Here is a 288,358-nt window from a genome sequence, read left to right on the forward strand (position 1 = left end):
ACCTAGAAAAATTGGAGGATTGGGCCAAAAGAAATCTGATGAGGTTCAACAAGGACAAGTGCAGAGTCCTGCACTTATGACGGAAGAATCCAATGCACCGCTACAAACTAGGGACCGAATGGCTAGGCAGCAGTTCTGCAGAGAAGGACCTAGGGGTGACAGTGGACGAGAAGCTGGATATGAGTCAACAGTGTGCCCTTGTTGCCAAGAGGGCCAATGGCATTTTGGGATGTATAAGTAGGGGCATTGCCAGCAGATCGAGGGACGTGATCATTTCCCTCTATTCGACATTGGTGAGGCCTCATCTGGAGTACTGTGTCCAGTTTTGGGCCCCACACTACAAGAAGGATGTGGAGAAATTGGAGAGAGTCCAGCGAAGGGCAACAAAAATGATTAGGGGTCTGGAACACATGACTTATGAGAAGAGGCTGAGGGAACTGGGATTGTTTAGTCTGCGGAAGAGAAGAATGAGGGGGGATTTGATAGCTGCTTTTAACTACCTTAAAGGTGGATCCAAAGAGGATGGATCTAGACTATTCTCAGTGATAGCAGATGACAGGACAAGGAGTAATGGTCTCAAGTTGCAGTGGGGGAAATTTAGGTTGGATATTAGGAAAAACTTTTTCACTAGGAGGGTGGTGAAACACTGGAATGCATTACCTAAGGAGGTGGTGGAATCCCCTTCCTTAGAAGTTTTTAAGGTCAGGCTTGACAAAGCCCTGGCTGGGATGATTTAGTTGGGGATTGGTCCTGCTCTGGGCAGGGGGTTGGACTAGATGACCTCCAGAGGTCCCTTCCAACTCTGATATTCTATGATTCTATGAATCTAATGTCCAAGTGACACTGCAGTGTTCTGGGATATTACCCTTTTCTACAGTAGTGCATCTCTGTGAGACAGTCTGGTCCAAATCCAGTCCTGGCAGAAATGGATACAATTCCTGTTCATCTCGGTAGGAGATGCACCTACTTGCTCCCGATCTCAGCGGGATCTCATGTGTTTACCCAAGCTAGGCTAGTCTGGCTCCTTTTAGCTTCTTCAGCAGGTATGGTTGTGAAACTGTTTCCCCCTTGTCCAAAAGGACTCTCTCATCGTCTCCCTTGTTCACACTGTAGAATCTCCTTCTAACATTATAGCTGCTTTAACCTCATGACCTGTGGTGTGAGGTCAGCCAGGCATTAATCAGTTCACGGCCACTCTCAGTCTTCCAGAGCACTGTGAACAAAGGATGGTGGAAGCACCACTCACAAGTAGTCACAAGCCTGTCAAGCCACAGATGTAGCCATGTGATCAGCTAGTTGGCTTGTCCCCCAGGCTGGACTTTCAGCAGTGGCTCAGAGACCTGAGTGCTGGATCACCAGTGAAGCCACTAGGAGGTACCACACAGAAAGCAGCATAAGTGTCTTTCAGCTTCACTTGGAAGGTTTGCATTAACACACTTCCCTCTAATCTGGTAGGGCAACAGCATCACAGATAGACACACAGGTCTAGTAGGCAGCCCAACACAATGCTGTGATCTCCAAGTCAGAGATAAGTTAATATGCTTTGGAGCCTACTGAGCGTCTACAGTGAGACACCTGCACTGAGTTTTCACGAGGGATCCACAGGTCCCATTGCGGTCAGCACCTCTGAAAAACCAGGCCACTTATTTTTGTGCGCCCAGGTTTTAAAATGTTGGCTGAAGCCTTTAAAGAAAGAAAAGCGCAGAAATGGGAGAGGGAAGCACAATGCTGAGCTGGTTATAAAATCATAAAGGTTCACATTTATTTATTTATTTTGATAAAGAACTAAACCTCTTTTGGAATAGTCCAGCTGCAGATGGCAGCAGAATTGAGGCTTTCAGGGGTCTTTCACTTCTGCAGGCAAAAATCCTTCACCTGTAGGAGAAGGGGATTGCCCACTTTAGTTCCCCAATGGGGCAGTGTCCTAGGACCACCACTCCCCCACACACCTGAACGTTAGAGACATCCACCTCAATTTTGGTTTGAAATCCCTATGCTGGCAGCAGTCAGAGAGAGGGTGACCCTTCCTCTTTACTTTGGTTGCTTTACCTGATCATCTTTCAAGAAGTCATTCCAAGTTGGAGGTGTCTGAGATATTAGAGGTGCATCAGCAATGAAGTGTGTCCCAAGCCAGTGTGATCATTAGAGGTTTAAGAGCCACAATGGCCAGCTGGGTCCAATATAGCTTACAGCATATTCCCATTTGTTACTATTTAATTGCACATAATACTTGTTCATTAATTTTCAGTGGAGCTAGCTAGGAATCAGAAAGCATGATTAGCACTGAACCAGGGATTACTCACATGTGAGGATTATTCTTTAATTTTATTACCCTATTGCACCTCAGGCCAAGAGCAGTTTGCTGTATCTCCACACGTTTTGGCTAGAGGGCAGTAGAAACTGTTACTTCAGCCAGGACCTGCTGGTCCTGCTTTAATATTGTTGTTTTTAGGCTGTCAGTGAAGGCCCGGAAGAACATTACACTGTTCATTAGGTAACACCTTTCTGCTGTGAAAATCTTGCTCAGTAAGAAGTGAAGTAGCAGTGGAAATGGAGATTAGAAAAATATATGTGATTTCAGAGGGAATTAGCATGGAGTGAATTAAACAGGGGAAAGGAGAGTAAGAGAAGAGGAAAACAAGAGAAAATGATAAAGAAGCAATTGTGTCTAATTTGTAAACACCATTAGTCAAAATCCTTTGAGATGGGCCCCCAGAGGTGATGACCGTAATAATAGTGAAGGTGTAGTCAATCCCAATAGTAATAAAGTGTCCCCACCAATGTTCCCTCTAATTTTTGACAGGCCGTGTGCGCAAAAAATGTCTTCTGTGCAAATTTTTGACAGGCTGTGTGCGCAAAAAAATTCTGTGCAAATTGTGCTTCTGTGCAAATTTTTGTGTGCATGGTGTTTCGCCATGTGACCGGGGTTTAGGGTCTGTGAGCACACGTGCACAGCTTAGAGGGAACATTGGTCCCTAAATTCTTCAATCTTAATTTCAGTTCAACAGGTTTTTCACTATTGATTGCTTTTGTACATCCCCCTCCAAACCATCTGTACCCCAAACATTGCAATGGTTGGTGAGTGCATGAGAACCTGAAAGAAGAGCTGACTAGACAAGTTCCGCTGTTCAAGCTGGGAGAAGTACAAAAGGTAAGTAAATGAACTGTATAACGGTGGAAGAGAATAGGAAATTCACAATTCATTGTCAGTATTCTGTGGTATTATTGCTAACTTGGATAATAAGAGACTTTGATCATTTTTAATTATATGAGCCAAATTGGAGGTCTTTGAGTAAAAAAAGGAAGGGGTCTCTTGTGTCTTAAACAATGGATTGGGGTCAGAAGATTGTGGTTCAATTCCGAGCTCTATCACTAACTTTCTGTGTGCCCTTAGGCAAGTCACTTACTCTCTGTGTGTCTCTGGTTCCCCATCTGATTAAAAAAGGGATAATATCCTTCATTCAATCTTTTGGTGCTCCAGGTCCCCATCTATAAAGTGGAGTTAATAATATCTCCTTTCTCCTACCTTTTATCTGTTTTTTTCTATTGAGAGTTTCGGCTTCTTGAGGCCTTTTATTATGTGTATGCGTGATGGGGTGGAGTAGGCCCGGAGGCCCCTTGCTGAAGGCCTCAATGTCCTGCCACACTCATCCCAGGAAATCAGCAGTGGAGCTAAATCCTCCAAGCAGCCTATAGAGACTGCACAGGAAGCAGCCAATCAGGGAGAGGCAGCAAGGGGCTAGCCAATCAGAGTGTTGCAGGCTAGTATAAAAGGAGCTTTAGTGCAAACCCCAGTCAGTTCTTTGCTGGAGCCAGAGGAGTATTGCTGGTACTCCTGGTTGGCAAAAGGGAACTGCAGCACTATGGACAGCTCAGTACTGGCAGGGAGTGAGAAAGAGCTCCTCGCTGGTTGGCTGGGCCTGAACATAGAGAAGCCTTGAGGTAAGAGTGAAGCTTTGGTGATGGCTGGGGCTGTGGGGAAGTGGCCTAGGGGACTGAAAGCAGTTTTGTTAAAGGGATATGGGAGGGTGAGTGGCTGCTATTCTTAGGGTCCTTAGGCTGGGACCCAGAGCAGTGGGTGGGCCTGGAATCCCCCCCTCCCCCCGCGCCCAACCAATAGTCCACTGGAGAAGTGTCCTATAATTATTAGAGCATAAGCTTTCGTAGCCCACAAAAGCTTATGCTCTAATAAATTTGTTAGTCTCTAAGGTGCCACAAGTACTCCTGGTCTTTTTGCGGATATAGACTAACACGGCTGCAACTCTGAAACCTGTCCTATAATTGGACCGCATTAAGCCCCCAGCAGGGGATCTGAATTACTTAGTGGCCCAGCTGGGTCTAGGGCAAAACCATTGTCTCCAGGGAGGAAGCCCTGGGTTACAGCCTGATACCAAGGCAGGGACTGTTTAAAAACTGCAGCCACACCTGACCAGAAGGGGTGCTTGGGAGATGTGTGTGCCATGCTGTTACATTATGTACAGTGGCTAGCACTATGGGGCCACAATCTTGGTTGTGATCTGAAGGTGCTACTGTACTATTATAGTAAGTGTAACTCAGTGAGGACTTTTGAAATTGTACTTTTTGTTTTTAACTTGACACCATCCCTTTTATGTCTAAGATAGCGAATGTGTGAGATGCTGGAGGACTGAGCATGGTCCATGCTTTCAGGTAGAAGGAGGCTAAAAGGCTGCTAGGGAGTGGGAAGGAGGGTGTCTATATGCCACTGGCCATGATTTGTTTCTGTTGGGCCTCCTGGCTTCCTGGGAAGTAGTGGGGATATGATGGGGTCCTGTCCATAAGCACTATTGGCATGACATTGATTTGAAAGGTCTTTCTTCTTTAGTGTCTGATACCCAATAAGGACTTATTTAGAAGCGTTTGATCAGGTAACAAGTATGTTTTCAAGCCATAATCCCATGACATTTATTAGGCACGTGACTATGGCTTGAAAACATATTTTTATCTGCACTCCCTGAGTGAAAGATCACACTTTGTCATACAACTGTCTGATTTAGCACTGTGAATAACATGCTGTCAATTGGATCCCTTGAAACATTTGCTTGTCAAGTACTTTTCATTCGGTTGTCTGATTTCCTTCAAATGTCACTGATTACCCAGCCTGAGCCCATTTTATGGGGCCTAAAAGAAGAGGTTCCATACCCAAATTTAGAATCTGTGAGCGAGGTATATGGATGGACATAGAAGACTAGAACAAAACAGGTGCCCCCTTTAGAATCATTTGGTTAGCTAGGGTCCTAATGAACCTTGAGCAGAGCCCTTTGGAGCCTCTGTATTAGGCTGAGAATGTGTTGCATATTTTGCTGCAGCTTTTGATAAGCCAAAGTGATCAAGTGTGTGTTGTGAATTAAGATCTCTGCAACTGGAGTGCTTCCTGGAGAAGGCTGGGGATAAAGGTCATCCAGAGACACACTGAAACCACCAGTAGACCTTTAAATAATACAGATGTCAGACAAAATTGTGCTGTAGCTTGCCTTTAACCTATGCTCCCTAAACGTTTACTTCTAATTTAATTTTCTTAACTGCATTACAGTGTACTTCGTAATTACAGCAGGGAAACACTTGAGTTGTAATATATATATATATATATATATTAATCTTAAATTATTCTGGTAGGCTCTGTACCAGCTAACTCTCCTGGCCTAATTTTATACTAGCTTTATGTAAGTGAGTACAAGCTGTTTGGCAAACCCTTTAACAAATCCTTCAACTGATGGAAAACTAAAACTGCAAGGGTGAGATTAGGAGACCCTTAATCACATTGAGGATCACTTTACCCCTTGAGTAGTGCCATTGAAATCAATGGGACAACTTGCAGATGCCACTCAGTATGAGTAAGGGTGTTAAGAGCCGATGTAAAGAGGAAGCCATTTATAGTGCACAAGTTTTATTGGTCCTACAAAACTCAGCAACTATGCCACATTGTTAGTTTCATAGGCATGGGAAGTAGAGGTGCGGGGGTTGCTACAGCACCCCCAGGTTTTGCACCCAGTGCCCCAGCTGCTGGCCCCTGCCCCCACCCAGCTGCCTGCTCTGCACGTGGGGTCCTGCCTGGCTGCTGGCCGCAGGCCTGGGGTTTCCACTGCCAGCCCTGGGGTCCTGCCCAGCTGCTAGTCCTGCATGCAGGGTTCCGGCCGCTGACCCCACACCTGGGGCTCCACACCCACCCCCAGCTGTGGCCCCTGGCTGGGCACTGGCTACTGCAAATCCACTTTATATCTGTGGATAGCTGCATCTGCGGACATAAATTTTGTATCCGCGCAGGGCTCTGCTTGTTGGGCAGAGTGGATGCAGCATGTTACAGGAGAGAGACATACCATGTTCTCTCATGGAGACTTACTTGTCTTCCTCCTTCCTTTTGCTGCTTTTCCTTCATTTAAAATAAAAGCCATTCAAAGTGGAAAGGACATAAGTTTACTCTTTGTTTCTGGATGTGCATAGCAGTGGAGATTGTTAAAGGAATTCACAAAGCACAGTTCAGGGCAATTACTGCACTGGCTAAAAGATGCCTGATCAGTAGCAACCACTGCACAACAGGAAAAACATCTACAATTTACAATGTGTGGGGCCACGGACACTAAGATATATTAACAAGTGCTTCACGTAACCCCAGCCTCTTCCAATTGTGACAAAACTCAATGAGTTTCTGACTTCTTCCTCAGATATGCCCTCAAAGAGCTCGGCACACAAAGAATCCCTTTATGTAAGCTCCAGGTCCCCTGATGACTATAGTTCCCAGATCATTCTAACAATCCCTTCCCTAGAGTGCACCTGTCTTTAGATAGCGATGCGCCTACTTATAAAAGACTTTAGCTAAGAACATTAATGTGGAATGAACAAAAGCCCTTTGGAATTTTAAATACAGATCCCAATAGAGCTCAGTCCAGAATGGGAGAGTGGCTGGGCACCCAAAGGAACAAAGCCCTTTTGCTTTAACCATGTATTTATTCAAGATGGTGGTTGTTCAGGTTTTGGTCCTAGGCTTACCTTTCATTCTGCCCCTTAATGATGGTCTTGTCACCGCAAGGCCTGGCTTCAGTGTGAATGTTTATTTGCATCATCTATTTTAGTGACTCGTATTTGTTAGATGTGTTTGCTTTCAAATTGAATGTGATGTGCCCCAGGTGCTACAGCCAGGGGTACTGCACAAGCAATAAAAGCTTGGAATTGCCTTCTGTACAGGATGATGATAACGTGTGTGAAATGGTAGCAGGCTCCATCTGAGCCCCCAAAACCACTTATTATTGTTTGCCCTGTATGTCTCCTTCTATATGGTGCTGATGAGAATGCATTAGGTCCTAGTATACCATTCTAACAGCATGGATGGGAAACAGGAAGGATTGTTGTATAGTTGGGCATTGGACTTGGATTTGTAGAGCTCTGGGTTCAATTCCCAGCTGTGTCACAAACTCCTGGTGCGTGTCCTTTGGCATGTCATCTCTCTATGCCTGATAGACTTTAAGGCCAGAAGGGACCATCATGATCATCTGGTCTGACTTCCTGCACATCACAGGCCACAGAACCTCACACCCACTCCTGTGATAGGCCCATAATGTCTGGCTGTGTTACTGAAGTCTGCAAATCTTGTTTTAAAGACTTAATGTTACAGAGACTCTACCATTTACTCTAGTTCAGGGGTTCTCAAATTGGTTGAATCCCCTTGGAGTCATGAGGTTATTACATGGGGGGGGGGTCATGAGCTATCAGTCTCCACTCCAAACCCTGCTTTGCCTCCAGCATTTATAATGGTGTTAAATATGTGTTTTTGATTTACAAGGGGGGTTGTATTCAGAGGCTTGCTATGTGAAAGGGGTCACCAGTACAAAACTTTGAGAACCACTGCTCTAGTTCAAACCAGCAAATGACCCATGCCCCAGGCAGTTGAAGGCGCAACCTCCCCAGGGTCTCTTTGCCAATCTGCCCTGGGGATAAATTCCTTCCTGACCCCAAATATGGCAATCAGTTAGACCCTGCAAATGTGGGCAAGACCTACCAGCCAGACGCCTGGGAAAGAATTCTCTGTAGTAACTCAGAGCCTCCCCATCCAGTGTCCCATCTGCAGCTATTGGAAATATTTGGTAACAGCAGTCACAGATTGCCTAGTGTGGCACATGGACCATCTCATCATACCACCCGCTCCATAAACTTATCAAGGTTTAGTCTTGAAACTAGTTAGGTTTCTTGTCCCCACACTGCTCCCTCTGTAAGGCTGTTCCAGAACTTCACTCCATTCCCTATATGTGAGATGGAGATAATACTTCCTTTCTTCCCAGTGTGTCTTGTCTATTTAAACTGTAGGCAGGGATGGTCTCTTATGATGTATTTCTACAGTGTCTAGCCCAATGGGGCCCTGAGTTTGGGAGGAGCCTCTAGGTGCTACTATAATACAAATGAAAAGCAAAGAATGATTTTCACGCCCTCAGATGGAAAGAACGAGCCTCCCAAACATTGATGGAAAAAATGAAGTTCTGCTCTTAAAGTGAATCTGTAACAACAGCATGGTGGGGTCCCACATTTGTTGCTTCTCATGATATCCATATGAAATGTGCTCAGTTTGCAAGTAAAAGGATGTATTAACTTTATCGCTACCAGCGCTGCAAACACATCCTGGTATCTGAGAGCAAGGCTGGGTTTTTCTCCATCACCATTAATAAAGGATCCACCAGGTAAATTAGGCCATGAGTTACACCTGTGCAATCCCATTGTCTTCACATTATACCCTGAGATGGGGTAGTGTGCCATTGATAGCAATAGTACCTAGTGGTCAGCCCACCCTACCATCTGGCTTGGACTCTTCTGAACCCTTAAAGGGCCAGTAGAAATATATAGAAACCTAAGGGTCCGTGGAATGAATGGGAATTGGGGAAGGAATCTGGAGACTACCTTTTAAGGCCTGAAACCTTACAGAGGAGGCAGGGCAAGGCTCCCCCCTTGCCCAACCCGTTGGGCGAAGCTGTGCAGCATAAGGCTGCCTTCCTCCTCCCTCATGGCAGGCAGACGCTGCCAGAAGGCTGGCCTGCTGAACTCTCCAGATTGGAAAGCTAATTGGGAATGGGGGACAGTTGAAGGAAGCTGGTGAAGCCTTGCAGGTGACTCCTCTAAGGCAAGAGGCCAGAGATCTGAACCCCAGCTCCAGAGAGAGGGCTGAAGGGGAACTCCTGTTGGGAGGAGGAGGGTAATATTGGCTACCCTAAGGTAGAGTGACTGTCAGGTGTAACCAGTCCCAGAGAGAGGGCTCAGAGGGACCTTCTGCTCAAAGGAGAGAGAGAAGGACTGATCTAAGGGAAGGGGCAGAGAAAATGGTAGCAGTACAATCCCACTGCTGCAGGGAAGAGCCAAGGTCAGCTTTTAGGAAACCTCTGTAGCTGGCCCCAGGAAATGCTGTGGGGAACCACCAAAGTCAAGGTGGGTGAGGAATCGGACCCTGCAGATCTTATGACGATATTAGTGAGTGAGGTAAAGGTAAGAGTGTGTGATGTTGCCACCCCATAAGGCTTTATGGAAATATGCTTATGAATGTAAATATGACATAACTGGAATATGTTTTATGCTACATATGCCATGTGACATCTACGTAAAGGGTTATGATCTACTGAATCTATTCATCCTATTAGTATGCATTTATCGTTTTTGTATTTGAAATTATGAATATTGGCTGTGTACTTGCTTGGTGTGTGTGGTGTTTTTTTGTTTAAAGTAGCCTTAGTAAGGCATTTGGTCAGCTTCTTTAGAGAGGAATGTACAAGTTAAGTGTTTCTTGATTGGGCACTTAAGCTGACAGTAGACCTTGATAGATGCCAATCCACATCTGAGCTTTCCTGGCTATGTGGCTTGGCCTGTAAAGTTCTGAGTCATGCATGGACATGTGACTTGCCCATGTGACTCCAATACTCCATTTTGTTGCTGTAATTCTGCAGAGGTAGAGGGAAGGGTTTAGACCCACAAGGAGAAACTATATAAAGCCTTGGGAGACCCCTCCATTTTTGTCTTCAGCTGCCTTAAGAGACCCTCTCCACCCCGCAAAGGATACCTGAAAGAAACTGGAACAAATGACAGTAAGCTCGGGGTGATTGCTGGACCTGGACTAGAAGGAGACTAGTCTGTAAAAGAAGGTTACTGGAACATCTGAGGGTGAGGCTTCATCTGTAATCACTTTTTTTAACCTATTAATTAACCCAGAGTATATATTAATACCTGGGGGGCAAACAGCTGTGCATACCTCTCTATTCATGTTATAGAGGGCAGACAATTTGAGTTTACTCTGTGTAAGCTTTAAAATGGCTTTATTTGGGGTTTGGCCCCCATTGGGAGCTGGGCATCTGAGTGTTAGACAAGAATACTTCTTGAGCTGTTTTTTTTTTTTTCAGTTAAGCCTGCAGCTGTTGGGGGACGTGGTTCAGACTTGGGCCTGGGTTTGCAGTAGATAAGCGTGTCTGGCTCAAGCAAGGCAGGGCACTAAGTCCTAAGCTGCCAGGGAAACAGGCTCAGGGGTAGTCTCAGCACATCAGGTGGCAGTCCCCAAGGGGGTTTCTGTGATCCAGCCTGTCACAGAGCAGCCCAGGGAAAATGCTGAGGCATTGACAGAACAGGTCTTAGCCACCTAAACAGGGTCTCTGGGTTGGAAGCCAGAGGAGAAGGTGGGTCTTCCCCAGAGGTGAAAGTGGACTAGTACGGCATACCGGCAAGAGCCGGTACACAGTCGACCATACTGGCAGGGGGCAGCTTCCCCAGGCCCACGGTTTAAAGGGCCCAGGGCTCCCGTCAGTGGCTGGAGCCCCAGGCCTTTTAAATCACCGCTGGAGCCCCGGGGTAGCAGAGGTGGCCTGGGGTTCTGGCCACCACTACCACAGTGGAGCCCCAGGCCCTTTAAATCGCTGCCGGATCCCCAGGGCTCCTGGCCGCCGCTGCTACCCCCTGGCTCCAGCAGCAGGGCTCTGGTGGTGATTTAAAGGGCCCAGGGCTCTGGCCACCGCTACCGCAGTGGAGCCCCAAGCCCTTTAAATCTCAATTTAAAGGGCCTGGGAATTTAAAGGCCCTGCCTCTTTCAGTTGAGGCCCCGCCCCTTGCTCAGGACTCCAGCGTACCGGTAAGTCCTTTAAGTTACTTTCACCCCTGGTCTTCCCCTGCCTCTCCCGAGACCAGGAGGGGAAGCATGAATGTCAAGAATAAAAAGCCAAGAATGACAAATGTCAGAGACTGAGAGCCAGGCCTGGAAGTTGTTAGATTTTGAGTTTATTTTCTGGACCTCTCTGTTAATCTCCAGCAGGGGGCATGGACTGAGTGGTGACTTGGCGTGAGGGCTAGGCCATGTACAACACTTGACACCAGAATGACCACAGGCGGTGCTTGACCAGAAAAAGCCTGGCAACACCAAACCCAGGCACAGGAGGTACTCTGGAGGTGAGAGGCATGGTGACTTCCCCTCAGGGACACCTTCAATGCAAATGATTTGGAGCTTATTAAATGATTCTGCTGCTAGAAGGGATAGATGGTGACTCACTGTTGCTTAGCTGGGCTGGCCCTGCAGGGCTCACAGGAGTAAAAAGCAGCAAAAGTGGACTTTTGTCACTAGAGTCAGCTATAGGGCTTGAATACAAGCAGCTGATCTGCTAGGTTAGATGGTGCCATTTTCCCACTTCAGAATAGAAGCACACTTTTAGGCCTTCTTAGCAAGGTTGTTGTGGGGCTAGATGAGAGAGAGAAGCATTTTGCTTGGATGTAAAAGTGGATAACTAGAGCGATTACAGTACATGGATAATTCAGTGCACAGCCTGGCTCAGAATGGCGATTGGGCTAAAGGGCAATGAGCCATGATACTGATGGGGCTTCTGGGGAAATAATTGCCTCATTCAGCTGAATGAGGCAATAACCCCAGACTGCTGTTGAGAATGGCGCCTAAAATCAGGATTGTTCAGAATGGGCTTCTCCACAGAAGGCGTAATTCAGTTTGAGAGATTGTATTCGAGTCAGGCCACCATTAGAAGTCAACAGGAGTAGGGCCTGAGTAACGCCCCAGGGTGAACTGGTGACCACTCTCCTTGTCAATGAGGTGGAGGGTTGTAGAACCCCACATGAGAGGTCCCAGAGGATGTATGCCACGGGGGAAGCACTCCGCACCACACCCTGAGGAAGAAAATGGATTCAGCACACAACCCCAGCAGACTTCAGGGAGCAGGAGTCCAGCCCTTTGTCTCCTTTGCTGTGGCACCATCTCCCAGCTCCTTGGCAGTTCCCGTCCACTGTAGCTGTCCTGCCGGGAGCTTCCTAGCCAATGCCTACCCAGTGGAACTTCCTGGAAAACTGCAGGGTGGAGCAGCTCAGCAGAAAGCTAATACAGAGTACAGAGAGCCACTGTTGCAGAAACAGCTTTCCTCCCTTTCCTTTGCAGGGGGAGGGGAAGATCCATGTGAGGAAGGTGCTCATGGCATATCCAGGCCCTAAGTAAAAGCTCTGGATCTGTCCCTATACACATCTGAATGTGATGATGGCAAAATGTTTATCCTGGAAAATAAACAGAAGTATCCTAATCAGTGACTTGAGCCCTACAAGTCCAGCATTTCATACACTCACAACTTCTTAGGAAGTCGCTTACTCGCTTGCTTGCTTGTTTATTACACACTGAGTGGACTCTGACCCAGACCTCAAAAGACTGGGTTTGGTATAATTTTAATGGCATTCCGAGCAGTTGCAAATGTCTTTTACTGTGTTTCAGCAGCTGAAACTGATTAATACTGTTCACAGCTGGTAATAATTTACTGGTGATCAAAGGTCAGCTCAGTCATTTTTTCTGTAGGGGGCAGAAGCCAAGTGAGCAAATAACAAAGAAGTAGGGAGAGAGGTAGACACTATTAATATGTCACATTTGGCTTACACATACCTGCTATTTAACTACAGTCCTCTTCTGTCTCGCACCCTGAGGCAGCAGAAAACTAATAGGCCTGTCATCTGGGGAGATAACACAACATTGATCATTACAACTTCACTAAATAAGTAATTTGAAATTAATTATATTGCACCCTAGTAAGATTAGCTCTGGTTGACTCTTTACTCCTTGTAGATGATCATGTCAGGGTTGAATACAGTAGTTCTAACCTTGTGCCAGCTTGCAGACGTGCAGCATATAACTAGGGTAGGAAATGGATGAACACTGAGTCCGTGCATATCGTACCACCGTGTCACGCTGCAAAGTGCAGTATCTACTGCCCAGAGTGGAGAGAATTTAAAACCCTGGCACCTCTGCAAACTGGCTGAAATCTAGGCAATGATGCCAGTTTATCTAGAGGTCTGAAGGATGATTTAGAGGCAGCATAATCCAAATACAACTCCAGAGTTTGCTACATCCCTATTCTATGGGTAGGTGGACTCAGCCCCTGTGAGAAGTCTGGGGTCTCTTTAATCATGTCTGAGCAGCCCATGCGTGCTGGGGGGAAGAATGGCTCCAGAGGGAGGAGGCCACAGTGCTGAGGCTGGAAGTGGTCTAAAGGGGTGGAAACGAAGTAGCAAAAGCAGATCTTGGAAGGCGCCATGCCATCCCCCACCAGTGTGCTGCAAATGGCAAGTTAACTCTAAATCCACCATTTCTACTTCAGAGCTATAGAGTCACATGTGACTGTCCAAGACCCTAAATGTGGCTATCATAGCATCCATAGGTCTGATCAGAACTCTTCTCACTCTGCCCAGAAGAAGACCAGGACACCAGTCACTGCAGAGCTCCCTTAAATATGTGAGAATGCAGAGCAAATTGGACGGCCTCTGGCTAAGGCTTCCATCCAAGAAGAGGGGTGGTGGGGAGCAATGCCTTACCATATGCATCCTTGAAGGGAACAAGAGGCAGAGAAGAAATGTACTGACTGGAGTTTCAGAGGGTCCCAAACAACCTCAGCTTGGTATTCCAGTTCTGCTGGGTGATGGCTTCGTTACTGTTGCATCAGTAGATTATAACATTGAGTCAAGGTGATGCAGAGTCAGAACACCTTACTGCAACGACTCTGTGTCTCTCTGCAAGCACGTTCAGCAATGATATGGCCCAGCAGCTGTTCAAGGCTGGGCACCTCTGCTCTAAACAATAGTGAGAAACTGCTGAGCACAGGCATGTTCTAAAGGATGCTTTCAGATTTGTTCTTTTACCCTGCGGCTATATGGTGCAAGCACTGCTCTGGCTGCAAGCAATGCTTCCGCTTTTCTCGCTGGGAGCTGCTGTAGAACTTGCAATATTGCTGAGATAAACGCCTGACCTGATGTGCTTGAACGGTCTCCTCTCCACTTCAGCTGTTACAGAGGGCAACATTTCCCTTTTGGATATTCTCCTAGGGAGTCTGTCCTGCCTAACTGAGCCCTACTTTCTTGTCCTCCCTCTCTGTCCTTTTGGGAGGTGGGAAGGTGTTAAACACTGAGCCAGCAGGGGAGGGGAGGGGGAAAAAAGACCTTGTCCACAAAGATGCAGCTTGAACTCCAGCTACTTTAATAAACTTTAGCAAAGCCTTTGATACTGTCTCACATGACCTTCCCATAAACAAACTAGGGAAATGCAACCTAGATAGAGCTACTATAAGGTGGGTGCAAAACTGGTGGGAAAACTGTTCCCAGAGAGTAGTTATCAGTGTTATCACAGTCATGCTGAAAGGGCATATAGAGTGGGGTCCTGCAGGGATCAGTTCTGGGTCCAGTTCTATTCATCAATGGTTTAGATAATGGCATAGAGAGTACATGAAAGTTTGCGGACGATACCAAGCTGGGAGGGGTTGCAAGTCCTTTGGAGGATAGGATTAAAATTCAGAATGTCTGGAGAAATGGTCTGAAGTATATAGGATGAAATTCAATAAGGACAAATGGAAAGTGTTCGTTCCTAAGTAGACTAATCAGTTGCACACCCAAAAAATGGGGAAATGACTGCCTAGGAAGGAGTACTGCGGAAAGAGGTCTGGGGGTCATAATGGACCACAAGCTAAATATGAGTCAACAGTGTAATGCTGTTGCAAAAAAAAAAAGTGAACATCCTTCTGGGCTGTTCTAGTAGGAGTGTTGTAAGCAAGACATGAGAAGTAATTCTTCCTCTCTCCTCTGCGCTGATTAGGCCTCAACTGGAGTATTGTGTCCAGTTCTGGGCACCACATTTCAGGAAGGATGTGGACAGATTGGAGAGAGTCCAGAGAAGAGCGGCATCGTTAAAGGTCTAGAAAACATGACCTATGAGGGAAGATTGAAAAAATTGGTTTTGTTTAGTCTGGAAAAGAGAAGATTGAGAGGGGACATGATACGTTTTCAAGTTTGTAAAAGGTTAGAATGAGGAAGAAAAATTGTTTTTCTTAACTTCTGAGGATAGGACAGGAAGCAATGGGCTTAAATTGCAGCAAGGGAAGTCTAGGTTGGACATTAGGAAAAAAAATCCCAACTGTCAGGGTAGTTAAGCACTGGAATAAATTGCCTTGGGAGGTTGTAGAATCTCCATCATTGGACATTTTTAAGAACAGGTTAGACAAACACCTGTCAGGAATGGTCTAGATAATGCTTAGTCCTGCCACAAGAGCAGAGGACTGGACTAGATGATCTCTCGAGGTCCCTTCCAGTTCTATGATTTCTATAAAACCATTTATAGATGGGCTTTTCCAAGCAGCCCATGGGATTTATCAGAGGTGGGAGGAAATGAGGTGGGGGAAGCAGACTTGACACATTGCAACTAGATCTGGGCCCAAGACTCTGGATACAAACACCCTAGATTCAAGGGCCTGGACCCAAACTTTATGCTTGGTTCTTGTCTCTAATTAGGCAAATCAAAATGCCAAATCTGAAGAGCTGAGACTCCCAGCATAGAAAAAATTCCAGGCTGGATCCAGTCTTCGCAGCTTGGGTCCTCAAACTTGTTCTTGGTTTCTCCTCAAACATCCATATTGACAGCCCTCTGCTAAGCTGGAAGTAGAGTTGTTACTAGAATGGGGTTCTAGAATGGACACTGAAATGATGACTCCATGCTGCAGCAAGCGTTACTGAAGCAGCTGATACTGTCCCTGCTACAGCAGAGAGCCTCTGATATTTGAGTGGGGCTATAGGTTCACATATGGCTACTGAGCTGATTGGGGGAGAGGGAATGCTGCTAAAGAGCAAAACGTTTTGGGTGTTGTGCTTATTGGAGGGTTTAGTGGGAGATTATTAGTGCCATATGATAGGAACTGTGCCTAACGAGATCCCTCTCTCAAGAGCTCACAAGTCTAAAGGCCTGAGTGAGAACACTAGTGCTCAATGCACTATATAGACCAGCATATGGTCATGAAGAGAAAGATGGCCTTGGAGTTAAGGCACTAGACTAGGTGTCGAGATATAGCAGTGAGGAGGTTTAGGTTCAGTTCTCCTCTTTGCACAGGCTTCGTATGTGAGTCTGGCCAGGTCACTTAGGCCCAGATTTTTAAAGCTATTTAGGTGTCCCTGCTCTCAGAGTTTCTACACTTAACTGATTCAGGAGCCTGTCTCTCTTTCAAAAGGGATTTAGTCACTTAAGAGACAATCCCATTGACAGTCAAATCTGGGCCTTAATCTGTGGGCCCCCCTCAGTAAAATGGCAATAATAATATTCCCTTTCACCCGCTCTTCCCTTTCTTGTCTTTTTTTAGTTTGTAAGCTCTGCAGAACAGGGACTGTCTCTTCCTACATGCATGGCCCGTACTATATCCAAAGTGGCCTCTAGGCATGGCTCTAATACAGATAATAGCTGGAATTCATGCACGTGTTCAGTTTTCAAGAGTACATTATACAGAGCAAGGAAGAGGGAGGAGAGCTTAGGACACATTAATTGGGAGGCTGTTCCAGGTGTATAGGGCAACCTGAAAAAGGCCTGGAGTGGGTGAAGAAGATAATGGTACTACTGTTTAGCTGTTTTATAGCACTTAACATTTAAATATCTCCACATGCTTTACAAACTGGGCAATTCTCATTGCTCCCATTTTACATACATGGAAATTGAAATGGAGAGGTGAAGTAACTTTCTCAAGGTTGCACAGCAAGTCTGTGTCTGGGTCAGGACTAGAGCCATGGGAATCTCTGCTTTGGTCCCCTGTACACCTGGTAAAGGAGTCGGAGTGACATAAAGGGGCTCTAAAAGCCCCAGATCTGACCCAGGTTGAAGTTCTCTGGTGCTAGAACTTCCTGTGGCTGGCTTCTGAAAACCCCTCATAAGTCCCAGGAGCAGGGGCATCTTGGGGATGAGGCTGGGGATGGAAGGGGTGTGCTGGGGGGGGCGGGGGGAGGGAAATGTGATGTAGAGATTCAGGGCAGCACTGCTGCCCCAGGACAGCCAAGAACAGATTGCCATAACAGGTCGCATAACATATCAGTTATGCTTGTGGCAGGGAAGTCTGCTTAGGCCCTGGAGCAATGCAGAATTGGGAGAGCACAACAATGGTTTAAAGCCACCGTAGCCCTCCTCCCCCTGCACTACTCCCCCATCCCTTGAAGTAGTACAGCTTAGAATCTCGCCCCAGGCCTCCTGAATCTTTTATTGATGGGTTCCAGCTACTAGTCCTACAGCCTCTCTGATTCTAGTGGTGAGAGCAACTGCGCCTCCTCACTCTGCTGGCTGAAAGTTTTGAAAATATCCTGGTAGTTCTTGTTTCTCACTAAGTTGTGAGGTTAAATGACTTAATGTTTGTAAAGTGTGCTGTGATGTGTACCTGGTAGTGTACCTGGCTAGCTCAGTTGGTAGAACATCAGACTTTTAATTTGAGGGTCCGGGATTCAAGTCCCTGGTCAGGTATGGGGGGATTGTATTCCCCCCAAGAGCTTCAAAAGGCAGTTCTTCTGTACCCTCCTTGACATCTGACAGAATGAGGAGCAATGGTCTCAAGTTGCAGTGGGGGAGGTTTAGGTTGGATATTAGGAAAAACTTTTTCACTAGGAGGGTGGTGAAGCACTGGAATGTGTTACCTAGAGAGATGGTTGAATCTCCTTCCTTTGAGGTTTTTAAGGTCCAAGCCCTGGCAGGGATGATTTAGTTAGGAATTGGCCCTGCTTTGAGCAGGGGGTTGGACTAGATGACCTCCTGAGGTCCCTTCCAACCCTGATCTTCTATGATCCTTGGGAGGTGCCATGGAAGTGCAGAGAGTTATGATGTTTGGAAACACTTTATAAATGCAAATTATGAAGAGGCAGAATGTTGGCACAATAGTTGAACAGAAATAGGGGGGAAACCCAGAATGGTTACGAAGGGTCATAGCAAAGTGTTCGGCCTCTTTTACAGATTCAAGAATTCTTTGATTAAGCATGCTTCTTCCCAAAAGGACCTTTTCTTTGCAAATGAAATTGGTGCTCTGTCAGCATGTTACTTGCAAAACAAACACACTGCTGGGCTGATGAGATGCAAAAGGAATTGGGTTTCTGCAGGGTTGTAAAGAGTAGGTGTGGTTTCTCTGTATGAGAAACAAAAGCATGGCTATACAGATGGGAAGCAGGGAGAGTGGATTTGAGAGGTGTGCAGGGGGAGGAGAAACATAACTTCATTAGTTTGTAAAGTGGACTGCAAAGGGTGAGAAGCCAAGTATAGGATATGGAGGTAAAAGAATAAGATATTTAGTTACCCTGCTCTGCACTAATACTCTGCCTGAGTGGCTTACAAAGGAATCAAATGCTATCAGGGAGAATACCAATAGGCCCCATCCTCATTCCACATAAACTAATGGCCAAGACTTCAGTGGGCACAGGATCAGGATCATATGTTGTAGGACAGGAGAGCAACTATGAGAGAGGAAAAGTGACATGTGAGAGTGGACTCTAGAGAGTGATAAAAGGAAGGGAACTGAGGAAGGAGTTTGGGGTTGATGGTGAGTGGTTTCTTTTTTTTTTTGGAAATTTCACCCGATATTCCCTGGAACCGTGTTGAAGGTGGTTTTCTCCCTTCACATGGTTAACACCACTCCCTTGAGGTGGCCCAGGAAAACCTGGTGCTGACACTCGTCGTCCTTTTCCTAGTGTAGACAGGCCCTCCTAAGATAAGCAGGGGAGCAGTGGAGCTTGTGAAACACATTGGCTCTGGAGGAGACACACATGGTGGGATTCTTGAGGTGGGGGTAGGGGAACCATTTGTGTCCTTCCATAGGTAACATTTCATGCTTAGGAACATAAGCTTATTGCCCACCTAGCAATAGTTTTACCACTGTTGGCTTAGGAGGGGTCTATTTGAAATAATGCTGACCTAATGATTTTTTTATTGACTTCAATAAGATTTGCTTCTATTTAAAGCAATCTAGACTGACTACTGCATTGGGTAATCACCCAGTGCTCAGAGATTTAAACTGACTTCAAGGTAAGTGGAAGGAAGCAGGAGTGAGTTATGGACTTGGGGTGCAATCCCTCCCCAGAGGAAAACTGTTTGTGGTCAGTGTGGGCATGGAGACAGCTAAAAGAGTTGAAAGGTGCAAGGGCTAGTTACAATATGTAAAGGTAGTTGCATGTTCCACTTGAATTAAATTACTCTACCTTTATTGCCCAGACCAAGTACAGAAACTTGTGTGCCTTACACAGACACACATAATTGAGAGATGCATGATGCCGTCTATGGCAATAGGAAGTATAGATACTGGACCTTTATGGTATGACTGGCCTTCTCCAGGCAAGGCACCTCTTAGACTTCCCATTAACTGTCACATTTCACGTCTCTGTGTTATCTTAGTTGCGAGGCACAGACAGGGAGGCGTTCCAGGGCTGGCTAAACCCACGTGCTGTAATAAAGACTCTTATAGTGGTAGTGCTGTGAAATAAGGTTGGAGGAGGATTTCCAAGGTGCTGTACTTTCATCGCAGCCCTCAAGTTATGTGGCACCGTGGCTAGGCTAGGAGAACTCTACAGCAGGCCAGGGTGAATTCGCAGGTACTTAAGCCTATGTCACAAATGTCACCCAGATTCTGGGGCGGCTCAGACCAGTTCAGTCCCTGGCAGAAGATAGAGAAGTCCTCAGAGCTGCCTTAATTTGTGCCCCCACTGACAAGGTCCCATGGGCTTTATGCATCTGCATAATAGTTGAGATGTAGAGATGCCAGGGTCACAGATCTCACTACTCCCCTCCAATTCCCAACACGTTCCTGGAATGGCTCCTGCACAAAAGGTTTCCTTTGCACGAGGAATTCAGCAGAGGGCTGATGCTTTGTGGCTGGTGGAAAGGGGCTTCAGGGCAGCCATGAATGAGACCCACAGATTTTAAGCTTGATCTCGGGCAGTCATTCACTCCACAGAAGGGCGGGCGGGGGGGAAGCGGGCAGGAAACCTTGTCATTGCTCATCTCCTCCCTAAACTGAATGGTACAAATGTTCTTACTCTCTCTGCAGATGGAATTCTTCCCATGCCTTTGATAATCCGCCTAGGATGTAATGGATGCACAGTGGTGATTAGAGACGTGAGAGTCATGTAGCTTGGATCTGGATGCAGGTCTCAATGGTCTTGTGAAGAATTTGAAAAGTATAGTGCTATGCAATAGCTTCCTCTCGATTGGAGGCCTATAATGGGAAGCAAGTAATCTAATAATACTTTGCAGATGTATAGTGCTCTGAATCAGAAGAACTCAAAGCTCTTTAGAAATGTCCCATATCTTTGGGGTTTTTTCCCCTGTAAAGCTACATTGTGTACAAGTGCCAGGGGTTGGACTACTGTGTAGAAATAGCTCTAGCTAGCCACATTCATTCCTAAAGGGATTGGTATTCTGGAAAGGTCTGTGATAGGTCCCAATGCCTCATGTACCAGACAGATTATGACAACCTAGTTGCAAACAAAACAATACACAGTAGGAAGAACTGGTTATTTAAATGGCTTTGTACAAAGGGCTGTATTCACCCTCTGAGACCTCATGAGCTTGTCTAAAAAGAGTGACTGGACTTGTATCTTGTAATATGGAGAGGTAATTGTGGTGAGATTAGTGCAGACTTGTGCTCCTAAACCCCAGAGGACCATAGCATGAGAGCATTATTCCTGGGAGACGTTTTTGTAGTGCAGAGAAGGGGAGTCTAATGAATAAATGGCAGTGGAAAAAACTGAAGAGAGAGGGGAAAGTGTAAGGAATAACAGTCAGGAATTGAATTCCTTAAAGAAATAGCTACTTCAGTGTCCTAAAGTACAGCACCCTGTTTAAGGTCACAGTAATTATTCTTTTTTCAAGCAATGTCTTTGCCAATAAAAAGAGGCAGCCAAAGTATTCTTGACATAATGAGCCCATTTCAGACCTGGCATAAGCAGTTTTAATTCCACTGATGTCAGAGTCCCACCTGCATATATCAGGTCAGAATTTGTCCCATTATTTCTATGTGGCCCTCCTCTGCCTCAGAATTCTGGTGTGATCTTGAGCAAGTCACGTAATTTCTCTCTGCCTCCATTTCCCCCATCTGTAAAATGGGCACTTCATCCCTTTCAGCTAGACTCAATCCATCTTGTTTTGGTTGGGCTAGCAGTTTTATTCCTTCCCCCAGCAAAAGGAACAAAATGTTAACCCGGGGGAAAGAGAGAAGTCTACTCTCTTTCTTTTCAAGGCATGACAATTTCATGATATTGGCCCAGTTTAACTGCAAAGAAACAATGACCCAGAATTATTAGGTCTTGGACCAGAATCTTTCAGAGACCTAGTCATAGTGATCATCATTTCAGTCTTCTAAAATATTTAATGAAATTAATTCTTAGCCAATATAGGGAAGAATGTTGCCCAACTCAATAAATTAGGCTTCTGTTAGAGATGTCCTTTTCAAGAGCCATGGTGCAATGCCTAGTTTCCAGCAAACACAGAGGTGACATCCACAATGACTGCAAATGGTTCTTCTGTCCTTCCTTGGAACACTGGGAATTGCATACCGGAACCATGCATAATACTTAGTTACAATCAAGAAACCTTGTCAGGATACAAGCCTAAAAATGATCATCCAGAGCAAGAGATGGGCCAAAACCAAAACCTTAATGCTTTGAAGAAATTGGACCTGGTTCCAGTTCTAAATTTTTTTTGTCTTTGCCTATGTGTCTTTATCCCTCTGTTTCTATCTCGCATATTATATCTAGGATCTTAGACACCTGTTGTCATAGTAGCTAAGAGCAGACTTACAGTATTCATCCACATATTTACTGGTTCTTATGGGCTTAGGAAAAGATTTTTTTCAAAAGTAACTAGTGATTTTTGGGTGACCAGCTGGAGACATCTGAAAGGAATCTGATTTTCAGATATTGCATAGTATTTAAATAGGTCTGATTTCAAGAGGGTGAATACTGAGCAATGTCTGAAAATCAGGCCCCTTTAAGATGTCTCCAGCTGGTCACCCAAAATTACTAATTACTTTTCAAAATCTTGGCATTAGGACTGCACCTCTCAGCTTACTCCTTTATCTTTACTTTGCTGCAGAAGAGGAGAGAGGCAACACTGATAAGAAAAAGATTCTCGTGGAATCAAGGTCCAAGTCTTCTACTTCTTACCCTGGACGATGTTGGGACAAGGCAATAGAAATGGATTTTTCACAGCATCTCACAAGCTTTATGAAGTATAGAGATGGAGCCATATCCTAGAACTTGATGCCCCCAAACTCTGAGTGGGGCTGGGGTTCAAAATCTGAAGCCAGATTGGATCCAAATTTTGTAAATGACCCCTATTGTTTTATAATGGGCTAAACAAAAATCCCAAGCCCAAGCACCTCCAGATTTTGGGGTGTTCAAAATTTAGACTCAGATCAGATATTTCATGAGAAATCCAAATTGAAAAGTCCAGGGGGACTCATTACTGCAATACGCCTGAACTCTCTCACATGCTGTGCACTTAATTTGTGCTTGGTTGAAGGGATCCTTTAGCTGGCAACCAGCCCTACATTCTTAAGTTCATGTTAATCAGCAGCCACTCCGCATGTAGCTGCTGCTTCTCCCATATTCAGACTAATGAGGGCAGAGTTTGCATGGCTTGTTAAATGCTTGTTGTCATGTTCACATTCATGTTCTTAGAGAATTTAAAAAAAGAGGCCAAGCAGAGAAGCATTCCATTAAAAGCTTATGAGCTGGACAGGTGCTTTGGACCTGTATTTGACCTGGAAAGGTTAATCTGTGGCTAAGTAGCTGCTGGGAACACTAGTCCCAGAAAGAAAGAGGTCACATTCTCTTCTACTATAGTGGTGCAACCCCCTCCTGAGTTCAATGGGGCTGCAAGCAGGAGCAGGAGGATTTGGTTCATGGTGTGCACAGAATGCTCCAACTGTGGAAATCTCATTTAAAAAAAGAACCAAAAAAAAATCCCCCTCAGAGCAAGACTGGGTGCAGCATGTCTGTTTTAACTGTTCGCATGCTGGGGATGAGAAATGAAAATCCTTTGATTGATCTAGTGCTGTGTCACATGGTCTCTCTGCCCCCAGGATCTTACAATCAAATCTATACAAGACAGGACAACAGCTGTGAGGACGCTGAGGGGCTTGATTCTCCATTACTCCGCACCTCATGCAGTCACTTACATCATTGCACAGAAAGTGTAAAAAGCCAGCATTCTGACTGGTTAATATTTCACACCCAAATTGCATTGATGCAAATGACACCCCTAGGTTTAGTGTGGTGGAGAGCTGGGCCCCAAGAGTGAGGTGATTGAGACAGGAAGGATTTCTGGCTGGGAAGCAGCTTGACAGAAAAGGAAGATTCGGAGGTGCTTGACAGAAAAGTGGGAGATAGTCCCAGGCATAGGGGGAAGCAAACGTATGAATGAAGGCGTCATTGCTGAGAATGGATGGAAGACTAATGCAAAGAGCAAGCGGTAAGGAGGGAGAACTGGGTGCAATGTAGCAAGAGAGTTGGAGGGAATAAGAGGAGAAACGTAACAGTGGGAGGGAATAAGAGGAAAAACGTGGCAGTGACAAAGTCTATGTAGGGCCTCTGAAAGTAAGCATGAGGCTCTTGAATTTCTTCAAGTAAGAAATGAGGACGCCAATGAAGGGGCTCAAAGTGACGTGGGTGGAGCAGTGGGAGAGGCAGAGACCTTTAGCAGCAGCCCTTTGGTGAGGAGGGAGGACGCAGAGGAGAAGGGGGAGGATGGAGTAAAGAAGGTAATTTGCTCTCTCAGTCATTCTCGCCATCAAATTCAGGTACTTCTATCTTCACTTCAGAGGGTGCAATAAGGCTGCACTGTCCAAACCTGCAAGGATTTTCAGTGAAAATACCACATGCCAAACACCTTTTGTGAAGGGAGGCCAAAGAACAGTCTCCAATGTCCAGACTTGCTACAATATGTAGCAATAACCCTGACCTTGTAGGATGGTTCTTGAGGTAGCCAGGACTGCGTGTAACCTTCTCTCCTGTCCCCAGCATGAGGGAGTCTTGCTTGTGTTAGTTTGGTGTTTGCTCCCTGACGCCACCGGCTCGTTAGGCACTCTCCTCTGGGCAATGCCAGTCCTGTCTTTGCCCAGCAGGTTAACAAGAAGTGCCTCCCAGTCCTAGTGTTCCCCTGAAGCATTCCACTCTGTTGTCCAGCCCCTGACACTGCTACTCACTGAAATCCCAGATACTCTGCCCCCAAAGGAGCAGTGTGCCCCAGTTTTACCTTCATTCACTGTTCCTGTATAGTGTATAGTACTCTGAGCACTTATAATAAAAGAATCTATTTAAGAAAGACTAGAGATTCAATTAGAAACAGGAGAAAGTGATGGAAGCAAATGGTTACAATACAGAACAAAATAATAAAATGAACTACAGCCTACACTTTATCAATCGTTACCCTTTCCTCTCTAATAAAGTAGGTTTTCCCCCAAAGTTTGCTCTGTTGCAGAGCTGGCTGGCTTCACGGGAACCAGGATCCAATCTTTAGGGAAACTCCCCTGCTCAACGAGCTGGCTTCTCAGCAAATGGATGCAGAGTGTCTTTTGTGATGGACTGAATCAGTCGTTTGTCTTTATTCACAAACAGGGCAAATCTCTCATCTGTTATAATGTTCCTTTTTATTTCCAAGTGGTTTTGATTGTTTGCAGTTGTCTTTGGTGATTTTTTCCATTGGCTGTTCTGAACCTTGCATTTCATCACTAGCTAACCAGGAAGGGATGACCACTCCCTCTACTCACCAAGACATATGAGTCAGGTGACCCTTTTACTCCAAGACCATAAGGCATAATTTCCAATATAGTCACAATATTCCTTAAATATTACCTATTCACACATCTCACAATGACTGAGTATTGATAAGTTACAAGCTTTCAGTAGAGACCTCACATGCTACTCTTCATGGATAAAAACCATGAAAGTGGTAGTAGGTATAGTGAGTTTGTCCGGTCTAAGACAGGAGTTCTTTGTTAAGAACATAAGAATGGCCATACTGGGTCAGACCAAAGGTCCATCTAGCGCAGTATCCTGTCTTCCGACAGTGGCCAATGCCAGGTGCCCCAGAGGGAATGAATGGAACAGGTAATCATCAAGTGATCCATCCCCTGTTGCCCATTCCCAGCTTCTGGCAAACAGAGGCTAGGGACACCACCCCTGACCATCCTGCCTAATAGCCATTGATAGATCTATCCTCCATGAACTTACTTAGTTCTTGGTGAGCACTTTGCTGGCCAGTACCAATGACCTCTGTGTCACATTTGGGAGTAGGAGTAACCAGACAAGATACAAAGAAAGTCTGAGTCTCAGTAGCCCAGTGTCTAATTATATTGGAGGTGGGCTCAAGCTGCAACTTGCATCCATAGTTTGAACACTCCAAAGTGCTAGTTGTTTGGATCTGGGGTTCTGGGCAGGCCCATTATAAAGCAGGGGCTATTTGCAAACTCTGGCTCCATTCCTATCACCCGTAAAGTATGGGATGCTCTCTCTAAATACACTGGATTTAAACAGTTTCAATATAAAATATGAATGCAATTCACCCTTATGTTGTGCTTCAAGTGATCTGAAAAAAGTAGGATCGATCATAATCTGAGAGCAGCAGTTTTGGTAAGACCGTGCTTAAATCGTGCCCCTCAGCAACCCTGCTTTTTGTTTTTTGCTGGGTCTGTAATCCCTTTGCAAATTCTGCCCCCCCCCTCCCCCCACTTTAAGCAGTATCTTTATCCAAAAGATCAGCTCAAGGCCTATACAACTAGGGTTTAACTAGGTCCGGATGTAAGTGGTGCACATACCTCATGCTGGCATCTTCACAGGGAAGCAGTTCTTCCTCTATAAATTACTTAACAGTGTCACTTTGCATGAATGTTCTTGGCTCAGATTTAATGTGTTAAACAATGGTCTCTGTGTGATGCAGCAATCATCTCTGGCACTTTAAAGCAATATTTCAAGGCCTTCAAAGCTTCATATTTTATTTCACACTGTAACACCTGAAACTATAAACTGTGGGGCTTACTTTCTTATTTCTAAATCGAAAAGCTTTTCTCCTGTTATGTCCATCTGCTCCACTCTTGTGAACCATCAGCACTGTATGATGGAATGGGAATATCAGGATTCAAACCATAGGATTCCTGTAAATTTTTGTAGACTGTCTGATTGAAAGAAAGGAATGGACAGGCTCAGCGGGGCATTACTGCATGCAGCAGCTGCAGTCCAGTCCACACATGGTACTGTGTCTAGATCACAGGTTTGACTTGCCAGCGTTGAGAGGAGAGAGAGAGAGATAAGGTGGGTGAGATAATATCTTTTTTTGAACCAACTTCTGTTGGTGAGAGAAACAAGCTTTGAAGTTACTGAGAGCTCTTCTTTAGGGCTTGAGTAGTCCTAAACTTTATGCAAATGATATGTAAATTATTCAGTGTGTTCTGTTTGAGTTACATGAAACCCATTTCTTAATGTTTAATATATGGACTAAATTTTGCTCTTTTACACTCCATGTAAAACCACTGACTCCAATGGTGTAGCTAAGAGCAGGATTTGGCCTTATAAAACCAATGTTTGCTAATGGAAATGGTTGTATAGCTGCATATTTACTCCGAGTCCCGCTCATCTGCCATTTACACTTGCTAATCAGGACACAATGCAACAGTCCTTACTCAGGCAAGCTTCCCTCTGAACTCTAGGGAACTCTGTATGAGTAAGGGTGGATACATTTGCCCCTAAATTTTGCAACCTGCAGAAAACACTCCTACCTCACCTAGACTATAAAACAACACTCACAGAAATCCCTGAAAATAACCAAAGTGGCTGCAGTACAATGACTAATTCCCCTTCACATTGATCACATACAGTAGTAATTTTAATTTGAAGTCACTCTGAAAATCACAGGCAACTCTAGTAAAATGCAGATGCTGAAATAAGATCCACCTCTTACAGCACACTGAAGTCGGAGCTGAACAGGGAATTTGCTCTAGACATCTCTTCCTACACAAAGAACAACTATATACTTTCAGTCTGAATGGCGAGATATTTGTTTCGTTGGTGGTTTTAGATTTAGGAAACCAATAACTAGTAAAATCGTTATGAGAGCTGTGTGTGCACGCACACCTCTTCTGTACCAGGCTGCAGTGCCTCTGAGAACAAAAGGGCAGGCAGAGTTCTTAAAACTTTTAAAATTCAATATAAAACAGAGACATTAGTTTTCCAGTTATATATGCTACAGCATCTTTGCTGCCAGAGAGAAGAAGGGGAAAGGAAAAGGCCAGTGTTAGTTCTGACTTGATCTAGCTTTCATGATGGTTGGGCTGTGGAGAGGGGCAGCTGGACTCTGTAGGGAAGGCAATTCCAGGGTGAATGGGCTACTAGCCTCTTCCTTACTGAGAATCTTTGGTGCAGCATAGCCTGCTGGCACATGCCTCCTCATGAATAGCTGATTATCACTGCAAGTCCTGGTCAGAAATTGCTGCTGCTTGTTGTTACAATTCAGTGTGTTTTTGTGACAACAGCCCATGTGCTGGAGTGTTATGGGGACTGTTTTTCTTAGCTTTGTAATGCCCTATAGTTGTGCTCTAGAAACAACTGGCTATCAGCAGTCTGAGTAATTAGACCCCTGCTAGGTTTACTCTGAACTAACTAACTCTCTTCTCCTGAAATTACTCCCTGCCCATCTGATCACCTAAAGACCTACAAATTTTGTTTAGATACTATAGTTCGTTCTTGGTGAGATGATATATGGAATATTCTCATCCTGAGATCTCTTACCAGACAGAACTAGTGCTGAGATGTTGTACAAAACAGTGAAAGACCTGGATTTTTCAGCATTCAGCCTAAATTCTCCCCTCTCCTGCCAGTACACAGATACCCGTCCGGCTAGACGCACTGTGGTTCTGCTGCATGGGGTGAGGTGTCATGTCAGGAACATGGCAGAGCTGTTGCCTCTTTGTAGAGGTGAAGGGGGCTCACACTGATCCACCCCTATTCATATCTACTAGCCATTGACCTGTGTCTGTGTGAAGAGTTGGAGTGCTCCAGAGGCTATTTTAGTCCTGAGGTATGGACTAAAATAGCCTCTGGAGCACTACCACTCTACAACTAATCCACACGGCACCTCTACTCAGTCTTACAAATGAGGGATCTGAGGCTCAGAGGTTCAGAAACTGGCTTGTGGTCACAGAGGAAGTTCTAACACTGGCTCAGATTCCAGTGCAGGAGGAAGAGTGGCTCTAGCCATTTTGCTGGCCAGGGAGAAATTAGCTGGAGAAATTGAGTGATTGTCAAGAGGGCCAGGGACATCACCACATGGAGTGACTCAGCTTCTCATCTCAGACAACCCACCCCAGGGGATCCTCTGTTCTCCCTCAAAAAGAACAGGAGTACTTGTGGCACCTTAGAGACTAACCAATTTATTTGAGCATAAGCTTTCGTGAGCTACCACTCACTTCATCGGCTGCATACTGTGGAAAATACAGAAGATGTTTTTATACACACAAACCATGAAAAAATGGGTGTTCATCACTACAAAAGGTTTTCTCTCCCCCCACCCCACTCTCCTGCTGGTAATAGCTTATCTAAAGTGATCACTCTCCTTACAATGTGTATAATAATCAAGGTGGGCCATTTCCAGCACAAATCCAGGGTTTAACAAGAACATCTGAGGAACAGTGGGGGGGGGGGAAGGAATAAACAAGGGGAAATAGGTTACTTTTTATAATGAATCAACCATTCCCAGTCCCTATTCAAGCCTAAGTTAATTGTATCCAATTTGCAAATTAATTCCAATTCAGCCCCCAACTAAAACCACTCCAACACATTATCAAGGATGTACAACCTATCCTGAAGGACTCTCACAAATTTTGGGAGACAGGCCAGTCCTTGCCTACAGACAGCCCCCCAGCCTGAAGCGAATACTCACCAACAACCACATACCACACAACAGAACCACTAACCCAGGAACCTATCCTTGCAACAAAGCCCATTCCCAACTGTGCCCACATATCTATTCAGGGGACACCATCACAGGGCCTAATAACATCAGCCACACTATCAGAGGCTCGTTCACCTGCACATCTACCAATGTGATATATGCCATCATGTGCCAGCAATGTGCCTCTGCCATGTACATTGGTCAAACTGGACAGTCTCTACGTAAAAGAATAAATGGACAGAAATCAGATGTCAAGAATTATAACATTCATAAACCAGTCGGAGAACACTTCAATCTCTCTGGTCACTCGATTTCTGATCTCAAAGTGACTATCCTTCAACAAAAAAAACTTCGAAAACAGACTCCAACGAGAGACTGCTGAATTGGAATTAATTTGCAAATTGGATACAATTAACTTAGGTTTGAATAGAGACTGGGAATGGTTGATTCATTATAAAAAGTAACCTATTTCCCCTTGTTTATTCCTTTCCCCCCTCCACTGTTCCTCAGACGTTCTTATTAAACCCTGGATTTGTGCTGGAAATGGCCCACCTTGATTATCATACACATTGTAAGGAGAGTGATCACTTTAGATAAGCTATTACCAGCAGGAGAGTGGGGTGGGAGGAGAGAGAACCTTTTGTAGTGATAAACACCCATTTTTTCATGGTCTGTGTGTATAAAAACATCTTCTGTATTTTCCACAGTATGCATCCGATGAAGGGAGCTGTAGCTCACGAAAGCTTATGCTCAAATAAATTGGCTAGTCTCTCAGGTGCCACAAGTACTCCTTTTCTTTTTGTGAATACAGACTAACATGGCTGTTACTCTGAAACCTGTTCTCCCTCAGTTATCCTTGGTCATTACTCATGTGGCAATCACTTTTAGTAGCAGAGTCAGTTTCCACAGGCCCCCAACACCCAATCACAGGTCAGAGTCTGGACCTACATCTGAATTTCACTAAGGGTCCCTTTCTCTGTAATGGGCTGGGCCAAACCAAACCACCAATCCAAACACACCCCCCATCTCCAGACTTTAGAGTGTTTGGAATCCTGAATGTCGCAGCTAGGGCCTGTCTACCCTGAAAATATCTACTGCTTCTTGTTCCTCTGGGAGGCAAGGCTTGGGAGACAAGGAGTGACAGATGGATGTGCAGTGAAATTTAACAAATGGTCACTGACCTTTAGGAGCCAGGATGCTGTGAAAGGTCTAGCAACCTTGGTGAAATGATAGGCATCCTAGATCTCCTGGGTAATCCTATACAGCGGCCTGTGTGCCAGCTGTTGCCTTTGTCTGGAGCTGAGTGTTTTTTCATTAGATTTTTATCTGAATATTCCAGCCTTGATGTCTTGTTTGTCTGCTTCTTCCTCAACCATTATCTCACTTCTTTCCACACCATATTTTACACTTGGAATGCCCTCTCCATAAAATCCTTCAGATACCTTCACCAGACCCACTTCCCCCAGGATGCTCCTATGAAATTAACCAACTAATAAAAGTTGCTGACCATACGGGAGCTTGGTGTAGGAGGAAGAGGGAAATCCCTTTCATTATATGTTTCTCCACTCCTCCTCCCCCCCATCCTTGTGTTACTGTCTTCTTAGGCTCCAATCCTTCAAGTTACTCTGTGCAGGTAAACCCCTGCATCTACTGAGAGCCCCACTGAAGTGAGTGGGGTCTTGTTATGGCCACCTATCCTTTCCATTTCTAAAGCACCCATAACCATGGGATCTTGGCGGCATGGAGGAACTGGGGCCAGAACAAGAAGTTCATCTAACAAAGGGAGCCCAAGCTACTGTAACTGGGTAATGATTTTCAACTCGGATCCTACTGATCTTTGCACTGGTGACCTTCAGGCAAGTTTTTGTATCCCTTGATCTCCTCTGGCATCTGATTTGTGAATTCCCATATGCTCAGGAGCCTTCCAAAGCAGCACACTAGAGTATTTCCATGGGCGTGCATGGTATACAATTAGTAGGTTGTCCCAGGGTTCTTGTTTGGGGATGAGAGGGAACTGACACTTTAGCTGAGGTTGATATGGCTGTCGTAGATGGGCTGGAGAGGAGGAGCAGACTAGGTTGACCCCATGTTGTCCTGCCTTATCCCACATAATTATCTCTGGATACAGATGTGTTTCTGTAGCACAACTGCTGCCCTTCTTTGTACTTTCACACAGTATGTACAGTTACTTCTCAGTTTTTCAGGCCCTGCTGGATCAGAGCAGTCTGGCAGCTGCAGCATACACTGAAGTGAATGTGTTTTTTAGGGATTGTTGCAATTACTCTGACATGCCCAAGTTAGTGGGTGGTCCACAAAGAGGCAAAACAGTGTCGGAGGCCTAGATCCCTGGTTCCAGCATGGCTGCTTCTAGCAGCACAAAGCATCCTCAAAGCCAATTTAGCTGCAGGTGGAGTAGTTCCCATGCACAGGGGAAACCCCAGGTGGTACAGACTACCTGTAATAGCCCCTACACCACTCCCTTCCGGGCCATCAGTAGAGGTGGTGGGTCCCAAGGAAACAGGAGCATGTCCAGGTCATTTCTGTGCCACAGTGATCCCCAGCTGCAAACAGCCCTGTGGGGTCATGGGCAGCTGGTGTAATAAGGAGCAGTTCTGAGGCTTCTCTACTTTACACAAAGCCAGGGAGGGGCAGAGTGGCCAGACGGCCCCTAGATCAGGAAGCATAACGTTGACTTAAAGCTGCCTTTGTCCACATTTTCAAGATGCACCAACGACAGGATTTTGGGTTTGAGAATTTTAACACTTTCCTAGGTTAATGCCTCTGTTCCAAATTACCTGGCAGAGGGAGTTGGAAACAAATAGCTGGAGCCAATCCTGCCCCTGAGGTTTTAGTTCCATGTCAGCCCCCAGACTGGAAGGTGCCTCTCTCCTGAACAGGGAGCAATGTCAGGAAGGGGCAAGAGTAAATATCAGCAGTGGACTGCTGCTAGAAGGCACTCAGCTCCTCGAAGGATCAGCTCCCACTGAACAGCTGTGGTAACTCGACTTACCTTGGGCATTGGTTAGATGACCTTAGAATGCACTGTTATACAGATGTGATATTTTTAAATACATCCTTCCAGGTAGTTACAAGTTTCTGGACTAAAGTAGACAAGCTGTGTGGTGCTGCAATATATAATGGCCACTTATTAGGATCACCTCTGTTTCCTATGAAATCACCGGAGACTGTGTAAAATATGCAGCTCGGGTCCATTATTTGCTCCCCTGGGCAGCAACTAGCTAGAGGTATCGGAATAGCAAAGATTTCTGTATTCATTTAGTCATGCTCATCAACCTTTACCCAGAGAGACTTGATCTGTGGTGAGGGCCAGGGGATAATTAGATTTCTGCCTGTTCAGGTTTAGGATCTTTATGATTCAGCAGAGTCTGTTCAATTGAGTTGTGTTTGCCTGCTGTTTAGGGACTTCACTAAAGAAAACGCAAGTTTATTATATGAGTGCAAAGTAAAGTATATTACTGAGTGATAGGCTGGGTTTTTCTGCAGTGAAAAGGAATGAAATACCATTGCTCATCACTCAACTATCCCTGTGTTTAGATGTCTGCAATAATCTTGTTTTAAAAGCAACATTCACTCAACTAGAAAAGGAGGACTTGTGGCACCTTAGAGACTAACAAATTTATTTGAGCATAAGCTTTCGTGAGCTACAGCTCACTTCATCGGATGCATTCACTTAACTGGATCCCAGTGGCTCTGGCTATTCTATTTATCAAGTGATGTGTGCCCTGGGCCATGAGATTTAGTTGTACATATTTTGACAGAAAATAAATTGGGAGGCAAACCAATGCAGTGGAGGGCGGGAATATTACACTGGAAGAATTTGATGACCTTGAGGACAGGAGTAACAGAAACGGAACAAAATTCAATAATACAAAGTACAAGATTATGCCCTTAGGGGTGAATAAAAAGAATTTCAGCTACAAGGTGGGGGAGTTATCAGTTGGAAACAACACAAGATCCTAAAGATCTGGATGTATTAGTCAATTAGAAGATGACGATGAGCTGCCAACGTGATGTGGAAGTGAAAAAAGGCAAATGTGATCCTAGGATTGCATCAGATGAGGTATTTCCAGTAGAGATAGGAAAGTATTAATGCATTGTACAAGGCACTGGTAAGAACTCATTCGGAATACTGTGTACATCTTTCTTAAACATGGGTGACCAGAACTGAATTCAAACTAGACCAGGCATGGAGAACATCTACTAGGATGATCAGAGGAATGGAGACCCTATCTTATCAGAGGAGGATAAAGAGCATGGCTTGTTTAACCCAGCAAAACTAAGGCCATGGGGACTATTATGTGTCTCAATAAATAGATTGTGAAGTTTGTAAAACTATTTCACAATCAAACATACCCTTCAATATAGCTTGTCCATTTTCTCCAGGGGTCAAAACACTTCCAGATCCATCTGAAGCTTCATATGTTAGTAGAAAAGCCTGGAAAAAGAGATGTTGAAAGGTGTGATGCCACTGTTGGCATCTTTATGGAGATCTTCTGTGGCGTTTTCTTCAGAAACAAGTGGGTCACTTCAATGATACATAGGCACATAATCCTTCCCCACTGCATCTTTCCTTCTCATCACAGCCAAACTTTTTGCAAAGAGTGCCCCTTATACAAGGCTCAGCCATGCACACCTTGGTCTGGTTCCACTTTGAATAATTTCCTTACAGTTTTTAATATAAATCCAGTCTCCTTTTTCAATGCTTACTGGACAGTGGTAAAATAGTTGTTCTGAGGAACATGGAGCCTTAAATTCTTGCTGTGAGTATAGTATTTAATTTCCAAGCTTATGATTTTAGGAAATTTAAAGACATCATGCAGTAATCTTTCTTCCTTGGCTTTCATGTGCACTTCCCAGGAAATATCAGTTCACAGATTCTCTGAGCAGCTTTCTTGGTATTGTCTCTGGGGCAATGCTTGCTTTTTTTTTTTTTTTCCCCCTTTCTTTCTCTCCTCTTTGCAGATGGAACTCTTCCCTCAGGTCCTTAAATAGGCTAATCCTTCCTTACAGGAAAGTAATGAGAAATTAATTACTGTAGTCTTTGATAAACCAGGCTAGCAGCAAACTTTAGACTGGCGGTGGATACGGCTACACTAGAAAGTAGCAGAAGTCAGACTTCCTGTGTACAGTATTAGAGCAGCTTCTCCTCTTACAGTGGCGAAGATCATCCCTTTTTCCTATAACTAATGATCCATGTCACACTTAAAATTCAAACCACAAGGTTTGACCACTGCTAGGTTGGTTTTCAAAATGACTGTTTATTGCAAACAGCTTTGAGGAGGAAGGTAAATTTTGGATAGGAGGGTGGTGACCTACTCTAGTATTCTCCTCTCCCATGCCAAGGGATTTACATGTAAAGTATCAGTTTTAGCCCATGTTTAAAGCCTTGACCAGGGCAGTGAGAATCCATTTTTTTACCCAGAGTAGAATTGTTAGCTGGAAAGCAGGGAGAAATGACTACTTTTCCTGCTGATGGCATATAGTTTTCAGAGCCTCCGAAGCTTCCTCCTGGCCTGGACCTCTACAGAGGTTCTCATTGCTGCTCCTGCCTTATGTAAAGGGCTGGACTGTGAGATCTTTACTCACTGTGATTAGCATCGGATGCCACAAGTAGTTCCATTGACTTCAGTAGGACTGCTGATCTCTTGTGTAAGATGTAACACAATGTAATGGTATCAGTTTGGCTCAAAGTAAGTTAACTCAGGGTTTTGGGGGAAGTGGGAAGGGGAATGTCAAAATAGCTAATGGGCAGATCTGCACTTCCATTGGTGGCAAGTATTGCTCTAGGTGCATGACTGGAGGACAGAATTGTTGGCCTGATTCCACTCCCACTTACAGTGGTGCAAATCAGGAATAGCTCCACTGAAGCCAATGGAGTTTCATCTGTGTACCAGGAGAGCAAGATTAGCATTAAGCCTGGAATTTGTATGTATATTTTGGAACAGGAACAGTGAGGATAGAAGCATGGACAAGTTTGGGTTGGGGTTAATTGTTCAACCCTAGGGACTGTGGGGAAAGGAGCTGAGATGAAATCAATGGGACTACTCACTAATGTAAGTACTTCCCAGTCTGGCCCTAAGTGAACATTACCGAGTCCTATCTTGGGCATGATTAGAGTAACCCTGGCTATTGTAAATCCAGCCTTGGACAGTAATGGACCATCTCTTCACACACTTTCCCCACTGGTAAAGTGAAATTAAAGTCCCCATCTTACTAACACTGCAGGGATGGGAGTATTACAGACTATATCTGGCACCCAGCCAGTATCCGATACCAACAAACTGACACTCTTAACATTCCCATGAAATAGTAACACTAGTAAGACCCAGTTCTCCTCTCACTTAGACCAGTATGAATCAGGGGTAACTCTAATGGAGTCAGTGGAGTTACACCTTTGTAGTGCTTGCACAAGCAAGAGGAAAATCAATCCTTCAGAGAACAAACAAAGAAAAAAGCAAAGATGGAAAGCCTGTTAAGAGGAAAGTACTAAGTCACTGCCTCTTCACGCCTCTGGAAAACAGTTCTTGTAGCTATGATTCACTGTGGAGAGCTAGAATAGCTCAAGTTCCCCTTGAGTTAATTCACAACTGTCTACTGAAAAACCTGTTATGTCAACCATACAACAGTGCATCTTTCAGGCTTCTGTGGCATTTGGCCTGGTCTTCTGTCTGCAGCATGTTGGCTGGGAGGAATTAAAAATCAAAAACACCTCAGGCTCTGGGCATTCTCCAAAGCAGCATCACAACTGGCAGTCTCCCAGTAACACCTGCCAAATGAGGTTCTGAATGTCCGTTAAAGAAACCAGAGCAAAACTTAATGGGCCTCATTCTGATTTTAGGCTCACCAGTGTGAATCTGTAGCAACTTTCCTGAAGTAGAAGTATGACCAATGCAGACCCAGTTGAGAGCAGCATCAGTCTTTATAGCTATTTTTTCATGAAGAGGAATTTTTCCTCTGATATTCACAAGTTTTATTTCAACCATCTTCAAACTAAGTGTCCATGTTATATTTTTCTAATATCACAGGTTTATAGACATTAGAGATAGAAAAGACCTGGTAAGTTACCCATTCTTTCTTCCTCCCAGTGTACGATTATTACTAGCATTTTAATCAGCCTGTCTTTTAAAAGTCCCATGCTATGGAGCTTCCATCATTGCCCCTGAAAGATTATTCCTCAGCCTAATAGATTTTACTGTCAAGAACGTTTTCTGATATTCATCTTATATTTTTCACTTCATTCCACTGCTCCTAATTATGCCCTCTGGACCACCATAAATTGTTCTCTTTACTGTCTTATAGGCATTACCATGTCCTGCCCTGGGCCAATACCCTGCAACAGCTCAATATAGATGAACCCCCAGTGGGGACAGGGTTTTCCTGTATAGATCCAATTTACCCTTCCCTCAGGTCCTGCTGCCCTGTTGTAATTTACAGTAGAACTTTAAATTGTGGAAATCCTGCCAGGTTGGTTGGATTATTCCCTTGCAGTTCTTTTCAGCTGATGATGCCAGAGAACAGGCACTGCATGGATCTGAGAAGGGAGAGCGGATCTGAGTAATACCTCACCCTGATTCTTTCTGACTTATGCCTTGGAAATGGATCTTGCCTGAATCTGTTGTGGGTTTGTTTTTTTTTGGAAGTTTTTTCCAAACTTTCCAGCTACACAATTACTGGCTTATACTTATTTTCTGCGGTGGATGACTTCTACCTCTAATGCTTTGTATTTATGTAGCACTGTTCAGCCTATAACACCTATACATATATAATATGACAGAGCCAGAAAAGTAGCCAGAAGTCACCTACTACAGGACAGGCCCAACAAAGAAAGTAACAGAACGCCACTAGCCGTCACCTTCAGTCCTCAACTAAAACCTCTCCAGCGCATCATCAAGGATCTACAACCTATCCTGAAGGACGATCCCTCACTCTCACAGATCTTGGGAGACAGGCCAGGCCTTGCTTACAGACAGCCCCCCAGTCTGAAGCAAATACTCACCAGCAACCACACCAGAAAAACACTAACCCAGGAACCTATCCTTGCAACAAAGCCCGTTGCCAAATCTGTCCACATATCTATTCAAAGGACACCAGCATAGGACCTAATCACATCAGCCACACTATCAGAGGCTCATTCACCTGCTCATCTACCAATGTGATATGTCATCATGTGCCAGCAATGCCCCTCTGCCATGTACATTGGCCAAACCGGACAGTCTCTATGCAAAAGAATAAATGGACACAAATCAGACGTCAAGAATTATAATATTCAAAAATCAGTCAGAGAATACTTCAACCTCCCTGGACACTCAATTACAGACCTAAAAGTTGCAATTCTTTAACAAAAAAAATTCAAAAACAGACTCCAATGAGAAACTGCAGAACTGGAATTCATTTGCAAACTGGACACCATTAAATTAGGCTTGAATAAAGACTGGGAGTGGATGAGTCATTACACAAACAAAAAACTATTTCCCCTTGCTAATTTTCCCCCTACTGTTACTCTCACCACCTTGTCAACTGTCTGAAATGGGCCATCCTGATTATCACTACAAACGTTTTTTTTCTCCTGCTGATAATAGCCCACCTTAATTGATTACTCTTGTTAGAGTTGGTATAGCAACCCCCATTTTTTCATGTTCTCTGTGTGTATGTAATATATATAATCTTCCTACTGTATTTTCTACTACATGCATCTTGTGAAGTGGGGGCTTTAGCCCATGAAAGCTTATGCTCAAATAAAATTGTTAGTCTCTAAGGTGCCACAAGTACTCCTGTTCTTTTTGCTGATACAGACTAACACGGCTACTGCTCTGAAACCTATAATCTCAGAGTGTTTCACAACCAATTAAGGGTCCCTTCTGAGGTATATATTACAAGCCCAGTTTTACTGAGATTGTTACTTACCCAAGTGAGATAAATAATAACCAATATTGTCTCATTATTTCCTTGCACTCCCCTATTGGTCTATATCTATCTGTTGTCTCTTTAGGGCAGGGACCATCTTTTTGTTCTGTTTTGTACAGCACCTAGCACACTGAGATCCTGGTCCATGACTCAAGACTTTAGGCACTATGGTAATACAAATTAATATGTCCTTCAAAACTGGGACTAAAACCTAGAACTTGTGACTAACAGTCCTATGCTCTAACTAGTAGACAATTTTTTCTCTAACTCTGGAATACTAGACATTAGAATATCCTGCCTGGTTTTCCCCCTTACAATACAAACACAACAGAAACTTGACAGACCACTTCCTCTTTTTAACTCTCCAATTTTATGCAGCTTTAAATTTCCCCTTGCACCTGATTCTGCCCACTTGAATTTTTATCTTTGCACACTTCCCCCCTAGCAACTATTATTGTACATTAGTCTAACCCCCTCCAGAGCAAAGATTGATGCTTTATGTGAATCAAAGCATCTTTTTCATATGGCCAACCTCCACCCTTGTGGATTGTCCAAAGACCATGACATCCATGGCTCAACTCTGCTCTCACACTGTTTAACTCCAATAACGTTACTGCTGATTTGCTCCAGTGCCGTGGTCCCCTGGTGTCCAGCAGAAGACTGTCAATGACAATGAAAAATAGTCTTCCATTGCCTCCTAAGTTGAGATTGACCTGGGAACGAGCTAAATTCTATACTTGCAGCACACTTTTAAACAATATCTACTGTCAATGTTCAACCATGACACTGATGAGACAAGAGGCAGATGCTGGTTACAATCGGTGGGCTAAATCTGGTCCAATTTACACTGGTGTAAATTCACTTACACTGGTGGAGTTCTCCAAATTGCCATCGGTGTCATTGAGAACAGAATCTAGTCTCTTTTATTTCTTTGTTACATCTTGCAGTCTGGTGGGCACATCAAAGTATGGACTAAGTGGACATGGAAATTGGATGCTCTCAGCAGGGACTTTTCTGTTTGTAACCCCAATGCAGGCTCTTATCTATGTTCACTTGCAAAAGTCACAAGCACCAGTATCTGTCATGTGACTACAGAAATAAGTGATAGAAAATTCTAAAGAGTTTAAGACTGATTCTGTTCCTGCTGAAGTCAATGGCAAAACACCCACCAACTTCAATGGGGGCAGGATCACAGCCCCTGACTGGTAGGCAGAGCAGACAAAGGCAGAATGAAAAGACCTTTGAAAGTGGCTGAAAAGGGAAGCATCTCTCCACCAGGGTAATTAACCAAATGTTTTTCTTTGTATGTGTCCGGTTTTTTTTTACATCAGGATTAGCTGTGATGTTGATATTTTAAACTAATTAATTTCCCAGTTCTGGACAGAGCTCTGAGCAGCCAATAAACTGGTTTATATAATTTATGATTTATTATATATGAAATTGCCCCTGTCACCACAGCAATCTGTTAGAATTAAATCAGTTTATGTAATCTACAAAGTAAAATCTGTAAATTGTGTGAAAGGTTTGCTTTTCTGACTAGAAATTTAACTCTCCTGAAAAAAGCAGAGATGATAAAATTTTCTGCCAGAGAAAGAGACAGTGTAATGAAAAATGTGCCATGCATCTTTCTAGCTGAACTTTCTATTTTTAAATACTTTTGACAGAGGGTTTTTTTTTTCCTCATTTTTTACTGTTAGGCCTGGGTCCTGCAATTAGATCTGTGTGGCCAGACCCCTATTCCCTCCCAGAACCCCAACAATACCCACATCCCCCTGCTCAGCTCCAAATACAGAATTGGAGGTTTTAAATGTCTTCACTAGCAGGAAACTAAAACCTCAGATCTATTTTAGTGTAATGATTTCTGAATCTTAGCTTCAGAAGATTTAGAAATAAATCATATTTTGTAATAAACATACTTTATCATATTCATTTCTGAAGGTCCCATCACGTACTAATTGACATGCCTGGGATTCTTATTAACCTTTGAGTAACAATTTTAAAAAAATGTTCCTTGTCTATAAATGTCCTTTGGGTTCTCACCCCTTCCAAAAATCATGCCCTAAGAGTCTGATCCAAAACCCAGTGAAGTCCATCAGAATCTCTGCCTTCAAGATCAGGCCCTAAGTGAGTGGCTCAAGGCCAAGTCAATGGGACTGATTCTTCATTGCCCTGCACCTTTTGGGTCCCGACTTCCATACCATGTCTTTGGCTTGCTTTCCCTAACCTGAAATCTTTCCTCAAATACCCTAAACGCTGCCTAAGAATGTACAAGTCTCAAACTTCTGGAGTGCAGTAAATATGACTGAAGAATCAGATCTATGCAAAAAGCAATGCCAATTCCCTCCAAACTGAACTTTGGGAGAAAAAGGCCATGCACTCCAACATGTTTACATTCGAAGTACAATGAATTAGTGTAATATTCTTCCCACTTCTGAATTGATATAAGTAAAGGTTTTAATTACCGAAATTATGCAGTTGTAAAAAAAATGATTTAATGAAATTATTCCTCTCATTTACATTCATGGGCTCCCTGCATTCAGACAGTATGACACATGGTAAATTACACTGAAGTGTGGTAGAATAATTACCAATGTTGTAATTCTGCCTGAGGACCCTGCACTTAAATCATTTCAATTCCAAATGAAATCAAACTGCAGGAAAATAGATCCAACATCTTCTAAGGAGGATTAAATGTGACACCTGGCTTTTGAAATTCCTACCCCCTTACTTTTATTGAACTAGGACCTAGACTCAGATATAATAATGTCAATGGGATGTTCTTGTAGAACTGAATTCTGCTTCTATTGAATTCAATGGCAAAATGTCTATTGAGTTCCATGATGCAGGATCGGGCCCTAAGCAATCAATATTTCTGGCTAATACATTAATTAAGATGCCTAATTTGTGTTCTGAAGTGATAGCTGATTTTGCAGCAAAGCCACTTATTTCATTGCTCTTTTTAGTGTTCATCCTCTAGTCTTTTGTGCCTGGATGAGACTGTAAGCTGCTTGGAAGGACTGTGTTTTAGCACAGCACCAAGATCGCTTTCAGTGCTCACTAAGCCATGCATCTGAAGAAGTGGGATTTTACCCACAAAAGCTTATGCCCAAATAAATCTGTTAGCCTTTAAGGTGCCACCAGACTCCTTGTTGTTTCAGTGCTCACTAAATAAGCTTCAGGGCTGGTGAAATTAATGAAAATACTGTATCAGAGGACCCATGAACTTTGGATCGGGATCAAACTTCACTGTTCATCTCCTGTTACTAATCATGAGCAGAACTAAACGCACTCAACCAAGTACTCCCAACCCTGGGGAAAGTTTAGCTCTGAATAGAGCTATGATAGGTTGGACCAAAATTCAGGATTCAAATGTCCCATACTAAAACTTCAAGTGTTCTGTCATTCCTTAAACAATGTGAGAGGAACTTCAATTTGGGAGACACATGCTGGAATTCTCATTCATCCAGTAGTAACACATCATTAGATTTTCTAAAAGTTAAACTGTGACCAGATAACAGGGAAATGAATGCAAGCCAATATAAGGAAACCAACGGTTAAAGAATATTCAGCTAAGTTAGATGTATTCAATACAGGAGGGCCTGTGAAATTCATCCTAGGGTACTTAAGGAACTAGTTGAAGCAATCTCAGAATCATTAGCTATTCTCTTTGAAAATTCATGGAGAATGGGTGAGGTTCCAGAGGCCTCCCGCAGCCCTGATCCCCCTCCTGCCCTCCAAACCTCTTGGTCCCAGCCCGGAGCACCTTCCTACACCTCAAACCCCTCATCCCCATCCCAGAGCCCCCTCCCACACTCCAAACCCCTCAGCCTGGAGCCCCCTACTGCACTCCAAATCCCTCATCCTCGGCCCCACATTGGAGCCCCCACCCCCCACCCCCAAACTCCAGCCCAGAGCCCCCACCCATACCCTGAACCTTGCATTTCAGGCCCAACCCCAGAACCTGCACCCCCAGCCCAGAGCCCGTAACTCCTCCCAACCCCTTGCCTCAGCCCAGAGCCTCCTCCCATACTCTGAACCCCTCAGCTCCACCCCTCAGCCCAGAGCCCCCTCCCACACTCTGAACTCCTCATTTCTGGCCCCACCCTGGAGCCTACATCCCCTCCCACACCCAGGCACTCTGAGCCAGCTTGGTGAAAATGAGCGAGTGAGTGAGGGTGGGGAGAGCAAGCAACAGAGGGAAGGGGGATGGAGTGAGTGGAGAAGGAGTTGGGGCCGAGAAGGGGGTCGGGGCGCTTACCTCAAGCAGCTCCCAGAAGCAGCGGCATGTCCCCCCTCTGGCTCCTACGCGAAGGCGCAGCCAGGCAGCTCTGCATGCCGCCGCTGTCCCATCTGTAGGTGCCACCCCCGCAGCTCCCATTGGTCAGGAACCAATTGGGATGGGGGCATTGTGCCCCCTGGCTGCCCCTATGTGTAGGAGCTGGAGGAGGGACATGCCGCTGCTTCCCAGGAGCTGCGCAGCACAGAGGCTAGCCAGGAGCCTGCCAGCCCCGCTGCGTGGTGCTGCCAACAGGACAGTCAATGACCTGGTCAGCGGTGCTGACCGGAGCCACCAGGATCCCTTTTTCAACTGGGTATTCTGGTCAAAAATCAGACACCTAGTCACCCTAAGTAAAGACTGAAGAAAAATAGATATTAAACTCCTCAGCTTTCTTGATGCTGTCCTTTATTAGTTCTCCTTCCCTGCTAAGTAGAGGCCCTACACTTTACTTTCTTACACCTAATGTATTTAAAGAACCTCTTATTGCTTTTTATGTGACTCATTTTATGCTGTAGTCTTTCTGATTTTTGTCCCTACATGCTTGTGCTATTGTACTCATCTTTAGCAATTTGTCCATGTTTCCACTTTTTGTAGGATTTTGTTATGATTTTCAGGTCATTAAAGAGCTCCTGATGGAACCATATTGGCCTCTTCTAGTTTTACTTCGCATCAGGATTGTTTGCTGTTGTGTCTTTAATATTATCTCCAAGAAACTGCTAGCTCTCCTGAACTCATTTTTCCCTTAGATTTTCTTCCCATGGGACTTTATCTACTAATTCTGAGTTTTAGTCTGCTTTCTTAAAGTCCATTGTCCTTATTCTCCTGCTCTCACTCCTTCCTTTCTTTATCATTTCATGATCACTTCATCCAAATTGCATTCAACCTTCAAATTTGCAACCAATTCCTCCCTGTTGTCAGAATTATGTCTAAAATGGCTGCCTTCCTGGTGTTACACTGATAAAAATGATACCAACAGGATCTTGTAAGAGGGACAAGGCAAATTGCCATGTTTATTGTAAATACAACAAAATATTCCTATATACAATTTCTATATAGATCCATTCACACACACACAGACATTCACACACAGGTTCTACATAAAGGTCGTTATATTTACCAGCCTAGATGTTGCTCGTTCCAAGTCACTGGCCAGGTGGCCTGGATATGAGAGTGGAGCCGAGTTGTTGTCAGATGCGCATCCGATGCTCCTGGAGGGTGGTCGTAGAACCAGACTCAAAGAACACAGTCCCTGGACCCAATTTTTATAGGTCTCTGGTTCAATACAAGTCTATGGAAGTTGCTTCATCACGCTGAATTTACAATTGAGATGACAATCAATCAGCTCAATCAGCAGGTGGTACATCCATGACTGCTCCATGATGGCTAGGTGTTATCTTCTTGTTCTTCCTTGATGCGTTTTGGGTGGATTCCAGTTCGCCCTCCGGGGGTCATCCGGTTATCTCCACTTTGCATATTCTTCGGCCCATTGATATCAAGGTTGAAATTCTTAGGATTAGCCTGGCAAGAAATATCTCATCTATCTCCTCTTCCTGATTTGGTGGTCTATCATAGATCCCACCCTGCTATGACATCACCACTGTTTTCCACCCCATTTATATTCACCCAGAGTCTTTCAATGGGTTTCTCTCTCACATCCTTCTGGATCTCAAAACAAGTGCATACATTTTTGTGATCCCAATTAAGTCATAAGATAAATTATGTACTAATACTACCAGTTCTTCCTGTTTAATCCCCATAATCCTTGCATTTGTATATAGATATCTAAGATGTTGAGCAGATTCCCCCACTGATTTTCCTCTTGTTGCTCCTATGACCCTATTGTAATTTTTCATCTCCCTCCCAACATTTAGCACTCTAAGGTCACCTTTTTTTATACCTACTTGTGGGCTTTTGTCACCTGTCTCTTCTGATTCTAGTTTAAAACCCTCCTCCCTAGGTTGATGAGTCCATGTATGAACATGCTCTTCCCCTTCTTGATCAGGTGAACCCCATCTGTTCCCAGAAGTCTTGCTTCCGGGAACAGCATCTTCTGGTCAAGGAAGCCAAAGCCCTGTTGACGCCATCTGTGCAGCCATGCATTCATCTCCACAATGCGTGTGTTCCTGCCTGGGCCCTTATCCTTATCTGGACAGCACCTGTGCCCTCAACTCCTTCAACCTCGCTCCCAGAGTTCTGTAGTCACGCTAATCTGCTCAGCGCAATACCTGGTGTCTACATGGATGAGCAGCATGGGGTAGTGTCGGAGGGACAGATGAGTCTCGGCAACCTTTCTGTAACATTTCTGATGTGGGCTCCAGACAGGCAGTGTACTACCTGGGACATCATGTCGGACAGCAGAGAGATGCCTCCATCCCCCTCAGGAGGGAGTCCCTGACCACCACCACCCTACAAGGGAGGGTGTGTGCACATGCATACTGTGCAGTAACTCTTATCAAACCTGATTTCGTTCTTTGAGATTACGGATTTGGTTGATAAAGGCCCCTGCATAGATGTAATATTCTTAGACTTCTGTAAGCCATTTGACATACAATGTGCTGATTAAAAGAACAGAACTATGCAATATCAATTGAACACACATTAAAAGGATTAAGAACTGGCTAACCAGATCTCACATGGGGAGTCACCCTTGAAAGGGGGTATTTGTACTGGGGCTCTGCAGAGATCTGTACTAGGGCTGATACTAGTCAATATTTTCATCAATGATTTGGCAGTAACTATAAAATTACTGCTGCTAAAATTTGCAGATGACACACAGATTGGCAGAGTGCTAAATAATGATGAGCTCAGGGCAGTAGTACAGAGCAATCTGGATCCCTTGGTAACCTGGGCCTGTTCAAACAAAATATGTTTTAATAAGCCAAATGCAAAGTTATACATTTAGGAACAAGGAATACAGGCCATAATGATACAATGCGGGGAGGAGGTGGGTATCTCTTGAAAAACAGAGACTCTGAAAAGAATTTAGGGATCATAGGGGACAAACTGAACATGAACTCTCCAGGCGATGCTGTGGTAAAAGGGCTAATGCGATCCTTAGGTGTATAAACAGGAAAGCAGTGAGTGGGAGGTGACTTTACCTCTGTATACGGCATTAGTCAGACTGTTACTGGAATACTGCGTACAGTTCTAGTGTCCACGTTTTAAAAAGGATGATAAAATTGGAGAGGATGTAGAAAAGAACCACAGAAATCGTTCGCGGGCTGGAAAAAATATCTTAGACGGAGAGACTTAGGGTATGTCTACACTACGGAATAAGGTCGAATTTATAGAAGTCGTTTTTTTAGAAATCAGTTTTATATATTCGAGTGTGTGTGTCCCCACAGAAAATGCTCTAAGAGCATTAAGTGCATTAACTCGGCGGAGCGCTTCCACAGTACCGAGGCTAGAGTCGACTTCCGGAGCGTTGCACTGTGGGTAGCTATCCCACAGTTCCCGCAGTCTCCGCTGCCCTTTGGAATTCTGGGTTGAGATCCCAATGCCTGATGGGGCTAAAACATTGTCGCGGGTGGTTCTGGGTACATATCGTCAGGCCCCCGTTCCCTCCCTCCCTCCGTGAAAGCAAGGGCAGACAATCGTTTCACGCCTTTTTTCCTGAGTTACCTGTGCAGACGCCATACCACTGCAAGCATGGAGCCCGCTCAGGTAACCGTCACCCTATGTCTCCTGGGTGCTGGCAGATGCGGTACGGCATTGCTACACAGTAGCAGCAACCCCTTGCCTTGTGGCAGCAGACGGTACAGTACGACTGGTAGCCGTCATCGTCATGTCCGAGGTGCTCCTGGTCGCCTCTGTGAGGTCGATCAGGAGCGCCTGGGCAGACATGGGCGCAGGGACTAAATTTGGAGTGACCTGACCAGGTCATTCTCTTTAGTCCTGCAGTCAGTCCTATTGAACCGTCTTATGGTGAGCGGGCAGGCGATACGGACTGCTAGCAGTCGTACTGTACCATCTTCTGCCGAGCAGCCATGAGATGTGGATGGCATGCAGTCCTTCTGCACCGTCTGCTGCCAGCCAAAGATGTAAAAGATAGATGAAGTGGATCAAAACAAGAAATAGACCAGATTTGTTTTGTACTCATTTGCTTCCCCCCTCCCCTGTCTAGGGGACTCATTCTTCTAGATCACACTGCAGTCACTTACAGAGAAGGTGCAGCGAGGTAAATCTAGCCATGTATCAATCAGAGGCCAGGCTAACCTTCTTGTTCCAATAAGGACAATAACTTAGGTGCACCATTTCTTATTGGAACCCTCCGTGAAGTCCTGCCTGAAATACTCCTTGATGTAAAGCCACCCCCTTTGTTGATTTTAGCTCCCTGAAGCCAACCCTGTAAGCGCCCCTCCCGGCGTCAGAGCAATGGCAAACAATCGGGCATCTGAGAGTGCTGTCCAGAGCAGTCACAATGGAGCACTCTGATGGGGCTAAAACATTGTCGCGGGTGGTTCTGGGTACGTATCGTCAGGCCCCCGTTCCCTCCCTCCTTCCCTCCGTGAAAGCAAGGGCAGACAATCATTTCGCGCCTTTTTTCCTGAGTTACCTGTGCAGACGCCATACCACGGCAAGCATGGAGCCCGCTCAGGTAACCGTCACCCTATGTCTCCTGGGTGCTGGCAGACGCGGTACGGCTTTGCTGCACAGTAGCAGCAACCCATTGCCTTCTGGCAGCAGACGGTGCAATATGATTGGTAGTCGTCCTCGTCGTGTCCGAGGTGCTCCTGGCCACGTCGGCTGGGAGCGCCTGGGCAGACATGGGTGCAGGGACTAAATTTGGAGTGACTTGACCAGGTCATTCTCTTTAGTCCTGCAGTCAGTCCTATTGAACCGTCTTATGGTGAGCGGGCAGGCGATACGGACTGCTAGCAGTCGTACTGTACCATCTTCTGCCAGGCAGGCAAGAGATGAGGATTGCTAGTAGTCGTATTGTACCATCTTCTGCCAGGCAGGCAAGAGATGAGGATGGCTAGCAGTCGTACTGTACCATCTTCTGCCGAGCAGCCATGAGATGTGGATGGCATGCAGTCCTTCTGCACCGTCTGCTGCCAGCCAAAGATGTAAAAGATAGATGGAGTGGGTCAAAACAAGAAATAGACCAGATTTGTTTTGTACTCATTTGCCTCCTCCCCTGTCTAGGGGACTCATTCCTCTAGGTCACACTGCAGTCACTCACAGAGAAGGTGCAGCGAGGTAAATCTAGCCATGTATCAATCAGAGGCCAGGCTAACCTCCTTGTTCCAATAAGAACGATAACTTAGGTGTACCATTTCTTATTGGAACCCTCCGTGAAGTCCTGCCTGAAATACTCCTTGATGTAAAGACACCCACTTTGTTGATTTTAGCTCCCTGAAGCCAACCCTGAAAGCCGTGTCGTCAGTCGCCCCTCCCTCTGTCAGAGCAACGGCAGACAATCGTTCCGCGCCTTTTTTCTGTGCGGACGCCATACCAAGGCAAGCATGGAGGCCGCTCAGCTCACTTTGGCAGTTAGGAGCACATTAAACACCACACGCATTATCCAGCAGTATATGCAGCACCAGAACCTGGCAAAGCGATACCAGGCGAGGAGGTGACGTCAGCGCGGTCACGTGAGTGATCAGGACATGGACACAGATTTCTCTGAAAGCATGGGCCCTGCCAATGCATGCATCATGGTGCTAATGGGGCAGGTTCATGCTGTGGAACGCCGATTCTGGGCTCGGGAAACAAGCACAGACTGGTGGGACCGCATAGTGTTGCAGGTCTGGGACGATTCCCAGTGGCTGCGAAACTTTCGCATGCGTAAGGGCACTTTCATGGAACTTTGTGACTTGCTTTCCCCTGCCCTGAAGCGCATGAATACCAAGATGAGAGCAGCCCTCACAGTTGAGAAGCGAGTGGCGATAGCCCTGTGGAAGCTTGCAACGCCAGACAGCTACCGGTCAGTTGGGAATCAATTTGGAGTGGGCAAATCTACTGTGGGGGCTGCTGTGATGCAAGTAGCCCACGCAATCAAAGATCTGCTGATATCAAGGGTAGTGACCCTGGGAAATGTGCAGGTCATAGTGGATGGCTTTGCTGCAATGGGATTCCCTAACTGTGGTGGGGCTATAGACGGAACCCATATCCCTATCTTGGCACCAGAGCACCAAGCCGCTGAGTACATAAAACGCAAGGGGTACTTTTCGATAGTGCTGCAAGCTCTGGTGGATCACAAGGGACGTTTCACCAACATCAACGTGGGATGGCCGGGAAAGGTGCATGATGCTCGCATCTTCAGGAACTCTGGTCTCTTTCAAAAGCTGCAGGAAGGGACTTTATTCCCAGACCAGAAAATAACTGTTGGGGATGTTGAAATGCCTATATGTATCCTTGGGGACCCAGCCTACCCCTTAATGCCATGGCTCATGAAGCCGTACACAGGCAGCCTGGACAGTAGTCAGGAGCTGTTCAACTACAGGCTGAGCAAGTGCAGAATGGTGGTAGAATGTGCATTTGGACGTTTAAAGGCGCGCTGGCGCAGTTTACTGACTCGCTTAGACCTCAGCAAAACCAATATTCCCACTGTTATTACTGCTTGCTGTGTGCTCCACAATATCTGTGAGAGTAAGGGGGAGACGTTTATGGCGGGGTGGGAGGTTGAGGCAAATCGCCTGGCTGCTGGTTATGCGCAGCCAGACACCAGGGCGGTTAGAAGAGCACAGGAGGGCGCGGTACGCATCAGAGAAGCTTTGAAAACCAGTTTCATGACTGGCCAGGCTACGGTGTGAAAGTTCTGTTTGTTTCTCCTTGATGAAACCCCCCGCCCCTTGGTTCACTCTACTTCCCTGTAAGCTAACCACCCGCCCCTCCTCCCTTCAATCACCGCTTGCAGAGGCAATAAAGTCATTGTTGCTTCACATTCATGCATTCTTTATTCATTCATCACACAAATAGGGGGATGACTACCAAGGTAGCCCAGGAGGGGTGGTGGAGGAGGGAAGGAAAATGCCACACAGCACTTTAAGCACAGCACTTTAAAAGTTTACAACTTTAAAATTTATTGAATGACAGCCTTCTTTTTTTTGGGCAATCCTCTGTGGTGGAGTGGCTGGTTGGCCGGAGGCCCCCCCACCGCGTTCTTGGGCGTCTGGGTGTGGAGGCTATGGAACTTGGGGAGGAGGGCGGTTGGTTACAGAGGGGCAGCAGTGGCAGTCTGTGCTCCAGCTGCCTTTGCTGCAGCTCAACCATACACTGGAGCATACTGGTTTGGTCCTGCAGCAGCCTCAGCATTGAATCCTGCCTCCTCTCATCACGCTGCTGCCACATTTGAGCTTCAGCCCTGTCTTCAGCCCGCCACTTACTCTCTTCAGCCCACCACCTCTCCTCCTGGTCATTTTGTGCTTTCCTGCACTCTGACATTATTTGCCTCCACGCATTCGTCTGTGCTCTGTCAGTGTGTGAGGATAGCATGAGCTCGAAGAACATTTCATCGCGAGTGCGTTTTTTTTTCTTTCTAAGCTTCACTAGCCTCTGGGAAGGAGAGGATCCTGTGATCATTGAAACACATGCAGCTGGTGGAGAAAAAAAAAGGGACAGCGGTATTTAAAAAGAGACATTTTATAAAACAGTCGCTACACTCTTTCAGGGTAAACCTTGCTGTTAACATTACATACATAGCACATGTGCTTTCGTTACAAGGTCGCATTTTGCCTCCTCCCACCACGTGACTACCCCCTCAACCTTCCCCCCTCCCTGTGGCTAACAGCGGGGAACATTTCTGTTTAGCCACAGGCAAACAGCTCAGCAGGAATGGGCTCCTCTGAGTGTCCCCTGAAGAAAAGCACTCTATTTCAACCAGGTGACCATGAATTATATCTCACTCTCCTGAGGATAACACAGAGAGATAAAGAACGGATGTTGTTTGAATGCCAGCAAACATACACTGCAATGCTTTGTTCTACAATGATTCCCGAGTACGTGTTACTGGCCTGGAGTGGTAAAGTGTCCTACCATGAAGGACGCAATAAGGCTACCCTCCCCAGAAACCTTTTGCAAAGGCTTTAGGACTACATCTAGGAGAACCGCAAATGCCAGGGCAAAGTAATCCTTTCACATGCTTGCTTTTAAACCATGTATAGTATTTTAAAAGGTACACTCACCAGAGGTCCCTTCTCCACCTGCTGGGTCCAGGAGGCAGCCTTGGGTGGGTTCGGGGGGTACTGGCTCCAGGTCTAGGGTGAGAAACAGTTCCTGGCTGTCGGGAAAACCGGTTTCTCTGCTTGCTTGCTGTGAGCTATCTACAACCTCCTCCTCCTCATCATCTTCTTCGTCCCCAAAACCTGCTTCCGTATTGCCTCCATCTCCATTGAAGGAGTCAAACAACACGGCTGGGGTAGTGGTGACTGAACCCCCTAAAATGACATGCAACTCATCATAGAAGCGGCATGTTTGGGGCTCTGACCCAGAGCAGCTGTTCGCCTCTCTGGTTTTCTGGTAGGCTTGCCTCAGCTCCTTCAGTTTCACGCGGCACTGCTTCGGGTCCCTGTTATGGCCTCTGTCCTTCATGCCCTGGGAGATTTTGACAAAGGTTTTGGCATTTCGAAAACTGGAACGGAGTTCTGATAGCACGGATTCCTCTCCCCAAACAGCAATCAGATCCCGTACCTCCCGTTCGGTCCATGCTGGAGCTCTTTTGCGATTCTGGGACTCCATCATGGTCACCTGTGCTGATGAGCTCTGCATGGTCACCTGCAGCTTGCCACGCTGGCCAAACAGGAAATGAGATTCAAAAGTTCACGGTTCTTTTCCTGTCTACCTGGCCAGTGCATCTGAGTTGAGAGTGCTGTCCAGAGCGGTCATAATGGAGCACTCTGGGATAGCTCCCGGAGGCCAATACCATCGAATTGTGTCCACAGTACCCCAAATTCGAGCCGGCAACGTCGATTTAAGCGCTAATCCACTTGTCAGGGGTGGAGTAAGGAAATCGATTTTAAGAGCCCTTTAAGTCGAAATAAAGGGCTTCATTGTGTGGACGGGTGCAGGTTTACATCGATTTAACGCTGCTAAATTCGACCTAACATCCTAGTGTAGACCAGGGCTTAAAGAGATTGCTTCGTTTAGCTTATCAAAAAGATTGAGGATATGTCTACACTGCAATTAAAAATCCCTGGCTGGCCTATGCCAGCTGACTGGGGCTTGCAGGTCTGGGCCTAAGGGGTTGTTTAACTGTGGTATAGAGGTTCTGACTTGGGCAGCAGCCTGAGCTGTGGGACTCCCACATCTTACAGGGCCCTATATCCTGGGCATCCACACTGCAATTAAACAGCCTGTGACAGGGTGCTATCAGCTGCATCATGATCACTGACAGAGCTGTAGCCTGGAGAAGGCTGCAGGCCCAGCTAAGGGAAATTATAGGCTTTCTGGTGGGGGATTGTGAACACCTGCGTGGCAATCACTGGGTTAACAAGGTAATTGGGGAGAGTATAAGGAGAGGAAACAGGCTATAAAGGTAGCTGAGGAGGGAGGAAGCCTGGGTTGAGCAGAGAAGGCTGTAGGGGAGCCTGTCGTTTTTATGAGCCTGTGTTATGGGGATGTAAGAGGGAAATAAAAGCACACCTTGGTGAAGAATAAACAGGCAAGCCTGTGTTTGTGACTACGGCATAGGGGCCGAAGCTGTGGGTGCCCTCCGGGGCTAGAGCACCCATGGGGAAAAAATAGTGGGTGTTCAGCACCAACCAGCCACAGCTGATCAGCTGCGGGGGGCCTGGTGTGGGGTGGTGGGAGCAGTCCTGGGGAAAACTAGAAGTCCGTGCTTAGGGACTCTGGAACCATCTGAATTGGCCAGATGGTGAGGTTAACTGGGTAGTGATGGAGGCACCCTGTGACACAGCCTCTTATCATGAGACCTGCAAGCTTGAGTCAGTTGGCATAGGCCAGTCACAGGGTTTTAACTGCAGTGCAAACGTATGCAGAGTGGGGACCTGATTACAGTATATATAAATACCTTAACAGGAAGAAAATACTGGCTACTAAAGGGCTATTTAGTCTAGCAGAGAAATGCATAATAACAAATGCCTGGAAGCTGAAGCCAGACTAATTCAAACTAGTCTTATTGGGATCCAGGAAGTGCTAAAGGATCCTGCCCCCCAGCCTAAGAGGGGGGTCCACAGGAACTGGAAAACCAAATAATTATGGGGGACAACTAATGAACAACAGGGACAGGACTGCGGTCAAAGAGTCAAATGAAGGGAACCGGACGGGGACACCGAGCAGAGAACCCCGGATAGCACCCACTGCTCCTCAAAGTAGTAACAGGCACAAATTCTTAACAGTGAGGATTAGCCACTGTCACAAACTCCCCAGGTAAGGGTAGGGATTGCCATCTCTTGGTGTCTTCAAATCAAGCCTGGGTGCCCTTCTGGAAGATATGCTTTAGCCACAAATGTTATGTTTCAGTCATATGTAAGTTATTGAGCTCAATTCAGGTTTAACTGTGAAATTTAATGGCCTTTGATATACAGGAAGTCAGACTAGATTTAATGGTCCTTTCTGGCACTAAACTCTCAATTTATTATCTTAAACATTTTTCTTGGTCCTATCTCTATAAATCAGCATCATTCCTATATATGCCAAAAATGTGTTTTGTTTGAATATTCTGGGTATATTTGTTTCAGTTTCACTTTGTTCTATAGCTGCATCTGAAAAATGTAAAAAAGTAAAACTCCCGTGTAATATAAACAATATTATAATCCTGGCACCTAATTACAAAAAAATGAAGCACTAAAAATAGCATTCAGTATAATAAAAGGGGAATAAATCAATACTGCAGCAGGAACCTGACAGCTAACTTGTTAGTGAAACTTTAACAGGAAGGATTGGTTTTTCATTAGCAAGCATAGGCAATGAGGAGGGCGGCTTCTGTGGGAACCTGAATATCTGAAAATTGGGTTATTCAGGAAAAGCCACAACTGGCTCCTTTGGGCAGCTCATGCAACAGTCATATGGATTCCACTGAAGTCTCACAGGATCCACATTCATTAGAGGGTATAATGGGTCCCCTGTAGAGTGAACAGGGAAGCAACAAGCAGGCAAAGGCAGCAGAGCTCCAGCTGCTTTACAACCTCCATGCAGTAGTGAGTGCTGCTGGCCTTGACTCTTCAAGCTACCCTGAAGTGCTGCTGTCAGATGGCTGCCTTTCTCTCCTTCCCTCTAGCCTAGGGAATGCTGGTTCCTTTCTTACCCTGACTCTCTTTCCTCTGTTAGTGAATGGACTTTCATATTGTAACTGGCTAGGTTATATGCTGCCCTCTACTGCATGGAATCTGAAATACACAACTGTGTGCTGTTGCCATTGTCCCTGTATGATTATCTGCTAATGGCGATTCCCTTTTCGTTCAAGCTGTGTTTCTGGAGCAGCAGGCTCAACATGCAAGCCCTGCTATTGCTCAGAAGTTCAAAGTGGCCATGGTGTAGTATAGCGATGACAGGTAGGTTCCTAGGTGGCTATGGATTTGTTACAATATCACCTTTATGATAGCTTAATTCTTTCAGGGAAGGCATAAAGGTCACAGGTGGGAAAACCTAAACTTATACATACCTCCAGTGAAATGAACAGCTGATGTAATTGGCATAACTCCATTGTAACTAGGCTGTGGATTAACTTAATTCCTTTTATGGCTAGAAGAAAGAAAATGGCTACAGCTGGAGGATAAATAATTTACTGGAAACTAGAAATGGACAAAGATCTGATACTTAATTTCTCCAAAGGTTTGGGGATGTGTGGATCTGGCCGTAATGTTTGCTGTATGCTATTTTTCTTGATGTTTGTTAGAACAACTACTGAAGGAAGTTGCAATGACGCTAGTGTAACACTGATGAAATCACACTTTCATAGTGCTTTGACTGCTCTGCTATAAAATGAAGTCAAATATAAACCAATGTATATGACTCTAGAAATGTACAAATAGATAATTCTGGCATAAGTGAGAGATACTCCATTGCCTGTAATGCAATTACATCAATTTGCAACAGGTTTGAATTTGACCCATGTATTTAGAAGTCTGGAGTCTTGGTGCTCAATAGGGTAAATTTGACACAGTCCATGCTTTGTTTCATTTCAAAAATGTATCTCTGCTTCTATTTTTATTGTGTAGAAATGAAGTTTTCCCACCAATTCAAATTGTGGAAATAGACTATAACCAAAATGCTGATTTAAAATTATGTTGATAGAATCAAATCCAAAATCTTAATTATTTGGAATATAATTAGGTGGTGCTATAAAATTATGATACCTTGTGTTATCTAGGTATTACATCTTTAAATTTCTAAGAACCCTTGCTATATGCAGACTTAAACAGCCATTTTGTTCTCATAATTGTTGCGACCTGTTGCAGAGAAGGCACATGCTCACTTTGTTCCTTCATGGAGACTTTATCTTAGATCTTTCTTACTGTTTTCCCTTGATCTACAAATAATTTAGGATGGAATGTACGTGGTTGCTGTTTATGAATGTAAGCTCCTTTGGGCAGGGATTTTTTTTTTTTTAGTCTGTGTTTTTACGGAGTCTAGGAGCTCCTAGGCACTACTGTAATACAAATAATAATGAATGTAAAAATGTAGCATATTGAGCAGGGATTTTGTGTTCTCTCTCTCTCTCTCTCTAGATATAGATAGATAATTAAAAGCTTTGGAACACACACAGAAACTCCCTAACCACTGATGATTTGGTGAAGTGTACCAGATTAGACAGCTCTGGAAATGGAGCTCTTCTAGTTATCCATATCGTGGGTATAGAATGGGCACTGACAGGGCAAGCTTTCACATTCTGCTCTACCAATACATAGTCTTGTTTATTATTAATGAGAACTTGGAGCATTTCTCACCCAGGGAACTCAAAGTACTTTCCAACAGAGGATAAGCATTATTACCTCCGTAATCGATGAGGGAAAGTAAGGCACAGACTCAGTCACATGCTGAGTCAGTAGCAGAGCCAGAAATTAAATTCAGAGGTGACATCCTGGCCCTATTAAAGTTAATAGCAAAACTCTCATTAACTTCTCTGGCAGTCAAGATTTCCCCTGCAGTCTACTGGCTCCCAGTCTAGTTTCCTATCCAATGGCTTGTGCTGCCTGATTTCAAGGGACCATCTCTAGGGATAAATGTCTGATTTGGATTATATCCCATTCCATGCTTAGCCATCTGTCCTGAGATGGCAAACAAGGTTGCTGGTTGTGACGCAGCCACTTGTCTCCATCTATTTCCTAGTAGACACTCTCATTTTTCCACAAGCCAGCCCTCAGTTAGTAATGAGATTCAATAAGTAATGAACTGGAAACCATGACTTGGAAGTGAAAGGTACTCTATCCTACTAAATATATCCTGAGGTATCCTACACCCCGTGACTTTCACTTAAAAGTTTACTGTGAATCCTAGAAACCTTCATTGTGGGTTCCTACATAATGTTGATAGTTTTCTTATTTAGAGTGGTGTTGCAAATCCAATACTGTATATTAAAAAGCATACATACTGAACTGTCTTGTGGGAGTATGAGAGAGGCAGGTATTAATAACCTCTTAAAATGCTTTAATACTGGAATTGGTTTTAAAATGGTGTTTGTTTGTGTGACTGATGAATACTTCAACTGGAAATAACCAAGTAAGGGCTTGCTGTCTCTTCTCACAAAAGTAACTACATCAGTGGGATAACTCCTGCGAGTAGGATTTAATTCTCATCAATAAAGTACAAAATGTAATGTTTTGCTTCTCCAGCTAAAGGAACAGACCTCCTGTTTTAAGCGGTTCAGTTTGCAGTCTGTGCAGGATTCATTTTTGTTTAATTTCTTCTGGGTTTTGTTGAATGAAATAAGAGAATAAAGAATGCTTTCGTGTTTACTGAACCTCTCTGTGGCATCAAGATGCTCTCTGTTAGGCTTTTATTTAATTATTTAAAAAAACACCAAAGCAAAAGCAGGTACGTAAGTCATTAGTTTAAAAAAAAAAAGTAGCTCAATCTCAGGTCTTCCCTGTGCCCCAAGTCTTTATAATAAAGCTTATTTAGCACTAACTGATAAACACTATCCTGATGCCTAGTTACTCATGCTTGTGGATTGGTCCTAGACTGGGCTGCTTATCTGTAATCTTATTCCTACCCCCCCCCCCCCCCAGATGTTCTGGTTTAACTTGGATTTTAACTTGAAGAGTGGTCAGTTTGGATGAGCTATTACCAGCAGGAGAGTGAGTTTCTGTGTGTATGGGGGTGGGGGGATGTGAGAACCTGGATTTATGCAGGAAATAGCCCAGCTTGATTGTCATGCACATTGTGTAAAGAGTTGTCACTTTGGATGGGCTATCACCAGCAGGAGAGTGAATTTGTGTGGGGGGGTGGAGGGTGAGAAAACCTGGATTTGTGCTGGAAATCACTTTAGATAAGCTATTACCAGCAGGACAGTGGGGTGGGAATAGGTATTGTTTCATATTCTCTGTGTATATATAAAGCCTGCTGCAGTTTCCACGATATGCATCTGAGGAAGTGAGCTGTAGCTCACGAAAGCTTATGCTCTAATAAATTGGTTAGTCTCTAAGGTGCCACAAGTCCTCCTTTTCTTTTTATCTGTAAGTGCTGATGATTCACTGATGAAAAGAGAACCATCCTTTCGAGACTCCTGTGATTACCTTCAAGGACTGAGTATACTCATGGTCCAACCACTATGAATTATATTAAGAAAGGGGAGGCCTCTACTAAAGCCCTTTCCTTGTAGGAAAACTGAACACAGTGAACTCCCATTTAAAATTGGTGGGAGCTGAGGTTACTTAGCACCTCTGCAGGATCAGACTCAGCAACTGCAAAACTGCTATTCTTTAACCTTGGTGTTAGTGATTCAAAATTTGTTATAAGTAATAATTGTTGCACTAATTACATACTTATGCTTGAAACCAGGCTTATTAGGCAAGCATCTGTTCCAAGTGACCACCTTAAATGCGCCTGCTTGGAAAGATTGCTTTCCATGCAATCACGGTGATTACGGCGACAGCAATCCTCTAAGGAAGAATAAAACAAGAGAACAGGCCTTGCAGGACAGTGGTGAAATCAAGATGGGCAATGAGGAGGAAAAGCCTTTTAGATGACTGCTGTTTTTTAAATTGTACATATGGCACCAAGATATATTATAATTGCATTATAAATTAAATTGATAAGATAAATAGGATGGAAAGGAGATCTCAGAGGGTATGATAAACTTTGAAACCCCTGAATTTCTCAGAGTTTACCCTAATCTTCTTAGGGTTACCTATTACTAATTAGGCTAGCTGGGTTGTTTGAAGGATAGGATAGATGCTGTTTTTTTAATATTTATATAATACCTAAAACTGCTCTAGGCACTTCCGACATTTAAGAATAGAAGGCCTTTTCCTGAAAAGCTTCCATGTATTATTATATGGATTTATAAGGTGCTCATCAGCATGGTATTTGGACACAATTTGCATCATTGAGATTTGGGACCATTAACATTTCCAAGTAAGAGCCGAAATACATCACACTGCAGATATGAGGATTTCTCTGGAAAATTCTCTGTATATTGAGCTTATAAACAGGTTGAAATAAACCGCCAAACCCAGCAACTGACCACAAATTTGTGTGGAAATGCTCAGTCTATTATGAATATAAGAAAATATCTACCATAAGGACGTGACAAGGTTTGTTTTATAGGTCATTAAGCTGACTTGGGGCTTAATGGTCTAGTCTTAGAAATCATTCAGGACTCATATCACCACCCCATTAAACATCAGCTGGATTAATTTAATTTTGTTTTAAATTGTTTCCTTATTTTTACGTCTAGGTTTATTTTTTATAGTATTGTCTTTTTTTTTTTCCTTGTGGCTCATTTTTTTTAAAAAAAGGAAGTTGGTTTGTGGCTACAAAGGTCTGAATGGTTTTTGAAGTGACGTGTATTTACAGCTTGAAATGATTTTCTGTTGGCCATGGACTAGGAAAGAGATTAGGCTCTTTTATATTTTAAAATAATTCATCACAGAGGTGACTTCTGAATGAAACTCTTCGCTTCTCTATTAGATTTACCATCCCTTTACACCAGGAGCGGGCAAACTTTTTGGCCTGAGGGCCACATTGGGGTATGGAACTTGTATGGCGGATTATGAATGCCCATGAAATTGGGGGTAGGAGTGCAGAAGGGCTCTGGCTGGGGATGAGGGGTTCAGGGTGCAGGAGTGGGCTCTGGGTTGGGGTGCGGGGGGGCAATGAGGACTCTGGGGTGGGGCTGGGGATGGAGGGTTTGAGGTGCAGGAGGGTGCTCTGGGCTGGGATCAAGGGCTTTGGAGGCGGGAGGGGGATTAGGCCTGTGGCAGGGGATTGGGGCATGGAGGGGGCTCAGGGGTGCAGGCTCCGGGTGGCACTTACTGCAAGCGGCTCCCGGAAGCATGCCCGCCCTCTGGCTCCGAGGCACGGCCAGGCGGCTCTGCGCACTCTGATTGGCTGGGAATTACAGCCAATGGGAGCTGCAGGGGCAGTGCCTGTGGATGGGGCAGCATGCAGAGCTGGAGAGGGATCATGCTGGCTGCTTCCTAGGAACCATGCGGAGTGGGGCAAGCCCCCAACCCTAGTACCCAGCTGGAGCGCCGGAGCAGGGCAAACCCCCGAGCCCGCTCTCCGGGGGGAGCTGAGGGATGAATTAATTGGTCTGACAGGCCAGATGCGGCCTGCGGACTGTAGTTTGCCCACCATTGCTTTACACCCATGCCCAGCTGGAACTAGCCTGCAATATTCCCTTCCCTACAATGCTCACATTAGCTCTAACCAAACCATGTATATATCCAGGAAGGAGTTCAGAAGCATTTGATCAAATAAAAGGTCTATTTTCAAGCAGTAATCATGCACAGGTATGATATTGTACCACAGATAAAACTGTGTGAGCACACACACATGTGCTGGAAAGGAGGAGGGAAGAGCCCATAACAGGGAGCTTCACACAGCATTTTTCGATGAGTTGGCCTATATTTTCTTGAAATGTAGGTGGTCACCATTAATGTATTCCCCTACTTGCAAATGAGCTGGGAGTAAGCAGGAAACAGCTCCTCAAATTGAAGCTAAACTGTAATTAAACCAAGACACCTCTGCGTGTTAGAAAAAAAGCCAAAAACTACCTGCTCACACCAGCTAGGACAGAGCTGAAAAGCTCCCCCTCCTATCTGGAACAGAGCCAGAACTGCCTCTCACCAGATGGAATCAAACCCAAGCTGCTGCAATTAAGCAAGAATCTCCCTTGGCCTTATTTTATGCATGTTCCTAAATAACAGGAATGTGTTTCTGGGGCAATCAGGCATGGTACTGTCATTGTTTATCTTGGGTCTGGATGGAGGTGGGTGGCTTTGGTTTGTGGGATGTGGTCCAGCTAAGTCACAAAAGTTCATCCCTTCCAGCATTAAAGTCCAAAAGGAAACAAAACCATTCTTCCATTCCATTCTTGTTAGGAACAGCCCTTCCTCTCAGGGTCCTCTTCCTCCAGCTGTTAGCTCAGATTCGAGTTCTCCTGGGTTCCAGTCAATTCTTTCTTTCCCTTGTTGGCAGGAGCCCACCTCACAACATGGTAGCATGCAGGAAACCCAACCCACCCTCTATTACAGGTCTGCAGCCTTGAGACACTAAACAATTGGGTTGTCTGCCATGTGAAATGCCCCCTCTTCTTCCCAGAACTGCTTCCTATATACCCAGCCTAGGCCTCCTCACTGGCCTTTTTATGTCTATTCTGTCATTTTTCAACAGAGTGCTCATTCCTATGTTTGATCTCCCTAGAACCTCACTGAACTTAGGCTTGCACTTGTATCTCCTCCAGCAGCCTCTTTAGTTACATGCTCCCCCTGTGATGTGACCCTTGTACACCTGCTAAGGGGGTTAAATCTGCCACAAGTGAGACTGGTCCCCAACCTCCTTAAAGGACCCTTTCAGCCAGTGACAGGGAGATTCTGGGCTGATTAAAAGTGAATCCAGAAGGATACGTGAGCATTTTGTTTGGACAGCGTTGGTGGATTTATTGACCTGGAATGCCTTCCCTTCCCTAACTTGGTGAACCATATAGCCATCCTCGCCTCTTTCCAGTCCTGACTCTAAACATGCATGTGCCATGAAGGCAGTTAGTGTTGTTATGCCACTCACCAAAGGATTTGCTATTTTTAATTTATTAATAAGATACAAAATAAATAGCTGTATCATTGAGTGATAAATCCACTTCCTGATTACCTAGTGCTTTGTGTATGCGATGGGGGTTGTTTGTCTACTTAGGGCTTGATCCCTTAGCCCTGAGCACATGGTACTCTGACACTGAGGGTAGTTGGCTTTTCACAGGATTAGACTTTAAGACTGTGTGTTCCTTGGGGAAAGGACTGTGTATTCTCTGCATTCTGTACAGACATAAGAATACTGGGAGATTCAATAGCAGCTGCCAATGATTAAGCAATAACTGTTTATCAAAAGGGACACTCTTTTCCATTTGTCCCCTCTCCATCCAGAAGGGAGCTGTGTTTCTGGGCACCCGCCCCAACATGTTGAACTCAGGGATGGAAAAAAAGGATCTCCTGAATAGAGATAACATAGGAATTGCCATACTGCATCAGAACATTGCTCAAACTACTTAGATATTCTGCCAACTGTATTGGCCAGCACTTGATTGCTTCAGAGGAAGAAGCAACTCCATTACACTTTCACGATTGCACTTCAGTACTTGTATGAGGTGAATTGAAAAATATTCCTTTTGTTTATCATTTTTACAGTACATATATTTGTAATCAAAATTAATCATATAAAGTGAGCACTGTGCACTTTGTATTCGGTGTTGTAATTGAAATCAATATTGAAAATGTAGGAAAACGTCCAAATATATTTAATACATTTCAATTGGTATTCTATTATAAGTGTGATTAATTTTTTTTAATCGCGATTAATTTTTTTGAGTTAATCATGTGATATACTGTGATTAATTGACAGCCCTAATCACTATAGATTTTCTGTTTCAGTAGAAATTGGGGTGAGGAGCACCGGGGATGTACTGCTACCCAATCCCTGCACTATACCCCAATGCATATAGTTGGGTTTGGCTGGCTAGGGCCCCGCTTGGAGAGAGAAACTCCTTCCAGATATGTTTCTTCTTTTGCCACATTTTCTTCCACTTGCTGTGTCCTGTTACCACCACATAATTTCCAGACTTGTGAGAAAACCCATCAAAATGGGTGAGCTCTGCTACTCTGGTCTACTCTAACTATAGCTTCCTATCTTACCTTAACATGCATGCATTTGTTCAAGAACTTTAGTTGCCCATATGTGCACCATAATCTGCTTCAAAAGCATAGGCTTCCTACCACCTGAGTTGAAGGAGAATCTCTCTCAGTTTGTTAGCAATATGGGGCCTGACACTCAGTTGAGCAGTTCTGACTCTACCCAGTAGAAGGCAGTGTGCACATCAACACTAGCTAACTCAATAAATGTCATCAGAAGACATACAGTTTTCCAATCCTTATTTAAACCCAGACACTATATTTGATTCAGTGATATCCCGTAGTGGTGAATTCTCCAGACTGACTAAATCCTGCTGGGTACGGCTTCCTAATAGGCAAACTGCTTCAACCAACAGTCCTGATTGCTCTTCCCTCACCCCGCGAGGCAAATACCAGAATAAAGAGCTTTGTAATACACTTTCCCCTTGCCCACACAATCTGTGAGGAATGTCAGGAATGTTATATGAATTAATCATGTCTCACATAGGATGTTACATATAATTGGTCAAACATCCCATAGGCTAAACGATATTAAACCCTCAAGGCTGCCTATGTATTTGCCCTGTTTTGAAGCACAAACCAGGTGGAAGAAGATGCTTTGGTTGATATTTAGCAGTCTTTGGAAGTGGCTCACAATAACGGGTTTCATAAAACTCTGGTCATGCACACAGAAAGTGCTACATGACTGTACTAGGCTCCTGTCATGAATGCACATGTGCCACAGAAACTCAGGCCTGGTCTATACTACAGTTAGTGTAAGTGTTGGGGTAAGGCATCTTACACCTATCTAATTACATCAGCATACACACTACAGCCTTGCTCCCACCGATGTAAATGCCCTACTATGCCGACATAACTGCACCTCTACGAGAGGCATAGGGATTATGTTGGTGAAGTTAAGGAAATGTAGTGTCCTTGTAGACACTGTGTTACTTACATCTATTGACTGTCATTCTGCCCTGGTCTACACTAGGACTTTAGGTCGAATTTAGCAGCGTTAAATCGATTTAAACCTGCACCCGTCCACACAGTGAAGCCCTTTATTTCGACTTAAAGGGCTCTTAAAATCGATTTCCTTACTCCACCCCTGACAAGTGGATTAGCGCTTAAATCGACGTTGCCGGCTCGAATTTGGGGTACTGTGGACACAATTCGATGGTATTGGCCTCCGGGAGCTATCCCAGAGTGCTCCATTATGACCGCTCTGGACAGCACTCTCAACTCAGATGCACTGGCCAGGTAGACAGGAAAAGAACCGCAAACTTTTGAATCTCATTTCCTGTTTGGCCAGTGTGGCAAGCTGCAGGTGACCATGCAGAGCTCATCAGCACAGGTGACCATGATGGAGTCCCAGAATCGCAAAAGAGCTCCAGCATGGACCGAACGGGAGGTACGGGATCTGATCGCTGTTTGGGGAGAGGAATCCGTGCTATCAGAACTCCGTTCCAGTTTTCGAAATGCCAAAACCTTTGTGAAAATCTCCCAGGGCATGAAGGACAGAGGCCATAACAAGGACCCGAAGCAGTGCCGCGTGAAACTGAAGGAGCTGAGGCAAGCCTACCAGAAAACCAGAGAGGCGAACAGCTGCTCTGGGTCAGAGCCCCAAACATGCCGCTTCTATGATGAGCTGCATGCCATTTTAGGGGGTTCAGCCACCACTACCCCAGCCGTGTTGTTTGACTCCTTCAATGGAGATGGAGGCAATATGGAAGTAGGTTTTGGGGACGAAGAAGATGATAATGGGGAGGAGGTTGTAGATAGCTCACAGCAAGCAAGCGGAGAAACCGGTTTTCCCGACAGCCAGGAACTGTTTCTCACCCTAGACCTGGAGCCAGTACCCCCCAAACCCACCCAAGGCTGCCTCCTGGACCCAGCAGGCGGAGAAGGGACCTCTGGTGAGTGTACCTTTTAAAATGCTATACATGGTTTAAAAGCAAGCATGTGAAAGGATTACTTTGCCCTGGCATTTGCGGTTCTCCTAGATGTAGTCCTAAAGCCTTTGCAAAAGGTTTCTGGGGAGGGCAGCCTTATTTCGTCCTTCATGGTAGGACACTTTACCACTCCAGGCCAGTAACACGTACTCGGGAATCACTGTAGAACAAAGCATTGCAGTGTATGTTTGCTGGCATTCAACCAAAATCCGTTCTTTATCTCTCTGTGTTATCCTCAGGAGAGTGAGATATAATTCATGGTCACCTGGTTGAAATAGAGTGCTTTTCTTCAGGGGACACTCAGAGGAGCCCATTCCTGCTGGGCTGTTTGCCTGTGGCTAAACAGAAATGTTCCCCGCTGTTAGCCACAGGGAGGGGGGAAGGTTGAGGGAGTAGTCACGCGGTGGGAGGAGGCAAAATGCGACCTTGTAACGAAAGCACATGTGCTATGTATGTAATGTTAACAGCAAGGTTTACCCTGAAATAGTGTAGCGACTGTTTTATAAAATGCGTCTTTTTAAATACCGCTGTCCCTTTTTTTTTCTCCACCAGCTGCATGTGTTTCAATGATCACAGGATCTTCTCCTTCCCAGAGGCTAGTGAAGCTTAGAAAGAAAAAAAAACGCACTCGCGATGAAATGTTCTCCGAGCTCATGCTGTCCTCCCACACTGAGAGAGCACAGACGAATGCGTGGAGGCAAATAATGTCAGAGTGCAGGAAAGCACAAAATGACCGGGAGGAGAGGTGGAGGGCTGAAGAGAGTAAGTGGCGGGCTGAAGACAGGGCTGAAGCTCAAATGTGGCGGCAGCGTGATGAGAGGAGGCAGGATTCAATGCTGAGGCTGCTGCAGGACCAAACCAGTATGCTCCAGTGTATGGTTGAGCTGCAGCAAAGGCAGCTGGAGCACAGACTGCCACTGCTGCCCCTCTGTAACCAACCGCCCTCCTCCCCAAGTTCCATAGCCTCCACACCCAGACGCCCAAGAACGCGGTGGGGGGCCTCCGGCCAACCAGCCACTCCACCACAGAGGATTGCCCAAAAAAAAGAAGGCTGTCATTCAATAAATTTTAAAGTTGTAAACTTTTAAAGTGCTGTGCTTAAAGTGCTGTGTGGCATTTTCCTTCCCTCCTCCACCACCCCTCCTGGGATACCTTGGTAGTCATCTCCCTATTTGTGTGATGAATGAATAATGAATGCATGACTGTGAAGCAGCAATGACTTTATTGCCTCTGCAAGCGGTGATTAAAGGGAGGAGGGGAGGGTGGTTAGCTTACAGGGAAGTAGAGTGAACCAAGGGGCGGGGGGTTGCATCAAGGAGAAACAAACAGAACTTTCACACTGTAGCCTGGCCAGTCATGAAACTGGTTTTCAAAGCTTCTCTGATGCGTACCGCGCCCTCCTGTGCTCTTCTAACCGCCCTGGTGTCTGGCTGCGCGTAACCAGCAGCTAGGCGATTTGCCTCAGCCTCCCACCCCGCCATAAACGTCTCCCCCTTACTCTCACAGATATTGTGGAGCACACAGCAAGCAGTAATAACAGTGGGAATATTGGTTTCGCTGAGGTCTAAGCGAGTCAGTAAACTGCGCCAGCGCGCCTTTAAACATCCAAATGCACATTCTACCACCATTCTGCACTTGCTCAGCCTGTAGTTGAACAGCTCCTGACTACTGTCCAGGCTGCCTGTGTACGGCTTCATGAGCCATGGCATTAAGGGGTAGGCTGGGTCCCCAAGGATACATATAGGCATTTCAACATCCCCAACAGTTATTTTCTGGTCTGGGAATAAAGTCCCTTCCTGCAGCTTTTGAAAGAGACCAGAGTTCCTGAAGATGCGAGCATCATGCACCTTTCCCAGCCATCCCACGTTGATGTTGGTGAAACGTCCCTTGTGATCCACCAGAGCTTGCAGCACTATCGAAAAGTACCCCTTGCGGTTTATGTACTCGGCAGCTTGGTGCTCCGGTGCCAAGATAGGGATATGGGTTCCGTCTATAGCCCCACCACAGTTAGGGAATCCCATTGCAGCAAAGCCATCCACTATGACCTGCACATTTCCCAGGGTCACTACCCTTGATATCAGCAGATCTTTGATTGCGTGAGCTACTTGCATAACAGCAGCCCCCACAGTAGATTTGCCCACTCCAAATTGATTCCCAACTGACCGGTAGCTGTCTGGCGTTGCAAGCTTCCACAGGGCTATCGCCACTCGCTTCTCAACTGTGAGGGCTGCTCTCATCTTGGTATTCATGCGCTTCAGGGCAGGGGAAAGCAAGTCACAAAGTTCCATGAAAGTGCCCTTACGCATGCGAAAGTTTCGCAGCCACTGGGAATCGTCCCAGACCTGCAACACTATGCGGTCCCACCAGTCTGTGCTTGTTTCCTGAGCCCAGAATCGGCGTTCCACAGCATGAACCTGCCCCATTAGCACCATGATGCATGCATTGTCAGGGCCCATGCTTTCAGAGAAATCTGTGTCCATGTCCTGATCACTCACGGGACCGCGCTGACGTCGCCTCCTCGCCCGGTATCGCGTTGCCATGTTCTGGTGCTGCATATACTGCTGGATAATGCGTGTGGTGGTTAATGTGCTCCTAATTGCCAAAATGAGCTCAGCGGCCTCCATGCTTGCCTTGGTATGGCGTCCGCACAGAAAAAAGGCGCGGAACGATTGTCTGCCGTTGCTCTGACGGACGAGGGGCGACTGACGACACGGCTTACAGGGTTGGCTTCAGGGAGCTAAAATCAACAAAGGGTGTGCCTGTACATCATGGAGTATTTCAGGCAGGACTGTACGGAGGGTTCCAATAAGAAATGGTGCACCTAAGTTATCGTTGTTATTGGAACAAGGAGGTTAGCCTGGCCTCTGATTGATACATGGCTAGATTTACCTCGCTGCACCTTCTCTGTGAGTGACTGCAGTGTGATATAGACAGGGGAGGAGGCAAATGAGTACAAAACAAATCTGGTCTATTTCTTGTTCTGACCCACTCCATCTATCTTTTACATCTTTGGCTGGCAGCAGACGGTGCAGAAGGACTGTATGCCATCCACATCTCATGGCTGCTTGGCATAAGATGGTACAATACGACTGCTAGCAATCCTCATCTCTTGCCTGCCTGGCAGAAGATGGTACAGTACTGACTGCTAGCAGTCCGTATCGCCTGCCTGCTCACCATAAGACGGTTCAATAGGACTGCAGGACTAAAGAGAATGACCTGGTCAAGTCACTCCAAATTTAGTCCCTGCGCCCATGTCTGCCCAGGCGCTCCCAGCCGACGTGGCCAGGAGCACCTCGGACACGACGAGGACGACTACCAATCGTATTGCACCGTCTGCTGCCAGAAGGCAATGGGTTGCTGCTACTGTGCAGCAAAGCCGTACCGCGTCTGCCAGCACCCAGGAGACATAGGGTGATGGTTACCTGAGCTGGCTCCATGCTTGCCGTGGTATGGTGTCTGCACAGGTAACTCATGAAAAAAGGCGCGAAACGATTGTCTGCCCTTGCTTTCACGGAGGGAGGGAACGGGGGCCTGACGACACGTACCCAGAACCACCCATGACAATGTTTTAGCCCCATCAGAGTGCTCCATTGTGAGTGCTCTGGACAGCACTCTCAGATGCCCGATTGTTTGCCATTGCTCTGACGCTGGGAGGGGCGCTTACAGGGTTGGCTTCAGGGAGCTAAAATCAACAAAGGGGGTGGCTTTACATCAAGGAGTATTTCAGGCAGGACTTCACGGAGGGTTCCAATAAGAAATGGTGCACCTAAGTTATTGTCCTTATTGGAACAAGAAGGTTAGCCTGGCCTCTGATTGATACATGGCTAGATTTACCTCGCTGCACCTTCTCTGTAAGTGACTGCAGTGTGATCTGGAAGAATGAGTCCCCTAGACAGGGGAGGGGGGGAAGCAAATGAGTACAAAACAAATCTGGTCTATTTCTTGTTTTGATCCACTCCATCTATCTTTTACATCTTTGGCTGGCAGCAGACGGTGCAGAAGGACTGCATGCCATCCACATCTCATGGCTGCTCGGCAGAAGATGGTACAGTACGACTGCTAGCAGTCCGTATCGCCTGCCCGCTCACCATAAGACGGTTCAATAGGACTGACTGCAGGACTAAAGAGAATGACCTGCTCAAGTCACTCCAAATTTAGTCCCTGCGCCCATGTCTGCCCAGGCGCTCCTGATCGACCTCACAGAGGCGACCAGGAGCACCTCAGACATGACGATGACGGCTACCAGTCGTACTGTACCGTCTGCTGCCACAAGGCAAGGGGTTGCTGCTACTGTGTAGCAATGCCGTACCGCGTCTGCCAGCACCCAGGAGACATAGGGTGACGGTTACCTGAGCGGGCTCCATGCTTGCCGTGGTATGGCGTCTGCACAGGTAACTCAGGAAAAAAGGCGCGAAATGATTGTCTGCCCTTGCTTTCACGGGGGGAGGGAGGGAACGGGGGCCTGACGATATGTACCCAGAACCACCTGCGACAATGTTTTAGCCCCATCAGGCATTGGGATCTCAACCCAGAATTCCAAAGGGCAGCGGAGACTGCGGGAACTGTGGGATAGCTACCCACAGTGCAACGCTCCGGAAGTCGACGCTTGCCTCGGTACTGTGGAAGCGCTCTGCCGAGTTAATGCACTTAATGCACTTAGAGCATTTTCTGTGGGGACACACACACTCGAATATATAAAACCGATTTCTAAAAAACCGACTTCTATAAATTCGACCTAATTTCGTAGTGTAGACATACCCTCTGTAATTACTGCAGTTGCTTGTAAATCGACTTAACATACATAGGTCGACTGAAGTTTATGTGTAGATATGCCCTCGGGCTTCTGTGCCTCATGCTGGATGGGGAACACTGGAAGATTTGCAGCAGATTCTGGCTAGCTCTTGATATGCCTGTAGCAAGTGGCACAAGTAAGTGTATTTACTGCATGCTCTGGCCTAATCCTGACATACATTAAGCATGAGGCAAAGGAACATTTACAGCAGACTCTTGCCTGTCCCTCCTGTACATGCAGCCCAGGGGACACTTGAGCATAATGGCAACAAATTCGTGTCAGCACCTACCCTGCATGCAGCACAGTGTATTACCAAAAACAAAAAAAAAACAAAAAACAAAAACCGCAGAAGACTTTGTCTACTGCTGTCATGTATGCATAATAGGGCGCCCAGGAGGGCTGGCACCCCAGGCTCTTGCTTTCTCCCGCAGTCCCTGCAAAAGCGGGAGACCCAGCAGATTTTGCAGCAGCAACCCCTGCTTGCTCCACGCAGCACTGGGGAATGCGGAATGGGTGGGGGCTGCGCGCGCTCTGGGTGGGCGAGGGGATAGAAGGCGGCTCGTGCAGCGGGCAGGTGCAGGCTCGGGCACGGGCTTCCCCTTGGCAGCTGCCGCAGCCGCTGTAGCCTTGGCTCTGGGGCCGCCCGCCTTCTCCCCCCCCCCTCCCGCCAGACACAGGTGGGATGAGCGCGAGCGGCGGCGCGCGCTGCGTGTGTGGCTCAGCCCGTCCCCTCCAGCGGGCGGGGGAGCTGCCGCGGCTTACGGCGGCTGTGGTGGCGGCAGCAGCGGGTCGTGCCCAGCTGGGGGCTCGCCCGGGGGAGGCAGGCAAGGAGGCTCCATGCAGGCGGGCAGCGCTCAGGTAAGGGCGCAGTGCGCACCTGGCTGCGTGCGCCGGGGAAGCAGCCTCAAGGGGGAAGGCAGTAAATGGGGGAGCGTAAAGGGGAGCAGCGCTAGAAGCGGGCGTCTGGGGGAAGCCGGGGTGGGGAGTTAAAGGGGGAAGCGTGTATTTGCCCCTGGCAGAATTAACAGAACCTGGGGCCTGCATTCAGTAACCCCCTCCCCCCCCGACAGTTCGCTCCTGGGTGGAAATGGGAGCGTTGCAATATTTATAAGATGAGAGATCTAAGTCCGGGGCGGTCTTGGCAAACCGGAGACCCTCGGTGGTTATAATACTTTATCACGGCAGCAAGCTGTGAATTGCATGGAGCAGCACAGTGAAGGTGGCTTCAGTGCTGCGTCTTTGTGTTGAGGCTGATGTGCTGTTTGGAAACTGCATCCCATTCCCAGGGAGTCTTGGCTATTGCAGGAGGTAGAAGGAGAGTTCAGAATGGCACAGGGGTTTCGTGTGTATGCAGCATGCAGGCAGGGGATTGCATATTAGGAGAGGGCATTTGGGGGAGTGTGGTTTGCATGTCAGGGAACAGACAGTGGGGGACGGGATGGACAAAGATGATTATAATAATTATTATTTTATATCCTGTCTTTGGTGTCCATAGCCCTGTCCAGATGTGTAGGTGGCAAGGTCCTTGCCCCAAAGAGGTTTCTGTTGCATGTCGGAGCTAGGAGTGGGAGATGGCAAGATAATATTCTCTTTCTTGTTGCAGATTATTGCCCTTTGTGGATAAAAGATGTATCATGGAATGAACCCGAGCAGCGGGGATCCGTTCCTAGAGAAGCAGCAGCAGTACCCGTCCCCCCGGAGACTCTTCGTGGTGGTCTTGTGGCTTCAGCTGGTGCTGTGCTTCGGCCCTGCACAGATCACGGGCGGTGAGTGACTAACGCATGTGACTGACAAGCAGCAGCAGCGCCCCTGCAAGCTAGCCAGCGAGAGACGAAGAGAGAGAGGCTCTGACAGCCTGCAGGCAAGCGGGTTCCCCAGTGACGGGTGCTGGGCCCCCTTACTGTGTTTAAAGGTTAACTCACTTCTGTCTTATAGCCCCCCCCCCCTTACTTCTCACTTCTGTTTACATTAAAGCAAGCCACTTGACATTCAGGGTCCCTGTGCGTTTTTCCCATAATTTGAGCACTGGAGACCTTCCTAATTTGACCCCATATGCACAAATGCCAGTGTGAGAGACTGTTCTGAACCTCACTGCATACAGACACCTCCTTGCATGAAAGCCTCCCTCTGCATGTACCTATGCACACACAGATGCTGAGATGCAAGAACCCCTTCTCTCCCTTCCTGCTCCCCAACACTCAGGCATGCTGACAGGACCCACCCCTATATGCACATATAGACACCCTTTGCCCACCACCCTTCTAGACACATGCACACAGAAGTGCTGGCAGGAGAGACTCCCTCCTTATCCCCCTCTTATCTCATCCCCAAAACCAAACTATGGATACTAATAGGAGAAAATCCTCACACTTCTCTCTCCACCTCTACCCCCTCCCGTCTTCCCTTTCATAGACACAGACTAGAGAACTGAATCCCCTTTCTCCTGTAAAAATCCCACACATAGATGCTGGTAGGCAAAACACCCCTCCCCATATGCTGAAGGGAGAGGAGAAACTTCCCTCACATGTACACACATGGATGCTGATAGGGTAACACTCCCACACTCATCTACACCCTGCTTCCCCATCTATATATGTATACAAATACGGAGAGGAGAGAGTATTCCCTGCTGCCTGCAGGAAAGAATAACCATGTAGGTTGATGTGGAGAAAACTACCCCAGGCACTAAACTGGTGACAGGAGACAGCCTTGCCCAAATGCTGTCTGGAGAGAAGAAAGTAGTAATAAATATTTCCAGTATAATCACACATTCATTTTTATTTAAAAATAATGTAATGCTTTAATAATGAATAGCAAGAATCCTCTTCTGTTAGCTCTCTTGCTATTCTTAACCTAGGCATCTGGGGAAGCATAGGTTCAGTGTTTTGGGGGAAAAAGCATCTAATGTGGGGCTAAAGAAAGAGACATTAAAATTCAGTTCCATTGCATCCACTTTGAAAAAGGACCAGTTCATGTTTGTCCTTTTTATGATTTTAATTACAATTTTTACACCTGTTTTATTTTATTGATGCTTTTGAGATATTTTAAGCAGATGTGTTTAATTACCAAATTGCTTGAAACCGATTCCCTAATTAGGTCTAGATTGCAGGAAAAGTCTTCAGTTAAACTGCTGTGCTGCAAAGTGAACTTAGTTAGAATAACATTAGCAGCTTCAAAGGATTTCCACCCTAAAATGGTGTTATATTCTTGAGGGGGGAAAATATACTGATTTGCAATTGGATCACACAATTAATGGCAGACTGAGAGGCAGTGTAAGAGTAGCGTGGGGTTCTTTTCATGCCTCTGAATTACATCAAACTGTTCAAACTTCGGTGCTTGCAGTTAAGCTCATAAATCCACTGTTACTCACCCCACTTCTACTTTTGGTGTTTATGTGCTGCTCCCATTGCCTTCAGAAAAGCTGCCTTATTTTCAGAAACGTATTTTAGGTGCCTAACGATGGATTTAAGAGCCAAATTTAGATACCAAAGTTTGAACATTTTGGCCTGAGTTAACAGGCATGAGAAGAAACTGAAGAATCTCCTACACTGACACACTTTCTCTCATTAATTATGTGGTCCATTTGTAAGCTGGCTTATCTTTTTCTCCTCTCAAGAATATAATGTCATTTTAGAGTAGAAATCCCTGGAAGTTGCTAATATTCCAGCTAAATTCACTTTGCAGTCATACCTCGTGCTATAAGAGACCCTGTGTTTTTTGGAAGTGCTGCCTTTCTGATGAGACTTAAAAAAAAAATTAATTAGTGTGGTCATTAAACACTGTGTGTCAGTTGGTGGCATATTTCACGAGAATAAAGTATTCACTTTAAGAGTTGGTCAGGACATCAAAGTTTAATTATGTTCTGCCCACCTATGTTTCCCTTGCAGTTCAAGTTGGACAGGCCAACATTCATTTTGTGGGCCACCTCATAAGAGAGAGAATGCCTCATGGATCCACCTCCTATCCCAAACCCCATATCCTACTGCTTAATTAACTGCTGATTAACGGAAGGTGTATGGTGGTGGATGTTAATAAACAGCTGCTGCATTTCACTTCAGTAGTGAAACCTGATATTGTTTCTATGTCAAACTACATTTGTAAAGCACTTTGGGATCCTTCAGGATGAAAGGTTCAGAGGAATGATATAAATCCAATATATTGTTTGTTAATATGAAGAGCTTTTGTTATAGGCCAGCTTGAGGCAAAAGAGAAATTCTTGTCCAGATTCCAGTGAAAGTTAATGCATTAAGAAAAGGAGTACTTGTGGCACCTTAGAGACTAACCAATTTATTTGAGCATAAGCTTTTGTGCATCCTATGAAGTGAGTTGTAGCTCACGAAAGCTTATGCTCAAATAAATTGGTTAGTCTCTAAGGTGCCACAAGTACTCCTTTTCTTTTTGCGAATGCAGACTAACACGGCTGTTTACTCTGAAACCTGTCTTAATGCATTAAATAACTTTTTGATTAAAAGAACCAGTGAAAAATATAGATTGCATTTCTAAGCAGTATTATTTTCCAATGCATTGTATTGAGAAGTACTGTATATACACAGTCTGCTAAATCAACAAATCTTTCATGTAGAAGAATACATATACCTGTTTTTCTGAAGCGTGGAAGTGGCGAGACAATGGGATTTTAAAATTAAAGAAGTGGACTGTGAGCCAGGACTCATCATCATTATTTCCCACTCTGTTATGGTCTTGGGCGAGCCACTTCGGCCACTTGTTTTGCATGCTTCAGTTTTTGACTGCTCAACTTGAGACACAGTGTGTGATTCTGAGAAGTGCTGAGCACCAACTGGACTTTAGTTGGAGTTGTGCTTGCTCAGCACTTTTGAAAATCTGGCTTCAATAGTACTCTAAAGTTGGATATCCAGATATTAAGGCATGCAAAATCAGTGAATACTGTTGAAAATTTGGCCATTAATCTCTTTGTATCTTAGTTTTCCCAATCTGTAAAATAGGGTCGTCACCAAGGAGGGTGTTGAAACATATCTAATAGTTTGTAAAGAGCTTTGATGATTTTAAATTAAAGATGCTATGCAAGTGGAAAGTATTTATTATTTTGTTTCAGTAGCGGTTCATCTTTAACAACATCAATGTGCTATAAGACAAAAATAAAAACTAACTAACGTGTTGAAAATGGGGAAAATGATGATAGGTTAGACCAGGGGTCCCAAACATGCGGCTGGCATGTGGCCCTCGTGGTGATTTGAGTTTGAGATCCCTGGGTTAGATTTTGCCGTAGAAAACTGTTTTCATTTATAGGATGAAAATACATTCTTCCCTTTCTTACCTGAGGGCAGAATTTGGCCCTAAGTAATAATCTTGTCATGACTTGTGTAGCTCCTTCTATTTTATATCTGACTGTTCTATAAACTATATTGATTTTAAGGTTCTGCCAGTTCACCCCAAATCAATATTATTTATAACCCTTCTTTTTTTTTCTTGTCAGTGATTTTTACAGAGAATAAATCTGCCTGTAGTATTTTTACCCTCTCAAAAGTGGTTCCTGGAATGATCCATGAGAAAAATCACTCCACAAATGAAATCAAAAGAACAAACTCTTCAAAGCTCAGTAGGCCTAATTCCTCCCTGGTGTATGTAACTACATTCACATCAGAGATGAATTAAACCCCCTTGATGTAAGCTTGGGACTTTCTTCTAGTCACCTGGTATCTTTGCTCATCTTGCGCTTTTTACTGTTAGTCTATAATGAAGAAGAAGTGTTTTTAATAATAGAAATAACCAGTGTTAAGACCTTCAGACACACTAAATGCATAGCTGGTGCTAAAGGCAAGATATTCATTGCACATAAACAATTTGCAGAGTTCATGGCTGTACATGTATCATTTTGAGGGGATATTACATATATATTTTTTCCAAATGTTGCAGATCTCGAAGTATTTTTAATTTTTCCAGGAATTCTCAATTTTCTAATAACTGTGGGCAAAGAATTCACCATGTGAAGATTTATTTTAGTCAGTTTCTGAGTTTGGACATGGGCTTTGGATTTTGCTGTTGTAACAGGAGAGGCACTTGAGCGAATTTCTCTTTTTTGTTTTCTTGGTTGGCTCTGAAGTATTTCTAGTCCTTTGGAAAGTCGTTTTTCCCCACCCCCCCTTTGGATAGCCCTTTGAGGAAGCTCACTACTGCAATATGATGGAGTATTTCTGGTATGTTTGAATCAATGTCAGCTTGTTTGTTTTTTAGTGGTTGATACTTTCTTTAAGCCAGATTATGATACCTTTGCTCACACTGAGTAATCCCATACTGTACAAATAGTTCCCATTGAGAGTACTTACGATATGTATGTAAGGTACTATTAGTTGTGAATAAGGGTGTTGCATTCTGGCTTTTTGTGAGGTACCCAAACATGCTTTGGAGTCTCTTGAAACCATGAAGAATAGTGTTTTTGCTTGTAAATATAGGCTGAATTTTTATTGCTCTCTTGTTTTATTGTATTGCAGCCTGGACTGTGCCTGATTCTGGATTTGATGATTCCATAAGAAATCTTTCTCAGGTTGCCAAGCAAAGTAGAACTGTTCCATCTGGCTAAGTCAGATCTTTCGCATTCAGATGACTTGTGTTCGCATTAGGGATGTGCATCGCCTTTGTTTTGACAACCTACTGTCTGTCTTTGGTGGTTTTTGGAGACACAAAACTGTTTGAGATTGTCTTTTTAATTGGTGCATGCAAACTCTTAGATCTTATAAAGAGTCTTTTCTGAACAGACTCTTATTTGACTGACACTCCAAAAAATATATCTGTAGCCAGCGTATTTTGCTTCTCCCTTTCAGTATGGCTGCTTCAGTTGACAAGCAAAACAGACAGCACCCTTCTTTTCAACCTGGAATATGTAACTGAGGTTGGTGAAATCATTAATTAGCTTTACAGTATCAGCCTTGGCTTACTACTTTGTAAGAGCTGGTTTAGGCATTGTCATATCTTTTAATGTATCTGCAGTATAGCTTCCTTTCATATATCTGCTGAGATATGTTCTAAATTCGTTCCACTGAGTAATTCTGATTTAAAATGACAAATTCTTCTACATGCCTTGGTAAGACAACAGATAGTTTGCTTAGTGGTGTGTCCACTCACATCCTTGTGAGATGTGGACTTATTTGATAGGCTAATACTGTAGCAGTTCCTTCTCGCAAAGTCCCTTAGCGCTTCATGAGAAGGAGCTTGATCTTGTTGCTAAGGCATGGGAATAAGAATTAAGATCTGCCTTCTGTTCCCAGCTCTGCCCCTGACTTGCACTATAACCTTTGGCAAATCACTTAGCACATCCTTACAAAATGATCCAAATTTGCTTTCTTTGCCATGATGATTGGTAGTAATGAAAAAATGAACAATGCTTGGCTGGACTGTAAAATATGATGGTTATCCTTCATCCCATGTGAGTGGGTGAGTAGAATTTTGCAAAGATAATTTGATTTTTCTCTGCAGTTTCCTCATTTGTAAAATGGGCATAATAATCTCATATGGAAGATGCTGTGACATGAAAAGTATTTATTACATAAAGTAAAAGATTAATCTTTAACATTGTTTGTTTGCCTCAAAGGTTAGAACAGGGATGGCCAACCTGGGGCTCCTGAGCTGCATGCGGCTCTTCAGAGGTTAATATGCGGCTCCTTACTTAGGCACTGATTCCGGGGCTGGAACAATAGATGCTAACTTTCCTGTGTGTGCATGCGTGCGTGCGCACTCACTGCTCAACCCCCTGCTTTGCCCCAAGCCCTGCCCGCACTCCAACCCTTCCACCAAGGCCCCTGCCACTTCCCCTGAGCCTGCCATGCCCTCTCTCCTCCCGCTCCCCCCCTTAGCCTCCTGATTGCGGTGAGTGGGGGAGGGGAAGTAGGCGCTGATTGGTGGGGGCTGCTGGCAGGTGGGAGGCACTGGGGAGCAGATGGGGGGCTGCTGACGTATTGCCGTGGCTCTTTGGCAATGTACGTTGGTAAATTCTGGCTCAGGTTGGCCACCCCTGGGTTAGTAAGTAAAGATCCCTAATGAAGGTAGAAAGATTTCATCCCTTTTGATTTCTATGGCTTTTCTTATGGATATTTCTCTGTATAGAGCTTTGATCACACACTTTGAATTTTTTTCAAGTATCTATCACCTCTGCCTCTCTGATATTCATATGTTCCTTGTAACAAAATAAACCTTACTAGAAACCATGACTGTTGCACCCTTACAACTCCACTGATGTAAAAAATGTATGGGGTGTTTTTTGGTAGGGCCGAAGAGGGCAGAATGTGACCCCAATTCAGATCTGATGTAAGCAAATGCAACACCCATGAAAGACTCTGAGCCAAATTCAGTGGTGAACATAGGCTACACATCATATGTAAATTGGTCAGAAAATGAGTGTAAAGGGTAAAATGGTGTGACTTGTTTGGTACACTAATTTTATGTGAAACTTCCACGCTGAGGAGGCTGAAGGTTTATGTGTTGCAGGAAATCCAGCTAATTACAGTGCCCTGCTAATTACGGTGCGAGATAAAGTAGCCTGCCTACTTCATTTCACATCTTCCTATTTCTTTCTTTCCTTGCCATGTTATATATCCATCAACATGTTAATTACATTTGGTTTACACACCCACTGGATGTATGTGGTATTGTTGTAGTCGTGTTGGTCCCAGGGAATTAGAAACATTACCGTACCCACCTTGTAGCATTTATTGGACCAACTTCTGTTGGGAGAGTCAAGCTTACACAGAACAACTAGATGTCAGATTGGAGCAAATTGCGGTACTGACACTTAACATTTATTTATACTAGTTTTCTAACCACCTTACACCACTGTTTATGTTGGTGCTAATTTGGCCCCCTGTGTTTGCAGAAGGGGCTCTTGATGCCTTTTCCCCAAACAGCTAGTTGGCTCATATGATTAGTCTAAATTGGGGCATTTCTTTTTCATGTATTGAAAACATTAGAACAGTTTGTTAATACCATCTGTGCACACCAAGCACATGCTGACAAAACGTGTCAGACATATTTTCACACTCACGAAGAGTGACCCTGGAATCACTTTTTTCCCTTTATTTAGTCATATCTTCTTAATGATGTAGTGTCCATATTGAGTTGGATTTCTGCTTGTTATTAAGGAATGATACAAAGCGTCCACTCCGTGAGGAAGTTCAAGACTTTATAAGAGAATTTTTTGGTTGAACAGTTCTCTCGATTGTCAACATTACTGGCCTTAGAAAGATAATATGTGGAGTTAGTCTGCCAACATCACTACTGACACATTGCTAGGAGCATCAAATTAAAAGAAAAGATTAAACATATTCTAGCAAAAATTGTTGCCTGTTAATAATAATAATTTAATAATTCATAGCTCTTTCATATAGCCCTTTTTGTCCCTAGATCTCGAAACATTTTACAAAGGAAGTTAAGTATCCTTATCTTCTCTTTGTAGTTGGGAAAATGGGCACAGAAAAGTGAAATGACTTTGCTTAAGGTCACATTACACTGTCAGTGGCAGAACTGGTAATAGACCTGTGGGAATAGATCTCCTGGCCCAGTGCCCTGTTCATTGGACTGTATTTTTTCCATGACAATTCAAAGGAAAAAATGACTTGCAATTGCAATTTAAAATGGAGGAGCTGGGGGGTGGTCAACATCTATAATTTTCTTTTGATGCCACATTTGTATGTTAAAAATCTCTGATGTATCTTTTTGAACTCAATTTTCTCTTCACTGAAGTCAGTGACACAAATCCCATTCACTTTACCGGGAGCAAGTTCAGGCCCTATGTGTTGCCTAAAGAAACTACACAAGCAGACTGTTAATCTAATCTTTCCAGGTGAGATTTATCTGTCATAATACTTCTGAACAGGAGTAGGTATGTGGGGGTGTGTATATCTCAGGTGGCACATGGCATTTTTCCAATATCAGAAGTATCTTTATTTGAATAATATACAATACAAAACTATTACCCTTGAAAAACCAGCTCGCGCACATGCTCGCGCACTCTCTCTCTGTCTGTCTCTCTCTCTCTCTCTCCTTAGAACTAGCTGATGGTCTGCGGGATAGGGTTCTTAAACTTTTTCATAGTAAGGAACACATTAATAGTGAGAGAGGATCTCATGGATATCCCATAGATGTCACTCCCAGTTACGATCACAGGACTTTTCACTGTCATATAACAGTCCTGGAGCAACTACAACAATTGCTTACATGGAAAGATAACATAAGGAAAGTATTGAATGTGTTTGCAGGTAATTTTAATGTACTTTAGCAGCTGGAAATAAGGAGAGCCAGTTCCATGTGAACAGCCAGCTCTCTGCAAGCCATTGTCAGAAAACAGTACCACCCTTCTCATTTGTTTTGGGATCAGTGGAAATTCAATGGCCGCACTCAAAAACTTCTCTTTCTACAACTGTTTTCTTCCTGCAAATAATGCTGATGTGTGTTCCTTGCATGAAGAGAAAGAAACTGATGAAACAGTTCAGTTTAGTTCCTCCCTCTTTCACTTGTTTACACCAGATGGCCATGCTGCTGTCACATTCTGCATATTCTCCTACTGTAGGAAACTCCCATCCCAGCCAGGAAGGGGTTAATGAGCTCCTCTGGGCACAGTTAGCTGTGGAGAAGGGTGGCTACTTAAAAAGCATGATCCAAACACAGTGAGGGGAGGCACTCCGAGGAAAGCAGAGCTCCCTGAAACCACAGAGCGGAACTGCTAACCTGAAGGGCCTCTACCGCCTGGAGCATCTGGACAAATGAAGGGACCTTCTTTATTTTGTTTTCTCTTTCCTTAAAGCCTAGGACACTCAGCCTGCGCCTCACAGACTGAAAAGGGGTTAGAGACCCAGCCCTTGCTAAGAGATTAATAGCCCGTTTGCCTTGCAATCATAGTAGGGCAAACTCAGACAGTTTGTGGACTACCAGACTGTTATATTTTGCCTCGATCACTGGGACTGCCGAAGGACTTTGAGAAGAGGGGGAACTGCCTCCCTGAGATGTGTAGCTGGAAGGACATAGCTTTGTGGCAGACAGACTTTACAGTAATTACTCGCAGCCAAGTAAAGGCCTCTGGGACAGAGGAGGTGCCCCATCATGCACTGTGGAGGTGCTCTAGGTTCAGAAGCACAGCCTGCGACATCTCCATTGAGCTGTGTGTTATGGAGAGGTGGTAGGTTTAACATAGTTGAGGTTGCATGTGAGATTCTGTTTATAGCCAAATTTTCCATTTTTGGAAAAGCCTACAAAAAAGAGTCAGATCAGCTTGGAAGCTTTGCAGAGAGGACAGGAGTTACAGTAGACTGGGGGAAGTGAAGTTTAGATGATACAAAATTACTAAAGATAGTTAAGATACAGGCAGACTGCGAAGAGCTACAAAAGGATCTCTCAAAACTGGGTGACTGGGCAACAAAATGGCAGATGAAATTTAATGTTGATAAATGCAAAGTAATGCACATTGGAAAGCATAATCCCAACATATAAAATGATGGAGTCTAAATTAGCTGGTTCCGCTCAAGAAAGAGATCTTGGAGTCATTGTGGATAGTTCTCTGAAAACATCTACTCAATGTGCAGCGGCAATCAAAAAAGCGAACAGAATGCTCGGAATAATTAAGAAGGGGATAGATAATAGGACAGAAAGTATCATGTTGCCTCTATATAAATCCATGGTATGCCCACATCTTGACTACTGTGTGCAGATGCGGTCGTCCTATCTCAAAAAAGATATATTGGAATTGGAAAAGGTCAGAAAAGGGCAACAAAAATGGTTAGGGATGTGGAACGGCTTCTGTATGAGGAGAGATTAATAAACAAGACTGGGACTTTTCAGCTTGGAAAAGAGACCGCTAAGGGGAGATATGATTGAGGTCTATAAAATCATGACTGGTATAGAGAAAGTAGATAAGGAAGTGATATTTACTACTTCTCATAACACAAGAACTAGGGGTCACCAAATGAAATTAATAGACAGCAGGTTTAAAACAAACAAAAGGAAGTATTTCTTCACACAACGCAGAGTCAACCTGTGGAACTCCTTGCCAGAGGATGTTGTGAAGCCAAGACCATAACAGGATTCAAAAAAGAACTAGATAAATTCATGGAGGACAGGTCCATCAATGGCTATTAGCCAGGATGGGCAGGAATGATGTCCCTAGCCTCTGTTTGCCAGAAACTGGGAATGAGCGATAGGGGATGGATCACTTGATGATTACCAGTTCTGTTCATTCCCTCTGGCACTGGCCATGTTGGAAGACAGGATACTGAGCTAGGTGGACCTTTGGTCTGACCCAGTAGGGCCATTCTTACATTATTATGATCAAGGGGATCCTGAAGTACTGCAACCCAACAATGAGTTGTTTACAAAGATGCTAAATTCTTCTAATGTTGTTTTGCACACATATGCAGGGGAAAAAGCCAGATGCAGGAGACACATGAAGCTGGATTCCCTTTGCTGAGGTCTCAGACAAAGAACTGAAAAGAAGATCTATGAAATCTAAAAAGGTTTTTCAGACCTTGTTTTTGGAATTAGAGTGATTAAAATGCAGTGTTGAGGAGACTGTGCAAACTCAACACCTAGGCTCTCCAGTATACTGTGTGTGGGGGGGAGAGTGTGTCGACCATGGGTTCTAGTCTCATCTCTTTCACTGATTGACACTAGCGTTTGTATATACTTGACAACTTGTTGTATAAAGACACATACCTTCCTGCCTTCTAAATAGGGGTATCTTTTCCTGAATTTTACAGATACTGTAATGAAAGAGAGAACTGGGAATAATGTGGCAAACAAGTTTCATTTGTTTAGCTATATCGCCTTTCAGAATGAATGTGCTAAGTATGTGTTCTTGACTATACTGCCTGCTCTAACCACTAGATTACACTTCATTCACAAGATCAGGAACAGAAAGAAACCTGATTCCCAATATTCTACTGCTGTCTAACAAATAGTTTTGTAACTCGCTGGCAAAGTGTTCGTTCAAGTGGCAGAGGTCTGTGTTATGGATCTAAAAGTTCTGTATTCAAACCTTGCTGCCAACCCATGAAGGAGTCATTAAGGTGATGAAATTTTTGTTTGTTTTTTTTGAGGTCACCGCTAAGTTTGTTTTAAAGCTAGATTATGTATCCTCCCCAACAGCGATCAAAAGAGACAGATTGGCCTGGCTAGGTCAGGGGGCTGGCAGAGATTCTGCAAGGCAGAGCCAGGAATAGAACCAGGTCCCTTGTATGCCACAGCCAACCCTTATCCCCGTAGGCGGGTGCCTCTCACTAAGTATACGTATTTGGCCTAATTTTCCTATGCTGTCTGTACAAAGAGGCTACTCCTGCATACTGACCTCTGAAAGGCACTGTGAAACACACTGATGAATTTGCATAGTAAATAGTTTCACATGATGGCATTTCTGTGTAATGAATGAGGCTGCAGGGGAAAAAACGGATGGTCCTGTGGCTAAGATAATAGACTGGACCACAGGTGAACTGGCTTTTATGTATAGACATCCTTGGCAAGCATTGTACACCAGAATTTCTGGAGGTAGTTACTAATTAATGTCCTTGTGCCTTAGCTCCTTCTCTGTCTAAAATGGAGGTGGTTATTATCTAGGAATGTTTGTCATGCAATAGTCTGGAGCTATGCTAGAAGTGTATTAGAAAGGTGTCTGGAGCATTTCTAGGTGGGGACAAAATGTGAAGGACGTAGAGGTGTATTGGGAGCTTGCAGTCTAATCAAGAATAGTGGGTTTGTAATGGTGGTGAAGTCAATGGAACTAATCACTTGAGAAAATGGTACTCAACATAAGTTCAGCGTCAGACCCCCTGATTGTAAGCACTTCATGGCAAGGAATGTGCCTTTTTATGTATGGTTTTTAAAGATCTGTGTAAACTTACAGTGCTACACCAATGTTTTTGTAATACTAATTAGAATTCAGGAAGCATGGTACTTATGGGTGGAACAGGCATATTTCTCTGCATCACATCTCTCACACAATTGCTACAATATTTTTAAAGATATTGTATGAATACCACACAGTTCAGAGAATATACAAATGACCCACTCCAAAAGGAAAATAAATTGTAGTTAATTTGGTTGCACATAAATTGGAATTATGAGTGCATTTTAAAATAGCTTAATTGGAACTAATTGCTGCTTTAACCTTAAAGATGGTAACATGAGAACACAAGGGGAAATACAACAAAATAATGACTCTCATTATGGGGAAACAGTAAATGTAGGAATGCACAGGCTATTGCCCTTATCTTGCAAAATTTTCAGCATCTATCCCTCCTGTTGAGGGCTCTCAGTACCTCTCAGAAGGTGCTCAGTGTCAGAAACTTGCCCACTCCCCCTCTGGAAGGACACCAAATGTCTACACTGCAATTTTATCACACCCCTTGCCCCAGGCTGAGCCCTTGCGAGCCAGTCAGCGGACATGGGCTAGCCACAGGTGTTTTATTGCAGTGTAGACATACGCTATGGCATGCTCCCAGGTGTAGACCTCACATCTGTACCCCTTTCTTGAGATATGGTGCTCTGCTGTGCTGGCTACCTTAAACCTTGGAACCAGTCCTCCTGAGCCCATGGTAGCTTATGCACGCTCCCTCGGAGTCCACCTGACTCTGGGTCTGGGCACTCTGAGCTTCTCGATTAACCCTTTCAGGGACAACAATGGCAGGCACATGGAACGCAGACTTAGCAAGGGAATTGCTTAAAATCACAGGTACTTTTTTTCTTGAAACACTTGATAGTTACAAATCTTTGGAAAACCACACAATCCTGAGTATGCAGCCCCTTTAGTGTGATCTTGCCACTCTTGTGAGTCCTGGTTGGTATGGGTTCATAGGCTAGATGGCCCTTCCACCAGCCTTCTCTCTCCTTAGCCTGGCCTTCTTGCATGTATCTGTGATCTGGCTCCCTGCTCAGAGAAACACTCACCTTTTAAAACAGTCTGTCACGCTTTTTCCCATGTGCTTCAGCTGGGGAAATTCCAGAGTACAGCACTTCATGGCAAGGAGTCATTCAAAAATCAGTGGCCCTACCAGTAGAAAACCCATGGTTCCAGAAGAGAAGAGTCAGTCACCATTAATGATCCTTGATGGCTTTCTCACTGTTAGTTCTCTCCAAAGTGTCCCACACCCCTTCATGAGCAGGACACTGTTCAGAAGAGACTGGCTGTGTCAGGGCCACGCTGATTTTTGAATATAAACTGGATATCTTATTCCAGCATGGTGAGTACAATTTAGGGTGACCAGATGTCCTGATTTTTGGGTCTTTTTCTTATATAGGCGCCTATTACCCCCCACCCCGTCCCGATTTTTTACATTTGCTGTCTGGTCACCCTAGTACAATCAAAAGTGAGAGTCACAATGAAGGTTACAGTTGACAATGGCATTCACAAAACAAAATGGAAAGTTTATGGTTTGACACACAGACGTACCCCCCACCCCCAGTCTGTCACATTCAGCACCTCAGAGGAGCAGGGCTCTTTATCACCGGACATGCTGCTTTGTACTAACTGTGAAGGATTTAGGAGGAAGAAACTAAATAAGTGGGCACACAGATGAGGAGACGGATGTGGAGAAAGAGAGACTAATAATTACGTACACATATTACTTTTACGTACACGTGCGTGCACGTTAGTCTTAATCTTATGTGCACATGCATGCATGCGCACTTGCCATGAAAGTAAAATAATAAACAATGTGGGAGTTGGAAAAAATTTGCTGCTCTCATTAGCAGTCATTTCAAGGTTATCTTCAAGTAAATTAAGCTGCTTTAGTAAGGCTAGGGAGGAAGAAAAAGAGGAGAGCAGCAGAGCGGTGAGGGATGGGCATTGTGTTCAACGTTTCTATTGGAGTGCCGTCTGTGTGGGTGATGGAGAGGAGCACTGGGCTTGGCATATCCATTTAATTTTTATGTAATACACAGCACTTTATTTCCTCAAATAGATTCCAAATGAAAGAGAAATAGATCAGATAAATTGGGCTCATTGGGGGGCGGGGGGAAGAGGGATGTCACAAATAGGCTGAAAAATACCTATTTACAGAGACTTGATTTGATGTGAAATCTGTTTTGGATGCTATTGATCCATGCAGTTTCCAAATCCAGGTTCTCTGTGTGTGAAAGTTTTACTCAATTCCCCTAATGGATTCTCTGGAAAATCCTCTGGATAGAACAAGTAAATCCATGGTGTTCAAAAATATCATCAGTCAGCCTTGGTCGGTAAGGGTATCAACCAATAAATGAAGGTAAAAAGTTATTTAAAATATATGGTTTATAAAAGATAGTAAAATCACTGTTCAGTATTAATACAGTGTAAAAAATTAAGTCAAGAGCACGCTGTTTACTATATAATATTATAAATTAGCTCTGGATTATATTAACTATTTTTTTTCCCATGGTACATTAGCATCTCAGATCTGAGAATCATATTCTCTTAGAAATGTGCTTTAAAAAGTCTTCATTTTTTTACGACATTGTTCTAAATATGGTCTAAAGCATGATCTTATTATGCCAAAGAAACTTTAAAGCAGTAGGTACTAGATGTCACCAAGCAGTCTACCATCTGATGTTTGTAGTAATTGTATAGGTTCGTTATTCTCAACTTAATTTCTGAAGTTGATTGGATGGGGAGAAAAAATAACCTTGCCACTGTAGCAAACAAGGCACATTATAAAAAGCTTTTGTTCAATATGTAGTGGTATTTTTTGTAGCTTTTTATTCTGGTGATCATGTGGTCACAATATTTCTTTTGAAATGCAAAACTAAAGCATTTCAGGCAGCTGAACCACAACTTCGTAGATTTAGTAACCCTTCAGTAAATGGCCCCATGTTGTATATGTTAAACTGAAAACTATACGTTGGTTTTTGTCACTTTTTTTTAAATTAATTTTTGGAATAGGGTTTGGGGATTTTCCTACTGATCATCTTTCCATTCCCCTGCAAGTGTTCTTTCCTTACTCTCAATGGCTTGCATCACAGTGACCTCCCCTCTGGTTGAGAAGCCTAGGATTACGAGAACTACTATCATAGCTGAGGGCTGCAAGGGCAAATTTGGATCTTATGTGCTGTCTGCGAAGACTACCAGATAGCACTCAAAAGACTTCATTCTAAGTGTCAGACCTTATCCAAATTGCACAAGAGTTGGCGCTATGTGAAGTATTTATATAATAAGCCAAACAATGAGATTGTGATTCAGGGATACCATTCCTCAGCAGTCTGATCAGAGTAGACAGAGATTTACTTGCTTCCCCACTTCATAAGGTGATGTTAAAGCTGTCTTTCTGAGCATATTATTTTGACTCCACTTCCCTATCTCAATCTGGTAAATCCCTGACTTTTGTAGCATTGTTTTTGCAACTTGAAGAACTGCTCCTGTGTAGCAGAATGAAATCTTCCAGTCTGTTCTGTCTTCCTTGAATAAACCTGCCTGGCACTGTGGAAGGACTAAAAGATGAGAGAGGAACTTCACTGGGAAGGTTGGCCCCAAGCCTAGCCAGTTATTTTTAAATGAAAGTGAAATCATCCTTGGGTTCTTACACTTCTCCCCTTGGGCACCCTATCCTACTCCTTTGCAGCACACCTTATTGGGGGATTAGGTTCCAGAAACTCCTTTTTGCCTTCTTTACTTCCCTTAGAGACTGAAGACCTTTTCTGCCTTTTAGAGGCAGCTTGTGTGAAACACTCACATAGTAGAAGTTTTATTGGAAACAAGATTTATTAAAAATAGAAAATCGGATTAAAATGTCATTTAAAATAGATGAAAATAAAAGAAACTGCATAACATACCTCATTTCATTCAGTAGTTTGCAAAATCCCATAGAAGCCGGCTCCTCTTCATTTAGCTGTAAGCTCTCTAATGTAGCTGTTCTAAGCTGATGGGAGAGAGCTCTCCCGTCAGCTTAATTAATCCAGTCCCCCTGAGCGACAGTAGGTATGTTGGCAGGAAAAGCTCTCCCACCGACATAGCGCTGTCACACCAGTGCTTAAATTGGCATAAATTATGTTGCTGGGGGGAGGCTAATTCACACTTCAGCTGTAGTGTAGCCATAGCCTTAGGTATAGGTAGGGCCCTACCAAATTCATGGTCATGGAAAAACGCATCATGGACTGTGAAGTTATCTAATTAAAATATGACCATGCAAATTATTGTTGCTACCACTGTTGTATAATTGCAATGATTCTTATACAAAGTGTGACGCATCGCCAGAAAGGGTTAAGCAGGATAAATGACCCAGTTTCAACCTTTAGAGACCTGATAGAAAAGTATAGAAATGGTAATTAGGACCATTCTATGGTAGATAGGCTAGAACTTTGAAATGCAAACCTATATTGTTCCAATTAGTATCACCTCTAATTTCTGTGTGTACTCATATTTTGTTAAATGTTAGCCATGTAAACAGACAGTTCCTGTCTGTCATTATAGCTGTTGATTCAAAGATCAAAACGTATTTGGTAATACTAACATTTAGATGAATCTTTTGTGAAATAATGTCATTGTCTATATGTCTCTTTAAAGTTTGTGATAGACTGCCTAATGGATAAATTGCCTTATGTTAATTTGTGTCGCTAATTACTGGTGATGCTTAGGAAATAGGTCTGGTTCAAAGTATCCATAATTGCCTATTGCTCGCCTAAGGACTCTGAGCTGTTAAGGAGGAATGTCTGGGATCCTGATCCTTTTTATCTCAGATCTGCTTCATGCAGGGGAAGCTTAAGCCTAAGATTGAGATCTCCAGTCCAAAGCTGGAACATCCTGAATATGATCATTGGACAATAACCCATGGACTAATTATGAAAGAACTCTTTGCAACTACAAAGCTTACCATCTATACTATGAATCTAAATCTCAAGAACTGTACTCGTGTCTGTATGTATACTGATCTTTTAACCAATACACTCTTTCCTTTTTTTTTTTTAATAATTTTTAGTTTAGTTAATAAGAATTGGCTGTAAGTGTGTATTTGGGTAAAATTTGAAATATTCATTAATTCTGGGAGGTAATGTGTCTGATCCTCTGGGATTGATAGAACTCTTGTATATGATTAATAGGATTTTCAATAATCCTCATCATATTTGACTTGGGTATCTGGGTGGAGGCCTAAGGCTGGGTTGTTGGCTTCTGGGTAACTAGTGAGGTATTATAGAAGCTGTTTTGTGCTGGCGTGGTAAATCTAAGTATTGGAATATCCACCAGCTTTGGGGATTGTCTGCCCCATTCTTTGCAGTTTACCCTAATTGAGTGACCTCAGTTGGCTCCCCGGGACCCCGGTCATACGAACTGTGAAATCTGGCCTTTTGTGTGCTTTTACCCTATACTGTATCGATTTCATGGGGGAGACCAGCATTTCTCAAATTGGAGGTTCTGACCCAAAAGGGAGTTGCAGGGGGGTCACAAGGTTATTTTCCAAAACTGTTATTTGAATATAAAACACACAGTTAGGGTTGGTACCTTCCCCAGAAGATTATATGAGGATGGGGTAAGGTCCTTATAACAATGCTTAGTATTAATGCAGCCTGCTCAGCTACCAAACTCAGGTATAGCATTTCTCAGATCATTTAGTCTGGCTATCTCCAGATTATCCAGGCCTCTTTTTAAAACCTTTTTCAAATGTTTCCTTTGCCATGAAATATAAATGACTGACAGACATTCTGTCACAGGAGGTGAAATGGGACATTTATCTTAGTGATAAAAACGTCCAAAGGTTCGGGTGTAGCTTTGCTTCCCAGGTGGTGAGTAGGTCTGGGCGTGTTTGTCTTACCTGACTCAAGTTGGCATTTAGACCAGGTTTATCTGGTGGGCAAGATGCTATACCTGGACGCTGATATTTGAATCTAAGGGTCAATAGATGCCTCTTTTAAAAATGTTCATGTTCTCACTATCATACTGTATATTTGTAAGGGAATGATTCTGCATATCTAGGCTTGATTGCCCAGGATTTGTAAAGCTAAACAGCAGCAGTTTGGTGCTGACATGAGTCACTATTATTTTTAGCTCTAAAGAGAAGACAGTTGGTCCGAGGGCTTTACTTGTCTTGCCACACCAGCTGTTGTTTCCTAAGGATGATCAGCCACCACTGATGTTTTTAACTCCACAGCTCCCTCTTTAATCAAACTTTTTCAGGATGTACTAATAGCTGTTCAATTTTTTCTTATTACAGTGTCAGTCCTTGAAAGAATGGCTCAGTGAAGTTGGTAGGTGATCTGTTGGTATTTTTTTGCAAAAGGTACTTTTTATGGTTCTCAAGGATCAAGACTTAGAAACTTGAGCTGCTGTAGTACCTGAAAACAAAGTAGGAGTAGCAGAGGCAGGAATGTACCTACAGTAGCAATATAGCAAACATTGCAATAGGTTGAATCCTTTCTTTTCTCAGTTCCCATTTTGAAAGTTTATTCCAAATAATAATTTCAGGGGTCAAAATTTGTGTAATGATGCTAAAATAAATAGATCGGGGTCAATTTTTTCTCTTTGTGGTCACTGATCCAAGACCAGAGTTTGGAAAATTATACTGGTTCTGAAAGCACTTTAGTGGTCTGCTAAAGCACTCATAGCCCTGGCAAGTTGCATTATATTTAACATACATTTAAGTTAATATTCATACTAGCATTCTCATTACTTCTCCCAGTGAAGTTTGAACAGCCATTATTATTCTAGTCTATTCTGTTCAAGTTTTTGTACTGTGCGTGGGGTGGGAAGAAGAGCAGTTCAGAATGGATTGGAAGTTCTGAGTCAAGTCAGTGAAGAGAGAAGGAAATGGGCAATAGAGTAACAGAAATGTCTTAACTGAGTGTGTCTGTACTCTTATGTTCACCCTTTTTACAAAACGATAAAGTACAAAGTACACCTTGTGAACTATCATTTGAAAACTCATAATCTACTAAACATTATTGTCCTGGTAAAATGTGTGTAGCAACATTGTATATAAAGTTATAAGATTATACTGTATGACATTGTTGAGACATGCTCCAAGTTTAGAAAAGCAGCCCAAACAAGTTCCTTGGGGACAAAAGGTTAGCCAGCACCTCAGCCAGATGTCAGCATAATCAAGTAGACTATCACCTAGGTAAATAGTCATTCTTTGGCAGGAAGAAGAGTGTGAACAAGACATTTACATTTTGGGCAATGTAACGGTTGGGGTTTCCCATGTGACAGACTGGCTGTGTCACCTGTACCCCAGCTGGGGTCAATCCTTAAAGAGAAGAGAAAGGTATAAGAATAAAGGACACTCAACACAGATTACTGTTCTCCTCCACTCTTCTCCTCTCTCGGCAGCAACAATACCTAAAAAAACCCTGAACTGGGGGAGAGGTCCTGCTGGGAGGCTTTCAGCCAGTAAAGACAGCAAAAACCATGTGGTGAGAAAAACCTTTGCTTTTAATTCATTTAGTTTGCCAAGTTAGATATTAGTGGTGTTTTATCTTTTATTTTCTTTGAAACCAATTCTGACTTTAATGCCTCTTTACTTGTAATCACGTAAAAACTTTCTTTCTGTGGTTAATAAACTTGTTTTATGTAAACTAGTGTGCTTGGATTGTAGTGTTTTGGAACATCCATTTGGAAGTTTTGTGCATATCATTTTCTATTAATGAAATGACAGACTTTCTAGGAGCGTGTACTGCACAGAATAAAAGAGCTGGGCAGTGCAAGACGCACATTTCTGGGGACAAGTCTGAGACTGGGAATTTGCTAGTGTTGCCCTGTAATGTAATTTGAGTGGTTAGGTATAACACTCTTTCAGTTCAGGAGGGAATGACTTTGCATGTTAGTGGCTGTGTGAGAACAGGACCAGGAGTAGTTGCTTTCACAGCGAAGCAGTGTAAAAGACATCCCAGGTTGGTGATTTGAGGTGACACAGTTGTCCATCTGTCCAGATAGTACCCTGGGGAATTTCACACTCAAGGCGGCCTGTTGGAACAATCATAATCAATGGTGGAATAGTATGGCATAGTGCATTGAGGAAGCCTCTGAAAGACATGATCAGAAATGTGTGTTTGAGATGTCCATTTCTGTGGCTTCCTCCAGTTAAGGATAAAAATGGAGAATACCACCAGGTTATCGATGCACAACTTGAGCTTTGGCCTGAGCATTTTTTTTTTAATTAATGAACTGATCCCTCACCAAGATTGAAAATTACAACTTAATCCAAAAGTGAACCCAGCAGAAAACATTCCAGTGACATTAGAAGAAATGATGATAAAGTATCTTGTCATGACCATATTTCATCAGAATGCTAAAGAGTGGGTGCCCAGATTTAGTTAACTGGTTTCATACAGTTGTCTTAAAAGTTTGAGGAAACTGGTCACATTCTAGAAGGTTGGAAAAGGGGCTGCATCATCCCTTGTTTCAAAAAGGAGAGTAATCAGCTTGTGCAAGTTACAAGGGAATAAACCCTGCTATCAGCCTCAGATATTACTGTAAATACCATACTACTGAATCGACTGAAATATTGTCAGGTTTCAGAGTAGCAGCCGTGTTAGTCTGTATCCGCAAAAAGAACAGGAGTACTTGTGGCACCTTAGAGACTAACCAATTTATATGAGCATGAGCTTTCGTGAGCTACAGCTCGCTTCATCGGATGCATGCAGTGGAAAATACAGTAGAGGGATTTTATATACACAGAGAACATGAAACAATGGGTGTTACCATACACGCTGTAATGAGAGTGATCAGGTAAGGTGAGCTATTACCAGCAGGAGAGGAAAAAAAAACCTTTTTGCGGAATGTTATTGAACAACATTTAGAGCAACAAAAGGAAGTTAACGTTGCATTTATAGACTTTACTGCCGATTTTTGGCTCTGTGCATTTATCAGCACTGTGGATACTGCTAGGCCAATGTGTGGTGTCTGAGGACTTAGTATGCGGAGGGGAGGAACTGTACCATGGTACTTTCAGCTGCATAAGGGTCAACGGTTGTATTATCGACTGGTTTTCAGTAGGATCAGGAGTACACCAGGGATGTGTTGTCACCTATGTTTTTTAAATATTTTAATAGACTGTCTGATGACAAAACTGATTGAGGCCAAAGTATGGGGTGTGAAATTTTAAAGATCTCAAGTATGTGGATAATACTGTCTGTCTTGGAGAGACTACTGACCAACTGATTTTGTCACAAATCGGGAGATACTGAAACGATCCCAGTGAGTTGCAATCTTGCATCAGTTGAGATCAAGATGACTGCATTGGGGGGGTCATGTCCAATGTGCAGAAGAAGGTATGCTTTTACAGAAGATTTATGGAGCTGAGATTGAGGGAAGTAGAGCATGGGGCCAACCATGAGTGAAGTTGGAAGATGCAGTTCTGAGGGATTTAAGAAGTCTAAACCGTCCCATACTGACTATTGCCAAAGGAAGAAAAGATGGAAGGAACCGTTCAAGATGGAAATCCATTCTGTGTGTCACCATCACTACATCATATCCATGTAAATCTGCTGCAGCTGCTGCTCTTCTACCACACTCATCACCATAGTATCTGAACTCCTTCCAGTAGTGCATTAAGCAGTGTGACTACACATCTGTCACATGTTTGTTCTCTTCTCTTCTCCCTAGAGAGTGTGGAGTGTCTTGTTTTGGTAGTGTTTAATAAATATATCTGTTGCTACATGTGTTCATTAGAGAAGGCAAGGTCTAAGAAATGTGCCTCACATTTGGAACGAAAGTTGGCAGGTTTGTGTTCCTTTGGGAATTCATTCCACAGTCTCGGTCCACCCTGGAAGTTCTGTGTCCCGCACAAATGAGCTTTACTCTTATTGTAGAGAGTTCCATTGTGCCAGAGGAGCGAAGTTGTCAACCATAGTCTTTGTCCTGAAGCTTCAGTCGGTGTTCTAGATATCACGGCCACAGGCTATGGAGCTCTTTAAAGATAAGGACTGAGATCTTGAAGTCTATAAGAAGCCAATGTAGAGGCCAGAGGAAAGGTTCCAGTAGTCCCGTGCTGCTGCAGCTGTCTTAAGCAGTTCTCGTTTCCATTTTAAAGAGGAGCTATTGTAACCCATGCCAGCTTGGCATGGTGCTCTGTCCCCCTCTAGTGGCATCTAGCCCAATTAGAGATTAATGAGTCTGCTGCAGCCTTGGCTAAGAGACATGTGGCTTTTAGCTCATGCAATAGGGACTCATACACTGAGTTTCAGAGGCCCCAGGTTCGATCCCGCCAACAACCGGGGTCTGTTGCTGTTACACTATGATGGCAGAAATCAACAAAAGTCAGTGGAGAAAATATTGGACTTGGAAAAAAGATCAAAGGTTTAACATTTTAAAAGTACATGTGGGTATGTCCACACTGCCAAAACAAAAACCTCATCGCAGCAAGCCTTGGCGCCTGGGCCTAAAGACTCAGGCTTGCACTAAAAATAGCCATGTAGACCTTTCAGGCTTCAGAGCCTGCCCAGAAAGTCTACATAGCTATTTTTGGTGCTGTAATATGAGCCTGAGTCTGTAGGCCCAGTCTCTGAGACTTGCTGCCATGGTTTCTTTCTTTTTTGTTTTGTTCTGTTTTGTTTTTTTGCAGTGTAGACATACCCTAAGTGACTTTATTCAGCATTGACCTGTGCACTTGGGACCAGATCCACAAAGGGAGTTAGCTGCCTAAGTAAATGCCACTGTGACCACAAAACCCCTGCTGAGCTGCTGCCTGATCTCAGCCAGTGTCTCAATTTTTGCTGTAAAAGTTCCCTAGACACCTCCTAAATTTCTGTCTCTGGGCATGCAAAATGCTGCCTTGCTCTAGGTTCTGGATGTCTGACACCCAGTGGGATCCTCAAAGCAGGTGAAGAACAGCATTTCCCCACTTATCTTTTCGGTGAGGCCCAATCCACATACTGCAATAGTTGTTGGCATTGCAACACCTAAGTTCCTGTGTGGATCTGGGCCTTAGTACCTAAGTCATGTTGACTTTCAGTAAGACTTAGGAGCCTAAATGCCTATGTGACTTTTGAAAATAGATCTTCGGCTCCTGAGTCACTTAGGCATTTTTACAAATTTAACCCAAAGTTCAGTTTTTCCCTCGGTGTTCACCAGGACCTAGGCTGAAGCTTTCCTGCTTTCATTCTGAAGGACCTTGCATTTGGCTAGGGCAGTTCAGAAGGCTGTAGAGCTGCCAAATTTACTACTGAAGATATATATGGCAAATAGTTTTGACAGTTCACATCTCATTAGAAAAATGAAACGTCTTAGGTGCTCAAAGCAGCATGTAGAGATTTATCTCTCTAACCTCAGTGTGACTTTACAACTAATTTTACAACAAGCTTTACCTGCATCCGATGAAGTGAGCTGTAGCTCACAAAAGCTTATGCTCAAATAAAATTGGTTAGTCTCTAAGGTGCCACAAGTACTCCTCTTCTTTTTGCAAATACAGACTAACACGGCCTTTACCTGTTGAGTAGACCTAAAACCATAATCAACTCTGAAAGTGTAGGGGAAAGCAGCTAAAGCAAGGGTCTACACCAAACAGGTAGACCAACCCCACTACATCACTCAGGGTGGGTTTTTTGTTTTAAATTCCACACCCCTGCACAATGTAGTTAAGCCAGCCTAACCCCTGTGTAGATAGTGTTAGGTCGACGGAAGAAGACTTCTGTTGACCTAGCTACCGCCTCTCAGGGAGGTGGGTTAACTACAGTGATAGGAGAACCCTCTCCTGTTGCTGTAGTGAATGTAGTGTGCCGCTGTAGTGGTTTAAGTGTAGATATAGCCTAAGTTGCTGCTAAATGCTCTTCAGATACTTGATAACAGTATAACCAAAGCAAAATAGCTTCATTCAGAATACAAGTGTGTTGTGTCTTTGTGCTTCAGAGATAGTAGCTCATGCAGCATATTTGATGAGAAGATTACATCATGTGCATGAAGGTGAAGGAACGGATTTTTTTTTTTTTTTTTTAGTTTTTCTGAGAGCGTGTATGCACAGCCCCTTTACTGGAAAGACTTAGCCTTGTGTAAGTCTAATTTGAATTTAATTTATAAGGAAAACCTATGGATCAAGAATCTCATTGAGCAATACTTAGTTCTCTATAATGGGGTTTCATCCTGCTGCAAGTGAAAGGTTAATGTGAGTCAAAAAGGGAGGAAGGGGCAGAGAAGGAGGAATAAGGGGAGAATGTGCCCTGTGTAGACAGGGAATCGCAAGTTTACAGAAAGTAAGACAGACATTTTTCAAAGAAGCTTGAAGCTTGCTCCAGGCAGTTTTAACTTTCTCAGCTAGCACTTACAGTGGCTGATAACTCATACTGACAGTCGCACAAGGGTAAGCTCCCCAGAAGGATGAACTATTCTTGAACCGTTTCTCCAGTATACCAGGCACAATCCTGCATTCCTTCAGCATTGATTATGGATGTCTGTTTTATTCCAGGGTCAACATATTGGTTGCAGATAATGTTTGAGCACTCTTGCATCCATTAGTACCGCAGGGCAGTGTGGTGCAGTAGAGCCTCTTGCACCACACTTATTCTCTTAAATTTTTTCCCTCCGCCATTCCCCTTCAAAGTGCTGTAAAGAGTATTGTTTTGTTTAGTAACCATCTGCCCTATGGTGTTCTGTCTTTGGGGTAATTTAATAATTTCTTCCAGTCTTGTATTAATATCTAGTGAGTGCCAAGTAATCTTTTACATGTACAGTTTCACTTGCACAGGCAGTTTTCAAACATCATAAGTGGCAGCTTTGAGCTGATCAGCATTAGGAGACACAGTCAAGGCAGTTATATTATTTTTAAGCCATCTTCTGTGCATTGGAGGGGGCTGCCTCTTTGCTGCTGAATCACTGTACCTCTTGCTAAATATGCCAGGGTCCGTGGGTGGTTGAATGCCGCCTGAATGTAAATCCTTTCTCTTGTAGAGAGCCCTCCAGACTCAAGAATAAAGTGCCACAGTAGGAATGAGGCTTATTTGCATCCTCTCCTTGCAGATCACTGCAGCTTCTGTATACTGAAAGGTCAGCTGGGGACTCGAGACCTATCACGAGTCCTATCCTGTAACATGGAAGGTTATGAATTATGGTCTATTGCAGAGAGACTTTAGTTGTTAGATAGGTTTTAGGAATTAGAGGGACCCTGTCAGGGTTTACAGGCCCTAAATGGCTCCCTACTGTAAAAAAGAGTTGTTGTTTTTTAATATTACTGTGTCCATGATACAGAAAAAAACTTCTTAGGCTATTCAGGACTGTGACTGCAGCAATGTTAAAATTCTAGGTCCTTTGCTAAGTGATCTACCAACAGCACATAGGGTCAGGGATGTTTTTGTGCATGTTACATTGTTGGTCTGTCTACCTGCTTTCTCTGATCCCCTGAGCTGGCAGAGGAGTAAAATTGACAAGACTTCTGCTCTCCCAGCTCTTCAGGGAGGAGGAATCTTGTCAATTTCAGGACCGTGCCTGCTTACAAGAATTCAGCTGGCAAGGAAAAACAGATAATATCATGGGTCTGTGTGTGACTGCAGCTGCAGAAAAACTCTATTACCCAGTTTTTACCAACAGTCCTCAGGCTAGAGAATGGGATTTTAACATTCTCGGACAGCAGCTAATTTTTTTTTGTATCAAGGAGGCATCTAAACAAAAAAAGAATACTCTGGTGGGAGGATTTCATTTTTTTTGCATCCACCTGACTACTGTGACATATTAAGGATATGATGTGCTAAGAGGCTCTTTCTGAGTGTCTCTCTGTTAACAGCACATGTCGCAGTTTCAGGGTAACCACAGTTATATTTTCCTCTCCCTGGTCCACTCCAGGAGTTCCTAGTCAGGTCTCCAGCTGGCATCTGTCTGGAACCTTTGTCCCATTCCCTTCTGACTGGGGTGTTAAGGCTTCACAGCTCCCTGCCTTACATTATGGCATCCTCAGCAAACTAGTGTTCCTAAAGGCCAGTGCTTGTGCATTGTTTTCTCTCTCTCAGGGCTATGAACGGTATATTGCCAGCAGTTCCAAGTGACCACAGAGCTCCTTCTAAGCAAGCACCTTTATTTTAAGGTAAAAGCATTACAGAAAAAACATAATAAAAATAGACTGATTTGAACACACACAAAACATACCAGGAGTCACCCATCAGTCTAGTGGAGCCCTGGTAAGCCAAAATATTTCCAAACTTTGGGCACGTGTTGGGGCTTCCACTGGACAGAAGGTTCAGTCCGTTTGCAGGATCAGAAAGAGGACCCTGAGTTGGTTCAGATGCAGCCTTTTGATGTCAAAAGCTCTCTCTTTGTCTATTGGTCTCTGAAAACCTAATTGAACGGGTATATGCGAACCACCCCAAGGGTGATATCTTCCTGGAGGTATGCGCAACCTAAGTGATTTACTTTAGTCATCACCCCTTTGTTTTTGATTTCTGGAGGAGTTGTGGTGACCCTCCCCATGGAGTTGTGTATAATCCCTGGCCCACAGCGATATATAAACTTAATACAATATAGTCCTCAAAGATATTGCATGAGATTGCAATATCTGTCACAACTGATTTTATTTCACAGATGGGACCAATTTCCTTATTGGAACTCAGCCTGAGTTCTGGTTGCTTGCATGTAGTGGGGACTACCACTTAATCAACCACAATGATAAATTACTTAGCACCCAAGGGGAAGGGTGTGGGTGTTTGCATACAAATGGACCTGCACACATAAAGGCTGTAATCTGTACACATGTGGTCATGTGCAAAAATAATACATGCAGAGTTCTGCAACCACAAATAGAAGCAGTGCTTTGAAAATTTGGTCCATAATAAATAAGGGATCAACGCAGATTTGACATGCATATAAGAGTCTCTCAGTCTTTAAATTGATTATAAGAGGGCCAAGTGGAACGGGGATTTGTAATGGGATATGGAGCCTTCCTCCTGCTAAAGGTCATTCCCTGCCAGAGCCATTCCCTGTCAGACCATCCCACTGATGGTGTTTATTGACCTGTGGTCCTAGTGGGTAGGTGTTTATCTTGTGCCCCCTTTGCAATTGACACTAATTTAGCTTGCTTGTTGTCAGTCTTGAGAGAGTGGCTGTGTACTGAATGGGCATGGAGAATGAGTTCCCTTCTTGACCTTAGAAGTTGTCAACCTAGAACAGGGTTGTCATAAATTGATAGGGCAGTATAAGGAAGCTAGAAGCGGCTGGTAGGCCATGCTATGTCACTTCTGGATCCTGTCCTGCTCCATTGAAGTCCATGGGAGTTTTGCCATAGGTTTCAGTGGGAGCAAGATCAGGTCCTGAGTGAATAGGTAGAAGAATTCAGGCGCCAGGGCTGCTTGTACGGTACCTTCTAACTTGAAGGTTATTTAGAAATACATAGTTAACTTCATTTGAATTTATTTTAAATCCTAATTCGTACCATTTTTTAATAAAGCTGATCTGTGTAAGCAGATGGCATCTTGCACCGTTCTTAAGACTGCATCATAGTTTCTGTCATAAACTCCTATTAGTCAGGAACTTATAAGTCAATTGTACAATTTTTGCTTGGAGCTAAAACTTGACCTTCAAGGTCACAGCCTAAGTGCAATGTCGCTGACCCTCTGAGGTAGAAAAGAAACTCTGGAAGCCACAGCTTTATTGTCAGAGGGACCTGATTTTCCAAGGTGCTGAGCCCTGTAACTCCTGCTGAAATCAATAGGAGTTGCAATATCACAGCTCATTTGAAAACTGGACCCCAAATCAAGAGACTTACCCATTCGGACTACAGGTCATTTGAATACCATCAGATGGGAACAAGCCCTTACCACTATATTAGGGTCCCTGAATAGTATCCATCTGGCCAGTACTCTCCTACGGTGAAATATATTGGCCTTGTTATAAATTAACTTTAATGGCCCAATATATTGGCCCAGTATGTTGGCAGTATTCTTGCTAAAGTTGGTCAGCAGAAGTACTGTAAAATAGGCAAATTGATTTGGTACTTCATTTTTTGAAACATTTCACTTTTCAATAAAGAGACAGAACCACATGTTTAAAAATACATGTTTATATGAAAAAAACATTTTATTCCTAAAGGGGCATTTATAAGTAGGGTCCTACCAATTTCACAGCCATGAAAAATGCATCACGGACCATGAAATCTGGTCTCTCTGCTGTGAAATCTGCTCTTGTGTGCTTTTACCCTATACTATACAGATTTAATGGGGGAGATCAGCGTTTCTCAAATTGGGGGTCCTGACTCAAAAGGGAGTTGCGGGGGGGGTCACAAGGTTATTTTAGGGGGGGGGTCGTGGAATTGCTACCCTTACTTATGCACTGCCTTCAGCGCTGGGTGGCCAGAGAGCGGTGGCTGCTGACTGATGGCCCAGCTCTGCAGGCAGCAGCGCAGAAGGAAGGGTGGCAGTACCACACCATGCCAGTCTTACTTCTGTGCTGCTGCTGGCGGCGGCGCTGCCTTCAGAGCTGGGCTCCCGGCCAGCAGCTGCCACTCTGCAGCTGCTCAGCTCTGAAGGCAGCGCCGCCGCCAGCAGCTGCGCAGAAGTAAGAGTAGTAGTACCTCAACCCCCCCCACAATAACCTTGCGACCCCAACCCTCTCCCCCACAACTCCTTTTTGGGTCAGGACCCTACAATTACAACACCATGAAATTTCAGATTTTAATAGCTGAAATCATTCCATTTACGGTTTTTAAAATCTTATGACTGTGAAATTGACCAAAATGGACTGTGAATTTGGCAGGGCCCTATTTATAATCTGTTGTGTAAATCTGCCTTTTAAATAGCCCCTAAACACATTTACACAATGAATAGTTCATAAAAGCTGTAAATATGTATTTCATCAGAGAAAATAGTCTATTGTATATTCTCATGCATTTATATGGCAGAATGCTTCTTGGTAACATATGTTAAAAAACAAAGCAGACCCACACATCATGCACACAAATAATGTTTAAATGAAGTTCAAGTTGCAAAATAAATCTGTTAAAACCAGGAAATTAGTTAAGGCTGACACATTATTAGTAAGTGTTCTGCTGTGCCTAGCTATTACGGAGGTCTCAGATTAGTAGATAATTCTATATACTCTGAGATACAATAAATAGGTAAGACCAAGAGGTTTCTAGATGGAGGGAAATGCATCACTTCAGTGAATTTACTTCTGCTTATGCCACTATTCAAGTTGGCCCTGAGTATCAGGTTTCATTGTGAAATTCCGGGTTTTAATGAATTGTGACACAATCTTTATGTTGCTTTAAGCTTTGTGTTGTTTGTGGGCTTTTTTAATACATCTTAAATCTGAGGATATAGGAAGTGTTTTTGCATTGTATTCTAGCTACTAATTCTTTTCCAAAGCAAGTGTTAGCTAAATAAATATATATATATTTATTTAGCTATTAAAAAAAATGGAAGTGATGGGTTGTGGCGGTGGTTTCTTGAATAAAACAAATAACATCAATTTTATATGTTTGCATAAAATATTTTATTAACTTTTCCACCTCTACCGATGAAATGGCTATTCCTGTGACTAAATATTAAGGGTGAAAATCTCCTCCAATGTGCAAGGCCTGAGTAAATGTGAGTATATGGTAGAATTCTCCCCACTCAATCCATAGTTGATATTATAGCTTGCTAAGCTCCACCACTGTGGGTTTTCAGGCAGTGAACCTGTGTAGTTTATGGACTCACTAGCCATGCTGTTGGCTTTTGCCTGGCCTGCAGTTGGTCGTGTTGCTGCAGAGAACTTCTCTATGACACAAGGAGGATGCCTGTTTGCAGGCTACACACAGGCTTAGTTGAGCCACTGTGTTCTGCTGCATTTTGGGCTTTGCATTCCCACACAAGAAAGGTAAGTTGTCTCCTTCAAGCAAAATGAGTTGGGACCTAATGATGGGCATACTCTCTACTCCATCGTTATAAACGATGGGTGAGTCTGAATTAGGAGTGCAGTAGCATTTAAATAGCTTATTTAAAATTGAAGTCCTATAGTTGAAACACTTCTCTACCAAGATTTATTTCTATTCAGTTTTTTGAAATGGGAGTGTATTATTTCAATGGTGTTTCCATTGCCGACTCAGAAGACACGCAAGAGAAGGAACTTTCTGATTAACAGCAGAGATTTTGTGTGTGTGAGATGCTAATCTCAGTCTCTGGCAATTGTGTGTGTGTGTGGCGAACGGGTGAGGGGAGTTGGTCTCCTGCCTTCTGTTCTTTGTACCCCATTATAGCTGCAACACCCCCAGTGTCTTTTTCTCTTACTTATTAACCCCCTAAAATTCTGTGCTGTGTAAATCCATCTTGACTTGCTATGGGTTTGAAAGTGGTGGTAGGGGCTTTAATTTATTAAAATCTGAGAGAACATTTGTTGCTCATGGGGGCACTCTTAAAATGCAAAGGAGACAAAAGCAGTCTCAGCCTTTGAGGTGACCTTTCATGAGAATCCCTTCCCATACTTTTCTCCTCAGTTGCTTCTGCAGGAAGAGAGGCAGAGAAAGCTCTGCCAGCTTCCAGCATTTTCTTTTACTATACTAGATACTGCCTTAACAGTGTGTATACCAAGCCTGTATGTCATTTGGGATCAAATTTTGCAACTTTTTGTTAGCCAGAAAAGCCTTACCGATGTCCATGGAACTCAGTGAGTAAAGGCTGGTGGATTTGATTTGACCCATGTGTTTTAACTGTTGATTTTTCAGCCCCTGCCAACCCATGCAGTTCTGTCAAACCTAATCTACAAATAACGTGCTGATATTTTGAGATCTCAGGGTAACCAAAGTCACAAAAAGCAATCAGCCAAAAGTTGCTATTCTCCCCCTTGTTTTAATGATGCACTGAGGGAGGGTCATGTTGGGTAAATTTCCTCCTGCTCCTCCTTGTATTTGTTTACCCTAGAAGAATGTTCAAAGCCGGCACAGTGCAATTCACCCACCCTGCTCTGTCTCTCAGCAATCTGAATGTGCAGGAAGTTATTGTAGGAAAACTAACTTTATGAAACAGGTCTTACATTTTGTTCTGATGGGGATAACACTAATGATCATCCTGATAGCTTGTGTATGGGAGCTCTACAGAAGTCGGCCATGTGCTGAGACAGCTGCATCCCCAGCATCTTGCAAGTATCACCCTAGACAAGGTGGATTATAGAATCATTGCGGGGAATGCAGCTCTCATGATTACAAACAGGGAGCAGCTGGGGGTGGTTTGGGAGATAGTTGTGGGGCATCCTACTGAAAGTTTTTGAAGATGAAAATCCAGACCTTGAATTGGAGTTTTGGGCCAGGTGCCAGTGCAGTATTTAGAGCAGTAGGGGTAATGTGTCCTCAGCACGCTTTGCTGGTTAGAAGGGAAGCCATTACACGCTGGACCCTCTGGAGCTTCTTTGTTCCTCCCCAGGTGCAGTGAGTTCTGGTAGTGGAGCCTTGAGGTGATGCGGATTGTGGCCACCTCTGTTACAAATGGATGTGAATTTCTAGCCCGCTGAAGGGCCACTTAGATGTCCAGGAGCAGTAAAGAATCCAGAAGGACCTCAAGACTGCACATTCAGGATGGGAAGGCATTTACCCTTGATTGAGGGTGATGTTATGGCTTAGCTAGTTCTCCAGAACACTTTTGTCTTCCTGTTAACATCACCTCTGTCTTGGCTTGCATTTAGTTTCCGACAGCAGCCCTTCATGCAGGTGCATTATTCACTGAAGCACCAAGACTGCTGTGTGTGCATACTGCCTGTATTTGATGTGAAGGACATAGATAACGCCCATCTTTGCATCTACAGCCGGCATTGGAGTCAATAGCACCTCTCAGCCTCCTGTAGGGGTTTACATAGCATGGGATGGGAGGAAATGATTGAGCCTGGTGGAACTTCACAGTTGAGTGATCTCAAAGCAAAAGAACAGCTGCCTGCAGTAATCTGCTTTGATCTATCCTAGAGGAGTGTTCAAAGCCAGCATAGTGCAAGTCCAACCACCCTGTTACGAGGTGTTTCAGCAATCTGAATATAAATATCTATCCATAGCTAAAAGTGCCATCCAGCTGCCGTATCCTGGCTTTGAGGAGTCTAGAATTTACTGCTGGAGGTGGTTCTTTACCTGCTCCTCAGTTACGTTGCTCAGGAATAGTAGAGTTGATACAGGCTGACACATGAAAAATTTTAACACCCGAGCATTTGAATTTGCAGCTACAAAAGCTAGCATTTTTGAACACTTGTGTGTGTAGACATTTAAATTCTGAATGTGCATATGCAGAGGTTTGCACCTGCAAGGTGCAGGTACATATGTGTGTGTGCTATTTTGTATATTGTACATGCAAAATTGTATATTGTGCTGAGTGGACACCTATTTGAAAATTTGGCCTTAAAAATGTTACATCTATGTATAGTGGCACCTATCCTCTTGCCCTCCTTGGCTCCCCTCAAGAGTTGCTGTTGGATTGGATCAAGATGAAGCAATTTAGCAACCCTTCCAAGTACAAATTACAAGTGCAACAGTAGGAATTTTGCACCAAGTATAATGAGATAAAAGTAGAGGGACTGAACTTAAGAAATCAAAAGGCCACTTCAAGCTTTATGTAGGGCAATGTTTCTGCATCTGGTCTATTATTTGTTGTTATAATTATTATGGCTGACACATTTGCCTTTGTCTGGCAACTGTACATCAGCTGAAATTTGGAACAGTTTACTGCATTGTGTCTTTATGAACATGCAACATGACTGTGTGCTGTCTTGGCACAACTAGGACCAAACCATTCAGGGGATAGCTCACATTCTTCAGTTTCCTTGTGTTACTGCTTTTTTACAGAGCAGAGGTAACCTTGGTTGGTTAAATCAAAGATGTGAAAGGTCATATGAACTGGCTTTTATTGGAATGTGCTAGTTATCTCGGCTAGTGGTTGTTTAACGATCAATCTTTGAGAATACCTTTCATCCATTGCACAGATAGGATCAAAGGTCTGGTAGTGCAGGAAGGGAATACAACAGAAAATAAATTGCTTTTAAGTAAGCAGTTCAAAATGACTGTAAATTCAGCACCATTATTTGTCTATGCATTTTGAGACATTTCTTGCTTGCTCTGATTCTGATCACGTAGCGACAACATTTTGGTTGAATAATAAAATGACTCTGATGTAGTGGCACCATTTCAGAGCTAGTTTACTTAAAAATTCTGGGGGGTTGGATAATGGGCTGTAGAAACGTACTGTTTAAGCTGGTTCAGATTCTGCTCTGGTGAATAGTGACCAAGAATTATTGTTAACTGACATCGGATGATTTAGCATGTAAAATAAGTTGGTGCTTCTCAGTTTGGTTCCAGTTGCTCAAGTGTCCACACCACAGAAGCCATCCTAATTGGCCCTTTGCAGTCTCTGTACGGAGGCCAAGTATGGAATGGACCCTAGAAGCTGAACTACTCTCACCTTTAAAAGTGCTCTGTCCAGTCCAGGGTTGAAGTGCACTGGGATGGGGGGACATAAGAGGAAGCTCACGTTGCCAATGTCTATGCAGTTACTGAAGGGCGTGTCTAGGCAAACACAGCAAGCTGGGTTTTAAATCTATAGCACTCCAGTGTGCCAACGCACTGTCTGTGTGGACCCTGCTGCCATGCATTAAAATTTCCCTAGTATGCTTTGACTGACTACTCTTTGTTAGTCTCCAGGAGTGTTGATCCAGCACCAGCACAAAATTCACTTTCTTGTACCTAAAGTTTATTTTCTTGATTTTTCACTGCATTTGTACTTGGTACCCTTGTCTATACCATGTGGGATGCAGGGTGCTCTGTAACAAGAACTGTGGTGCTTGTGCCAGGAGGTGTCAAGAAAAAGCAAATGATAAGAGCAGATTGTGACAGAAACCCCCTTGGGACTGCCAACTGATGTGCCAAGACTGCTTCTGCCCCTGCTTTCCCTGCCAGCCTGGGACTCCAGCACCCTGTCTTGCTGAGCCAGAAACGCCAGTCTGCGCCAACACAGACCCAGGGTCTGAACCACATGCCCCAAAGCTGCAGACTTAACTGAAAGCAACTTAAGAAGTGTTCCTGTCTTTAACACTCAGATGCCCAACTCCCAATGGGATCCAAACCCCAAATAAATTGGTTTTACCTTGTGTAAAGCTTATACAGGGTAAACTCATAAATTGTTTGCCCTCTATAACACTGATAGAGATGCACATCTGTTTGCCCCCCAGGTATTAATACATAGTCTGGGTTAATTAATAAGTAAAAAGTGATTTTTATTAAATACAGAAAGTAGGATTTAAGTAGTTCCAAGTAGTAACAGACAGAACAAAGTGAATTACCAAGCAAAATAAAATAGAACACGCAAGTCTATGCCTAAGAAAACTGAACAGAGATAAAACCTCACCCTTAGAGGAATTCTAGTCAGCTTCCTTTTACAGACTAGTCTCCTTCTAGTCTGGGTCCAGCAATCACTCACACCCCTCTGTAGTTTCTGTCCTTTGTTCCAGTTTCTTTCAGGTATCCTTGGGGGTGGAGAGGCTATCTCCTTAGCCAGCTGAAGACAAAATGGAGGAGTCTCCCAGGGGTTTAAATAGACTTTCTCTTGTGGGTGGATACCCCTCCTTCCTCCTGTGTAGAAGTCCAGCTACAAGATGGAGTTTTGGAGTCACATGGGCAAGTCACATGTCCATGCATGACTCAGAATTTACAGGTAGCAGCCATGGTTTACACGCTACCTTGAACGTCCTCAGGTAGACTTGTTATGTGGATTGGAGCCTCCCAAGATCCATTGTGTGTTAAGTGCTTCTTGATTGGGCAGTTAACTTGCAAATTCCTTTCTAGAGAAGCTGACCAAATGCTTTACTAAGGCTACTAAAAAATCAGGCAAGCACACAGCAAATATTCATAACTTTTTAAATACAAAAATGATACATGGGTACAAATAGGATTAATAGATTCAGTAGATCATAACCTTTACAGAGATATGTCACATGGAATATGTAGCATAAAACATATTCCAGTTGTGTCATATATACATTCATAAGCATATTTCTATAATGCCTTATGGGGGGCACCATCACACAGATTTTTAAAGGGAGCCACTTTCTCTGCTTTCTCTTTTATTGACCTAGCACCAGATTTGTCTATATTCTTATCTCATTCTGGCATTTATTTCTTGATCACTTGAATGTCTTTTCGTTTTCTGCATAAAACTTGAATAACCGCTTTCATACCTGTGGGTTTTAAGAAAGGTGGGAAATATATCCATAGGGCTCCAAACATATGGGGAAAATCTCATGTGGGGCTGGGAGCCTTTATACCTAAGATAACATTTTTGAAAACATGTTTCTATTTTGATGATTTTGGTCTTGTTTCTGAATCTAAAATTGGTGTCAGTTTTCCACTGATGCCATGTTAAATTGCATTTTCTGCATACAGACTATTTTGCCCATTGTGCTACAGGTGCTGGTTTTTTTCATTTCACAATGGTAGTAAAAGCAATGCAAAAGAGTCCCTGTTTTAAAAAATCACAGTTGAAGACATAGGCATTATTTAAAGTGAAAGGCGCAGCAGAAGTGTAAAGTTTGATTTTATTTATTTATTTAGTTTATTCTGATATAAATTCTCTGCAGAATCTTGTGAACTGAGAAGTGGATCACAGTCACCTGCAGGGAAAGTTTGAGACAAAACCTTGATAGAAATGCTATTTCTCAGTTTCCCTCTGACATCAAGGTTGATTCTATAAAAAATGACTGTTAGGTCTGATGAGCTGTGTTGTAGAAGGGGGAGCTGGTAGCGGTACCTATAGTTAAAATTACTAACACCTTCCCATTTAAGAGCCTCTGTTTTCAGTTGCTTATACTTTTGCCAGATTATAAACATTTAGGGGAAAATGTCTGTGCATACTCTTTGTCTGTGGCTGAACAGTTTTGAAAAGTTTCAGCAAAAAGGACAGCGGTGAGGGGAAAATAGGTAGTTTTGCCAATGTTAAATTATTTTCACAACTGTTACTTTGAAGAGCTCCAGATCTCTTAAAGGTTTGGAGCAGGAACTTGAAATTTGCCAGGAGTAAGAGGTACTTTTTGCTATCCCTATGAAAATCTATCATGATTTGGTCAAGCTATGGGACTTAGAAAAGCACTATCTGTACACGCTCAATAGAGTTTGTCAGAGGCTTGATAAAATCTCTGAACATTCTTTCTGCATGCTTCCACTGACCTTGATCTGCACTGAGCATGCTCCATGGCTTCCATGGGCTTTCCTCTTCTTAGAGCATGCGCCATGTTCCCACATATTTTGAGCTTCAGGTGTTGCAAAATAGCAACTGCCCCTTTAGCCTACAGGAAGAGGATATTGGGCTGTAATCCTGGAGGAGATCATGAGTTCTAATCTCAGCTCTTCTGTTGACTGGGAGGGAGGATGGTCAATATGGTTCCACCTGATGGAATTTGTTTCACTTTTTTCCTTTTCAGAAACCTAGAAAATTACATGTAATAACTCTAGGTTAAAAGAGCAGTAAGGTTGCAAAGTCAAACACACCAAAATTAGGAAATGCTGGCATTAAGATAGTCTCTGCAAGCTTAATTCTAGCTCCCTTATCCCTTATTCTAACCTAGGTTTTTTGCATGTAGTGTTATATAAAATATGTGGGGAGGGGAAGCACTTTTCAAAAATTATTTTTATGCATGTGATTTCCAGATAGGGGCTATGAGCCCAATTACACAAGAGATGAGAAACCCACATGGGAAATCTCCCATCACAAAGCGGAGGGTTGATGTGTAAAAATGATGCTTTCAACATCTGAAGAGGATCTGGTGAATGCCAGTCGTCTGCATCATCTAGTGAACAATCCAGTGATGCCAGCTGACCCTCGCTCCCCATTTATAGGATGAGAAACAGAAAATTCCCTCATTCTACTCCAAGCAGACCAAAACATGGGTTGTTGTTACTATGGCATGGAAGTCATATTGGCAGTATCCTCCAGGTTAGGGGGATGATAGTTGAGAACGACTGTTCATATACTTTCAATGCCTAACATCCTCTCATAAAAACAGTGTGAACAAGACGCAGAGTAAGCAATTCAGATGTAGGCCGGAGAGTAAGAACAAATTATCATTATTTCAATAAATGTGCTATGAGATAGAACAATTACTACCTGCTGTCTCGATCGCAAACCATTTTACACTTTAAGGCAAATTCACTTTGAAGGACTGTGCAAGGAATGGGATGCAAAGCATGACAGAGCTACCTTAGTGTTGTTTGTTAGTGACATTTTGAAGATCAGTAGTCTGGAGAATTAAGGGGAAGATGGTGCAAGATGGTAACAAAAACTGGGAAAGTTTCCTATGAAGAGTCTTCTTTCTTTTCTTCCTTTCCATCCATCTACAGAGCCTTGTATGTAGTTTATCCATGGTGTGTGTCTGCATGTGTAAAAAATTTTTTTTGTTTAATTACAAGTTTGTGTCAGGAGAACTGAAAATTTGGATTCTGTTCTAATATTTATAGTTGCACATTAAATATCTGTGTTTTAGAGGCTGACATTGCTTGTTTGATCTAAATTGGTTCTATTTAGTCCCCTTAAGCTAATTCTTTTTGTTCTGTAGTTAGAACATAAGAATGGCCATACTGGGTCAGACCAAAGGTCCATCCAGCCCGGTATCCTGTCTACCAACAGTGGTCAATGCCAGGTGGCCCAGAGGGAGTGAACCTAACAAGTAATGATCAAGTGATCTCTCTCCTGCCATCCATCTCCACTCTTTGACAAACAGAGGCTAGGGACACCATCCTTGCCCATCCTGGCTAATAGCCATTAATGGACTTAACCTCCATGAATTTATCCAGTTCTCTTTTAAACCCTGTTATAGTCCTAGCCTTCACAACCTCCTCAGGCAAGGAGTTCCACGGGTTGACTGTGCACTCCGTGAAGAAGAACTTCCTTTTGTTTTAAACCTGCTGCCCATTAATTTCATTTGGTGGCCCCTAGTTCTTATATTATGGGAACAAGTAAATAACTTTTTCCTTATTCACTTTCTCCACACTACTCATGATTTTATATACCTCTATCATATCCCCCCTTAGTCTTCTCTTTTCCAAGCTGAAAAGTCCTAACCTCTTTCATCTCTCCTCATATGGGACCCATTCCAACCTGCTAATCATTTTAGTTGCCCTTTTCTGAACCTTTTCTAATGCCAATATATCTTTTTTGAGATGAGGGGACCACATCTGTATGCAGTATTCAAGATGTGAGTGTACCATGGATTTATATAAGGGCAATAAGATATTCTCAGTCTTATTCTCTATCCCTTTTTTAATGATTCGTAACATCCCGTTTGCTTTTTTGACTGCTACTGCACACTGCGTGGACGTCTTCAGAGAACTATCCACGATGACTCCGAGATCTTTCTCCTAATTAGTTGTAGCTAAATTAGCCCCCATCATATTGTATGTATAGTTGGGGTTATTTTTCCAATATGCATTACTTTGCGTTTATCCATATTAAATTTCATTTGCCATTTTGTTGCCCAATCACTTAGTTTTGTGAGATCTTTTTGAAGTTCTTCAGTCTGCTTTGGTCTTACCTATCTTGAGCAGTTTAGTATCATCTGCAAACTTTGCACCTCACTGTTTACCCCTTTCTCCAGATCATTTATGAATAGGTTGAATAGGATTGGTCCTAGGACTGACCCTTGGGGAACAACACCAGTTACCCCTCTCCATTCTGAAAATTTACCATGTATTCCTACCCTTTGTTCCCTGTCTTTTAACCAGTTCTCAATCCATGAAAGAATCTTCTCTCTTATCCCATGATAACTTAATTTACTTAAGAGCCTTTGGTGAAGGACCTTGTCAAAGGCTTTCTGGAAATCTAAGTACACTATGTCCACTGGATCCCCTTTGTCCACATGTTGACCCCTTCAAATAACTCTGATAGATTAGTAAGACATGATCTCCCTTTTACAGAAACCATGTTGACTTTTACACAAGAATTTGTTTGTCTACGTGTCTGACAATTTTATTCTTTACTATTGTTTCAACTACTTTGCCCGATACTGACGTTAGACTTACTGGTCTGTAATTGCCAGGATCACCTCTAGAGCCCTTCTTAAATATTGGCGTTACATTAGCTATCTTCCAGTCATTGGGTACAGAAGCTGATTTAAAGGACAGGTTACAAACCGTAGTTAATAGTTCCGCAATTTCACATTTGAGTTCTTTCAGAACTCTTGGGTGAATGCCATCTGGTCCTGGTGACTTGTTACTGTTAAGTGTCTCAGTTAATTCCAAAACCTCCCCTAGTGACACTTCAGTCTGTGACAATTCCTCAGATTTGTTACCTAGAAAAGACGGCTCAGGTTTGGGAATCTCCCTAACATCCTCAGCTGTGAAGACTGAAGCAAAGAATTCATTTAGTTTCTCTGCGATGACTTTATCGTCTTTTGTATCTCGATTGTCCAGGAGCCCCACTGGTTGTTTAGCAGGCTTCCTGCTTCTGATGTACTTAAACATTTTATTACCTTTTGAGTTTTTGGCTAGCTGTTCTTCAAACTCCTTTTTGGCTTTTCTTATTACATTTTTACGTTTAATTTGGTAGTGTTTAAGCTCCTTTCTATTTACCTGACTAGGATTTGATTTCCACTTTTTAAAAGATGCCTTTTTATCTCTCACTGCTTCTTTTACATGCTTGTTAAGCCACGGTGGCTCTCTTTTAGTTCTTTTACTTTGTTTTTTAATTTGGGGTATACATTTAAGTTGAGCCTCTATTATGGAGTCTTCGAAAAGCATCCATGCAGCTTGCAGGGATTTCACTCTAGTCACTGTACCTTTTAATTTCTGTTTAACTAACCTCCTCATTTTTGCGTAGTTTTCCCTTTCTGAAATTAAATGCCCCGGTGTTGGGCTGTTGAGGTGTTCTTCCCACCAGAGGAATGTTAAATGTTGTTATACTATCTACGGTCACTATTTCCAAGCGGTCCTGTTATAGTTACCTCTTGGACCAGATCCTGCGCTCCATTCAGGACTTGATTGAGAGTTGCCTCTCCTCTTGTGGGTTCCTGTACCAGCTGCTCCAAGAAGCAATCATTTAAAGTATCGAGAAATTTTGTCTCTGCATTTCAAACAGTTGAACCCGTTTGCTCTAGTGTCCTGTGCAAAACTCGACTGGATATGCAGCTATCTGACTGCTTAAAGAAGAAAAATCCTTGTTCTTTTTCTCCTCAACTTTGTTGAAAGGAGCAAATCATACAATAAATTTACATCTGCTTTTCACAAACCCGTGCATGTTAGTAGAACTTGGTCTGAAGTAATAACTGCCCTGTCATAGAATCATAGAATATCAGGGTTGGAAGGGACCTCAGGAGGTCATCTAGTCCAACCCCCTGCTCAAAGCAGGACCAATCCCCAACTAAATCATTTCTTGGAACTTAATTAAAACAATTATAGTTGAGAAGTTATTTTCCCTTTGTCATAATATCTTTATATTATATTGAGATTTCAGGGACTCTCTTGTGGCTATTTTAACTTAATATGGCTCAAAAAAACCCCACGCACATGCATGCGGGGGCATACGCACTCACAGGACCAGCCTGATTCAGGGGGCACAAACAAAAAAAAACAGTGTTCTCATAATTCCAGTCTTTTTGAGGGGAGGAAAGAGATGACCAGTGATGCAGGTTCATTCAGAATGGGGGTGAGGAAATGCTTTCTGGCAAGAACAGCTGAAGGAATTGCAGCCCGGCCTGACAGTTGGTAATGCACAATCAGATACTGTAATTTATTGATCAGGCACTCACAGATAGGATTAGAACTTGGGACCTCCCATTTCAAAGCATAGCTTCTCTATTTGATAAGCTAAAGGAACAGCCTCATCCTCTCAACTAACAGGAACTATTGTACGTTGTGTCCATTGTGCGGAGTCCAGCTCCCACGTTGGTATGCACTTTAACAACAGATGAGTCGGGCATAGAGCCTTGTTCATATTTATAATGAGAGTGTGTTGGGCACAAAAATATGCCCCTCAGTTTATCAGATTTGTAAATTATTTTTGGAGGTAATTCTTCCAAGGACTCAAATCCTACATAAAATCATTCAATACTTCATTTTAGTCATTAGTATTATCTAAGGAATATCTCTTTGTGCCTCATTATCCCATGCCCACTGCAGCTGGATGGAAGCAGTGTATTAGAGCTATCACAACTGTATTGCGACTCCCACACTACTTTTCTCTGAGTGACAGGATTGATCTGACCTCACACAGCTGCTGGAACTTGAATTCATTCTTTTCCAACTGAAGAAATGACAAATGTTAGTCCAGTTATCCTCATCTACAACTGTAACACTCTTTTGTGTGGTGCTAGAGATCAGGAAACTTGTTCACAGTGCATAAAGAGTCTGGATAATTCTCTTGCGAGTCATGTGCTGACCCATATCTTTTTGTTACCAAAAAGATGATGGGTTTTAACTGCTCTTTTCTTTGTCACCATTTCCTTTAAATAACACCTCGATAGCACAAGAACAAGGCTTCTCCAACTTTTTCATAGAATGGAGTATGTCTTCATGGTGAGCCATGTTCTCTCTACATCCTCTCCCAATCATAGCCCCATTTGCAATCATACAGCAACACTATGTGTCCACAAACACAGGAACTGGGACACTGAGTCCAGGGAGCAGAAACCAGCAAATGAATAGGAACAGGAACAGGGAGCAGGAAGCAATAAGCCAGAGAGCAGCACCCATACCAGTCATCACATTAATGGAATCACAGTATAAAAAGCCCTGGGTGAAAAAGGTATGCTCCCATGCTCTTATAAGACCCACTTATGTGCCTAATAAACACTGAGGATTTCATAGTTCTGTTGAAATAGCATATGAAACAGACTAAAAAGCTACAACCTTTCAATATGAAAGGAAAGCATGTACTTCACAATGTACTTACCAGGGAGAATATAGTTCTTCACTGTTCTAAATCAAACTAAAACAATTTTCTCCTCCATTTGGGTAAAGTACATTTTGAAATGGATGTACCCATGTGTGTTTTTTTTAGCTGTCAGAGTAAATATGAACCAGAAGCTTTACTGGCACTGATTGGATGACATTCAGTAAATGCTGAGTTCATTCCAGTTTGGAGTGGTTGTGTTTGCTAGGGATGTTAGAACATCACTACCATTCATCGTAAAACAGTTTATAGAGTCAAGACCGAATTTCTTGTGACCCAAGGGATAGCTGATGCAGATCAGATCGAAAATACTTCTAGAAGTAAATGTATTTCTTTGCTGTACTGGAACAATTAGTTCTTACCTTGGAAGTCAGATAAAGGATGGTGTCCCTGTGGTGAATTATAGTACTGTATACAGAGAATATTAGGTGCAGGCAAGGGAAATTCTGCAAAGTACCTGCAGGATTTTTCAAGAAGACAAAACATAATTAAAAGATAAAAATTTATCAGAGCCATCTTTAAGTATAATCTATGTAGGAGGCCATATAGGGTGCTACGTTTAAGTAAAAGGCAAGATCCTTGGTGCCCCCCCCCTTTCCTCTCTCCCCAGGCCTTACCATCTAACTCACAGGCAACATTTATCTTCGCATGAAAAAGTCAGTCCAGTACTTAGTAAAAACAATATGGAAACTGAAAAGGAAAGACTTGGGACAGGCAACCCATTATGCATAAGGCTGCAGTATAAGGATGTAGGTTCTTGCACTTTTTTAATCCCCCTTGCTACATAATTCAGGACAGTGAGGTTTGCTGAGGATGAAGCATGAGTCTCTGTTCGGAATTTTTGGTCTGATCACTGCAGCATGAAGTTACTGAAAGAACAATCCCAGGTGACCTGCACACAAACAGATCTCGGTATGTGGCCTTTCTCTAGCACAGCATATGTATAGATCTGACTGCACACACTCTTTTAAAAATGTATGTATGTAAAATAAATCTGATGTAGCTGTTGCGTCAGAAAGAAATACAGCACTGAGGGAGAAGAGGCAGGGGAAATACTTACCTTAAACCCGACAAAGGAAAATAACATTTAAATAAGTTGCTTGTTTAGGTGTCTAAAATTCTTATCAGTACAACTTGAATAAGAACAGTGGACTATATCATTGCTACTTTCAGACCCTTCCTAACTCCTAGCTAATCAGACAAATGATGTGAGCCATAAAAAATTATATAACAGATGTTTCTTTTTCCACCTCCAGTACTTTGAAATGATGAGAATCTATTTGCATGGCAGCTTGGGATATGAATATCTCTAGAAGAACAGGACAGACGTCTAAAATATTTTGAGCATCGGATATCACGATTAACTGTTTTTTGTGCACATGATGAATCCCATAGTTCCTGATCACTCAGTAGACTAATCATGGTGTGTGTATTTTTGTTACTATATACATTTTGATTATCTAGGTCTTCACCACTGTCATTGTGCTGCATATGATGGCCACCTCAGTGCTCATTCATGGCAGAAGTGTGCAGTGCAGTGATGCTGGTTGCAGATGCTCTGCCTCTCTTCAGTTCTCTTCTGGCACCAATGCCACCTCTGCCCCCTAGCTCTACTTCACATCTGTGTCTCTGTCAACATGTCTCTTCCCCACTGGTTCCGTGCTTCTACCCCAGCCTGCTGCTGTTCCCCATCCTAGAATCCCTCCCCACACTTCCTACTGCCCTGACTCCTCCTCACTCCTTCCTGGCTTCTAATGATGGCTGCACCCAAACTGCTCTCATCCAGCCTGAGGTTTTACTTCACCTGCCCTTTCCAGTGCAACAAAGCTTCTCTACTGCTGCTCCAGCTCCTCCCATTGTCACTGCTTCCCCTTCTGCAGCTATCACTTCAACCCCCACCTCAGCCTCCTGCTCTATGCTGTTCTAGATAGGTTTTTATACCACTCTCATCATGGGCGGTGGATTTAATAGGCCAGGGGAGGCTCTGCCTCCCCCGGTGCTGCCACGACCGCCGGACCCCCAGTTGCGGGGTTCGGCAGTGAAGTTTTTGCTTTATCGTGCCCCATGCAGGTTTCGGGGTGGCTGAGGAAGCACATACCGCCTCCTCAGCTAGGGACCTGTATGGGGCATATCAAAAGCATCTTCTACCAGACTCTTTTCTCCTGGGCAGGTTGGGTTTGGGGAGGGGAGGCATGGGGCTTCAGCCAGCCCGGGGCTCCTCCAGGCTGGCGGGACCGGGGAGGCTTGGGTCTTCGGCCAGACCGGGGCTCTTCTGGGTGGGGGGAGGGCCTTGGGGCTTTGGCCAGCCCGGGGCTCCTCCAGCCAAGGGGGGGCACTCTGGGTTGCAGCTGCCCTGGGGCTCCTCGGGGCAGGTGGAGGGGGGCACTCAGGGCTTCGGCCAGCCCGGGACTTCTGTGGCTGGGAGGAGGGGCTCCAGTCATGGGTAGGGTGCGGGCGGAAGGGGTGGAGCCGGGGGCTAGTCTCTCCAAAGTGGGGCTTCAACCACCGCCCATGACTCTCATCACTGTCATATCTGAGTGCCTTGCATTAGTGTACTAAACAGTGTGACTAACATCTGTCATGTGAGGTCTGTTGCTCATTTTCTCCCAGGGGGAGAAATGTGAACACTAGACTGTTTTGTTTTGGTAAGTGTGTTTTTTTAAAATATATCTGAATATGAATCCTCCCTGCGCTGTCAGACATCCCTTTTAGGGTATGACCAAGGCACCACCATACCTGACTATGCTGGGCCGCTCTTTGCATGTCCTCTCTGTTAAGTCCAGTAAGTTTTTCCTGTCTAAGTACTGTTCAATGAAGGAATTATTTCAGTCAGCCCCTTCTGAGCACTACTCCAGCTACGTCTACAATGGCAGATGTTCCGGCTTCATTGTTACCTCATGTCCCAGGTATTTCCATCTTCTTTTCTGGATCATTTGGAGAAAAGGAATTGTTAAACTCTCTGAATCTCGGCATTTGTTAAAAATGTGTTCCATTTCACACCAAGTACTTTCTGAGCAGGGCCGTCCCTACCCATACGCAAAGTATGCAGCTGCACCAAATTTCCTGGTGCCCTACGCAGCTGCGTGCTGTTCTTAGGGGAAGGGCTGGAGCAGAGTAGGTGCTAGGACTGCCGCAGGGGTTGGGTGCCCTGCACTCGCCAGGTGCTGGTAAGTGGAGGAGCGAACCGGCCCCAGCCCCCTCTGCACTGCCTCCTAATACTGGGGGGTGGTTCCTCCCTTCCCCCCCAAGCCTGCTCTATCCCCACCCTGCGGAGGCCTGTTGCCACCCCTCTCCCCCCATGGGGTGGCTGCATAGGGCACCAAAATGGTTAGGGATGGCCCTGTTTCGGAGCGCTTCCTTTTGAAGGCATTTAGACATCTGTCTATACTTTTTGATGGATTTCCAGTTTTCACATCCACATGTTAAGGTGGAAATAACATTAGAGTAGAAAATGTGTAGTGTGGTCTGTGAGTTGTAGTTTTTTGTTTTTGTTTTGTTCTTGTAGCTGCTGCCTTGCCAATTCATGACATTTTCCCCTTCTGGATATCCCATTTACCTTGCAAGTTACTGCAGTGATATATAAATTGACTCACCTTTGCCGTCTAACATAATGCTTGAATTGGAAGTTGCTGAGCTTCTCGTTAAATTTGTCTTTTTCCGTAACTCATTATTAACCCTGTCTTTCACCCTTTGTCTGCGTGTTGGTTCAGCTGTCACTTAGAAGAGCTGTTGTCGTCCACAAAATCTAACCCTTCTAGTGTACTGTTGTGAAGCAATGCGTTGCCTGTATGTACCCATGTTGCTATGTGTTCTATGTTTAGAGCAGGCAAGTCCAAGAAAAGTGCCTTGTACTTGGAGTGGAAGGTGGCGAGGTTATAATGATTCTTAGTTCCTGTGGGTTTTGAGTCGACATAGTACAACTAGCTCCCGAGAAGTCTCTGTCTCCTGCACAGAGAAGCTTTTTCCTTATTGTAGAAAATTCCATTTTGTGCTGGAGGAGTGGAGTTGTCCACCACAGTCTGCATACAGGAGCATTAGTTGATCTTTAAAATACCATTGTCCCAGTTCTGTGGAGCACTTGAAGACCGTGAGCTAGAACTAGAATTTGACTCAATATTTATAGGAAACCAGTATAGAGAGCAGAAGACAGATCTGATGTGCTCACAGTGGCCAGTGTAATAGAGGAGATGTGCTGCAGCATTCTGTACCAGTTGGAGTTTCCTAAGTGCTGGAAGGTGTATGCGCAGATGTATCTCGTTGCTCTAGTCCATCTGAAAAGTGATGAAAGCATGAACAACAGAGGCAAATCAACCTCATGGATGGGATGGAGTCTCCTAACCAATCAGAGATGGTAGAAAGCATTACACTCAGATTCTGCTGTGTGAGAGCTTAGCATTGATGAGGAATCCAAGAGCACTTCTAAACTATGGCCTGAATTAACCAATTGTGGGTGCATGCCATTAACCAAAGGAGACGCTTCATGGCTGCAAACCCTTTAATGTGTTTCTTTGTGCGCAAGCGTCACTTCTATTTTGCTTGGTTCACCTTCAGCTGGGTATTTTTCATCCATGAGCAGATGTTGTCCAGACACTGGGCCATCTTGATTGCGGTGGTATGTGGTGTTAAGTAGAGCTGTATGTCATCTGCATATTTCTGGAACTTGAGTCCATGTTGTCTGATCACTTCATCTGGTGGCTGCATGTTAAGTATTGGATGGCACCAGAGAGAGAATTGAACCTTGTAAGACTCCACAAGTGACGGGTGTAGAGGTGGAGGTGCAGTTTCTCATCACTAGTCATAGGATGTGTCCCTCCAGGAAAAAACACCATCCATTTTATTGCATTATCCAGGGCCCCATCACCTCTCTCAGGTAAGGCAGCAATATGATGGTTGATATTGTTAAATGCTTCAGAGAAGTCTAGGAGGATGAGAATGGATGTCTGCTCTCCATCTGTTGATAGCGTGAGATCATCCATCTATGCCACTAAAAGTAGTTTCAATTCCATGTCCTTTCTTGAATACAGATTGTTCTGGGTCTGCAATATTAACCTCAATTAGATGTGCTTCAAATTGGCCTTTGGCTAGCTTCTCTATGAACTTGCTCAGGAATGGGTGCTCCAGTCACCCTTTCTGCCAACAGCTGCTGCTGCTCCCCACTGCCATCTGCTTTTTCCATACACTTCCTGCATCAACCATCTTCCTTCAGCACCCAGATGGAATCACAGGTGTTTCCATCTTGTGCAAATTATTTCTGGAACGGGGTTAAATATGAATATCTTTTGTGACTGGCATGATACAGCTATTCAAAACAATTTCCATGATGCTCACAAGCTCTTTCTTTCCTGATTTATTTTCTTAACTTGCTTGTTTCCTGATTATATGAAGCATTGTTGTAGCAGTGTTGGTGTCAGGATATTCGAGAGACAAGGTAGGTGAGATAATATTTTTTTATTGGACCAACTTCTGTTAGTGAGAGAGACACGCTTTCGAGCTTACTCAGAGCTCTTTTTTGGTCTGGGAAATGTACTCAAGAGTGTCACTGCTAAATACAATGTGAAGCAGATTATTTAGCCTAAGTAGTTAACACACATTTCAAGGGACCATTCAAGGTGAAGTGGTCCATTAACACTCTCCAGTCATGGGGAGGGGGGAGGCAGCTTGGGAGGGAGGGGAGTTAATGGGTATAGGTTCTATCAATAAGTCATAAACCCAGTGTATCTATTCAGTCCATGATTTATATTGTCTAGCAAATTTATGAGTTTAAGCTCCTAAGCTTGTCTTTTGAAGTTGTTGTGCAGGGTTCTTTTGAGGATGAGCACTGAGAGGTTGGATATGGAGTGATCACTTTGTGAAATGTGTTCCGCCATAGGTGATGTGCTGTTTTTGTTTTACCATTTTTCTGTGTGATTGTCTGGTTTCACCCACATTGTTGTTGTTGGGGCATTACGTGCACTGGATGAGGTATACCACATATTATGATAGGCATGTGTAAGACCCTTGGATCTTGAAAGGTGTGTTGTGGGGGGTGTTGATCATTGTAGCAGTGAAGCGATGTCTGCAGCTTTTGCATCTGTTGTTCTGGCAGGGTCTGGTACTGCTTTGAGTGTTTGTGTCCTGGTCTGTGGAGAGCTGGTACTGTGGGTACCCGCATCTGTCATAAATATAAAGGGAAGGGTAAACCCCTTTGAAATCCCTCCTGGCCAGGGGAAAGCTCCTCTCACCTGTAAAGGGTTAAGAAGCTAAAGGTAACCTCGCTGGCACCTGACCAAAATGACCAATGAGGAGACAAGATACTTTCAAAAGCTGGGAGGAGGGAGAGAAACAAAGGGTCTGTGTCTGTCTATATGCTGGTCTTTACCGGGGATAGACCAGGAATGGAGTCTTAGAACTTTTAGTAAGTAATCTAGCTAGGTATGTGTTAGATTATGATTTCTTTAAATGGCTGAGAAAAGAATTGTGCTGAATAGAATAACTATTTCTTTCTGTGTATCTTTTTTGTAACTTAAGGTTTTGCCTAGAGGGGTTCTCTATGTTTTTGAATCTAATTACCCTGTAAGATATCTACCATCCTGATTTTACAGGGGGGATTTCTTTATTTCTATTTACTTCTATTTTTTATTAAAAGTCTTCTTGTAAAAAACTGAATGCTTTTTCATTGTTCTCAGATCCAAGGGTTTGGGTCTGTGGTCACCTATGCAAATTGGTGAGGCTTTTTATCCAACATTTCCCAGGAAAGGGGGGGTGCAAGTGTTGGGAGGATTGTTCATTGTTCTTAAGATCCAAGGGTCTGGGTCTGTAGTCACCAAGGCAAATTGGTGAGGCTTTTTACCAAACCTTGTTCAGGAAGTGGGGTGCAAGGTTTTGGGAAGTATTTTGGGGGGAAGGACGCGTCCAAACAGCTCTTCCCCAGTAACCAGTATTAGTTTGGTGGTGGTAGCGGCCAGTCCAAGGACAACGGGTGGAATATTTTGTACCTTGGGGAAGTTTTGACCTAAGCTGGTAAAGATAAGCTTAGGAGGTTTTTCATGCAGGTCCCCACATCTGTACCCTAGAGTTCAGAGTGGGGGAGGAACCTTGACATGGTGGCATAGTGGTGGGATTAACCTGAAATCATTTTGAGATCCAGTTGAGATTTTTTGAACTAGAAATACAGATTTTAAAAAGGAATTTTTTTTTCCTGTGGAAAGGAAGTCCAGAAAGCAGCTTTGAAACTGAAAGCAGTTTGTTTTTCTCTGCTTTGTGGCCAAGCAGAGACAAAAGGGGATTATCTTGTGAATTGCAGGTTTTCTTTGCCTATCCTTGCAACAAAGCCCGTTGCCAACTGTGCCCACATATCTATTCAGGGGACACCATCACAGGGCCTAATAATATCAGCCACACTATCAGAGGCTCGTTCACCTGCACATCAACCGATGTGATATATGCCATCATGTGCCAGCAATGCCCCTCTGCCATGTACATTGGTCAGACTGGACAGTCTCTACGTAAAAGAATAAATGGACAGAAATCAGATGTCAAGAATTATAACATTCATAAACCAGTCGGAGAACACTTCAGTCTCTCTGGTCACGCAATTACAGACATGAAGGTCGCTATCTTAAAACAAAAAAACTTCAAATCCAGACTCCAGCGAGAAACTGCTGAATTGGAATTCATTTGCAAATTGGATACTATTAATTTAGGCTTAAATAGAGACTGGGAGTGGCTAAGTCATTATGCAAGGTAGCCTATTTCCCCTTGTTTTTTCCTATCCTCCACCCCCGACGTTCTGGTTAAACTTGGATTTATGCTGGAAATGGCCCACCTTGATTATCATACACATTGTAAGGAGAGTGGTCAGTTTGGATAAGCTATTACCAGCAGGAGAGTGAGTTTGTGTGTGTGGTTTTTGGAAAAAAAGGAGGGGGGTGAGAGAACCTGGATTTGTGCTGGAAATGGCCCACCTTGATTATCATACACATTGAAAAAAGAGTGGTCACTTTGGATGGGCTATTACCAGCAGGAGAGTGGGGTGGGAGGAGGTATTGTTTCATGGTCTCTGTGTATATAATGTCTTCTGCAGTTTCCACAGTATGCATCCGATGAAGTGAGCTGTAGCTCACGAAAGCTTATGCTCAAATAAATTGGTTAGTCTCTAAGGTGCCACAACTACTCCTTTTCTTTTTGCGAATACAGACTAAAACGGCTGTTACTCTGAAACCTGTGGAGAGCGTGTTTCTCATGATAAGCTTGGAGAGGTAGGGGGGCTGTTTGAAGGCCAGAAGTGGAGATTCAGGAAAGATCTTTCAGGAGGGGTCCCCCCATCATGCATGGGTTGCAGTTGTCTGATTGTACTCCATAAGGGTTCCAGTGTGGAACCCTTAAGTGACAACCAGGGGTATGTGGTCAGAGGGGGTTTTTATTTCTGTGTTGACGCAGGTTCTCTCAGGGTAGTTAAGTGGCCCCATTCCATGAAGCAAACTACTTCTCTGGTGGAGTACCCTTGTTTGATTAAGGCAGTTTTAAGTGTATTAAGGTCTATATCCTGGACTTTCTCCTTGGAGCATATTCTGTGGTAGATAACAGATTTCTTGGTGTGTTTGGAGTGGTTACTGGATCTGTGAAGGTAGGTGTGGTGATCCCTGGGTTTCTTGTTTATGGTTGTCTGTAGGGTTCCATTGCTGAAGTGACCTGGAAGCTGATGCTAGTGTGGGAGTGTTCTGGAAGGAGTTTAATGGACAGGTGATGATGGTTGAATTTGTGGTGGAAATATGAGGAAGTTTAGGTTATTTGTCCAGAATCAAAGCGGCACCAGACCCTGCCAGAACAACAGATGGAAAACCTGTAGACCATATCTCCACTGTCTGCTACGATGATCAACACCCCCACAACACACTTTTTGAGATCCATGGGACCTACACTTGCTTATCACATGTGGTACACCTCATCTAGGGCACTAAATGCCCCAACAACAACAATGTGAATTAAACCAGACAATCGCTCCGCACTCAAACGAACTCTCACAGAAAAGTGATAAAACACAAAATCAGCATATCACCTGTGGGTGAACGTTTTTCACAAAGTGATCGCTCTGTCTGATCTCTCAGTCCTCGTCCTCAAAGGAAATCTGCACAATGCCTTGAAAAGACTAACCTTCTAACTTTTAGACTCTAAATGTCATGGACTGAATAAAGACACTGGATTAATCGCTACTTACACAATCTGAAACCCGCTACTCCCCCCCAGCTGCCTTCCCTCCCCCTTAATTTCCTCCTATGACTGAAGAGTGTTAGTGGGCCACTTCACCTTGAATGGTCCCTTGAAATATGTGTTAACTACTTATGCTAAACAATCTGTTCCACCTTGTATTTAGCTGTGACACTCTGTGTACATTTCCCTGACCTGAAGAAAAACTCTGGGTAAGCTCAAAAAGTTGTCTCTCACCAACAGAAATTGGTCGGATAAAAGGTACTATCTCACCCACCTAGTTTCCTGATAGTCTCACTCCTGGGTCATTGATGAGTTACTATTTGTCACTTTAAGAAAAGGAGGACTTGTGGCACCTTAGAGACTAACATTTATTTGAGCATAAGCTTTCATGAGCAGTGAGCTGTAGCTTACGAAAGCTTATGCTCAAATAAATTTGTTAGTCTCTAAGGTGCCACAAGTCCTCCTTTTCTTATTGCGGATACAGACTAACACGGCTGCTACTCTGAAACCTGTCATTATTTGTCACTTTGACAGCCTCCTTGTTCAAAAACAGAGGTTCACAGATTTTAGAGAGGTGCTTATAAGAATATTTTAATAGTGACTTCCCTAGAATGGAGTGCTTTCCTAAGAGGTTTGAGGTCTTTACTAAGCTGTCTAGACTGTATCTGGAAGGAGTATAGAAGCTTTAGGGGCATTTCCCTTACGTATTGTGGAAACTGTATTGGAAGCAATTTTGATTCTAAAGGACAGGAAGAAACAAGGGTTAGAAACCCACTTCTGCATTTTGTTTTCGTAACCTACTTCTGATTTTTATAGCCTTTTCTTCATGAATAAGATGACTCATTACATGACAGAGTATTTGTAATGTATAATTTCACTAATACAGCCATTTCATTTTGATGATGGTTGTACGTTATCTACTCCCAAATAGATCTCTGCTTCTTTTGTATCATTCTCTGAAAATAGCAAGCAAACTTGTCATTTGTCTCCAAGGAATGTACACTTGCTAAGGGAAACCACAAACTGAAACCTGTGCTGGATGTTAATATTAGTGAAGCGTAGGAATATATGGTCAGTTCTCAGCATGGAAGGAGGTTAGTAGAAGAGTGCCCCAAAGATCCATATTAGGACTAAAATATTGTTTAATGTATTCCTTCAGTGACATGGAAAAGGGGATGAACAGTCAGGTGTCAAACTTACATATAATACACAATTATTACCAGTAAGTTAGTCAAGTTCAGAAAAGACATTAAGGAACTCTATTAACAAAGCTAGATGGCTGGGCTAGATGATGGTTGCATTATGAACTACATCCACTCCGGAAAAGAAAAGAAAACTCTGGGTGTTTTAAGCAGCTCAATAAAAGCTTTTGCTCATTGTGCATCAATAATAAAAGAAGCAAAAAAAGTTAGCTTGTGTTAAAGTTATAGAGAATAATCTGAAAATAGGATAGTGCTTATTATATACATTGATGATATGCCATCATTTCAAATACTGTGTTTAGTTCTGGTACCCCATCTCATAAAGCATATAGCAGAAATGGAAAATACCAAGCAACAACAAAGAAAATGATTTAGAGCCCTGGAAAGACTTCGATATAAGGAGTGATTACAAAGATGAGGAGCTATTTAGCTTAGAGAAGAGACTAAGAGGGGACTTGTTTTAAAGAAGGTCAAGTTTGTGATCGTAGTTCTCCTCTGGGCAATGACACCCAATGAAATTAAAAGGCAACAAATATAAAACGAATAAAAAGGAAACTCTTTTTCAAATGCAGTGCATAGTTAACCTATGGAGCTCATTGCCACAAGATATTACCAAAGCAGGTAGCTTAATAGGATTCAAATATTTTATATTTATATGGATACTAAGAATATATGTGGTTACATTGGATAGGATAAAAATGTGTTGAGGTATTAACCTTCCAGCTTCAAGATGTAAGCCAGACATTAAGTGCCTGGTCTTAAGAAGAAAGTCCTCCTATTGTCAGGTTAGACCATAAATGTCTGTTACAGAGATGATGCTTGCACCTTCCTTGGAAGAATCTGGCTACTGTCAGACAGGATGCTGGACTTGGTGGGGTCTTGGTCCAATTTGGTACTTTTTCTTTATCTAATCCTTTTTAGAGGAATACTTATACCAAGGGGTAGATACTCAGGTTCTGGAAGTTACTTCATTGATGTCAATGGAGCTATGATAATTTACACCAGCTGAGGATCTGGCCCACATCTTTGAAAGCACTCTTTGATGGGAGGGAATATTTCACTTTTAAAGTTGTGCGAATGGTGTGTTAAATCAATCCCACAGATTTCAGCTTTGGCAATTTTTAAATCTAAACTCCTGAATGGTAATAGTAATTATTTTTTTTCCATACAGCTGAAAAATGTATGCTAAACACAACAGCAACACTGAAATGAATATTAACTATTTTTTAAAAAATACCGTAGAAGAAGTAACATTCTGATTTTCTTTATTTTACTTCATGTTGCATACCTAAGGGTATATTCTCACAGCAAGAATGTAGAAAACTCCCTGTTAAGCCCATGAGAGTTTGTGTATAAATTCCAGCTCTGACATAAAAGATGGAAAATATACTCCTTTGACAGCTATGCTGAGTTTTTATAACTGAAACATAAGCTGTGTTGGTGTGAGCTAAATGCTGTCAGAACTACTACTGGCAGATTTACTTTCTAAATTTTGTCTTTTATTTAATTGATGCAAAGTTCAGAGAATCACACAGTAGCATGTAACATTTGTCGTTTCATAGGGATTAATAAATTATGCAGTCAAACTTGTTAGCTTTAAAAACAAAAAGAGGCTGGAAACAAATGCCTCTGGCATTATAAATGAAATGGCTTATTTGTAAAGAGGCATATATATACTTTAATTGTAGGAGGAATTTGTGATTAGGGAGACAGACTGATGCTCTTTAAGATATTTATTAGAATAAACATACTGCTCCAGGAAGAAACAAATGCATCTTTTAAAATTTTGTTTTGGCCATATACGTAAATTAAAGATTTGATGATGATTGTCTGAACTGGACCTGATACGTATGTGAATCTACTCGAAATCTGCATATTTGGATTTGACAGTTCCTGTTCCAGCTGTCACTTTGTCCCTCAGATTTCACAAAATGCAGACAAAAATATAAATAGCAGATAAATTAACAAGATTTAGGAACTGATCCTGCAACAAATTTTGCTTGGGTAGACCCCTGCACCTGTGCAGAGTTGATTGAAGATACAGGCCTTAATTTTTCATATTATTCGTATGGATTCAAATACACAAATGTCCTTCAGTATGGAGGGTAGTTTTTTGAGAAAAGACCCTTCTTTCTGCCCCATTCAGCCTTTGTGGAATCTTTTTGAAGGGTTAAAATGTTTCTTGAAAACTGTTTGAACCCAAAATCCTCGCAAACCTTACTCCCCCTTTCCTGGGGAAGGTTTGATAAAAATCCTCACCAATTTGCCTAGGTGAACACAGACCCAGACCCTTGGATCTTAAGAACAATGAAAAAGCATTCAGATTCTTAAAAGAAGAATTTTAAGAGAAGAAAAAGTAAAAAGAATCACCTCTGTAAAATCAGGATGGTAAATACCTTTCAGGGTAATCAGATTCAAAACATAGAGAATCCCTCTAGGCAAAAACTTAAGTTACAAAAAGACACAAAAACAGGAATCTACATTCCATTCAGCACAGCTTATTTTCTCAGCCATTTAAAGGAATCCGAATTTAACGCATATCTAGCTAAATTACTTACTAAATTCTGAGACTCCATTCCTGTTCTGTCCCTGGCAAAAGCATCACACAGACAGAGAGAGACTTTGTTTCCCCCCCCCCCCTCCAGCTTTTGAAAGTATCTTGTCTCCTTATTGGTCATTTTGGTCAGGTGCCAGCGAGATTATCCTAGCTTCTTAACCCTTTACAGGTGAAAGGGTTTTTCCTCTGGCCAGGAGGGATTTTAAAGGTGTTTACCTTTCACTTTATATTTATGACATACCCTAAGAGAGTTATCTTGTTGTCACATAGGTGCGGGTCTTCGATTGTGTAAGTATACTTGAGGGTTCTCTCTGCCTACGAACCTTTAGGAACTGCCACATTGGATTAAGCCAGTGGTCTCTAGTCCTGTATCCTGTCTCTGATATGGGCAGCACTAGATGCATCTGAGGAAAGTGCAAGAAATCTGCATTAGGCAGTTATGGGATAACCTGCCCACAGGATTTACTGGAGCCCCTAAACCCCCCAGATCCCTACTCTAGTCTTTTACTAGAACAAAGGGGGATGGGAGGCTGCACTGAAGGAGGTCCCTTTAAACAGCCACATAGTCACCCAACATTCAACTCTGTGCACATTCGCATACACACATGCTTGATTTCTGTCTAAAACTCACCCCTACGTGGGATTTTCTTTTATACTTAATTTAAGAATAGCAGATCTAAATACTACCATACTACCTCATCCCTTGCCTTCAGACTCTCCCTCAGCCTTTTTTCCTTCTGAGTTGGTGGTGATGAGACCCAACTGGTCTGCCTGACAGATGTCAGCAGAATAATCCTATATCTCTATTTATTTTACTTTATATTTTATTTAAATTTAAAATAATTAAATAGATGCCTATCCAAGGCTCTCAGCACCCTAGCATATTAATAATATAGGAACATCCCAGCAACATTAATGTAATCGTTACAACTGGAATTCGACCAGCCAAGCATCTACAGAGACTTATTTCTACCCCTTTGTCATTGTAGGAACTATGCCCTTAATGCTTTACAAATGTCCTATCAAACAGGTGCCTGTTGCAGAGTGCCTGGAAGGTCATCAGATTCGGGCTATTTTGAACCAAGTGGGGAAGAGAGTTGCAGAGTCATAAAAACATAAGATTAAGTGTGCTATGTCAGACCCAGGGTCCATCTAGCCCAGTATCCCGTCTTCTGATGGTGGCCAATGCCAGATGTGGCAGAGGGAATGAACAGAACAGGGAAATTATCAAGTAATCCATCTACTGATGTCCAGTCCCAGCTTCTAGCAGTTAGAGGTTTAAGGACACCCAGACAATGGGGTTGTGTCCCTGATCATCTGGGCTAATACCCATTGGTGGAGCTATCCTCTGAACTTATCTAATTCTTTTTGAACTCAGTTATACTTTTGACCTTCACAACATCCCTGGCAGTGTGTTCCACAGTGTTCCGTGCGTTGTGTGAAGAAGTACCTCCTTATGTTTGTTCTTAAACCTGCTACCTATTCATTTCATTGGGTGACCTCTGGGTCTTCTGTTATGTGAAGGGGTAAATAACACATCCTTATTCGCTTTCTCCACAGCATTCATGATTTTATAGACCTCTATCCTATCCCTCTTACCTCTTTTTTTCTAAGCTGAGCAGTCCCCTTCTTTTTAATCTCTCACATCTTTTTAATATGAAAACTGTTCCATACTCAAAATCATTTTTGTTGCCCTTCTCTGTACCTTTTCCAGTTCTAATATCCTTTTCTGAAATGGAGCAACCAGAGCTGCATGCAGTATTCAAAGTGTAGGCATACCGTGGATATATATAGTGGCATTATGATATTTTCTCTTATTATCTATCCCTTTCCTAATAGGAGTCTCTGGGATGGCCATTGGGATAGTTGATTCCCTTTTAATGGGCCATAAACACATGTCTGGCTGGTCCTGATGTAAATCTGTCTTACTGGGTGCTCCTTTGCTGCCACTGAAAGACTGGCTATGGACATCTTCCACTCTCCCAACATATTTCAGTCACACACACGGAGTAATACTTCATAACTTCAGATGCAATGGTAACACACACAATTCAACAGGATAGTAATGTTCAGCAATCATGACTTCTCAAATGATACTTCACAAGGCATACCTTGTACAAAACATACCATATCTCAGTGGTGAATATGGGGGTTTTAGGATGCTATTTTGAGGTAGTGTCTCAGTGGTAACAGCTAACTTAGACCCCATCGTTGTATAGTTAGAATTATTTTTTCCAATATGCGTTACTTTGCACTTATTAACATTGAATTTAATCTGCCATTTTGTTTCCTAGTTACCCAGTTTGGTGAGATCCCTTTGTATCTCTTTACAGTCAGATTTGGACTTAACTAGCTTGAGTAAATTTGTATCATCTGCAAAGTTTGCCACCTCACGGTTCACTCCCTTTTCTGAATCATTTATGAGTATGTTGAACAGCACAGGCCCAGTAAGGGTCCTTGGAGGACCCCACTATTTACCTCTTTCCAGTGTGAAAACTGACCATTTATTCCTATCTTTTGTTTCTTATCTTTTTGCCAGTTACTGAACTATAAGAGGACCTTCCCTCTTATCCCGTGACAGCTTACTTTGCTTAAGAGCCTTTCTCAAAGGCTTTCTGAAAGTTCAGTACCATATATTAACTGGATGACCCTGATCCAATGCTTGTTGACACCCTAAAATAATTCTAATAGATTAGCGACACATGATTTCCCTTTACAAAAGCTGTGTTGACTGTTCCCTGACATATTGTGTTCATCTGTGTGTCTGATAATTCTATTCTTTATTGTACTTTCAGCTAATTTGCCTGGTACTGAAGTTAGGCGTACCAGCCTGTAATTGCCAGGATCACGTCTGGAATCTTTTTTAAAAATCAGCATTACATTAGCTATTTTCCAGTCACTTGGTACAGAGCCTGATTTAAGCTGTAGGTTACATACCGCAGTTAATTGTTCTGCGATTTCATAGTTGAGTTTCTTCAGAACTGTTGGGTGAGTACCATCTGGTCCTGGTGACTTATTACTGTTTAATTTTTCAGTTTGTTCACAAACCTCCTCTACTGACACCTCAGTCTGGATCAGTTCCTCAGATTTGCCCCCTAAAAAGAATGCCTCAGGTGTGGGAATTGCTCTCAGATCCTCTGCAGTGAAGACTAATGCAAAGAATTCATTTAGTTTCTCTGCAATTACCTTGTCTTCCTTGAGTGTTTCTTTAGCACCTCAATTGTCCAGTGACCCCACTGATTGTTTGGCAGGCTTCCTTCTTCTGGCGTACTTACAAAAATTGATTTTTTTTAATCTTTTGTTTGTTGCTCTGCATAATTATATTTTTACACTGGACTTGCCAGAGTTTATGCTCCTTTCTATTCTCCTCAGTAAGTTTAGACTTCCAATTTTTAAAGGATGCCTTTTTGCCTCTAACTGCTTCTTTTGACTCTGCTCTTTAGCCATGTTGCCATTTTTGATCTTTTTTCCTGTTTTTTTTTCTTTTTATTTGGGGTATAAATTTAGTTTGTTTCTATTATGGTGGGTTTTAAAAAGTTTCTATGCAGTTTGCACTTTTTTTCACTCTTGTAACTCTTCCTTTTAATTTCCATTTAACTAGCTTCCTCATTTTTGTGTAGTTCTGATTTTTGAAGTTAAATGCCATTTAAATGCCAGGTTTCTTTGGTATTTTCCCCCTACAAGGATGTTAAATGTAATTACATTATGAGCGCTGTTACTGAGCGGTTCAGTTATATTCATCGATGTGACCAGATCCTGTTCTTCACTTGGGATTAAATCACAAATGGCCTTTCCCCTTATGGGTTCCAGGACAAGCTGCTCCAAGAAGCAGTCATTAACAGTGCAGTAGAAATTTTATCTCTGTGTCCCATCCTGAGGTGACCTGTATCCTACCAATATGGGTATAATTGAAATCCCTATTATTACTGGGTTTTCTGATTTTATTTGTAGCCTCTCTAATCTCCCTGAGTATTTCACAGTCACTGTCATGATTTATATCACAAGTCAGGAAAACTCAATTTAATCATGGATTTCTATATAAAAGTGCATTCTTGTTGGTTGTTATAACCTTAATACATATTCTTCACAACTCAGAGATAGATGAGACCCAAACTAGGTCTCTTTTACGGCCTGCTGCCATTATAGGTTTTCCCTTCTGGTGAGAGAATGGTATGGTAGATCTCAAATCAGTGAAGGCTACACTCAGAAAGACTTCAAGACTTCTGGAATATGCTGCTCAAACAGCTTCACTTTTTTGTTTCTACTGCCCGTCCCTCCCTTCTCACATTTATCTCCAGACTTCTCCTTTTCCAGATCTGTTCCGCCCCCAACAATCTTCTATTCATTGAACTTCTTGAAACTTTTTTTAGAGAGCGGTAAGGGATTGACTCTGTGTACACAAATTTGCAGAGGGACAATAGAGTTGAGAGCTGTTATTTCTCACCTCTATATATTATTTATTTAAAAACATTTTTGCTGTTAACAAGCATGTTACCTCTGGAGACACAAATCCACAATTTGAGAACTGCAAAACTAAGCGCATCTGATGGTATCTTCTAGACTGAGCACCCATTGGATAGATAGAAAGATTAACTGAAATAATCTATACAGAAGCCTCTGGAACCCCATAAGATTGGGTCCCTAATCCATGAACTATTGGAACTCATTTACAAAACTTTTCTTAAACATTACATGAATATATTGTTTCCTACTATAGAATTAGAATTTATAATTCCTATTCTATGATGAGATATCTTTAAGCTATAATGTATCTTAATTAAGGCTATCTTTAGAAAGGCTTTTTTCCTCAAAAAGCATTTTATAAAAAAATCTGATTTAAATAAAAACATTTTTTTAAATAATTGATTTTTACCCACCTGGGAAGGAGGGTCCCAACTATGGGATCATTTCCCTCTGTTCCAGCTTGATGATCTTCTTCCCCGAGACTTCATCCTTCTGAACAGCACAGAGGCTGTCAGATTGTGGGTAAGACTGCTCTGTGTCCGAGAAAGCTCTCTCAGAGAACATCCTGCCAGCTGCCCCATCTCTTTTGTAATGAGGGGAGAATCCAGTTTGGGTGTCCCTGTTGATTGCAGCTGTGGCAGTGTGGCCTGGGAAGAGAGGCAATCTCTCAGGTAAACTGATCACAGACCATTTAAGGTGTTGTGGGAACATGTAAATATCTTGCAAGGCCAGCTACAACAGTGCCATGCGAATGCCTGTTTTCACTTTCAGGTGACGTAATTAAGAAGTGGGCAGCAGTATCTCCCATAAATGTAAACAAACTTGTTTCTCTTAGCGATTGGCTGAACAAGAAGTAGGACTGAGTGGACTTGTAGGTGCTCAAGTTTTACATGGTTTTGTTTTTGAGTATAGTAATGTAACAAAAACCCCTACATTTGTAAGTTTCACTTTCATGACAAAGAAATCACACTACAGTACTTCAATGAGGTGAATTGAAAAATACTATTTCTTTTATCATTTTTACAGTGCAAATATATGTAATAAAAAAATACTAAAGTGAGCACTGTACACTTTGAATTCTGTGTTGTAATTGAAATCGATATATTTGAAAATGTAGAAAAACATCCAAAATATTTAATAAATTTCAGTTGGTATTCTATTGTTTAACAGTGTGATTAATTTTTTTAATCACTATTTTTTTAAGTTCATCATGTGAGTTAACTGCAATTAATTGACGGCCCTAATAATGATTAATATATCCCCAGTCCATTTAAGGATCAGACATTCTCTTGTGGCTTATTGCCTCACATCTGCAGTTCTTGTGTCTTCATTTTGTGTTGTGCTTGGGAGGTTTTGGTGCCTGTGGATTGCAGTGCACAGTGGTTCCTTATTTTTCTGCCACCCCACTGTAGGGTTAGGTGAAGGAAATTGTTGCTTAATAACCTTGGTTTCACGGATCAGTTTGTGGTTTAAGCCAACTCTTTTCACACACACACACCCCGCTGAGTGTGTTTGCTATTCTGCTTCTTCTGCATAGTAATTGGAACACCTGCCTTTTTTTCAGTGGCTTGTTACGCTGTTCTCGATAAGGTTGTACAGTGTGAGAAGCAGGAGCCCTTAACAACGTCGTGAGCTGGGATGCACTCTGGAAAAATAGCAGATGAGATTGGGAATCATGTCTCAAGCAGGGCTGGGTTTCACAGAGCTGCTGATGCCTTGAGGAAGCCCAAATAATAGTGATTTAAAGGGATTAGAGAGAGGCTACAATTTTAGCAGGGATTTCACTTATGAAATTACAGGTCTATAATTCATTTCACTTCTTCCAAGGGAAGATGCTATAAGCAGATCCTTCTTTTTCTGTAGTGTTAAGCAGATGATTCAATTAACGTCACTGATTATGAAGAAGCATAAATAGCCTGAGGCACAGAACTCTGTGTGGTAAAACAGAGGCATTTAGGGTACTGATTGTTAAAGGGACAGAAATGACTTTTTTTTCTTTGCAAGAGACAAACGAGCCCTCAGCATGTTTGCACTTGTGGCCTCTTGTCGTTTGACTTAAGGTAATGCTGCAGCACACACAGATTGCTTTTCAGAAGTGTGAGCTGGGGATCCAGTCCCACTGTAAGCCACAAAGTCTCTACTTCCTGACACTGTAGAAAGACAGAAAAGACCAGCCAATTTGGTAAGCCCAAAGATTAACATACTGGGTTGAGGGAAACCCACATTTCAACCTAATGTTACAGCCAAAGAGAAACACTGCAAATACATTATAATGTTAACAATACCGTACATTTACATAGCACCCCTCCATCCTTCTAAAATCATAACAAATTTGAAATACAAGCTTTGACAAGGGATTGCTTCATCCAGCACTGAAATGCAGCCACCTTTGGGATGACATGCATCAGATGTTTAACGATGTAATATTACACAGCAGTTTGGAAGGGAAGGAATCTGCCATCTGCAGATTAGAAATCGGATCACCAGTAGCATGATCTAGAAAACTTGAGTTCCTGGGATCGGGGATGGATGGACTCTAATTTAGAGCTGTGGAATATGGGAGGGGAGAAGATGGAAGAAACCAGATGAGGAAGGGTGACTGCAGAAAGGAACATTCAGAAAAGAAGGATGAAATGAAGTGTGAGGAAACATTCTTTAGACATCTGACATTTTAGGTCTTATCTAAAATTCAGCCATGTTGAAAATAATTTTCTTTGATCATTGATTTATTCTTCATTTTGCTCCCTAACTTACGCGAGTACTTGGGTGCTACCTGGAATGTTCCCAGCAGTTGAGATAAGATTAGGGTTGCCAACATTATATTTCAAAAATAAGGGACTATTTTCTTAGCATCCCCACCTCAGCCCGCCTCCCCATATTGTCACAAATGTTATTAATGCATTCTTTTTTTAATGAGCGTCATCAGTATGTATAGAAGCATGTCCTCTGGAATTGTAGCCAAAGCATCCAAGGGCATACAAATGTTTAGCATATCTGGCATGTAAATACCTTGCAGTGCCGGCTACACAAGTGCCGTGCCAATGCCTGTTCTCACTTTCTGGTGGCATTGTAAATAAGAAGAGGGCAGCATTATCTCCTGTAAATGTAAACAACCTTGTTTGTCTTAGCAATCGGCTGAACAAGAAATAGGACTGAGAGGACTTGTAGGCTCTGAAGTTTCACATTGTTTTGTTTTTGAGCTCAGTTATGTAACAAAAAAAATTTGACATTTGTAAATTGCATTTTCACAACCAAGAGATTGCACTACAGTACTTGTATGAGGTGAATTGAAAAAATACTATTTCTTTTGTTTATCATTTTACAGTGCAAATATATGTAATCTAAAATAATATACACTTTGATTTCAATTACAACACCAAACACAATATATATGAAAATACAGAAAATATTTAATAAATTTCAATTGGTATTCTATTGTTTAACAGTGCGATTAAAACTGCGATTAATCATGATTACTTTTTTTGAGTTAATCACATGAGTTAACCATGATTAATCGACAGCCCTAACAATATTATTGTGATAAGGGACGTCCCTTGTGATAAGGGGCTGTTGACAATCCTAGATTAAATGTCCCAGGATATACTAATAGTTTACTCCAGTGGGGACGTGTGCTACATTTATTTTTATCAAGGAGTAATCTGCCATTTTTACAGGCCTCATAAAGTCTGCATTAGGAAGCAATTGCCTGTGAATGGAGATGTCTATGTTAAGGAGTGTTTTATTAGGGTTGTCCCTATAAAAAGCTTTAAAACATGGAGCAAATCCTATCCTGAGGTGTCCTGACAATATCTGGCAGAGAGATTTCCAGAAGGTGAGTAATTTTGAGGGTAGCTAAAATTCTGGTTCAAAATTGACCTTAGTTTGGAAACCTCCAGACCTCTGTGAGATAATTGACTTCTGCTTTTTCAGGCTTTTCATCATGAACAAGATGAATCATTGTATAACAGACAATTTAAAATGTAGAATTTCAGTAGCACAGTCATTTCAAATGGATTATAATGGCTCATTATCTACCCAAAACAGAGCTGCCTTTTTTAGTCTTCTGATTTATTTTTTTCATCATATTTTTACCCTGACAATACAAAAGTAATTTAGATAGAATGAACCTGAATAAAATGCTCTCTCAATCATGCTGTCTTATCCATGTTGGGAGAACTGCTATATCTCTATGATCACAGTTTGGTCCAGTAGTAAAATGCAGCCTATAGCAAAAACCCCTTCTGCATCAGGGACACATCTTATTGCTGCCAAGTAACTTCCTTACCCCTGAGCTACAGCAGAATGTGTTGTTACAGGGCTGTCAATTAATTGCAGTTAACTCACCTGATTAACTCAAAAAATTAATCACAATTAAAAAATTAATCATGATTAATTTCAATTATAATCAAATATTTTTGTTTTCTACATTTTCAAACATATTGATTTCTATTACAACACAGAATATGAAGTGTACAGTGCTCACTTTATATTTTTTATTAAATATTTGCACTGTAAAAATGATAAACAAAAGAAATAGTACTTTTCAATTCACCTCATACAAGTACTGTAGTGCAATCTATTTTTCATGAAAGAGTAAGTTACAAATGTAGATTTTTTGTTTGTTACATAACTGCACTCGAAAACAAAACGAGGTAAAACTTTAGAGCCTACAAGTCCACACAGTCCTACTTCATTTTCAGCAATCGCTAAGACAAGCAAGTTTGTTTACATTTATGGAAGATAATGCTGCCTGTTTCTTATTTACAGTGTCACTTGAAAGTGAGAACAGGCATTTGCATGGCACTTTTGTAGCTGGCATTGCAAGGTGTTTACGTGCCAAATATGCTAGACATTCATATGTCCCTTCGTGCTTCGGCCACCATTGCAGAGGACATGCTTTCATGCTGATGATGCTCGTTAAAAAAAAACATGTGTTAATTAAATTTGTGACTGAACTCCTTGGGGGAGAATTGTATGTCTCCTGCTCTGTTTTACCCGCATTCTGCCATATATTTCATATTTTAGCCATCTCGGATGATGACCCAGCACATGTTCGTTTTAACAACACTTTCACAGCAGATTTGACAAAACACAAAGAAGGTACCAATGTGAGATTTCTGAAAATAGCTACAGCACTGGTTCCAAGGTTTAAGAATCTGAAGTGCTGTCCAAAACCTGAGAGGGACGAGGCCTGGAGCATGCTTTCAGAAGTCTTTAAAAGAGCAACACGCAGATGCGGAAACTACAGAACCTGAACCACCAAAAAAGAAAATCAACCTTCTACTGGTGGTATCTGACTCAGATGATGAAAACAAACATGCATCGATCGGCTCTGCTTTTGATCATTATCAAGCAGAACCCGTCAGCAGCATGGACACGTGTCCCATGGAATGGTGGTTGAAGCATCAAGGGACATATATGAATCTTTAGCACATCTGGCACATAAATATCTTGCAATGTCTGTTGTAATAGTGCCATACAAATGCCTGTTCTCACTTTCAGATGATGTAAACAAGAAGCGGGGAGCATTATATCCTGCAAATTGTAACCAAACTTGTTTGTCTGAGTGATTGGCTGAAGTTGGACTGAGTGGACTTGTAGGCTCTGAAGTTTTACATTGATTTATTTTTTAATGTAGTTATTTTTTGGTTCACAGATCTACATTTGTAAATTCAACTTTTATGATAGAGATTACACTACAGTACTTGTATTAGGTGAATTGAAAAATACTATTTCTTGTTTTTTACAGTGCAGATATTTGTAATAAAAATAAGTATAAAGTGAGCACTGTACAGTTTGTGTTCTGTGTTGTAATTGAAATCAATATATTTGAAAATGTAGAAAACATCCAAAAATTTAAATAAATGGCATTCTGTTATTGTTTAACAGCATGATTAATCGTGATTAATTTTTTTAATTGCTTGACAGTCCTATTATTACAGATAACTCTACAAAATAGGTCCTAGAGGTGCAACAATACATAGACCTAACAAGATGGATTAAGGATGGAGTTTTGATCCTGAGGGTGAAGGGTGGCTAGCATTTCATCCTTAATTCTGCAGTCTTTACTTCTGTGGGTTTAAATCAGAATAGTAACAACATTTAACATCGTTACAGATGGTGCAACTTTACTGTTTACACTTTGGATTTCCCAAAAAACTGGTGGAGATACCCTGGTGTAATTGAGATCAGAATCTGGCTCTGCATCTTACAATCATAACATAAGAATTGGACATCGCAATTTTTTCCCCTATAATGGTGGTATGATGTTGCTCCCCATAATGCTTTATAGAAATATGCTTATGAGTGTAAATATGACATAACTAGAATATGTTTTATGCTAGATATGCCGTGTAACATATCTTTGCAAAAGTTATGATCTACTGAATATATTCATCCTGTTTGTATGCAGGTATCATTTTTATATCTGAGGTTATGAGCGTTGGCTCTACGCTTGTATTTCAAGTGTTTGCTGTAGGAAGCATATAAGACAGATTTGGTCAACATAGTGTGAAGAGGTTATTCAAGTAATTGGGAGTACTTAACTGACAATGGACTTTGGGAGATGCAATTTCACATCTGAGCTTTCCTGGGAACGTTCAAACTAACATAAAGAATGGTGTTGGCCTGCAAAAAGGTGAATCGTTCATAGACATGTGACTTGCCCAGGTGGCTAGAGACCCCATTTTGTGGCTGGGATGTTGCACAAGAGAGAGAATATAAAAGGCCCTGGTAAACCCCTCCATTTTGTCTTCAGCTGGCTCAAAAGATGGCCTCTCCACCCCAAAGAGATGCCTGAAAGAAACTGGAACAAAGGACAGTAACTACGGGGGGTGGGGGTGGGGCGGGGAAGTGAGCGATTGCTGGACCCAGAATAGGAAGGAGTCTAGTGTGTCAAAGAAGCTTATTGGAACATCTCTGAGGGTGAGATTTACCTGCATTTAGTTTCCTACTGTATTAGGCTTAGACTTGTGTGTTTTATTTTATTTTGCATGGTAACTTACTTCGTTCTGTCTGTTATTACTTGGAACCACTTAAATCAGAGGTGGCAAACTACGGCGCAGGCCACATCCGGCCCACGGGACCGTTCTGCCCGGCTCCTGAGCTCCTGGCCCGGGGGTCTGTACCCTGGCCCATCCACCACAGCCGGAACTCACTGCGCTGCCAGCACAATGCTCTGGGTGGGGAGGCTGCCTATATTACTGTGTAGCTTGTGGGAAACACTTCGAAGCAGGGGTTTGGGAAAGTTTCAGGGAATATAATTCCACTTTCTCCTTGCTCTTCCAGTTCCTTCCTGGAAATTGCAGTGTGCGCACATTGTCTCCACACACAAATTGTGTCTGAGGTGTGGACATAGATTAAGAGATCAACATTTTGCCAAAAGTTCCTTGAGAGGAGTGAGAACCTTGAGTTGCAAGAGGTCATTGGAAAGGCGGCAGCAGACAGAGTACATAATTAGACTGCAGAAGAAGAAAACATTCCTGCCCCATGTACTCCAGAGTTTCATGATAAGAGGCCAGGGCAGCTGTAACTTTGTATACTTGGCTTTAACCAGTTCAGGAATATGCTTAAATTGCTTTTTCCTCTATAAGTTGCATATGATCTGGGCACCATTGTATCCTTGGTCGCATGATTTCTGAACCAGGCAGTGTGCACCTCTCTCCCTTGTGCAGTTAGGAAGCTCCTTCAGGAGATGGCAGACCTTCTGCAACACTACCATTCACATTTAAATGATGCTAAAATTCAAGATATCCTTGGGTTTGGATGGAGTGTAAGGGCAGATTCTTTGAGTATCCAATTGTATTTGGCCAGTTCTGCCTTCACAGAGGCAATGTGTCACCAACCAGTCTAGGGTTAAATGAGCTCCTTCTCCCTGAGCAGATCTGCTGTTCCTGCGTGCGGACTGGGATATTTGTTTAGAGGTTGTTTTTACCCTCCCCTGCCCTTCAGTAGGTTGGTTCTATGCGCAGGAGGCTGACACGCCTGTGAAAATGGCATGACTTTTCTGGTCAGGGTCCAAAGAGAGACAAGACCACCTTCTTCCCCTCTGTATTGTCCAAGATAGCTTCCAAGCCCCTCATCCTTTGCTGAGAGAGACCACGACTGGGCTCAGTTGGAGGGTTTTGCTTCTGTGGCTGGCAACATAAGGAGCTCTCTTTTTGAATCTCACGTAATGAGTTTAACCCCCTCTCCATAACTAAGACTTGTATGAGGTATATAACCCCGCCAGTGTAATGAATCCATGACTGCACAATGGTCGCATTTGTTAAAGTGGTGGAGGCATGTGTACTGTATTTTGTGCACTAGGTTCTGAGTTATATGATGTTTGTACTGTGTGTAGTTGGGGGAAGGGAGCCAGCCATGGATTTGTTTCACAGTATCATCACAGATGAGACTTAAGCTCCTGTGACTCTTTGATGCTCAGGATGAGCTTCATGTAATGGGGGGTTGGAATATGTAGGGTGAGAGTCTGTGGCCTGTTCTGCTCCCCTTGTGCTTCTCCAGCAATGCAAAAGAAGTGGGGACTGGCTGCATCCCTCCAGCTGGGGTTCTTTATGGCATAGGAGAACCCCGCAGGGTGTAGATCTAGTAGAGCCAGTTCCTACATAATTCCTGTTGCAGCCCCTGGCAGATGGGGTCTGTTGGGAGTAGGGAAGTGGCTCCTGGGGGTGTTATCAGCTGGTGGAGTCCAGAGCAGCCATGGAGCCTGGACTGACTGTACAGTGGAGGCACTTGAGGCTTACCGTGCAGGAAATTACTGAGGCCCTATGATACTTTTCTTTTAAAATCAAAACATTAAATGTATAGTTTGATGGTTTTCAAATTTTTCCAGGCATCCCTCCCATTGGCTGATTGCTCCCCTGCTGATCTTGTTGCAGAGCTGTTTGCTTTTTCATATGCATATTCATATTCGGTACAACATTAAACCTTAGTTGTTTTTCAGCACAAAAAAAAGCAACATTTTGTGTAAGACACTGTATACATTGTAGTGAGCTTGAAAAAGTGCTGGACACTCATTTTGTGATTCCTGGCTGTCTGTTTGTTGATTAGTTAGTTCTCTAAAAGCAAGTGTCTTAACATAGTTCCTCCTGGTGGTAACTCCTGCTAGTGGTCCTCCACCAGGGTTTTACCAATATGTGAATTGACCCACAAGTCAGCTTCATTGTGACATCTCATTTACCCAACATAGAAAGTCACTTTTCCCTATGTACTGACACTCCCCAAAATGCCCATCCTGCCCCCAGCCAGCTCAGCTCCTAGATTGGCACCTGATTCCTTGGATCGCAGCTAGACTTCATGCCCTCTACACTTTCCTTTTCACTCTCCCTTCCCATTCTCCCCCCTTTCTCTTTTTCTGTTTCTTCCTCCCTGCTTTCTTTTGGCTCTTCCAAATCACTCTGGTCCCCCAGCTCCTGTAATGAGTTACAGATATGTTACCCTGCTTTGTTCCCTGCAGACATGTGAGTCAGGTCTTTATTGACTTTGATTAGATATTGAGTGGCTAGGCTAACATCGTTTCTACTTTTAGTTCAATAAGTGTGTGGCTGGAGGTATGAGAAGGGGCAGAGTACCTCAGCACCTGGAATTTCCTCCTGGAGATTGGGGGTGGGTCATTTCCAGTGGAGATGGGTGCCCTAGAATGCCCCTAGTGATGAGCTTACTGACCGGCATTAATAGGAGGCTTATGGGTTCCCATACGCTACAGGGATTGCAGTGGGTGATTGTTGTGTCACTATCCTCCACTGGCTGTCGCTGTTTTCCAGAGCCTGTCAACATGGTGAATCTTAGAAAAAGGAAGACTGCAATTATTTGAGTAATAAATGAACATAATTGACTTACATGTTTGTTGACATAGGATTTGATGACCTCCATGCTTGTGCTGATCCTGGAGTCCCTGAACACGGATACAAGACACCCAGTGTAGGTGTTTTCTTTGAAAGCGCTGTAGTCCGGCTTCACTGTCAAGAAGGATACAGGCTTAAGGGTCCTTCAAAAAAGATTTGTGTGAGACATTTTAATGGCTCCTTGAGCTGGAAACCAAGCGATAAACCTGTGTGCCTACAAGAAGGTAAGTTAATTTTGTTTAAACATTTCACGAACCTAAATTGTGATCACTTACTTACATACATACCATTATGTCTCCCTGCAGAGTGCAAAAGTCTGGAACCCGTTTCATAGGATTACACTCAATATGTGTTTTAATTTCTGAAAAGTTTTTATCCAGATAAATTAGCTAGAACATGCCTGTGTGTGTTGTCAGGGCAGGAACAGGGGAAGTAAATGAATCCTAGCCATGAAAGGAATAATATCCCATTACAAATAGATTTATCACTGCTTTTGTCAAAACAGAGAGAGAATACTGCCACTGATAATAGTAACATTATTTATTACCATTACTGTTCACTTTGTGATCCTTTCTGTCATATCTTACTAGAAAAATATAATTCATTTCAAATGATACTAAAGATGTATTTTAATCAGAGGCTTAAATCGATTATTATTTATTACATGTACATAGTACATAATTAGAGAATGAAATAGGCAGAGCAATCAGTAGTTTATTGGTACTGTATATGTTTACTTATACGTAATTCAGACATTCATGGGGTAAAACCAACATGATTTTTGTTGTATGTAAATATGGTCTGTTTAAATATGTATTTGGTTTTAAGTATTTGAGAAACTGCTACTTTTTCTTCTAAGGTGTTTGATGGAAGCAGGATTAGACTATCAAACCGCAAACATTAATTCTGGCCAAAAATGTGTCCAAGTAGTGCATACTATTCATTTCACCAAGTATATTAAAACTATCACTTCTTTCTACAATTGATTTATTTTTCTTCAGCAGAGATACTATAATCAAGAGACATAAAAAGTATCAGCCAGACTTAGTGTGAATGCTTTTCCTCTATGAAGCTTTATAAATAATATTTAGCTGGGAGTGTTATCTCTCTATTATATTAAAAACCGTGCGGCAGATCCTCAGCTGGTAGAGTCATGCTGATTGACTCCCACTGAACAACTAGTCCTGTGTATCTGAGAAGAATTTTTCTTGTGCTGTTTGTTATTTTTAATCTAACTGTATACCTCTTGTGTTTTAGGGCCTGCTTTTGCCCCCCCTTAAAGTCAGTAGCAAATTAGCCATTGGCTTCAGTGAGATCAGGGTCAAATTTTATTTGTTAAGGCTCCCTTCATGTAAAAGAAGATAAAATACCATTAGCTAGATCTACACAAGGGTGTAGAGTTGACTCAAAAGAAACAACTGAAGGCTATGTGACTAAGACTTAGTCCAATGTGTATAATAACTGCAAATATATTGTGAGGGAAAACCCCTTTTATATTTTGTCAGTTGTTATGAATCACATCTTCTAAGCATGAAATGTACAGAGGCCTTTGGTTTTGGATGGTAAAATTGTATCCTGGTGGCATGTTCTTTCTGAATCATGATAACTGAACCTTTTGCAGTCATAGTCTGTTTCTGGTACTTTTTCTTTCAGTAAATCTCATTAATAGTATTGCTTGTTTGTTTTGTTTTAATTTTTAACAGGGTGACATGAGAGTTTTGCTTTGTTTCATTCCATTGGCAAAGCAGGAAATTACCACCTTCCCAGGACAATTCAATCCCATTTTGCTGTTTCTGACAGCGATGCTTCTATTATACAATGCTTTGCACATTTCATGCTGTGGCACTAATAATCTGTAGATCGGGGCGGGCAAATTTTTGGCCTGAGGGCCGCATCGGGTTTCAGAAATTTTATGGAGGGCCGGTTAGGGGAGGCTGTGCCTCCCCAAACAGCCAGGCGTGCTCCGGCCCCCGCCCTCTATCTGACCCCCCCCCCTGCTTCTCACCCTCGACGGCTCCCCCGGGATCCCTTCCCCACCCACCACCACCCCGCTCTGTCCCCTGACTGCTCCCGGAACCCCCACCCCTGACTGCCCCCTGCTGCCCCATCTAACCCCTCCTCTCGTTCCTGACTGCCCCCTGCCGCCCCATTTAACCCCTCCTCTCATTCCTGACTGCCCCCTGCTGCCCCATCTAACCCCTCCTCTCGTTCCTGACTGCCCCCTGCCACCCCATCTAACCCCTCCTCTCATTCCTGACTGCCCCCTGCCACCCCATCCAACCCTCCTCTCCCCGCCCTTCCTGACTGCCCCCAGGGACCCTTGCCTCCATTCAACCCTCCTGTTCCCTGCCTTCTGACCACCCCAATTCCTGTCTACACCCCTAGCCGCTGACCATGCCCCCAACTCCCCTGCCCTCTTACTGCGCTGCCTGGAGCACTGGTGGCTGGCAGCACTACAGCCAGGCTGCCCAGCTGGAGCCAGCCACACACTGCACAGCACAGAGCGCCGGGTCAGGCCAGGCTCTGCAACTGCGCTGCCCCAGGAGCTCGCAGCCCCGCCGCCCAGAGCATTGCGCCCACAGTGCAGTGAGCTGAGGCTGCAGGGGAGGGAGGATAGCGGGGGAGGGGCCGGAGCTAGCCTCCGGGGCCAGGAGCTCAGGGGCCGAGCAGAATGGTCCCGCGGGCCATAGTTTACCCACCTCTGCTGTAGATATAGCACAGTAAAATAGCAGTAACTTTTTTGTTTTAACTTTACTGTCTTATCACCAGCAAAATAGTTACAAAGAAAAAAATCTGTCACATTTTAACAGCACGTGTGTGTAATGTTCACATGCTTACGTATTCCATTCACCTGGCATTGACATCCATACTCTCTAACCAAATGAGTGTTGGTGAAAAAATGAAAATGGAACGACAATGGAAACTATTATGTTTAAAATAAGTAGTAAAACTAGGGGAAAAAGACAAGTTCTTGTAAAAACTTATTTTCTTTTAGACATTGCTAAGTGTTTGCTTGGGGGCTTTTGCATATCTCTGAGCCAATATATGTGTCACTTGTTGCAACTGTTACACTGAGCATTAATGCGTTTTTATTGTGTTCACACAAAAACAGTTTATTAGAATCCATGGATGAAATTCTGCCCCCAGTGAAGTCAATGGCAAAACTCCCATTAAGTTTATTGGAGGCTCAAGATTTCACCCCATGTGTAAGGGATGGTAATGTGATGGGCTGAGTGCCCAACAATCTCACCAGAGGCAATCATTAACTTGCAGCATTGGGCATTGCATAGCATTGCCTGTCAAGGCCTTAATCTAGCAAAACACTTAAGCATAAGATTCACTGTGAACACGAGACTACTCATGTGTTTAAAGCATGTGCTTAAGTGCTTTTTTGGATTGGGACCCAAGAGAGTAAAGCCCTGATTCAGGAAAGCAGCTAAACGTATGCTTAATTACTTCACTGGTTAGGGATGCTTTCCTGAATTGGGGTCTAAATACCGTACTACCAAAAAAAATAAAAAATAAAAAAATTTAGCAATAGAAAAGTGATTTAGATCATATAGTTCATCCCCCTGCTAATGCATAATATAGCCCCTGGTTCAGAAAAGCACTTAAGCGCATGCCTAACTTTAATCGGTGGGATTTAAGCAGTTGTATACATGCTTTCCTGAATAGGAGCCTTTGTCATGAAGCAGGAGAATTATAGATTGATAGGCGATATAGTAGCATGGCACATTTGAAGTGTAGTTGGGAAGGAGTTGGAACACCTTTTTGGGTTCTCCTGGCACCTGTCAGAGGTTTAGTGACTTACATAAGTCTGCATCTCAGACAATTTCTTCTTTAATGATATGTGTAGAAATTTGGAGCAATTAGTGGCGAAGCAGGCTTTTAATATTTTAACATACATCATAACCCATCAGAAGGTGAAATAATCTTTGTGTTACAAGCACTACTTGACTGTTAAAGACAGATGTTTGTTATATTTGCCACTATGCCTTATGTAAATTTCAGGTATGGCCATCTGGATCATTAAAGTAGCTGTTTTTAATATGACCAACATTAGAAAACTTGAGCATTAAAAACCATTAACATACCACAGTTATTTGCTAGAACAATCTAAAATTTATATTTGCTCTATAATTTCAGGTATTAATGCTATTTAAAAGACTATGAAATGTCCATCTATATAAAAAGTTCTTAATTTAAAAATGAATAAGATTATCAGGAGATTTTCAGTCAGTTGATTTGATTTGATTCCATTTCTTGTTAAGGTGCAGATGACTTAAGTGTCAATGCAAGGACAAAGTCGCACAGCACAATTATATACATGATAAATGTACTTGTCAAAAATCTGTTTACTTACAGTTATAGTCTCATATTGCTCTACAGTGTGTGATGCATGTAACTTCTGATGGGGTTATGCACGTAAATCCTGAGGCATCAAGGTGAGAATTCCGTATTTACTGTTTAAGAATAAGTGCCATGTTTTCTACACCATAATCTTCTCCCACTGCAATACGTGGCTGCTGAAACTACCAGACTACTTGGAACAAGAGCTACCTCCTTTCAGGCTGAGTCTACAGTTACACAGTCCACTTCAGGATGCTCTATTGTCCTATGGGCTGAACTCTCTCACTCCCACTCTCCAAGGCTGTTTGTTACTGTTGAGTTCTTTCACTGCCCAGCTGTCCCAAGAGGAGAAAGGATGGCCTTGTGGTTAACTCAGGAAATCTAGGTTCAGTTTCCACCTTTGCCACAGACTTCCTGTGTGACCTTGGACAAATGATTTAGTCTCTCTGTGCCTCTGTTCCCCATCTGTGAAATAAAGATAATATGTTCTTCCTCCCATCTTTTTTCTGTCTTGTCTATTTAAATTGCAGGCTCTTCAGATCTGGGACTGTCTCACTGTTAGTCATATTAAAAACAGCTATTTTAATGATCAGATGGCAGTATCTGAAATTTACATAAGGCAGAGTGGCAAATAGAACAATCAACATCTGTCTTAAACAGTCAAGTAGTACTTGTAACACAAAGATTATTTCATCTTTTGATGGGTTATAATGATGTATGTCAAAATATTAAAAGCCTGCTTCACCACTAATTGCTCCAAATGTCTATACATATTATTAAAGAAGAAAATGTCTGTCTGTACAGTGCTTACCTCTATGGGGCACCAGTCTCAGTTAGTGGCTCTAGGCACTGTTGTTGTATAACTAGTAACAATAATTAACAAAGAGCAGGAATCCTGTGATGTCTCCAGAAATATAATCTTTTTGCCGTCCGCAGAATTATCATACCAGCCTAATTCTGCCAACTTTATTTTATAGCACTCACAGACCAAGTTTTTCCATAGATTACAAAAGTACAACTTAACAAATGGGAAAATATAGATCCTTATATTTGTTTTTAAGAGGACACTGTCAAGATCAATTAACCCAAAACTAAGCACCATTTTAATAATGCCATTCCTGTTATATTTCCCTCCTAATCCTGGAAGACCTATATGTGCCCCTTAACAAGCACTGCAGCATAGATAAAATCCAAGCCACTCTGGTGGGCAACTCTACAGTAACACACCTGGAGCACTGTATTTCTTCACTGTTGTGTGCATGTCCTGTCAACCCTCTGAGCTGCCTTTGTGCACTGTTCTTGTAAACAGGAAGCAGTTAAGAAATAATCCCTGAAATCTTAATTCAGAAGAGGTCGTGTATGTTTCAGTGTCACAACAGAATGGAACAGACAAACATGGGCCTCAGTATGAAAGATGAGCTCCATTTACTGCCATTGGGCCTCTGTAAGTTCACAAAGGTGTTTCAGAGGGAATGGTTTGGGCTCCCCTTCTTTCACATTGACATATTCAATCTAAGTGGAGCAGGCAAGTAGAATCCTTTGCTCTGTAATGCTGGTAAAAGATCACTTATTACATGCTATATGATTTACATGTTCCAGAAGATTTGCTGAAGAGTGCCTAGAAAATCATTGACAGGAACACATTTTATTTTGTCTAATGAAGAAGTCTTTCAATTCGGTCACTTACTCTCAGCTATTCCAGGTGGAATCTGTGCCAGCTCATCCAGTTTATGGAGGGGAAGACTACCGCAGTTTATTCTTTTATTTAAGCCAGCCAGGGTGTAGTCGGCTAATAATGGTACAGTGAGCAACGGCCACTGTATTCTGATAACATCCATCTGAGTAAAATGATTCAGTCTGCAGCCATCATTTGGGATAATAGGAACAAAGTCACTGTAATAGATCATAGTTACAGGATCAATTTTCTCTACTTTGAAAATTTCATATTTCATCTCAGTGTATAGTTTGCGCCTTTGTTTATGTAGCAGCAGGACACCATTATCCCAAGAGTAAGCTTTTCATCAACATGATCTCTTGCCATGTGTCCTGAGCTTCCATCTGCATCAGGCTAGGACTCAAGATCCCTGTCAGTCATTCCATCCCTGAAGACTTCCACTGAAGCCCCTTCATGGCAATATTCAAGACTTGGTGTAAGGCTTTTCTGTTGGGTCAGGACACCATTTTTCCACTCCCAGATTCAGTAGCTCTCCCTTTTATTTTTTTGCAGGGGGTGTGGGGGAAGGTTTGGCCAGTTTTTTAAGGGAATGTCTAGGTTTTGAATATGGCGTGGGTTTAACTTTTTGTTAGTGTACACATCATCCGAGATCTGGGTGCTCTGTACATTAATAATCCCTCTTGCTGCTGTTCCCCTGCAACACCTGCCATCATCCATTAACACTCCAGTGGACAGCTGGTGCGTTCTGCCAAATTCAGCAGTAATGAAATAGTTAAAGGTATTGGGAAATTGTCAAATCTTTGACTACTAATTGTTTCCAGATGACATAATAAAGTCTACTAAGTAAAATGTAATCCAGAAAGGACAGGTATAAATTGAAAACACAGAGGGATGCGTTTTTAAATTGGGGCAAGGCACAAAACTCCAATTTAAAGTCAGTGAGATCTGGTGGCTGAAAGGATCATCGAACACAAGATCGTCTGGTTCATCTGCGTGCCACTGCTAGAGCTTTATCTAGTTTAGTTCTAAATGTTTAGGCCTTGCTTAGAAATTGTGCCCCTAGTAAACAAACAGCTTGAAAGCAAGATGTTGCCATTTTTCTTCTTTGTGGATGATAGATTGATTCCTAAATTGTAAATTTTAAAATATACGATCAGTGAAAGTGGCAGAAGATTTCTCTTGGTTCCCTAAAATTTGCAGCTTCCAAGTGTTTTTCAAAACATGGTAGTCAGCCCCTTTGTGTAATAGGGTTGGTGATTGTCACTTGGGAGAGAGATGTTTCTAAAGCAGCACAAAGATTTTTTTTTTGAGCCCTTTATTCTCCTTATGTTTTCTGGTGTCTAGAGATTAACTGGTGTCTCTGACACGAACTGTTTACTGGCATTCAGACAGATGATTACATGGACATATTTCTCCAAGATTTCCTTTATTCCTCTTTCTAATCTTATTTTATATTTATGAGGAGGATGAACTTTCTGAGTCATATATACAGTTCTCTCATTAATTTACCTGGCTGTTAACTGTTTAGTATTAGTAGAATTTTTCTGTATCTCTTTGTCCTCCCTCACTTTCCAGCCTATGTTTCATCTATTTGTGTATTTTTTCACTTTTGCTGCTTTGGCACCATTGTGTGTCTGTGCCTGCATATCAGTTCTCCACCATTCTTCCTCATATTTCATACAGTGAACACAGGATTTTCAAAAGTGGCTATTTGATTTTGGGTCAGCTCAGTTTTTGGGTACCTATATGGAGGGCCTGATTTTTCAGAGGGAAGTTTCAGACAGTACTGAGCAAATCCCTTTTAAGGCATATCAGTTGGGGCACCAAAAAACTGAAGCATCCAAAATCGCTAGTAACTTTTGAAAATCTTGGCCAGTGATCACACACTGGGCCTGAGTCTCTACTCCTGTCAGGGTTCCCTCCCCACTCTGAACTTTGGGGTACAGATGTAGGGACCCGCATGAAAGACCCCCTAAGTTTATTTCTACCAGCTTAAGTTAAAAACTTCCCCAAGGCACAAATTCTTTCTTGTCCTTGGATGGTATTGCTCCCACCACCAAGTGAGTTAGACAAAGATTTAGGAAAAAGACCACTTGGAGTTCCTGTTTCTCCAAAATATCCCCCCAAGCCTCTTCACCCCCTTTCCTGGGGAGGCTTAAAAATAATATACCAACCAAATAGGTAAAAAAGGTGAGCACAGACCAGACCCTGGGGTTTTTATGACACGAAAAACCAATTAGGTTCTTAAAAACAGAACTTTATTATAAAGAAAAAAGTAAACGAAGCACCTCTGTAAAATCAGGATGGAAGGTAATTTTACAGGGTAATAAGATTTAAAGACACAGAGGATTCCCCTCTAGGCAAAACTTCAAAGTTACAAAAACAGGAATAAACCTCCCTCTTAGCATAGGGAAAATACACAAGCTAAAACAAAAGATAAGCTAATGCATTTCGTGCTATTACTTACAATTTTTGTAATCTTGGATGCTTATTTCAGGTAAGGTTTTAGGAGATGGTTTTCTCCTGCCCTGGTCCCTCTCTGTCCCGGAGAGAACAGCAAAAGGCCACACAAATAAAACCTCCCTCCACAGATTTGAAAGGATCTTCTTCCCTTATTGGTCCTTTTGGTCAGGTGCCAACCAGGTTATTTGAGCTTCTTAACCCCTTACAGGTAAAGGAGGGATTTTATGCTACCCTTAGTTGTATGGTTATGACAGCTCCTTTACACCGTTTTACATTGCTGTGACTCCATTGACTTCAGCAGAGGCACACTGATGTAAAATGGGTGCATGCAGCAGAGAATTAGCTCCATCCTCTCTGGAAAGAGGGAATTTTTCTTATCCTTTGAACTAATGCCTCACATGCAGTTTACACGTTTTTACAAATACACATTATCAGGGCTTAAATTCTCATAGAGTATTTCTGGGAGGCCTCCCCGCCCTTGCTATAAAAACTCCAGAGGGTTGAAAATATTTATTGGAACTCTGATCCAGACAGCTCCGACCGAATTTAAGCCCCAGACATCATCCTCAGTTGACAGGTTTCAGAGTAACAGCCGTGTTAGTCTGTATTTGCAATTGATTTACCTTATTCAGCATCTCTGCATTATATACACAGTATGCAGCCTGGGAAGGTTAAGTATGCATGTGAATTACAACTTCGTGGCCTCTTTATGGCCAGCCTGTGGACAGATGTCTGCAAATGGATAACACGATATGATCTCTTCAGCTATGTGTTTTTTCTGTTTTACTGTCTGTGAGTGATCGTAATGTAAATCACTAAAATGAGCAAACTGAATGCTAGTAATGTGGGACTTGCTATTGGCTAAACACTGACCATGTGTAAGGACAAGTATATCCATATACAAACCCCATCCTACAGCTAGATTCATAGCAAGTAGACATGAAAGGCAAGCAGAGTGGGATGATAGTGTGGGGTTAAATTAAGTCTCCTGCCCTGCTGCTATACAGATTCATAGGCAATGGGCAGATGTGCCACTGACCACAGAAATGTAGTCATTAATACTGTAGCGGAGGACTTAGGGTATATCTACACTACGAAATTAGGTCGAATTTATAGAAGTCAGTTTTTTAGAAATTGTTTTTATATAGTCGATTGTGTGTGTCCCCACAGAAAATGCTCTAAGTGCATTAACTCGGCGGAGTGCTTCCACAGTACTGAGGCTAGCATCGACTTCCAGAGCGTTGCACTGTGGGTAGCTATCCCACAGTTCCTGCAGTCTCTGCCGCCCATTGGAATTCTGGGTTGAGATCCCAGTGCCTGGTGGGACAAAAAACATTGTCGTGGGTGGTTCTGGGTACATGTCGTCAGGCCCTCCCTCCCTCTGTGAAAGCAATGGCAGACAATTGTTTCGCGCCTTTTTGCCTGAGTTACCTGTGCAGATGCCATACCATGGCAAGCATGGAGCCCGCTCAGCTCACTGTCACCCTATGTGTCCTGGGTGCTGGCAGACGCGGTACTGCATTGCCTTGTGGCAGCAGATGGTGCAATAGGCCTGATGACCATCGTCATCGTGTCTGAAGTGCTCCTGGCCGCCTCGGTAAGGTCGGTCAGGAGCACCTGGGCAGACATGGGCGCAGGAACTAAATTAAGAGTGACTCGACCAGGTCATTCTCTTTAGTCCTGCCGGCAGTTCTATTGTACCATCTTCTGCAGGGCAGGCAGGAGATGAGGATGGCTAGTAGTCCTACTGCACCGTCTGCTGCCAGCCAAAGATGTAAAAGATAGATGGAGTGGATCAAAACAAGAAATATACCAGATTTGTTTTGTATTCATTTGCTCCCCCCTCCCTCCCTCCATGAAATCATCGGCCAATAATCGTTTCGGTGTGGTCTGTCGGGGCACCTTGAAAAGTTTAATGGAGATTCAGTCCTGCCTGAAATACCAGGGGAAGGGATAGCTCCAAGGGTTGAGCATTGGCCTGCTAAACCCAGGGTTTTGAGTTCAATCCTTGAGGAGGCTATTCTGTGTGATAGTTGTTTTTCTTTCTCCTTGATGTAAAGCCACCCCCTTTGTTGCTGCTTGGCAGCAGTTCTGCAGAAAAGGACCTAGGGGTTACAGTGGACGAGAAGAGTCAACAGTGTGCCCTTGTTGCCAAGAAGGCCAATGGCATTTTGGGATGTATAGGTAGGGGCATTGCCAGCAGATCGAGGGACATAATCGTTCCCCTCTATTTGACATTGGTGAAGCCTCATCTGGAGTACTGTGTCCAGTTTTGGGCCCCACACTCCCATTTTTCCACTTCCTTCTTGTAAAGAGTCCAGCGGAGGGCAACAAAAATGAGTAGGGGACTAGAACACATGACATATGAGGAGAGCTGAGGGAACTGGGATTGTTTAGTCTGCGGAAGAGAAGAATGAGGGGGGATTTGATAGCTGCTTTCAACTACCTGAAAGGGGTTTCCAAAGAGGATGGATTTAGACTGTTCTCAGTGGTAGCTGATGACAGAACAAGGAGTAATGGTCTCAAGTTGCAGTGGGGGAGGTTTAGGTTGGATATTAGGAAAAACTTTTTCCCTAGGAGGGTGATGAAACACTGGAATGCGTTACCTAGGGAGGTGGTGGAATCTCCTTCCTTAGAAGTTTTTAAGGCCAGGCTTGACAAAGCCCTGGCTGGGATGATTAGTTGGGCATTGGTCCTGCTTTGAGCAGGGGGTTGGACTAGATGACCTCCTGAGGTCCCTTCCAACCCTGATATTCTATGGTTCTATGATTAGTTTGATCCTCCAGCAGCCTCAGCATTGAATCCTGCTTCCTCTCATCACACTGCCACCATCTTTCAGCTTCAGCCCGCCACTTACTCTCTTTAGCCTGCCACCTCTCCTCCCAGTCATTTTGTGCTTTCCTGCACTCTGACATTGTCTGAGCATTCGTCTGTGCTCTGTCAGTGTGGGAGGACTGCATGAGCTCAGAGAACATTTCATCGCGAGTGTGTTTTTTTCGCCTTCTAATCTTCACTAGCCTCTGGGAAGGAGAAGATCCTTGAAACACATCCAGCTGGTGGAGGGGAAAAAAAGGGACAGTGGTATTTAAAAAGACTCATTTTATAGAACAATGGGTACACTCTTTCATGGTAAACCTTGCTGTTAACATTACATACATAGCAGATGTGCTTTCGTTACAAGGCCACATTTTACCTCCCCCCACCGCGTGGCTAACCCCTCCCCTTCCCCCCTCCCCGTGGCTAACAGCGGGGAACATTTCTGTTCAGCCACAGGCAAACAGCCCAGCAGGAATGGCCACCTCTGAATGTCCCCGTAAGAAAAGCACCCTATTTCAACCAGGTGACCATGAATGATATCACTCTCCTGAGGATAACTCGGAGATAAAGAACGGATGTTGTTTGAATGCCAGCAAACATGTTCTGCAATGATTCCCGAGTACGTGCTACTGGCCTGGAGTGGTAAAGTGTCCTACCATGGTGGACAGAATAAGGCTGCCCTCCCCAGAAACCTTGTGCAAAGGCTTTGGGAGTACATCCAGGAGAGCCGCAAATGCCAAGACAAATTAATCATTAAACACGCTTGCTTTTAAACCATGTATACTATTTTAAAAGGTACACTCACCAGAGGTCCCTTCTCCACCTGCCGGGTCCAGGAGGCAGCCTTGGGTGGGTTCGTGGGGGTACTGGCTCCAGGTCCAAGGTGAGAAACAGTTCCTGGCTGTCAGGAAAACTGGTTTCTCCGCTTGCTTGCTGTGAGCTATCTACAACCTCATCATCGTCATCATCTTCCTTGTCCCCAAAACCTGCTTCCAGGTTGCCTCCATCTCCATTGAAGGAGTCAAACAACACGGTTGGGGTAATGGTGGCTGAACCCCCTAAAATGGCATTCAGCTCATCATAGAAGCGGCATGTTTTACGCTCTGACCTGAAGCGGCCGTTTGCCTCTCTGGTTTTCTGGTTGGCTTGCCTCAGCTCCTTAAGTTTCACGCGGCACTGCTTCGGGTCCCTGTTATAGCCTCTGTTCTTTATGCCCTGGGAGATTTTGACAAATGTTTTGGCATTTCGAAAACTGGAACGGAGTTCTGATAGTACGGATTCCTCTCCCCATACAGCGATCAGATCCCATACCTCCCGTTCAGTCCATGCTGGAGCTCTTTTGCAATTCTGGGACTCCATCATGGTCACCTCTGCTGATGAGCTCTGCACTCACCTGCAGCTTGCCATGCTGGCCAAAGAGGAAATGAAATTCAAAAGTTCGCTGGCCTTTTCCTGTCTACCTGGCCAGTGCATCTGAGTTGAGAGTGCTGTCCAGAGTGGTCACAATGGAGCACTCTGGGATAGCTCCCGGAGGCCAATACCGTCTAATTGTCCCCACAGTACCCCAAATTCGACCTGGCAAGGCCGATTTCAGCGCTAATCCCCTTGTCGGGGGTGGAGTAAGGAAATCCGTTTTAAAAGCCCTTTAAGTCGAAAAAAAGGGCTTTGTCATGTGGACGGGTGCAGGGTTAAATCGATTTAACGCTGCTAAATTCGACCTCAACTCCTAGTATAGACCAGGGCTTACTGTACCTGCAGTTTAACTTGTGCTGAGATGTAAGGGGAATATTAAAAGCAATCTAGTTATGCTCTCCATCTGCTTGTATACAACAATTGGAAATACATACTCTCATTATAACACACCGGACTCTACTGTCATACAATGGATTATGGTACTGATGAGTGACTAGGAAAATGTATATTAACTGAATTGCATTTTGTGCTGTGCAGACTGCAAACTGTTTAACCAGAACAGATATATTATGGGTTAACTTTGCTTAAGAGCTTGACTACTGAGCAGCTGGCCACAGTTTTTTTGTAACTAAATTAATAATACACAATTTTTTATTATGTCACAGATTGCCTCGTTCCACATGTTGAAGATGCAGAGGTTCATAACAAGACATACAGGACTGGAGATAAGTTAATAATCAGTTGTCATGAAGGATTCCAGATCCGTTACCCTGACTTAGACAACATGGTTTCAATATGTCAAGATGATGGAATGTGGGATAATCTGCCCATTTGTCAAGGTATAGTGCACCAGAATATCTTACTGTATAGCTCTTACACCTTGTAATCATTTACCAACACTTTTTTCTGCAGCTAAAGAGAATAGCAATAAGATGATAGATCTAGTTGTACAGTATTTCTGCAAAGGCTTTTGGATTTGCTCGGCTCCATTATTCACTTTTGGAAGTAAAATTCCACATTTCAGCATAGCTTTATTTTAAAATATTATGTTTTAAATGTTAAATAAAATGTTTTTTTTTTTTTTGCTCGTTTAAAATCTGAGGTGAGCATGTCTTCTCTTTTAATGAAACAGGTTGAAATTCACCCGTTAGGTCAGCACAAGGCCCTTTGGACCACCTAAATCTGTGCACTACTTCATTTAGTGAAAGAATTAGGTTTTTTACTGCTTTTCACTTTGTTAGCCCTGCAGAGCTCATGCAACTAGGAGAGAGCAAGTTAGTCTATTCCATCTTGTTCATTATCAGCTGAATGGTGTATCAAGTTTTAAATCAGTTACACGCATGGATACTGACTGAACACTGTGCAGTTGCACGGGCCTAATTTGGCCAGCAGAGCCATTAGGGCTAGTGACAGCGTATGAGAAGGAAACAGCTTGAGTTTCTCTGGACTTGAGAAGAGTGATTGAGGCTAGGCTGCCATTAGTGGACATGTGTTAAATACCCTGATCTAACCACAACCCTTTTCTCTTGCATGGGCACAGATTAGCACCTTTAACCTCAATTTAGCTAGTTGAGATTGATCCTAGGCTCCCCTGGGGTTAGTCTTGACCATTTTAGTCAAGACAAAAGGTGTTAACCTGCATCGGCACAAAGGGAAAGATTAGGATTGGCAACCTTGACCTCTTTTCCTTATCTAGGCAGGTCTTCTGTGTATAGTACAATTTAGGAAGTATGCTGTCATTTGGGGCTTGGATGTGAGAGTGCTGAGCCCCCTTTGAGTTGAAATCCAGTGTGAATCACAGATGCCCAGCCCCTTTCAGGTTATTTGCATAAATTTGGAACACATCTGGGAATGCAGTGATAAACTATTGTATTTTTAATGGCGTTGGGGATTGCAGAAAGCATTGAACATTATGACTTGTCAGCATGGTGCAAATGTATTTTATGTCAGTTTGATAGTTCCTATTATTCTGTAAATCTTTTAAAATTCAGGGAGAGCAGAAAAATAATCAAATTTCACTTAAAACAGACAGTTCCTAAATATGCTGTGGCCAAATAGAAGAAAAAACAACCCTTGAGTGATTAATTTTGGCTTTATTTTTTTTTTAATTTAACATGCTGCAGAGTCTCTACATATTTCACAAAGAAAGGTCTTATAGCTGCCATGTGGCACCGGCATGTTGAAGTTAGGCAACTGTCATAGCCCAGTATTGCTTTGCACATATCTTGGAGATTAAATAAATTGTATCTGTAGATGGTAGCAGAAAAAGCAGAGCCCTTCAGAAAATCATCTTTTCCAGTCAAAATGGTGAATGCACTTTGCACCATTGCATGCCGGTGCAAAGGGCATTTGTGTGTAGTGGTTTTAAGTGCCCCTGCCATTTTTAAACAAACAATGACGGACTCAAACACTTTTGCACTTAGGGGACGTCCTCACACAGTTTACAGGTGGAATTTTTCTGGGCTATTATTCAGATGAGCAGTAGTATCCATTGCTTTCCTCCAGTGTGATATCAAAGCCATGGAACAGCAGACAACTGCTGCTACACACACCTCAGCTGCAGTGGATTGATATTGCCTCCTAAACACAAACCTCAGTTCTCCTCCTGCTTAATTCAACATTAACCACATTTTAAAAGTAAATTTAGTGCAAGTAAGTGGTACGAGATCAACAGCATTAGTGTGAAATCTGGTATCTACGAAACAGGTACAGTTCAGGCAATTACAGTGCAGGTTTCCTTACATTGCCCTCCAGTGGTTCTCAAGTCTTGTTGTGGAGTTAGCAGCTGTTCCGGGTCCGGCTGGTCTGTTAGGATTGCAATCACAAGTGCTAAATATGAGGTGGGCACTTGTCCACTAGGACATAGACCACCAACTCATTTTACATAGCCCACCAATTACTGTGGACCTGATTCTCATTATGCTAAGGCCCCTTTCAAGTTTTCAGAGCCGTGTAAAGAGGTCTTGGTGTAAATGAGAAACGAGTCCAATGATTTGAGGCTTTAGACAGTACTGACAGTAACGGACCTGGGATGGATCTAAGTTAACTAGACGTGAATGGCATTGTTTTCTAATACCAACCCCCTCTACACCTTTATTTGTTTGCCAAGTTAGCTATTTTAGCAAAGGAAAAAACAGTGAAAAATTGTTAGAGTAGATAAACTTAATTTGTTTAAAAATAGGGGGAAATGTATATGATCTTCTAATTGTATTTTTGGGTGAGAGAAGGCGAGCCTGGTAACTAAGGCCCAGATCCTCAAAGGTATTTCGGTGCCTAACTCCCATAGATTTCAGTTAGGTGCCTAAATACCTTTGAAAATCAGGGCCTAGATGACAACAATCCTTAAGTGCAACGCATAAGTGTGGCCCATAAATCTGATCACATCTGACTTTGAGGATACCTACCCTGGAGCTGGAGGTGTAACTGTCAGTTCAAGTAGACATACCTGCACTAGCTCTGATGGAGTGAGCACGCTAAAAATAGACGCATCGCTGTGATGGTAGAAGTGGTAAGATAGGCTAGCCGCCTGAGTACAGTCACATCCAAGATGTGTCCTCAGGGCAGCCAGCACCTCCCACCACATGCGCTGCTGTGGCTACACTTCTCTTTTTAGGGTGCTAGTGTTGGTATGTCTACTCAAACTGCAATGACACCTTCAGCTCCAATGTAAACATACCCTTCAAGAGTGCATTTGTCTGATGATTAATAACACAGACTATATTTTGGGGTTGATTTTGGAATTACATACTCCTAGTTGCTGAACGACAGGATTTTAGTTATGTATTAAAGGGGAAAAAAGTTTTCTGGATCACTAAGAATTGTGAAGCACTGGAAGATGCCACCCTCTTTCTTGTTTTTTAAACTGAATTCTTGTGGAATTAAAGGTTTCAGAGTAGCAGCCTTGTTAGTTTGTATTCGCAAAAAGAAAAAGAGTACTTGTGGCACCTTAGAGACTAACGGATTTATTTGAGCATGAGCTTTCATGAGCTACAGCTCACTTCATCGGATGCATGAAGTGGAAAGTACTTTATGCATCCGATGAAGCGAGCTGTAGCTCACGAAAGCTTATGCTCAAATAAATTGGTTAGTCTCTAAGGTGCCACAAGTACTCCTTTTCTTTTTGTGGAATTAAAGTTTCCGAGCTCCTGGTGAAAATGGGAAGGCCCTTGTTTCTGGATAGACCTTCATGTAACTGTATCAGAAGATTGATTTTTTTTTTCATACTTTTTTATATACTGTGCTCTGTGAAACTTACATATTGGAGGGCTCCTCCCTCCAAACTCTCTTACCCCCAGAAATGGGAGACCATCTTTCTGTGAACCCAGTTTAAATGTCTGAGGAAAGGGCAGGTTAGATTTACTGTAGCGCTGTGAACTGGGTGCTCGTATGTAATATGATTTTCTGCACGTCATGTACAATCACACAAGGAATTATAACCAGGCTTTAATACTACATTTCATAATGTACTTTTTAAATTTGCATATATGCAGTCGTCCGTTGGGGCCTGTGCATCAGAGCTCTGTCATCTTTATCTGGAAATCCAAACAAAACCTTATCTGAACTTAGTCACGTAGGACCAGATTGTCAAAGGTATTTATTTAGGTGTCTGATGCATATAGGCACTTAGCGGGATTTTTAAAGCACCTATTGAAAATCTCACTAGATGCCTACCTTCTTTAGGGACATAAATACCTTTAGAAATCTGTCCAAGAGGCCAAATTCACTCTGGTATAATTCCATTGAAGGTAAACTTGCCCCATTTATATAGTCTGTACTCTTTGTCTGCAGAAGTGCATGTGTTTTATATTTGGTACAGAAGAGGAGGCAATAGCCAATAAATAGGGCCATTGTGGCTTTATTTGAGCGAAGGGGATTCATGAACTAGTAAAACTACTATTAAAAGCCGTTGTGCTGAACGTGATGCAACAAGTTTCCGTCCCCTCTCCCCCTCCCCCAATGGCCGGAGCCCTGAATTATTCTCCTGTCTTTGGACTAGTTAGAAGCTGTTTCTTTAAAGTGGCGGCTGGACATCTCAAGAAAAGGGAGTTGAAAGTACACAGCACTTTGCAGGATGTACTCAAATTGGAAGATCTGGCCTGTAGCTTTTATTTTGATAAAGTAAGACTCTCTAATTTTTAACAGTTTGTATAACAAGGCTTGAAATTATGGGAATCCATGTGACCTTCCTTCTGGAATTCCTGATAGTGACAAGAGGCCTATTAATAATGGTTGTTGCCACAACAAACAGCTTATGTTAGTCTCATAAATTTTCATAAAGCTTTTTTCATTCCCAGATTGCTAATCATCATTCCTCAAAATCATTGCAAGCTAAAAATCAGCACCATTAGTCATTACCAAGAGGGTCATTTTTAAGGCAGTGAGCAAAATAATTCTAGTTTATTTCAGTACACAACTTGAAATCTCAAGTCTCAATATCCACTCAGAACATTGTTTGCATACATGTGAATCAAATATTAGAAAGTCGTGAGTGATTATGTAGTGAATTTCCTTTTATTCCAAATGTCATCTCATTTGTGAAGCCAACTGCTGTCAATTCCCCCTCTAGGGTGCCAAAATTACAAAGTCTGTCTGGAGTTAATCACTCTGGGCCAAACTCATCTCTGGTGTAATTCTACTGAAGGTAAGTTTGTCCCTTTCTCGATCAGCTGTGGCCACTGTTCTCAAAAATGACTGATGAGTTTAGGTGCCTCCATTTTTGGGTGCCCAATCTGAAACCCCTTGAAGGGCCTGATTTCCGGAAGGTGAGCGCACTGAGCACTTTCTGAAAATCAGGCTCCTCTAAACGATCTCAAATTGGGCTCCCAAAATCACTACTCATTTTTGAAATCTTGGCCTCTTTTGCTGCTGTGTATATCTTGTAACAGCATCAATTTCAGTATTAAACATAACCTCTGTGACTGCCTGTTTGAGGAGAGGAATAAAACCCAGGGTTTTGTATAGGTGACCGTCTTTATTTATTAAGAATTCCACCTTGTAATAAGTGACAACTGCTAAACTGGTGAATGTGTGGGTGTGCAAAACGAAACATTGCAATTGTCATTAATGCTATTTTGGGTTTGCAGATGATATATATTATCTTGGCAGAATGTGTGGGCTAAGCAATAAAAGAACTTGAAATGAGGTAATGACACTTGAGCATCTAAGAGAAAGATTAAGCAGGAATGCCATTCACTGTGGGGAGGATGGGAAATATTGTGCTTCTCAACTTGGGAACCATAATCAAGATGTGTTACAATGACTAAGACAAGCACCTCATAATAAAAGATACCTTCCTCTTCTTAATTTGCAGGTTGCCTGAGGCCATTGGTTCTTCCTCATAGTTACATTAACATATCTGAGTTCGAGTCCTCCTTCCCAGTAGGAACAGTGGTATATTATCAGTGCTTTCCTGGATATAAACTAAAGGGGACAAAGTTCCTTGAGTGCATGTATAACCTTATCTGGTCACATAGCTCACCTAGGTGCCTTGATGTGGAAGGTAAAACAGCTTATTTGTTTTTAATTTTGGACAATTAACATGATATATTTTAATTGAACTTAGGGCTACAATTTTTAGCTCCATTTTGTCCACTGCCTCCTGAGGACGTACAAAGTGCATCCATTCAAGCTCCTGTTTTGTTGTACGTATACTGTGTAATCTGGAACATCGCATAGCTTAACTGTTAAAGTTACTTACATAATGTTTGCTCTGTCAGTATCGTAATCATACTAGCTGAAGTTTGTAACAACAAAGACTGTTTATACTTAAAATCTAAAAAACTATGTAATCTGCTGTCTTTCTAATGAAATGCTGAGAAAGTTAATGAATCTATATTCACAAAAGGACAACCTGAGTAGCTGAAGATTTCAGCACCATACCATTCTGAACTAAAAGCATTTGTAAATACTATTAAGTATCAAGTTTCATTTCAGCCTGCATGCCAGGTGTATGCAAAATCTAATACTGCATGATTCTGCATTAAAAATTACTGGATGTTGTACCCAAAAGTACTGGAGTGTTTCTTATTTTTAATTAACAGTCCAGTTTTCAAAATTCTAAAAGGTCTTTGCAATGTAAGGGTTCCACCTTCAGGAACTGACTTTCTGATCTAACATCCTAGAAATTTAACCACAAAACAGCCCTGCATAAATCATCTTTCTTTTTATTTTTTGTAGTACATGAAATACATGTTACAGATAAAATTATTAGAAAGAGACTGCCTGTCGGATATCATAAAAGAAATTACAAAATGAAGCAGGATTAGCCAGAAGTAAGTCTTTAATGTGTTAGGAGCATTAAAACCCACAAACACAAATGTATGAAACTTGAAAATTTTGTATGTGTCATTTCCCTGTGCTCACTTAACACAGATTACAGTCTGAACTACCTGTTCCAGCTCTCGTCGACGTACATGGCAAAACTCCCATTAACTTTAATGGGGGCATGTATCATTTGTATTATATTAGCACCTAGAGCTCCATTGTGGTAGGCTTCTTAAAAATATACAGAGAGTAAGAGAGAATCCCTGCCCTGAAGATTTTGTAGTCTAAATAGACACGTCAAAGAAAGGGTAGGAGAGGCAAAGAAGTATTCTCCCCAATTCACAGATGGGGAACTGAGACAGCGATTAAGTTCCTTGCCCAAGGTCACACCGGACGTTTGTGGCAGAGTGGGGAATTGAACCTAAACCTCCTGAGTCCTGATCCAGTCCCTTAATCACAAGCTCATCCTTCCTTATGATCGCTTTTGGCACAGGGCTTGTTGTTCTGTTGTAACATTAAGACCAATTTTTTCCCCGGCGATTACTTGTAGAAACCCTATATATACAGGTGATGGACAAACCACAAATGTTTCAGATAGTACGAGAATGGGTTATCTTGAGATTTTAGGTCCTTTCTTTTTCCATATGGGTAGGACAGAGTCTTATAGATGAAAACTTCATTTCTCAGGTGTCATGTGGGACCGGTGTAACTGGAACACACAGAACTTGTAAAGTTCCATCCAGCACCTGTAAATCAACTTAGGTATTCACGTTTGAAAATGACAGGTTTCAGAGTAGCAGCTGTGTTAGTCTGTATCTGCAAAAAGAAAAGGAGTACTTGTGGCACCTTAGAGACTAAACACATTTATTAGAGCATAAGCTTTCGTGAGCTACAGCTCACTTCAGCTGTAGCTCACGAAAGCTTATGCTCTAATAAATGTGTTTAGTCTCTAAGGTGCCACAAGTACTCCTTTTCTTTTTACTTTTGAAAATGTTGGCCTAAGTGACTTATTCAAGAAGAGTCAGACTCCAGGGGTCCTGCTTCCATCTAATTCTCCAACCAGTGAACAGCACTCCCACCCTTTTTATCCAGTATTATAGAATAATAGAAGTATAGGGCTGGAGGGAACCTCAGTCATCAAGTCCAGTCCCTTGCTCTGAGGCAGGACTGAGTAAACCTAGACCATCCCTGACAGGTGTTTGTCCAACCTGTTCTTAAAAACCTCCCATAATGGGGATTCCACATCCTCTGTTGAAAGCCCATTCCAGAGTTTAACTATCCTTATGGTTACAAATCTTTTCCTAATAGCTAATCTAAATCTCCCTTACTGCAGATTAAGACCATTACTTCTTATCCTATTTTTAGTGGATATAGAGAACAATTGCTCATAGTCCTCTTTAGTACAGCCCATAATAATATGTTGAAATGTTGAAGACTCTTAGCCAGTCCCCTTTCAGTAGTCTTTTCTCAATACTAAACATGCCCAGTTATTTTAACTTTTCCTCACAGGTCAAGTTTTCTATGATTTGTATCTCTCTTTTGTTGCTCTCTTCTGGACTCTCTCCAATTGGTCCACATCTTTCCTTAAGCGTGGTGCCCAGAATTGAACACAATACTCCAGCAGAGAGGCCTCACCAGTGCCAAGTGGAGTGGGACAGTTACCTCCCATGTATTACATACAATATTCCTGTTAATACACCACAGAATGATAATGAGCTTTTTTTGCAACTGCATCACATTGTTGACTCTCATTCAGTTTGTGATCCATTATAAACGCCAGATCCTTTCCAGCAGTACTGCCACTTAGCCAGTTATCCCCATTTTGTAGCTATGCATTTGATCTTTCCTTCCAGAGTGAAATACTTTGCACTTGTCTTTACTGACTTTCATGTTATTGATTTCAGACCAATTCTCCAATTTTGTCAAGGTCCTTTTGAATTCTAATCCTGTTGTCCAAAGTGCTTGCAACCCCACCCCACCCCCAGCTTGGTTTCATTTGCACATTTTATAAGCATATTCTCCACTCCATTATCCAAGTCATTTAATGAAAATATTGAATAGTACCAGACCCAGGACAGACACATGCAGGACTCCACTAGAGATCCCTCCCAGTTTGACAGCAAACTATTGATAACTACTTCGAGTACAGTCTTTCAACAATTTGAGCACCCACTTTATAGTAATTTAATCTAGACCACACTTCCCTAATTCACTTACAAGAATGTCATGTGGGACTGTGTCAAAAGCCTTACTAAAATAAGATACCTCACATCTATTGTTCTCCCCCTCCTCTACTAGGCCAGTAACCCTGATGAAGGAAATTAGGTTGATTTTTGTCATGATTTATTTTTGACAAATCCATGCTGGCTCTTCCTTATAATCCTGTTATCCTCCAGGTGCTTACAAATTGATTGTTTAATAATTGTTCCAGTATCTTTCCAGATATTGAAGTTAAGCTGATTGGTCTATACTTACTGGGGTCCTCTTTGTACCCCTTTTCAAAGATAGATATTATATTTACCCTTTTTCAATCCTCTGGAACCTCTTCTGTCCTCCATGAGTTCTCAAAGATAATTGCTAGTGGTTCCAAGATTGCTTCAGTACCTTAAATACCCTATGATGGTTCCTAAAGTACCATATGATGAATTTCATCAGGCCTTGCTGACTTGAATGATACAACTCATTTAAATATCCTTTAACCTGTGCTTTCCTTATATTGGCTTGTGTTCCTTCCCCCATGTTGTTAATATTAGTTGAGTTGAGTATCTGGTCACTATTACCGTTCTTAGTGAAGACTCAAGCAAAATAGGCATTAAACACATCAGCCTTCTTGATGTCATCAGTTATTAGCTCTCCTTCCCCGTTAAGTAGAGGGCTTGTGCTTTCCTTTGTCTTTCTCTTGGTCCTAATGTATTTTTAAAATCTCTTATTCCCTTTGATGTCCCTTGCTGGGCATTTTATGTCATTTTATGCCTTTCTGATTTTCTCCTTACATGCTTGTGCTATTCTTTTGTTGCTCCTCCTTCTGCACCTTGCAGTTGAACTTAGCAATGTCAGCTCCGCTTTACAGATGCCTACCATATATCACAACTGTATTCATATTGCAGTATTACCCACCAGCATTTTTCATAGAGGGGATATTCAAATAGCAAATTAGTCTCTTTATTTATTTCCATGATCAATACTAAATGTATTCTCATAACATTACCTGTTCTGGTCTTTTAATGAGAGATTGATTAAAAGCAAATAGTTGTTAGGAACTTTTACCAAATCTTTATAGTGCTCATATTTTGCTGGAAGCAGTTTTGCCTGTAGCTTCCTGTTTTTGACATACATTCTTCTCTAGGCTCCAACAATATGCAGATTGAATTTAAAAAAAGAAAAGCAATGGGCTCTTTAGTAAACCTTTCTCCAGAGTGGTACCAGACTTCATAACAATGATTGTTTCTAATTTTGGAAAATATTGATGTAGAAGTGTTCCAGGAGGGCACCAAAAATTGCTCTTTCTGCTGCATACGCACAAACAGTTTTTCTTGCCTGGGCAGTTTCTGTGGTTGCATTATATTTGATTCTCCATCTGAACATCAAATTTCAGATCATATGGAGCCTGGCATCAGAGTAATCACACAAATGATATCTGTGAATCTTATGAATTTTGCCTCTTTCTAAACTATTTAGGCCGAATACATTGCTGGTGTAACTCCAGTGAAGTCAGTGGAGTTACACAGGGAAATATTTGACTTTTTCTTTCCTTTCTGCTGCTATAACTGTAGCATGAACATTTTTAATTAATACTACACTATAAAATTTACTTAGTGCTATAGCTGTGGGAATCTCAAAGCATTTTAGATACTTTACATATAGAATCAAAGTAACTGGAAATGGAAAGAAACTATTAGTTCATCTAATCTATCTTCATACTGCTAGTGCAGGATTATTCCCTATAATACACTTTTCCAATGCTTAATCCAGTCTAGTTTTAAATGTTTCCAATGGACTTCCACCACATCCTTTGGGACACAGTTTCACAGCTCTAGCTGTTGGAGGGAGATTTTTCTTATAATTAACCTAATTGTTCCTTTTCATATGTATTGTATGGTAATTCCTTTATCCAGTGTTGACATGGAGCCACCTCCATGGAGGGATGCAGCAGCTGTTTAGGAACTGTTTTATATTTTACACACACACACACACACACACACACACTCTCTCTCTCTCTGTTTAGGAACTGTTTTGTATTTTACACACACACTGTTCATCTGATCTGGAAACTTGTTATAGGCAGAGCAGGGTGGTAATGCCATAGTTAAGGTTGCTCAACACGTGCCATTATAAGATTCTATTTTCAGTTGCTTATAATTCTTCTTCAAGTAGTGGCCCTTTGTGGTCCCACTTCAGGTGCACATGTGTCTCTGAAGCCCTTGATTGAAGATTACGCAGGCCAAACGGACATTGCTAGCTAGAAATCATCTTATGCCTCTTTATGGCAGACACTGAGGCTATATAGGGGTGCGCAGGGGAACTGCCCTCACTTCCTTCTCTGCTGCCTCACCAGTGTGCAAAAGGACAGATAAGTACTACGTACCCCTTAAGGATTATCACTTTTTATTTTCCCATCCCCCACCTAACTCCCTAGTGGTGGATGCAATGAGTGAACGGGGTAGGCAGTACTTTTTGAGATATGACAAGGAACAAAAGTGGCTGAATCTCTTTGGAGGAAAGTCTTACTCATCTGCAACCCTGCAGCTCTGGATCGCAAACTATCAAGCGGTCACCAAATACAACCTTGCTAATTACAACAAGCTCACAGCCTTTATTGAATAGCTGCCATATGACTGCAGGGAGCAATTCCAGTCTGTAGTTGAGGAGGGTCAGCTACTAGCCTGAATGGCTCTCCAGACATCCCTAGATGCTGCTGCCAGATCCATCTCTACGGTGGTAGTTATGTGCAGGGTGTCATGGCTTTAACTTTTGTGGTTTCTGAGGGAGGTTCAGAACGCTGTAGAGGGCCTCCCCTTTGATGGTCATAGGCTTTTCTCAGAGAACAAGAATGATGCCCTGCACACATTGAAGGACTTCAGGGTTACCCTATGTACCTTGGGCATTTACACAGCTACGAGCAAGAAGTGTTTTAATAGCTCATGCCCTGTTCAGTTCTTGGGGTACCGTAGATCTGCAGAACCCTCCAGAAAGAGAGACAGGTTTCCCCCAACCACCCACATGACCACCCAGGTGTCATCTAAACTGCAGTTTTGATAGGTTGGTCAAGAGTTTGAATTCTCTCACTTTTCTGGATTTACAGTTGTGCCCTTCAGCCTGCCTCCCTCGCTTTGGAGACTGTCGTATCCATTTCGTCCAGGCTTGGGAGCAAATCACCATGGACCAATAGGTCTTGGAGGTCATGACATCAGGCTATACCATCCAGTTTATGTCACTCCCTACCTTCCACTCCCCTTCCCCAGCCTTCTTTAGGGACCCCTCTCACAAGCTTCCACTAAGGCAAGAGATGGAGTCTCTCCTCCAACTAGGAGCAATAGAACTGGTCCCTTTCCCTTACAAGGGCAGGAGTTTCTACTCAAAATACTTCCTAGCACCCAAGAAGGATGGAAGTTGGAGGCCAATCTTAGATCTAAGACAACTGAATAAGTTTGTGATGCCTCAGAGGTTCAGGGTGGTAACTCTGGCAACTATAATTCCTTTACTAGAGAAAGGGGATTAGTTTTCAGCCCATGACCTACAAGAAGTCTACTTCTGATACATCTATCACACAGGAAGTACCGATGATTCACTACAGGCAAAGATCATTTCCAGTACCATGTGCTCCCCTTTGGCCTATCCTCAGCCCCAGGTGTGTTTTCAAAGGCTCTAGCAGTAATGGCAGTTTACTTTTGGCAGGAAGAGATCCTGGTCTTCCCGTACCTTGATGAACGGCTACTCAAGGACTGTTCCTTCGAAGCAATGTTATTGTCTACCCAGAAGGCCCTCGCTCTGTTCCAAGAGTTGGGCCTCCAGCTGAACATAAAGAAATCCACAATAGTACCAGTACAAAGGGATGCAGTTTATAGGGGTATTCTTGGACTCAGTGACAGCCAGAGCATATCTCCCTTTAGACAGATTTGTGACCTTGTCAGGACTGGTAGCGACAATTCAGGGAAGCTCTCGGACCACAATAAAAAGTTGTCTTGAGCCATGTGGCAGCTTTTACCTTTTGTGACCAATTACACAAGGCTATGGTTCTGCTGCTTCCAGGGTTGGCTCAGAACTGCCTATGCTCCAAACAGGGACACCTTGGACAGGGCAGTGATGGTCCCTTTGCATGCACAGAACTCCATATCTGTGCAGGTGTTCCTTTCTGTCACCCAAGCCCATCAATGACTCCAGCAATTTCATTGTTAAGATCGGGTGCCCATCGCAATACCCTCAGGAATCAGGGCAGATGGACAGTCCATGAAACCAGTCTCCACATCAACCTGTTGGAAGTCAGGGTAGTCAGGAACTCTTGCCTCCATTTCCTAATGACAAAGCATTCAGGGTCATGATGGACAAAGTGTCCTGCATGTTTTACATCAACAAGCAAAGAGGAACAAAATCCCCTTCCTTGTGCACCAAAGCTATAAAGCTCTGGAACTGGTGCATAGCCCACCATATCCAGATTTCAGTGATCTACCTCGACTATGACTTGGAGCTGGACACTCAGGTTCTCCACAGCATATGCCAGAGATCGATATTTTCACCACCTCCGAGAACAGGAAGTGTCCCCTCTTCTGGTCAAGGTCGGGGGCCTGGTTCACCACTCCTTGCGGGACGGCCTTTTTCTACCTTGGAGGAAGGGTCTGTTCTATGCCTTTCCCCCAGTGCCCCTAATTCTAGGGGTATTGAACAAGATCAGGCAGGACAAAGCCAGAGTTATTCTCAGAGTACCTACCTGGCCGAGACAAGCTTATTACCCTTACCTGCTTCAACAAAATATCCAACCGTTAATCAAGCTCCCAACCATTCCTCTTCTCCTGTCTCAGGATGTGGGTTGCATGCTTCGCCCCAGCTTGGTGGTTCTACACCTCAGGGTGTGACTCCTGGATGGCTCTCAGGAACAGAGGTTTCCTACTCTATGGATGTGCAGCAGGAGTTATTAAACAGCAGAAAAACATCAACCTGCACTTCTTCCCTGCAGAAATATTTTTTAAAAATTGTCCAATGGTGCAATCCATTTGTCCATTGCATCTCTAGCTGGAATTGGTTCCCCTTTCCCTCATCCTAGATTACCCATTGGATCTGAAGACATCTAGGTTGTCCATCAGTTCAGCCAAGGTACACCTGGCTGCCGTATCAACCTTTCATCCCCCAGTAAAGGGATTCTCCATTTTTGCTTACCTGGTATTGTCCAGAATTATTAAAGGTCTGGGTAATCTCTTCTCCCACATTAGACACACCACCCTGTCTTGTGACCTCAACCTGATTCCCAACCACCCAGCAAGGCTTCCATTCACACCAATGGCGACCTGATCCCTACTTCATTTATCTAGGAAGATGGCCTGGTTAGTTGAAAAATGTAAAGGAAATGGTGCTTCTTATTTTTAAATTAACTGAATCTACAGTCCTAATTTGGGGAAAATGATTAATCTGTGAAACAATGTTATTACATTTCAAATGACTGCACGTTCTTTGCATTGAAGAAATGTTTTTTCATCTTCATTGTCTTGAAGTTGATGCACCCTGCATTGTTCGTAGCATTGCAAGAAAGGCAAAAGAACAACTTATTCATAGATCCATAGATATTTAGGTCAGAAGGGACCATTATGATCATCTAGTCTGATCTCCAGCACAATGCAGGCTACAGAATTTCACCCACCACTCCTACAAAAAACCTCACACCTATATCTGTGCTATTGAAGTCCTCAAATCATAGTTTAAAGACTTCAAGGAGCAGAGAATCCTCCAGCAAGTGACCCGTGCCCCATGCTACAGAGGAAGGCGAAAAACCTCCAGGGCCTCTTCCAATCTGCCCTGGAGGAAAATTCCTTCCCGACCCCAAATATGGCGATCAGCTAAACCCTGAGCATGTTGGCAAGATACATCAGCCAGATACTACAGAAAATTCTTTCCTGGGTAAATCAGATCCCACCCCATCTAATATTCCATCACAGGCCATTGGGCCTATTTACCATGAATATTACCAAAACCATGTTATCTCATCATACCATCTCCTCCATAAATTTATCGAGTTTAATCTTAAAGCCAGATAGATCTTTTGCCCCCACTGCTTCCCTTGGAAGGCTATTCCAAAACTTCACTCCTCTGATGGTTAGAAACCTTTGTCTAATTTCTAGTCTAAATTTCCTGGTGGCCAGTTTATATCCATTTGTTCCTTTTTTGGTCTTTTACTATGACATTCCTATGGATCAAGTTGAAACAAATCACCATTTTATACCTGCTGTGTCACCTGCATTCTTTGCAGAAACTCCTTAGCCTTTCCCAAATCAGCTAGACATCAGAATTTTCATGAAACCATAATTTCCTGCCCTCATAATTCACATTTGTCCACAGATGGATGATACATTTTATCCATGGTGTTGCAAATGTGTGAAGGATTAGACAGGGGAAAGCAGATCAAGTTTCTCCCTCAGGGCGGTCTTATATTGAATTTTTAAATGTTATCTGACAGTGCACCTCTAACAGAACAAGAGCACTACGCTATGTCATCGGAGAGAGAAATATTACTTTGTGCATCAAGGACATATTTATTGATTTACAGTCCACTTACTGCGATCACTGGGCCTGCTCCTCAGCTAGTGGAAATCGGTGCAAGCCCTTTGACTGCAAGTCATTGAAGTTATGCTGATTAGCACTAGCTGAAGATCTGGCCCTCTCACTATGCCTATAGAATCTAAAATATATATTACATGCTAAATTGGTTTGTTCGCTTTTCAGGCAGGAGTCAAAGGTTCAAACTCAACTAGTTAATAGAGGAGACTGTAAACAAACAAAGGGCTGGAATTAGAATTATGTCCCTAGAACTCTGATATTACCCTGGCCTTGTATGGTGATGTCTCATAGAGATTACTGCATTAGTCTGCTCTGGTCTAATTCTAAAGCCCAAGCCAAGCACAGCAGACCCAAGAGTACCCAGGTCTTTTTCAGAACTGACCCAAACCTGACATCTTCCCCAATTTTGTGTCAGAGCCACCACCTCATCCTAGAGGCTCAGCCTGGTAGGGACTTCCCATGCACGCAGTCTGTCTCTGACCCCCTCCTGCCTGTGGAATTGGCACAGCAGTGACTGTGTGCCCCACTCCTGCCTTGCTGCATTGCATATGTTGTGGAGTGACTGGCACTGCGTCAACACTGTGCTCCACAGTGTAGGAAGGCAGTGGCAGCCAGCAGAAGCAAGGCACTTAACCTCTGCTACCCAAACCCCACAGGCAGGCAGAGGTGATCGGAGCCTACCTGACCCAAGTCCAAGAGGTTCAGGTTGTTTTCAGACCCAACACTTGTAGTCAGATTCCGTCAGGTTGCAAGGCTCTGAGCTGCACCTCTCTTTCCTTCCTGGTGTCTCTGAGTGCATTCCTCAGGCCTTGTGCATTTACCTCTCCTGAGGCAGAATCATGCAGTCCTCTACTCTTTGACCAGATCCTGGACTACAGTACCCTGTGCCTGAGTCATGCTTACTCAGCTGATCTGGCTGGTTTCAGCACCTGTGGTCCTTCCCTTAGGAACTCTCTGACCACTAATGTATATAGTGACCTGTAGCTTTCTTAAAACTAAAGCACTGTTTATTTCACTAGGTAGGAACAACGCATTTAGAGGAAAAAGGATTTAAAACCACAAACAGTCTGCACAGGTCAATATTCAGCATTCATAAATTATTTCAGCTCCGCATCCATCACGCATGGCAGAAAGCACTGGCCCAGAAAGATGGGCTTCCTGGAATATCCTTTTTGACATCAGTAGCAAATTAAAGGCCTGATTTGGAACAGGGATCCAGTCTAGACTCCTGCCCATGATTGTGGATGCAGTTGATGTTGTTTGGACACCTAAGTACGGTAGCTGATTGTAGCTGCAATTCAGGTAGTCAGATGCCTAAATGACATCAATTACACATGCAAATAATTATGAATATCCAATTAAACTCAAACCCACAAATTATTTGCGCCAACACATTTTGAGCCTGAATAGCAAGACCAGGTATTGAATGTCTGGCCCTGGAGGTTTTAAAGAGACAATGCATCATCGTTCGGAGAGGTACTGAGTTCATTGGGGTACATGTTTACAGAAGGGGAAAAAAACCCACAGAAGGTAAGTAATGTTGTGACCAACTAACACAGTACTTACTGTAATTGCAATCCCAGTGCTCCAAACAGCCATGCGCTCCTAGCACAGCATAAATGTATTCAAACATGATTCAGCTCATTTCTCTTAAATAAATAAATAAATGGGCCCCATCTTGCAAAGTGTTGTGTCATCAACTCCCTAGCACCTCAGCAAGATCATGACAAAAATTTGTTTAAATGAAAGCTGCACTTGTTTAGGTTATCACCTCTGTGCAAAATATCAGAAGGAGTGTGCCTTGCCATGTATAAACTGTGAAATGTATTTGAAACTACAGAGTTTAATTAAGATCAGCATTTCTCTGGTTGCTCTTCTGTAAATGGTTGTATTACTAATGATTGTGTCATAACCATACAGCTAAGGGTAGCCTAGAATTCCTCCTTACTTGTAAAGGAGTTAAGAAGCTCAAATAACCTGGTTGGCAACTGACCAAAAGGACCAATGGGGAAAGAAGATACTTTCAAATCTGGGGAGGGGGAGACTTTGTTTGTGCTTTTTGTTGGGTGTTCTCTCTCCTAGGACTGAGAGAGGCCAGGCCGAAATTCATCTCCTCCAACTAATCCTGAACCAGTCTCTAATATTACAAAAATAGTAAGTAAAGCCAGACAAGGCGTATTAGATTATCTTTTGTTTTAGCATGTGAATTTTCTTGCAGGAGGTTAACTACCCTGCCCTCAGGCAGAGAAAAAGAACAACTCCAAGTGCTCTCAGCTTAAAACCTCCCTGCTTCCAAGCAGCCAAAAGGAAAAAAAATTTTTTTTGTCCTTTTAAAATCCTAAGCTCTGTGCTTTTGGTTCAAAATGATCCCACCGCACTGCCACCAGGTCAGGGTTCCCTCCCCACTCTGAACTCTGTGGTACAGATATGGGGACCTGCATGAATGACCCCCTGAGTTTATTTCTACCAGTTTAGGTTAAAAATTCCCCAAGGCACAAATCCTTTTTGTCCTTGGGCGGTATACTGCCACCACCAAGTGATTTAAACAAACATTCAGGAAGGGCCACTTGGAGCCCTATCTCCCCCAAAATATCCCCCCCAAGCCCTTACACTCCCTTTCCTGGGGAGGCTTGAGAATAATATCCTAACTAATTGGTTACAAAGTGAGCACAGATTTATCTCCACTCCCTCCCCCCCCCCCCCCCCGGTCTTAGGACACTGAAAATCAATCAGGTTCTTAAAAGAAGAATTTTATTTAAAGTAAAGGTAAAAGAATCACCTCTGTAAAATCAAGATGGAAGATAACTTTACAGGGTGACAAAAGATTCACAAACACAGAGGAACTCCCTCTAGGCTTAGTTCAAAGTTACAAAAAACAGGAACAAACCTCGTTCTAGCAAAGGGAAAACTCCCAAGCTAAAACAAAATATAATCTAACACGCCTTGTCTGGCTTTACTTACTATTTTTGTAATATTAGAGACTGGTTCAGGATTGGTTGGAGGAGATGGATTTCGGCCTGGCCTCTCTCAGTCCCAGGAGAGAGAACACCCAACAAAAAGCACAAACAAAGTCTCCCCCTCCCCAGATTTGAAAGTATCTTCTTTCCCCCTTGGTCCTTTTGGTCAGGCGCCAACCAGGTTATTTGAGCTTCTTAACTCCTTACAAGTAAAGAAGAATTCTAGGCTACCCTTAGCTGTATGGTTATGACAGACAACCATAGAGGCCAGTCTGAAAGTTCAGTGGGAGTTTTGCCTGAGTGGGGACTTGCAGAACTGAACCCATTATTTGTACCTCCAGTCACAGGGAAGGGGAGTGATTGTTAAAGGAGGACTGAAAGTTATTTCAGTGTGAAACTATTATAAAAACACAATGGGAACCGGTTTTGTAATCTTTCACTTAGTCTCATGCCATTGGTGTCACATTGATACCAATTTTCAACAAGAAATTTGTTGGAGGCAAACCAGAAAAGCAGGTTTTCATTAAAAACTTAATTATTCAACTCATTTCGCAATTCCTGCAAGGTGAAAAATGCTGCTCACCATGTGAACTCTCAACTTGCTGTGCTGTATTAATGTAGCTAGTTTTTCTCTGAATCTTACAATTTGTACTCAAACAGATGTTCGTGGAGATTACACAGAATTAAGACATTTTGGTCTAGTGCCTAGAGCAAATAGCTGGGTGTCAAGAGACCAGGATTCTACCACTGATTTGCTGTGTAACCCTCAACCAGTTGCTTAACTCTTCTGTGTTTCTTTTATTCAACTGTAAAATATACACACAATGTTGTAAGGCTTAATTGGCTGGTGTTTGTAGACGCTAGAGAGATCTTAGGATGAAAGGTGCTATCCAATTGCATATTATTCTTGCATGTTCAGCCTTCTGTGATGGAATTTACTACTCACTGCTGCGGTGCCCTCTTGTGGCTCATCGGGGGATTAGCTCTTGACCAGTCTGACGCCCCCTCCTTCAGTTGCCCATCTGTAGAGTGAGTGAGTGTGTGTGTGTGTGTCTCTCTCTCTCTCTCTCTGGATTTGGGGTGCTCTCTCTTTGTGGCTTTGTCCTGGGGGTAGGTCACTATAAAGTGCCCCTTCCTGTGTATCCCTCTGGACAAACGGTCTCAGGCAGACTTCTGATCTGCTGGTCAGACTGTGTCACTTCCTCAGTGGCTCATAGGGGAACCCAGACCCCCCGACACTATTCCGCATTCCAGCCCAAGGACTCTATGCCCAGCAACCACTGTCTGCTCCTGCTCCGACTTGTTGCTGTTTCCCTGGGCTCTTTCCTACTTTTCTTTTCCAACTCTGGCTCCCAGGGGTTACCAGTGAAGCTTCCTCTACTCCTTGTGGCTATTTCACCCCCTTTCGGGTTCTTGCCAGAGTCTATAGTCCAAGGGAGGATTCCAGGGTTTATTCTCTTCCTAGACCTTCTCCTTTGTCTTCTGCCAACTCCCCTCCCCTGCAGGTAGTGACTGCAGAGCCTCCCCCTGCCATCCTCTTTCTTTATGAGCCTTGCCCAGCTCCTCCCCTAAGTGGGCTTCATCAGTCCCTGGCTCTCCTCTAGGTGCAGCCTTTCAGGTTAATTGGCCCTTTTTAACCTGCTCAGGCCTTGTATGGGATGGAGACGCCATCATACCCTCTGCAAGATTCTTCTTTGTGCCTGTTAACTGCTTCCCATGATCAGTGTGATCGCCTCATACCTCTGTCACTTTAAGTTGTATCTGAAGTCTTTATGCTATAGCCTTTACTGTTTGTGGTGATTTATTTGTTGTTAGGGATTAGTTTGATTCAGTGTTGTTTTTGCTCTGTCGGGGAGGGACAATCTGAAAAATTCCTTGAAAGCACCTCTTCAGTGTCAAAGCACGAATTCCAGAGGCACAAGAACTTTTCAGTTTGTCCCGTTATAGCTAATACACAGCTACACAGCTGTGTGTACACTGGAAATGCATTCTGGGTACTGGAATGCAAATGAGCCCCACTTTGCATCTGGAATGCCTACTCTTAGTAGAGACTCTTTTTGTGACCCTGGCAGTGTTTTCCATTTGCAAATAGGAAATTGTTAATTTATTGTCATGATTAATAGGAACTTTAATAAAGCTTCCTGCTCTAATCCTGTTTCATGAGAGACTGATTAGAAGTAAATTATGGTTTATGAAGCTGTTCTAGATCATTGTGGTTTTATAGTACTTGTTTTTTAAGCAACTGGGCCTGCGGTTTCCTCTGTTCTCCAGCTCTCAACAAGTTGCAGACCAGCTGAGTCTGAGAATAAATCTGCTCTCCTACCAGTGTCAGACTATGTAGTGAGTTGGGGAGGGACTTGTATATAATTTGAGATATTTTTATTTTGCAGGTGAGAATGAAAGATGTTTTAAATTTAATTAATTAAATCAAGTGGAGTGCCCCAAGTGTTGGTCCTGGGGCCGGTTTTGTTCAATATCTTCATAAATGATCTGGAGGATGGTGTGGATTGCACCCTCAGCAAGTTTGCAGATGACACTAAACTGGGAGGAGTGGTAGATACGCTGGAGGGTAGGGATAGGATACAAAGGGACCTAGACAAATTAGAGGATTGGGCCAACAGAAATCTGATGAGGTTCAACAAGTGAGAGTCCTGCACTTAGGACGGAAGAATCCCATTCACCGCTACAGACTAGGGACCGAATGGCTAGGCAGCAGTTCTACAGAAAAGGACCTATGGGTTACAGTGGACAAGAAGCTGGATATGAGTCAACAGTGTGCCCCTGTTGCCAAGAAGTTAACGGTATTTTGGGCTGTATAAGTAGGAGCACTGCCAGCAGATCGAGAGACGTGATCATTCCCCTCCATTCAGCATTGGTGAGGCCTCATCTGGAGTACTGTGTCCAGTTTTGGGCCCCACACTATAAGAAGGATGTGGAAAAATTGGAAGGAGTCCAGCGGAGGGCAACAGAAATGATTAGGGGGCTGGTGCACATGACTTATGAAGAGAGGCTGAGGGAACTGGGATTGTTTAGTCTGCGGAAGAGAAGAAATGAGGGGGGATTTGATAGCTGCTTTCAACAACCTGAAAGGGGTTTCCAAAGCGGATGGATATAGACAGTTCTCAGTGGTACCAGATGACCGAACAAGGAGTAATGGTCTCAAGTTGCAGTGGGGGAGGTTTAGGTTGGATATTAGGAAAAACTTTTTCACTAGGAGGGTGGTGAAGCACTGGAATGGGTTACCAAGGGAGGTGGTGGAATCTCCTTCCTTAGGTTTTTAAGGAGAGGCTTGACAAAGCCCTGGCTGGGATGATTTAGTTCGGGATTAGCCCTGCTTTGAGCAGGGTGTTGGACTAGATGACCTCCTGAGGTCCCTTCAAACCCTGATATTCTATGATTCTATGATTTTCATGATCCTATAACTTAAGTGATGCAAAATAATAGAAATAGTGCACTTTTTTGCTTATTTATACTGCATAAAGAATTTCCATTCCTCCCCTTTCCAGCTCTGAAAAAAGATATTTTTTCGTGCTTGTTTTTGCATTAGACATATTAGTTCTTGGCTACTGATTTTTTCTCCAGAAGTCTTTGTGGAGAACTGGTTGAATGATATCATGAGACTAAAGACTAAAATTGAAGTAACTGGCTGTTTTATTTTTTTTTCTTGTTACCACATACTCCTGACAAATTCTTAGAAGAAAAAAGGCTCTTTATGAAAGATTCTGACACCTATGCCCCTTCCATTAAATATGAAGATATAGGCACTGCAGTAATTTCTGTAGTGATATGTTATAATAGGGGAATATTAGGTTGGAGTTAGGGCTTCGTTTTGTAGTGCAAGTGTGAGTAATACTCTGTGTGTGTGTGTGTGTGTGTGTGGGGCACATGTTGGAGTGCATGGTAGTTATTTGTGGAGTAGCCGAGTCTGTCAGATAGACTAGATACTGGATTGTGCACATTTGTTAAAGAACGATCCCTTCACTGGGCGTTTGACTGAGTGGAGGTGGCACTGTTGTTAGTGAAATGTTTTTTAGTGGCAATATTCATAAAGAAGCAGAAATGGGCACAAACATCATATTTTGTTTCCTTTATAGGTTACCTTTAAAACCTTATTTTTCAAATTGTGCAGATGTTTACACTGTGATGTGGGGTAATCGCCTTTGAGTCAATATTTAAGAGACACTTTGCTCTACCAGCATCCTGGAGCCAACCAAAAGTGGGTGGCGCCATTCTGGAGTAATTGGGTCAGGCCACCCGGGAGAGAGAGGCTCCTTCAGCATCACTCCTGGGCAGATTGTATCGGCACTGCTCCCCCCCCTTTCACCTGCCCTCTCTTGAGTGAATGCCTCTTTGGAGCAGCTGCACTCTACGCTCACTAGAGCCAATCCACCCCTACATTGAAGTCTGATATGCAGGGTGGCTGGGATGGGGCAAAACTTCACACTGGCAATAATGGTTCTGAGTATCCTGGTGAAAAATGACTAGATCTCCTGGCTCAAGTCTCCTCTCTAGTGGCCAGCCGGGGTATTGCTAACACTAACCTTTAAAGGGGCCACCTGCTTCTTGTCTGCTGGGGAGTATCATTAGAGAGAGAATTAGTGGGCTAGGATGAAGAAGATAGGAAAGATTAGCACATTGCCTCTCAAATGCTCCTCTCAGGGAGGTTAGAGTCCCTCTTTCAGGATGGTAGATTAGAGGAAGTCTGTATTGAATAGCCCGCTCTCATTTCCTGTGAATGGGGAACTAATAACTTCCATTACACTCTGGTAATGTGGACCAATCTGGAAGGTAAGTAATGCTCTTCCTCCTTGGTTTCCAAAGCCTATGACAGGATGATAAGCCTTGGGGAAGGTAATGGAACATACGTTTAGGAGACTTGGGTTTTCTGTGTGCCTCCTTCACGATAAAATAAATAGTGATTATCTGGTCACTGTGGAACAAATGTGAAAATCACCTTGTTTTTCTGTTGCCATCTGCTTCACATTAATTATAGAGAGGGAAGGAGTTTTGCTGACAATACAGTAGTAGAGTAGCATCTTAACATCAATTTAGTTAACGTGAAGTCTGGTTGCCTTTCCCGTACACTGGGGAAGACTAAGACTGCTCGTGGAAGGGAAGAAATGCAGATGGCTGGATTTCAAGTATCCAGCTTGTTGGTGTGGCACAGTGTGTATGAGCATGACAAACAGGAAGGGCAGGAAAGGTTCTTCTCTCTCCTGATTTGTGCACAGATGGTATGCACTTTGCAGGCATGCCAGGATGTTTCAGATCTCCATTATTATCTAAGCGAAATGCGAAAAAGTGCTTTCCCTGCTCTTTGCCCACTGCAGCTTTTACTTGCACTGGCCTCATTATAAAGACTGATCTTAATTCTTTTTCAACCTTTAAAAAAAAAAAAGCAGGGATGCACAGCACATTTAGAACAAATGCTATTTTTGTTAAAAGCACCTACGTTTTGATGATGTGCCCCATATGAAACATTAAAAATCAGGCCATGCACAGGGATGTTCAGAAGGTAACCTAGCACAGACAGAAAAGCAGCTGGTAGTCTGACACAGGAGCCAGGCTGCTAACGAGAGGAAAAACATATTATTTGATTCAGATTCTGATTCGAAGGCAGAAGATAGGCTTCTGAAATGCCCTGGATCAACAGATAATAGTGCTCTTTTTGTCAGTCTCGAGTGTGAAAGTCAAGGCAAAGCTTGAATAATTTTCCTACCATTTAGCAGTAGCCCAAAGACTAAGCATACCATCCAGGATGAAAAATAACTGTGTGATCATGCCCACAAAACTCTGACCCCTGCAGTTTAAGGAACTAAATTGTTGTGTTCTGTTAATTGTAACACGTCCGCTTCCAGTCTGTAACTTTAAAAAGCGTAACACTACATCTCTCTTGCTTCCCCATTTAAGGTTACTTGGAGTTATGTGAATGCCCAGAATCCCTCCTGAAGTTAGCAATGCCAAAAACATAGGAATAGGTTAACATCCTGTGGGCAAATCCACTTGTCCACAATGAGTAGGAAGCTGTTCTGAGTGAATACCATCAACTTCTGTAGCGTCTAAGCCAGGGGTGGGCAAACTTTTTGGCCTGAGGGCCACATCGGGTTTCCGAAATTGTATGGAGGGCCGGTTCTGGGAGGCTGTGCCTCCCCAAACAGCCAGGCATGGCCTGGACCCTCCTCCTTGTCCCCCGACCACACCCGGACATCCCGCCCCTGACTGCCCCCCATTGCCCCATCCAACCCCTCCTCTCATTCCTGACTGCCCCCCCGGAACCCCTGCCCCATCCAACCCCTCCTCTCATTCCTGACTGCCCCCCCGGAACCCCTGCCCCTGACTGCACCCCGCCACACCATCCAACACCCCCCCTCCTTCCTGACTGCCCCCCAGGGACTCCTGCTCCCATTCAACCCCCCTGTTCCCTGCCCTTTGACCGCCCAGACCCCTATCCACACCCCCACGCCCTGACCGCCACCCCAAACTCCCCTGCCCTCTATCCAACCCCCCCACCCCCGCTCCCTGCCCCCTTACCGTGCTGCTTGGAGCACCAATGGCTGGCGGCGCTACAGCCGGGCTGCCCAGAGCGCCAGGACAGGCAGCCGTGGCGCCCGGCTGGAGCCAGCCCCGCTACCGCGCAGCTCAGAGCACCAGGTCAGGCCACGGCTCTGCAGCTGCGCTGCCCGGCAAGAGCTCACAGCCCTGCCGCCCAGAGCATTGCGCCGGCAGCGCAGTGAGCTGAGGCTGCGGGGGAGGAGGAACAGCAGGGGAGGGGCCGGGGGCTAGCCTCCGGGGCCAGGAGCTCAGGGGCTGGGCAGGAGGGTCATGCCCCCCTCTGGTCTAAGCTGTAAGTGGCCCCATGCTGCAGCTGCTCCTTGGAAGGCCCTGAGGTGGGGGGGAGGGGTGCAGAATGCTATGAGGATTCTGAATGGCAGAGCAGCCCAGGGGCATCTGTAGAGGCTGCCATAAGGTGGAGCAACCACCCTTGTCTCCTTTCCCTGGGCCTTCTGCACTGTCTCTCCCAGGAGACGCAGCACAGAATCTAGCCCTGGGTATTTTACAGTGAGCTTCAGAAAATGAATTTGGTTCTAGTTGTTCGGCTTGGATGTACATCCATCTTTGATACGTTATAAACTAAAATAACTGAGTCAGACGAACAAGGAGAGGGACACAATTCTGGCCTGTCTTGACTGATTTCTGATGCTTGTATCACTCATATAGGAACCTTGCTGAGAATTGAGGACCTTTGCTCAGTTGAAGCGATTGTTCAACAGCCTCCCGCGACACCACACACAGAGTGGCATTCAAACACAAGGGCAAACTAATTAGCGTGTATGGACCAATTAAATTGTGACTCATTATTTTGGTGTACCTTCATCTGTATTCAAGGGACGAGGTTCCTGAAAAAAACAAAACGATAGAAGATTTTTGGCATTGCTTGGTTGCAGAACTGAGCTACGAAAGATTGTCATTGATAAGCAAAGCTTGGGAACCTGGCACCTGAGGAAAACTCCGCGGTTGAGAGCAGGCATGGTTTTGGTGTACACTTTAAAGTGGGATATATTCTGCCCTCTTTCTTAAAGGGGTGCTCTGCTCAGAGCCAGTGTATGAGTCTCAAGCATAGATGCCAACTCCCGTGGGTGTTCTGGGGCTGGAGCACCAAGGGGAAAAAAATAGTGGTTGCTTAGCCAATCAGCTCCTCCTTCTCCCCCCAGCACCTTCTGCCCACCAATGGGCCGCACGGATCAGCTCCTCCCCCACCCCCACCCCAGTGCCTCCCATCCACCAATGATGCTCAGCGGCGTGCAGGAGGCACTGGAGGGGAAGGAGCGGGGGCAGGAAGAGGCTTGAGTGAGGGTGGGGCGCACTCAGGGGAGGTGTAGGGTGGGGATGGAGTAGGGGTGGGAAGAGGCAGGGCAGGGGTGGGGTCTTGGGGGAAGGAGTGGAGTGGGGACAGAGCCTGGAGCGGGGGTTGAGCACCCCCCAGGGAAACCAGAAAGTCCGTGCCTCTGGTCTTTAAGTACTTCCTACGAGTTGCTGAACACCCTCATTGAAATCAATGGGAGTTGGGGGCACTCAGCATATCTCAGACTAGAGCCCTTAGCTCCTGCTGTCATTAAGAAAACTTGCAGAAGCCCATCACACCATACTGAGCTTCCTTAATTTCATTGACCAACTGTAGTCTTGAGTATCCCAGGAGGGATTTGTTTTGCTAGACAGACGTAGTTTTTGTTTCTATTGTCAGGAGGAAAGGGTGGTTTATTTCTGGTTAACCATTTTGCTTTTCATCTGGAATGCACAGCTGCAAAACACCCAGCCTAATAATGAGCCTGCTACAATCTGTGGCCATTGCCCATAACACCTGCATTCTCAAGAAACAGAAAAATATAGGGGAACACGACTCATTTGATCTTGGCTACCCAGTGTCACACATTTCAAAATCAGCAGAAGATAAGACATGAATCACACACATGCCACTGAAAAGCTTTAAAGTTAAGAGTTAAGAACTCAAACTGTCTCTTTTTAACTCTCATTTTGAGAAAAGAAGGTGATTTTAGATTCTCCAGGTTATAGGGGGTAATTACTGAAATAAAGTCTGAAAAAGCATTATGAAGTGCTGAAAATAATGAATCTACAGATATTAAAAGGGTTCTGTCACATTTTAAAAGTCATAATGTAAATAGATTCTTCACATATGTAACAAATAATGTCATAGATTAGTAAAGCTGAAAGAAGTTTTGAAGTGGAATTGCTTGTCTCTCTATGTTCTTTATTTACTTTTCACATTTCTCTGAGCTTGGACCATGAAAAAGGCTTGTCAGCTTCACTTTTGTTTGTTGTAATCAGTTTATGGCCAATTTCATTTTGTTGGATCTCTCCTACACTAGTCCCAAGGCTTCAGTCTGTGGATTACAAACATAGTGGTAACGGGTTTTTGTTTGTTTTCGTGTTTTTTTTTTAATGTGCAATGGAATTTTTCGTTTTAGTTTCATGGAAACATTGCTATTTGTCTTCCGTTTGGTAACCTAAATTTGGGACCATATTTGATCTGTTAGTGTCTGTTTAATCCGTAGAACACCAGTGTGATATACTGTACTAGTTTCTAACACCCATGAGAGCCTACAAGAAACAGAATTTGAATAGCTGCAGAGTTTCATAGTGTTTTAATTATAATTAAGGTGTCAGAAATTTAGGGCCCAATCCTGTGAGGTGTCTGGTGCCTCCTGCTGCATTCAGATCTCTCTTCATTGGGAGGCAAGTGTGTTCAGCAGCTTCCATGGTCAGATCCTTAAAAATCGTGCTGTTTTAGGGCCTGCTCTAAGGCACATTTGTAGTTCCTGGGAATCTTTCCATTGACTTGGATGAAGCTTTTAGTTATTTTTTATACAAGGTGGCTTGTGGAGAGAACTGGGAGTATGACAGGCTGCTCCGTACTCCATAACTAATTGATTGAAAGGGGTTGCTTGTAAAGTAGTTTGCTTGCTTTGATTTGATAAAGACTTTATAAATCTGAAGGGTTTCAGAGTAGCAGCCGTGTTAGTCTGTATTCGCAAAAAGAAAAGGAGTACTTGTGGCACCTTAGAGACTAACCAATTTATTTGAGCATGAGGTTTCGTGAGCTACAGCTCACTTCATCGGATGCATTCAGTGGAAAATACAATGGGGAGATTTAAATTTAAATTTTCCACTGAATGCATCCGATGAAGTGAGCTGTAGCTCACGAAAGCTTATGCCCAAATAAATTGGTTAGTCTCTAAAGTGCCACAAGTACTCCTTTTCTTCTTATAAATCTGAAGGTTATTGATTACACCAGGGGTAGTCAATAGGTGGACCGTGGGCAAATCCAGACCACCGGATGCTTTTGAACGGACCACAAAATCTTTCTATTTACTTATTATCATTGTTGTTGTTTTTATATTCTTTTCTCTGGAGTCTGGACCTTGACTATACCTTGACCAAGAAATTTGGACCTTGACAAAAGTAATTAATTACCCCTGGATTACAAGTATCAATATCTTTTTTACAGACTTAAATATAACCATAGGCCTGTGTTCTATGCAAATTTTGAAGAGCATTGAAGATTCTTTTGACTGGATTAGCATAAAATTCATTAGTGAGACATGCCTGAAGTGAGGAAAAAGCCCTTATTCTCTTGGGTAACTGAAATAAGAATAGAGTACCGCCTAAATTAAGTTTAACTTGCTCATTTTCTGCTCCACTCTTTCCCCATCTGTTGCCCATAATAAGTATTTTAATAAAAAGAGCCATTGGCAGGCAAGAGTGTTTAAAACAGGTTCATTTCGTTTCATTTATTACCCAAGACACATTTTCCACAAAGATAAAAAGAGGATTGTTTACAAAAGCTCTCGGGCAGCAGCAATATGAGTTTCCCTTGAAACGTGGAGGATGTTTACAATGGATGTGATACCAGCTTCAATTTTATCATTAGGAAAATAGAACACACTAAGATTAATGCTCCTGTTTTCAGGATTTAATAAAATAGGTCTCCAGTATAAGCAGGCAGTGACAGTATCATAGCTGAGTTGAGCCAGCAATGTACTCTTTTTAATCTTGCTGTTGAAAAATGCTTGGTTACTGGGCCAACACAGAACGCTAGAAGGCCAGTGTTGTGCCTCCTGCATTCAGAAGATTGATGCAGCCCCTAATGTCATGGACTGGGGATTCTGAGCACCAGGAGAGGCAGCAGGTGTCATTACTTTAGATTAGAAATTTTCTTCTCAAAGCAGTTGATCCCTGTGATGAGAAGCTTTTTATTTTGCACATTGCTGGAGCAGTGCTTTATATTGACATATCTCTGGCAGCCTGTTACAGCTTGCAAAGCTTGCTTTGAAACCAGCTGTAAAGAAGTTTAGATAGCAGGGGACTATCGGAAGATGGCAATAAATGTATGTAATAAAACATACCATGTCTCATGGTAGTGGACTGGGATTGTTGCTTTCATAGATTGGTGTAGTGAGATTGTCCATGACATAGATAATAGGCATCTTCCCTTGCCATCTTGGTGTCCCTCCTTTGAGCCACACTTAGAAGAATTGTTTTAGGCAGAAGAAGAGAGAGCTCTTCAGACCTTTTCTGAAGTTCCTAGTAAACATTCCTGCTTCCCCTAGGTTTAGTCCACTTTGGAAAGTATGCAAAGTATTGCCTTTGGTGTGAATCACTTGTTCTGGGTTTCACATTATTATTAAGCCTTGCTAGCGAAAATGCAAACAAAGCTTGTCTTCAGGGTATGGGGAGTAGACAGTGCTGCGCATTGTAATCAGCCGCTCTTGAAGTTTCGTTTAATGTCTCTTTGTGGGCTTTCTTTCTTTTTTTGTTTAAGCGTTTAAATCCATTATTCATGTAACAAGATTCACAGAGAGAAGCAACTGAATTGTGATTTCAGTGGAGATTCTGTTTTAGAGAAATGGCATTTTCATTATTTAAATCTATGCAGTGAGTCTTTACTGCATCGCAAATGCATGAAATTAACACAACAGCCTGTTCATGGGGCACTGATCCTGTTGGTTATTTCCTCTGAAGGGAAATAAACTGACCCTTTTAGCTAATTCAGACGCTTTGGGCTCTCAGAATGCTCAGTTCAATATTGTAGTCATTTTATTAATCACGACAGCAACTTTGAGAAACAGTAACCAAACCAGTGGTCAACTAATCTTATTTCTCATTTTTTGGTAAAGAGGCTTCCTCTGCTATACAAAAAAGCAATGCATTCAAACACTTTAGCTACTGCTATTTTCTAAAAATGTTCCTTCATTTAATTCGTCCACCCAACAAAGTGATTTTTTTCTTTCAGTATCTGTTTTAAAGCATGTTTATATTGCAATTCTTTCTTATTTGCATAGCCCTTTGTAGTCTGCTTTATTAATACAGGGCCAGATTCTATCACTGTTGCATTTAATTCCTTACTTCCTGAGCAGGCCGATTGAAATCAAAGGGGCTGCTCACAAAGTGAGGTGCTACTTGACTCGAGTAAAGTCATCAGACTCTGACACCGGCTTTAAAATAATATATTTTAGGGGCTTTAACTGCTTTAGCAATATTACCTGTATTGTATCTATTACAGTATACTTTACAACAACTGGTTTCGTAGCATAAACTGTTTAAGAATGGAATTATTGTTTTTAACTATTTCATAGTGTTAATGCTATATGTATTAACAGGACCTTAGGACTGAATTCCAGCTGCCTAGTAAAGGTGTTTGGCACAAAACCTCAGGGTAGAGGGGGATTACAGAGTGGTAGGTTTCTGCTGTAATTAAGATTTGCCTCCTTTCACTTTTATCACCCCCTCCCACCCCCGCCCCCCCCCAAAAAAAGGGTCCCACAGAAAGACCACATCTTAGGCCACATCATCATGATAAATGCCACTGAGTTCTGGGGAGGAGTTCTTGAGGTATGGCCTGCACATTTATACACATTTTCTGACCTAGCTATGGACATCACATTCCTTCCCCCACACTGCACCAGAGACTTGTGACAATGGTCATTCATGGTCAGAATTCAGGCTTCTAGTAGCTTTAATATGGTTTGGGGTTCAGTTATATAGGGGGACAGTATTTGGTCCTGTGTACAGTGTTGTATCAAATCCATAAGCTGAAGATACTCTGTATGAAATGGTTGCTGCTGTTGTTGACTCTCTTTTTTTCTTTTTGCCCAAGTTTGTCCACTACCTCCAATGGTGATTCATGGAGATTATATTTGCCATCCGCGGCCTTGTGAGCGTTATAACCATGGAACTGTCGTTGAATTCTATTGTGATCCTGGTTATACTCTTACCAATGACTACAAATACATCACCTGCCAAAAAGGAGAATGGTTTCCCTCAGCTCAAGTATACTGTGCCAAAACAGGTAAAAATAGCACTAAGATCGCAACTTCTGAGGGAGTTTACCCTTTATTTTAACAGTATAATCACAGGCTGACATTGCCTGTCAAACTACATTTGTGTCATGTTTTAAATTTTACAGGTTCATTTTGAAACATTAGTAAGATGTAGTTATTTTCAGCTTTTATGATCTTGAATTTTCAGCGGCTAGCTCCACAAATGCTAAAAGGTGCATATTAAATGTCTGCTAGATCTTCTTTATTTTGTTTGTAAATAAATCCAGATTATAAACACATTAATAAAAATAGCATGGAAGACCCTGAAAGTAGGGATTTTGTCTCTGTATTTATACAAAACCTACGGCCCTGATCCTGATTGGGGGTCTCTGAGCATTACTGCAATATAAATATGAAACAACAATAATAATCTAATGCAACTATTTTATTGCCCTTTTGCTACAGAGCAAACCTGGCCAAATACACAGGAAACCCTCCTGACTACATGGAAAATAGTGGCATTTACTGCTACCAGCGTTCTACTGGTACTTCTGTTGGTTATTCTAGCCAGGATGTTCCAGACCAAATTTAAGACTCATTTCCTTCCAAGGTTGGTACTGTAGATGGAGGGCTTTAATTTAGTTATTTCACTGAATGGAGAGGAAATAAAATGACATTGCAAATATCTTCTTTTCTTGCGTTGAACAATAAATAACAGAGGGAATGTGGGGGGAGGGGGGATAGCTAGACAACCCATGGAGTTGGGACCCCTGGAATTCGATAGTACTGTTCTGGCCTTTTCTAGGGCAAAGAGGAGAGGCAAAGTTTGTCAGATTCACTTTGGGTGCGATTATAATAATCGCTAAACTGATACTGAGAGTATTGTCTTTGATCGGATATACTTACAGGTAGAAGCCACATATTTTAATATGTCCATTTTGGGAGTTGGGGAGTAGGTCCTTTTAAATATATTGGGCTTAGTAGCGTAAACTTCAAAAACACTGTTTTTTCTCAATGGAAATATTTTTTTAAAACTTCATAGAGGTCTCCATTGAAACCTCTCCAGGATGTTCATTAACTAACTCTCTCTCTCTCACTCACCACTGTGCAGACGTCACTTACCTGTTATTAATGCTCATGCTATTCCTTGAAAGACAGGGAGGTAAATATTACCCTTCCTTTACAAATGGGAAAACAAAGGTTAGTGGGTTAAGTGACTAGACAGGTCTACATAAGTGAGTTAGTGTTATACCTTAGTTCAGGGTTTCTGGGCCCAGGCCTGTGCTTAGACTGCTAGACAACATGTTTATCTGTCTGTCTTTCTCTGTGTGTTTCTTTTTTACATCATCTATAGGAATGAGAGATGGGAAATATATATTAGGTCAACTAGTCTGTCCCTGTTCCAGTGTAGGTGATGGACTAGTTCACCTGAATTATACATACGCAAGTGAGAGAGCCTCTAGATTTAAGAGGCTGCTTCAGTGGCAGGTGTCCTGGCCTGTATTCCTCTGACTTGCTGAAATAGGCTTCTGTCTTCCTCTTTCAGATGTTCCCATATCCTAAAAACACATGGGATCCTGGTGGGACTCCATTGTAATCTAATTCACATTTTTGAGATTAACAGATCCAAAATTGTATAGCCTGAAAAAAGTGGTTTGCTTGAAAATATCCTCTTAGTAGTGCCGGGGGGTTTTGGGGAATGTGCATCATTCCAAACTGAGGGCAAAGCGAGCTCAAAATCTCAACCCCAAAGCTTGCGTCATCCAGCAATTATCAGCTCAGTATAGTTTTGCATGTGCTGCAAGTACCCTACCCCTTTAGGTCCAGTGCTGATCTCTTTAGGGATTTACACACTTATTGATTCACCCCGATTCTATAGGATTCTATATCCCTGGTATTTACTCTGCATGGGACAACAGAGAATGCTCCTTATCGCTGCCTCAGACCTGTTTTCCTTTCCTTCTCTAAACAATGTCTCGGTTCTGGCTTTGTTTATCTCATCATAACAAATTGCACACACCTATCAGTCTGAGCGGATTTCTGCAGATCTGTGAAGCGGATATTCCCGTGAATGTTAACGACCTTGTATAGCTCCATTTCATGCGATTAGAAAATATTACATCTTGAAACGGTTGCTTCAAGATGCTATTGAAAGGTTCAAAGACTCCATGATGATCTGTCTTTGTTTGATGTAGAGGTGCCCAGGAGAGTTCCACCAGCGACCCCGACTTTGTGGTAGTGGATGGTGTTCCTGTCATGCTCCCTTCCTATGATGAAGCTGTGAGCAGTGGTTTGAATGCCTTGGCACCGGGATACTCATCTTCTGCAGCCCAGGGGCATGCTTTCCAGGCAGAAGATCAGAACCCTCCAGCTTATCCTGGCCCAGGAGAGACAGACACATTACCTGCTGAATTTGAGAGCTGTGATAGCATATCAGGCTCCTCCGAACTTCTCCAAAGTTTATATTCATCTTCTGTGTGCCAAATGTGCGTGCATCCTATTTCAGATAGAACTGAGGTGATCAATAGCACCACTGGGGAGGCTGCATCCACAAGCCCAAGTATCGATATTGCAGATGGTAAGTTTTGCTTGGATATGTTACATGGGATGTGTGTCAAAGGTAATGGTCAATAAATACAATCCATGTGCTTGTGCTTCAGAGCAGGAATTAAGCAGGAATTTTTTTCAGTATACGTGTTGTTCGTTATGCTTTCTTCAAAACAAATTCTTCAGTACTTTTAGGATCTCATCTCCCCTACCCCACCAGGCTAAGCCCTAGCCAGGGTTGTGGCAAGGGGGGTTGGCTCTCCAGGAATGGAAGAGGGAGGAATCTTCACCCCCAAATCACACAGTGGCAACAAAGCCACTCCTTGGAGAGTTTTTCCTTGTTTGTTTTGGAGTGAATGGAGGTTTAGTTGGCTAATTCCAGGCATCACAATAGAAGTGGGTCTTGAGGAGGGATTAGACTGGGGATAATATTGTATATTTTGCTCAAGTACAGCCTTTCATCATGCATTATTTGTATGACAGATATCATCAACTGGTAGGTGTGAGATGGCACTCTGCAGGCAAATAAATTGACCTATGCAGTCTACAAGCTAAAGCCAATAATTCTTTTTTTTTTCCCCTAGAAATTCCATTGATGGAAGAAGACCCTTAACCAGCACAAATTTTGTTCATTATATGATCAGACTGGGCAAAATGAATCATGCACATATATATACATACAGATAGAGAAAAAGACTATTTAAAGATTGGAGGGAGGGTATTTTTCCTATTTTTTGATCTTCCGTGTGATGATGTCACCAGATTGTGTGCACATCTCAATCAACTGTGTGGTTAACAGCATCAGCAATTGAACAGCAGGTTTGTGAAATGAATCCTGGGGATTTGATGAGACCATTTGCAGAAAAAGAACTATGAATTCTTGGAACTGAAATTAACGTATCTCTGCATTGCACGAAGTTGGATGATTCTGTAGAAACACTGTTGAATTTTGATACAAGTACTTACTGCCTCATAAAAGCATGTCAGATTGTGTAGATTTGCTTACAAAGGCTGCTCTATACTATCTGTGGACCCTGGTTTGTGAAGGATTATTATAATTTTTTAAAAAATCAGTGTTGAAATCTGAAAAAAGAAAACAATCTCCTTTTGAATACCCTGTATTAACCAGGCTTTTAAGAGGAAGCCATTGTTTTTTCTTCCTAACATCATTTCAGACCTTGTCTGCAGAAAACATAACAGAAGAGATGGGACTCATATAAATTTTGACATTATGATAACAAATATAAATATATATACACACACACTCTTTTAAAGAAAATTAAAAAGAAAGGGAAAGACATGATCTGGAGATTTTTTTAAAGTAAAGTAGGATTTATATAATATATAATGTACAAGGTAAAGTATCAATATTTGTATTTATGCAGCACTTATACATTAGATTTGATAAACCCTGTGATTTTATGAATGGATTTAGAAAGTGTTAAAATAACAAGGTCATGATGAAGGAGGTGTTGAACTACTGTCTTGTTTCCCCATTTCTTACACCATCCCATACATATATACATAGGTTATTCTACAGCCAAATCCCAAAGCACTACAGTGTCCCTACTATATGGGGTAGTACTCTGGGTCATTACTGTAGAATACCATAGTACTTTTTTTTTCTTTTAAAGGGGCATTACCTGTATTTCAGTCCTTTTTTTTTTATTTACCAGCTTGTATCCAGTTGACCTTCATAGAGCTTGTTATTACTAACCAAGTGCTCTGCTACCATGTTAGCTTCCACGCAGGAACATTTGAAAGGAAGGAAGGACAACGCAGTCAGCTTGAAGTGCACTCATCACAGATACAAATAGACAAAGTGATATTGTTTTAAAGAAAATGCACAGTGCTCAGAGTGCTGTTGAAATTTGATTTCCTCCTTTGCAAGAACGGAATACCATGCCTCATGATCCACTTGTGGCTCCATTTCTCTCCTCCTCCTCCTCATGTGGAGCTGGGGCACAATCTAACCACTGCAAACAAATCCTGTATCTACGGTATGTTCCTGGGAGGGTTATGTGATACATTATTTGTAAGGAATATTCCTCCCTGCTTCAATTTGGCTATTCATTTGCCAAACAAATTTTCCATCTCATTTCTAGCATTGCACGCTTGAAATAAGAACATTATGTTAAGTTTACAGTGGTTTAAAGCAGGGGTCTCCAAACTACGGCCCATGGGCCGGATCCAGCCTGGGGCTTCCATTTGTCCGGCCCCCCAACCAACAGGGAGAGGCGGCGAACAGCTGAGTAGGCACGCCGAGCAGGCAGGGGGAGGGCCGCCGCCAGCAGCAGCTCACGTCTGAGCTGTGGGGAGGGGTGAGTGCCGCTGGGAGCCAGTGTCCCCCCAGAAGGGGAGACCACTTAGGGGGGAGTCGTTCCTGCAGCTGAGCAGGCACAGACCCCTGCCTTAGAGTAAAAATACAAGCCAGATGCTTCATTATATCTCCAATAAATGGAGTAAAAAAGATGGATAATTTCATAATGGTTAAATTTTAACTACAGCACTAATAGAACCAAACAGTCCCAACCAACAATGGGAACCTGGAGCTTCTCTTACCAAAGTACAGCCAAACTTTCAATCCTTTGTCATTTTCTTCAGCAGAGCAGGCATGCCTAGCAGGCAGGGGGCACAGCAGACCCAGAAAGGGGAGCCAACTTACAGTACCTGCATCGATTAACTTTTATACCTGATTTAGAATTTAATACAACACTGACACAGTAGAGTAGTGTTGTTTTTTAAACAATTTTGCATATATTTAATTTCTTTCACAGTTGCTTCGGCCCACGAAGCCCCTTCAAAAATCTAATATGGCCCTCGTCTCATAAAGTTTGGAGACCCCTGGTTTAAACAGTAACTCACTGTTGTCTTGACTGAGACAGATTGTTATCTGTGTGGGCTAGTTGAAAGAAAGAAAGCAATATAGCAATAGAGTCTAGTTTCAACTGCAGTAGAACAAATCAGGAGTATTTCTGTTATCATTAGTCACTCCATATTATACTGTTGTTTTTGTTCATTTATTTATTTATTTATTTGTGTTGTGAGAGCAGCTAGAGGCCCCAGACATCAATCAGAGCCCTATTGTGCCAGGCACTGTACAAACATAGGAGGAGGAGATGGTCCCTGCCCTGAAGAGCTTACAGTCTAAGTATATGATGAGACAATAGGTGAATACAACAAACAGGGAGAGGCAGCAGAGTGTAAGTTTGAGACAATGATTGTTATGATCTCGGTTGCCCCAGTCTGAGATCAGAATCTCTAAAGTATGATGTTGAAAGGTAAGATGCATACAGTATCATCTTTCATTGTTGCTTAAATGAGAGCTGCAAATTGCTTTGACGGAGTTCTCTCAGTTGTATCAATATCTATGAGATTTCCCCCATGCGCAGGCCATGAGGACATTCCCACCATATCCAGCTGTGCTTTTATTGCCAATTCCTGGTTCAGTTTGCCATCCCAACATATATACTGTGTGGGTGATGTGATATCAAGCAAGGAAGACCCTCAGGAACACAGGTTAATTAAACGATTTCGTTTTATAGTATTGTTGCACAGATTTGCAAAATATTAACCATATTACAATTATCCTATAAAATATAGTGAAATCTGTTCTTGCTGCTATCCACAGTGCCCTGTGTTAACAGTTTGCAAAATCTCAATCCTTGTGAAATTACTTACTTCCTGTATATTAACTCCTACTGTGGTAGCTGCCTGGTTAATGTATGTCTGCCTGTCCGCAGACTGCCATTGCTCTGTCTGTTGTATTGCAGTCAGCCTGCTGAGGTGGTCAGAAAGGGCAGCTGGTTCCAAACTTGAAAATTTATTTTTCAAGTAAAGAATTTAGCTCAAAACACTTTCAAAGTATCAATAGAGAGTTATGGTTTATTGGACCATTTTTCTTTGTAAACCTGAAAATGCAATAGAAAACATGTATAAGTGAAAGCTGCTAGTTAGTCTTTTGGTAGTGGTGCTGTGCTGTATTAAATGTGGCCCAAAAGAGAAAAAAAATTGAGTTTGTCCCCCGTTTAATTCTTTATGATATACAAGATAGCCTGAAAGATTTTTCCAGATGTTTTGTTGCTTGCTTGCTTAACATTTTGTTCTGATTGTTTACATTGGAGTGGAATTGTAAAGAAAGTTATATGCAGCAGTGTTGAGCATGTTTGAAAATTCCCCCCTAGAAATCCAGGTCTTACGTTTTTTCTTGAAGACACGTTAGGTCACTGGAGAACTGGTAAGATGATACTATGCTTACCTGGCAAGTGAAAGCAGATTGGGAGGGTAAGGTATTCTTATTGTGGTTAAAGATTCCGCACGCAAGCTCCTTCATTTAAGGGTTAAGAGCTCACAACCTACGTTTCTGAGATCTCCAGGAAAACCAAGAAAGAGCAGACTTGGCATTCCTGAAATTTCTAAGATGAAAAATAAGCAGGAAAAAATGTATGTTGTAGAGAGGGTGAGAGACAATCATTTCTTCTTTGAGGAGTGTCCCTATGGGTGCTCGGCTGTAGGTGTCTGCGCCCCTGCGACTTTAGTCGGAGATTTTTGGTAGCACTGTCCGTTGAGCCCACACATGTGTTCTCTCCTCCCCCCCCCACCCCCCCAGGCTATCTAGCACTGCACCAAGAACCCCCCTCTTACTTCCTTCTCAGCGCCGGCACTGGAAAAACATGGGCTCCCAGTCGTTGGCCAGGCCAGCCAGAGGGGTTCCCCGGTGCAGCCACCTCGGTACCAAGGGCACCAGCAGCTCTGAAGTATGGTACTCAGAAGGGGGCCTCTGCTGTGAGCTCTGCTCTCTGCCACATGGGCTGCACCACCTGGAGACAGACAATTACCGTACCATCTCTAAAAGAGCAGCACAGAAAAAATCTTTGGTACCAGGTGCGACAAAACTCCATCATCGTGGACATGGTTAATGCACGAAGCAAGCAACATCATGCCAAGTCAACCCCATATGATCGGGCTTGGCAGGATGGCATATCTGTCGGCAACATTACCATTTAGAGTCACGAATTACCAAACTCTCATGGCCAAATACAATTTTATTAATTATGGGAAACTAAATGCGTTTCTGGAACATTTACTGGAGACACAAAATGAGCAGTTCCAGACCATTCTTAGAGAGGGTCATTTATTAGCCAGACTGGTGCTTGAGACAGCACTGGATGTAGCCAATACAGTGGCCTGCCCACTCTCCATGACAGTGGTACTGAGGCAGGCTTCTTGGCTACACCTTTCTGGGTTGCCCAAAGAGATGCAGAAGACTTCCAGTTTGAAGGGCCCAAACTCTTCATGGAGAAGACAGATTCTTCTCTCCACATCCTGAAGGATTCCCAGGCCACATCACACTCCCTAGGAATCTGTACTGTGAGACAGAAGAGAAGATACACCTCTCAGCCACAGCACAGGTCACAACCTCCTCAATACCCACCATCTCAGCACTGTTAGGACCTGCAGCATAAGAGGACGAGGGCTCAAAAACAGAAACATTTCGCACCCCAATCCGTGACTGCCTCTCAATCCGCCTTCTTAAGCACTTTTGACAGGCTGGTTGGGGGCCTGAACAATTATATCTTGCAACATCAGCTGCCATCTACACACCTGTCACGCCCCTTCAGAAATTGCCTGGCCCTTTTTCACAGCAGTTGGGAGAATATCACCTCTGACAGATGGGTCCTGGAGATAATCCTCCAGATTATTTCAAAGAGTTACACCATTCAATTCATGTCCTGCCCCCATTCCAACCCTCCTTCCCCATCCCCCTTCAGTTCTGAGAAACCCTTTCTCTCGAGAACCTACGTCATCAGGAAATATATAATTTGTTATGCCTAGGGGCCACAGAACCAGTCTCAGTGCAATTCAGGAGCAAGGGGTTTTACTCTCATTATTTCCTGATCCTCAAGGCGAAGGGAGGTTGGAGGCCCATTCTAGTTATAAGGGCATTAAACAAATACTGGAAGGCACAGACATTCAAGATAGTGATGCTAACCACCATTATTCCAGCTCTAGAGCAAGGAGATTGATTTCCAGCTCTCAACCTACAAGATGTCTACTTCCATATCTCAATACAGCCATCGTACAGGAGATTTCCTACAGTACACCTGCTCTGCCTGGAACTGCTCCCTTGATGCTGGAGACACTAGTTCCTTGCTGGGTTGTGGACTTGGGCTTAGTCCCACTGGAAGCGATGCAGGTGATGGGGGTGTCTCTGTCGACTGTGAACCATTCTCTGCTGGTGCACTAGGTGGTATTTGAGGCTCCAGTTGAGCCTCTTGCACCAGTTTAGCTGCTGCTGCAGGTGCAAGCTCTGTAGTGCCCTCTGGTGCTGGTTCCCCTGACTCTGGTGGGGTTGCAAGCACGGACTCTGGTGCTGACTGCTCCGCCAGTTCTGATCCTTGGACTGGCTCTGGCTGGGTCCCACAAACTGGATCTACAACCTCTGCTATAGACTCTGGTCTGGGGTCTGGTTCTACCAACTCTGGCTGGGTCCCCAGGCCTATAGTATCAGGTGACACAGACTAGGTCCTTTTAGGAGGCTTTTAGGTGTGGAGGCCTGTTTAGCCTGGCTGCGGGTGACCATCCGTACCCTTTTTGTTAGCCTCACATGGTTGGTTAAGTTTTTTCTCCCAGCAGCATGGGAATGGGATAATCATCATAGACTGCAAAGGTCCGCTTTCCTGACCAGCCCTTGTCTGTAGGCAAGGTAAGAGTTGGCCTTAAAGGGTTGCACTGTCACTTGGGCCTCTGGGTTGATGAATTTGGGGTCCACCAGGGATTGGTGGCTAACTGACGTGTGCTCCAGTTTCTCTCCACGCTGTAATCTTCCTCCCGCCCACACTCAGTTTCCCTTCGGTCTGGGGGTATTTGCGAGACATCTAGGCCTGAAGGCTCTTGGTGGGACCCCGGGGTGATGAGTTGCAGTCGGCTAGTGCTCTTGGGGCAATAGGCCTTCATATGCCCCAGCTCGTTACATTTAAACCATTGCCCAGCTGAGTGTGGCTGGGGCGAGGTGGGTGGGGTGGTAGGACCATAGGACATCTGGGGTCTCCCTGGCTGTGTGGAGGACTTCTGCTTGTGAGATGGGGCCTTGGGCTCATTCCGATGGTGGGTGTCGTCTTGGGTTGCCCCTTCTGGTACCCCCACCAACTGCTACTAGCTATCTTCTTCTCTGCCACCTCCACCCATTTGGTTCCGATCTCCCCCACCTCGATTACAGTTTTGTGCTTCCCATCTAGGATGTACCTTTCTATTTCCTCAGGAACACCCTCTAAGAACTGCTCCATTTGCATTAGGAGATCTTCCTGAGACTTAACACTTGCTCCTGATATCCAGGCATCCCAATTTTTTACAATGTGATAGGCGTATCGGGAAAATGCCCTATCTGGTTTCCACCTTAGGGCTCTGAACCGCCGATGGGCATGCTCGGGGGTTAGCCCCATCCTAATTCTGGCCTTGTGTTTAAAAAGTTTGTACTCGTTCATGTGTTTTTTAGGCATTTCAGCTGCCACCTCTGCTAAGGGTCCACTGACTTGTGGCCTTAGCTCCACCATATACTGGTCTGTAGGGATGTTGTACCCAAGGCAGGCCCTTTCAAAATTTTCTAAGGCCTCTGTATCATCGCCTACCTTGCATCTGGGGAATTTCTTGGAATGGGGAGCGGTACCTGGAGGAGGACTATTAAGGCTACTTGGCTGACCCAGCTTAGCCCTTTCCAGCTCTAAGTGCTTCAGCTCTGTCTCCGCTTCTAAGCACTTCACCTCCATTTCCACCTCCAAGCGCTTCATCTGTAGGAAGAAATTCCCGTCTTCCATAGTTAGAACTCAGTCTGGGTTAAGGGCATCCCTCCATCTTGGCACCTGGATCTTGAGTTGGGGAGGGCTGACCATTCCCTCTGGGGAAAACTCCAGTCCCCCATCCCCTCCCTGCATTTCTTTCATGGAGCTGGATGTCTGGGCTTGATCTGGGTCTGTCTTCTCTGTGGCGTGCCACTTTGGGAAGACTGGTTGCTGTAGGGATTCAGTGCCTTACTGCAACCTCATGCACAGGGCTGTCTACTCTAGCCTAGCTATTTCATTGCCACAAAGCTAGAAAAAAAATAAACTGCTTGTTGGACTCCCTGGCTTTGCAGGCTGAACCTTTTGCATGCCTGTTCCCCCTCAGGCAGCAAAGAAAAGAGGAAAAAAACTCCCTGGCTTTGCAGGCTGCCAAAAGGAAAAATGTGTCCTTTTAAAATCCTGAGGTCTGTGCCTCTGGTTCAAAATGATCCCACGACTGCAACCATGTCAAGGCTAATTCCCCACTCTGGGACTATGAGTGCAGAAGGTGGGGGTCCACAAGGATTCTAAAAATTAATAAAAATAACGAGAAGTCCTTGTGGGACCTTAGAGACTAACAAATTTATTTGGGCATAAGCTTTTCATGGGTTAGAACCCACTTCATCAGATGCAGGGAACGAAAATACAGGAGCAGGTATAAATACATGAAAGGATGGGGGTTGCTTTATCAAGTGTGAGGTCAGTCTAACGAGATAAATCAATTAACAGCAGGATATCAAGGGAGGAGAAATAAATTTTGAAGTGGTAAGAGAGTGGCCCATTACAGACAGTTGACAAGAAGGTGTGAGTAACAGTAGGGAAAAATTAGTATTGGGGAAATTAAGTTTAGGTTTTGTAATGACCCAACCACTCCCACTAGAGGTTCCCAGAGGCTTTGGGGCAGAGATGCACTATAAGTAATTATTGTTTTGGTACAGGTGTGGGAATTTTGCAAACTCAATTTTATAGTCACTTTAAAGAAATTACATCAATATTGAAATCTAGCCAGTTTCAAAAACTAGTTAAAAGTAGTTCCAGAAGCTACAGCTCCTCTGCAGTCCCTCTGCCAGCTTCCATGGTTTGATAATGTCCTGTTTTGAAAAAAATATGTTTCTCTCCTGTGTCGATATGTGAAAGACCCACCTAGTGAGAGGAGGAATGCTGGAGCAGATGGCACACACAGTGCTGCCAAATGTAGACTGAAAAAACAGAAACGTGTTACTGTCATCTCCAGTATCGTCCTCTTGAGTGGTAGTTGCTAACCATTTGGAGACAGAAGTGTAGTTGCTTATAGCAGACAAACCTCTCTGTAAGGATGGTGGGTTACTCCTCTCATATTGCAGCGTACATTGGTACTGATGTGTTAACTAAGACGCCAACCTTTAACATAGAAGTATGAACAGGAGATCCAACAGGTTTGGTCAGAAAAATGTAAACAGAGGTGTTCTGAGGCCTCATTCTGAACCAGTGGGCATCTGTATCTTTGCTGATGTCATATCTGCCCCTGAAAAAAAATTCTCAAAAATAACAGTGTCAGGCAAATTTGACTGGCCAACTCTCAGACATTTCCAGAAGTGTGTCAGATGCACTGGCTCAAAGGATTTAGGAGAAATAACTGGGCTTAACCCAGGTCCCATCATTTCAGCCTGTTTTCTGTGTTGTCTGTATAGGAATGTATCCTGTGCATTGTCTTCTGGCATGTTCACCATCCCTTTGGTGTTTATACAGATTCCAGCCACAGCTGTACTCCAGTTCAGCAATGGAAGTATTCCATAGACCTGGACTCCACTAAGAGCCTCTGAGTGTAACCCGAGCCCCACTGCTGCCAACAGGAGCTTTGCCATTGACTTCAGTGGGACCAGACTTTCACCCTAAATCAAATCTGAGATTGTGTTAATCTGCTCTTCACTTTCAGTTTTGGCTGTTCCATAGGTGCAGGGCTCTTTACTGGAAACTCCCTGTGCACTTTGTGAGGTTATTCACCCTCCGCATTTAGCTGAAGACAGCAGTTTCAGAATGCAGAGCCACAGTGAAGACAGCAGTTAGATTACTGAAGTGGTCAGATTGTCAGGTTTGTGCAGAATATTCCTCCCCTCAGCATTATTCTGGTTCCAGAAAATGAGTTTCATAAGGCTGCCCAATCCTCTCTGCTTCCTTATGCAGAGGTTAGCCAGTATGCCACATTAAAGCCAAACCTGGACTGAGGGGAGAGCAGCACACCTGTGGCTTTCTAAACATGGAGCTCCTGTCTTTTGGTCTCTTTTGGATTCTGGGGGAGCGGACAGGGAGGAACCAGACAGCAGCTTCTCTGGATCTCCAAGGGCACATCTGCTCCAGAACTAATACTGGTTGAACCAGTAGCAAATCCCACTGTGCATCTATAATACCCACCCCTTGCAGGCTGCTTTTGGGGGAGTTATGCTTCCATGGCAGAAAGACGGGCCTTGCTTTGCCCTGTCCTGTTTCAGGTCATTTTATATATGCTCCTTCCCTCTGCAGGTAACATGAGGGAGCTAACCTAGAGTAACAGCCTAGTCCTTCCGCTTTCCCGTCTGTGCCCCAAAATAATTGGTAGAAAACTCCTCAGTAGGAACTCCTGTAGTATCCTTCATGCTCGTTAGGGTTTTCCCTATACGGAAGAAATGTGGCCCAGACTTTCCAGATACACCTTTTCCATGAGTGGAAGAGCCAATATTTAACAATAACAGAAAATGCCCCCACCTGCTGGCTAGACTGTGTGTGTGTGTGTGCTGCACATTAACACAGCTGAGACTCAAACTAGGACCCTTGTGATCTGATGGTGGCAGCTTTCCTTTGCGAGTCAGAAAGAAATCCCCTAATGGACAAGGCAGAATGGGCTGGGCTAAGATCCATGTAGTGATTATTTGATAACTACAGGAACAAGAGATCCATACAATAACTTATTTGAAGCAGAAGCCTGCAGAATAGATGGGTTAAAAGCAAAGAAGACCAGTGGAAACACCCTAGCAGGGTGCTATGGGAAGGCCTTGGGACTGATTCAAAATGAAATAAAGGCACAAAGAGAAAGAGATTCCATGAGAATATGCTTCAGGTACCTTGGGCGGATTCAGTTCTTCCCTCTTGCCTCTGCACTTCATGGTGCATGAATTAGCTCTGCTTGCAGCAGTGATTCTTGTCTGCCATGGATGAGCCTTTCTTTGTGCTCAGATGAATTTCCTCCATCTTTCTAGATTTGCTTTTTCCTTCCCCTCTGCTTTTTTCTTCTTCTTAGTCTTTCCTCTTTGCTTTCTCTATCCCCTCTTCACACTGTTACTTCTCTTTCTCAGACAAGATGCTGGGATGTGAAATTAGTTTGTTGATATCAGGTCGTTTCTAGAGGCAGAGTTTCCCCATCACAGCACCTCATTGACATTCTCAGAAGAGAAGACTGATAGGTCATGGGGACTGAATGACCCACTACCCAAAGAAATGCGCCATGGAGATCATGGTTGAAGCACAGTGAGGGTTGCTTGTGTTACGGCAGCCCATGCTTTATCAGGTCTGACGCTGTCAGTCCCCAGGCCCATCAATGCATGTGAACATATACACACAAAGAAGTATTGGCCAAGATTTTCAGAGTGACCAGTGCTTTTGGGTGCCCAACGTGAGACCCTTTTAAAGGGGTTGATCTTCAGAAATCTGCAAATCAGCCTTGAAAAGCTTGGCCACTGGACACAGCAGAACAGTCCATCCAGCTATATCCTATTGCTGCTTGGTTTGTTTCTTAATAGAAGAATAATTGTGCTTTTATTACAACAAGCAGCTGAGAATTTGCTAGTTACTATGTTGTTACGTTTACATCCAACTTTTGCCAAAACAAGACTAGGTTAGTTTTCTACTGCTCCTTGCCCTCAGCCTCTGGCTTCTGAGAGTCCAGTGCTGGATGAATGCCACTCGTAACTCTGTGTCTCAGAACCGCACCTGTTCTCTCTAGAGTATTTACACTTCTCACCTTTGTCCTTGTGTTATCTCTCTGGCAGCACATTTTCCCATCTTGATCTTGCTGCTATCTGATATTTTAGTGGGAATGCCATGTCAACTGATGTATTTTTTATAACCATATAGTTACTGCCTCTCAACAAGGTGCTTGGGGCAAAAGGTCTTTCTTAGAACATTGGGATGGTGCAACAGTAAAGAATTTCAGAGTTAGCATTCCAAAGGGCTGGGCAGTTTCTATTACAAATACATTTCACTGGTGGTTTGTGGTATGGGCGGGTCTCTCTTTTATGGGGTGGGGAAAGAATTGCTGAGCAAAGCTGTGCTGTTCTGCATCCACACCACTAGGACACACCTTGATACCACAAGAAATACCATTAACGGAATAGATTTGTTTAGTCTGTAGATCTGATAATACCTGCAATTTTAAATCCAGTTTTTATAGGAAACAGAACTGCTACAGTCTATGGCTCCACTAGGAGGAAACCAAACAGGGGCTGAGTGCCATTCTCCACTGACCATGTGCTGCTCTATACTGTGTCACTGACACTACTTGTTTAATAAATGGAGTGTTACAATTCCCAGTGAAATTGTTCATTTACATTATAGTCTATGGCTGAATTGCCCTCCCCATTCTATGATTCCTTCTAGATCCTTTTTCCTGTGCTGCCTGTTTAAATCTTGCATCAGAAGTTCACTGCACCTTCATCAACAAATATGCTATGAAGGATTCTTCAGGCCAGTCCTACAAGGTGCTGAACGCCTTCAACTCCCATTGGTTTCTCAGCATCTCTAAGGAGGGCCCTGAAATTGTTACTTCATTTAAAAAAAACTAAACTGCACATTAGACATTGAGATTGAGCCTGATCTTCTTCCTATTCTTTTTCATTTGTTGTTTAATTTTAAATTTAAAAATTAATATCAACACATTCAAGAAGTAGCTAAGGAAGCCAACTTTAAAGCAGATCAGACTCATGGTCAAAATTAGAGCCCAGAAAGAAAGTCACTTGTTAAGAAGAGTCAATACTAGCCCATAACTACTGAAATCTGAAAGCTTAATGCAAGCTGTATCCCTACATTAATTGCTAGTGTTTATAAGTGCTTTTGCTGGAAAGATACAACTTCTGCAATATAGTTACATATTTATACTCTGTACAATAGATCTGTACGCTTACAAAGGTGGGCCTGTGTCTTTGGCCACCAGTCAGAAGGGAGCTGTGTGTAATATTCACAAGTGCAATACTAATAAAACACATTTGTGAACTTTGACATTTGGTGAATTTTTTTTCTTTTACAGAATAACAAGAATGACATAGAGCTTAGAGGAAAATGAGTCAAGGCATTAGTAGTGTCAGAGAGAGAGGGTGGAAATAAGAGCAACTGTGTGGAGGGTGGTAGGTATGTTTTGAAGGATGTTAAAGAGGTTCTGTCAATTTGGATTTTTTTTAACTACATAATTTTAAAAGCTGGGTTTATGATAGAGCACACTTTAAACGGCTTGTTTAGTTTCTTTAAAAGAAATTACTTGATTCATCTGCATCCCTGCAGATCCGTATCACTTACAACAATCTTTGTTACATTGGTGTTAAAGTTGCTGCCATACAACCGTGCCTTCTGTTCCCTATATCATTCTGGAACATGGGACTTCTAAATCCCAAACCAAACAAGCTAAGGTCCCACATATTCTGAAAATAATATTTAGTTACATAAGAACAAAAGAACGGCCATACTGAGTCAGACCAATGGTCCATCTAGCCCAGTATCCTGTCTTCCGACAGTGGCCAATGCAAGGTGCTTCAGAGGGAATGAACAGAACAGATAATCCTCAAGTGATCCATCCCCTGTCGCCCATTCCCAGCTTCTGGCAAACAGAGGCTAGGGACACCATCCCTGTCCATCCTGGCTAATAGCCATTGATGGACCTATCCTCCATGAACTTCTCCAGTTCTTTTTGGAACCCTGTTGTAGTCTTGGTCTTCACAACATCCTCTAGCAAAGAGTTCGACAGGCTGACTGTGAGTTGTATGAAGAAATACTTCCTTTTGTTTGTTTTAAACATGCTGCTTATTAATTTCATTTGGTGACCCCTAGTTCTTATGAGAAGGAGTTAATAATGTTTCCTTATTTACTTTCTCCACACAGGTCATGATTTTATAGACCTCTATCTTATTCCTCCATAGTCTCTTTTCCAAGCTGAAAAGTCCCAGTCTTATTAATCTTTTGCACTGGTTTTACACTATTGCAGCTCACATGCACTAGGGTTTGCACTGTGTAGCAACATCAGTGGAAAAATTTCAGTGTAGACAGACCTTAAGGGTCTTTTGCCAGGAGAGAAAAATGGGCTGAGAGTGACACCACCAATGTGTTTGCCCCACTCCCACCTTCCCCTCTGTGCACTCCTCTGACTGCGGCCTCTTCTCTTTCAGCTTTGCTGCTGCAATTAGTTGTAATCCACCCTTGTACAGAGTAGTTGCATGAGGCAGGAAGGGCAACTAAGCATCAACATCACAATGAAAGCGACTATACTCAAGCTCTCAAATGCACACAGTAAAGAAACAAGTAGCCACCCAGATCGTTAATTTAGTAATAGCAGGCACATAATTTTCAGGCAAATATGATTTCCAAGTTGATGCTGACTTTTAAAATGATAGTAGTTATCTGTCCAGCGGAACTTGGGCTCCATGGTATCTCTCATGACCCCAGTCAAGCCTCTACAAGGCAACAGGAGGAAATGGAACAGATGTGAGCAGTGTTTGTGGGGCTTAGACTCATTGCACAAAGGGTATGTCTACACTGCAATAAATCACCCATGGCTGACCCATGTCAGGCTCGGGCTGTGGGGCTATAAAATTGTAGTGTAGACAGTCTGGGTTTGGGCTGGAGCCTGGGCTTTGGGACCCTCCTCCCCCCCCAAGGACATCTACGCTACAGTTTTATAGCCTTGCAGCACAAGTCAGCTGACATGGACCCGCCGTGGGTGTTTTATTGCGGTGTAAATATACCCAAAATCTGCCGAGACTGGCAGCAAGCCCCAGACAGTCGACCTCACTCTACAGTGTAGGGCAGTTGCTGGAGCATGCTCCAGTCTGGCTCCTTGGAAGCCATCACTTGGGGGCAAAGTTTACAACAGCTTCCAGGCTACTCTAAACTCAGATGTAAGACTGGCTCCAGGATCAGAGAAACGACCTCCTTGGTGCCCCAGCCCACCCCCACATCCTGTTCCCAGCAGAGATCTGGACCACCATCTTCATTTTACAGTCTCATGAGCTCTTGCTCTAAGTATACCTGATCACTGATCGCTCACTAAAATATCAGAACCTCCGGAAGGGAGAGGGTTGGTGTTTGCAAAGGTGGTGCTTAGGGGAGGGATCAAATGGACACTGGATGGCATGGAAGGAAGTGAAGCCCCAGAAGGGAGAGGGCTGAATACAGAAGCCACAAAAGTGGACATGAGGCAGTGCTGTCCTTCCCGCTGAACTTTTGCGTGCAAATCCCGCTTGCTTATGGATGGAAATGTGGTTTGGCAGCTACACAAGGGAACTGGCAGCCAGGACTCCAAGCTTCTATTCTGAACTTTGCCAATGTGATCCTTGGCAAGTCCCTGTGCCTCAGTTTCCTCAGCTTTAAAACTGGGATAATGATACTTAAGTCACTGCAGTGTTATGAGGCTTCATTAATTAGAATTTGTAAAGCACTAGATAAAAAAGAGGAACTGATGTGCCAAATGTGACCAGCTTTGCAATTTTTATACTTTGCCATTTCGTACATGTACAAAATGTTACTACTTCTGCTAAAGTACAGCATCTCCTCCACTATTTCCACACTTGAGGAAGTTGTCAGAGTGAAGCAATACAGCCTTACCAGTGGGCTGTTTTTCATTATTACAGCTCTCCTCAGTGACCCGTGAGGCACAAGGCTGTCTTGAAGGTGCTGAGTTTAAGCCACAATTGCACTGGAGTTCAGCATGTGCCAGTGTGTACAATTTATAATTTGTTTCACAGGGCATTTCTTTTGGTGTTACGGGCAGGTTGGCTTTGATCTTCATCCTTCCTTTTATTTGCACGCTGCTAATGTCACTAGCTTGCTTATTGATACTACATAAAATGGGAGATTCAGGGAGATGCAATGTTCAGGGACCAACAGGTCAGTCTCGCAAACTGCTAGACACACCAATATGATGAAAGCTGTTACAGGCAGATTTAATAAAGGTTAATCAAGCTTGTATGTTGTTTAGAGTAGTTTAAAAATAGATATAAGCCTGAGCCTCCAACTTTTAATCACAGGAGTAATTCCACGGAGACCATTTTAAATTGGGAGTATTGGGCCCTCCAACATTAATCCTTATCATTTCCCTCCCTCTTTCTTAGTCATAATGATAGTCTTTAAAGCATGATGACTAAATTCTGAGCCAGGATCTGATGGTAACTCAAGTAGCTGAAACTTTGGTCAACCAGTTGCTGCTTCAGTTTTCCATAATCATAATGTAGGTATTTGCAAGTCAAAATAAAACATGTTGAATTATTCCAGTATCCAGTGCTGGGAGCTCCAAGTCTGATGGAATGTTGTACTTTTTGATCAGTGAGGTCATTTGGTTTAATCAGACTGCACTGTCCGACTGTCGTAACTTTTCTGTTCCCTTTGTTCATATTGCCATTGAGCCAGATAAATCCCCAGTGTAACTTCATTGTGCTGTGGTTGCAAGATTTTTGACGAAATAAGAATGAGAAAATACATTCCTTGCAGTTTTGGATTTGATTCAGAACAAAGCTCACAGAAACCCATTTGGAGCTGAATCTAAGCCATCTGAAATTGGAGGATCATCTTTGGGCTCACCTCTACTTTCTAAGGGAAGAAAAGATGTCCAAGCGCATACTGTAATTTCTTTTTTGTCACTCCATCATTTTGGTCAACAAACTGTTCAGTGTGTAGCTTTAATAAAAGCTTTCCAAAAAGCAGTGAAGGATATCCAGGAGTAAGTATTTTAAAATACTTCACAAAGAGGCAAGGAGAGGTCAAGTAACTTGTTCAAAGCCATAGATCAAGTCTGTGGCAAAGCGCAGCATAGAAACCAGGTGTGCCAATGCACAGTCCCCAATTATTGCAACTAGCTCACAGTGCGTCTCCTACGCAGTGTAGCAGTTAGTAGTTTCTCCTTTGTGGCATGTTTATACAATCACATTATTAGGATGGGGTGCTTCTATTATACCTTGATATGCTGGTACCCGTGTACTGAAAGCACTGTTATGTATGTATTTTAAAGATGGAGCTGCTTAATAATTAATTATAAAGTTTTTATTCAGCAGAGGCTTTTCAGCTGTAATAATAGTTTGTGTGGCTGCTGAATATCTTCTGTTTATTGTTCAGCGACAACCTGATATCTTTGATTTATATATGGCAGGTTTACACACACACAACCCACAAAGGCTTCAGATTGAATGTGCTGTCATAATCTGGGAAAGGCTTTTATAAAAATCACTTCTGTCAATTAGAGTTCCTTTGCTAGACATTGGAAACTGATCATGCAACTGGAGACTCACGCTCTTCTTTCCTTTCTGAGTCAGAACTCTGTGTCCTGTACAGGATGTTGCTTAATGCTGTCTTGTAGGGGGAAAAAAAGTCCAGCTATAACTGATATTTGCAACAGCACCTGATGCAGAAGGCTGTACTCAAAGGCAAACGGTGACATTTTAAAAATCTCTCCTTTTGCAATGACAAATTAGCTCTCGCCTTTGCTCAGGTCCTCATCACCAGGTGATTTATGATCAGAATCACATCAGCCTGAACAAGTCAGCCTTGTTTGTTAGCCTTCACCAAGTAAGTAAATAAAAGTAATAATTTACATGTATTATAGCACTTTTTATCTCTGGGTCTGAAAGAAATATACAAAGGTTGATTATTTGGAAGCGATTGTTGGCCAGAACCTTAAGCTAATGTAAATCAATGTAGCTTCGTTGACATGGCAGTCTTGTACTTAGAGGTGATATTCATAGCGCAGCAAGCCCCATAGTAGGTGAGCCGCCCTGGATTTAAAATCACCACTTGCTGACAACCCTGGTGAGAGCCTGAGGGCAGGGAAGTTGGGGATAGTTGACGGTGTGAGGGAGTGTGCTGGGAAGTGTAATGTGCATATAGCTACAGCAAAACTAAGTGCTGGGAAGTGTGTGTGGGGTGTGTGTGTGTGTGCTATCGCTCCTATTTTGCCTTACTGCCTGCTCCCCCTGGCTTGTATACATCTCCAAGGCCTCCTAAGGGCTGTCACTGCCTGCCCCTGCCTCCTGCCTGGCCTGTGGATCAGTGGGACCTCCCTTAGTCTCTGCTGCTGTCTACTCTCTCCTGGCTGAGGCTGCATGTCCTGAATCTGTGTGCATATGTGTAAGACCAGGTCTACACTACAAACCTTTGACGGCATAGGTATGTAAGGAATGTGATTCCCTGACTGACATACCTGTGCCAGCCAAAGCCTCTAACATCGACACACCAGTTTATACTGTCAAAATTGTGCTTTTAGCAGTATAACTGCAGTTTTGCCAGTATAAACTGCATCAACAGGAGCATCACTTGGCTGGTTTAAGCTTGTCTGAGTGTGTAAATGTAAGTAATTTAGTGATTATGGGAGGGTCAACAGTGGGCCACGGATAAACCTGAACTGGCCCTGCTCCCATCCGCTCTTACCTACGATTTTCTTAGACCAGGAATAAATTCCACAGGAGCAGAAACCATATTCCATCTGCTAATCCTAATGATCTATTAATTAATCAGTAACTAATCTAAATCATGCCAGTGCTCTGAAATAGCACAGGCTGCCAACTGAACCAAACCCACATTTCACGGCTACACATGTACTGCTAGTTTTCGCTATTTCTGATCTGAAATATTTTGTGTTCACATAAACTCACCCAATTCTCTTGGACCTCATATTCCCCCAGTGTGAAACTACCCTGGGGGTGGGGGGAGAGGGAGAATTAGCAGCAGGATCAAAAACTAAGGTAGCAGAAATGATCAAAGGCAAGCCTCTGATAAAAAGAAGACACTGCAGGAGTCATTGAAGATACTTTTCTGCTGAACATTTACGCTGAACAATCTGGAGTATTTTCAACAAACCAGCTGGTATCCTAGTGTGACAAGACAGGTGAGGTAATATTGTTTATTGGCCCAACTTCTGTAGGGGGAAGAGACTAGCTCTTGCTCCACAGAGCTCTTGCTCTGTGTTGGTCCAGTAAAAGATATTACCGTATGGTCCGCACTCGCCTTGTCTCGCTTTAATATCCTGGCACCAACAGAGCTACACCACTGCAAACAACAGGCGCTATTGTACCCAGATGTATACATTGACACGGCTGAGTCACCAAATATTTGCAGTGATATCTGGCTTGTAACCAAGATTGAGAGAGCTACACAATGGCCACACTTTTCAAAAGTGTCTACTAATTTTGCGTGCCCTAGTTAAACTGACACCGCTCCCCCGCCCCCAAAAGGAGACCCCTAAAATTAAGGGACACTTGAAAAGGCAGGGGTTAAACGGCTCTAACCCTGGCAGGCTCTAGGGCACCGATCGGCCTAGGAGCCACTCCCCCTAGCTCAGCCGCCTGTTCTAAGGGGGGGCGCCATGTCCTTGTAGCCCTGTCAGCCCCGGGATCTTAGCCAGCCAAAGCGAGGGAGACAGCTTTGGCGCCACACAGAGGCGACTCTTCGCTAGCAAGCGTGTCCCGCACCACCCGACCCTGGGCCAGCAAAGGCTAGTCCCGCGCCCGCCTTGTCTCGCTCCTAGGACTGGGGCTCTTTCCCGGGGGCTCGGTTGGCTGAGCTGCCCGCGGAGCAGGACCCGGGCGGAGGTAAGCGGGAGGGAGGCGCTGGACGCCCCGGGCCCCACGGGCAGGAGGGGATGGGCGCGGGGACGCCTGAGCTCTGTGCCCGCCCTGCGGCGGACTCCCCGCCGGCGAGCGGCTGCGCCCCGCGCGAATGCTCCCGCTGGGCGCGGCGCAGGGGCTGGGGCGGGGCGGCTCTGAGTCCACCGGGGAGCGAGGGGGCTCCCCGCGCTCTTGCAGCATCGTTACTCCCGTGCCAGGTGTTGGCCCCGCTGGGCACTACCGGGCCTGGCAGGCGGACAGCTGGAGCCTGATGCAGCTGGTCTGAGTGCCAGCTCCGGTCTCTGGGCAGGTGCAGGTTCAGCTGGGCTCTGGCTGAAGCTGACAGCGTCCTGGGAAGTCAAAGGAACATATTTGGGCCACATATTTGGGCCATATTTCCAGCCACAGCACCTTTAAAAGAGGCAGGCGGAGATTTTTCAAACGCAGGTTCTGTCTGGACAGATTTGTTCACCTGACCTCAAGGGTCAACCCCTGTTGCCAGGGGAGCAGAGGGAGCCTAACACTACTTGCTTTTGGAAATTCCAGCAGAATTATTTAGTCCGATTTAAATTTAAAAAATCAGATTTTTAATTTTTTTTTTAAAAAATGATTGATTTTTATCCACCCTGGCATCTGGGCATGGAAGAATTTTGGGCACTCTGCTAGCTCTTTACTAAATAATGCTTGTACATTGCTTTGAAAAATGTAATCACTCCTTCCACCACCAATGTAAATATTATTAGCCACCTTTTACAGAGGAGCAAACCCAAACCCAGAGTGCCAGTCCTAGAAATTAAACCCAGGCGTTCCTATGTCTTAGTCCTGCTCTTATTCTACCATACTGCCTTTTTAAATCTTTGTTTGTTTATCCCATTTTTAATCTAGTAAATAAAGCCAATTAGAATATATGGTTTAGCTAAGAAAGGCATGGCAAACCCTTATTCACATTATAAACACTGAGGGAAGCATTCTTAAAAGCTCTCAGCATTGGTCAAACCCTGCTTCCACTGACACCAATGATAAATCTCCCATTAATTTTAATGGGAATAGTTAACCCATCACTTCATGCTTTCAAAAATTCCACTCTTAATTTACTTTTTCTTTATTTACAGACTGGGAACGGTTAGGTGAACCTTCCTCCTCTCTGCCCCTACTCCTGGGAATGCTGGGGCTTCATATAAGATGGAATCTGGTTTGAAACCAGCTCAGGTATGAGCATTACTGAGAGGAGTCCAAACTAAAATTTTTCAGCCATTGATTAACCTTTAATTGGATTAAAGATGATATCTAATTGACCTTCACTATTGGCTCCCTTTCATATGCAAAGCTGCCTTTCATCCTGGTTATTCAACTATCATCTACAGCACCTGCCTGTTATAGTAAAAGCAAGTAAGTTACATGTACATAAACAACTGATACTATAAATTCTGTAGATAATGGGGATTGGGAAGATTTCAAATCTAGACAAAAGCCTCATTGTTTTAGTAAATTGATTATGATGTTTAGTGGAAGCTAGAAAGTATAATGAATAGGGAATGAAACATGCAGATAATCCTGAGAAGCTTGTCTATCAACTCACTGGGGAGATAATTCAGGGGAATGCATACCTTTAATTCTAGGAGTTTAATTTTCAGTTATATATTAATTACAGCCTCCAACTGCACATTTTTATTTGATGAAGAAACTATAATAAACTTATTTTTATAGACAGCCATTTTCCAAGAAATCATTGCTGAGGTGTAAGTGGAGGATTTGATGTCAAAAAGATTTATTGATGCAAAGTCATCTTCAGGGTACCTTGGCTATCTCTGAGGCAGAAACTGTTGAAACTGAGTTTTCTGTATGCAGTCTTATTCAAGGGCTGAGAAAAGAGCTAGGGAGGTTATCTAGTGCCGGCTCTTTGCTTTAGAGAAGGGGTTTTCAAACTGGGGGTCGGGACCCCTCAGGGGGTCACGAGATAATTATGTGGGAGGTCGCAGGCTGTCAGCCTCCACCTCAAACCCCACTTTGCCTTCAGCATTTATAATGGTGTTAAATATGTAAAGAATTGTTTTTAATTTTAAAGGGGGGTCGTACACAGAGGCTTGCTATGTGAATGGGGTCACCAATATAAAAGTTTGAGAACCACTGCTTTAGAGAACAACTACATGAGGGACAGGCTCAAGTGGTCATAAGTGGATGATAAACAATAACAGTCTGTCTCCAGTGGATGCAGGCATAGCCTGTAAAAAGGAATTTATGTCAACATCAGTAAGTGTTCAGGCAATATTGCTCTGAAAGAGAATTAGTTGGTTTTGAGGATAGGCTCAGTTAGAATGGCTTTGCGGGGTAGTACTGGTTCTCAATTAACTCAGGTTAAAGCAGAAACATACATGTGAGTCCTCTGGGCATGCCCTGTGTTGTGGCAGGAGAAGAGTGCAATGTGCTTCACCTAGCCCAGCCAGATAGCTTCCAGCTGCTGGAGTGAGTACTGGGGAGCCTCCTGCAGCCACCACCACCTCCCCAAAGTCAGAACGTTTCCCTAAAATGTCTCATCTTGGTTGAGGGCAGCAGTTTTGACAAAGGCTTAAGGTTTGGCCAGGGTTTTCTGTGAACTGCCTAGAATCTAGTGGCCCTGTTTGTAATTTGGTGCAAGACTTGGGAACCTGTAGAAAATTGGCTACTCCCCAAGCCTATTGCGCTCCTTCATTTCTTTTGTTTGGCATCTTCCTTATATCGGCTAGTTGAATTTCTTGCAGTGAGTCTATACTGCCACAGATATCTTTTTATACCATGTGAGTTGACTTCCTTTTGCAGAGGGTGAGTAGAGATACATGTTTATCTGTCTCTGTAGTTAAGATTTATAAACTGATTGGCTTAAAAATAATCAATTTTTTAAAAATAAGACCTTTCGGGTCTTTTTATTTGAATTGTAAAGTTGGAACCTTTGGGTGGGGGGATGTCCCAGTTCTTCAAGTGCTGGTCCCTGTGTGTATCCCATACGTGGCTATGCATGTGCATCGTGCGCCCGAGTCTAGAAATTCTTCAGAGCAGTATCCATTGACCCGCACATGTGCAGTAGTTTCACTCGTGCTCTTGACCGAAGGTATACAAAGCAGTGCAGGTCGATGCCTCTCCAGTTCCTTCTTTCCGCTGCATGGCCTGAGTCGGAATTGTGTCCTTCTGTGCATAACCTGTAAACTCAACTCTTTGTAAATAGCTTTATATCTAGTTTAGTAGGTTTAGTTAGCATAAATTTATAGTTAGCATAGGATAAGTCCCCCTTACCCCTTATTTGGGGGACAATCCTCCCCAGTCCCAGGACTATGCCCAGAGTCCCAGGATTCAAGAATTGTCTCCTGCTCTTGCTCCTTCTCCATCAGTGACGGGCATCAACGGTGCCGGTATTGCCTGGGTGAAGCACGTATATCTGCAAAGTGCTGTATCTGCTGATCTTTTCCACCCAGCGAGGCATGAGAGCTCTGTCTTAGGAAGTTTCCGATGGAGGAGGCTATAAGGCCTCACTCCAACCCTGGGAATCACCCCTGTATAGCGGTATCAGCTGACTAACAGCGGCCCTCCAAGCATGGGCCTCGGAGCAGGGCCGTTACCACCAAAGCCCAAAGACTCCTCCTACAGGGCTTCCCATGAGAGTAAGGGGAACTCTCATGGGCACAAGGATAGATCCCCACAGAGGACTGTTCATAAGAAATGCATTTCCTCCCTGAGCCGGTCCAGGTCAGGTGAGATGTCACAGATGGAACCCACAGAACATGCTACACCAAAGACCACCCAAGGTTGGAGGCATGAAAAAAACGGGATTGAGATAGTTCAGATAGTTACAGTTGGACCAAAGTGAAAAGACAGATACTTGCCAGTCCATCAATGAATGCAAGTCCAGACCCATCAACAGTGCAGAGCCATTTATCCAAAGACTGAACAATAGCAACAGATGAGCCAGGTTCTTCAGGCATCCCAGCTGGAATTCACTGGACTCTTGGCCCTACAGAGACCTTGATAACCCCGAAGGATATATTTGTCCATTATCCACTGTCTCTGCTCTTCTTGGGCTTTGCCCTCCTGAGTGACATCCTTAAGCCTGGAGGAGGAATTGTGCCACCGCTACCAGTGGAACTGGAATCGGAAGAGCTAGAGGAGATGGAGGCATGAGTATCTCAGAGAAAGCACAGGAGTCCTGACAGGCACTCAAGAGGCTACCTACCAGCACTCTGGATATGAACCCCCAGAGAGACCTGTTACAGATTGGGACCACCAAGGCTGATGGACCTAGGGTGATCAGACAGCAAGTGTGAAAAATCGGGATGGGGGTGGGGGGTAATAGGAGCCTATATAAGAAAAAGCCCCAAATGTCAGCCCCCTATAAAATTGGGACATCTGGTCACCCTAGATGGACCCCTCCTTCTGGCCTTATTGGGGCCCTTGGGACCTTATGGCAGACACCCAGACCCCTCTCAGGTGTCATACCACTCCTCTCCCTCTCGGCAGCTGGCTCCGTTGGTGTGTGAGGAGGAAGAGCCGGAACTGGTTCCAACAGTACCAACAGTTCTGACGGCGACTTCCTTATCATCCCTGGACGATGCTGTCACTCCTTTGTTGTCCTCTCTGCCGGATAACCATCAGAAATACCAGGAGCTATTGCAAAGGGTTGCTAGTGATCTACAGATCCCATTGGAATTGGTCCAGGACCCTCAACACTGGCTCTTGGACATTTTACAACCACAAGACCCAACAAGAATAGCTCTTCCAATTAATGAGGCTATATTAGATCTGGACAGAGTAGTTTGGCGCATACCTGCATCTTGTGCTCCTATGCCAAAAAGATGCTACTTTGTTCCTGCCAATGGAGCTGACTTTATATTTTCCCATACTACCCCTAACTTGCTGTTGATACAGGTAGACATGGAAAGAACTAGGTCAGAGAAATCCATTCTGGCAGAGTAGGGCCCAAAGAGACTAGACCTTCTAGGTAGGAAGGTCTTCTCTGTAGGTCTGGAGTTTCGTATAGCTAATTACCAAGCCTTATTAGCAAAATACGATTTCAGCACTGAGGAGACTATAGGAGCATCTCCCAACCGTCTCCCACGAGTTCCTAGTTTAAAACTCTTTTAATCAGTTGTGCCAGCCTCCATCCCAGAAGTCTATTTCCCTCCCTCCTCAGGTAGAGTCCATCTCATGAGAACAGTCCTCTGTCTGTGAATACTTCCCAGTGGTCAAACATCCCAAAGCTTTCCTTATAGCACCACTGCCTGAGCCATCTATTGATCATCATAATCTTGTTGCCTTCATTCTTCTCCTAAGGACAGGCAGAATCCCACTGAAGATCACCTGAGCCTCCATTTCCTTAAGCATCTTCCCTAGTCTGGCATAGTTTCCCATGATGCATTTCAGCGAGAATCTCGCTGTGTCATTTGTTCCAACATAAAGGGCAATCAATGGATTCTTTCCTGCTCCCATTAGGATCCTCTTCAGCCTCAGGTCCACATCTGCTATTTTAGCTCCTGTCAGACAGCACACCCTTCTGTTCTCCAGATCAGCTCTGGTGACAGGCCTGTCTGTTCTTCTTAGTAGGAATTCACCAGTCATGTAGACCTGCCTCTTCCTGGTGTAATTCTCCAGGTTTCCTCCTGTTCTTTCTGACTACAAGTCCTCTTGTCTTTTTTCTTATTTGCAATCTCTGCAAGTTCACCTGCATACTCCTGGGACTCTGAACTTTTCCCATCTTTGACGCTTCCACTCTTCTTGTAAGCTTAGGCATTCTTCTCTTCTTCCCTGTCCTTCCAGCTTCTGTTATGGCCTGCTGTGCCCCTTCTTCATTTTCCAACTCCGCAAATCTGTTCCTGAGCTCTATTTCTCCTTCAGTAGCTAGTCTTTTTCTCTACCTGGTTCTTATAGTCATGTGCTTCCATTGGCCACTTTTCTCACCCAGCAATCTGTTTCCCCATAGAATTCTTCAGTCCAGCTTGCATCTGCAAGTCTTGATTTTTCCCTTCAGTCTCCTCTTGCCTTCCCTCCATCATCTGTTCAAATCTCCTTTGAAACTCAACCAGAATTTCCACCTGCATCTCTAAACCTCGGATCTTCTCTTCCATCAGCTCTCAGGCAGCACTTCATACAAACGAAGCTACCACAAGGTAAAAACACACCTAGTTTTGTCAGGGAAGACCAGACACTCACTGCTTTGAAGAATTTCCGCACTTGAGTGCGTGGTGCTCATGTGTACCCACGTGTGGAATACAGATGGGGACCACACATCTCGAAGAACCTTGAGTTACAGTAAGTAACCTCTCGTTTCAAGTTTTTCTCTGCAAGCATAAGAAAACGAAATTTAGGGTGGTGGGGTTTTTTACCCTTTTCTGTACTCTCTCAGTATTTCTTAGCCTCACAACTGTGCACCATGCTGTCAGCTCCTTGTGCTCTTTTTCTGTGAGTGATACAAACCTCTGTTCTCTTTGCACTCTTAACTTCTCCCAGACATTGAGAAGATGGGGTTTAAGCACCTCTTCTCTATCAGTCCCCAGCCTTTTTTCTCATCAGGATCTTGCAATCTTTTATTACCTTGAATATCTCTCTTTTGCTGTTTTGCTGTCCTCTCCTAACTGCTTTGCATCGAGTTGCATGAGCCTCCTCAACCCCATTTTTCCTCTTTACCTGTAGAAGTAGATACCTTCCCCCTTGGGTATTAGATGTCACTCTTAGTTCTAGGCGCCGGCCTGCCTATTCCTTTTGCCAGTTCCTTGATGTATAGCATGAACAAGATAAGCACCAAGGAGTGAGTGTTGGTCCTAACATGTCACTTACCTCCTATCTGATCTGTAGCCATTCAATGCTGGTCTTCCCTGACAAAACCAGGTGTGTTTTTTACCTTGTGGTAGCTAATGCACATTAGCTATCCCACTGTAAAAACATAGAGGAGACGGGGCACTTTCATTTTATTGAGGTAAACTAGGCAAAGTCAACCATGGGTGAGGCAGGTGCCTTGTCTCCATTTAGACTTTTACAGCAAATTAGCTGCTGCATGTTGGTTATCTTGCTGTAAAACATCACTTTGTTAAGCAGTGAAGACAAAGCTTTAGCCAATGTTCTCTGGCTTCTGTTACCAAGCCAAGTTGGTTAGGGTTTTTTTTAAGTCAACTCATTTCACCATTATACTTGTGCTTCTTAACTTTTTACGAACTGTAACCTTGACGACAATACTCTATTGAAACTCTACTTGAAGCTCTTGCGTACATTCTTTACATTACTCACCATCTACTCTTCACTGCCTTTTCCTCAAAGATTTTAATCAGTTTTGTCAACCCTGACCTCCCTTTTGTAAATAAGGGCTGTCTCTAGCCAGCCTGTAACTGCCCAACTTCTTTCCTGTTACCTTTCTGATCCTTTCAGGTCAGAGTTTAGGTCTTGGCTGCATTTCTAATTAACTTGTGAGAGTACCTAGCGACCCCTCATCTCTGTTCTAAATGCTGCTTTGTTGGAGACATGGTTCAGAATAACTACTAACGTTCTTGATTGTTCAATGACTAGATAAGAAAACATATTTAAAAATACAGACTTTTTCTTGTGGCAATTCCTATTCTAATCAGAGCAATTAAAATTCTTCTCATGTGAGAGCTTTCAAGAAATATTGAGAGTCAACACAGAATTAGTTTGGGCTTGTGAGCCTGGAACAACTGAGCGCTAATCCTGGTTCTGTGGCTTTGGGCAGAGGTAAAATGAGGGTAATACTTGTCTGCACAGGAGTGTTATGGGATCAATTAGTTGCCCTAAAGTGCTTCAAATGAATCACACTGATAGCCCTTTTCAAAAAGGCCAGATTCTCTCTGACTTCACTGCTCCTTTGAGAGACACTAGCAACACAAAGGGGCCGTAAACTAACCCATCTGGTCTGCTGAGAAATTTCCCCACTGTGGCAGAATCCTCAGCTGGACTAACCAGAAGAACCAGCTCCTTCATCCAGTAGAGGGGACATGCCAGTGATGAGAAGGGGCTGGTTTGTGGTTGGAACACTCAGACTATGTTCAAATGGTGGATAACTCATCGGCAGCTGTAAACAGCCGGTATGGCTTAGAGCAGTGGTTCTCCATGTTTTTTGGGCTCAGGACCCAAATGTTTATGGCATGTCGCAACCCAGTAAATAGTCAGGGAGTTGAGGCCCTGGGGTGGTTTCAGGCAGGTCCTGCCCCCCATGGAAGGGTTGGGTCCTGCCCTGCACTCACCCCACAGTGGCAGCTCCTGTGCTGTGGGGCTGGCTGGGGTTGGCTCTCCACTCTGGGCGTTGCACCTCCGGGGTTGCAGCGCTGCTCAGATTTGGCCTCGCCCCCCTGACTGGACTAAAATTGTGTGAGTGGAGTTGTGACCTGGCTCATGGGGTTTCAGTGCCACTCACTCAAATTTGGTCTACCTGGACTTCCATCACAATGGCCGGGCCAAACCTGAGTGGCTCTGGGACCCCCAAGTGGTTGCAGTGTCTGTAGCAGGGCGGCGAGCCCAGCCGGACCTGTGGGACAGGAGCCACAGGAGCTGCCATGGAACTGTTTGAAACATTCTGGTGACCCAATTTTGGGTCCCGACCCAACAGTTGAGAAACCCTGGTTTAGAGCATCCACCAGTCTGGGACCAGCCTGAGAATCAGGGAGCCAGGACCAACCATCTTATGCCTATTCCCAGCTTTTCTGCTGTCCCCAGTTGTAGCAATCAGGCAAGGTACTAACAAACTTCAACAGGACTTTATTTTTAAAGTGAAAACCTCTTTACCAAGCTGCTTCTGCACCCTCAGTAGCTCTCACTCCGCCTCCTCAACTCCCCCCCTCCCCTTCCTGTTTCCTGTCCTTTCAGACTCCCAACAGCCAGTGCTCCGGTTCTAATAATTACAAGCAGCATCTAAACACTACATTCCCTCCTCTCTTAAGAAACTCTCCCAATTAAAATAAACATTGTTGTTCTAACCACAGGAACAAATATGAAACAAGACACTATACTGTTGGCAGAAATATTACACAGAAAACACTGTAGATACTACATAACATAGTCTCTAGTCCAGACAGGTGGTCCTCTGCATCTGACAGGCCATCTCTCAAGCCCCGGTTCCAGTGCAATGTCTTGTTGTGTTGATACTATGGTGAAGTCATCCAATGAAGACTGGGTGTTGGCATAATCTCCTCTTGGTGCATAGGCAGGTGCAAGATAAGAAGCGTTCCATACCCACCCATCAGAAAGTTGATAGGTGTAAGGTCCCTTCTTCTCTATGATTTTAAGAGGAGCTGTGAATTTATGGTCCACTTTGCATAAAATTCCAGGTTTTTGTATTGTAATGAAGGAACAACACTCAAACTTTGGTTCCTTAGCACCCTGCCGCTTGTCTGTGAAAGCCTTATACTTTGCTTGGTTCTGTTCAACTATATTTCTCACATCATCCTCGGCTGGGGCATCAGGTCGTGCATTTAACAATCCAGCAATGTTCAGTTTAGTAGTCATCTGTTTCCCATGCAGTAACTCTGCAGGTGATCTTTGCGTTGTGGCATGTCATGTAGCCCGGTATGCTTGCAAGAAATCAGTAGTGAAGGTTATCCACAATCGCCCTTCCAGTTTAGCCGTTTGCAAACTCTCTTTCAAACTTCTGTTAAACCGTTCGATTTCCCCATTGGCTTGAGGGTAATATAGGGATGACCTTCTGTGTAAAATGTTCCTCTCTGCTAGAAAAGTTTCAAACTCCAGGGAAGAAAATTGATCTCCATTATCTGAAACCAGTTCTTTGGGGTTACCTTCCCTGCTAAAAACTAAAGAGAGGAACTTAATTACTGTAGCAGAAGAGATTTGCGATGTAAACGCTACCTCGGGCCTGTCAAGGTTCCTTCCCCACTCTGAACTCTAGGGTACAGATGTGGGGACCTGCATGAAAACCCCCTAAGCTTATTTTTACCAGCTTAGGTTAAAACTTCCCCAAGGTACAAACTATTTTACCTTTTGCCCTTGGACTTTATTGCTGCCACCACCAAGCGTCTAACAAATATATAACAGGCAAAGAGCCCGCTTGGAAACGTCTTTCCCCCCAAAATCCTCCCAAGCCCTACAACCCCTTTCCTGGGGAAGGCTTGATAAAAATCCTCACCAATTTGCATCGGTGAACACAGACCCAAACCCTTGGAGCTTAAGAACAATGAAAAAGCAATCAGGTTCTTAAAAGAAGAATTTTAATTGAAGAAATAGTAAAAGAATCACCTCTGTAAAATCAGGATGGTAAATACCTTACAGGGTAATCAGATTCAAAACATAGAGAATCCCTCTAGGCAAAAACTTAAGTTACAAAAAGACACAAAAAAAGGAATCTACATTCCATTCAGCACAGCTTATTTTATCAGCCATTTAAACCAAACCAAATCTAAAGCATATCTAGCTAGATTACTTACTAAGTTCTAAGACTCCATTCCTTTTCTGTTCCCGGCAAAAGCATCACACAGAGAGAGAGAACCTTTGTTTCTCCCCGCTCCAGTTTTGAAAGTATCTTGTCTCCTCATTGGTCATTTTGGTCAGGTGCCAGCGAGGTTATCCTCGTTTCTTAACCCTTTACAGGTGAAAGGGTTTTTCCTCTGGCCAGGAGGGATTTTAAAGGTGTTTACCCTTCCCTTTATATTTATGACAGGGCCATTTACTGAAATAGTCTATTAAAGTAATGGCATAACGGCAGTCACTTGGAGCATTATCAAAGTGTCCTACAATGTCAATCGCCACTTTTTCCCGTGCAGATTCAGGAAGAGGAACAGGCTGTAATGGAGGGGTACATGTCATTGCTGTCTTATCATGCATTTGGCAAGTGACACAGGATTTTATGAGTACTTCAGTTTGAGAGTCCGTCCCTGGCCACCAATACAGATCCCATAGTCATTGTTTGATTCTGACAATTCCTTGATGAGTATCATGTGCCAGGTGTATGAGTTTTGACTGTAATTCTTCTGGCACAAGTGGCCGGTGTGTACCTCATAGCACACAGCCATCAAGCAAAGAAAGTTCATCCTGAACTCTAAAATAAGGCAGCAAAACTGGGTCAAGGTTTTTAGGGTTACTGGGCCATCTCTTTGTCAGAAATTCCCATAGTTTCTGTTGAATTGGACACGCTGAACAAGCAGCTTGAAATTGTTCTTTTGTAACTGCAGTAAGAGTGCTTGTAATAAGCTCAACTACTACATCCTATCCTCCGGTGACCATCTGGTGAAGGCAAAGGCAGGCAAGAAAGGCAATCAGCTACCACATTTTGGTTTCCAGGCTTATATTCCAGTTCATAATTGAAAGAGAGTAATCTTGCAGACCATCTAGCAATACGATATTCTGCTCTTCCCAGTCCTTTCGAGGCGAGCAACGTTGTCAAAGGGCTGTGGTCTGTGCACAACTTGAATATGCGGCCCCACAGGTAAGTTCTCCATTTTTCAGTAGCCCAGACACAAGCAAGTGCTTCTTTTTCAACTGTAGAATATTTCCTCTTAGCATTACTTAGTGTCCTTGAAGCAAATGCAACAGTCCTCTCTGTGTTGTCCTCATGAAGTTGTGTGAGGACAGCCCCAAGTCCATAATCAGAAGCATCAGTAGTTACAATTGTGGACAACGCAGGAGTGAATAGTGCAAGTACTGGACTATGTACAATCAAGTCTTTCACTGTTTCGAAACTAGCTTGTGCATCCGTTGTCCACACTAAGGTTGAACTTCTCTGTAGTGATTCTTGTAATGGTTCAATGACAGAAGCATAATCGGGAATGAATTTTGCATACCAGGAGGTAAGACCCAAGAAGGAACATAAGGTTTGCAAATCTGTTGGAGTAGGAGCATTTGAAATTGCCAGGATATGATCTGGATCCGGTTTTAGACCAGCCTGTGAAATTGTATGCCCCAGAAAGGAGAGTTCAGTTTGTCTAAATTTGCTATTGGGCTAGAGGTCTGCTTTGCTCATGCAGTTTAGTATAGACTTCAGGTTATTGTCATGCTCCTCAAAAGTATTTCCAAACATGATAATATCATTGAGATAGCACTGAACTCCATGTTGATTCTTCAGAATCAATGACATCATTTTTTGGAAGGCACTTGGGGCAGATGCGAGAACGTATGGAACATGTTTAAAACAAAATAGTCCCTCATGTGTAATAAATGCTGTGAGGTCTCTGCTATCTTCATGCAACATAACCTGGTAGTATGCAGTCTGCAAATCAAGAGTAGAAAACATCTTTGCTCCATGGAGTTCTGCAAATACTTCTTCTATGTGAGGAGGAGGATGGCTGTCAATCACAATAGCTTTATTTGGCTCCCGTAAGTCCACACAAAGGCGAATGCCTCCACCCTTCTTCTGCATCACTACTATAGTTGAAACCCATTCCAAGGAGTCAATCTCTTCAATAATGTCCTTTTGAACAAGTTTTCTAAGTTCCTCTGAAACAGCTTCCCTGACTGAAAATGGTAAGCACCCTAACTTCTGTCATACAGGCATCACATTATTCCGCATTTTAACTTTATGCAGAAACCCATAAGCACAACTGAGTTTCTCCTCAACCTGTTGGGTCGCAGCTGAAACTGGTGTGTGTACCGCAAGAGTGATTTGCTGAGGAAGATCAATTTGTTCATTAACTACCCTGACATTTAAAGCAGCCAATAAATTTCTGCCAAAGATAGGAGTGCCTTTGTGGACAATGTAGAACTCTGCAGTTACACAGCAATCACCAAAAGTAACTATTGTTGGCAGGCAGCCATGTAGTGGAATATGGTTTTTCAAATAGCACACCAAGAGACGTTTGGGTTCAGTAAGAGGCACATCTTTAAAGTAATGCAAATAGATGGAATCAGGTAGTATAGATACTGTTGAGCCAGTGTTCAACATAAGCTGAATAGATTGTGATTTGCCTGAGGGTTTGGTGGAAATGTTTACAGTGCACTTTATTTGTTCTGGAATATGTGCAATAGTGGTTTTGTCCACGCTTAGCACAGTAACATCTGGTATTGTAACTGCATGCACCTGTTGATTGAACTGGCTGCTGCGACATACTTTAGCAAAATGCCCAATCTTTTTGCAATGATTGCACTGAGCTACTTTTGCTGGGCATCCTGTGTAGCTTGCAAGTTGTTGTGGGGATCCACAGCAAAAGCATGCTTTTACTGTATTTTGAATTTGCTGATTCGGTGGTTTTCCATTAGTTTTCCTCTTGTAATCATTTGTCTGCAGCGATAGTGAACTTTTCTGCAAAGGAGTCGCAGCCTGGACAGTGCCTTCTGTATCCATGCTTATTATTTTGGCTTCAGCTGTAGCTGACTCAATCTGAGTATCAATGGTTATTGCGTTTTCTAGTGTAAGCTGTGGTTCTAGAGGTAAGCGTTCTCTTACACGAAGCATGGTTTTTTTCTCAATGAGCTGGTCTCTAATCATCTCATCTGCCATATTCCCAAAGTCACAAGTTACAATCAGACTCCTCAGGGAAGCAATATACTGCATTATCGTCTCCCCTGTTTTCTGCTCACCCTGGCGAAATCTGCAGCGATTAGCTACTACATTCACTTTGGGCACAAAAAAGTTCTTTAATGCAGTGAGTGCTGTCTCCATATTTATCATCTGCAAGGGGAAAAGTGTAAAATATATGCTACCCTTCTGCTCCAAGGCAGTGGATTAGTAGAGCATGCTTTCTTACTTCAGAAATCTCTATAGCACTGATTGCAAGCAGATAAGTCTCAAACATATGGATCCAGACAGTAAAAGCAATTGGAGGCTCACCTGGGCTTTGCAGAAAGGGTGCAGGTGGGTTCAGAGGCAGAAGATCCATCCTCGTCGCCAAAATGTTGTAGCAACCAGGCAAGGTACTAACAAATTTCAACAGGACTTTGTTTTTAAAGTGGAAACCTCTTTACCAAGCTGCTGCTGCACCCTCAGTAACTCTCACTCCGCCTCCTCAACTTCCACCCCCCCTTCCTGTTTCCTGTCCTTTCAGACTCCCAACAGCCAGTGCTCCCAATTCTAATAATTCCAAACAGCATCTAAACACCACACCAGTGCCCCCTGAATTTCCTGGTGCCCTGCACAGCTGCATGCTGCTCCAGCCCCTGCTCCGCCCCCCCCGCCTCTTCCCCTAGCCCCTTTCGCGCCCTAGCCCCACTCCCAGCATTCACCAGCAGTGTGGCTGAGGCTGGGTCACTGCACTCCTGCTGCCAGTGAGTGCAGGCCCAGCCCCGCCCATGCTGCACCCCAGCCCCACCCCCACTCCCCCGCGCTCTGCAGCCGGACTGGGCCTGCACTCACCGGCCGCAGGAGTGCAGCGACCCGACCTCAGCCATGCCAGTAGTGAATGCTAGGGGGTGGTTCCCCACGTGGAGGCCTGGGGTCCACCCCCCCTGCTCCTCCCCTGCAGAGACCTGTCCCCCCTCCCCCCGCAAGGGGGCTGCATAGAGCCACAGAATTGCTAGGGATGGCCCTGCTAATGGGGCATTAGCCCTGTCTGACTTTTCCACTGCTATATCTGAAGGACTAGTTGTGGGTGACATCCAGAGTAGCACATTTGAAATAGATACATCTAACTTCAGATACAGAAATGATACAGGCATACAAATTGGATAATTACATTCAGTAAATCATAACCTTTCCAATGATATCTTACATGAGTTATCTTGCATGAAGTAGATCTGTTATGTCATATCCATATCATAAGCATATTTTCATAAAGAATATGGAGTGAAACATCACACCTTCTCCCTGAGTTTACTGCCAGAGGGTTGGTCACTGACCAATGCGGAGGTAGTGTATCTAAAATCCCTTTTCGGCTTTGGCTATTGTTGACCTGAATTTAATGGGTTAGTTTAATGGCTCGCATCTGACCAGAAGATTTATAGGTTATCCAATTCAGGCTACAGAGTTCGAGAACTCAATGAGTTCTATAACGGGAGAGGATTCTCGGGGTGCTTAACAAGAACAAGTACACTGAGAACAATACCAAATTGATAAAACCTTTATTGAAATTAACATAAAAATAAGAAATGCAATGAAACTTATAACTGCAAAACAGTAAAGAATTCCAAAACTCCTGGTGGTACCATTTCTATTATTAACCTTAACCTAACATACTCACACCCTTCCTTGAGGACACGGTAATAGGAGGTGAAGGACCAGCCTCGTTCCTGGCATGCCCGATTACGTGATGGTGCTGGCTTCCCCAATGATTAGGAATGTTGAGTAGTTATACTACACTGCGCAAGCTAAGCTAATAGCATGATAGACAATAGAATAGATAGTCTATAGAGTATAGGAGAACTGAATGGAATGAATGAATGAATGAATCAAAGGAAGAATTTTAGAATAGAGTCGACTCCCGAACAGCTCTCTTACAAGGTATTTTATAGGATCCTGACCTATGTAATCCTGACCTTATTTCCATACCCTAAGAATTTTATGGGTACCCTTCTCTTATAGGTTAGTGGATTATGACACCTACTTTCTAAATATATTAATAAGTATTATCTCATTCCCAAAACTGCCAGCCTAGGCTCTCTTGATGACCTCCAAGTTGTGGTGTACCCTGTGATTACCAACCAGTTGTAGAAGTCGGATAAACCTGTGATGTGATGTGGATAGTTCCTCCCTTTGGTTCCCCAAAGTTCAGAGACCATTCTTATCTGTGCCAAAGGTTGCCAGCTTTTATGCTGACATATTTATAACTGATTATACTTTTTGCTATATAGCAGATCGGGATCCTACAGACCAGTAGGCTTCTTGCATTTCAGCAAAACTTATTAGGAAATACATGCCTCAACATATCCTAAATTCCAAGGAATTAATACTGATAAAATAAAATGGATTAATTTCAGAAAAAGAAACATATTAATTGATACTGCCGGCTGGATTAGTAAAATATAATAGCTAGCAAAATAATCCTATGGGCTACAATATACAACCTCCAAGTGTTCCCAAACACTGTAATGTTATCCATCAGTGTTTTTGCAAAGTTCTGGGTTTCTGTTCCCAGGTTGCCTGAAAACATTGTGGTGTATAGCATTGTATAAATAATGCAGATATCAATATCTTTTAAAATGTCTTGGCATTTAGCCGTTAATGCCATGAGGCGATGTGCCTCAGTTGCCCCTTCCATACAGCAGTCAAGACTGGTTATGCTTTCTTTACTGTTCCAGGCTCTAAACCTGTCTACAGGTACTAGCTGAGAACTAGACTCCAACGAGAAACTGCTGAGCTTGAATTAATTTGCAAACTAGATACCATTAACTTGGGTTTGAATAGAGATGGGGAGTGGCTGGGTCATTACACATATTGAATCTATTTCCCCACGTTAAGTATCCTCACACCTTCTTGTCAACTGTCTAAATGGGCCATCTTGATTATCACTACAAAAGTTTTTTTCTCCTGCTGATAATAGCTCATCTTAATTAATTAGCCTCTTACTCCACCTTTTCATGTTCTCTGCATGTATATATCTATCGATCTATCTTCTGACTATTTGTTCCATTCTATACATCTGATGAAGTGGGCTTCAGGAGTACAGGGGTACTTGTGGCACCTTAGAGACTAACAACTTTATTTGAGCATAAGCTTTCATGAGCTACAGCTCACTTGCTCAAATAAATGCCTTAGTCTCTAAGGTGCCGTAAGTACTCCTTTTCTTTTTACAATACAGTACTGTATTTGCTTTTCCGCCCAGCTCTGCTGTTTGTTGCCTGATTGCGTACGTCCAATTCCAAATGAGGTGTGTGATTACCTGATCAGTTCGTAACTCTGGTTTTCATAATGCTGAGGTTCTACTGTATATTAGAGCTAAACTCAGTATTATGATGCCCATTTAAGAAGAGAGTAGGGGATCGCATTCAGTACATAGCCCAAAACACTGTTAAGGCCAATATTTTTTTTCAGATTGTAATTATTGGGATGAAATTCAGCTCCAGAATATTCAGAGCAATTTAACAATGTTAATGCATAGGTGATAGCTCAGAGGGGGGAAAAGAATCTTGGCACTTTATTTTTGTTAATAAATAATTGAATCTGGCCTAATCCAGATGAAAGCAGCAATGCAATTAGTCATGAGAACAAAGGTGTCGACAATCAGGCTTTTCTTATCTGGCCAATATAACAACCATGCTTTTACTGTAAATTGTACCTTATTTTCAAGAGCTTTACTAGAATCATAGAATAATAGAATACCAGGGTGGGAAAGGACCTCAGGAGGTCCTCTAGTCCAACCCCCTGCTCAAAGCAGGACCAATCCCCAACTAAATCATCCCAGCCAGGGCTTTGTCAAGCCTGACCTTAAAAACTTCTAAGGAAGGAGATTCAACCACCTCCCTAGGTAACACATTCCAGTGTTTCACCACCCTCCTAGTGAAAAAGTTTTTCCTAATATCCAACCTAAACCTCCCCCACTGCAACTTGAGACCATTACTCCTTGTTCTGTCATCTGCTACCACTGAGAACAGTCTAGATCCATCCTCTTTGGAACCCCCTTTCAAGTAGTTGAAAGCAGCTATCAAATCCCCCCTCATTCTTCTCTTCCGCAGACTAAACGATCCCAGTTCCCTCAGCCTCTCCTCATAAGTCATGTGTTCCAGTCCCCTAATCATTTTTGTTGCCCTCCACTGGACATTTTCCAATTTTTCCACATCCTTCTTGTAGTGTGGGGCCCAAAACTGGACACAGTACTCCAGATGAGGCCTCACCAATGTCAAATAGAGGGGAACGATCACGTCCCTCGATCTGCTGGCAATGCCCCTACGTATGCATCCCAAAATGCCATTGGCCTTCTTGGCAACAAGGGCACACTGTTGACTCATATCCAGCTTCTCATCCATTGTAACCCTAGGTCCTTTTCTGCAGAACTGCTGCCGAGCCATTCAGTCCCTAGTCTGTAGCGGTGCATGGGATTTTTCCATCCTAAGTACAGGACTCTGCACTAGTCCTTATTGAACCTCATCAGATTTCTTTTGGCCCAATCCTCCCATTTGTCTAGGGCCCTCTGTATCCTATCCCTACCCTCCAGCATATCTACCTCTCCTCCCAGTTTAGTGTCATCTGCAAACTTGCTGAGGGTGCAATCCACACCATCCTCCAAATCATTTATGAAGATACTTAACAAAACTGGCCCCAGGACCGACCCATGGGGCACTCCACTTGATACCAGCTGCCAACTAGACATGGAGCCATTGATCACCACCCGTTGAGCCCGACAATCTAGCCAACTTTCTATCCACCTTATAGTCCATTCATACTTCTTTAACTTGCTGGCAAGAATACTGTGGGAGACCATGTCAAAAGCTTTGCTAAAGTCAAGGAACAACACGTCCACTGCTTTCCCCTCATCCACAGAGCCAGTTATCTCGTCACAGAAGGCAATTAGATTAGTCAGGCATGACTTGCCCTTGGTGAATCCATGCTGACTGTTCCTGATCACTTTCCTCTCCTCTAAGTGCTTCAGAATTGATTCCTTGAGGATTTTTCCAGGGACTGAGGTGAGGCTGACTGGCCTGTAGTTCCTAGGATCCTCCTCCTTCCCTTTTTTAAAGATGGGCACTACATTAGCCTTTTTCCAGTCATCCGGGACTTCCCCCAATCACCATGAGTTTTCAAAGATAATGGCCAATGGCTCTGCAATCACATCCGCCAACTCCTTTAGCATTCTTGGATGCAGCGCATCCGGCCCCATGGACTTGTGCTTGTCCAGCTTTTCTAAATAGTCCCGAACCACTTCTTTCTCCACAGAGGGCTGGTCACCTCCTCTCCATGCTGTGCTGCCCAGTGCAGTAGTCTGGGAGCTGACCTTGTTCGTGAAGACATATGCAAAGAAAGCATTGAGCACATTAGTTTTTTCCACATCCTCTGTCACTAGGTTGCCTCCCTCATTCAGTAAGGGGCCCACACTTTCCTTGACTTTCTTCTTGTTGCTAACACACCTGAAGAAACCCTTCTGGTTAGCCTTAACATCTCTTGCTAGCTGCAACTCTGGGTGTGATTTGGCCTTCCTGATTTCACTCCTGCATGCCTGAGCAATATTTTTATACTCTTCCCTGGTCATTTGTCCAATCTTCCACTTCTTGTAAGCTTCTTTTTTGTGTTTAAGATCAGCAAGGATTTCACTGTTAAGCCAAGCTGGTCACCTGCCATATTTATTATTCTTTCTACACATCGGGATGGTTTGTCTCTGTAACCTCAATAAGGATTCTTTAAAATACAGCCAACTCTCCTGGACTCCTTTCCTCCTCGTGTTATTCTCCCAGGGGATCTGCCCATCAGTTCCCTATGGCCTAGATCAACATAATAAAGAATCTCCTTGTCAATAGCCTTACTAGCCATGTAAAAAAAGAGAGATTAGGTTAGTCTCACATGGTCTGTTCTTTGAGAAGCTTTGCAGACTTCCTTATTACATATAATGCCGTTGTCAGCTTTTGTCATCAATGTCTTATCAAGTTCTCCAGAATTTTATTTGGGAGTGGAGTTAGATTAATTATATTATAATTTCCTGGTTCTCCATTTTCTCTCTCTTTTTTTTTTTTATTTAAGCGATGGGAGTGGTCTTCCACTCCCACACTGAACAGCAAGACGACGTTGACTATATAGTGGTAGCAGAATAGGAAGATCCTTTAATATTCTGAGAAATAAAGCAGCCAGGATTAGGAACTGAGTCAGATTCAAGTTCTGTGAGCACAGTGCTGGTGAGGATGCTATCATTACCCTCTCCTGGTACATTCGTGACATTGATTTGGAGACATTCACCATCTGGTCACAGCATCATAGAATTTGATATTATCATCAAATTTTTTCATCGTAGAGTTTATTTAATTCCCCTCAGTTCTCCCTCCCTCCTGCTTTGGCTCATAGCTTCTTTGATTCACTAGCCTCGGAGGTCATGTGACTTGGTCTCACCAGGTCTGTTCCACTCTCAAAATAACTCACCAGCACAGCAATGAATCTGTTCCTCTGTTTTAGGTACTTTTAGGGTGATCATCATGGAAGTATTAAGTAACTCAGTTTTGCATAGGGTTGTCCACCTTGAACTCAGCTCTTTGCCTCTTCTAGCTTTTGCAGCTCTGCTTCAATGTTTTTGGGCTTGTCCACTCAGACTCAATAGAGAGAGAAGAGGGAGCACGAGTGGTTTGAGAAATAAGGCCTGGGGTCAGGCTGCGGGGAAGAACATTGGGGACTCAGTTTATTTATCTTCCATCTCAGTCTCAGTTTAGGAGCTCAAAGGTGAGAATACATAGCCTAAGCTGTGTATGAACTCATGCCACATACTCCTGGACCACTTCTGAGTTTGTCTGTCAGCCTTCATTGCCCATCACGGTTTAGCCGTGTGGGGATTTTTAACCATTTCTAGTTTAAGCACAATGCCAGTCATCTTTACTGCGCAAGCACAGTGCATGGATTGTTTCTTTCTTCATTTGTTATTGCCCAACTCCTGCATGTTACCAGAGCCCCTGCCAGGCTGCTGCAACTGACCTTTCTTCCTTCAGCTCAAACATCCTCCTAGCAATTTTAAGTTCCTTATACCCAAGTTAGCCCAATATGTTAAAGATGAAAAAAACACCTGAAACATCTTCCCCTATCTCCCCTTTATCTGTAACAACCTGGGACGTTTTCCATACAAATGCCCCAGTTACAGCAGCATTCATGCAGCTTCAGGATAAACTCATAATGCGTCTAGCATTGGAACTAAAGAAAAATCTTCCAAGCCGACGGTAGGGCTAGGGAGACAAGGTTGGTGAGGGAATATCTTTTATTGGACCCACTGGTGTTGGTGAGAGAGACACATTTTTTGAGTTACACAGAGCTCTTCTTCGGGTCTGGGAAAGGTACTGAGAGTTTGAGAGCTAAATACAAGATTGAACAGATAGTTTAGCATAAGCAGTTAGGGACCATTCAAGGCAAAGTGACTTGTTAACACCCCTGTCATAGGACAAAAAAGGGGGTTAGTGGGTTACAGATTGTTGTAGTAAGCCATAAAACCAGTGGCTTTATTAAGACCATGATTTTTAGTGTCTAGCAAAGTTACGAATTTCAGCTCCCAGGCTTGTCTTTTGAAAGTGTTGTGATTTCTGATCTATCAGTTCTCATCCTCAAAGGAAACTTGCCCAATATGCAGAGAGTAAACATGCTGATGAATGCTGAATCCACACAAAAGTCTTGCCAGTATTTGCAGGCTCTGGGAGATATGCAAAATTTACCCTGCACTTCAGACAACAAATGTGTTTCCTTTCCTGTCTAAAAAAGTGAGCAAACATTCTCAAGTATTGGCAGGGACAATGTGAATCCAAACAGGATGGTAACATCCTTCCCTGATCTAATTAGCTTTATTGGCAACACTTGGCAAAAGCCATCAGGTCTGCATTGCTTAAAAAACAAAACAAACTTTTGAACAAATGCTTTGGTTATAAATAAGATGCTTTTTTAAAAGAAGGGAATGATGAGTGCTTTGCTTCAGCAAATCTAAACCTTTTTTTAGATTAGCTAGTGCTCCTCTCAGTGTCCCTGCCCTTCTACCCCCCTTCATTCCTCAGATGCCCTTAGGAGAACACTGAGGTTCTACAAAGGGCCCAGCATACTGCAAAATTTACCCTAAAACGACAGTCAGCAAGAGTGTTTCCTTCTGTCTACACTGGGAAATCTTCTAACCAGTTTTAAAACCAGTTCACCTAAAATGGGGGTTTATCTACACCACTGTGGGGGGGATCTACACCCCTCACTCAGGGGTGTGAAAAACACCCCCCCGAGCACAGCAAGTTACAGCGCTGTAAAGCGCCAGTGTAAACAGTGCCCTCCCAGCAGTCTAAGCTAATCCCCTCATGGAGGTGACCACACTCACACTTCAAAGCGCTGCCATGGGAACGCTCCCGCCGCAGCGCTTTGAAGTTTTGAGTGTAGCCATGCCCTAAGATATGCAACTTCAGCTACATGAATAGCGTAGCTGAAGTCGATGTACTTACATCTACTTACGTCACTGCGGTAAGTCGACAGCTGATGCGCTCCCGTCGACTCCACTTGCGCTGCTTGTTCTGGTGGAGTACCGGAGTCGACTGGAGAGCGCTCAGCAGTCGATTTATCGTGTCTATACTAGGCACGATAAATCGACCCCCACTGGATTGATCGCTACCCACCAATCCGGCGGTAATGTAGACAAGCCCTGAGTTTCAAAAACTGCTTACAGCTGTAGAGTAGGCCAGTTTTAGGCTAAGGCAACCTGATCTGTTTTTACTGAGCCCGTTTAACCCCTGCTGAGAGGGAACTCAGAGCCTGGAGCTGGAATATTGAGATGAAGCCTCAACCTACACACTCATTGGTTGGTCATACGGGCAGGGGTAGGTGAAGCTCCACTTCTCATTATAGAAGCTCCCTTCCTGCTACACGGAGAGCAGTATGGTGGGAGGACCCATCTGTTATAGCTAAGGGTACATTGCTCACTACAGCATGGCCTGGGAGTCACATGAGCCTCCCCATTCCCAACTCCCCTGGTCTTAGTTTTTTCTTTATTTCCTTCTGATGCCTAGGCAGGAAAACAAAATGAAGTTTGGATTCAAGTGTCTAAATCCTGCAGCCATGGATCTGGAATGTTCAATGCCATGGGTCTAAATAATATATTAATCCCTCTTCTCAATAAGGCTGGTGTGGATATATAGCCCAAGTAACTGTCCCAAGTACTGAGGATTTCTGCAAGGTTATTTTGGCGCAGGAACATGTTTGCCCAAAACATCCTGGGTGCTCAGATACTATCCTGATGGGGCCATATAAGTGCCCAAACGGATTTTTTTAGGTTAAAATTCCATCTGTTTTCAAATCTGACTCTAGAGACATGATGGGTCCCTGGCTTCCTTCTAGCCCTACGCATCTGTGTAACCTCATTATATGGATTGGTGTGGTGAGCATTGGTCTGTCAGTAAGTTCTACATACACTAAATCTTTGGTCAGTTCGCATTGCGCCAGTAAAGGGCAAAGAATGGATTCTTGTTTCTGCTTCAACAACAGAAAGAGTAGCCTGGTCTACATTTGGAAGTTGCACCAGTTTAACTAGCTCAGTTAAGGGTGAGATTTTTTTTTTTTACAGACATAGTTATACTGGTATATCCCATATTCTGGACACAGTCATACTGTTATAAAGGTTCTTTACACTGGTAGAACTTATTCCCCTTCCACTATGGGAATTTATTCCCCTTCCAGTATGCTATATCAGGGTATGACTAAACTGCAAGTGCTGCAGCATAGACACTAGCTACAGCAATGGAAGGGTTTCCCATCGCTGTAGTAAACCCACTCCTTTGAAAGGCTGGAGATAGGATGATGGAAGAATTCTTCCATCAACCTTGTGATGTCTATACCAGGGCTTAAGTTGGCTTACCTGCGTCTCTCGGATTGTGAATTTTTCTCACCCCTGAGCAGAATAACTAAGTTGATCTACGTTTTAGGTGTAGATCAGGCCTCAGTATATGCACATACACGCTAGGGTGTCGTACCAATTTAACTATCACAGTATAGCAGTAAAGCAATACAAGTTTTATCTGTAGACAAGCCCAGAGAGACAGAACTTCCCATGCTGTGCTGTATTATTTCCACTCCCCCTCCACCCCACTCATGCATACTTTTCAACTCCCTATGGAGATAAAGCTGATGCTGCCATTCATTTAAAAATAGTTGGACTCCTAGTGGAATTTGCAAAACGCTGTGGATTTTCAATTAAACTTGCTCCAGCAACACACGACCCCAGTCAGTTTTATGGCTAAACAAATATATTTTTACTGATCCTCTGTGCAGTTTTCCATGTTATATTGTGTTAAAGGAATGCTATCAGCTACTTCTAGATTTAGATTATGTAGATTGTTTTGCTAATAGAAAGAACCTCTGGTGCAAGGAGTGGTTCTGAACTGCTCCCTGTGACAAGAGTGAATGGAAAGGTCGCTTATTGTCATCACTCTTGCAATTCCACACAAAGGTCCAAGTTTCCAGGAGGACACTGGTCCCATGAAAATATTGAAGGAGCAAACAGTTTATCGATTAGCCCCTCCCTGCAAGCAGACTCGAGATAAAGGCAGGATTGTATGAGGACACATGGCCTGATGGATACCTCCTTAATGTCTGATAGTTTGGATAAGCAGCCAAACTATAAAGGGTTGGAAAATTTTTCTGATGTAAAAATGAGATTTCTTTTTCCATCAAAAATTGCCCCAGTTCCCCTCCATTTTCTGAGATCCTCAATCTGAACCTGTTGCAATTCACCTATTGCTAGGTTCAGCATAGAATCTTGAAATAATTTACTCTCCCTGTGATGCTTCTGGGCAATCTGTGCCATTAGTGAAATAGTACAGTCAATCGATAATAACAATTAATGGGATTGACCTACTTGTTAATTACTGGCTCAGGGCCTCTCTTTTTCTCTATAAAGTAAATGTATTTAGCAACCACTAGATGGCCAGGAGGGATTTGGTTTGACAAAAACTTATGCTTATTAAGTTTGAACACATTAGGCTGTAGGGTACAAAAATTCTTACGCTGGTTGTCAGCCAAGCAAACATTTCAGTGAATGCTTTTTAGAAAGGAGAGGCAGGTAGTTGCAATCTTAGTAAATACATATTTTAAAAAAGCATGCAAGTAATCCTTTTAGTGCAGACAACTTGCTCTGTCTTATGCAGCAGGCAACAATAAGGACAGTGATTGCTCTGAAGAGATTACAGTTTAAAAGAGAGATGTTTAGATGACAGGATGCATGAAGAAATCCAGAGTGGGGAAAACCTCGAAGTATACATCAGTTAGATGCATTCGTTACATTCACGCATTGCTATGCAAAATCTGACTGTCCACAGTATATCAAATGTAACCTTTTAATAAGCAGTAGGCTATAAACAGTAGATTTGTCTCACACAATAAATAAGTGACATTAATACCATATGCTAGATCTCTTGTGAGCTTCATCTGTACTGGAGAATATTTTAAGATGACTAATAGCAATAAGAATGATTTGATTACTAAGGGCTATTTAATTACGATATCCTCCTCATCAACCTCTTTCCTGTGTACGCTTTTAAAGCATTGCTCCCACCATAAAAAACAACTTCACATTACTGGAATAGTCCCAGAGATTCTGAAACTCCAAATGGGCCTTTTCCTTTTAAACCTCCATGGCTGAGTCAAACTCTCCTGTGTTAAATTCAGAGTAACTCAGCTGATGACCAGAAATCTCATGGGTGCTCCAAAAAGAAAGCATACCATTTTTTAAAATACTATTTCTGGAAGGGCCTTGTCTGTGACACTATTGTGACATGTTATTGTTAGCCATTGGAATTGTCTGACCTAGCCCTGATAGCAATGAGGAGTGGGGAGGAACATGGCAGTGATTACACTGTTCAGAAGAGTAGGTGGATATCTCAATACTTGTGTTAACCTAAAGCCTCTGACCATACTATCCAAACTTTTAAAAAACAGTCTGGCTAACTTCGAATAAGGAGTGAGTTTCAGGCTAATGTACCATTGTTGTCACATCAGTGGTGCAACTGTTAAATATTTGGACCAAGATTTTCAAAAGTGACCAATGATTTTTGGGTGCCCAACTTAAAATACTTTTCATGGAACTTGATTTTCAGACTGGGTTGCTCACCATTTTCTGGAGCCCATCCACTGAGCATCAGATCCCTTTAAGGTGTTTCAGATTGTATACTCAAAAACACATGCACCCCAAATCCCTCATCATTTGAAAATCTTGGCCTTGGTCTTTTATTCTGTTGCATTAAAACTTTGCTACAAAACTTTATTGGTCAGACAGCCAATTTTATATTTTGTTCTTACAACTTTCTCTCTCTCTTTTCATGCAGCATCACAATGTTACATCATCTAGTATTTCTCTTAGGAATGTCGCTGGTAGCCAAAGAAATATTTGCTACAAGCTGCTGTTCCCAAGGCCAAAATGCTTTGTGTTATTTTTGTAACCTCACCGAGGTTCCACCTGTGCTCAGTGACACAGTTGCACTCCTGCTAAGTTTCAACAAAATCAGGCAAGTGAATGCATCCTCTTTCCCTCTGCTGGAACAGTTGCAGATTTTGGAAATTGGAACCCAGTTTGTCTTTCCTGTTACCATAGGGAAAGCAGCTTTTAGGAACCTGCCAAACCTTCGACTCTTAGATTTAGGAGACAATAAGATACTTCATCTGGATCCTGATGCTTTTGTGGAGTTGTCATATGTACATACACTCCGGTTATATCACAACAGTCTTGAGGAGTCCATTCTGGAAGAAGACTATCTTCGAGATATGATCTCCTTAGAATATTTGGATCTTTCTGGAAACAAGATCAAAAGCCTTCGCCCTCATCGCTTATTTTACCATCTAAAATCCTTGCAAATTGTGGACCTGAAAAACAACAGGATATCCAGCTTATGTGAAGGAAACCTTGATAGCTTCCAGGGAAAATTCTTCATACTGTTTATTCTTAATTCTAATAAGTTATATTACTCAATTTCTATGGACTGGGCCAAGTGTGGAAATCCTTTCAAAAACATAGCCCTGGACACCCTGGATCTTGGCGGTAATGGCTGGGGTGTAGATATAATGCAACACTTCTGCACAGCTGTGAATGGGACTTCAATTGTTTTTCTGAAGCTTAGCTATCACATAATGGGTCCAGGATTTGGCTTTAAGAACTTCCAGGATCCAGACCAAGATACATTTGCAGGGCTAGCAAGAAGTGGCGTTCGCTTACTGGATATTTCACATGGTTCTATTTTCTCTCTCAATCCTTATGTATTTCAGAGCCTTGGTGATCTGGAATTGCTGAATCTTCACAATAACAAGATAAATCAGATCCAAAAGCAAGCATTTTTTGGCCTGGGAAAGCTAGGAACTCTCAACCTGTCATATAACATTCTGGGGGAGCTGTACGATTACACTTTTGAGGGGCTTCAGAATGTGATGCATATTGATTTGCAACAAAATCATATTGGAGTAATTGCTGGGAATTCGTTCAGGGATTTAAGAAGGTTAAAGATGGTGGATCTCCGGGACAATGCCATTAAAACTCTCCCTTCTTTCCCAGCCATGTTCACTCTTCATTTAAGTGACAATAAGATAGTATCTGTAGGTAACCAGAGAATAAGTGCAACATTCCTTAACTTGGAAAGAAACAGATTGGACAATCTGGGTGATCTTTATATTCTTTTACAAGTTCCAGATGTGCAGTATCTCTTGTTAAGAAAAAATCGTTTATCTTATTGTGTTAAAAGTGTTGATGTTATAGAAAATAACCAGTTAGTTTACTTGGATCTAGGAGAAAACATGTTAAAGCTTGTGTGGGACAGAAGTTTATGTTTGGATGTGTTCAGGGCACTTTCCAAACTAGAGGTGCTCCACCTGAATAACAACTACCTTACTTCCCTTCCACAGGATATTTTTAGTGGTCTAACATCATTAAACAGACTTAACCTAGCCTCCAACCAGTTGTCTTATCTTTCTCCTGGTGTTTTCCCTGAGAGCCTAAAGACACTGAATATGTCTGAAAACCAACTTCTTTCACCTGCCCTTGAGCTCTTCATGACTTTGAGTGTCCTGGATATAACAAATAACAGGTTTTTCTGTGATTGTACTTTAAACACCTGGACAGCATGGTTAAATCAAACCAATGTGACCTTAGCTGGCTCTGAAAATGACACATACTGTGTACTCCCACCTGTTTTCACAAGGGTTCCACTTTCTTCAGTGGCACTTGATAGCTGTAATGAAGACGAACTCCAGAAGCCTCTACAGTTCTCACTGTTCATTTTCACTTCAGTCACTCTGATAATGTTCCTAACAGTAGTCATTATTTTTAGTCACTTTCGGGGGACTTGTTTTGTCTGGTATAAGACCATCAAAGGTGCTCTGCTAAAAGAACGTAAGCAAGCAATAGATAAAAGTACATATAAATATGATGCCTATTTATGCTACAGCAGCAGAGACTTTGAGTGGGTCCAAAATTCATTGCTAAAGCACCTGGACTCTCAGTATTCTGAGAAAAACAGATTTACTTTGTGCTTTGAAGAGAGAGATTTCCTGCCTGGGGAGGAACAGATCACCAACATCCGTGATGCCATTTGGAACAGCAGGAAGACTATTTGCATTGTGACAAGGCAGTTCCTCAAGGATGGGTGGTGCGTAGAAGCCTTTAATTTTGCCCAGAGCAGATACTTTTGTGACCTGAAAGAAGTCCTCATTATGGTTGTGGTTGGGTCACTTTCTCAGTATCAGTTGATGAAATACAAACCGATTAGAGTCTTTGTGCAAAGGAGTCAGTACATGCAGTGGCCTGAAGACCATCAAGATATAGACTGGTTTTTAAATAACCTTTCTCACCAAATTCTGAAAGAAAAAAAGGTGAAAAAGAAATCCAGTGTTATAGAAATGCAAACTGTAAGGACAATCTCGTAGTTGGGAGGGTTGTTCATGGTTTGTATTATTAGTGCTATAAAACAGACTTTTGTAATTACATTTTTACTTGTGGCTTGACAGTTACTTAAATAGTCTAAATCCATTTCCACCTGTGGCATGGCAGGAAAGAAGTATGGGCCATGCTTCAGCTTTCCCTGACAAATGGGTAGAATATAATTTCCTTGGTTTAAGTTTTAATAAACATGGTGTCAGCTTTAAAGTCACCAGCAAATGCAATTAACAAATTCAGTCACTCTAGGAACTATGGCCCATATTTTCAAAAGAAGCCACCAATTATGGGTGTCTCAAATTTTCGGTGTTCAGATTGGGACACCATGGATCTGATATTCAGAGATGCTGAGCGCTCACAGGTCCCCATGACAATGGGAGGAGTGGGTACTCAGCACTTACAAAAACCAGGTGCATGTTATTGCAAGTTAGGCACCAAATTTATAGGATACTTGAAAATTTGGGTCCATGTGCTGAAAGCCCCCACTAACTAAACTGAATGGGCACATTAACTGATGGCAGTGCCACATTAAGGTCTTGCAATGTCTAATCCTACCATTCATCCCCTACTCACAGAATGTTTTAGTGATCATCATCCTTGCTTGTGATGTTGCATGATCAAGATGGTGTAGGTGTGGGTGTGGGGGAAGTCATGTAAATGTCGCTCACATACACACACACACACACACACACACACTATTGGGTACCATTTTTCACAGAACAACAACATTTTGTAAAGCCACACCACATAGTGTTCGTTTTTTTTTAAAAAAGGGGGATTTACCTCTTCCTTAAAGCCAGGCTTGGAAGGATCACATTTTTATCAGTAAATGTCACTAAACATCAATTTCACCATACATGTACAAACCAACCCAACATTTCCATTAATAATGAATGACATTTAGAAATAGACCAAGAAAGAAAAATGCTGCTTGAGAACTTAATAGAATTTGATTTAAGGATATTTACTTTGTATATTTTGGCATGTGATGTTGATATGTTTGAACAGTTATAAAGCTTTAATTTTTTGAGATCAGTGTCTACTGTCATTAAATAATTATTGCATGTCCCACCCAGTTATCTGATACCCTCCCAATTTCCCACTACTGTGAAAATTTAAATGGATAAAAATAGAAAAAAATGCTTAAAAATAAACATTGATATTGTTCATCGAAATTATAAAAACAAATTCTGCCAACCCTACTTATAGCAGATACTGAACAAATAATATATAGTGGTAACTAAAACCTTAGACACTACATGAAGGTCATATTCTAACCTTGATCTTTGGGCACATATCCCGCTGCCATCACCGGGAGAGTCTCTGTGGCTTGAGGGTAGTGTGTATAACCCTACATTTATAGCCCCACTTGGCCATGAACTCATTGGTTGAACTGTCCTGGACCTTGTGCTTTCTCAGCTCTATGACCTTTTAGCACCAATTTCAAAGATGCTTTGAAATGTATCACCTTTTGCCACTGTAATTGCTGTAGTATGGTTCATGTTTACTTTTTCCCATGTGATAAAACAACAAGCACAGTTTGCCTAGGACTTTGAGATTTAGCTGGCACACACACAGCCCTGGATTCTTACATACCTTAGACTTCGCCTCCCCCAATATGCTATTTCTGCTCAGTTGTAAAACTACTGTAACTGCCCTAAGTTACAGCTGCTGCTGTTTTCATGTGAAGATTCTTCAGCTTAGCTGCATCAAGGACTGAGGTGGATAAAGACCTTAGAGAGATTTGAACACGCAAAATCACTGAACAAACTTGAAGCCAGTCTTCTGTGCAGTCTACCTTACTCTTCAGGCAACTGTAAGGGAATGCCTTGTGTTGGATGGCATGTGGAGCTCCTCACTTTATCACAACACCTACTTTACTATATTTCAAACTACCTCAGTGACATGAGCGTTGTAGTCAATAGGCATTCTACAGGCCTCCCTGAAGCAGGCGTTCCCAGCCTGCACCCACCTTCTGAGAAGGTGAAATAAGGATCATTTCAGTATCAGTTAGTAACTGTTTGCACATCTGTTTCCTGATCAGCTCTGAGGCTGCTTCTGCTCCTGTTGAAATAGTCGGCTCGACTCACTAGGACCTGGAACTGACAGTATGCATTTAGAAAACCAAATTTTAGAAGTGATCAGTTTGCATGATTTCAGCATTGTAAGAATTAAGGCGGGGCTTCTCAAATGTGTCAGAGAGCGTTAAGAGGCCCAAATCCTGTTCAAATTCAGGAGGGCTAGGGCTGCATTTCCCTAAAGAGCCTTTGAAAAATCCCGGACTAAAATAATTCTTGTCTTTCAAAAATTATAAATATTTCCAAATGCTTGATTTGATCGGCCAGTCTGCAGGGTACATTACAATGGCAGGGTGACCCTGGGTGCATTGATATGAAAACTAAGCCTGTCTTTTGAGTGTGAAGCATTTCAAAGAGAGAGAGCGTGCGTGTGTTTGTTTGCACATTAATTCAATTACAATGAACAAAATGAAAAATATCATTAGGGGCCGGGGAGAAACAAACCTTCCATTATTGGGTTAGGAAGAGGCCGGGAATGGACTTTGCTTCGTAAACTGATTGGTCAGTTAGGCCTCATCTGTACACAGAAGTTGTGCCACTTTAATTACATGGGTAAAGTTAATGCAGTACAATCCCCTCGTGCGGATGTGGTATAGAGGTGCTTGTGCTGTACAGCTTATGCCTATATGAGAAGGCCTTTTATACCAGTATAACTGTGTCCACACTAGGGGTTATACTGATATAAAAACTTTGATTTAAAAAAAAAATCACACCCCTCGCTGACTGTCATACTGGACCAAAACCCGTGTGTAGACTAGAATGGTAGAGGATTTTCGTCAGTGAGAAAAAAGCTGGTGAAAGTAGATCGTGAATTAGGCTCATCATCCTCTAGGGGGCGTGATTGGACTGGATAACATCTAGGACTTAGGCAAATTGTACCTAGTCAAAAGCATTGCACGGTAGCTGTTTGCATGTAGGATTGAAGAATTTTCATAATGAATGTGCCACATAAAAAGACTTGAAAAGGAGCTTGCTGCTCTGGCCCATCACAAAACCCTTTGTACTTTCTACAGCTCCTGTGCCTACACTTAATTTTGTTAGTTGTACTGTTCTTGTAGTGCCCTAAACACATCTGACAATTTTTTTAGTGAAATATTTACAGGTCTCCCTGTGAGGTAGACGTTATGCCAAGAAATGTCTCACATTAAACTTTGACTACAGCAATCTCACGGGCCAGGACATTCTTCTTTCTTTTCCTTATCCCACAGCTTTTCACTTCCAGCTCAAGTATTAGGAGCAAGTTTGAGTCTGTACCACCAAATTCATATCCAGGTCTGGTCTGTGAACTTCCACAGATGGTGGGTAAGTAGAAGGGTTGGATCTGGAAATTTGGATCAGCCCATTGTAGAGATATCTGAGAAATTCATATTCAGGTTTCTGTTCCGACACCCTATGAAATTTGGGGGTTGGATTTTGGTTCAGAGCTATCTCCAGTTAGGCCACTGTTAAGTACTTGTAAAAAGTGTTTTTCATAAGAATATCCCAGCACTTGAGACACCTGCCCATTGCAGCCATCCCACCGTTCACTAGGCTTGTGGGTTCTACCCCTTCGCCCACCCTCTGCCTGTCTTGTCTGTTCTGATTAGAATCTCTTTGGAACAGGGATTGTCTTTGTGGTCTGTGTTTATACAGCACCTAGCGCCATGGGGTTCTGGGCCTGGATCAAGTTTTCTAGGTGCCATAGTAATACAGATAACAATTGGCAGGCATGGACATGACATGGGGTGGGACCTACCAGAGCCTTTCCGCTTCTTTTTCTCAGCTTCTCTGAAGTGCAAGATTCTTGATTGTCTCATCTCTGTGCATGTCCTGCAGGTCAGAGGTGGATACACAGCACATGGATTTACTTATCACTCTGGCTTTAGAAAGAGAAGACTTTTAACATTTCTCAGAAGTGCTTGAGAAGATAAAAGCCCTTGGGATAGATTCTGTCTCTCACCCCAGCCCTTATACACCATTCCAGCAGCACACAAGAATTTGAACTGCATTACTAAGAGCTGGAAGAGAAGTTCTTCCATCATAGGCATAGCATAGAGCTAGCATAAGCAGCCCTACTTTGGCCACTCATAAGCTCTAGTGCAAGGGGTGTGCTTGGGGTCGGAAGAGGGTAGCTGTAGCACATGCTGCTTTTGAGATTCTAAGCTGCTCCAAACTGTGGTGCAAGCCATACGCAGCCTCGGGAGGGTGCTGTAAATCAGAGCACAACCACCTTTGCCCTGCCCTTCCCCTGGGCTGTAATTCTGTGCTGCACCTCCCCAACATCAGTCCAGGGCAGTTCTCTTTGGCTTCCGCCACCCCCTTTGAATTATATTCTACACCCCAAGCAGAAACGTTTTCCTGACAAAGTTTCTGTGGCCTTGAGTGCTTCGGGTTCCCTTTGCACCTTGGGGTGTTCCAAAACTGGAAGGGGCTGATGCCAGGATATTTTAAGTCATTGCTTTAAAGTTTCTCTTTTTTCACAAATAGTCAGTCATGCTAATACTTATTTCCTCGCTAGTTTGTTAGGAGAAAGTTGCACGTGAGTTCTGGGCTATCCACTTCCCTCTGTCTTCAGTGGAAGCCAAACACTCCCCTTTTCTAACCACCCAAACTACTGCAGGCTTTAGCCCCTCACGTCTCCCTGTGAACAAATACAGCTTCCCAGGCTAATGGACCTGCAGCCTTTACAATGAGAAGATTCTAAGGGAAGACCACATCAGCCTGCTCACAGGAGCCCCTGATCAACTTCTGTATGCAGCCTTGTCCTCCTCCTCCCAAAGGCCTGGGGGATTGTCAAGAAAGAGCTGTCCATGTACCCTTTATATTACCCTTCTAGCAGGAACCACCAAAACCATCCTGCGCAAAATAAGGGGAATGACTACGTTCGATGAATTAAGCCCATAAATTGAGCCGCAGCCCCATAACTATTGACTGGATTCCCTTCAGGCTTGCTAGGAACATTACTGCTCTATTAGTACTTTATGGCTCTTTCGTTAAAGATACACTCATCAGTTTTATTCACGTCGCTTGATGAACGACATTAAGTCATTGGAGAGCATCCAGGGCAGGGTAGTAAAGTGTGACACAGGCTCTAAAACTGACTATTATGGCGGAAGCGGCTGAATTTATTTGCGGCAGCAGCACAGAGAAGATTTAGTGGACAATGGCTCACCTCCATAAACTACGAGTGGAGGCAGATAGAGACGTGCTACACTGAAACTCAGAGCGTCCCCCATGCAAGGTGCTTTGCAAACGTTAATCCTTGCCAGGAGAAGTAGTATTTTCCTGGTATGACAGCTGGATACATTGACATTGAGTGGTTAACTGATGTGCCCAAGGTTGTTCAAGGAGTCTTTAGCAAGGCTGGGATTGGCATCCAGGTATGCTGGCTCCAGGGCCTGTCCCAGGACCTGGCAGAGTCTCTGGGGCCATTGAAGGAAATCAGCAAAATATATGTATAATGTACAGATATAATATGGTGAAGGGATCCTCTTCCACCAATATGCATAATGTACAGGGCAAGGTATCACAAGGCCACACACTGCTCTCAGATGCACTGGTGCTACCCTACTGAAGTCACTGGGATTGCTGAAGTGCAACAGAAAGAATTTGGCCCCCAGGTACTAGAGATGGCAAAGACCTCTCACTGTAAATCATACAGTCCATCATTTGGCTGGAGCAGAACTGTCCTCTACAGTATTTGCTCCCATCTCAATTTAAATGTCCCAAGTGATGGAGGTTTCTGCCACTTTCCCATGGGTGACTATTCCACATTTTAATAGATCCACCATTAGGAAGTATTCTCCCTGTTCAGCCTAAACCAGAGGTGGGCAAACTACGGCCCATGGGCACATCCAGCCCACAGGACCGTCCTGCCTGGCCCCTGAGCTCCCTGCCGGGGAGGCTAGCCCCCAGCCCCTCCCCCACAGTCATGGCGCTCCACGGGCAGTGCTCTGGCCCGCTGCTCCTGTCAGGCAGTGTGGTGGCATGGCTGGCTCCGGCATGGCAAGGGGGTGGGGAGCGGGGGGCGTTGGATAAGGGGCAGGGGGTGCCAAGGGGCAGTTGGATGGGGCGGAGGTTCTGAGGGGGGAACCAGGGAACAGAAAGCAGGCGGTGTTGGATGGAGGGAGGTTCCGGGGGGGGCGGTTGGGGCGGGGATGTGAATAGGGGTCATGGCAGTCAGGGGCCGGGGTCCCGGGAGGGGATGGTCAGGGGACAAGGAGCTTTGGATGGGTTGGGGGTTCTGAGGGGGGGCAGGAAGTGGGGGTGGTAGGGGCCAGGCTGTTTGGGGGGCTCAGCCTTCCCTACCCAGCCCTCTGTACAGTTCTGCAACCCAAATGAGGCTCTTGGGCCAAAAAGTTTGCCCACCCCTGGCCTAAACCATGGTTTCTGTCATTGCTACCACCAGGGGAGCTGCACTGGTGCGAGGCCACTGATAGGAAAACATTCAAGCCCAGACAAGAGGATCAAGGGGGACAATGCCCAGCCTGCACTCTAAGATCTCTATGTATGCTGCTCAGCTGCACAGTCCCTTTTTTGGCATTGTGTCACATTGCAAACTCATCTCATTTGTTTCTTTCAGCGTTACTGCTCTGCTGAGTCTCCCTGCCAGTGCCTGTGAATGCCTGTGTTTCAGATTACGTTTCCCACCACCTTTTCATGCCACTTGGATTATTTTACAGTAGCTTTAACATGCTCTCTCCTGCTGGAACTGTGAGTTCATGCAGCCCAGTTTAATCATCAAAACAGGAACTGTATCTGGCAAAATACTTACCATTTTGCACAAAGAGCAAAGCACAGAAGAGTGGTAAGAGATTTGCAGGGAGTGGAGGGAATACCCTGCAAATGGGAGAGAAACAACTCCAAGGAGGTTTCAGAGTAGCAGCCGTGTTAGTCTGTATCCGCAAAAAGAAAAGGAGTACTCGTGGCACCTTAGAGACTAACCAATTTATTTGAGCATAAGCTTTCGTGAGCTACAGCTCACTTCATCGGATGCAAGGATGCAACTCCAAGGAGCAAACTCAGAAGCCAGGGGGCTCACTATAAGGCAGGGAGGGGACACATAGCTCTCCAAACACCATGTCACATTAAAGGGGATGCTCTCTTAACCAGGTGTGGGTTCTGTGCCAAGCAAAAAGGAATGGAGACAGGATACCTTCTTAGGGCCTGATCCTGCACACACTACCAAACATAGTGCGTTAATATGATGAGTAACTGGATTGAGTTCAATGGGATAATGATAATTCATGGTAGTAAACACTATGCTTGGTAGCAACTGTTTGCAATTGTTGCCAACCGCAAGCATTAAAAAATCACGAGTCAGGCCTCTGAAAACCACGAGATTGGCTTAAAAAATATTAGTTTTGTTTTTTTAATTGGGTCTCATTGTATGTACCTTCTGGTTTCTGAGCCTTTAGATCGCATTCGGGTTACATTTTCAAGGTTTTCTATGCAACCTGAGGGCTTGAAACCAACTGTTTTTTAAAATGACAATGGAGATTCTTACATAATTACAGAAATCGAGGAGCTGGGGCTTTCAGAAGCCCACCAACTATCACACGACTTACAATACAATTATGAGAGTTGGCAACACTCCCTGTACCCTGAATAAAGAGGGGGTTTGTGGGGGTGGAGGAGAGCTTTCAGAATGTGCTTAGACTCCTCACCTTTGTTTTGTACTGTTTATTTGATGTTAAGTAAAACAGCAAAGTGTGGTTCCTGTATTAGAAAGAGGAAACCCGAAAGAGAAGCAACAATATTAAGTCTCCTTCAGCAGAGCCATTTTCAATTGATGTCCTCTACCAGGTCTACTATGCTGTTCCAGAGGGCTAGACTTTCAAATCTCAATGCCTCAGTCACCCCCTATATTCAAACACACCTCAGAGTGTGCAAAAGAGCCTGTCCATGTGTGCACAAGAGCTGTTTGCACATGCAGTTAGTAACCCTTTGCTTACCTGCACAAAAATATGTTTTGCCCCTCTTGAGGATGCCCTGAATACCTGGGCTCTCAAAGTTGTGTCTCTGCTGCCCCCCGCAGTGTGATCCTACAGGCCTTCACAGCTACAGCAAGGATAGAACGCTGCTCATTCTAATCCACAAGTATGGGCCCACCAAGCTAAAACAGAATGACTTGTAGCAGTTGAGTATTAAGGAATATCAGCTGAGATATTCTGATTCCTCTCAGCAGAGTGCAGCAATGCTCAAAAACACCAGTCCATAAAGTGCATTGCATTAAATTTTGTGGGTGCACCTTAGGCTCCACAGGTTTAACATATAGCATAAAGTCGTACTTTTACCAAAGTTAAGAGCAGTCACCAGAACGTGGTCAAGCCTTTCCCTTTGTACAGATATTGACAAAAGGGGCATTTCCCCATCTTACTCTCCCTTTACTTTTTGTATTGCACATGCCTAGTGTGTTGCATGCTAAAAATAAGTCTTTCCTGTCCCAATATGCACAAGTCACTGCAGGTATGACATGAGTTATTTTATAGTGCAAAGTTTGACTATCTAGTCATAGCGGAGCCCATTTGTTTTAGAGGCAGGCTTTTCCTTCCTTTCGGCGAGCCTATTGTTTGCCTTTTCCATTTGTATTAAAAATAAAATCTTTGAAAACTGCAAGTAAGGAGAAAAAAAACTGTATTCCTTCTGAAACTAGCAATTCTCCAAACAGGAAGGTTAGCTCTTTCCTGTTTAGACATTATGTCCAAAGAAAGGAAATTGGGATTTTAAATTGTAATAATAATTACATAAAGCAGTGGTATGTAAACATTAATAAGTATCAAAGATGATTGCACTGTTTATTTAGTGTGTGCTGAATGGTATCGCTTTGTTTCGAGTTTTTGTTTGTTGGCCACTTCATGGGCATTATGCACAGATGTAGATTCAGGAGCAATGATTCCTCCAGTTTGATCACCTGTATGCCTCACCCAGGCTCTCACAGTATGAGGGGGGCAATATGAGGCTGCCTCAGATCTGTGTGAATTACAGCATAGAGGGCAAATGTATGTCTTCTGCAATGGAGCCAATAGAGAACAAGGTTAGAAAATGACACTGATATGGCAGTGGCTTTCAGAACACAGAAGAATGTATCTGGGCTTCACGTAATTTTAATGCTGACAAAAGGGTGAGTATTTCAGTCCACATTTGTCATCACTGTTCATAACATTGAGCTGGCAACTGAATTTTACTACTGAGATATGGTACTAATCAAATATTGGTATTATTCAAATATTAATAATGTATTAATCAAATATTTAGCACGGATGTGGCACTTCTCATCAGTAGAGCTCATGGTACATTTTAAAGGTGAGTGCATTTTATTATCCTCCATTTTACAGATGGGGGAACTCAGGTACAGGGAAGGGAGGTGACCTGTCTGAGGTTACACCAAGCAATTCGCTGGCAGAGATGGGAATAGAACTCAAGTTTCTTTTTCCAGTCCACTGCCCTATTCACAGGATCATGCTGCCTCCCTTAGTCAGTGAGAGAGAGAAAGAGAGAGAGAGTGTCAACCACCAAGGGGAAGAAACGGAAACTCTCCTGAGATGCTAGTACTATTTATTCTACCTTGTAAGATTTTTTTCAAAGTGTATTTTGATCATCAGGGGGACTGGAGTCCTCTGCTTAGCCTCAGAATTAAAGCACTTCAGCACCAGAGTGAATTCTCCACACACTACCCACCAATTTGCCTTAGTCTGGCCTGCAGGGACAATTTTCTAGGAATGAGAAGGTAGTTAAGGCTTGGTGCTTACTAAAGCTGGCACCTAGGCTGCCAATAGCTTTGGCATGATGTGGACACCTGTCCACTAGGCACTTGATTGGGACGACCAATACCAACTCACTTCATGCAGCCATTAAACACTCATTAGAGAGCAGCCCTTTTGGGTCACTACCCATCTTGGTGAGATTTGAACCAGTGATAAATATTCACTGGATATGGCTTCCAGCTGACTCTGCCAGCTTTCCTGAGGCAATCCGGTGTGAGAAAGGGCTCTACAGACAGAAACTGAAAGGGGTGAAGGCCTTGCTGATGGAAGCACCTCAGAGCACCCAGCTTATAAGCTGTGACAAGAATCTCCATCACTGCCTACCTCCCAGCTGATTGCCGGGTTGTTTCCCTGTGGGTGCTTGGGAGTTAAGCTGCGAGGGAGTAAAAAGAGGAGTAGTGAAAATGAGAAAAAGGACCTAGGACCTAACTCAAAGCAGCAGATCCTAGGCCTGTTCTAGGCTCAATCCTGCTTGGGAGCTCCTTTTGAAATACCAGAGTTGCGGGTGGAGGAGTGTCTGTCTTATTCCCCTCCAAACTTCCCACTGGAGAGCTGAAGGATGTCAAAAATGCATCAGCAATTAAGGGGCTACTTTGAAAAGAGGCCATTTTTTTCAAAACAATAAAAACACCAATTAGGGAATTAAATGGAGAGCGAGTGGGAGTGACAGCATAATGGGGAAGTTATATCAAACTAAAGAAAAGAGAAAATAAGAGGACAGGCAAATATCTGGAACAAAGAAAAAAGCTGAGCCTTCTTATAGTCTCTTTTTGTCTAGAGGTCTCAAGGTTCATTAATTAGCTCTAACAGTGACCCTTCTGAAAGCTAGACTTCGGGGCCCACACTGCCACAGCTGCTGTGACATACCAAGGCACAAACCAGACTAGTGAGGGGCTGTATTACCCCTGCCTTGTGACCTTGGGGGTCTTACAGTGCCTTGCTGTAGTAGCTCCCACCTGGACCACTCACAAGCAGCCTTCCAGCATGCAAACCACACCCTGAATGTCTGTGTAACTGCAGTCTGCCAGCTATACTGTGATATCGCCAACCTGGGTTATACTGCAGGGTGACATGCACTCTTCTGGACAGTACAAATCTATTAAGTCATTTATTCCTTTAAGGGAATAATATGCCAGTTTATTGCTTTAAATGGAGTTGCCCAGACACTTCAACTTAAACACACTGGATTAGATAAAACAGTAGCACAAGTTTATTAACTGCAAAGAGAGAGATTTTAAGTGAGTATAATTAATGAGGCATAAAAGTCAGAAATGGTCACAGGAAAAATAAAGATAAAACACTTACTAGTATCAACTTAAGAAACGATCTTGGTTGCAAAGCAAACTTTCTCACCACATGCTCCAGCAGATTACTGACCAAATTTTGCAGCCAGGAGCCCTCCCCCAGGGTCCAATGGCTCTTTCATTTTGTCTTCTCAGGTATGGAGAATGAGGTAGGCAGGGAGGGGCGGGTGCCTTAGAGTGTTTGGCCCTCATTTTTATAGTTTCAGTCCTCTTCTTGAAAAACATTTTTAGCTGAGACCCAGGAGACAAAGAGTCTATGTGGAAGGATGTTCTCTGCTGGGTTCCCCTCTTCACCCCCCATTTGAACTTCCTTTGTTTTCCCTCCTTCCTTGATGACTCTCTTTACTGCTTAAATGCAAATTAAGGCAAGCATATATTCCTTTCTTTGTTTAGGACAGACCTGTCTTCTGCCTGGGTAAGGCTGTGGGGTTTGGAATGTGTTAATATCATACAGAAGAATCTGATAACTTCACATACAATGTTGACACTCATTTTACCAGGACAATACTGACCAGCAAATTATGAGTGTTCAAATGATACCTTACTAGGTATACTATGTACAAAGATTATTAAAATAGTGTGTAGAGTGTAACTATTGAGGGGTGGATTCTGTCACAGCTGCAAACTGATCTGGGGTCCTCCCCAAAATCAAGGCATCTTTGGGAATTGTTTTCAAAGACCAGTCTTGAGAAGTTTATAGCAGGGAGCAGAGATGGGGCTGTGAGAAATCCATTACCTAGCTGAGATCCTTTGGTGAGGAGTATGATATAAGTACCTAGACAGATAGTTTTGTAGGAAAAATTTCCAACTCTCGCAATTAGTTTTCCAGTTTGAAGGCTATAGTTGCAAGGAAAGGAGCAAGAAACTTAGAGCCTGATTTTCAGAAGTGCTGAGCACTCACAATGTCATCTGAAGTTATTGTGGGCTGCAGGTGCTAGCAACTCTAAAAATCAAGCCATTGCTTTTTTAAAATGAAAGAGTAGCCCTGACATTTCTAGTGGATCTGATGGCACTAGGCTACATGCAAGTTTCCTCCCAGCCAGATACCTATAGCTGAACCAGCTCCTCTGTTGAGTAGAAGCCAATGGGAGAAGCAGGCACCCAATACTTCCAGGAAGGTGCTTGGCACTTGGTAGGGACACACCTAGAGAGACGAGATGATTAAGATATAGATCAATAAAAGCTAACTAGAGTGACAATATTCACTAGCCTGTATCTTTAAAATTCAATTCAGGAATCATTTGGAACCTGACTTGCTGGAGAACAGACTCTAGTGAGGCACGGTCGTGCCAGTTTAGTTTAAATAAAATTGGAATTCCTTCCTCTCAGTCCCTGGACCTTCACCCAGGTGTCACAGTCATGAACCCAAGCTGAACTTTTTCCAACATTTGAAAATAATCAATTAGCTTTCCTCCCTCTTCCCCCCATTGTTTCTATGTTTGTGCAGTTCTCCTCTCCCAGATTCTGGGGATGAAAGTAACAAATCACATGAGAAGAACTTGTCTCCATAAAATCTCCAGTCCCGTGTTAGACTCAAAAGATTCCAATAAGCAATTGGACCAGCACTCTGAACATTTGAGATCCACCCCTCAGTTGCCAGAAGAATATCCTCAGTGTTAAAGCCTAGAGTAAAAAAAACAGAACAAAATGGTAACATTGGTGATAACTGAAGCTTCATCGTCCAATGGTGGTCCCTATGTATATTCTACACATGGGTACCATGCGCACCATATGCCTGAAGCTGGGAGTTTTTCCTAGCAGTGTTCATTGACTCACACATGGGCACTATCTCCCCCATGCTCTCAACCGAGTGTAGAAGGAGCGGTGTGAGTTCACGCCTCTCCAGTTCCCTCTCACCACCACATAGTCTGAGTCGGAACCCTGTCCTCCTTTGCTCTTCTAATCGCTAAAAGAGTTTTTGTATATATTTGCTGTTTAGAAATCTTAGTGGTATATATAGTCTAGTAAAGTGTAAGAATACCCCGCACCCCCAGTCGGGCAGAAATCCTCTTTACCCCAAGGACTATGCCCAGGGTCCCAGACTTCAAGAACTGTGACTCCTGCCCTCACCCCTTTTCCATGAGTGATGAACATCAGTGGGGGCCTTTAGTGTCTGAGTGAGGTGTACATCTCTGTGAAGTGCATCATCTGCAAGTCCTTCCCATGCAGAACCAGAGAGGCCTGAGAGCTCAGGCTGAGGAAGCACCTGATGAGGCCCTGATCTGATCCTGGCCAGGAAGACCCCCGTACATAGGCCTCAGCTGGCCAGCTGTGCCCCTCTGAGCACGTGCCATGGAGCAGAGCCGCTGTCCAAAAGCCCAAGGACTAAGGACAAAGGGCTCCCCATGACAGTAAGAAACATTTTCATAAGGATGAGGGCAGATCCCCACAAAAAGCACATTCCCCTCCCAAGTTGTGCCAGGTTGGGTGAGATGTCTTGTATGGATCCCATGGAACTGGTGCCAAAGCCCCCTGGCAACTGGAAGGGAAGGTGAAGAAGAAGAGGAATCAGACAGTGACTACGATACCAGGACACAAAGACAGGCAAATCCCATCCACGGTCCAGATGTACCACAGGAACCACTTCGGCAATATGGAGACCAGCCAGCTCTTTCAGTTGAACTGGGTTCCTTCCGTGTCTCAATGGGAACCTTGCAGACTCCAGGCCATATGGAGACTTTTCTGACACTGAAGGAAGTCTTCCGCCCCTATCCACAGTTTCCACTTCTGTCGGACCCAATGGTTCTCAGGGAGGTTCCTATCCCGGAGGATGAACCACTTCTACAGTTTCAGGAGAGACTCCCCTTAACTATCTATCAGACAGGGCCTCCGGGAACCAACAGTACCACTGTTTCTGACAGCACCATCATCAGACTCAGAGAAGATAGTCCCACCGATGTCTCCAACCTGTCTCAGGAGCTTGGACAGAGCCGCGGCAACCCTTCCACCTGGCTATGACCCTAGCCCCAGGCTGGGACTCCTGGTATCAAATCCCAAGGGGACAAATAGATCTGTCCTCTGGCCATACCGGGTCCCCAGGGACCTTTATAGCAGATGCCCAGCACTATCACAGGAGTCCTACTGCTCTTCTTCCTCTTGTCTGTCGATTCTGTCGGTGTCTGAGGAGGAAGATGCTGAGCTGGTACCACCAGTTCTGACTGGAGTCTCCTCATCACTGGATGACACGGTCATACCATTGCCACCCTCTCCACCAGATGACCACCAACAATATCAAGATCTGCTCCAATGGGTGGCGACTGACTTGCAAATCCCACTGGAGTTGGTCCAGGACCCCCAGCACTGTCTCCTGGACATCTTACAGCCACAGGGACCATCCAGCGTGGCCCTTCCTATAAACCAGGCCATACTGGAATCAGCCAGAATGGTCTGGAACACACCGGCAACATGTGTTCCCACCCCAAAGCGAGCCAAGAGATGCTATTTTGTGCTGGCCAAAAGGGCTTATTTCCTCTTTACACACCCTGCCCCTAATTCACTGGTAGTGCAAGCAGCTGTGGAAAAGGCTCAGCACTACCTGCAGAAATCCGGTACCAAATAAAGGGTCAAAGAGGCTGGATCTCCTGAGCAAGATGGTCTTCTCCTCCTCAGGCCTTCAGTTTCATTTAGCCAACTACCAGGTTGGCTAAATATGACTTTAATACGTACACCAGACTGGCAGAGTTCAAAGACAAACTCCCTGTGGAAGATCAGGCCCAGTTCCATTCTGTGGTGGATGAGGAAAGGCTAGTGGCAAAGGCAGCTCTCCAGGCCCCAGTGGCTGTGGCTGACACTGCATCCCAGGCCTTGGCCACAGGGCTGGTCAAGTGTACAGACTCTTGGCTCCAATTAACGGGCTTCCCAAGGGAGGTCCAAAATACTATTCAGGACCTCCCTTTCAACTAGGTCAATCTTTTCAGTGAAAAGATGGATGAGTCTCTGCATTCCCTGAAGGACTCAGGATCCACCCTGAGGTCCCTGGGGACTTACACTCCGGCCTCCAGGAGAAAACATCAAAACCGGCCCTTCAGACCACAGCCTCCTTCCTCCTGGCTCTCCGACTACCAACATTCACATGAATCTTCTTGCAAGCGACCGAGATCCCAGCCCCAACCACTACCACATCCTCCCAACCATGGGCTAAAGGCCACTTTTCACATATAGGTCAAGGCTCACACACCACCATCAATGCCGCCGACTTTGCCACCCATCTTTGGAGGCCAACTCACCTTCTTCGCCCACATTTGGAACAAGAGCACCATGACAGTTTAGTTCTGGAGATTATCCATCATGGATATTCCACAGAGTTCCTTTCTTTCCCTCCTCACAAGCCTCCCACCAATCGATCCTTCAACAAAAGGCAGACTCCTTATTCCACTGGGGAGCAATAGAGAGCAACCCGCTTCAATACCAGGGAAGAGGGTTCTTCTCCCCATATTTCCTTGACGCCAAGGAAGGTAGAGGGCAGAGACCCATCCTGGACCTTCGACAGCTCAATATTTTCATCAGGAAGCTGAAATTCAGGATGATTACACTGGCATCAATAATCCCCGCCCTCCAGAAGGGACTGTGGTTCACAGCTCTCAACATGAAGGACTCATATTTCCATGTGAACGTTCACCCATCACACAAGAAATTCCTATGATTCAGGATTGGACAGCAATGCTACTAGTTTTGCATCCTTCCCTTTGGTCTTGTGACAGCACCAAGGGTCTTCAGGAAAGTATTCTCAGTAGTAGCGGCCCAGATGTGACACCTGAGACATATGACGTTCCCATACTTAGACGACTGGCTTCTGGTGGGACATTTCCGACAAGAAGTTGTCTTTGCAATAGAGATTCTTTGACGCCTCCTTGCCTCGTTAGGGATCTGCATAAACTAAGACAAATCTGTGTTGTCACCCACAGAAATGTTACATTTCATAGGAGCAATGCTGGACTCGGTCTTGGCACAAACTTTCCTTCCAACAGACAAATTTTATGCGATGAACAGCCTGATAATTTGCATTACCCACAAGCCCTGCACAACGGTGCATCAGTGCCTCTCCCTATTGAGCCATATGGCTACCTGCACGTATCTGACACCTTTTGCCAGGCTTCACTTGTAGTACCTACAAGACTGGCTCCACTCAACCTTCCAGCTGACTAGGGACCTCATTGACTCCATCATTCCCTCAGGAGCTCTTGCCTCTCTTGCTTGGTGGTCCAACCTGACCAAGATCATGGTGGGGACCCACTTCAGTCCTCCAATACCTAGGGCCACCATCATGATGGATGCTTCCCCGACAGGATGGGGTGCTCATCTGGACTGCCACGCAGCCCAGGGTATGGAGATACCACAGGAAGCCAGGCTGCATATAAATTTTCTGGAACTTGGAACAGTCCACCTAGCCTGAAAGGCCTTACTTCCCCTCATCCATTCCCTCTGTGTGCAAATCCTATCGAACAATATCACTGCAGTGGTCTATATAAACAAACAGGGAGGAGCAAGATCTCATCTCCTCTGCCTGGAGGTAGTCAGGCTGTGGCGTTGGTGTGTCACAAATCAGGTTACCATATAGGCTGCATACCTCCCGGGCGTTCAGAACTCCCTAGCAGACAGAATAAGCAGAAGTCTCTACACAGGCCACAAATGGGAAATACACTACACAGTACTGACCAACATCTTTGCACAGTGGGGTACTCCCCTCTTTGCATCCCAGACTAACAGAAAGTTTCCCATGTACTGCTCCAGGGGGGCTGTAGGCAGCGACTCACAGGGCGATGCTTTCCTGCTTCCCTGGATGGGTGACCTCCAATACGCCTTTCCCCCTATTCTCCTCATACCACAAGTTCTCTGGAAGATTCACTGAGACGCAGCTACCATCATCCTCCTAGCACCCTATTGGCCCAGTTCTGGTTCACTGATCTCCTAAAATTGTCCACACGCCCACCCATCAGAATCTGTCTGTTGCCAGATCTCCTGACATAAGACCACACCAGGCTCAAGTACCCCAAACCAAGCTCATTCCACCGCACAGCCTGGTGTTTGGATGGGTGTTGGACCTAGAAAACTCATGCTCTGCCTCGGACCAGGAAATCCTTAACCAAAGCAGGAGAGAGTCAACCAGAACATGCTACTGGTCTAAATGGTGCCACTTCTCTGTTTGGGTGCACCGCCACCACCATTCCCTCGCCACGGTGAGCATGCCAGTTATCCTCGACTATCTCCCTGCCCTGAAAACTCTTAGCTCACTGTGTGTACACCTAGCAGTGATTAAACATGCATAATCTTGATTTTCTTTTTTTTAAATAAAAACAATGTACAAAACATTTAGCAATTAAGATAACCTGAACATTCCTGTCTTGTATTTTAGCTCGCTGTTTGTACACCTAGCAGTGATTAGCACTTTCCTTCCCCTGGTGGAGAGATGCTCTATCTTCACGCACCCGACAACAGTACGCTTTATGAAAGGCTTGATCTGAATCTTCCCACCAGTCATCAAACCTTGCCCCAGTGGGACCTTAACCTCATCCTGTCAACTCTCCCAGGGCCACCCTTTGAGGGCCAACCTGTGCCATGACCCACCTCTCCATGAATGTGGCATTCTTGGTAGCCATCACTTCGGCCAAAGGGGTCGGTCAGCTAGTGGCCATGATGGCAGACCTCTTCGTCCCCAAGATTGTGTCCAAATTCCATAACAACCAATTAATGCTCTTACCTGTAATTTTTCCAAAACCTCATGCCTCTCCTGAGGACAAGAAACTACACTCCCTTGACATCAGACACACCCTGGCATTCTACCTGCAGAGAAGCAGCTCATTAGAAAGTCTCTGAGACTCTGTCGCCGTAGCAGAAAGATCAAGGGGCCAAGCCATATCCTCACAGAGAATTTCTACGCGAGTCTAAGGAAGCATACTAGAATGCTACAGGATAGCAAACATTCCCCCTGCTGGGAGTGTTCCAGCTCACTCCACGTGAGCGCAAGCAGCCTCCATGGCATCCTTATCTGATGTCCAGTTGCAGGACATTTGCAAAGCTGCAACTTGGCGATCTGTCCACACATTTACTGAACACTATGCCCTAACTCAAGCAACAGCTGCAGATGCAGTAATAAGAAGGGCTTATAAGCAGAAATTACAAGCAGGTCTGCTGCCAGCCTCCTCACACCCACGTCCAGGCCAATCACTGCTCACAAGTCGCCTACATGTGGAATTCACATAGGCACCAGCACTCAAAGAAGAAGAAGAGATTATTTACTGTAAATGGAGGTTCTTTGAAATGTATGGGCCCTATCTGTATTCCACCACACGCCCTCCTTCCCCTCTGCCTTGGACTAGAGAGGGAACTAGAGAGGTGTCAACCTGTATTGCCCCTTATGCCCTCAGTTGGGAGTACAAGGGGAGATACTGCACATGTACGAGTCAATGGACAGTGCTTGGAGAAATTTGCAGACTCAGGCGCATGGCGTGCGTGCATATCCATGTGTAGAATAAAGATAGGGACCTCACAATCTCAGAAATCCTCCAGTTACAGTAAGTAATCTCCTCTTCCAGTGGGGAGAAGGAGTAAATATACACTGTAGCATTGGCCTGTCTCCAAGGATCAAGTGCTCCCCTTCAAAAACCCATTGTTGGCATTTGTTGGCACCACAGCTGGTTCCAGTCTCAGCAGATAGATCAAGGAATGAATGAGAAAGGAAGAATGGTCCAGGGATTAGTGTGTGCGCATGGAACCAGAGAGACCCAAGATCTATTTCCCTCTCTGCCACAGGCTTCCTGTGTGATCTTGGATAAATCAGTTTGTCTCTCCATGCCTCAGTTCCCCATCTGTAAAATGGGAATAATATTTCCCTGTTTCAAAGAGGTGTTGTGAGGAAAAATACAGAATGTGAGGTGCTCAGCTAATATAGTAGTGGTGGGGGGCATGTAAGTACCCTCTCAGTGGGGTCAAAATCCATTTCCTCAACATCAGAGTTGAGGCACACGCGATGGGTATCATGCTCTACCATGGTCCTTAGCCATACCTATTGTGTGCATGAGATACAAGTGCTTCACTGACAGCAGGTTTCATCATCACGCAAGTTCACATTAAGAAGAACATTCACCCAGGACAAACACTTCCTATTTCAGTGGTTCTGCTAAAACTGGAAAATCTTTCCTATTTACCAGCAATGTAAAAAGAAAATAATACTGGTCAATAGGAAATGGGAACCAGCTCCCTCTGTGTGTTTTCCTTTTAGAGTATTTTCTCATATTTCTGTGGTCATTTGTACTAACAGTGTCCTTTTCATCAGTGTTCTTCTCTGAAGAGGCTCATTCATAATATTCTCATTTGAGTATATACACATGCGCCTTCTTGATACTTAAAAAAAATCTACAACTTCATTCATACACCAACACACATATCAAAGAGCTGTTAAAAAAACAGGAAATTTGCTCACAGCCACGTTCTATTTTCAGACTTGGACTGGCTTTGGGAATTTTACAATATTGAGAGGACTTGGCAGTATGACTGTATTTCCTCACCAGGCCATGTCTGCAGACAGAACAACATGTACAGTACACCTTGTGGGGAAGGAACAGGCTACCCTTCAGACTAGGGCTTAGAGATCAATGTTTATGCCATGCTCAATTGGTAGCTGGAAAACACCTCCAATAAGCCACTAGAATCTCTGTGAAGAGGTAGGCAATTAGGGGTGGAGTCAGCCATTTCAATGTACAAACAATAGGCCCATCTGCTGCCCCTTGCTTGCATTGTACCTCATAATGAGTAAGGGTCTGGCTATACAGACATTTTTATTGTGTTAGAGTAGTGGTTCCCAAACTGTGGTTCGCGAAATGTTACAGGGGGTTCTCGGGAAAAAAATTCCGTAATGGCAGACAGAGCTGTCCCTAGGGACCCTGGGCAGCACGGGGCCAGCAGCCCTTAGCCCCTGGACTTCCAAGAGCTAAGCAGATCAAAGCAAGCATATCTATCACTCTGAGGAGATTTAAACTTCAAGACTCATAAGAAATGGAAAGGGAAGTAGATATTTTTTGCTGTTTTTAAAATTAAATAGGCAGCTAGTATTGTTTTTAAAATTATTATGAAGAACAAGTTTAAGCTTTGTTGTAACATGCATTGTTTGTCTGGACTGCTCAAGACCTGAATCCTTGTGTAGGAGGAACTCTTTGAGTTGGCTTCTTAAATACCTTCATGCTGTTTCACATCTAATACTCCTTGATGAAACATAGGAGCCTTAGAATCATAGAATATCAAGGTTGGAAGGGACCTCAGGAGGTCATCTAGTCCAACCCCCTGCTCAAAGCAGGACCAATCCCCAATTTTTGCCCCAGATCCCTAAATGGCCCCCTCAAGGATTGAACTTGCAACCCTGGATTTAGCAGGCCAATGCTCAAACCACTGAGCTATCCCTCCCCCGACAACAGGCTTATTCAAAGTGATACAAGCTATGAAAATGAGATCTTGGAAGAGTATCGCCGTTTTCATAATGTAATAAATACTTTAATGGTAAATAATAATAATAAATAGTGTGTAATAAGCATGTCATTACAAATTTTATGTTTCCAAGATCACAGTTTTTATAATTTATACTCCATTTAAAGGAGAAACTCCCTGGAAATATTCATTTTAGGAGAGGGTTCGCGAGACTTGACATTTTAGTGAAAGGGGTTCACAGGTTGTTGAAGTTTAGGAACCACTGTGTGAGAAGATGGGTTTGTTACTAGCTGTATAGGTGGCGTTGGACCAAACTGCGTTTTATTCATGGTGAAGCACTGTAAAGTTCATGGTTAAAACCGTTTGATTCCTTCTCTGTTTGACCAAAACATGGTAGAATAAATTCAGGAGATTATCCTGATAGACTATGGTTCTAAAAACTGCCATGTAGATGCAGGGGGTGCAGTTAGATTGTGTAGTAATAAGAGGTTTAAGGAAGAACAAGGAACCAGCCAGCAGCCAGGGCATTACAATTTTTCTACCATGCTTTAGTGTTGATCCTATGGCATCTGAGGAATGCACCACAATCCTTTTAATTGACACACCCCAGGGATCACCTGTTATGCTGATAGAGTGGCTGTACTGGGTTAGGTGAAGCCACTTAAAAGTTTAGAGATTTTAAACAACAAAATACTGGATTATATAAAACTCAAGTCTAAAAGGGACACTGGCCACATTTCCATTTTCTTTAGTCTTTTTTCTTCTCTAATCAACCAGTAGGCCACAGTTTAGGGTTTCACCCATAACACTGGGTCAAATACCACTAACTACTTCGGGAAGCATTCAAGCAATGCAATGGATGCTGGCCTGATTAAGCAGTAGTCATTGCCATTCATGGATAAGCTATATTAGTCCCCTGTAGTCTAGGTCTACAGTTTAGGTAGGGCCCTGTAACTTATCTTAGCTCTCCATGTGCTCAGTCCCTCAGGGCCATTAGGGAAGTACCCCTCAGTGCTGCGGCACAGGGGCTACAAGGGACCTGCTGGAGCATTTGGGGTCTTTCCCTCCACCTGGATCCTTCACAGAAGAGGTATTCAGTTAGAACAGACAGCTGTGAATAGCACCTAAGGCTGCGTTGAAGGTGGATTTATTTTAATCTGATTTTATTTTTAATTTTTCTGCATGAGGCAGCATCTCCAGTGCCCCAAGGTACGCCCTCCACAGACCCATACTCAATATGCATTAGAGACAGTGGTGGAGGAGGAGCCTTGCTGAAGATCCTGGGTTTTATTCAGAGCCCAGCTATGGTTCCTCTGTACAAAGATTGCACTTTCTGGCCTCATACATGGATGTTCTTGCGCTCTGAGATGGTTGTGGTTTGTGACTTGTAAATGAGCCTCATTGTGGTTCTCAGCCAAGCTCAGAATTCACCAAGTTCTTCATTCAAGAAAATGTGACTCTCCAAACTTTGGCTTCTTCATTTTCCTCCATGATTCTGCAACAAGGAGATGGGGAGGAGCGTGCCTGGAGAGTTGTGAGCTGCTCTTTCTCTGTGACCCTGCTGAGGCCCTTAGACTCCTGTTGGAGTTCTCCCCGCCTCCTGCTGACTGTCTTTCACTGGCATGACAAAGCAGCACATCTTGTTTGAACCCAGGAACCTTTGGCTGGGTCCCTCACCTTCCGAGCTCCAGGATATATAAAGTAATGGGGCCTGATGACCATGTTTGATTGGTCTACACACTAAAATTGGGCTGCCCTTTGGAAAAAAGATGCTAGGGCCTAGAGTCTTGCAACTAACTCCGAGCTCTCTTCTAAGCTTTGCTCTGCCACAGGAATACCAGTCACAGTGAAAATAGCAGAGTGCATGCACCAGAATGTGTGAATGGCAGCACTTGGTTTTATTCTGGCTTAAAATAAAGGCTGGAGATGTGCCCCAAGTCTCAGTATTTAGATGACCACAGACCTTGGGAGTTTTTGCACCTGTGTGCTTGATTCAGACTTCTCGGTAATAGAGACTCGATAGCTGTCTAGATCAATTTCTTCAATCTTTTCAGGTTAGTGACCCTTTATTCTAAGTCAAAAACATTTTGTGACCCACCCCCTTACATTTACTGTAAAAGCATTAAAAAAACCATCAATGATAACAATAACCCTCGATAATCTATTTGGGCGGGTTTTTTGAAATGCTGACAGAGACTAATTGACCTTGAAGGACAAGGGTGTGCAGAGTGGGGGAGCAAGATCCTCTTTGCTTTAGGTTCTAATAACATTTTCAATGCCTCAGACTCCCCCACCCCCGATTTCCTTTTGTGACCAATTGAGAAACACTGGTCTAGATAGTTGCCAAACAGCCTGCAGTGCAGCCAATGCCTTAGTGGAGAATGGGAAGAATGATCTCCCATTTACAGTAATTTCTTTTCCCTGTAATAATACACATGCTGGAAGACAAGGTGGTGTCTGGTGATTTAAAAACTTTGATTCACAAGAATTTTGGCTTTGCCTCTGCTTAGATGCCAGAGGACAGAAAATGCAATACTCCTTTCCTTATCAGAACATTTCTGATTCGACTGTGTAGTATCTTTATTTCCCTTCTCATGAAGTCTCCAGAAAGTAAGTCGTCAGCAATTCATGACTGCTTCCCATCTCACCGCCTAGCCCCTGATCACCAGAAAGAAATTAGTGCAATTTATGATTCATGGCTTGCCTTGCCAGAACAATATGCAATCTGATTACATCTGGAGACTCTGAAGAAGTGGTGGGCGTTAATGCATTGACTTGTAATTCATGTTCAGTCCAGAGATCCCACCCCAACAAAACCCTGTGGTGAAGTGCTACCACAAGTCCCCAAATGGATTTCCAGAATGAGCTCTCCACTGAAACCATAGCCACCGAGTTACCTTCTTCTAGTCACGGCAGAGAAGAAATGGATGTTTCCTATGCATTAGCAAGCTCTATTAGGCTATGATTTGTCAGCTCACCAAGAAAGTTAGAGCCTACATCTAAAAAGCGGCATATGAAGGCTGTGATGTGCAAGTGATGAAGGGGACACCTCAAGAGAGGGACCTTGAAGAATAACATTTCATGGTTGAGTAATATTTCACCCTGTTACACCTCTATTTAAAGAAATCCAGGCTGGTATTACAGGAGGGGACGCTGTTCTTCAGAACAGAAAGGAAAAAATGAAAAGGGTGATAACTGAAGTTAGGAGAAACAGCCCAGATTCCTCCATTTATCGTGGTACCCATCTGTCAGATAGGAAAAACTGTGTATTTTGCCTGCCATTCTAGTAAATGTCAGTGAAACAGAAGCTTTTCGCCCAAAGGTCTCCATGTTTCACAACAGTAAGCAAATATCCCTATCGTTAGGAAAATTGAGGCACTGGCAAATTAAGTAGCTCTCCTAAGGTCACAAAAGCGGTAGCCCTGGGAATACTACCTGGATCTCCCCTGCTCGCATCCCCATGGGCTGCTCTGCCAAAGGGAAGAAAGAAGATGCTGCATCCCCCCTCTCCCCATGCTGCAGTTTCATTCTTGGAAGTACATTCACTCCCAGAAGGCCATGCTCCCAGACAAGATCTAGCCCAGCACAGTGTTTGGTAGGGTTGCCAACTCTCTACTTGCACAAAACTGAACACCTCTGCCCAGACCCTCCTCTGAGACCGCACCCAGGCCCCACCCTACTAACTCCATCCCCCCCTTGCTCTGTCGCTCGCTTGCCCCACCCTCACTCACTTGCTCATTTTCACTGGGCTGGCTAAGGGGGCTGGGGTGTGGGAGGAGGGAGGGCTCCGGCTGAGGGTGCAGGCTCCTGGGTGGGGCCAGAAATGAAACGTTCAGAGTGCAGGAGGGGGCTCCAGGCTGAGACAGTGGGTTGGGATGCAAGAGGGCTCCAGCTGGGGGGGCGTGGGCTCTAGTGTGGGGCCAGGGATGAGGGATTTGGGGTGCAGAAGGGGGCTCCAGGTGGTGGCTGAGGTGGGAGGGGCCTCTGGGCTGGGGCAGGGGTGCATGGGGTGCAAAGGCTCTGGCTGCGGGTGCAGGCTCTGATGTGCGGCCAGGGATGAGTGATTTGGGGTGCAGGAGGGGACTCTGGATTGGGGCTGGGGTTTGGGGTGCGGGAGAGTGAGAGGGCTCTGGCTGGGGGTGCAGGCTCTGGAGTGGGGCTGGGGATAAGGGGTTTGGGGTGCCGGAGGGAGCTCCAGGCTGGGACTGAGCAGTTCGGAGGGTGGGAGGGGGTCAGGGGTGCAGGCTCTGGGCGGCACTTACCTCAAGCAGCTCCCAAAAGCAGCAGCATGTCCCTCCTCCGGCTCCTATATGGAGGCGCGGCCAGGCTGCTCTGTGCACTGCCCCATCCGCAGGCGCCACCCCCGCAGCTTCCATTGGCCATGGTTCCCAGCCAATGGGAGCTGTGTGGGTGGTGCTTGGGGTGGGGGCAGTGTGCGGAGCCCCCTGGCTACACCTACATGCAGGAGCCGGAGGGGGCACATGCTGGTTGCTTTCTGGGAGCCACATGGCATGGAGGCTAGCAGGGAGCCTGCCAGCACCACTATATGGCATCAATGGTGCTGACCGGAGCTGCCAGGATCCCCTTTCGACTGGGTGTTCCAGTCGAAAACTGGGCATCTGGTCACCCTGTTGCACACACTTTCCCCAAGCAACAGAGTACGCCTATCCAGGACTTGCTTGTCACCATCACTAAAACAAATTGTGAGGAGACCAGGCCTCAGACGCATTTTGTGTGAGTGAGGCAAGGCGGCAGAAAGGAATGCTGGGTGAAAGGGAAGAGGAATGGAGGGTGGAAGGGAAGAGGCCTTCATTGGGAAACCGTCTCATGTCTGCAAATTACCACCTCAGTCCAGGGGGAACAGGTCTGAGGGGAAACAGACCTTCTGGCTCTAGAGTTCAGACTGAAGGTTGGGAAGTTTCCTAAGAGGCCTGTGAAAATGGTTCCTTTGTGGCTGTGGGTCGTGCAGATGCTTCAGTTAGTACAGTGCTGGGAAAATAAAAAATAATATAGAGGGTCTATTTAGGTTGTTTTTGGCACTCCTGCAAGAGATCAGAGTGACCACAGAACTAACCTCTTGTAGTGCTAAATTCAAAACTCATTTCTCTGACTTAGGCCTGGTCTACATTACGGGGTTATGTCGAATTTAGCCGTGTTAGGTCAATTTAAAAATGACTGTGTCGACACAACCAACCCCATTCCGTCGACCTAAAGGGCTCTTAAAATCGACTTCTGTACTCCTCCCCGAAGAGGGGAGTAGCACTAAAATCGACCTTGCTCGGTCGAATTTGGGGTAGTGAGGACACAAATCAATGGTATTGGCCTCCAGGAGTTATCCCAGAGTGCTCCATTGTGACCGCTCTGGACAGCACTTTTGCACTAGCCAGGTACACAGGAAAAGCCCCGGGAACTTCTGAATTTCATTTCCTGTTTGGTCAGTGTGGCGAACTCAGCAGCACTTAGAAGCACAGGTGACCATGCAGTGTCCCCAGAATCGTAGAGCATAGAATGTTTCTACGCTCCCCCTATCATCTCCATCCCTGAGGTTATCGCAGATTAGATGGTGAAAAAAAAGCACTCGCGATGACATGTTTTCCGAGCTCATGCAGTCCCCCGGCACTGATAGGGCACAGCTTAATGCATGGAGGCATTCAGTGGCAGAGGCCAGGAAAGAATTAAGTGAGTGTGAAGAGTGGAGGTAGGATGTGATGCTGAGGCTAATGGGGGAGCAAACGGACATGATGAAGTGTCTGTTGGGGGAGCAAATGGACATGATGAAGCATCTGGTGGAGCTACAGGAAAGCCAACAAGAGCACAGACCCACACTGCATCCATTGTATAACTGCCTACCCTCCTCCCCATGTTCCATATCCTCCTTACCCAGATGCCCAAGAACACGTAGCGAGAGGCTCCAGGCACCCAGCCACTCCACTCCAGAGGATGGCCCAAGCAACAGAAGGCTGTCATTCAAACAGTTTGATTTTTAGTGTTGCTACAATAAGCAATGTGGCCTTGTCCTTCCCTCCTCCCCCAGCCCACCCGGGCTACCTTGTCCATTATCTCATTTTTTAAAAATTAATAAAGAAAGAAAGAATGGTTTCAAAACAATAGTTACTTTATTTCGAAGGGGGGAGGGTGGTTGGCTTACAGGGAATTAAAATCAACAAAGGGGGCAGATTTGCATTAAGGAGAAACACACACAACTGTCACACCGAAGCCTGGCCAGTCATGAAACTGGTTTTCAAAGCCTCTCTGATGCGCAGTGCGCCTTGCTGTGCTCTCCTAATTGCCCTGGTGTCTGGCTGCTCAAAATCGGATGCCAGGTGATTTGCCTTAACCTCCCACCCCACTATAAACGTCTCCCCCTTGCTCTCACAGATATTATGGAGCACACATCAAGCAGCAATAACAATGGGAATGTTGGTTGCACTGAGGTCTGACCTAGTCAGCAAACAGTGCCAGCGAGCTTTTAAACATCCAAAGGCACATTCTACCACCATTCTGCACTTGCTCAGCCTATAGCTGAACTGCTCCTTACTACTGTCCAGGCTTCATGAGCCATGGGAGCAAGGGGTAGGCTGGGGTAGGGGCGACCGCGTGGTGCTGCCGGCTGGGAGAGCTCGCATGATATTCCAGGCATGACTGAATCTCCATGAGACAAAACTTAAAGAAGAGAATGACCTGGAGTCTCTAGCTCAAAATTCAGTGCTCTAAGAGGAGACTAGCCACGTCTGTCCAGGCGCCCCTGATCGACCTCACCGAGGTCTGCCAGGAGCATCCAGGAGATGTACAGTGACGGTGAGCTAAGCGGGCTCCATGCTTGCCGTGGTATGGCATCTGCACGGGTAACCCAGAAAAAAAGGCGCAAAATGATTGTCTGCCGTTGCTTTCACGGAGGGAAGGGGGGGCCTGACGACATGTACCCAAAACCACCCGCAACAATGTTTTTGCCCCCTCAGGCATTGAGAGCTTAACCCAGAATTCCCGTGGCAGTGGAGTCTGCGGGAACTGTGGGATAGCTACCCACAGTGCACCACTCTGTAACTCGATGCTAGCCACGGTAGTGAGGACGCACTCCACCGACTTAATGCGCTTAGTGTGGACATATGCAATCAACTGTATAAAATTGGTTTCTAAAAATCGACTTCTATAAAATCGACCTAATTTCATAGTGTAGACATACCCTTAGATTCATCTGCGTTTCTTCACGCAGCCACACATACACAAACCCTACAAACTAACCGTGCGTATTTCGCTTACAGGCTGGGAAAGGAGAAAGATGCTTATTTTGATATCTGTTTTCCAGTCGTTGGGAGGTGCACAGATATTGTAGTGATGGGGGCTATAGAAATACCTAAATGGGTAGGAAGCAGGGAGAGCTGGCAGGAGATTGTTTGGGAGACAGATAGACACATGTTGTGTTGAGAGAGAAGAGAATCAGGCACAGGGGACTAACAGCTTTTTTTCAACAATAATCTGACTGGAATCTGACCCAACTCCTGCTGAAGTCAATGGAAAGATTAATCAGGAGTTCAGCCAGGCCCTCAGTCAAACAAATCCATTCTCCTTTCATTCTGAGCAGTTCCACTTTACAGCAGAAGTACAAACTTTGTTTTCCAAACTCTTAACGCTTCTTGAAAAGTTCTGTGTTATGCAAGATCCTAGTGGAGTGGACCAGGTGGGCCTCAGTCCTTGACAGTTCAGGCTGGCAGACCCTTTGCCCCACAGCATAAAGGATGACCACAGTGGCTTCTTCTGCAGGTGTGGTTTTAGGTGCAAAGTAAGTTAGACAGCTGCCTAGGACACCACTTCCAAGGGAGGGTGCTGTTGGAAAAGCACTGGGACCACTTGGGTGACTCACCAGTCTTAAATCTCTCATCTGGCTGCAGCATTTCTGCCTGTCTGGTGTCCCCACCCCTTCCCCAGGGTGCGTCTGTTTCTGCTGAGTCATGGTTTTCAGATGTGTTCCAGAATCCTGCCCTCGCAGGACCATGGTCATAGCAGGAGAGTGTCCAACAGCACAGGTGATTGGGGGGGCATGTGGGAAATAGAATGCCTGGTGCACATGGCTGCAGGGGCAGCAGAGCCTTCCCAAAAGTGGGGGGGGGGGCAGGGCCCAGGGCAGGTGGACGGACCCAGGCTCCCCTCAGCTGCCTGCGTGGTGGCTCTTACCCCGACCCGGCCATGGCAAGAACCACGTGGGCAACTGTGGGGAGCTGCGGCGCGGACCTTCCACTTGCCTGGACGGAGGTCCCGGGGAGCAGGGACACAGGCTGGAAGCTGCCCTCAGGGGACACACAGACACACAGACACACACACAAACACACGCAGGTGGAGGGTCCACGCAGCTCCCACAACTGCCCAGGCTCCCCGTCCAGGCTCCACCAGCTGCTGGCCTGGCTGGGGGTGGGGGGCAGGGTCCACCTGGCGAAAAGTGGAAAGGCCAGGCCCCCCCACTTTCAAAAAATGGGAGGGCCCTGGTCCCCCCTCCCCACCCCCGTTCCGGCATCACTGCATGGCTGACCAGCACGTGGCATGTACTTCTGGAGAGGGGCCATCCGTATGGGTTTGGTTCCATAGCTGGGTGGGAGGGATGGAGGAGGGGAGAGAAATCATCACTTTGCCTAGTGTACTAAAGCAACCGGGACTGGCACTGGAAGGCTGAACTCTCTGGGTTTTCCTCATAACAGTCATGCATGCACTTCCACGGTAGCAGCAGGGAATGAGTTTCCAAAAAGCAGCTCACCTGTGTTTACTTTAAATCACTTCCATCATTCTAATGCCTTCAGAAATCTCACCCTAAGGGACCCAGCGCCCCCTCGCCCAGAGACCTCCCCCGCAGATCCCTATGGCTAATCTCCCTGCACCCCCTATGCCCAGCACCCACTGCCCAGAGATCCCTCCCGCTGACCTCCCAACACAACTGCACAGCACCCTGCACACCATACCCCCTGCCAGCTCCCCCACCCATAGATCCCTTACTGTCCTGCACCCCCATCACAGTCCCACCATCACAGCTGTACACCGCCCCATATTCCTGAGGGAATTCTGCATCAAATTCTGTGCACAATATTTGTAAATTCTGCACTTTTTTTTTTAAACAATAAATAAATGTGGACACTCCACCATGGCAGTGGGGAGCACAGGCCATTGGCTGCATGGAGGTGGGAGAATACCCTGCAGCCTCCCCCACATCCTGGGACAGGGACTTGGCAGTGAGGCTGAACCTGACCCTGACACAACACAAGGGCCATGCCTGCCACAGAAACACCCTGGGGCCCTGCTCCTTTTGCGCCAGGCACACCAGATGTGGGCAGGGAGGCTCAGCCTGGCAGGAGGATCCAAGTGTAGAGGGCCTTAGTGTGGGGGATCCAGATGGGGGTAAGAGGGTTCTGTGTGGGGAAGTCTGGGTGCAGGCAGCTCAGTGGGGGATCTGGATGCACAGGGAGGTTAGAGGTGCAGGGACAATGGGAGTCTGCAGGGGGGACCAAGTGAAAGTGGTTGGAACTCAGCGGGGTGGGGAGGTCTGGGTGCAGGGGAGGTGGGGTTCATTTGGGTGGGGGTCCAGGTGTAGGTGGTTGGGGCTCAGTGGGGAGGGTGTCTGGGGGGGGCTCATTGGTGTAGTATAGATGCAGGGGAGCTGGGGCTTGTCAGGGTGCGGGTTTGATGGGCCTACTTAACAGGGGAGCCCCAGCTGCTGCCAAGGGGATCCACATGCTGGCCCCCAGCTTCCCCTATCCCCTTCTCCTCCCCATCCCACCTCCTTCCTTCCCCCCTGCCCCCACATCCCCCATCGCCTTCTCTTCCCCATTCCATGCTCCTTCCCCACTGCTCCATCTCTTCCCCATCCCACTCCCTTCTTTCCCCTGCCTCTTCCCCCCCATCCCCTTCTCTTCCCCATTCCATGCCCCTTCCCCACCACTCCATCTCCTCCCCAGGCTTGGAGGGTAGGGGGGAAACCGCCCCCCAGCATAAGCCAACAGAATGGGCTGGGACCAGGTCGCTCTATTTTCTGCCGCCGGTGATTGCAGGGCAGGCTCAACAGTGCGCTCACGGGGCGGTAGGGAGTGGAGCAAGCTGGCCCCAGCCCACTCCAGTCTGCTCGCCTGGCTCCCGGCCTTGGGACTGGGGAGAACTCACCAGCGGAGCGGAGCGGAGCGAGCTGGGGAAGGGTCACTCCACTTCCCGCCGCCCCATGAGTGCGGGGCACACCCAACCCCTGCTGCAGTCCCCTGGGATGCGTAGCTCAGGGGAAGGGGTGGAGCGGGGGTGGGAAGAGGGGGGCGGAGCAGGGTCAGAGCTGGGGTGGAGCAGGGGTGGGAAGAGACGGGGCTCAGGTGGAGCAGGGAAGGGAAGAGGCGGGTCGGAGCAGGGAAAGGGGCAGCTTTTCTGGTCGGCTCAGCCGGCGGGGGGATCAGGCTGGCCGGGGCCCCTTCTGACTCTGGGCCCGGCGCCATGGTGAACCTGCTACTGGATACAACTCTAGGAGAAGAGGAATGTGCAGGTATCCTTGTCAGCAGCATGAGACATAAATGGCACTTTAATAACTTACTTGACAGTAATGAAACAGAAACAGCCATTTATCCTAATTGGAGGTGATTATATAGGAAAGTGCTGGGCCCGTGGACAGCAGAGTGCAAATAGCATATATTCCAACTTAATGATTAGGTGAACTATCCTGACAGACTTTGTCCATGTGCAGCTTCAGTGCATTCCCCCAAACAGAAAAATCATCCTGTTGGAAGCTGGCATCAGCTAAAGTTTGAAAATGGAGGGTTCATTCTGGCTGCTGAACATATGTGGCTTGAAGAAGTGAGAGAGGCCTATAGGCAAGGGATGGATCCCATATAGAAAGCCTCTGAAAGGAGTGAAAGCGGTTGAGGTGCATCTGGAATTAATTAAGGGAAACATCCAGCCTGGCAGTTACCTGTGATTGTTACAGGAAATGTGAAGAACTCTCAGGCTTCCTCCATGTGAAGACAGGTGAACTGAAGTCATGACTGGCTTGGAATAAAGCCTTTGTTGATACTTATCACCTCTGTGGCGCTCGAAAGCTTGTCCCTCTCACCAACAGAAGTTGGTCCAATAAAAGATATTACCTCATGCCACCTTGTCTCGCTAATATCCTGGGACCTACACGGCTACAACAACTGCAGACTTATCCCCTCTGATAGTCACCTCTCTCATTCTGGTAAATCTTATGCTGGAATTTCTTTGCCTTATCTCTAAATGGTTCCCACCTGATATGGTTGATAGGCTTCTGACAAGGTTCTGTACTGTCGTTTGGCGGAGGAGACTCCTTCCCAGTATTCTCCCAAACCACCAGACGGGGAATTTTGCAGAAGTAATGCAGGCAGCTCATTGTGTGACGTGAGCGTCCCATCTCATTCAGCACAGCAGCAGCTCCCTGAGGCCAGTGATGAGGCGTCTGTGCCAGACTTTGAATGAAGTCCCATTCAGTGCACGTAAACTAGGAGGAGAGTGGTTGTGACACAAGGTCATGAAGGTTTGGAAGGGATGTAAAACAGGGAACAAATAAAGGGATCCGGAGGAGCCCATAACAGACTCCTGCAACACACTGGAACAGATTTCCAGTGCTGGAGGGAGAGAAGCTTATACCGTTGGCCTCAGCTATCACATGAATAAATTATCAGTTTGTACAAATGTGCAACAGGCTTTTAATTTTCTGTTAATTGACCGGATCCTTGAGGCCTCTGGAAAAAGAATAAAAACTTTGCTACCTATTAAAAAAAAAAAAACAATAGGCAAGACAGTGAATTAACCAAACATCCTCTGCCAGCAAAGGAAGCCATCAAAATTTGCTCCTGAGCAATGTGTGACAGAATCAGAAAACATTTACACTAAAGCCACATTAGTCAGAGCATTAAAATATTAGCAGAATTGACTGCATGGAAGCCTTGCTAACACAGTGCTGGTTTTATGTGCTGAAGATGCTGGATGAATACACAAGTACTGACCAAACAAGTATAGCGCTGACAGCTTGGCTAAAAAACCCCATCAAAGATGCTGTAAAACACCAAGCAAAAGGTGCTCCCACACAAAAACCTAAACAACCCCCCAACAATCTGGGATAAAAAGACATTCACAGCCTCTGAATACTTAGCAAGATTAGACATAAAAGCTTCTTTGGCTTATTCTGAATTGTACTTTCCTAATGTCAAAGGGTTCCCTTGCCTCAGAGAGATGTTTATACTCTCAAGTGGGAAGCCAGAGGCTTTCAGATAAGATAGTGTCTTTGGAAGAGCAGATCTTTAAAGGCTCAGGAAGATAGTAATTATCATCAGTCAACCCTCTGTTCAGGATGGAGAAATTCCTGTTTGAGTTGGCTACAGTCTCCATGCCTCAAGTCCCTGCCCAGGCCGTTAAAATAGAACATCGCCCTGCAGCTGAAAAAGGGCAAAGAGCGGAACTTGTAAATAGTAATTTAAAAAAAAATCATGTTAATTAAAAGATACTCTGTGCTCTCCTCCTTGTAGGTGAGTTCTGCAGCCTGACCAGTCAAACCCGCCACACGAAATATAGTGCGAGTTAAAGGCAACTTTTCCAGAATTACTTTCTGACTGGGGACAACAACATGGTCGCTGCTATCTCTGCTTTTTATTTTTCTTTTTATTTTATTAAAGGCAGTGTTTCCTAATGGAGAGAGCTGGGACTCAAACAACCAGGGTTCTATTCCCAGTTCTGCCACTGACCAACTGGGTGGCCTTGGGAAGTTACTTTGCCACTCTGTGCCTCAGTTTCCCCATCTGTAAGATGGGGCTAATATTACTGACCTCTTTGTAAAGAACTACAGAGGAAAATACTACACTAAGAGCTAGATATTATAATGTATTGTCATTGTCAATAGGACTAGCTGGAGAGGTACCGTAGCCAAGGGAATTGAACTTGGGTTTGGGAGCCAAGAATCACAGTTTCAGGGTTAACTGCACCTTTGAACTCACCTCTGCCTTGGGCTTCCTTGAGGGCACCCACATAAGATTTGAGGCTCTTAGTTGTCACTTCTCTTAGCTGGAGACCTGCGTCCCCCTCCCTCCAGACCATGGTTTTAGGCTGGCAGTTCCTTTGACTCTCACTGTGATTGCTCCAGCAGGCCTGACCAGTGTCCAACACATGCAGTTAACTCTTTCTCCAGGGGATACTCCAGTGTACACCAGTTACCAACCAGCCTTCACAAACGTGTAGTACATTTATTCTAAGGGCAAGTGTATTACAAAGAAAACATAAAAAACAAGAAAGGAACCTAAAAGCTTACCAGAGGTCACCCCCTTGACTCCAACTAGGGCTCTGGGAAGTGTCAGTCTTTCAAACCCCTCAGCTGGGTTTGCTCTCCGGGTTACCAATTCACGGCAGGTTTCAGATCAAGAACCAGAACCACTTTGGGACACTCCAAATGTTTGTTTAACACAGTTTGGGCCTTTGATCTTTGGCCTCCTGCGACAGGTAATTACCAGCCAATGGCCCTCTCTTCAGGGCGAAGCTTCAAAAGGCTGGGTTCTTGCATAACAGGTGTGAAAGAGTTCAGAGTAACAGCTGTGTTAGTCTGTATTCGCAAAAAGAAAAGGAGTACTTGTGGCACCTTAGAGACTAACTAATTTATTTGAGCATGAGCTTTCGTGAGCTACAGCTCACTTCATCGGATGCATACCGTGGAAACTGCAGCAGACTTTATATATACACAGACTTTTTAGGTGTGAAAGAATTTGCATTAATCAGCCCCTAGAGATTCAGCAAGAAACCTCCACCCCCACCCCAGTGAGCCATACACGTCACCTATACTGATACAAAGGACTGTGAATATTCCACAGCTCATACTGTTGGCCCAGCCAATATAATGGCTTGTCACGCTTTCAATGTAAAATATAGTACGGTTCCCAAAGATACCTCATGGGGTTGCAAGAACTGTCACTCAAAGAACTGCAGCGTTCCTTTCCTGACTGCCACCGACTTGCTGCATGAGCTCAGGAAAGTCACTTAGAGATAGCTTTTTCTGAAAAGGGTCTAGGTGCCTTACGCCCATTGAAATCAATGGGAATTAGGCACTCAAAGGCTTTTCCAAAGACACTATCTGGACTTGAGGCCCAAGTTTGAAAGGAGCTGGGCACCCCCAGCTCCTATTTATTTCACTGGGTGTTCCAGGCCCTTAATGCCAGCGTGCCAGCAGAGCCCCCCCACCCCCCCCTCCCGTCCTGTTTCCGGCCGGCACTGGCTGGTGAGTGCAGGCAGGTGCCAGGTGGCGGCTGGTTATGTGTGGCCTCTGCTACCCACCCATCGGCCCTTTACGGGCTCCCCCTCTCACTGTCCTCTCCCTGCTTTGCTCTTTCACCACCCCAGCCCTGCTGCTTCTCCATACCCTCCCTGGTGGGGCACATCCCACTCCCAGTGCCATGTGGAGAATCAGCCCACCAACAGCCTGGCTGGCTGGCAGGCTCCTTCCTTCCCCCACTGCCTCTGGCTGGGCTGGCACCCCAGGAACGCTCAAGACCCTCTGGCCTGGGATGCTCCCCAGGAGGAGCAGAGCCCTGCATGTGTCAAAGCCCCGCACAGTGCTGGCATAGGGAACCCTCTCTGTCCTTCAGCTAAGCTCTGGGGTGGTGGTGGTGGGAAGTGATTTCCAGCCTGCTCGCACCCCGACTCTGCAGACTTTTCAACCACCCTCTGACCCGCCCTGGGTCCTGCCCCCAGGGAGTGTGGGGCTGCTCCATCCTCTGGGTGCCCTCCCCTGCTGAGCCACCTCTTTGGCCCAGTTCGCTGAAGCCCCTGGGCCCTGGTGCACAATGCATCCTTAGGGCTTAACCCCTTCCTGCCTGCGCTGTAGTCAGAAGTGGCTGGTTTATGTCAGTGGCCAGCAGCAGCCTGGAGGTGTTAACTGCTTTTCAGTACTCTGTGGGCAGGAAGGGACAAGCTGCTTCCAGCCACACCGGTGTTGGGGGGAGGACAGGGAAGGAGAGGGAAGACATAAACTCTGCAAAGACACAGGCCAGGTCATTCCTTCCCTACCCATCCCCCCATGAATCTGGAAGCCGTTCCCATTCCTTCCCTTCCACACAGTGCCCAAAGGCTGCTGCTGGCCACATTCTGGTGTGAACCCTGGCAGAAATCTGGGGAGGGTGGGATGTGTGACCCTGGATGCCCTCCCTCCCGCCCTCATGTTGCCTCGGGAAGACACAGCACCAGGAGAGGCGGGTCCATTCTGGGGGCCCAGCCCGGCATGGAGGGCAGAGAGCGCCAGACAGGGAGGGTCATGTGAAGGAGGCGTACAGAAGTGTGTGGGGCACCTCTCCCCATGTGTGTGGGGAGGTAGGGGGTGTGTGTCACCCCTTCCCGTTTGGACCCTAAAGCCTTAAAGATAAGAAGGGAAATAAAAAGAATCCAACTACACAGTATTTCTTTTTAATGGGGGCTCAGTCAACTTGATGTTAATTTGAATGTTTGTACTGCATAGTTCTGATTGAATTCGCTTGAATACGAGTAATTTACCAGGTGTCCTGTATTCAGCATAGGGAAATATGGTCACCCTACGCTCACATGGCTTTGATCAACACAAAGTGCTTTCAGATGATCTGGCGCTGGGTGCTCTCTGAATGCCAAAATAACGTGATTCCATCTTTGAGAGGAATCTGCTATATCACAGAAAGAAAAGCTGTTCTCAGAACGTAAGGGAGGGGGGGATTCCGTAGAGAAGAGTTTAAAGGGGAAATTCTTCTTGTACTGAGTGTTAGATTCTGCCTTTGATCATAGGCGCCAACTTCTACTTGCGCTGGTGGGTGCCTGACCCTCGGCCCCCGTCCCCACCCCAATTCCACCCCCATTCCAACCCCTTCCTCAAAGTCCCTGCCCCAACCCCACCCCCTTCCTGCTCCTATTCCAACTCCTTCCCCAAATCCCCACCCCAGCCCCACCTCTTCCCCACCTCCTCCCCTGAGTGCTCCTCCCCCCTCCCTCCTGGAGCTTGCTACAGCTGTTTGGCAGCGGCAAGCACTGGGGGGTAGGCAGAGGAGGGGGGATGTGGCACACTCAGGGGAGGAGGAGGAGGTGGGATGGGGCGGGGAGCTTGGCTGCCGGTGGGTGCGGAGCACCCACTAATTTTCCCCTGTGGGTGCTCCAGCCCCGGAGCACCCACGGAGTCAGTGCCTAGGCCTTTGATCACATGCTCATGACTTCCACTGAAGTCAACAGCAACTGCACCCAACTAACATAGAACAAAACTGTCCCAAACAGCTAATTACACACGCAACTAACCATAGGTAAAACTGACTCCAATGGGGGTTATGTGCATGTACCTAGAGGCAGAATTAGGCTGTAGGAGAGTTCTCAGCATCTTTCCTCTCTATTCAGACAGCATTAGAATTTTCTGGAAAGGGCCAGACCCCAAAGGGACACATACTGCAGCATACTGAGTAGCAAAGAGATTGGGGAATCCATGTAGAGAAATCCCTAATACTCCCAGGCACAAACCCCAGCTGTGGTTAAGGAGGCCAACAGGACGTGGGGTTGAGTTTGTGCATAAACAGAAGATAAATAAAGAATATTTAATATTGTAAAAGACATTGGCTACACCCCTCCTGACCCCCAGCTTTCTCTGGAACCAGAGCCCTGAAGGATAAAGGCAGGGGGGGCGCGGTCTGGTTTACATTTGCTCTTCATCTCCCTTCCTTCATGACCCCTGCTCCATCTGCCTTAGGAATGGAAGAGATTTTTGTTTGTTTGTTTGGGATGCCTTTGAAATGCTGGGTACACCAGCTAAGTAGAGGCAGGTTTAACATGTATGGCTGGAATGATACAGCACTTTATACCTACCGAGTACTTTGCAAACATTGATTAATTCCCTGTCGTTGGGTATGGTCAATCCTATTGCATAGCTGTAGAAGCTGAGGCACACAGTATAAGCGACTGGCCTTAAATCACACAGTAAATCAGTGCCTGAGCCAGGATTGGACCTGTAAGGGTACGTCTACACAGCGAGCGGCAGTGAATCTCAGAGCCCAGGTCAACAGACACAAACTTGCAGGGTTTAGGCTACCATGCTGCAAATAGCTTGGGCTGGAGCTCAGGCTCTGAAAGTCAGGAAGTGAGTCTGAGCTCCAGCCTGAGCCACAACTTCTACACAGCTATTTTTAGCAGCTAGCCTGAGCCCCACAATCCCAAGTCTGCTGACCCAGGCTCTGGGACTCACTGCAACGGGCTGCTGCTTAGTTTCCTTAGTACCTTTCCTTAATACCCTTAGTTTCCTGCTCAAACCACTAGACACCTCTCTCTCGACATCCAAATATAAAGCATCTCATGAGTGAGTAAATGAATACCTGATTTGCCTGGGACAGTCATAGGGTTTGTTGGCCAAGTTCTGAGCAAACTCACTGGAGGCACAAACATCTCCCCTGGGGAGACAGGTTCCTTTCCACTGTGTGGTCCTGTTGGCAAGCCTCAGTTCGGATCCCACAGACCTTGCCTCCCTGAAGAGAGAAGGGGTTTGGTTAGCCAAGGAAGGTCTGTGAGTCGTCCTGGTATGTTTATAAATCCAGCTCGTTTCCAAGTGTTCATTGAAAAGCAAAATGTCCTCAACTAAAGAGCTCTTTGTGGAAATGAGCAAAACAGTAGAACTAGATGCCGTTTGGGTTAGACTAATTCAGGAGTGGAATAGAAGGATGCTGCAGATCAGGACTGAGGTGTATTGCAAAGGAAGCTGGTACATCACCCTATGTACAGCTTCCATGAGACATATGTGCACCTCAAGTGACCCCATGAAAACTACAGCTTGATCTCGGCTTCCCTACTGAGCATTCATTTGGCTGGCAGGCTATACAGTGCTAGCAATCTTTTAAAAAAAAAAAAAGCGCACCCTCCTTTCATGAAAAGAAAAGAAGGAAACAAGGTTGAGGGACTGTAGAGGTGTTGCAGGTGTCTCCAAATACAGTGAAGCTCACTGACTGATAGTTGGGAAGGGTGGGCCTTTGGGTGAAATCCTGGCTCCATTGAAGTCAACGGGTGTTTTGCCATTGACTTCAGCGGAGCCAGGAGTTCACCCATGGTTTCTGTTTACGTCCCTGTGATGAAAGGTCATTCACAAACTACCATTACCTACAGAATGCAGAGCTAACAAATATGGGCCCATTAAGTTAGCTGGATGTGAGTCAATGCATGATTTGATCCCCTTTACTTTAAAGTGATGGAGATAAACCAGATACTTTTTGACACTGTCACACAGACAACTTAATTTCTGTGCATGCCACATTGCGGTGAAGGTTATACAGACAATTTGCCAGATGGATGCCTGACATTCTTCCCAAATTGGAGTGAAGAAACAGGCTGTAGTTTATGTGAAGAGAAGCCAAAGATGAGCAGAGGCCAGAGACAGGAGAACCTCAAAAGAATCATCGGGCTCTATAAAGCTAATCCAAATTATTTGAGTATTTTTAAATTGAAAAATGGTATTTTTCAAAAGTAGAAATTTTAACTTTCCCTCAGTTTTTTCCTGAGTTGTCTTCTTTTAATTTTTTTGTAATGAATCCGCAAACTACAGCATTTTCAGTGTTCATTTCTTGGGTTTTCCTCCACGTTTTTCCTCTCCCCTTGCTCCATTTTTAAGTGGCAACATGGAAAAAAAAGAAACAATGGGAAGGAATTGGGGGGTGGAGGGGAAAGGAAGAGAAAAGAGGAGAAACTTGAGTATCTGGCCCCCCAAAATTGAAAAACCAGATGTTTTCCATACAAATTTTGGCAAAATGTTTTGAACAAACAAAATTATCATTCTGTAGAAAGAAAAGGTTTTAAAAGTTTTTATGAACATTCTTGACCTTTTTTGTACCATAATTAGTTTGATTTGTCATTTTACAACCACTAAAAAATGCTCCAGAGGGTTTACAAAACATGTGACATTTCAAGAGTTTTCAAGCTACGACTAAATGCAAAAAACCTTGCTGCTTTGAGTCTATAGGTTCAAATATGATTCTTAGTCTCAGCTCTAACGTAAAGTGGGCTGCTTTGCACGGTATCTGGCTGTTTGTGCCTGTTCTGTGTTTCCAGCTGATCTTTTTAAGATGAACATTGACAAGCCTTTTATAGTCCTTGCCACAGAACCCTGTACTGAGCAGAAACCCGTACTAGCTTGGCATTTGCAAGTACAACTCTGGGGCTGAGTACTCTGGCAAGGTGCCAATAGAAAATAATTTCAAGAGCTGGTTGGGAAATGGGCTTTTTCCAGTGAAAATGTGATAAAATTTTGCTTTAATTGAAAGTTCTTGTCAGATTCTTGGGTATTTGCTTAAAATCCCAAACCTGGAAATTTGGGTGTTTTCAGCAACTACACTACGGTGCAGGACTTTGATTCTACCAATTCCCCCTAGGCTGGAGGCAAGAGAAGATGGGATGGGGAGAGCTGGGAAGAAGTACTTATTTTAGTCTTCGCTGAGGCTACTGTCTGAAAAGAACATCACAGTGAGGTCCTAAAGGTTCCATAAATGTAACCCTTCTGCCCGTCAGAGTTGGCAGCAACAAGGGCCGGGTTCAATATCTAGGGGTTCCATTCCAATAACACAATGCAAACCGGCTCGAGCCCCCACCCAGTGACCTGGGAAAAATATATACCACCCCCGCTGGGCGCCTCCAAGAGGCAATACTTCCCCTCTCGCAAGCACATAGTCTGAGTGTAGCAAAAGTCTTTTAATAACAGAGAGAAACAATGTGGCATTATGTTGGGGAAACACCACCAACAGGATTCATAACACAACCCATGAGCAAAAACAACCCCACCCCAGGCAAATTGGGGCATGCCCTTTTCCCTTTGGTTCTTGAGTCCAGCAACCCCAAATCACCCAAAGTCCCAAAAGTCCAATGCCCCAAAAGTCTCTGTCCCTGGTCAGGGCAGCCCCAGAGTTCGAAAGTTTATCGGCGGAGCTTTACCTCCCAACCTGGGTGGAAATGGGACGGGGGTAAGAGGCACCTTACGTGATCTGAAGCTGACCGCCCCATAGCTCCATAGCGGCGCTCCGCCAGCCGCCCCACGAACTCCTTCGCTCAGCTGCGCTCCGCTCCGCCAGCCGCCCCACGAACTCCTTCGCTCAGCTGCGCTCCGCTCCGCCAGCCGCCCCACAAACTCCCTCGCTCAGCTGCGCTCCGCTCCGCCAGCCGCCCCACGAACTCCTTCGCTCAGCTGCCCCACGAACTCAGCTCCACGGCCCACAAGCAGCTCCTGCCATCCACACACTGCTCCGCGTCGAACTGCTTCACCAGCCGTCCCGCAAACTGCTCCACAATATATCTGCAGGCTCCCCCACTACTTAACACAACACTCAGTGATTTCAGCTCTTAGGTGAATTCAGCTTATAGTAGGGGAGCCCCAGTGCTGGTGCACTGTCAGCCCAAAGTGAGCTCAGCAGCCTATAACTAGACTTCTAATGAAATCAAAATTAGCTCTGATATTCCACAGTGGAGAGAGGAGGAAGTGCAATCAGCATGTAAGGCCCTCACCAAGGGGCCCATGCCACCAAGTACTACTACTTGTCCCCAGCCTCTCTCCCTTGACACAGTTTTGGAACCCATGACCCTTGCCTAGCGAGTGCTACTTAGTTGATGGTGAATCCCTCCATCATAACAAAAGGCCACGTACAGTTCCAAGCACAGTTCCCATAATCAGGGTAATAACAATTTATTCTTCCTGCCCCAATAACAGAGACACTGGGGATCCCACAGCAGCCAAAGTGACCATTTGGGCAGCTATGGTCTCATTCTAGGCGTGGTGGATGTGCCTATGCAAATGAGATCGGCCCCTGAAGTTCTTTTCCACAACTTGCCACACCTCACCACCAGATGTCAGGGTGGAGCTCATCCTGACACTGCTTACATCAGGATTCTGGTTTATTCCATGAATTGCTTTCTTAGACAAGATATTTCCTTGTTAGTATTTAGAACAAATTCCTAAACCACAATGGTTTGGGAAAGGTTTTGACTTCCTACCTTACTTGAACTGGAATTATTTGATATATATTTTGGGTGAACACCGCTTTTATTTATTTTGGGGGGAGAGGGAGCAGCAACACACATCATTTCCTCATGCCGTGTCAATATTTTGCAGTTTTAAAGCCCTAATTTCTCATAACACTAATTATTGTTATGTGCACATAAAATATTAAGGGATTATTCCTAATCCTCATTAATTTACCAGCAAAAGGAACAGGAAATTTCATCAGGAAAAGCCTGTAATTACCACTGTGCATTCCCTGTACCATCAGTCACACAGCATCGGGACACTGTCTGGCTTGTTCTACGTTTCTCTTCAGCTCGGATATCCTTTTTGCAGAACCAGCTCCGAGAACACAAAGATGGATTAGACATTTGTCTGAATAAGAATAGCATCTGATGTTACGTTAGCTAGGTAAAAATTAAAAGGGCATATCAACTGTCGTGCTTCAAGGGGATAAGCTGATCACCAGCTGGGATCAGGAAAAAACCTCCCCCTGCCCAGGAACAGGATAAAACAATGATAATAGGTGCATGATGAGGTTTTAAACTTTCCTTTGAAACCAGAGGCATCGGGAAGCAGGATACCTGATCAGACATTTCATTTATCTGGAAAATTCCTATGATGCTACCCAAAGTATGGACAAGAGACAACTTGTCATGTTGGGCCAGATAAAGGTAATATACGAGGATTTTGCCCCCTCCCTTCCCAATGTCCCTTTTCTGGCAGGTTTTATAAAGCGAAGCATGTGGATTTGTTTTCTGCGATTTGCACGTACAAATGAGAGCTGCAACATTCTGTCAAGGTGGTACTAACACTGCCTACCATTATATCTGCCTTGATCACTTTTTCCTCCAGAACCAGTAGCGGGTTTACCATGGCGCCGGCCCAGAGTCAGAAGAGGCCCTGGCCAGCCTGATCCCCCCGCCGGCTGAGCCGGCCAGGAAAGCTGCCCCCGCCCCTGCTCCGCCCCCGTCCCGCTACTTCCCACCCCTGCTCCACCTGAGCCCTACCTCTTCCCACCCCTGCTCCGCCCCAGCCCTGACCCTGCTCCGCCTCCGTCCCGCCTCTTCCCACCCCTGCTCTGCCCCACCCCCACTCCACCCCTTCCCCTGAGCTACACGTGCCGGGGGACTGCAGCAGGGGTCAGGCCTGCCCTGCAATCACCGGGCGGCAGGAAGTGAAGCGACCCAGCCCCAGCCTGCTCCGCTACCCTCCAAGCCTGGGGAGGAGATGGAGCGGTGGGAAAGGGGCATGGGATGGGGAACAGAAGGGGATGGGAGAAAGGGGAAGGGGGGAAGAAAGGTGGTGGGGTGGGGAGGAGATGGAGTAGTGGGGAAAGAGCATGGGATGGGGAAGAGAAGGGGATGGGGGAAGCGGGGGCAGGGGTAAGAGGCAGGGGGGAAGGAAGGAGGTGGGATGGGGAGGAGAAGGGGATAGGGGAAGCGGGGACCCAGCATGCGGATCCCCTTGGCAGCAGCTGCGGCTCCCCTGTTAAGCAGGCCCATCAAACCCGCACCCTGACAAGCCCCAGCTCCCCTGCATCTATACTACACCAATGAGCCCCTCCAGACACCCTTCCCACTGAGCCCCACCTCCCCTGCACCCAGACCTCCCCACCCCTTTCACTTGGTCTCCCCTGCAGACTCCCATTGTCCCTGCACCTGGAACCTCTCTGTGCATCCAGATCCCCCACTGAGCTGCCTGCACCCAGACTGCCCCACACAGAACCCTCTTACCCCCATCTGGATCCCCCACACTAAGGCCCTCTACACTTGGATCCTCCTGCCAGGCTGAGCCTCCCTGCCCACATCTGGTGTGCCTGGCGCAAAAGGAGCAGGGCCCCAGGGTGTTTCTGTGGCAGGCATGGCCCTTGTGTTGTGTCAGGGTCAGGTTCAGCCTCACTGCCAAGTCCCTGTCCCAGGATGTGGGGGAGGCTGCAGGGTATTCTCCCACCTCCATGCAGCCAATGGCCTGTGCTCCCCACTGCCATGGTGGAGTGTCCACATTTATTTATTGTTTAAAAAAAAAAGTGCAGAATTTACAAATATTGTGCACAGAATTTGATGCAGAATTCCCTCAGGAATATGGGGCGGTGTACAGCTGTGATGTGATGGGCATAGGGATCTGTGGGGGAAGTCTTTGGGCAAGGGGGGCGCTGAGCAGGAGGGCAGCGTGGAAGGGGCATGCTGGCAGCCCAGGGCTGTGCAGGCCAGTGTGTGTTTAGCAGTTGTGGGTTTGTTAACAGTTGTGGGTTTGTTAACAGTGCCCTGGGCTCATTGCCCCGAACCAGCCCCTCACTCTGTGGACCGCCCCTCATCACATGCCCTATTTCCCCATTGGGGGCCCACAATATGTTTGGCGCCGGGCCCACAAAAAGTTAACGTGGCCCTGTCCAGAACCAAAATGATGGCTGCACGCATTTTCTGAACAGGCTGCTTAAATTATTTATGACAATTCTCCACACTTGCAAGAGCCAGCTCCTTTATTAAGCCTGGTTTTTTAACTCAGTTCTAAAGCATTGCTATGTCCATGTACAAGACTAGTCACAGTGCCAGGAAGACACACTGAGCTGAATTCTGCTGTTAGAACTCATGCAACTCGACTTCAGGGGGAGGGACGTGTAAGAGAGAGCAGAACCTGACCCACTTCACTTACATCCCTTCTAGAACTTATTCCATGTTGTTTTAGCTTTTTTCTTCCGAGTGGCTTACCTTTGAAATGACACTGAGGGGACCTACACCTGCTCGCTTTACCGGACAATGGTGCAGGCCCCACTTGGGATCTCAGAATCAAGCCAGAATCTTTCTGCCTTTCACATCATTTCTACTAAGAAAAATCCTTAAACTGACATTGGGAGCAAGCGGCAGGATTGTAGCACAGGGGCCTGATGGTCTGTATGCAGCCATGCTCTGGCAGCCATGCTCTGTACCAGATGGAGGATGTGCATCATCTTCAGGTTTGACGTGGTACAGCAATCTAGGCTCGACACAACGCAGGCCTGGCTCACTGGGGACAGGGCCTCCCCCAGGAGGAAGGGATGACGTTCCTTGACAAGCGGGAGGTGGAAGGGAAAATGGTTACCTACCGTTTGTAACTGTTGTTCGTTGAGATGTGTTGCTCTTGTCGATTCCATTCTAGGTCTGTGCACGGGGGCGCGCACACACCTAGAATGGAATCGACATGAGCAACCACTTGAAGAAGAAACCATTTGTGGAAACTGATACAAACATGAACTTTAGTCAGTAAAATGAGCCAGTGTGACTCAAAGACCCACAGGGAGCAGACTCATTGAATAAGAACAGGATGGTTTTAACAGTGTCACTTTTATGACAATAACAAACCTTTAAAAGCAGATGTTGCTGTCTCAGCTATACTGCCGGAGCTAGCTGTGTTTCAGTGAAAAACTGATCCCCCGAGAACCACCCTCACTCTTTCCTCCTTGCTACAAGAAGGGTCTGTACAGAGTACACAGAGGAATTTTTAAAAACCTGAAGCAGGTCTCACAGAATGGACATAATTTTCAGCTGCCCAGCTGTAAGCACAGCGACCTTCCTGTCCAGCTCTGCTCTGGAGGGGCCATCATTCGCACTGCCTTAGCCTCTAGATTTTCATGCTGGCAAACTCTGAATTGAAGCTCCAGCTTTTAACTTGGTGAAAAGATGCAAAAATTAAGGTTCTGACTAATACAATTGCAGGACACAAAGGAAATAATGCCTATGGTACTGGCTGAGTTTGCGCTGATGCCTCAGTCCTGAGCAGCTTTTCCTGTGAAGAGTCACACAAAAACAAAGAATGGCGGATTAGTCAATTGAATTCAAGCTTTCCAGGCCTGTGTGTAGCAGCTGGAAGAGCTATGAGCCCAGATGATGAGCTGGCTTTAAAGCAGCAGCAGCAACAGCAGGGAAGACAGGAGCCAGGCGCCTGATCAAATTGCTGATGGGTTCATCTTGAAACAGGCTACCAGCTCGTTCCGGGAAATGAGGATTGTTATTAAAGAACCTTGCAGAAGAAGAATGCTAGAGTCTGAGGCCAGGCCTACACTACGGACTTACATTCGTATAACTACATCGCTCAGGGAGGGAGGAAAAAATTCTCCGCGCCGTAGCTCCCGCCTCTTGGGGAGGTGGATTAAGTACGCCGACGGGAGAAGCATAGTAGCATCTTCACTAAAGCACTAGTGCAGTGTAGCACTGTACATGAAGACAAGCCCTGATATGACAGAATGGGAGTTGCTGTGACCCTCTGGTGCCAATAAAGTCTGCACAGAGACTATCTTAATTAAGTTGAGCTCACCTGCTACATTGAATCCCATTGAAAAGCAGATCTAGAACTCCCCTTCTCGGCACATACACACTGGTTGCATAGAGAGGAAGGAGGGTCTTTTGCTTAAGGCACTGGGCTGGGATTCGGGAGGTCTGGATTCAGTCACGGCTCTGCTCCAGACTTACTAGGTGACCTTGGGCAAGCCACTGAATTTCTCAGTGCCCCGTCTGTAAAATGGGGATAATACAACTTCTGCTCTGCCTTCTCTGCTAGGGCAGGGGTTACATCTATACAAACACAGAGCAAGAGCCTAGCACAATGGGACCCCAGTCTCAGCTGGAGCCCCAGCTATTGTAATACAAACCCTAGTTTATTTTAGGGTATAAACTGATAGTAATCACAGGGCCTGAGAGCAGTTCATTGCAATATGAACTAGATACTGAACTGAGTGCTCAGAGCACCCGAAGCTCATTCCTATCATGATGATTTCCTCATGTTTGCTAGCAGGGGATGCTGCTGGGATGAAAGGAGTGAGGCTCTGTCTTCTTTATGACCCCAGGCCTCCTTACAGCAGCTACACCTGTGGTTCAGGAGAGCAGAATGCTTTCCCATCCTCAGAGGCCATCAGTTTCTTTCTCTGCACTGGGAGCTACGTACACCTCGCTCCCGCAGCACTCCCAGGCTTGCTAGTTCAGAGAGAAAGGGAGGCAAGGTGAGCTGTCCATCTGCTAGTCCCGCTCTCCCATCTTAGTATGTGAGGTTAGGACTATACTGGGTTCATAGCTACCAAAACACGTCAGCCCCTGGAAAAACACAGAGTGCCAGGCCCACAATTCCTTCTTGTCCTGCCTGTCCCTTGAGTCACTCATTGCAAAGTCAACAGAGGAGCTGCAGGGCACCTAGGACGCACTGCCACCTCCTGCTCCCTGGGTCCAGCCCTGGCAGCACTCAGCTGTGTGCCATGGCACCTACTACGCACTGACTCCGTGCCTGCAGATTGCGGCCTGGAACTCACAGAGCCTACTTCATCCTTCCCGATGTGCAAAGGAGTCCCGCTTGAAGCAGATGCTTTATACACAGACACTGCATCAGGAGGATTTATTTATCTGTTTCCCTTAGTGACCTCCGCTGAGACTCTCTCCTGTCCAGGGCCCGGTTAGAGATGCACCAGAACAGCTGCTGCCTTGTGGAAATGAGGGACAAGATACCGAGAACAAGACTCTCGAGCCAATCCAAACCCATCTTTCCCATGTCTCTTGCTCTCTAGAAAAGGGCACATACCCAAGAGTCTAGGCCAGTTGGATGCACTGGAGACCAGCCTACCAGTTTCCACTTCAAGATCCTTTAAAGCAAAACATGCCAATCTGAGGGCTGTGGTAGCTTGGAGGAAATCGCTAAGGCACATCCCAAAGTAGCAAACATAAAGAGGCTGTGGCTTCCTTGCTGTCTGGGTTTCCTAAGGAAGGGTGGACCTCTCTGCAGAGAGAAGGGCAAAGGGAGGGGGCACAGGGTTGGGGAGGAAAGCGCTAACATCAACAACATCTGATAGAAATCTCTGTTCTCCTAATCCTAAATCACAACAGTGTGAAACCAGAGCAAGTGTGAGAGCTGAGGACTCCAGCTGGTTTTCACATCAGTCCCTCCTCTTTAATGTTACAGAGCATTAAAGAACTGGGGGGCCAGGGGCGGGGGAGAGGAAGCAAGCATGAGTTTGGTCATTAGATGCCAGGGCTGTTTCCAACCCCATGTATAATCAGACTAGCAACTATGCAGACACACAGTCCATCTCTGAAAGTGCACACTGCCCATTCTCTGCTCCATCCATGGCAGAGCACGCCAACATTAATACAGACAAGGGCTATGTTCAGGGGGGACACTATTACAAATGTGAAAGCCACCAGCTCTCCTGTGCGCTGACAAATGGGCCATGTCAAAGCCATACATGAGCTGTTTGGAATGCAAACCAGGGGGCAGGCTTGATGGACAGGAGCAACTGCTGGTGAACTGGAAGCTTGGGGGTGGTAGTGGTGCGGAAAGGATCGTTTTTGTAATGAGTCACTGTGATGATGGATACAGCCTATCAGTATCTGAAGAGAATAAGCAACCAGGAGGGAGAGGTCTTGAAAGGGGGAAGAACAACTAGCAAAGTAACAGGGTGACAATGAGCAAAAGGAAAATTTTAGACCTAATCTGAGGCAGATAAATTGCTTAGAGGTCCATTAGACTGAAGAATAACCCTCCAAGAGATTACTTGGCCCACTACGTGCCGGTGTGGGGGATGTCGAACCTGCTCAAGTACATGAGATCAATCACCGGCTAGTGGCTGGGCGACCGCAGTGGCCATTCTAACACTAGGACTCGATTACTTAATGGGTCTTTTCCAGGATTCTCTCTGGGGAGTGGGAGGATGAAGGCAGGGCACACACAGCCCATAAGTGCAATATTATGGATCCCCCAAAACTGATTTGAATCCATTCAGTGATATCTCCAGCTCTGTCCCCTTAGGCCATTCAGGCAGCACAGCAAACAGGAGTTGGGGCTGAGAGAGAAAAGGGAGGGCTCGGAAGAGGGAGAAATGGAGGCAGATCACGGAGGGAAGGTTGTGTGGAGGCCAAGTTGGCGGTGGGAGATGTGAGAGGAGGGGGCACTGGCAGCTGAATGTATTTAGGCCTGTGTTTAACTATTATGCGCCAAAAAACATTTCCCACTTGTTTCAAACCAGTTTTACAGCCCACTGAACGCTGGCCTGAAGGGATAAACACAGTCAGGCGAGCAGCTGAGGCCCAGGGTTTAGATTTTGTTTTTAAAAAGGCATTTTACAAAACATGGTGACTAGAGCCAATGAAATACGGAAAAAAAAGTCCCTGTGCCCCTGCACTGCTGGGCCCCGAATAGAAATACTGGAGGAAGGGGGCTCATCACTTTAAAAGGAGCTGACAGTAATAGGAGTGCAGTGTTTGGGGCCGTTACTGCAGGATGTATAGAAGGATGAATTAAAAACGCAACAAAATTGCATTTCTTCAAGACATCCAGAAAATGAAACTGACCAGTTCACTGCCCTTGTTCAGGCTGGGTGAGGAGCAAAATTAAATAGCTCGCTCATATGGCAACAGGTAACTGTTTGGGTGAAATAACCCATGTATTTAGTTGGAGGAGATAAATAACTTTAAGCAATGGAGCCAGACATCTACTGTCCACATCAGACTCCCACAGAAAGGTTCCAGGTGCCTTCTTAACTTTCAGATTGCTTGGCTCAGCAAAGTCAGCTGACTTTTTCTTAAGGGGCAGGGAGCAGTAACCTACTTGAAACTCTCCCATTGCCCAGCCAGTTACCAACAGGCAAAAGAGGAACAAGATTCCTTACTTCCTGTCCCGAGGCTGACCCCAACTCTGAGCCACTCTTTCTAGAAACGAGAGGCAATTCAATCTCTAGCTGAAGTCCCAAGCAGTGACAGCCAAATGTGCTGGATTGTGCTTGGTGTGGACTCCTGTGCAACAGGGCACTGAGCAGACAGTGCCAAGGTTATAGAACTTAAAGCTTCAAATTGTTTCTATCCACTAAGTTACAGCACACAGGGCCCGCAGTGCTTATGCCTCATTCTGAGCAAATCCTGATGCTCTCTACAGGTTGATATTGTTCTTTTAAATGTGTCATATTTAATACTGGTAAATGTTAAACGCTTGGAACGCTGACATCCCTACATAAACTATAGTGCTCTTTTCTATGGCCCTGGGCTTGCAAACATTAGTTACCATGAGTAGAGTTCTTACTGCCCTGAGGAGTCCCAAACAAACCAACCAACCCCCAAACCTCATGCAAGTTCTTATTATATTTGTTCTGTTCCCAACTCAGAGATCTTAAACATTGTGGTTCACAGACGCTTTCCAAGCCAGTGGAAAAGTTAGCATATTTTAAACATTAAACTCCATCTGTATCCTGTGGAAGTGTTCAATATAAATATAGCTTTGGGGTACCGGTTTTTTTTTTAAACTGGACTAATTGAGGGCTATAGATCTAAATTGTCCAGCGCACCTACTGAGCGGTCTCAAATTCTTGCTTAGGGGCTGAAGTATCTTGCAGTTAAAATATTTCAGTTCAAGTCCCATATTGATTTTCAGCTGCAAATGATGAAAGTGCCAGGATAGAGTAACACTTGAGTGATTGTCTTCATTAAGACACCTTCTTTTGGTAAGGTATCATCTTTCCTTAGTGACGTTCAAATTTTGTAATTTATTCAAACTTCTCTGGAAAGTGATACCATCTAAAGATGCCTGCAGACAACTTACTGAATTCTCATTCTGTAATGGAGAGTTGCATGCTTTTTGCCTGGGACATACTCGTTTTACTAGATAGCTCAAAAGTCTTTTTAGAACCTAAAAAGTACCAAGTGCCCTGCCTGGCAAATCAGCTTAACCCTAATATTTTTTCCCATTTTCTCTGGCTTACTATTTCCTGATTTTAAAAAAACCCATCTTTCTTTGCTAGTTATTTAACATACACTATATACAATGCTACACAAACATAAATACCATTTACATATGATACAAGGAGGAATATTTAGCTCATAAACTCTTCAGAATAGGAACTTTGCCTATGTCTTTGTCTGTGAAGATTATTTTATATAGTATCCAAAGAATATAATTCCAACTCATGTAACTGCAGGCTGGTGTAAATCTTCAATGTAATGTCAGTCTATGCTTATTTTCCGCCCTCTGCTGTGGTGTAATCTAGCAGTAAGTTATGAAAGTTCCATCCCAAAAGTGGTTGAAATCAGACCTGGGCAAAGTTTTGAGATCGATTTGTTAAATGCTCTGAGATCCATCAAAAAGAAAACGTTCTGAGATCCTTCAAGAAGAAAAGAGCTATCTAAACTGTGTGTGACTCTATCAAGAGACGCGCAAGGAGAAATCAAGAAACTCCAAATTGTGAACAGTTTTATCTGAAAAGGAAAGTGCCCCCAAATAATGTTATCTTCCAGCAATAGGTCAGATTTTGACAGCTACAGCCAGGTGGAATAAAAGCCACAGGATGCATAATTATTAACTGAACAGTCCCATAAAGTCCCCTGCCTGGTGAAAATAGACGTAGGTAAATGAATCAAGGGTTTTGGTCTGTCATCTGACAAGGAATATTACAGGAGTAAAAATATTTACTATGGAGGAATATTAAAGTATTAAAGTACTAAATATTAAAATATTAAAGTACTACAGAGTAAGCTGCTTGGGGCAGGGACCATCTTTTTGTTCAGCACTTAGCACATGATCCTGGTCCATGGCTTGGGCTCCTATTCATTACTGCAATACACATTGATAACCAACAAACAACAACAACAACAAGTGACCAATCAAAACATCAGAATGAGGAGCTCTAGGACCCTACAGAATGAAGCCAAGAAGGAAAATGCTAGAGATGAATGGAAGTATGAGTTCTAGAAAGGCTATGGTACTCAAGACATTTTTCAAGACCCCAAGGAAGAAGGGGGGGGGGCAACAAAAGCAACAGAATGACCTTTAAGCAACGACAAATGTAATGTATTGATAAATGAAGTACATGGAAGCTTAAATAGCCAGCCTCAGCATTCGTTAAGAGTAATGGAGAGAGGTCAGTATGAGATACATTTGCCAAAGGAGACAGACTTAAAGGATTCAGGATCATGCCAGAACAGACAAGTCAAGCAGTTAGGACATTGGAAAACTGACCAAATTCCAAGGCCAGATGAGATGCATCCCAGAATTGAGAGGAATGCAGCATGAGAGAATGGATCTTAGCAGTTTCACATCAGGACTGAGGAGCTGGGTGGATAGAAAAATGTGTATTGAAGACGAGGATTGGCACAAGTCAGCACCATGATTCTTTCCAGCTTGAGAACACTGATGTCTCCATCACTTGGAAAGGGTCCCCACAATTCTACAAATTCCTTAAAAAATGAGGAATTTTATTGTAGCCAAAATGAGAGGATGTACCTAGCTCTGCACATATTGCAATCCGCGGAAAGGGACCCGCCTTTCCTAAATCTACCCTGAAAGTATAATGAAGCCCTTACTACTCATGCCACATGCCCTGGTTTACTAGGAACACCCTGTTCTGCTCATTGTAGCACTCTGGACTCCTTGGTAATTGATGGGCTGTGGCTTTACACATATAATCTCCCTTTGCAAATGGGTTTAAGGCCAAGCATTAAAGTGAAACAGGAATTTTTATGACAACCAAAAAGAAAAGGGCTGAGATTCTTCTCTCAAAACACCAGGGTAAGTCTGTTCATTTAAACAAAGTTACTCCTGACTTACACCACTGTGAGAGGAGAATCAGATCTCTGGAATGACATTTGTATAATATTATCCTATAACCAAGTGTGTGTATGGGGGGGGAGGGGGATGGTCATTTATTGCTGGACTGAGAGAGAGAGACACTGTGTGTGAGAGAGAGATTAACCTATAATGAAGTCTGTGTGTTTGTATGTATATAAATGTATGAAGCGTATGTATGTATGTGTGATATATATGTATGAGATATTGAAGAGTATATGTCTGTATGTGTGTACACACACACTTCATTGTAAGTTAATCATATATATCTACTATGTGTGTCCAGAAATAAATCAGTGCATCATTCATCTAAAAGCCTTAAACCACAATTTGTCACTTCATTGAAAACTCTGAAATAGTTAGAAGAAGAAGGTAGATCTTTGGCCAAATATTAAGGGAATCCTGAGTGTCATTTTTAGGTTTTAATCCAAATATAGCTAAAGGGTTGGGATATCAAAACGTGGCTCTAATGTGATTGTAATTAACAGTCAGCTAAAAATTTGATCCCTTTTTAAATATTAGAGAAGTTTCTGAGAAGTGGCACCAAGAGAAGACTATGGATATTTTTTGGTAAACACTCTTTTCTAGTGTTTAAGAAGGTTAATTTAGACCCCAAAGGAAAAAACCATCCATCTGGTCTAAAGAGTCCTGGTGGGAGAATTGGAGCTCTAACAGTACAATCATTGAGGCTAGCCTGAAGCCAGAGAACAAATGTTAGTCCTGCTGCGTGTAAGATGACAAATCAGCCCCAGTTTTAATTAACTTTAATGGCTTGGAAACTAGACCAGACAAACTTGCTTAACAAGCAGAATTTAAATACAAGCAAGAACCAGCTGCTGTCCTGTTTCTTCCTTGGAATGTGTTTATCCATTCACAGGTAAAGTGACATTTTTGCCATTTAAACCTTTTTATATTTCTTTGACATTTTAAACTAAACTATACATTGTGCAGGATACATTTCAAATTACGGTCAAAATCTCTCTGGAATCCACAAAAAATGAGCTGTTTCAACAAAGTACCTGGGTCTATGGATCTTTGTACCCTGTGCAAACACAATTCCTTCTACCCCGTGACACAGGGAATAAGCAAAGTCAGAGCTCTCAGTTTAAAGTTGCTTATTAATAACTAGTTGTATTACAATAGCGGCTAGAGACTCCAATCGAGATTGAGGCCCTCTTGTGCTACACACTGTCCACACCAGCTATAATTTCCAGCTCAGGCAGATGTATGCATGCTAGCTTGGATCGAGCTAATGAACGAAGAAGAGCAGCATCACCTGGCAGGGGTGATTTAGTCGGGGGTTGATCCTGCTTTGAGCAGGGGGTTGGACTAGGTGACCTCCTGAGCTCCCTTGCAACCCTGATCGTCTAGGATTCTATGTTAGCACAGGCAGCAGCTCAGGCTAGCTGCCCGAGTCCAATCCCATCAGAAATCCTAGGTGTATACTCGGGCAGCTGGCCCACGTTGCCACCAGCAATCATCAAGGCTACCCTACTATTTTCAGCATGCTAGCTCTACATCTACCTGAACTGGAAATTACACCCCCAGTGGCCAAGTAGATGTTTGCTGAGTAGACAATGCAGGTAAAGTGTGGGAGGGGAAGAGAGGTACAGAGAGGTGAAGTAATTGGCTCAACGTCGCGGAGCAAGTCAGCGTCAGAGCCAGCAATAGAAACAAGGCCTCATGACTGTAAGCCTGTGGCCCTGTCCACTAGACTAGGCCATGCTGCCTTCTTCCTATCTGACTTGAGAGCTTGTTTGGGGGATTTGAACCCAGCTCCTCCCATACTTAAGAGCCATAGCCCTGGGCCAGCAAGCAGCTT

General features: G+C 44.0%; 2 protein-coding genes and 1 long non-coding RNA gene across 8 annotated transcripts; 2 read left to right on the top strand and 1 right to left on the bottom strand.

Moving 5' to 3' along the window:
• Nucleotides 1–3,820: 3,820 nt before the first annotated feature.
• Nucleotides 3,821–187,734, top strand: SUSD4 (sushi domain containing 4). Of its 5 annotated transcripts, none has more exons than XM_084623371.1 (10): nt 3,821–3,942; nt 69,999–70,161; nt 139,359–139,571; nt 152,731–152,904; nt 157,632–157,706; nt 158,376–158,564; nt 183,722–183,913; nt 184,350–184,494; nt 186,080–186,462; nt 187,016–187,733. In XM_084623371.1, the coding sequence occupies exons 2-10, from the start codon at nt 70,023–70,025 to the stop codon at nt 187,042–187,044; spliced, it is 1,539 nt and encodes a 512-aa protein (XP_084479497.1). In that variant the 5' UTR covers nt 3,821–3,942; nt 69,999–70,022; the 3' UTR covers nt 187,045–187,733. The 5 variants fall into 5 exon arrangements, with proteins under 5 accessions (XP_084479497.1, XP_084479500.1, XP_084479496.1 ...); XM_084623374.1 differs by lacking the exons at nt 3,821–3,942; nt 157,632–157,706 and adding exons at nt 69,113–69,253; nt 74,866–74,931 and having other exon boundaries at nt 187,016–187,734; XM_084623370.1 differs by lacking the exon at nt 3,821–3,942 and adding an exon at nt 69,113–69,253 and having other exon boundaries at nt 187,016–187,732.
• On the bottom strand, nt 11,240–14,205 carry LOC311518918. Its single transcript, XR_014711142.1, has 3 exons — nt 13,822–14,205; nt 12,896–12,963; nt 11,240–12,519 (listed from the first exon to the last, which is right to left on the bottom strand). It is a non-coding gene; the product is annotated as an uncharacterized lncRNA (long non-coding RNA).
• An 18,102-nt stretch (nt 187,735–205,836) lies between the features above and the next one.
• On the top strand, nt 205,837–241,811 carry TLR5 (toll like receptor 5). 2 transcript variants are annotated; one of them, XR_014710945.1, is made up of 3 exons: nt 205,837–206,037; nt 207,165–207,441; nt 241,086–241,811. XR_014710945.1 is itself a non-coding variant. In XM_084623976.1 (3 exons), the coding sequence occupies exon 3, from the start codon at nt 231,860–231,862 to the stop codon at nt 234,434–234,436; it is 2,577 nt and encodes an 858-aa protein (XP_084480102.1). In that variant the 5' UTR covers nt 205,837–206,037; nt 207,165–207,441; nt 231,853–231,859; the 3' UTR covers nt 234,437–235,370. The 2 variants fall into 2 exon arrangements, 1 of the variants encoding a protein (XP_084480102.1); XM_084623976.1 differs by lacking the exon at nt 241,086–241,811 and adding an exon at nt 231,853–235,370.
• The last annotated feature ends 46,547 nt before the right edge of the window (nt 241,812–288,358 follow it).

The sequence above is a fragment of the Lepidochelys olivacea genome, assembly GCF_965140295.1.
Source record: "Lepidochelys olivacea isolate rLepOli2 genome assembly, chromosome: 3".
NCBI lineage: Eukaryota > Metazoa > Chordata > Testudines > Cheloniidae > Lepidochelys > Lepidochelys olivacea.

Coding starts and splice junctions, on each gene's coding strand:
- SUSD4 (XM_084623371.1), top strand. CDS start 70,023: ATGTATCATGGAATGAACCCGAGCAGCGGGGATCCGTTCCTAGAGAAG. Junction 152,905..157,631: donor TAATCTGCCCATTTGTCAAG/GTATAGTGCACC, acceptor TTCCCCCTCTAG/GGTGCCAAAATTACAAAGTC. Junction 184,495..186,079: donor AAGACTCATTTCCTTCCAAG/GTTGGTACTGTA, acceptor TGTTTGATGTAG/AGGTGCCCAGGAGAGTTCCA.
- TLR5 (XM_084623976.1), top strand. CDS start 231,860: ATGTTACATCATCTAGTATTTCTCTTAGGAATGTCGCTGGTAGCCAAA.